Here is a 288,358-nt window from a genome sequence, read left to right on the forward strand (position 1 = left end):
CCTCTTGTTTATCTTGTTAGGCTTCCTTATCCATGAAAGAATTGGTTTAAATTTTTTGTTGTGCCTCCCTGGGCCTTTCTTTTGACCCTAACCTCTGATTCGTTATCAGAAAAGATATGATCCAGAGCTTGGCCAACATTAAATCTTCTTTTCATTGTTGCACTGGAGATGTGCACTCCACAAAAGGCCAACTCAAACTGACCTGGCCTACATGTCTGGACATGTCCATCCTTCCCTTGCCTTTCGAAACAAGCAAAAATAGTAAGCCTAAATGCAAGATTTTTTATACCTGGGTCCACAGGGACCCTAACAATAGAAAGGTAACAATTTCAACAAAATCATTTTGTAATTTAGTAAAAAAAATTTTTTATGATTTTGTTTAAATTTAATTTCTTGACAAAGTCAAAAAATCTTGATGTTATAATCAAGTTTATGTAGTAGTTATAAGCATGTAAACTATACAAACGGGTCCGTCAGGACCCTAACACAAGAGTTAAAGCATTTAAAGCTTCTGTCACAGTACGGCGGGCCCCCTACTGGTCGCCCCCGTTTACAGCGGCAGATGTCCTGTAATTGTTGCGTTGTGTGCGTCCCTCAGGTGGACGGAGCCCGTGATCCGTCTCACCTGAGGGTCGTTTGTTTGTCTATATATGTTTTGTCTTTGTACCAGTTGACCGCTGGTCATTACATCCTTAATACGGATCTAAGTCACAGGTTTTTGGTTTGCGCACTTTCTTCATTAAACCATACTTTTTCCCTGAGACTTGGCTCCTTGTCCGTCAGAGGTGTATGTGTGTGCAGGTTACCTCCCTGGGGCGTGGCTACGTCACCTCCTGGACCTACCTCCTCCCAGAGCTGACCCCTGTCTTCTGCTAGGGGTCACCCCAGCCTCCTGGGGAGTCAGCCCCAGCCGGGGCCTCCCATTACAAGGTGGACTCCTCCACCCAACCCAGGAGCACCAGAGACCAAGGCCCAGAACACCCCTATGGCGTGCTGGGGAACAGCCCCCAAGGGCCTCCTGGTCACCCCGAGCAGGAGGGAGGATCTCCATTTTCAGCAGGAGATCTTCAGACCGGAACCCCATGGTCCCCAAACATCCGGGGGCCCCAGCCCTCTAAGGAGGGGCTCTTTTTGACCGGGCTCCGGTCACCCCACAACATAAGGGGGCTCCTGCCAGGTGGAGACCCCCACAAGGTCCAGGAACACCACGATCCACCACCAGGGACAAACACCTGCACATAAACACACACACCCACACACACCATACACACAAACACAACACAAACACGCACATACCCTGATCCCCCTACTATGGGGGAGGGGTCTCCATTCTAGCTCAGGAGAACCCCCCACATTTCTGGTCAGGGCCTCCCTCGGAGCGACGCCCTCCGTGCCCCACAGCCGGTCCCCCCCCAAACACACATTTAAGGGGAGGAGCATGCGTGGAATTACATTGAACAAAAGCACAAGCACGCTAGGACAAAACGAACATGAAAAAAGACAAACAAAAAAAAACTGTACAAATGGCAAACAGACGGGACCCACACATGCGTGCTCTTAACACATACGCACAAACGGTCGCTCCCCACACAGTACAAAACAATCGGGGAGCGAGGCGACCGTGACGCACGGCACTTGCGTCACACACACAACATTTAACATTGAACACACGAGAGCACGCACACTGATCTACACGCCCATTCACACGTACACAATTTTTACAACAACACACTCAACACGAACTGCTGTATCAGGGTCGACTGCCCTAGTCACCGCCGTGTCACACACAACAACATTCAAGCACGGCGGGACAAAGAAAAAATGACCCAGCTCTTCAGACAACATTTAATAAACAAACACCACGCAGACAAACACTTACCACGAGACATGACCACGAGCGAAGGAGAAAGTAAATGAGACTGGCGGGTTCCGAAAGCGGCTGCTCATTCTGTGACGGGCAGGGTGAGCGAAATAAAATGGAAGCGATCACGCCAAGTCTCAGGGAAAAAGTATGGTTTAATGAAGAAAGTGCGCAAACCAAAAACCCGTGCAATATCTCCAAATTAAGGATATAATGACCAGCGGTCAACTGGTACAAAGACAAGACATATATAGGCAAACAAACGGCCCTCAGGTGAGACGGATCACGGGCTCCGCCCACCTGAGGGACGCACATGACGTCACCAAACAACAACAACAGCCGCTGTGGACAGAGGCGGCCGGTAGGGGGCCGCCTCACCGTGACAATTTTAGGAACGTAAAGTGTTACCGGAGCGGAGCTCGGAGCGGTCGTTTTCTGCATGGTCCTAGCGCTAGATTCGTCGCTATTTAAATATTTCTTTTTAACTGTTAAACCTGCAGAGGACCAAAATTTTGAAAAAGTGGGGGAGGGGATGTTTCAAATATCATGTTTAGCTGAATAAACATGTTATCAACCCCTTTTAATGTACTGTATGTAGGCTTACAAATTCATGTTTAACTGAATAAACCGTTGAACACGAGTAGCCATTTTATTGAGCATATTTTTTTTCTTCAAGTATCAAAGTAGTCATTTCTCAAGCAGTCATTGATGCATTTTGGAAACAGGAGATTAGCCCCTGGTCTAATGCACCCCCTGTATTAAGAAACCCTATCTCAAAAACTGATTTTTAGTCATTACTTGGGTAGCACGCATATGAGCCATTTTAATATAGATTAATCTACATTAATTTCAAGATTTCATTTAGATTAATCTAGATTAAAAAAATTAATCTATGCCCACCCCTAGTTTTTTTTTTTATCTTCGCTTCCTTCTAATGTTTTTCTTATTGATTTTGTAAAGCACTTTGAGTTGCATGTATGTATGAAAGGTGCTATACAAATAAAGATTATTATTATTATTATTATTATGTTAATGTAACAAATCACATCTACATCTCCTGTCTGCCTGATGTATTAGGATTGGGTCAAAGGTGAGTTTTGTTTTAGTACTGTTCAGCTGTGCATTGTCCACATAATGAAAACTAATGAAGAGGAATTCCAAGCAAGGTCTAAGTTTATTTTTAGTTTGTTCTCTTTGACCAAGGAAGCCCAAGTTTGGTGTATTCACAGTCTGTATTGTTTTAAGCATACAACATAAGCAATAAGATCTGGTACAGAGTTGTAAGATATTAATAATTGTAAGATATTAACAATTTTATTTTATTAATCATTTTTGTTGAACAGGATATAAAAATGTATTTGTGATGAATACAAAACATCTAAATCTATTTATTAATGACAGTCCTAATTTAAATATAGGTTCAGATCTAAACTGCACATTTATCAGCAAGCAAAATAAGATAAAAAATGTGCTAAACCTGATGATAATCTTAACCTGTACCTCAATACCTAACCTAAACCCAGCTGCATGTTTTGAATGAGAATTACATTCAATAATTTAGTATGATAACTCACATGTACATGTAGTCCAGCTAGGAGAAACTTAGAGCTTGACTGCCTGTGCTTGTTTTAGGGTTAAATTGTACCCAGTGGAATGGGACTCACTGAATAAAATGAAAGTTAAAGCTTAAGGCTCTGCACATAAAACAGTGATGCACTAGAATGTTGCCTGTGTTTCTCATGCAGCAACAATAAAAATTAACATATGCAACTGTGAAGCTTTTTTCCCTCAGCAAGTCAGACCCCTGAAACTCCAAAGCTGGTTTATGTCAACAAGATTATAAATGTTACACTGACCACAGCCGATGACATTAACAGTACAATGTGTTCTGAGACCAGGCCTGAGGAAAAATGTAAAATTATGTGCACAATTTTATTAGCAATCATAAAACATTGCAATTTGTTACAAAACCTTTCTGTATGTGCACAGTTGTCCTGCTGTTTGTGGCTATAAGAAATGACATGATGGTGTCATGTGAGGTCTCAGGGCACAGTTTCTCAAGTGGATGTGTGTATTTGCTAGATATGAGTTACTAAGATGGGGGAGGGACACTTGGGATTGATTCTGTTTTGGTTGCCTGTATGCTAGTGTGGGAAATGAGACAGGGTCATGGTAGTAAACCGTATACAGAGGGACCAGCAGAGAATGTTCAAAAGTAACAGTATGTTAATAATAACAAAAGAACTAACTCCCCTTTACAAACTCCAAGACAACAAACACTTTTTAGACAAATAAACATACAAGATGAACTAACCACCTCAAACACAATCAATATAATAGCGTATATAAGTCATTTTTCACATAAATAACAGAAAAACCAGTTGAAAATATTATGTCTCATAATAGCAACACAAACTACTACAATACACGTTTGGGGAAAAACTGGACTCTGTAGTTCCTGTACCTCCTTTAGTAAAAATCGTAGCCAGCCCATTTCCTCTCATTCTTTGCCTACTCCGGGAAAGATTTATATCCTTCCTGACTTCAACTTGAAGGGCCACTGACTCATATTTCTTGAGGACACGGCAAGATGTTTTAGTGCATGTCATTGTTCTAACGTTATTTCTGAACCATTCAAGTAAGGCTATTCCTTGTCATTTAAACAATGCTTTCTTTTTTTACTGGTTTATCATTATATTTACTATAGTTCGTTCAATGTTCTTGTCAAAAGCTATTAATCTTTCTAAGTGGTAGATTTACTTGGCTTTCTGTCCAATCATTTTTTTGCTGTTTGCTCAACAATATTCTTTCTGACTCCACTGTGTTCTTTGACCTGATTATTACTATAGCCTACTGTATGTTTTTGTGATCTGTAAGTCTGAGGTTATTCACACGATTATTCAGTTATTTAGAATATTACACTGGATGCTGAACCTCCTGGAGGTTTGTAGAGCAAATCTCAGTGGAGGCTACAATACTTCTAGGTTAATTAGGTCTAATTCTAGGTTATTGAGTTTAAACATGATATTGCACTATAACACATGATTCAATAATAGCAAAATTACCTCATAAAACTATACTAATCTTCAAATTAGTCCAAAAATTTTCAAAATGATGAACAGCCTCACTTCAAACCACTAATACTGTGATTAGATTTCAATATGTCTTGAAGCCCCTGTAGTAGGACAATGAAACCACCCACAAATAAATCTGCACAAAACACTACGTCCAGCAGACATGCGAATTTCAAACGCATTCAGCATTCTTTACAGTTAAGCATAGTCCCCAAAAGTAGAGTTAAAAAAGGATTAACCAGTGTCTGACACAGTAGTCAAAGAAATAATTCTCAAGGAAACCTCACAATGCACATTTATGAAGGAGTATTAAAGAACATATTGATCCTGCTTTCACTCTTATACCTAAAAGTTCTCTACCGTTTTAATTCATGTCCTGAATAAATGTAATGCTAACAGTCTTGGTCCACTAGTCCCACTGGCCTTTTCTCCAACAGCTCCATTGGTGACTTGCTCAAATAGTTATGTTGGCCGTTTATCCAATTGTTTCATTGGTGATTTGTTCCAATAGTTCCACTGGACATTTTGCCTCCAAATGTTTTATGGCAGTTTTGGTCCTGCATGACACTGAGTTTCTTCTATTTCTTAGTTTTCAGTACTAAGCAAGTATATCACTTCTTTTGCTACACCACACTACCAATGCAACCATGGCCACGGTAAGCAAGACTGGAATGAGAATGAGGATTGCGAGAGTGTCTTCCGATGGATCTAAATAGACCACAGATTTCAAGGTGCAGTTGGAAAAGAACTGCTTGTGGATATGGATGATATAGTGTTCCACGACAGGATTAGGCCAAAAGCAGCCGATCCTCACTGCGTTGTTCTCCGTGCAGGCTGAGAAATAGTGGTACTCACTGTAGAGAGGAGAGAGTTATGTCACATGAGCAATTCAGATGACACTGAATCAGTTACTGGATTATTGTATAATTACAAATGAATGCAAGAACTGATAATAATCAGTTTTTGTGCAAATGAAAGCTTTGCCGAGCTGTAGAGTTTTCATCTGTTTGTGGAGGGTGATTGTCAAAGACAGTTTTGTCAAAAGGGAATGTCACTGGAGAACAGCCTCTGCCTTCTGTTCAGTACGAATTTTCTGACTAGATTTTGATATTTTAAGAACACACTGAACCAGACAGTAAAACTCATAGGTGTTATGTTGTAGTAAAAGTTACCAGTTGATGTATTTCATTACATTTTGCAGTGATTAACCCGTAATGTAGATGGAAATTCTTATTAAACATTAACTAATTATTTAGTAATTAATTAGTTAATAAAAATATAATTATTTTTGGTGAAATTATAAGCTGGAGTTATTAACATTAACAGTTAATGTTATTAACAGTAAAACTGCTATAAGATGGTAATGCCCCATCCACAAAGCGATTATGATTAATTACAGTGAATAAAACCCATGACAACATGTTTGATATGTTTAGGTGTATGAATTTAAACATGTCTGATAATGAAGCAAAAATGACAAAATTTAGCATTTCTATAGGTCTTCAAACTGTAGTACTGATACGAGTTGTTGCAGATTGAACCAGAATGCTAAAAGAGGATATGTGAGACATAGAAACACATCATTCCCAAAGCATTAATATGATGCCAGGTCAGTTCTAAGATAAAGTGGAAATAATAACCCCACTGTCATATTGATGTATTAGTGATATGTGAAAATTTAAGATCTTAAAATGTAGCCAATTTAAAAATTATACCTCGTGTAACACTTCAGGAAGTAATTTCTACTCTAACTCAAATTAGAATTTTCCTGAATGCTTTTTTTTAGATTTACTTCTAAAATATTCCTTGAAGAACATAATGTAAGTCAAGATGAATAAATATAAAAGGAAAAAATTTACATTTAAACATTTAAATTCATTTTTAGACTTCTACATTTGTTGTCTTTTTTTTGTCATTTTATCGTTTTATTGGTTCTGATTTTCTGTGCAAACCCCAAACTTTATCAGCTTCATAGTGCACTGAATCTCCCATTGAAAGAAACCGAAATCAATCATGCTACCAGAGAACTTCGGCCGAGCAAGCAGATACAGAAATGCTGAATTTGCATCACATCTGAAACGTTTTCTGGCCTGCTTCTCTCTTTTGTCCGTTTACGACTTATTCAGTTTTTTCAGTGTTTACAACATGCAAATGTACAGCTTTGATGTTTTAACAAAGTGTGACTTTCCAACAATTTGGACCTTGCTGAGCCTTTCACTAAAACATGTTAAATAATGAACTGGGAGAGAGCTGTAAAACATGGGGGGTTGGAATGGACAGGAGCGTAACAGTAATAGACTTGATCAGGAGTAACAGGACTGAGGGAACCAGAAACATGGAGTCGTGGGGAGGCACCAGAGGTGGGACCAAGTCAGTGTTTTGCAAGTCTCAAGTAAGTCCAAGTCTTTATACCTCAAGTCCCGAGTCAAGTCTCAAGCAAAGACACTCAAGTCAAGTCAAGTCTCGAGTCAAGACAGGCAATAGTCAAGTCAAGTCCCAAGTCTGAAACTTGGAATTTCAAGTCCTTTCGAGTCTTTTTTTTTTTTACCAATGTTGCAGGTATATTTTAAATGTAAATAATAGACATGCGTTCTTTTTTAAATCTGTATTCTCCTCAAATCTTGATAAAACATGTGCAACTGAAAACACGAAGTATAAAAAAAAATTAAAATTACACCTCTTTATTGCACAGTTCAATTTGTTAAACTTAGCTGCAAAAATATTCATACTTTAAACTACAATTTTCCAGAAATAAATATTCTGTGAAAAAGTCATAAGTAGAACTCATGTTCAAATAAAAAGTGCTGATATTTTCACAGTACAATACAAAGAACCATAACAGCATTTTCTTGGAGAACATGTGTGAGTGACACAAGACCAACAAATATAAGAACTGAACAATTAACAGGAATCTGCAACTTTAGACATTTCAGTAAACTTTTCTGCATTGCATTTGCTGGCCAAAAGTCTGTATGTCATTTGTGCACGATGAATGATGTCCCCATAGCTGAAAACTCGCTCCACATTTGTCAATATATTTTTTCTCGACGTAGATGTCTTCAAATACACAATCCATGCTGAGATAGAACTGGATATTATGATGGTGACAGAGAGAGGCTCTCTTCCCCGAGTTCAGATACAGAACCCAGGGTTGCCAACTCTCACGCATTGAGCGTGAGACACACGCATTTGACCGTCTTCACACGCTCTCACGCCACACATCCGATTTCTCACGCCGGAAAAAAATCTAGTTTATTTACCTCTGATCCACAGCTATGATTCAATGAGTTACTAGTTCGCTCTGGCACCAACCACTGGCGATCGATCGATCGCGATATAATACTTAATTTGTGTCCATTTTACACCCCGCCCGGTAAAAATTTACGTTCGCCAACCCCCCATTTGATTGGTTGTGCTGCAGCTCATGCACACACACACACACAGCGTACAGAGTGTGGAAAAGCAGAGGACTGGTCTGCGTCAGAAGGACGGAAATGAAATTAATGGGGCGCACTTTATAAATATTAATATGCGTTTTAAAATTTAGATTTGGGGTAAAAAAAAATCAAGTCTTTGCAAGTAAACAGGTTCAAGTCCAATTCAAGTCCCAAGTTATTGGTGTAAAAGTCCAAGTCAAGTCTAAGTCTCTGAATATTTTTTCAAGTCAAGTCAAAAGTCTTAATATTAATGACTCGAGTCTGACTCGAGTCCAAGTCATGTGACTCGAGTCCCCACCTCTGGGAGGCACTGTGACACTGCGAGGTGGAACAGGGTGGCGTGTTATCCTGGAGTAGATCAAACACAGGGTATTTAAGATCTGGTGAGACAGGAGTAACCTTATGCACTAGTTGGGCCACAGGAATGGACCTGGGGGAGACAGAACCAATAACAGGGAGACACAGATGTAAGACAAGAAGAGAGAGGTCTGAGAGTAGTGGAAGAGGTTAAGGTGATGAGAAGCAGCCTTAAGACTAGAGAAACATGCACAGGGACCAGATGGACAGCTACACAAGGCACAGACAAAACCAAGAGTAATACTAAAGGAATAGGAACAAAGATAAAATGCAAAAAATGCAAAGTCCTCAGCAGAACCTTTGCCAGAATAAACACCCAGGAGATCAAAGGCAGACAGAAAAGCCAAAGATTTACAGAAATGAGTTGCTCTCTCGCTATGTTTCTGTTGGGGTTGATCTTTCTGTAACATACTAGATTGTACGAAGTCAGATGGCAAACACAATCGCTGAGAGAGTGGAGCTTTAATTAACATATTTAATATGATCTCTGCAGGAGAGAGGGACAACACACCAACATGTAAACCAGAGACACACTTTCTTGACCAACGGGGCATGATGACACGTACACACAAGAATCTAACAGCGGATACAAGAGTAGGAATTAATGGGAGGCATCTCATACACTAATACAACCGATGACATTGAGGCAGGTTAAGGTAAGTACAAACAACTCTGAAACCCAGTGGAAGGATGACAAACATACAACGCGGCTCAACGAAACTAATCACAGTAACTATTAAGACTAACCAGGGTGGTACAAACCAGAAGTCACAAGGAATAACTGGAGACGTTACACACGCCTTCATGTCCCTGCACTCCTAGTTTGTTTCAGCTGTTTCTAGTTTAGTTTTGAGACTAGTTTGGTTTATATTCCTTGAGTGTTCCAGTCACTAGTCGTAGGTCAATGTTGGATGTCGTATATTCGCTATTCAGATTCTGGCTAAACTATTGTGCTTATCACTGCTATTCATGGTTAAGTTTAGCCAGTTCCAGGTTTCAGGATATATTTAAGTCTTTGTTGGTTTCCTTACATAGTGCTACTGTCCACTGTATCTGGTTCTTAGTTCTAGTATGTCTATATTGTTATAGTCAGTGTTGGGTAAGTTACTTTAAAAAAGTAATTCGTTACAGTTACAAGTTACCTTAAAATGTAATTGTAGTGTAACTTTTCTGATTACTTTTGAAAAGTAATGTAACTAATTACTTTTGGATTACTTTTTGATTACTTTAAGGTTTAAATGAGTATTGACCCATGATCAACATTTAATTTTTGAGAACTGACAGTGTGAACCTTAAAAGATTACTAAGCTGAGAGGGAATTGCTGACAGGCAATCACATGAGGTCCACAAGAAGAGATGCCTGCACCAGGCATGTATAATTCTCAGACTACTGTCATCGGGCCATACTCTTTTCTGCTCCTCCCCCAGGCTCTACCATTTTCACAGTTTGCAGACTAACACAAGCAGGTTCAGAAACCATTTCTTTCCCACAGCGGTCACCTTATTGAACTCTTCCCAAAGACCATTCTTTCCTTCCCCTCTATCCTACCTTACAATTCACACAAAATCTGTACAGTGTTCCTCTTCATTTCACATCTGTATAGCCCTATCTACAGTGGTATAGGATAATCTGTATATTATCTGTATGATTCCATCTGTATTTATCACATTTATTTATACCATACATTTTTCTTTGCCCTGTGCATTGTACTGCCATAAACACATTACACACACATGCATTTCCCTAGGTAATTTATCTACTCTGCACATATCTATTAACCATCTTTACTTACACTAGCTGTAACTAACTGCATTGTATCTCTAAATACTGCATTCTATACAATCTGCACGTGTTGCACTTGATTAGATACCAAAGTGCATTTCATTACTTCATACAAATTTAATTTAAATGTATTGCTTGTCGAACGGTAGGTCTAAGATAGGTCCAATGATACCAATTGGGTAGTTGTGTCATAGACATCGACAAACGTTTTTCCAACACCAAACAGTCATAAATACTCATTTGATACCGTCTGTCATTGTCTATAATAGTCATGTATGATGAATGAATGAATGAATGTTCGATTTATATAGCGCCTTTCCAGATTCCCAAGGCGCTTTACAATTTAACACAGGTACAAGTCACAGACAATCAATCACACACACACACCGGCGAGAAGCGGCAGCCAATTGTGCACAGCGTACTCTCTACCGGAAGCCACAGCCCCCTGGGGGACTGAATGGGGTGCAGGAAGGGGAGAGAGGACAGACCCTAGTGGCAGAGCACCATCCACCACTGGGCATACAAGCACACACACACACAGACACAGACACTACTTTTTATTGAACATAGAGACACAGACACACACTCAGGGAGAATTTTTATTTGTTGACTGCCAATTTACCTAACCTCCATGTTTTTGGACTGTGGGAGGAAACCAGAGATCCCGGAGGAAACCCACGCAAACACAGGGAGAACATGGAAACTCCACTCAGATAGGGACCTGAACCCAAGACCCCAGTGCTGAGAGGCAAATGTGCTAACCACCAAGCCACCGTGTTGCCATTTCAACGAATGATTTCAACGAATACCTGTTTAAGACTTTAAACCGCAAATTTGGTTAGCCTGTAAATCAAGCTAGCATGCTAAAGGACAAACACATTCAAGTGAATGGTAGTAGCTAAGCAATAAAAATATCATTAAATATTTCGCAAAGGTTTTTGTTTATATTTTTTAAATGTAACTAAAATTGTAATTCTTAATTTTTCCTGAAGTAACTGTAACTGAATTACATATTTTCTCATTGTAACTGTAACGAATTACAGTTACACTTTTTTTGTAATTAAATTACGTAACGTCGTTACATGTAATTCGTTACTCCCCAACACTGGTTATAGTGTCTCTTCTCGTGTGTTGTCTTTTGTATTTCATGTTTATTGAATTTCTGTTAGTGTACCACCGTTTGCTCTGTCTTCATATTTTAGTTTAATATCTGTGTCTGTATTGTTGTTCAGTTTGATATGCCTTAGACATCTCCGTGTCGGCATGGCTAGGCTATTTGAAACCACTAACGCTACGGTTAATAAAACCCGCTTTACTCAGCACTTGTGTCCTAGCTCCCCACCGTTACAACTGGATCATACCCTCATCACAGACACTCCATTATCACTGACACCCTTTACCACACTACTGAACCACACCATTATCACTGACATCCTTTACCACACTACTGAACCACACCATTATCACTGACACCCTTTACCACAGTACTGAACCACACCATTATCATAGATAATCTTTACCACAATACTGAACCACACCATTATCACTGACACCCTTTACCACACTACTGACCCACACCATTATCACTAACACCATTTACCACACTACTGAACCATACCATTATCACGGACACCCTTTACCATACTACTGAACCACACCATTATCACTAACACCATTTACCACACTTCTGAACCACACCATTATCACTGACACAATTTACCACACTACTGAACCACACCATTATCACAGATAATCTTTACCACAATACTGAACCACACCATTATCACTGACACCCTTTACCACACTACTGAACCACACCATTATCACTAACACCATTTACCACACTACTGAACCATACCATTTTCACTAACACCATTTACCACACTACTGAACCATACCATTTTCACTAACACCATTTACCACACTACTGAACCATACCATTATCACGGACACCCTTTACCACACTACTGAACCACACCATTATCACTAACACCATTTACCACACTACTGAACCACAACATTATCACTAACACAATTTACCACAGTACTGAACCACACCATTATTACTAACACCTTTTACCACACTACTGAACCACACCATTATCACTAACACAATTTACCACAGTACTGAACCACACCATTATCACTAACACAATTTACCACAGTACTGAACCACACCATTATCACTAACACCATTTACCACACTACTGAACCACACCATTATCACTAACACTCATTCACATGGTGAAAGGTTAGACCAGCAGGACCTTGTCATGTTCCACAGCCCTAACCCTAACCCCAACTTACCCTGACCCTGACTCTAACCCCTAAACCCTTACCTAACCCTAACCAAAGCCCTTCTTCTTCTTCTAACCCTAACCTTAAACCTAACCCCTAACCCTAGTACTAATTCCTAACCTCTAACCCATGTCCAGGGAGGTCAGCCTTGATCTTTTCACTGCTTACTCAATCAGGATTAATTAGACAGTGATTGTGACTGTCACATCGCCAGGTTCAACGAAGGACTATATTCCCCAGAATTCTCTGTCAGACCATTCACCACTCCCATGCTCATCATCAGCAGTATATTGAGTACACCTTTTACAACCAGTATTTAAGCATTCAGCTCCCAGTACCTGGTGCATTTTGCCATTTACTCAGTGTACATACCGAGTGCTTTCTAAAGTGTGTGGATTACAAGAGTTACTGATTTACCTCTCTACACTGGTTCTTGATGGTCCTTATGAAGTGGTTTATGCCTTCTGCTGGTTATAACCTCCTGTCCCTGACCATCGTCTATTTCCTTGTCCTGTGGCTAATAAAACCTGCTGGTCTGCAAACATCTGTTTGTGTCTGTATCACTACAGTGGCATGGTCTTAAAATGCTAAATGTTCTTGAGATCTTTATTTTAGCCCAACATGGGATACTGAATTTAAAATGTGCTATTATTCAAAAAATGCTATTAATGTAACAAAAAACGTGCTATTAATGAAACTTAATAGTGCATGGCCATGCACTATTGATTCATATCCTTTTAAAATTCTTTCTTTTTAGATAAATGCTGGTAAATCACAAATTCTAAACTCACAGCTCTGCCTGGTAAAACACCCTGCAGTAACTGTGGCCCATTTTCCACTCAAAACAGTTCTTGAAGTGTCTTTCATGATAAACTGTACAAACAATAAATTATCACTGGGGTTTCTAGCAGCTTCTGCGTCATGTGTAGATACATACAAAAGAGTGCAGGATGGAGGTCATAACTAATGGTTATGGTACGTGGGTCATATTTATCCATGAGCCTCATCTGTCAGTTTTGCCTGCTGCTATTTACCGGGAGCTTGCATTTTATTTTTAGATATTGCTATGTACGTCATGAAAATTCAGACACTTAAGACACTATTAATAAATTAATATAACACTTTAAAATATTTCCACAGGAACTGGCGGAATGTTCAGAATAAGCCCAAGAAGATGAACACATCAATATGAATGTATGGTACCTATTATAACATGTGGACACTACATCTGTTCCTTCTAGACTAGAGAGTAAGTAATGGCCTTGTAATCATTATCTGAGACATTAGCAAGTACATGTTAATACATTTATAAATGGACCAGTAAGTAATGGACATATTTTTATAGAACTGTTAGTTCATATTTAGGCCTATCTTGCCTACTTATAACCCTGAAACTGGACTACTGGATAACTGGTAGCCAATCACAGTTTTTTCTCAAATTTTGGCTACAAAATGTTAAATAACAACTAGTTAAATAACAACTAGTGTAAATAGAATAATCTTGTATTTACATCAAGTGTGCATCACAATATGTAACGCTGCTCACGCAGCGGAGCGAGAGGACGGACACAAGTGCTGAGATGAGCGAGATTTATAAATAATAATAATAATACATTTTATTTGATGGCGCCTTTCTGACACTCAAGGTCCCTTTAATGAAGGGAATGCCAAAATCAACACGGGTAAATGCAGAACGGTGGAACAAACAGGCAATACAGGGCAGCAAACGAGAAATACTCACAACGGGATCAACGGGCATAAACACAGAAACACAACGGCATGAACACGGCACAAAGCACAAACTGACGGATTAGACAAAACCACGGATAACTAGACTGGGGAAATACTGGGACTTATATACAAAGAACTAAACTAGAGACAGGTGACGGCAATGACACGGGGGCGTGGTAACAAACAAGGAATCGAATCACGGAGACAAACGAGTGGGGCGGGATAAACAGGCACCGAACACAGACACAAGGGAACCCGGAGTGACAGCTAAGGGAGGGGGCGAGGCCATACGTGACACAATATCACATTATGAACACTAAATGAAACAAAATGTAACTGCGTATATTGTGTGCAAACAATGGCTGATGCTGTTTACACATACATAATTTAACAATGTTAATGGAGATTTGGAATCACATTGTAACACTGTGTATTTTACAGTTCCATACTGATTTGGCCAAAACACTTCAGCAATAAAACTGCTGACAAGGCAAGTGCAAATGCAAAGTGAAATAAGGGTGAAAAGGCAGACTGACTGTAATTGAGAATACAATTGTCACGACTGTTGTCATGTTAACCCAGCGTTTCTCAAAGCCCCCATACCCCCCCCCCCCCCCCCTTAACAAATTACGATCTTGGTTTTTGTCTTGGTTGTGTGCCCTTTGTTTTTGCCCTTAACATGAGACTTGTTTTTCCTCTCATAATTTACCTGGTTCAGTTATTCTTTGTTTTTTTTGTAATTTGCACTTACTTAATTTGATTGTTTATATATGCCCCAGTTGACTCTTGTCTCTATCCACAATAGTTTCATGTGTTGAATGCACTACCTTGTCTTGCTCTGGTTTGTTTTTCCAAACCAGTATTTGAGTTTGGCTGGAGTTTGACTCAGTTAATTTAGAAAATATGTGGGCTGCTTGCAGCTCTTGGTGATCCACCCTTGTGTATGATGGCCCACAGAAATTTAAATATTTCATTTCTGCTAACAGATGAAATATTAATTTCCAGGGAGGAAGTGGTTCCTAGTGTGGAGTTCTAGATGATTCTGTGCCATTAACAGACGCCCATGACCACATTAAACTACCTGCTCACCATTGAAATGAGAACTGGGAAATGCTCACCAAATGAAATCAGAGCAATCATAGTGGGATCATTTCTCTCACCAATGGGACACTGGAGGCACAGTCAATTATGAACACTGGTAGAGCAGTAAAACACACAAGGAAGTCAAGCGCTATGATTTCATCTAGCTGAATATATTGTTTTAATTACTAGGATGTTCATATGTCCATTGAGGGCTGTCATTCAAGGGTAAACTGAAGTCCACAGAGAGTATGCATGTATGTAGGCCTGGGACGTGTCACACACAGACAGGCTATAAACTATAAAACACCTTCCCAAAAAAACTATATCCACGATAAGAATGTCTCATCTGATGCCATTGCATGTGTTTTACCCATTCAGAGTGAACACACTGACCTATAAACAATCTACTGTTAGGACAAAAACAACTGCCGACTTAACATCATACAAATAAAACAGTGACTAATGTACTGAAACACTTCAGGATCCTGCTGGATGATGTACAGACTTCATCCCCTTTTAAGGATCCTCCACTAATCTTCTACAGATGAGACAAAAACATCAAAGACATGCTTGTCAAGAGTGAGATAAGCAGATAGAAACTGTGGCACTATAGCCTGCAACCACTCTAGATGGGCCACACATAAACCACATGTCACAGCCACTAAACTAGCTAGCACAAAACGATCAACTGTCACCATTCATTCCTCCTTATGCAGGAGTTGTCTTCTGCATAACTTGCTGTAATCAGCTTTATATTGGAGAAACCAAAAAAAGGTTTGCTGATTGGTTTGTTGATTTGTATTTGGCATTTCCAGTGGCAAGGCATTGTAATACTAATACAAATACAAACATGCTGCATTACTGACATATCTGTATCTGGCTGCAATGAAATTAGAAAACTGACAGAAAAAAGATCTCCACTCTTGGAACTTCAGAACCTCATGGAATAAATGTGATGATTTATAAACATCTACGTTTTCATATGCAAATTAGTTGCTGCTGCTACTAATTCAGAAACACTTTGGTTGGACAGCTGTTGAAAGACCATGCCCTGTTTCTCTGGAATCCATGTGTGCTTTATTACAATTCTGAATATCTCAACATCTTTTACTGCAGTACAGTTACTCACCTGGATGTACGTCTGAAGAACATTCCAGATGAGTAACTGAAACTTATATTTAAATCCAAAGAAGATTCAAGATGAATATAGAGTGCTGTAGTAAGAGATGAAGAGATATTCAAAATTGTAGTGAAATACACAAATTGTCCTAAGAAACAGGATGAAGCTGATGAAGAACCACTGACCAAAACTGGAGGACTTCTGGTTTCTCTGCAAACTTTTATACTTCACTACAGTTTTGAATATCGCTATATAACATAATTTGCATGTGAAAAAATGCAGTGGTTTTACAATCTTTTGATCTTGGATAACCTGTTGGATAGACATTCAGTTCTCCCTTAAAGTGAAGATTAATCCTACAAGAACTAAAACAAACACAATAAAATTAGTTGTACAAAACTTATAAAAAAACTTGTATAAAGTTTTAGCAATACACTAGATTTTAACTGATTCCACGAACTGCAGATAAAATGGCAGTGTGTTCCCTACTGGGAGAGATGCCCTCTGTCCTCCTGAGATGTTCAGTGTGGGGTCCATCTCTCCTTTAGGAGCAGCACTGAGAAAAACACCCTGTCTAGCAAAGATGCCTTTAAAATAAAGTTAGTATACTTATTAAAGTATTTAGGTTGTTTCCAGTACTGACTGACATGAGTTTCATTACCTAACCTTCACCCATGAGGTCCTCACCTCTAGTGTATTTGTGCCTGGTGACTTTGTGTGGTAGACTCAACCATTCACAGTAAGAATAAAGACCTGAGAGATCTGATAGACCTGATGACCTCATTAGCACATTATTGTTAATCAGGGATGAGGACATTCAGGGATATAAACATCCACTCGAACCTCTTAACAAAATTTGTAACTCACAGATTCTGATAATTTGAGGCAGCCAAGTAGGTTATGAATTAGATAATATCAGATACGCCTCTGTTATTGTGAAACCTGCTTCCTCTGAATCTGCAGTGAGTCTCAGGCACACTGTATAAGTGTAATTATGTTGATGTTATTTACCCAATAAAATGTGTTAAGTTGCACAGGTTCTGAGGATCCACCTCCACCATGTTGATCTTGAAGTGTTCCCCACACTTCTCAATCTCCAGATGGAGAAGTGTCTCATTACACTCCAAAATTGTCTCATTAAACTCCAGAACCGGCGCCCGGGGTGTGAGAGGTAGCTCACCGTTCTCTGTTGCTGTAGAGAAAGAAGTCATCAAAATGCCAAACTACATCATTTTCCAGCAGTGATTCAATTTCAACAGAAAATGATGCTTAGTGGGTTCCAACTAAATAAAGTTAATGTAGGAGGAAATGTGATTTTTTAATGCAATTTATATCCGAATAATATATATAATGGAAATGTAATGGAGCTTACCCAATAGTTTACTCATCATCAAGTTGATCACTGTTAAAGACAGCAGCAGACAGCACAACGATTAGTGAGCTCAATGTTCAGTGCAGCATCTCTGTTACATTAGCATGTTATTTAAGTGAAGACCTATCATAACTTGTGACATGACATATCAGCTGAAAATAGGAATTTAAAAATAGAATCACTAAGAATTAACAGCAAAAGCATCAATCATCACTCTCCAATTGTAACATTTACTGAATATTTTTCAGCTATAAACTACCATATGTTTCTGTCAGATATAAATTACTGGATGCTGCTGTCTCACTACCTGCTGTCTCACTACCTGCTGACAGTCTATTGATCTTTTTCAGTTCTTGCTTCCTATGTACTTACATATGTCTGTCTCACCATCTATCTGTTATTCTTTCTATCTATCCTATCTATCAATCACTCTGTTCCTTCTTTATTCCTCTCTCTCTCTCTCTCTCGCTCTCTCTCTCTCTCTCCATCTTAGTCTCTCCCACATCAGAGGATTCTTTTATTGCATCTCTAACCCTGGGGGCAACTCTTGAATATTTATGCACTCCTCCACAATGGAAGGAATTCTAATGAGCAGTTACAGGAGTCCTTCTCCTTGATCCACAGTGGCACATCAGAGAGGTGCAGGCAGGACGCAGGGAGCAGGCAGGATTTAGGAATCAGGACAGTAGGCAGAACAGAAGGTAGAGCATAAGAGACATTATGTAGGAAACGGGATGTAAGATGCAGGATATTAGAAACAGGACATAAGAGGCAGGACTCAGAAATCAGGATGTAGGAGCAGGACATAAAGGCAGATTGCCAGCAGTTTGGACTGGAGTTTGTCTGGTTTAACAACCTCAAATGCTTAGTCACAGTTTACAAGAGTTAAACACTGACAAACATTTTACGTAAAATCTCTGCATTCAAACTACCTTGAACCTTGCCTTACTGTCTCAGCAAAATCACATCACTCCCCAAATGTTGTAAACTGCTCAACAAACAAGGCAAAATAATTATTACAGAAATCTGGTAGAAATACTGTAATACCTTTATGGCTGTTCAAAGACTATACATTACCATGCATATTCTGTATATAGTGTCAATTTATAGTATAACGGTGTATGTCAATAGCAAGTAACATGTCTAAAATAAATCCATACAAAAATAGGCCTACATATTCTTATTGTCTGAGCACCAGGTCATGTGATTGAACAAAATGTTTTCAAACATACTTCAAACAAGAACACATTTTCTATTATGAATGAGAGACCTTTGATTGTTACACTGTTACATTGTTATAATGTATTATTACATTGTAAGTCCTACTTTGACCAAAATGTCAAACTTTTAAAAATAAAATTCACTGTATCCTTGTCATAAAATTAATGTTATGTATTAACCTAACCTTAACCGTAACCTAATTTTAGGTATCAACTTAAAAAAAATACATGTCACTTTTACATAGATTTTACAAGACTGAAGAAGTATATTACTAGCAAATATCACGTCACAGCCCCAGACCCCTCCCTCTGGGTGAGTGTACACGTAGTCTGTGTCTATATATGTACTTTCTGTGGGTGTGGCTGTGTGTGTATGTGTTCAATATATACATAATATACAGGACCCTCTCAACAAGAATTTTCTGTGTAAAAAATGAGAACACAGATATCCCTTGACAAGATGTTTCAGTGCAAGCAAAGAGAATACAAATAATTTTCTAGAGAAATTGTAATACATTTGTGCTGATTTGGCTATTATTAAGTTTGCAAGAATGTTTTGAATCTTTGGTAATCTTCCATTTAAATGCAAGCCCTTAATGATTGATACCATGCCTAAGATTTCCCATTGAGACACGACACTTAAGAGATGGTGGTAAGTTATTCTGAAGGTTTCCTGCACCAGGATTTACATACTGTGAATGAAGAGGGTCAGTGAATGCCCAGTACAATGAAGTTCAAAATGTTCTTCCTCAAATCTTCCACTAAAAGGCATCAAGTCCACCTTTGCTAACAGATTGTGCAAATAGTTAATGAGTTCCATATTCCTGGACAGTGGTAAACGCACATGCTTTGCACAAGTAAATACATATTCCTTCCTGAGATTTCCTACTGAGCACTTTATATTAGTGGTAAAACAAGCAGTTATGCCCCAAGAATCGTCTCTACTAATCCCCCAGTTTCATCTGGGGAGACTTCACAAAGTCAAAAACCAAGGCTGTGAAGTAGGAGAAGAGGCTATAGACATTCCTCCTGTCCAATAGGAGAAGACTTAGTAGACATTTCTGTCCAATAGGTGAAGATTCGTAGACATTCCTATTATACATGCTTCACTCCTAGCTGGTCTTACTGAGAAATCCTGCACTCTGAAATACCCGCCACTCGCCCAGACACTCCAACTAATTACGCTGTTTGTTTTTGTCCATGATGGCATTTGCATAGACGACAGCTCTCTAAAATGGACCTGAACAGGCAATAATTTTCATACTGTTGATCCGTTCTGCAGTCAAGAAAGCCAAGAGGAGGAGGGGAGAAACACTTCAGCTCTGTCTCACGCTGAGAAAAACAGACGTGTTTTTGTAACATTTCTTCTTGAGCCATTAAAAACTATGAAAGCTGTTAGGCCTATTTATTGTTTATTTTCCTCTGCATTGCTTCAGCAGGCCCAACAACTGGGAGTTTTTACATACTAGGAAAGTATTACGACACCTAATGAAATCTCATGGCACAGCTTACAAAACTCAATGTCAGCCATTGTTGGGAGGCTTACGGTGATCAGCACTGCATGTTTTAATTACAATCTGCAGTTGGAAGTAGACCAGATACTACAGCAACTCTGAGAATTCTTCCCTAGAGGGTTTTTCACGTTTTCTAATGTGAGAATCTAGAGCTTAGTAGTGAAATGTGCTGGGATAATAAACTCGTTATTAGCATGCACTGTCATCAAACATAATAAATGAAAGAAGCACACACAAATAAAATACATACATATTAAAAAAATAGAATGCTTAAAGATGTTTTATCATGCAATACAGCAAGGCCTTTTGGGTAAGGTTAGGGTTGTAAAGTAAGGGCAGCCAATCGTAGGGCAGAGATCACACATCCCTCCAATCACAAGCCAGGATCACCTTGACCCAAATGCTGAGTCTGATTTTACCCCCCTGTTCCATTTGCCTGTGCACCCTGCACCGGCCCCTTCAGAGCTCCCACAATGCCGTGTTTTTCTCTGCTTTACGCCATGTCACCAGCTGTCTGCTCAAGAGCGCATCACCCCTTCCTAAGATTGCTACTTTGTTTTGCAAGTGCTCAGTAAACTTTGTTTGTATTTTTAGCTCACATCTTATTCCTGCTGCTTGTAGAATGTCACAACACCCATGTCCACCAACAAAGAGCAGAGACAGTAATGGTGCCTGGACTACAACCAAAATTTCTCCCTGTACATTAGTCTGTGATGGACTTCTTGTTATTTAGAGTTGCAGTTTCCTTCTTGTCACTTTAGGGAATTATTAAAAGGGACAGAGACCAATGTAATCTGTTAGCACTGTGAGGTATGACAGCACAAATGGAGAGGAAGCACAACCCCACTGATTAAAAGCCAGATCAATCCATCTAAGGAGGTCCGGGTTTGTTGTGCAGACACAGAGAATGGGGAGCAATCAATCTGTCATCATCTCTCTCCTTCACATCCAGCTGATCCACTTTCTGTCCAGCCTCTGAAGAATTAATTTATGCAATATTGAGCACTTCAATCTAACCTACATGAAATATTTAAGAATAAGACAAACATCAAAATGAGGGTACACTATATTGCCAGAAGTATTGGCTCACCTTCTAAGTTAATCCACACCAGACTCTGGCCTAAGAATTGATCCTTGGGAGACGTGTGGAGGAAGAGGTACCTAATACAACAATAGTAATCACGCCCAGGTGGCATCCAAGTGACATCCTATCACAGTTCCACACTGGAATTCACATTTGTCTGCATGCCTAGGTGCTTAATTTTATACATCTGTGGCCATGGAAGGTTCTGGAACACCTGATTCTGATCATTTGGATGGGTGAGCGAATACTTTTGGCAATATAAATGTAAATGTGCCGTATTTTGTCAATTGTGATTTTTACACCGCAATCGAAATTTGTCCTCCGCTTTTAACCCATCTGTGCAGTTAGAACACACACACACACACTAGTGACTACTAGGGGGCTGTGGATCACACGTGCCCAGAGCGGTGGGCAGCCCTAGCCCGGCACCCGGGGAGCAGTTGGGGTTAAGTGCCTTGCTCAAGGGCACCTCAGTCATGGCCTCAGGTCTGGGAATCGAAACCCACGACCCTCTGGTCACAAGACCGGTTCCCTACCACCAGGCCATGACTACCCAATATATATATATATCAGTGGGGAACCGTCAGGGCCCTCTACGCCCTCTCAGAGGGCCTAAAATATTCTTAAAACATAAATATATATATAATTTATCCAATTTTATTTTATCTACTTATAGTTTGACAATCGGCATCTAAACAATTACAAAAAATATAAGCAAATAAATTATTCACCCGTGTCTATTCAATCTGTGTTGGAAGGTGAGGGGTTAAGTGGAAGCCTGTGAGCCTGTGTCTCCCCTTATCAGGACTGTGATGCCTGCTGTTCGTTTACAGAGGGCCTGGCAGTTATAATTCAGCGCAATACCAGTTTCAAATGACAGTTAGCTAGCTAGTTTCGATTCATTCTTTTGATGTCCTTGTGCGCATTGTTTACATATTCCGCTCCCGAGGAACACGGAGCTGTGAACCTTATTTTGTTGAAACCTTATTTTGCTTAAGAAGTTTTCTAGTACAAATGTTATTGGTTATTGCGTTTCTAAAGCTGTACTGTCGTCTCAATTTTTATTTTTCTTTATTGCAGTTAGGAGAGGAAACTTTTTCAGCCCGGGAGTTTCATGCCCAAATACGGCCCCAAACTATTTTTCCCTCCCAATCGGCCCAAACTAGAGACTGACACGAGCCGGCCCATCAGGAATCCTCCCGAATCTCCCGATTAGCCACTCCGGCTCTGGATACGACTAACAAAGTTGAACACACATGAACATAAGAACACGTAGACACAGATATGGTTAGAGTTAACCCTACCCTTCACCCTAAATCTAACCCTAACACTAACCCTACTTTAAACGATAGGCAGGTTGTTCCTTACATGTCTGGTCTCATACATGTGACCATTCAGTGTAATTAGTAATGGATCAATAATGGATTAACGGTGCTAGTAAATGTACACAGCATTAGAGATTATCCAGATCAAACATATACATTACAGTAATGGTTTAAATATACACAATCAGAAAAAGGTAATATAACGAGTTTATAATGATGTTAACTAATCAGTACAGGTCCAATTCACAGTACACTTGTCACAAATACAAGGTGTATTAGTTCCAAAGATCTATCACAACCAATTGTGAATGAATTACAGCCACAAGACAGATTTACAAAAAAAAGTACAATGTGTAATGACAATTTTACTACTTAGTAGTATACATTTCATGTATATGTAAACACAAACTCAAAACACATTTATACACAACACTTTTTACCTGCTCTAACTTGTTGTTTCAGAGAATATATAAAGGTGGTTAATTTTATTCTGTGGTCAGATTTTGTCATATATCTAAAAATATATAAAATCATATAGATTAAATGAAACTGAAAAAGTGGGAGATACAGAGACAGGGTAAGATAGCGTCTGTGTGTGCGTGTGTGTGTGTGGGGGGGGTATTATTTAAACACTTTTAGACTCAGCACACACAATTGTACACTTTAGTACTGAAAATCTCAACCCTGAGTAAGGAACAGCAGATGAAGCACTTTTAATCTGCGGTTCCCATTCAGCCTACTTCTTTTCATTCAACAGTCATTTTTGGATTCAGCACAATTTTACTTTGGAACAGAACCTTCTAGACACTGAGTGTTGCTAACAGAAAAAAGAAAGAAATCCTACAGGAAACTCTAAAGGTCAAAACTGCTGTGCGGTCCTGTTTTCCAAATGCACAATTTATGTGCAAAGATAATACTTGTTTTACTATTATGGTTTTATATATATATATATATATATATATATATATATATATATATATATATATATATTATATATATTATATTATATTATATATATATATATATATATATATATATATATATATATATATATATATATATATAATATATATATTAGTGGTGGGACTTTAACGCGTTGATTTCGATTAATTAATTACAGGAAAATTAACGCACTAAAAATATTAACGCATTTTAACGCATGAGACACTTTGTGGAATGTTTCTCCGTGCACGAGTTCCAGACATACAGATTATATAGACGCACAATAAGATGAGCATGATGCAGATGACTGAAGAGGCTACGCTGGTGGATGGGAAATTTAAATATAAGAAACTTCCAGATAGAAGTACAAACAAAAATAGTGTTATTTGCACTTTATGTAGGAAGGAGTTCGCTTATCACAGGAGCACTTCCACCCTTCGTTACCACACCAATGCAAAACATGTTGGGGCTAACGCGCAGGTCAGTAATGATCACTTAGCTGCTAAATGTATTCCTAGTACGATATGGTGAACAAACGTCCGTATTTCCCGGGACATGTCCATATTTCACATCCTGTCCCGGGCGTCGCGGGTTTTTTTAAGTGAGAAAATGTCTTGGGTTGAGTTTCCCAAAACGTTCTTAGCGCTAAGTACTTTGTAACCTCGTTCTTACGTACGAGGTTAAGAAGTACTTAGTGCTAAGAACGTTTTGGGAAACTCACCCCTGGTTTTTAAATTACCTTCATTGGACCATTAAGACTGGATTAAACTTTCGCGAGTGACCGTCGCGCGCGACTCCGCACGCGTTTATACATGACGCGTCATATTATTTGCAGTGTTGTTCGCTCTCTGTGGTCGAAGACAAAGGCTTACAAGAAGCGCTGCACATTGCGTCAACTGATGCAAGTTACGAACTGCCGTCCAGAAAGACAATGTCGAAGAAAATCCAGCAGCTGTATGATGAGGAAAGGGAAGTAAAACAGGTTATTGTGAAGAAACAAATGTGGCTCTGACTGGGGATCACTGGACCTCTGTTAGCAACAAGAATTATCTTGGTGTGACAGCTCATATTATAGATGATGAATCTATAGATGATGAAGGTCCAGTCATTTGCTTTGAGTATGCAGAAGACCACTTATAGGCACTATGGAGATCCCTGTGGCAGAGGCCTGGGAAATTAAAGAAAAATATACCATCTAAAATGGTATTAAAAACATCTTCTGATTTACTTCAATTCTTCCAATATCCTGAGCAAAACTTCCAAAATTAAACAACATTTTTGGCCAGAATTTCCAGTGTTCTGAACTGTTTTTTGCACTCATCTATTTGTCTATGTCAGACCTGGGCAAACTATGGCCCGCGGGCCACATCCGGCCCATTGTGCGTCCCTGTCCGGCCCGCGAGAGGCCAATCATAAATGAAACAAATATCTATGTCATGCGTGCAATACAACTGTGACGCTTTTATTTTGAAAGCGCTACGTTTGTGTTAATTCCGTGTGGACGTACCTGCGTGTGTGTGTGAGCTGTGCGAGAAACACTGTAGGTGATCAGTGACAAGTTAAGGCTGAATTTATACTTTCGGGAGTGAACGTTGCACCTCGCGCGAACCTCCGCAAACGGCGGAAAATTTATGTGATGAATTTTAATTGTGCATTGTGTTCCAGGTTTGAAAAGTGCTGGAATTTAGGCTAAAGTACTTGAAAATGCTTGAAATTCTAACTGTATTTCGATTCACAACAAATAGCTGACTGAACGGGGGGTATTCCAGAAAGCGGATTCAGTGACGAAACCGGGTAAGTAAACGCGGTTAACGAAAAGTTAACAAAAACTCAGGGTTTTCCGTTCCAGAAACCGAGCTTAGAGAGAACCTGAGTCAGCTGGGAAATATTGAAATGGACCTTGAAAGTGCTGTAGAAGTGCTTTAAAGCTAGGTTTAAGCCAGGTTTATACTTGACGCAGCGCGAGGGTCCGCGTGGCGAAAATTATGTAATTGCGGTGGCGGAGGGCCTCACGCGCTGTTGATTCCCAAGGTCGTGCACCTCTCGAATTTTGTAACTTCGCGCGCGTGCCGCGCTTCAGCGCAATGAACAAAGTCATGTTTGCAGGGTTCGTACACTGTCACGGTCACAGCTCCGGACCCTTCCCTGTGGGCGTGTCATTATGTCGTCTGCGTGCTGTTATGTCCATATTAGTACGTCCGTGGGTGTGGGTTGTTTGTGAGCGTGTTCGTAGTCGCACCTGTGCCTTGTCTCGAGATCACGAGGGTCTGTGTTAATCACCTACAGTTGTGATCAAATTTATTCAACCCCCACTGAAATAAAGTGTTTTGGCCAGTTTGACATTGATTTTGATCATTTCAGTCATCTTATTTACAATTATATCAAAGAGGCACTTATAAATTAGACAAACATAACATAATATTTATGATGGAATAACCACAAATGTCTTTACTGTGCTCACATCATTATCAGTTTTATTCAACCCCCTAGTGACATTATTTTTTAGTACTTAGGACAACATCCTTTTCCAGTTATGACAGCTTTCAAGCGTGAAGCATAGCTTGACACAAGTGTCTTGCAGCGACCTATGGGTATCTTAGCCCATTCTTCATGGGCAAAAGCCTCCAGTTCAGTCACATTCTTAGGCTTGCGCACTGCAACTGCCTTCTTTAGGTCCCACCAGAGGTTCTCAATTGGATTTAAGTCTGGTGATTGCGATGGCCACTCTAGAATGTTCCAGCCTTTCATGTTCAACCATGCTCTAGTGGACTTGGATGTGTGCTTCGGATCATTGTCCTGTTGGAAGGTCCAACGTCTCCCAAGCCGCAGGTTTCTGACTGACTCCATCACATTTTCCTCCAAGATCTCCTGGTACTGAAGGGAATTCATGGTACCCTGCACACGTTGAAGCTTTCCTGTACCATTAGAAGCAAAACAGCCCCAAAGCATAATTGACCCCCCGCCATGCTTCACAGTAGGCAAGGTGTTCTTTTGTTCATAAGCCTGGTTCTTCCTTCTCCAAACATAGCGCTGGTCCATTGTCCCAAACAGATCTAATTTAGTTTCATCTGACCACAGTACACTGTCCCAAAACCTTTGTGGCTTGTCCACATGACTTTTGGCATACTGCAGTCGACTTTTCTTGTTCTTTGGAGTCAGCAAGGGGGTGCGTCTGGGCGTTCTGGCATGGAGGTCTTTGTTATGCAGTGCGCGCCTTATTGTCTGAGCTGAAACTTCAGTGCCCACATCTGACAGGTCTTTTTTCAGTTCCTTAGCAGTCACGCGGGGATTTTTCTCCACATTACGCTTCAGGTAGCGCACAGCAGTCGCGGTCAGGATCTTCTTTCTGCCACGACCAGGTAACGTTTCCACTGTGCCCTTTAACTTGAACTTGCGAATGATACTTCCGATAGTGTCTCTTGGAATATTTAACAACTTCGCAATCTTTTTATATCCATTGCCATTCTTGTGAAGAGCAATAACCTCTTCTCTTGTCTTCTGGGACCATTCTCTTGCCTTCACCATGCTTGGAAACACACCAGTAGATGTCTAGAAGGAGCTGAGTATCACAGTCCTTTTAAATCTGCCTAATTGGTGCTTATCATGCTTGATTGCTGCTCGTTGACATCCACAGATGTTTTCAATACCTGATGGAAAACACTGGAATGAACCTCTGTTCTTAGGAGTGGTAGTCATAAAGGGGTTGAATAATTGTGTCAATGAAGAAATCACAAAAAGGCCATTTAATACTTTATGACAAAAAAAATTGATGCTATCTTAGTTGCATTTAGTTCTTTAACAAGTCCTTGTAAGATTTCATTATGAACACATAATTCCATAAAACCCTTCGCAGCATTGGGGGTTGAATAAATTTGATCACAACTGTATATAATGTGCGTTCGCGCAGTGTCTTGTGCTCGTCTTTGTCTAAAGTTTCGTGCCTGTGTGAGAGGTGTGTTTTCTGTTCGCACTCCACACGGACCTTCACGTGTTTATTTGTTCACATTAAAAGTCAAGTGTTGCACAGTTCGACGTTCGTAGTGCCTCATATTTCGAGCGTCACATACACCTTTACAAGGTGGAATTAAAGCATTTATACGTCACTTTCAAGGTCCATTTCAATATTTCCCAGCACGTTAAACCTAATTAAGTTAAATATTTATACATATATTCGAAATGATCCGAAATAATTCGCTTTTTTATCACATTATTTAATTGTTGTTTATTTTCAAAACGCCCAATCTTAACATCTTCACGTTCTCTCATGTTTCGTCCTGGAATTACAAGAGGCTCGTATTTGTTAACGTAATACAAGAAAACTGTTCATTCAGATGGCTATTTGTTGTGAAACGTAGTAGTTACAATTTCAAACATTTTCAAGTATTTAGCCTAAATTCCAGCACTTTTACAATCTGAAACATAAAGCAACATTAAAATTGGTCAGGTAAATGTTCCTTCCCCTGTTTTTGACGGGTGTTTCTTTATACCAACACACATCGTTTCAGAGAACACTGCACAGAATGTGACGCGGCAAGTATAAATGCCTCCGCCGTTCGCGGAAGTTTGCGTGAGGTGGGCGGAGCCACTGTGATGACGTCATTATTGTTTGTGTGGCCCTCTGACACAATTCAGGTTTCTCATGTGGCCCCTTGTAAAAATTAATTGCCCACCCCTGGTCTATGTAGTAGACTGGTGGAAAAATAAACAAGATGTTGAAGTTTATGATTATGTTCATTGATTCATTCATCATTTAAACTTAAATTAATATTTCTCATGTTAAATACTGAAATGCGATTAAAATGCGATAAATTTCGATTAATTAATTACAACGCTTCCGATTAATTCGATTAATTTTTTTGATCGCGTCCCACCCCTAATATAATAAGGATAGTTAAGAAGACATTTCATATATCACATTTATCAAAAATCACATTATTTATGACCTGACAATTTCATTTCATTGAATTTATGCAGATATAATTATTTGTTTAAATATTTAATATCATCCCTATTATAATTTGGGGAGTTATTTTGTTATTTGTCATTTGGTTTTATCTGTTTTAGGTTATTTAGACTATTTTAAAAGTTACTTTTTAGCAGCATTTCTTTTGTTATTGTCACGGTGAGGGGGCCGGGTCGCCACCAGAGGGCCAGCAGCCGATCCCAGCACACACCCCCGAGTACGCAACCACTCCCACAGTCACAATCACCAGTATACTAGACACCTGTTTCTTGTTACATTGCTCTTTTTTAAGCCCGCAGGTCGTCTGGTCCAGTGCTGCACATTGCTGCTACAAGAGCGTCTCTGGATCCGGCGAGCACGTCACTGCGTTCCCTACCTGTGTGCGCGCTAAGAGCTTTACTGGTGTGCGCTGTGAGCTTTACTCTGCATCACTTTCAGTGTGTGCGCCAAGAGCTTTACTGGTTTGGTTGCCATGGAGAATAAACTTCCTTCTGTTCAACTATTCCACGTCTCCGGCTGCTCCAGGCTGCACATTCTGTGGGATAGAGGCAGCCGGAGACGTGGAATAGGCGAGGGCGCCTCACCTCTGGAGGTACTGGCCCACCAAGGCATCGTCCTGGGTAAGCAACAGCAGGAGCTCCAGGAACTCCGCTCGCTGGTGTCCACTCTGACGACCTGCATACAGGCTTTAACAGTGCAGGTGTCAGCCCGCTCTCCACTACCGCGGACGCTGATTTCCACCCCCCTGGCGATCACCATGGACAGGTTGCTGCAGGAGCGAAAAGGAGGAGCGGCGCTTCCGACTACCCCGCAGGCTCCCGTACACACACCGCCCCGTGAGACCACGACAGCCGAGCCCATGGAGATGGGTGCTACCGCCCCCCTCCCCCCTCACTTGGACCACTGGCCCAAGGAGGGGGCAGGCTAGGGTGAGTATTTCTCTAATGGGAAACCTGCTAACATGGGAGGTGTCTGTGTCTTACGGGGCAATGTCTCTATCTGTGTTCCCTCTAGTGGACTCGGGAGCCTCGGGGAACATAATGCGGAGAAGCGTCGCTGAGGAGCTGAGGGTGCCCCTGATTCATCTGGAGGAGTCGAGACGCGTGCAAGCACGCAAGTGCACGCAGCACCTACAACCTTATTCGCGTACCCAAGGGTGATGAATGGAAGACGGCGTTTAGTACCTCTACGGGTCACTACGAGTATCGCGTCTAGCCTTATGGCTTGGCCTCTGCTCCGTCGTTCTTCCAGGCGTTCATTAACGAGGTCTTAAGGGAGTATCTGAATAGATGCGTAGTCGCTTACATCGACGACATCCTGATCTCTTCACCCTCCTTAGACCAACATGTGCATGATGTACGGGCAGTTCTGGGCACGCTCTTGCGCAATCATTTGTATTGCAAGCTGGAGAAGTGCGAGTTCCATCTCAATGAGGTGAACTTCCTAGGTAACACCATTAGGCCAGGCTCCATGCACATGCAGCACAGGAAGGTGGAGGCGGTCGTGAAATGGACGCAGCCTCACACACGACGCGAGCTTCAGAGGTTTCTGGGCTTCACGAATTTCTATAGGCGGTTCATACACGCATATAGTCAGATCGCAGAGCCCCTTACTGATCTGCTGAGAGGGGGAGGTACCAAGCTTCGCTGGTCGCTGTAACGTTTCAGGGGCGGGGGTGACGCACATGCAGATATTCAAATGTTTTATTAAAGAACAGGAAACACAACACAGAGCAATGAGGGCTAACGAGAGATAAGGAGGTAGAAGGAAAACATACACTAGACCAAACGACTAACAAAACCATAAGGTAACCGAGCCAACATGAGTTGGGTAGAAAACTATAAAACACTAAATTGAAACTGAGAGAGCAAACAATACAAAACTAAGTCAGGACAAACCTTGTGGAGCTGGGAGGTTGGGTAACGAGGAAAACTATGACGGTAGACAAAACTAGGAGGGAGGTAGACAACCAGGACATGAACACAAAAGCATACAAAAACCACGAGAAGGCAAACAGGGAGGACTAACAAACCACACCAACTAACTAGATTGACAATGAGAAGTTAAATTGCAAAAGACTACTACAGACTGGGGACATACACAAAGAAAACACAAGCTGTGAACACGGGGAAAACAAACAAGCGAAGGATAAGAACGAAACAGAGAGGGAGTACAAAGACACTAATAAACAGATCATGAAGCAGGGCAGAGGAGAAGCGAGGGACTTACACACGAGGAATGACCGACACCGGGGTAAAACATGAGGGGGTTTTTATACATGGAAGCACGACGGTGGAACAAGACTCAGGTGTACGAGACTGACGACGGGGGCGTGACAGACAGAGGGAGGAACGAATGGGAGCGGGGAGCTAGGCAGGACCAGGGAGGAGGGAGGGGCTGGACGTGACAGTCGCCCCCATCTACAGCGGCAGCTGTCCTGTTTTGGTCATGTGATGTTCGTCCCTCAGGTGGGCGGGACCTGTGATTCGTCTCACCTGAGGGTCGTTTGTTCGTCTATATATGTCTTGTCTTTGTACCAGTTGACTGCTGGTTATTATTTCCTTAATCTGGAACTATGTCAAGGGTTTTTGGTTTGCGCACTTTCTATTAAACCATCCTCTTTCCCTGAGACTTGGCGTGATCGCTTCCTTTTTAGTTGCTCACCCTGCCCGTCACACTGAGGCTGTAAGAAGCTAAATTAATAAAGCTAATATAAATATAACATTTGGATAAAGATTCTATAATTGCAAAACAAATAAACTAGTACCAAAGTTCCAGCAAGTCTAAATTCTTGGAAGTCAAAGAAAACGGGAAAAGGAAAGAGAAACAAAAACTTTCAAACAATCTGTGTTTGAAATGTCAGTGGATTAACCCACATGCCAAGATGAAGGACTGTGTGGATGTTGCTGAACTTGAAAATTGTCTTTACTGTGTCAATTCTAAAGCCAATAAGAAGGATGAAGAATTTGTGACTACACAAAAAGGTCAATCCTACTGAATGCAGACCCTCAAAAGATATGAGCAACTTGGTACATTGAAGAAGATGAGAAAGGAACCACTCTCGTGTCAGTCCAATGGGTTCAGAAGTAATTGCCACCACAACTTTCTTGTAGACAACTTCATCTAAAAAATGAATGAATCACCCTCAGAACACCAGCCCAACCACAACAGAGATTTCCAATAGCACAAACATCATAGCCAGACATCATGAGGTCTGGCATAGTTACGATCTTTAGGGAGTGGTTTGTTTGGGCGCCAATGTAGTTAAACGAGAATGTAAATTTAGCAAGAATCGATCAGCAGAAACTCAGTGATCAAAGTTCCAAATAGATATACATCCTCAATATCTTCCAGAGAGGGAGGCATGAGACACAAACCACGCCACGTCGCCCATGAGTCAAGCACATTTCCAGCTGAGAATGTTCCGTCCAGACATGTGGGTTCTCCCGCCCCATGACTCCTTGTGGAAAAAATAGTATCAATTGCGTTGAGAGACCACTTAATCAATTCCATACTAGTTTGAAATTCGAAGAGCAGCGTCAGGGTACTGAGACGAGACAGAGAAGCTAAGCTAAGCTTAATGTGCTAACTTCTTTAGCCTTTCTTGAAGCGTCAATTCCACCTTGCACTTAAAGAGCTGTTTGAATCTCTTTTGTTAAACATGGACAATAAAGAGTTAACAGCTCTAACTCCGCCTCCTGCTGCTTCTGCCTCGTACCAGACATGACAGTCACATCTAAACCGTTCCCTCATTTTTTTATATTCACTTCCATTACACAAAAAATATATATTTCATGCAACACAATACATTTCTGTATTACCCAGTATCTGAAGGGACATTTTTGTAAGTTTGTTTTTTTTATTAAAAATAAATAATTCCGTATGACTGTTATTGCCAATGGAGTGCTGTGGCAGAGCAACTGGGTGTGCCGTAGTTCCAGACACACTCAGTTGCTCTGCCACAGCGATCAATTTAGCAATAACATTCACATCAGTGCCAAATAAGGCAAAGAAATCTGCCACTTGCTCGATTAACCGTTCACACTAATCGATACCCTTTGAATTAATCTAATGAGCACTTCTGCGGCCATGTTTCAAAAAACTTGCCTGTATTGCTTAGCGTGACATAGTCCAGTCCTGATTGGCTGCCTGAGGTGGAAAGCTGTGGAACCCGTTTGGCTAAATAAAGTGGAGGCTATGGAATTTGATTGGAAGGCTGATGGAATCTAATGTGACTGTAGTGGAAGACCATGCAAATGAAAATGCATTCTGCTCGGATTACATTTTCAAAATGCATTTTGACACAGTTTGAGTGCTGTTGGTATCGTAATGTTATTGCAAACAGGAGAGGTGCTATTTCTCCACTAACATTTGAATATTGACATCTTTTTAGTGTGGTGGTGAGGTTGAAAATTACATTTCAAACGCGTTATCGCAGAATGCAAGGCATATTGAGCGAATAGCATTTTAATTACAATTTTGATACAGCCTTTGCATGATCACATGAACTTGATCATTCAAATCAGGAAATACATTTTCATTTCAATAAAGGCACAAATAAAGCATCAAAATGTATGTGTAAATGCAACATGAATAGACATCTATCACATTGCAAATGCAAATGGAACTATTGCATTTGAATTTGAATTTTGAGCTCAAAGTTGCTTGTATGAATGCAACATGTAAATGCAAATGCGTATTACATTTGCTTTTAAATATTGACACAGAATAACTTCCATATCTCATCTATCAGTACAGACTAGAGGTGTATTCAACTAATCAAATCAAAATCAAATCAAATATATTTGTATAGCGCTTTTCACAACACATGTTGTCACAAACTAAGGATTTTCCCTTTAGTTGACTAATAGTCAAATCAGGGTTTTTTTTTTTATCTAGAGCACCTTAAATGGGATCCCGTTCTCATTAAGGACTTTTTTCCACTTCAAAGTAAAAACCTAAAACACTCTGATAAATGTATAAGTATTATGGAGATTTGCTGTATATGAATGCCTCTGTAAAATGTCTTCGGATGGTTGATACTGTTTATCATGCCTCTCTTAGGTTTATCTCCAATTGTAAGGTGTCAACTCATCACTGTGATCTATATGTTCGGGTGGGGTGGCCTGCTTTGTCCATCCGTAGATCCTGTCACTGGTACACTTTTATTTACAAGGCATTACTTGGGCTACTGCCAACCTATATTTGCGGTTTAATTACACTGAGAAGTGATATTCCTTACTTACTTCGATCTCAGAATCAGCTGCTACTTCCTATCCCTTATGCCCGCACTGATTTGGGAAAAAAGGCTTTTGTTTACTCTGCGCCCTCCTCATGGAATAGGTTACAGAAAGATTGGAAACTGACAGAATTAATTTCTTTGAATGCTTTCAAACTAAAACTGCAAACTTTTGTGGCTAATTCCATAATTTGTACTTGTTTTACTTAACCTATTTGTAAAATCTTAATTATTCTACGAATATATATTTTAACTTTTGTCTTTTGAACATGTATTTTAACCATGTAATTCTTTGCAACAGTGTTTTATTTGTATTTTGTTGCTGCCTATCTTGGCCAGGACTCCCTTGAAAAAGAGATTTTAATCTCAATGGGACCTTCCTGGTTAAATAAAGTTAAATAAATAAAAATAAATAAACATGGTAGGTTGTCTTTATTCAGCTTTTATTTATTTACTTATTTATTTTTAATGAAACATTAGAGAACATTAACAAAAAAAAAGTAACCGTGGTGTTTGTGGTGTGGATATCAGTCTCCACTCCAACCCGGATAGAAGGGAGCTTTGCAACCGAGTTCAGGGGATGAGTCGTGGAGCACAGGGAGTAGGCCGGAAACAAACGCGGCAGTCGGGTAGACAGTGTGAAGCCTGGTTTATTTGACACAGTCTGAGCTCCAGCTATACGGGACCATCCATACATGAATAAAGACCATTACAAGCTCTCTTGCGTTACTCACAATGAAAAACAATATGAACAAGCAGGGCCAAGTAGTCTCTCGATGAGTCGCACCAAGGGAAAACTAGAACTAACTCTCTCTGCGCGCTGCGTACTGATGCAGGCGCACTTGCTGCTCCTTAAAGAGACTGTGTACAGTTACACACCTGCCTGAAAATATTTTAAAAATTGCCACACAACAGCAAAAAAAATATAAGGAAAGGTTCAAGTAACGGGGTTTAAAAAGCAAACAACAAAAAATGTTTATAGGCCTACTTGTCGAGATGCACCGTGACGAAACAAGACGAGACGACACGACCGAAACGACAAACGGCTGAACTGTTTTTTTTTTCGCCTTTTAAATGGTATGCCATGTTGGTTGTTGTTGTGCGAAATGAAAGACGTTGATGACATAACTTGCACTTTACTTTGTTTGATTAATCTTTATCTTTTTCAAAATACTTTTAAAGATTTTTAGTAGCCATTATAATCTCGGCAGATGCTGACTACTATCCTGTAACGTCTTCAGCTCCGCTCATTTGGATTGTGCAACTGCAGGGTGTGATTTATTAATGTGTAGTAAGGAAGATGCCTATTGTTAATGTGCACATATCATTTTAAAATATTTATTAACAGAAATTAGGATGATTGTATTTGACAAAAGGCTATATATAACGAAAACAAAGACATTTCATGTAACAACTAATTCTTAGCAGCATCCCTGGGCACCCCCATACAGTTAGAATGGTACATTCAACTATTACGTTCATAGTCGACTAGGGGGTATAGTCGACTATAGTCGAATCAGCGACTATTGCAGGTCACCCTAGTATAGACTGACCTCCAATCCTAAAGTAAATCTGTCCTCTCAATCCTAACTCTGTCCTTTCAATCCTATAGTAATTCTGTCCTCTCAATCCTATAGTAACTCCGTCCTCTCAATCCTAAAGTAACTCTGTCCTCTCAATCCTATAGAAACTCTGTCCTTTCAATCCTATAGTAATTTCTCTTCTTCGTTCAGTTGATTCCCCATTTTCTGTGTGTACATGTACATTTCTTTTTCATTAGCATGACGTGATGTGGTTCTGGCAATGATGAGCAATAACATATTTTTTAGGCTTTCCAGAGTTTTCACCAGTGACAGTGGTCCTTCAGGTATTTGCCTTCTGGCACTTGTCTGTCAGTTCATAGTCATTAATTCCTTGCAGAGCTGAAGACATGGGATGGCAAATGTTCCTGACTTTTATTTTGAAATTCTGTTCAAAAAGCCATCTGCCTTTTTCTGTTTTCTTCATTTAGAGATAGTACCACCATTGTTTTCACACTTTTCACACTATCTGCTTCAACCAATTGACAGGAGACCAAAGGGTTCATTGTGCGTTGATGTGATTCCGTTCTTGAACTCTGAACACTGTGAATCAACAGGAAATGTTTGCCAATAGGAAATGTACAGTCTAACTGTACTGTAAACCTTCCATATTATTGATCTGAATAAATGAAAAATTTATATTCTAGATTATGGCTATTTTATAAATTATTACTTTATCAAAAAATGTTCAACTTATTAAAGAAAAAAAAATAGCCATATAATACTAAATTATTAAATTGTTGTGAAAACAAACAAACAAAAAATTATACCAAACAAAAAATTATATAACTTTGAAGTTGTATAAACTAAATTCTTTAAATCCACAATATTTGAAATAAATCATTGAGAAAATTAGTTAAGTTAATAAGTTTAATAAATGTGTTCATCGGTCTTTAGTCAAGTTTAGGAGAAAAAAAAACCTAGACTATGACAAAGCCAACCAGGGCCAGCACCAGAACATATACAGTGAGGGGGCGTCAGAAAATTTCGGGGTGGCAAACGTAAGTTGTTGAGCGGGGGTGGCAAACGCAAGTTGTTGAGCGGGGGGGTGGGGCGAATGTAAGTTGTTTGTTGAGCGGGGGGGGGGGGGGGGGGGGGGGTGGCATGTAACGATTGATGAGCGGCCGAGGGGGTGCCATGTAGAGATTGCTGTAAAATAAATGGGGCGACGCCCCCATTCGCCCCACCCCCGTGGGGCTGGCCCTGGAGTCAACAAATATTTTTTAACAATGTAGGTTATAGCCCTTACATTTTGTAAATCAGAGAAACAGGAGATGAAGATGTTATCCTGTCTGTTACCTTGCAGGTACCGCTTATGGGGAGTTTATACAAAATTTCTCTTAAATATGGTTACATGGCCTAACTGTTTCAAACTACTGCCATCCAGACATGACAACAGATCTCAGTAACTTGAGTATTGTCCCACCACTTTTGGAGATGTGATATCGTTGTGTTCATTATGAGCCTCCATAGCTGTATGTGTTTGGTATGCGCAGGCGTCTGGAGAGTATCTAGTTCAGTTATGTCAGAAGCACCACTGGTTGTCAGCTTTGCTCACCGGGTGTTTTTATATTCCTCATTAAAACCCAAAGTCATTATGGTCTCTTGATTCCCACAATAACAAAGTGAAGTAATTTCAAAAGGTTTTTATATTTTCATTTTGTGGCCTCTTTAATGTACACAGATTGAACTCTATTATTAACAAGGACTTCCAAATTCACATAACGTTTTCAAGGATAAATTCCATCTGGAAAACCAGCTACTGACACCTCACCTGTAAACCACGGCTCTCCTAAAACGCACCATCCAGAATATCCTGCTGGTTTCTGTTTTGACAGGTGCACCAATTCTGCCCTCTTGCTGTTATAACAGGAACGTCTAAGACTTACACACCTGCGCTCAAACGCCAACAATGACCCAAGAAAAGAGCTTGACTGTTCATTATTCCCCTCTCTACAGTACTGGTACGTCTCAGAAAACAAGGACAACACAAGGAACTACTTTAAAGTTTGACTGCTCAAAATACAATTTGAGCAATAATTCTTAACCCTTTCATATCGATGTAGGTTCTGTTCTACACTTGCTTTGATGACTATAGTGACTAGAGATAACTAGTGTGAAACTAAATTCTCACTTGCAGCCGTTTCAATTTTTGTTATGGAGAAAATGTGCAAATCAGATTTTGGAACCAGTGCAGATACGAAGTGGAAATAAATATTCATTAGCAATACAAATTATGTGAAAGTTTTGTTTCTTTGTCTTAAAAGCTGTTTCAACATTCACTAACAGCTGAGTAAATAACCAAGTGACGTCAAATGCAGCTGAGATAACTCGGCGCATCCGTTAATTTATGTAAGACAGTTATGCTGTAAACCGGGTTTACAGTGGCGACAGAGGCTAAAGAATCCTGCAAGAGTTGTTAACCCGCCTACTGGACCGCTCTGCATTCAGTGATCATCACGCTTCCTTTAGAATATCCGACTGAATTCGCCACTTTATGTGGTGTTACACACTGCAGGCGACACCTCCGGATGGGTTGTACGATACACGCACAGCGGAGGGAAACCCGATTTTCTCATATTAACCCAATTATGGGTTACTTCTAAAAACAGACACATCGCTGCACATTTGTAAGCAGAACACACGTTTAGAGTGATCTGTGATGAAAAATCTATGGTGCATGATATGAAATTACAATACAGTAAAAATCCTATAACCAGCTCAAAAATCACATTTTTTTCTAAGTATACAATTGGTCCAAAAGCTAAAATGAAAACATTTGGCGGTGTCAAAATAATGCATATTTGTAGCCTGCTTACCTAAAATTCCAGCTATAAAAACTTTCAGCAGTTTTGAAGTATTTACATCCATTCTGAAGAAATGGTCGTATGGCAGATTATCTCAGTAGGATCTCAACTGGGCAATAAAAGTCTGCAGTGAAACATCGTTGGCTCCGTCGTAAGACCCCGAGCAGGACAGATCCGCTAACACCAGAGACTGGAGCAAACGCAGCGACACAGGAGGAGACGCGATGGGTCCATGCGCTTAACCTGGTGCTGCTTAGACCATTAATACCGCTTCCGTGAGACCGATGATTTCTCTAAGATATGGTAACTCCTTCTTCATCCGCCCCCTCCTCTGTCTGTCTGTCTGTCTGTCTGTCTCTCTCTCTCTCTCTCTCTCTCTCTCGCTCTATCGTTCACTCACTACCAACATCGGAAGGTGAGATAATAATAATAATAATAATAATAATAATAATAATAATAATAATAATAACAACAACAACAATAATAATAATAATAATAATAATAATAATATATATCCTCCTTTCCGTTTAGTTTAGCAATGATATCGATTGTAATTGTATAATTGTATTGTGATAGCCTCTGTAAATATAATAACATAATTCAATAAAATTAAGAGTAAATAAATAAATAATGTCCAGAAACGTTACATCGAAGTCTCATGTTAAGATCACCAAGCAAATAAAGAACTGTCCAGATGTCCTCTTACATTACTACGTTTAGCTAACGTTATGATAAGGTTAAAATCTAAGGACTGTACGTCACATGAATTGAAGATTATTCAGTGTTCCGTTTATGGCTGAAAAATCTGTTACAGGAATTCGGTTGTATTTTTGACATCGGACAAGTGTAACTCACACGTGTATAAAACACACCGACCAACTCTGCCTCACACACGCCTCTGCGCTTAGGTACACACGCCCTCTAGTGGACGAAGTGTGAAACACTCGGAAAAAATGTGAAAGCGGAACTATGATTTTCAAAGTAGTTTCTACAGGGACTGCGCAGTCGTACGGACTCGTGTGGGCGGGAGTTTGTACAATTTGCACATCGTACTGGGCTGGTTGACAAAAACTCAGTCTGTCAACAGTGAGATTCTGCAGCTTCAAGTGACGATGAAGTTCCGAGCGAAGATAAATGACGTGGGATGCCTCAACCATTTCACACGTAGGTAGAGAACTAACGAGCTAACGAAGCTAACCCAGCCGTACAGTTTTACAGACTAAATAACCAGAGTGATATCGGTGTTATTAAACAAAAATAACCTCGGGAATGAATGCAGTGCCCCCTGCTGGCTTCGCATGTTGTTGCAGTGCAGTAACGTCGGAGTGAAGCGTTTCAGTCATCCAGACATTGTGTTTGGTAAATCAGACCACATTTCACTATTGTATGGGTTCAATCTTTGAATGTACCTGATATAACTAAACATGTGGTGTTAAAGATGGAGCTGGCCTGAAAAATCTGAAAACTCAGGATTTTCATTAATTAAAAGTATATTTAAAACTGTTGAATTTCAATTCTCTAGGCTATTCATAAAGTTTTGTCATTTTTTTAAGCAGAGATCCTGCTGCCAGGAAAGTTACCTGAAACATTTGTCATTTGAATATGTAAGCTGTACAGTTCAAAATGTAAATAAACTGTAGCTGTGTGCTACACAGCCTGCACACACTATGCACACACACACACCCCATGCACACACTACATGGTCTGCACACACCCTGGATACACTACACAGCTTGTGCACATTAATCAGTCAGCACATGCTACACCCCCTCACGCTACACACACCCTCACGCTACACACCTTCACACTACACACCCTCACGCTACACACCCTTTTGCAGCTATCACTAAGGCTGAAGATGCTGCCAAAATCATCTGCATATTCATTTATGATTATGATAAGATGAAATTAAAACGTTTGGTGAAATCTGACCTGTAGTAATATTCCAACAGGTGTGGTGAACACTATTACAAAGCTCACAAAAGCTTGCGTTCTACGTCTCACTCCTGACAACGTTTACTTTGTCCTCTCTGGCAAAGTTGCCAATGGAGGCGTCAGCATGTGGTGTGAGTTACTGCAGGTAAATGCTTCTGTTTCTTTATGTCTGAAATAATTGTGATCTAATAAAATGAACAATCATGAATTATTTTGTCTTTAAGGCAAACTTCTTTGATGAATATCAGTTGGAGGGCGTTTCAGCGGATTCAAATGAAATCTGCTTAGAAGTAGCACCAGAGAATCTATCAAGAGCTTTAAAAACAGCACAAAATGCCAAATGTGTCAAAATCAAACTGACTAAGAAGCATTGTCCCTGTCTCACGCTGGCAGCAGAACTGGTAAGAACGTCCTAGTAAAACCTTAATAAAAGTCTTTATTGTCTTTCCTGTCAGTCTTATTATGCACATAACATGTTCTGTGTGTGTATAATTTATTTTAAACCAGTATTGACAGCCTTGACAATCTCATGGACGCTTGGAGTGGCTTTTGCAGATTTTTTCTTTCTGTGAAAGAAGCCGTATCTATAATACACTTAAACAACATTATACATCTTGTTATAATGTATAATAGAAATGAACAGTAAATAAATAAACTATAGCTGGTTAACTAGAGTGTTTTATATACATTAGCTATAGCTGGTTTACTCTAGAATGTTTTATATAAATTAATTAAAGCTGGTTTACCAGTGGTTAATGGATTTTAAATCCATGCTGTACATTCATAATCAACATACAGAGGGTGTAAAAAATGTGAGTAAGTAAAACATTTTGCTGCAGAATTCTTGTTACTGAAATGACACAAATGCACTCTGGAGTAGCTGTGCTCCTCACCCAGACCTTCTTCACTGCTCTTGCTTTCTGCCCGATGTTTTAAGCCATCACTGTCTTCGGTCAGTCGCGTGGTCACCCATGACATCCCCGTGGACGTCATTCCTAGGAGGCTTTGGCATGACTTTAAGGAGCCCAGTATGCCAGATTTTGATGTAAGTGAATGATCATTTTCCCTGGTCAGTTGCTTGAGGGTCCTAAAGGCAACTAACCTTAAACCCATCTAACCCTAAACCCTAGAAGAACTCAGATTCATCTCAGATTCTGAAGCACCCTTCTCTAGTGTAGGTAGTGTAAGTTATGCTATGTCAGATGAACCTGCTTCTACCTCCCTGTGCCTTAAAATGAGATACAAGTCTTGGGGTGACAACAGTGCATGTGGTTTCTGTAAAATTGAGTTGTTACATAATAATGATACAGAAAATGGTGATGTCTTATTTTTCCTTGTCTTCTATGTGCAGGAGTAACGGAATTATTCTGTTTTGTAGGTCAGCGTGTATTTACCTCCTCTGAAGACCATGAAGAATGTGGTGGATAGAATGAAAAACCTCTCTAACTATTTGGTGAGTATGAGAGTAGGTAGAGCACTCCACTCCAAAGGCTTCAAATGAGTGTTTACAAAAACAGAAAATAACATAACATAAAAAAAAAAAGAACTTTTTTTGAAGAGAATTCTTGAATACTATGGAAATCAGGAAGTGTCTCAATTGCAGAAACCCAGATATAAGCGTTACATGTTAAGATGATGAATGCTTATGATTGTAAATGCATGAGGTGTGGTAAGCATAACCATATTAAACTGGCCTTCCTGAGAAACAGCTCCCATGGCTGATAGAGCCAAAGCACTTATAATGTCTGAGGAAAAATGGTGTGTAGGTCAGTCAGGTTAAGACTATTATACTCATGGATTGTTAACTTGTCTGATTTTGTTGCTTTTTAAATGTGCTTCCTCATTCCTTTCTCCTCTCAGGTGATGGAGGCTAATCTGAATGGAGAAATGAATCTAAAAATCGAAACAGATCTGGTGTCTGTGACCACCCACTTCAAAAATCTTGGCAACCCTCCCTGGGGTGAGTTTGGTTAAGAAAGCGAGAGGCTATTTCTGCAGTGGTGCAACAAAGTATTTTCAGTAACGTGTTACAATCAGTTTAATTGTAATGAGAGTTAAAAGATGGTTGTAATCAGCCATGTTGTTAGGACTCTGTACTTGGTTCTGATATTTCTATCACGTGGAGAACATGATTGATGATTTTTATAAATCAGGGCAACAGCTTTTTTGCAGCAGTATAGATGCTGGCAGTCTGTTCACAAACTTTACTTTCTAGTTGTAGTCAGTAATGCATATTGTCTTAAAGGAAAAACTGTTTAAATCCAAATGATACAAAAAAAACAAAGATTAAGAAAAATTTAAATGAAAAATTTAAATGAAAAAAAATTATGGATTTCAGAATCAATCATGGAAGGACTGGTTTCAGTAATGTATCTTTCTCACTGCCTTGTAGTCTTAAGTTAAAAAATTCAAAATCTTAAACAACTGCTGAAATGTAAAAATTATACAGTAGGTGTGTCTGGAATTTCAGGTCCAGCCAAGAATTTTCATTTTGTAGACTGAAATCACAGTTTATTGCATTAAAACCCTTTTCTGAGCATATCACTGCCATTTTTATTCTAAATGTATTCAGCATTAGTTTACATTGTTACCTGAATGTGAACTAAATTGAAACACATTTCCTTCAACAGTGTACAAAGGGGAACCAGGTTAATAACTATGCTTACTTCATATACCCCCCATACTTAAATAGCGGCCCGCGGGCCACATGCCCGTGAGCTGTTTTGATGCCTCCGGGTCTCCTGTCATTTTCTCTGGTGCTGACTGGTCCATGCAGGCGATGATGCGTCACAGGTTGGGGGGCGGGGCCGAGCCATGGAGGCCATGGCACACGCCCGTGTGGACATAAGAAAACTCCAGCAGTTCCTCAACGGACAGCAGGTCAACCCTAGCAAGGCCATGTGCAGTGAGTCCTTACACAAGACTGAATGAGAAACGCAGCTTGTACGTTATTATCTAAACATGGTGGAGTCTGTATACCAGGTGGTCAGCTGGAGAGATGGGCCTGGTGTTTACTGATTTGGCAGGAATATATATAAATCACATTTTTTCTTTGTTTCAGATAATTACATAGAAATTGAAAGTCTTTAGATTATAAAAGTTTCACATGTTACACAGATGATTTGCTTTTATGTTTAGGCATAGTTGTCTAGAAATAGATTCCATTTCTACTTCCTACAGATATTGTTGACAGAAGGATCATTCATTTGATTCTTCTCCATGAAGATGTGTCTCTTCAGTACTTCATCCCAGCTGTGGCGTAGAGTTCCACCCAGGACAAGGAAGGGGTGGTGTTTGGGTGTTTTTCTATTGTATTTGTTAATATTTTTGTTGTTTGTTGATAATTTCAGGTCTTTTTTGTTTGTCAGTAGAAAGATCACTGATAACTGAATCAAATGAATATGATCCTGTATTTTTTACCTTTTTAAATATAAAATATATAGCATTTCTACTTTATTGTAATATTTTAGAAAAAATCTGTCAAAAGTAAATTTTCCATTCTAGTTTGCTGATGGAGTAAAGCTAATTTGATGTTATACTGCTGTAAATTAAAAAGAGGAGGTTACACAGCCCAACTTGAATGCATGGTTAGGGTCATTACATTATCAGGCCATCTCTGGCTTACTGAGATGAAATGGTATGTGTATTATATGTATTATTTATTGTAATCTAGTCTTTATATGGACTGTCATTGATAATTCAAAGTAAAGGTCATGCATGCACAAAATGATGTTTCACTTCTGCCTTTTCACTATATAGAAATGGAGAAGACACAACTCATTTTGCACTAACATCCAGGTGGTGAAATGTATTAATAATGTATGTTACCTTTAAACTTGAAAGACTGAAGACCCAGGTCTATGAGAAACACTTGTACGATCTCTAGGGACTTATATACTAATTTAAAATCAGAATCAGAATATCTTTGTCATTATACCAAGTATAACGAAATTAAATATGAAAAAGATTCCACATTGCCCTTGTGACAATGAATTGTAAAATATTGCACATTTAAAATGAGTTTAAAAAAAAGTTATGATGAGTTATTTTTCTAACCCGTTGGTCTTTGTTTTAATAGTTTTGTACCGTCTACCTGATGGTAGCAGCTCTAAGAGATGGTGACCAGGGTGAGAAACCTCCATGATAATGATTCTTTTAAAATATCTATTTTCCATGTGTGTTTTCTGTGATGGGGTTCAATCTTAATGGTCTTACTCTTGAATAAAAGGCTAGTCAAGTTTGGTGATGGGAGAGGGGAGAGAAGAAACGAGGATTCTGAAACTGACTGTATCAATCAATTGTAAATACCCATTACCTTCGGACCAGCCGAATTCAGGGTTTTTACTAAACTTATTTAAGGAGAGGAAAATTGATACTTAACCGGTTGATGTTAGTTAATAAAATGTTTCGTATTTGGCTTTAGTGACGTAAGTAGATAAACATTCTCACAATAATTTAGCTTTTCTGAGCAATACATACAAAAAAATAGATAATTTACAGAGTACTTTGTGCAGCAATGCACAATGGGAAATTTTATTTTGCATAAATAAACGACAACAAAATACTAACATTTTTATTCACAGCTAATACCTTTTAAAGTCTGCGTCTTAAATACACTCCCTCCATTTTGATACGCATGATAATGACACGCCATTGACCGCTATATAAATAGATAATGTATTTGATCACCTTATTAGTTTTGCGTTGTAAAGCTTGTGCTTATTCTTCTCGGATTTACTGGAGAGTTGATCAACAGTGGGCGTATTACCACCACCTAGCGGTAAGGAGAGGTATTACCATGCTGCTCTAACGACTAGAAAATATCTAAAAACAATTGCTTTGTGAAAGGTTGTCATTTGAAGAGGATCACATAAGTAAACATATCTAAATGAATTACTACTACTAATAACAATAAGGGGAAGAACAAATGTAACGTGCCCTCTGACCATACACCACATACTGAGCTCTGAGGGCTCCACCCACAAGTACAATCAAGGTCCGCAAGTTCATCCGTTGGAAATCTAAAATTAACAACAAGTCTCCTGTACAACTTTCTACACACGCACACAACAGAGATGCATGAAACTATATGATTGCTGTATATTGGTAATTTTTAGATTAAAACAGCCAGGACAAAGTGTAATAAAAACAACAAAAAGTACTGGTGTACATCTCTAAACACAGGTTGTCTGTCTTTTATGGGAATTTAATCCAACATTGATTTTACTGTTCTGGACATCTTAAAATTTATATTTTGAATAGTCTGATCAGGAATTAGTGAGGGCCTACAGTTTTGCTTCTGTGTAACAGTGTACATTGGAGGGTGTATGCAAGAACCTTGCAAGACCTTGTGAGACTGTGATCCATCCCTGATAATCCATATAATAACAACCAGCACAAATAACCACACCTAATCAATTCACAATATTAAGAGTCTAGATGTATTTATTAAAATTGATCTTCAATTGCATTTGAAAAAGTAATAAAAATATGCATTAACCTTTTAATTAACATATGTATTTAAATTAAATGTATGATAATACTATTAGCCTTTACATCCTGATAGCTATAACTAAATTATATGATTACAAAGTCTTTGTGACTATCCTACATGCTAGTTAGTAAATAAAAAAACACTGCAGTTCAGCTACTCAGTAAGGTTCTCTACAAGATGATGATGGTTGATGCACATGTCTTATTTTGCATTTGAACTCAGCAGATAAGTATAAATGTGTATGTAAATAAATAAATAAAATTCTGTTCTGCAAAATTCTGACTGCTGCACTTGTTGGATGTACAATCGTATGGACAATACAAATATCTCTTTGAAAAAGCAGGAAATTTTGCATTTGAAATTCATCTTCTGCTCCTGGGCTTTGACACAAAGTCATTATCAGGTGCTCATGTCTGAACTGGAACATTCCTGTGTGTGTGTGTCAGTGTTCTATCTCTATACTGATTTACAGCTATGGAAATGCCCCGATAGACCCTAAGTGCAGTCTAATTTGGGAAGCTGGGCATTGATAAGGTGCCCCCGATGAGTCCAGAGCACATGAACGTGTTCCTTGGTCAGCCAAGTCACCAGAACTTTCACTCTCTCTCATTTCGTTTTACTTTAGCATTCCACTTGTGTTGAAGAAATGTCCACTGTAGATGTTGATGAGACTACCAAGGAAGTCGAGCTTGATACATCTGAACCCTGCGAGCCTTTACAGGTGAGAGAGGTTGAGATGTTACTTTGATAATGACCTTAAAGCAACATAAGAAGCAACTCTTTTTCTGTTTTGTCCTTCTCTTTTCCATTTAGACTTCAGCAGTAGTCTATGTAGAGGACCTTAACATGACTCATGAGACAATGTGCAACATGCATGATGTAAGTACTAAAATTTTCATTAAAAAAATCCACAAAATTTAAAAATTGATTGTGACAGCATGGATGAATGTGAAGTTGTATAACAGCTTGTTCACCAGGAACATTTCATACTCTACAACATCTAGACCAAAATTTACAAAACAGCTTAGCTGCTACATTCAACATACATACATTCACTAGGAACATATTCCAGTCTAAGCATGTGCATTTAACATTTAACATGTAATGTATATATCACTACATTTTCCCATAATTTTGTAAACATACTGACACTACTGAACAAATATTTTATCCATTGAAAAACTAAAAAAACAACCTGCCAGTGTCTAATGAAATAGACCATATTAGAATCATATAAGACTCAAATATTTTTTTATAGCCTTTGGTAACTATGTGTTTATAGGTTACTAGATTTATAAGGATAATTAAATACAGAAGTCTTTAACCCATTCTCCTTTCAAACTTAATGTACACAGACCTGCAGACATGTACCACACATCCTGTGATAGAAAGCAAGGGTGTGTTCCACTCTTTATAGTCAGTGCCAAGTTCTGGAAACTACATCAGAATAAAACAAATATTACCAATAACCAGTGTTGCGAATAACGCCGTTAAAAATAACGGCGTTAGGTAACGGCGTCATTTTGTTAGTAACGGGATAATATAATTAATTACTTTTCCTGTCGTTACAACGCCGTTGACGTTACTGGTCATTAAAAGCGGTGCGTTACTATATATTGATATACTAACAGTAATGCGAGCGGACCGCTGCCCAGGCTAGTGTTCACACCGAAAGCGACGAGAGCGACACGGCGACCGGAAGTCATTCATTTTCAATGAGAGTGAGCGACACCCAGCGACGCGACGCGGTGCGGCGCGACGCGAAGTGAGCGATTCGAGCGACGCGAACAAGTTGAGCTTGGCTCAACTTTATGCAAATGAGCAGTGACGCGCGGCGGCGACTACCAATCAGAAAGTATGTTTGCACCCTCCTCCGAAACCGCACCTCTGACTTTGGTTCCTACTGATTATTTGTTCCGATTGCAAAATGGAGGAGAGATTAATAGTGGCTGTCTCTGGATGTCCCGCACTTTACGATATGTCCCTGTTTATTTACAGTACAAAATGTTTATTTTTGGAGGGAATACTGTTCATTTGTTAAAAAACATCTGCAATAAATTAGCGTATACCCTATTATTGGTTATGATTTTTTTATTCCTGTTTGATCTTCGGGTCTGGGGTAAAAAGTAAAAAAAAAAATACATAAACATTTTAGGTTTATATACTATATGTGTTTTATACACACACTATGTTTTATACACGCACTCATTTATAATCGTGTGTCCTGTAATCAATAGATTAAAATAAATACTGCGTCCTGCTTTAAAAACGTGATTTGCATATATGTCACGTGCTGCATGCCGGCGTGATGTTGGACACGCCCCCACGCGACGCGATGCTGGCGACTCGGCGACGGAGAGCGATTTTATCGCTTTCGGTGTGAACGCACAGTAACAGATCTCAATAGATCACGGTTCTCGGTGTAACAACGATTGTCTAAGGCAGCGTTATGGTAGCCAATCAGAGCCAGTGTTTTTACATGCGCGCCGAAGCACACGACACAAACGGAGAAGAGACAGAAATGGCGAGTCAGGAGCAAGCCGAAGAAAAATTAGCATTTTCAAGTTGGCGATATAAACATGATTTAAGAAAATACTTGAAGTTCCTGAATGTCTACCAGACTGGGTATTTGAATTATTTAATTAAGAATAGAGGTTGTATTGTTAAGTTTACTCTGTTGTGAACAAACAGTTGTCTCAGATTGAGAGAATTTAATTTTATTTGATAGATGTAAATGCACTTTATATAGTGTAACTGTTTACTATATATTTTTTTTTTTTACAAAGATTTTGTATATTAAAGGATTTTATCCTGCACTGGTCTGTGGATGTGCTATAAATATCAAAAGTGAAACACCTTTCTGATCTACTCATTTCAACTGACTGTAAAAACTGCTTTTTCAAAAAATCCTTATTCATTGGCATATAACTTTTTTTTAACCGTAACGCAAATAGTTACTTTCTCTGGTAACGAGTTACTTTTATTATAGAGTAATTCAGTTACTAACTCAGTTACTTTTTTGAACAAGTAGTGAGTAACTATAACTAATTACTTTTTTAAAGTAACATTCCCAACACTGCCAATAACTGTTATTTTACTCACAAACAGTTGTTCATTTACCTCAGAGTTATTCCCAATATTTGTTATTTTTGTCTTAACATGCCTTTGCTTTTGACTAAGGGCGTAGAGGCTGTGAAGGAGTCAGTGATGAGACCTTCCTGCTCTCTCCAACAAGAGACCCAAACGACTACCATGACTATAAACACCGTGAGCGACGTTCTCCAGCATGAGGTACGGTCACTGTCATTGAGTTTCCACGTTCTGAGAGTGTGTAGATCTACGTAAATTACATATGACACTGGACATCCATTTGTACTAATTGCTATTTTATACACATCTCTGATATGAGCAGTGTGTAATGATATCTGATACAACTTCTACAAATATGTGTTGCTTTTTTTATGTAACGTTGATGTTCCTAGTATAAAGAGGACAGACAAGAGGAGTCTGGATGCTCTGAGTTACCAGAAGAAGACCAGCGAGACCCCCAGTTAGAGAACCAGGTGACCCATGCTGTTGTAAACCACCCTCTTGTATGTAGTAAATTAGGGTAATGACTCCAGTTAAGGCACATCCCCTTTTTTCACTGTTAAAGCATTGCATGTGGAAAAAGTATAAGGAGAAAGTGCCCAGAGTCAGTGTTTACTCTCATCTAGCAGAGACACCTGAAACTAATTTCTCTAAAGTTAAGACTGAACTGCAGAGTGAGGTGAGACTGATAGCAAAATACTGTATTTGTGAGTTTGTAAAAATAATAGTACGCCAAAAGGATCTGTTGTGTGTGTGTGTGTGTGTGTGTGTGTGTGTGTGTGTGTTTGTGTGAGAGAGAGATATGTTGTGTAGTCATGCTACATCACGGTAGGCTCATGGTCTTTATCACATCGTCTGTCAGAACCAGCGCATTAACCATGTGAAACAAATGGCACGTCCTTGCTGAGGTTCAGGCAGGAATCCAGAGTGAGGTACTGATTCATCAATAGAGTCACTATTACAAGTGTTCTAGAAGTCAGCCATGAAATGAAATGTAAAATGTATCTTTATTTTTGTATTAACTGCCCTTTCCAAAGTTATTTTCTACATCCAAGACTGTAGAGAAATATGTCAAGTCGGAGGACCAATAGGGGCAGGGTCAGAGAGAACCAGAACACACCAGTGGGGAACCGTCAGGGCCCTCTACGCCCTCTCAGAGGGCCTAAAATATTCTTAAAACATAAATATATATAATTTATCCAATTTTTTAAATCTACTTACAGTTTGACAATCGACATCTAAACAATTACAAAAATATAAGCAAATAAATTATTCAATCGTGTTTATTCAATCTGTGTTGGAAGGTGAGGGGTTAAGTGGAAGCCTTTGAGCCTGTGTCTACCCCTATCAGGACTGCGATGCCTCCACAGAATGGGGGCCCGCTGTTCATTTACAGAGGGCCTTGCAGTTATGATTCAGAGCAATACCAGTTTCAAATGACAGTAAAATTGACCAATCATATCTTCCCTCTTAATGGGCGGGCTTAACTGTATGATAATTTCCGCCCGCTGTGGCGACGCTAGCTGTCGTTAGCGTACCACTGCTAGCTAGTATCGATTCAGTCCTTTGATGCACTCGTGCGCGTTGTTTACATATTCCGCTTCCGAGGAACACAGAGCTGTGAACCTTATTTTGTTGGATCCTTATTTTGCTTAAGAAGTTATCTAATACAGATATTATTGTTTATTGCGTTACTAAAGCTGTATTGTCGTCTCAGTTTTTAAAATTTATTTATTGCAGTTAAATAGGAAAGGAAACAATTATTTTTTTTTGGGGGGGGGGGGGGGGGATGGGAGCGAATAACGCCGTTAAAAATAACGTTAGGTAACGGCGTCATTTTGTCAGTAACGGGATAATATAATTAATTACTTTTCCTGTCGTTACAACGCCGTTGGCGTTACTGGTCATTAAAAGCGGTGCATTACTATATATTGATATACTAACAGTAATACGAGCGGACCGCTACCCAGGCTAGTGAGGAGTAACAGATCTTGATAGGTCACAGTTCTCGGTGTAACACCTGTTGAACTTTAAAAATCAGTAAGCGATTGGCTAAGGCAGCGTTATGGTAGCCAATCAGAGCCAGTGTTTTTACACGCATGCCAACGCACTCCAGTGACACACGACACAAACACAAACGGAGAAGAGGCAGAAATGGCGAGTCAGGAGCAAGCCGAAGAAAAATGAGCATTTTCAAGGTGGCGATATAAACATTATTTAAGAAAATAATGCTCACCACTTGACAAAAGAACAAAGAACAAAATCTAAGAACAAAAGTTAAACACCTTTCTGATCTACTCATTTCAACTGAGTGTGAAAACTGCTTTTTTAAAAAAATCCTTATTCATTGGCATATAACTTTTTTTTACTGTAACGCAAATAGTTACTTTCCCTGGAAACGAGTTGCTTTTATATTATAGAGTAATTCAGTTACTAACTCAGTTACCTTTTTGAACAAGTAGTGAGTAACTATAACTAATTACTTTTTTAAAGTAACAGTCCCAACACTGGGAATTACTGAGCAGAAGACACAAGAAGATGACACATCTAAATGAGAATAGAACAGGGAAATATACAAAGTCTAGCAATATTCTTTCAATCACAACACTCCAAAAGGGACAAAATGGACACAGTCACACCCCTCACTGCACCAGTCATCTAGTCACAGCCCTCACTGCACCAGTCATCCAGTCACAGCCCTCACTGCACCAGTCATCTAGTCACACTCCTCTCTGCACCAGTCATCCAATCACATCTCTCACTGCACCAGTCATACTCCTCACTGCACCAGTCATCTAGTCACACCCCTCACTGCACCAGCCATCCAGTCACAGCCCTCACTGCACCAGTCATCCAGTCATACTCCTCACTGCACCAGTCATCTAGTCACACCCCTCACTGCACCAGCCATCCAGTTACAGCCTTCACTGCACCAGTCATCCTGTCATATTCCTCACTGCACCAGTCACCCAGTCATACTCCTCACCGCACCAGTCATCTAGTCACACCTCTCACTGCACCAGCCATCCAGTCACAGCCCTCACTACACCAGTCATCCAGTCACAGCCCTCACTGCACCAGTCACCAGTCATCCAGTCACAGCCCTCACTGCACCAGCCATCCAGTCACAGCCCTCACTGCACCAGTCATCCTGTCATATTCCTCACTGCACCAGTCATCCAGTCACACCCATCACTGCACCAGTCACCCAGTCATACTCCTCACCGCACCAGCCATCCAGTCACAGCCCTCACTGCACCAGTCATCCTGTCATATTCCTCACTGCACCAGTCATCCAGTCACACCCCTCACTGCACCAGTCACCCAGTCATACTCCTCACCGCACCAGTCATCTAGTCACACCTCTCACTGCACCAGCCATTCAGTCACAGCCCTCACTGCACCAGTCACCAGTCATCCAGTCACAGCCCTCACTGCATCAGTCATCCAGTCACACTCCTCACTGCACCAGCCATCCAGTAATCACCACTCGCTGCAACATGGGGCTTTAGAAGCCTCCCTGCAGCGGAGGCTTCAGAATCATCCCTGAAGCGGCATCATCATCATCATCATCATCATCATCATCATCATCATCATCATCAGTAGTGTAACAGTTCAACATGTCTGTCTGTACAAGTCTGTGTAGTGTACAGTGTTTTGACAATATATTTTTTAAAGCATGATGAAAATATTCAAAATGGAGAGGTGGGAGAGCAGAAACCTGATCCTCTGTGTGCTGTTTATCAACACCTTTCACGCAGTGGAAACATGGTGGACAATCTCCGATATGTCAGATGGAAATATAATAATTTTCCTCATTTTGCAGATCAACTACAAAGAAAACAGCATAAAAGAAATCTCCTCCAATCTCTGTTCACTGCTTCCAGAAACCAGAGAGACTCAGTTTTCCAGCAAGAGCTCGAATATTCTAAGTGAGGTACAAAAAGGGTCAAAAACTGTTAAAACAATGTATGGTAAAAATGAATTAATGAATTAATATATAGCAGTATCAGGGTTTCCTCTTTTCTGTAGATGAAGAATAAGGAAGAAGGGAAGAAGAAAACCTCCACTAGTTTGTACTCTCTGCTCCCAGAGACCACAGAAACCCAGCTAGCCAAGCACCTGACTGAAATGCAGAGTGACGTAAGAGGGTTTTAACTGTAACATAAACCATAATGTGCGATTATCATCATTAACATTCCATGGTAAATTGTCCTGTGGAGTAAAAGTTTTTGTTCTTTTCTTCGTTCTCTGTGGCATGTTTCAGGTCAGATATAAAGAGGCTGGAAAGAAGGACATTTTAGATTGCTTGTACTCAAAGTTACCAGAAACATTACAGACCCAGCATGCAAAAGAGGCTTCCCAACTTCAGAGTGAGGTACACATCACCACACATACACAAACACCGCTCGAGTTCCAACTTTAAATGTCTGCTTTTTCATTCAGCTCAAGTACAAAGAAGGGAAGACGTGTCTGTCCAACTGTCTGTATTCCACTCTGCCCGAGACAACAGAGACGCAGTTTGCCCGAGAGATGACGGAGATGATCAGTGAGGTGACACAATCACTGCTAAACTGTAGGCTGAAAACTCCCTGTGGCAGTCTATGGCATTGGGTTCTGCACTAGTGTAGCGTTTTTTTTAGGTTAAGCTTCTAACCCTGCATGCCTGTCTCAACGATAGGAAAAAGGGATGTGACGGTTTAATGCATATGATAATTCATTTGAATTTGTAAAGTATAAACTATAAAAAAAGAAGTTGTGGTTTTATGCATGTCAAAAACCAAAGATGAAATCTACTTAATATAGTCCCCATGCTTCAAGAAAGGCCTAATGTAGTGTAAAACAGCCTAATAAAGCCTAACAAAGCAACCTAGCAAAGTTTGGGCCTTTAATGAGTAAATCTGTATAGTGAAGGTCAGAGGTCACACACAGACTTAGTATACACAAAATCTAAACTAAACTTAACTTTAGTTAATAGCTAATTGCTTTTACCAAACCACATGCGAAACTGTAAATATTCAAACTATATGACAATAAAACCAAATGAAAGCTAATGTTTTTTAAAATTTGCAATGAAATGGAAGCTATATCATTTATTAATTTAAGCTTTTTTGTATTAAATCTGGAATTAAATTGGTGTTTTGAGTTTCAAACTTTACTTAAAACTATAAAAATTTATGAAGAAAATGCAATTCAGAAAAGCTATAAATGTATTATGATTATACTAAATGGTTTCCAACTATTCTGTCTGTAGAATAAATACAGAGACCACGGAAGGAGAAGCGTTTCCTCCAGTGTGTACTCACAGCTTCCATACACTCCTGAGACTCAGTTTGTTAAATCTTTGTCTGAACTACAGAGTGAGGTGAGAGAAATACACTGGAAAAATAGAGCAGTCATGCAAAGCAAAAATTGATGCCTGCATTCCATTTAAGCACACTATATGCATTAAATTAGAAGCTTCAACCATCATTTAATTTTATTGCATACATTTGCCCCGAGTTGTTTTGTCAGTGTTAGCAGGTGCTACTTGCTTAAATGTTGTGTCTTTTGCAGATTAAATATAAAGAAACAGGTAAGGATCAGATGTCCAAGTCTCTTTACTCTCAACTCCCAGAAACCCTAGAGAGCCAGCATGCTAAAGGCGCAGGTCAGCTACAGAGTGAGGTGCTGACCGACTGCCCACAAACACATCACAATTCCCAGGTGATGAAGACCTTCATTCTATAATCCCCTTGACTCCATTTCCTTGTCAGCTGAAATACAAAGAGGACGGCAAAAAAGTGTCGCGGTCTAGTCTGTACTCTTCAATGTCACAAACCCTACAGACAGAGTTTGCTAGGCAGCAGTCAGACCTGCAGAGTGAGGTAAGCAGAAAACCCTCAGTCCAATTATTCCAACAGGATATTCAACATTTTGAATATGATATATTGTACAATGGTCATTTCCAGATGATCAATTTAGATTGTCGTTAATGACCACTTTCAGTGTGCAGATATAGTTTATTCTACATAAAAACTTTATGTAGAAATGTTTATTTAAACATGTAGATTCAAGATTCAATACTTTATTGCCATGCAACTTGTGCTAGTTGCTAGGGGTTTGCTTTAGTGTGCTCATTGACAAGAAACACAAAAACAAAGTAAAAGACATAAATAACATATTACACACATGAGATACATAAATAAATATATATAGAAGATATCAAATAAAACATTTTACAACAATGTCTTAGTCACAGTGGTTAACTTTTAAGGTGTTGGTGTAGGGTAGGGAGGCTATTTAAGTGCCTGATGGCTCTGCAGTATGTGCTGTTGAGAAGACGTGATATTTTATATGTTATTTTTATTTCAATAAAATTTGTTATTCAGGTGAAGTACAAAGAGGAAGTCAAGAAAGAAAATGCCAACAACTTGTACTCCCTTCTTCCTGAGACAATAGCAACAAGGTTTGCCCAACAGATGAGTCAAATGCAGAGTGTGGTATGTACATATGTTTGTGACTCAGATTTTAATAGAAGTGTTGTTAGGGCAGACAGTAGTTCATTCAGTCTGAACTGGATGAATAAAGCCATCAACAACAAGTTTGATGTTAATTATTCATCACAGCTGAAAACAGAAGTAGCACATTAAACAAAAGTAATGCAGCTGGGGCATGTAGTTTGTATGTAGTTTGTATGTCATTTGCTCTCACTGGCTACAGGGTCATGAGTGCATGGGTGGTTTTCACACTAGGAAAGAAACAGAAGTGCCTGGTGGCAAAGTCAAAATCCCCAAATACTGTGCAATATGTTTGCTTTCAGGTTTTTTTGCTCCTACTGGCTTTCCAGCCATGCTGAAGATTTCAGTACTGCTGATCAGTTCAGCTTGAGTGAACATTCCACTCCTACTACTACTAAACATTCCAGTCTTACTTACAAAATGGTGTGAATGGACATTTTATCTTCACTATGTCCTCAGAGTAAATATAAGGAGCTGGGTAAGAAGGAGTTGTCCAGTTCTCTGTACTCTCAGCTGCCAGAAACACTGGAGACACAACGTGCCAAGGAGATGTCCCACCTGAGTAGTGAGGTGAGCGTGTGGGTCTCTGTCCTGCCTGCGTAGTGAGGTGAGCGTGTGGGTCTCTGTCCCGCCTGCATAGTGAGGTGAGCGTGTGGGTCCCTGTCCCGCCTGTGTAGTGAGGTGAGCGTGTGGGTCTCTTTCATGTATGTGCTCTTAAAAGAAAGAAGCAGAAACAGGTGGATGATATGGTTGGCGTCATGAGAAATGCAAAGTTATCGCAAAACAAATGTCTAGAAAGATCAGAATCCAAACAAGCATCTAAGACCAGTTAAGTGCAGGACAAACTGTGGAATGTCAAGCCACTATCTGCAGAATCACTCAGGGTATCATCAACAGTGTATTAGAGGACCCTGAAAATAACTGTACATATATTCATCAACTTGGCTGATTAGTATTAACAAGAGTCAGAACACTCTGGGATACATCTATAGGGGTGGGACTATTTAAAAGTGGTCTTTGAAATAAAGTTTGAGAATGCCATGTGTATGAAATTATGTATATACATTTATGTATGATATTATTGATGCACTAATGTGTGTGATGACTGCTATGAATGGTGCTGCATGAAATGACTGACCTTTATGTAGTTTATGTTCTATGAAAAACATTATAGCTTAAATGGTCGTGTTTATTTTCAGGCTGCATACAAAGGTAGGATGAAAGGTGATTTTGCTGGTTCTACATACACCTGTGTCCCAGACCCAGCAGAAATTCGTTTTGCAAAAGAACTCATGGAAATCCAAAGTGAGGTAGACATTACAGTTTGGCCTGGTGCAATGTTGTAAATGAGACTTATATTTCTAGCACATAGAAAACAATTGAAAAAATGTTATGCAGTGTTCTTATATGTAGATTTAAACAAGGTCTTATCTTATGAGTGTATCTTAGAAACTATAAACAACTGCATACACAACTACATACAGGTTTTTATTAATTATGGTGTCTTCTTTATCGTCCACAGAATAAGTATAAGCAGAAAGTGCCCAGAGTCAGTGTTTACTCTCATCTAGCAGAGACGCCTGAAACTCATTTCTCTAAAGTTATGACTGAACTGCAGAGTGAGGTGAGACTGATAGCAAAATACTGTATTTGTGAGTTTGTGAAAATATTAGTACCCCAAAAGGATCTGTTGTGTGTGTGTGTGTGTGTGTGTGTGTGTGTGTGTGAGAATCATTAACTGCTGCTTTTTCAGTTTTCCTTCTTGCAGATCTGATTGGGTGAACTCAGTGTCTCACACCATGTATACATTTGCCCTGAAGTAATTCAATTTAATCTTTGAGAGGTTTACACCCTTCAAACAGAAATCTGAATTTATTCAGTCAACCTGCTCAGAAAGTGGAAGTTGCCTGACTGAACTGGTTTCCTTGTTTTCCTTCCATCAAATAACCGATCGTTTCTACTTTACTGTATATGTAAAATGTTTTTTAAAATAATCAGTCATATCTTGCTTAGTTTGTTTTAATGTTTTATATGTTTCTTGATGTTTTATTTCAGACTAAGTACAGGAAACCAGGGAAACTGGAGCACCGCAGATGTGCATATTCACTCCTGCCTGACACACTTGAGATACAACACGCCAAACAAGCATCACAGCTCATCAGTGATGTACGGTTGAGGACATCACACGTGTTCTGGTTGTGTTTAGTGCTGTGTTGAGGCTTTCACCTGTTTCATCTGTATGACCTACTATGCGAGTGGCTTATAGATTCACTCTAAGGTGATACTGTGTCTGTTCACTTATTTAAAAAACATTTATTTTAGAAATGACAATAACAGTTCCCACCATGGAGGCTGGCACCCTAAAACTCTCTACTGGTCAGCCACCTCTGGTATTAGGGCTAAATTGTGCTTGTGGTATGAAGGTGTAATTGGATTTTTTTGGGTCTATGGTGCTTTTACTTTTACAGCTGAAATATAAAGAGAAGAGTGAAGAGGAGATGCACAACTGTCTGTACACTCACCTGCCAGGCACGCTGCAGACACAGCTCGCTAAAGACATCTCAGACATGCAGAGTGAGGTATAGTCATCTCAGACATGCAGAGTGAGGTATAATCATCCCAGACATGCAGAGTGAGGTATAGTATTCTCAGACATGCAGAGGGAGGTATAATCATCCCAGACATGCAGAGTGAGGTATAGTATTCTCAGACATGCAGAGGGAGGTATAGTCATCTCAAACATGCAGAGTGAGGTGTAGTCATCTCTCTCCTCTATGAGTTCATCTTATTTTCATTGACCAGCGATATAAAAAACATTTAGATAAGTAGTATGTTTGAGCAATAATAGTAACAGCTTTACAAACTGCATGGTTCAGAAAGGCTGAGGATTTGTGTTTTTTTAGAGACTAGAGAGTCATTGTTGAAAGCACTAATCATGTTGAATGTTTCAGGTGAAGTATAAGCAGGGAAGTAAATCCTCTTGCAGCCTGTACTCACTGCTCCCAGAGACCCCAGACACACAGCTGGCCAAGCACATTGCTGAAATACAAAGTGAGGTAGGATGTTTCTAATAACTTTTTGAATGTTTGTTTGTAAACTGCTGCTAGTTTTTAGCTTGTAATGTAATGCATGTAAATTCATGCATAAAATAGAACTATATAAATGTTATAAATTTCATCTGTTTATTAAATCAGAATAGAGTATTGACTACATTTATACATAAAGAAATTTTTTGTAAACATTTTCTGTAAAACCAAAAAATATTTATTTATTTAATACTGCTCCAGAAAAATATTCACAAAGTATATTTCATTAATTTAAATCAAATCTAAAATACCTTTAGTCACTGTATAACGCTACAGGTGTGGTGTGATCAAGTTTACATCAACAACTTCATATAATGGACAGAACGCAAATGACGAGGCCTGAAATAACGTAGCACAGACCATGAAACACAAAGACAAGGCAACGACAAGAGATACCAAAGTGAACACACAAGACTACACTTGCTGGTATACACAAGACATTTCAACACACCAGTGAATACACAGCTAAACATGCACAAACTCAGGGCTCATATACAGAGACCAACAGGATAACACCACAAACACAAACCTTAAATATAAGATAATAATAAAAAAAATAATAATACTGTAAAAGACTTCTTGACCCATGAACCTTACAAACAGACTAAGACCAAACAAACATTAACTCTTAAAAAACAAGAACTCCTTTTTACAATGAACCATAACGCTAACATGTAACATGCACTCAAACACAAACATCATGACTGCCATGGGGCAGTCATGGTCTGGTGGTTAGGGAACTGGTCTTATGACCGGAGGGTTGTGGGTTCGATTCCCAGGCCTGAGGCCATGACTGAGGTGCCCTTGAGCAAGGCACTTAACCCCAACTGCTCCCTGGGCACCAGGCTAGGACTGCCCACCGCTCTGGGCACGTGTGCCCCACAGCACCCTAGTAATCACTAGTGTATGTGTGTGTGTGTGTTCTCATTGCACAGATGGGTAAAAGTGGAGGACAAATTTTGATTGGGGTGGAAATTGTGAAAATCACAATTGACAAATATGACAACTTAACTTACTTGGAACCATAATTTAACCATGGAACATAAAACATACCTGAACACCTAGACAAGAAGACACACACCATGAAGCATATCCTAGAAATCCTTAGATACAGAATCTCATTAAGACTATAGAAACAATGAACCCTGAGTCATTGAACCCTGAGTCAACTCCAGACTCCTGCTATACTCACACAGACACACACAGACACACACACACACACACACACAAGATGAACTAACACGGAACAGCTGGGGTGTCAGGGCTGGCTCCAGGGCGGGTCCTTCTGTCGCCACTAGGAGGAGCCAGACCTCAGGCCAATCAGCGGTGATGGCCTGCACCTGTGTCCTGGGTTTATTAGGGAGACAGATGCAGTGTCTCACCGCTGAGTTGTCTGCCTTCTTTGTTGCCAACCTCCAGCCCCTTCTCTCTCTCTCTCTCTCTCTCTCTCTCTCTCTCTCTCTCTCTCTCTCTCTCTCTCTCTCTCTCTCTCTCTCTCTCTCTCTCTCTCTCTCTCTCTCTCTCTCTCTCTCTCTCTCTCTCTCTCTCGTCACTACAAGGTGTTTTGCCACCCAGCCTCAGTCTTGTTGGAGGTTTTTTGTTTTTGTTATACTGTCTCTTCGACGGGGGTGGAAAGTAACAAATTACATTTACTCACATCACTGTAATTAAGTATTTTTTATGAGTAATTTGTAATTTTCTGAGTAGTTTTTGAAATATTAAATTTTTACTCGAGTAAATTTTGACCTAAGTAGTTTTACTTCGCTACATTTGAACCCCTATCACGTTACTGAGTAAAATAATATTGATGGTGAAAAATTAAATGTGGGAACTGAAAGTCAATTGGGTTGTCAGGGCTGGCTTGGCTGTCGCTCATCCTAACAACACTAGAGGCACCCATGTCAGTCCTAGACTCTCCAGGCGCAATCAGCAGTGATCCGTTTTAGCTGTCTCTATGGCTTCTTAAGGAAGCTTAGTGAAACGGATCACTGCTGAATCGTTTTGACTCGCCTTCACGTCCTCAGCCCTTTCTCTGTGATCTCTGGTTACGTATCTTGTGTTTAGGTGTCTCGCCACCTTATGCTCTCTCTCGCTCTCTCTCATCTCTCTTGCTTTTCTACTACTTATTCAAGTAACTATCTCCTGCGCTGCTTACTAGCCTACCTCAAATTTTACCCCGTGCCTTATCTCTTCCTATCCATTCTTTGTTTATTTTGGGAAGGGTTTTTGTTTCGTCACGGCGTTCTGCCTGCTGCCAGTTACTTCCCCTGGTATCCTAAGTTTCATTTTCTCTGCGTCTTTTCTGTTGCATTTTTCTCCCGTGTGTTTGCGGTCGAGTTTATTTTCTCGCGTTTTCTCCGCGTCTCGTGTGATTGGTTTTGCTGCTTTGTGTGTGTGTGTGTGTGTGTGTGTGTGTGTGTGTGTGTGTGTGTGTGTGGGCGCAGGCACACATTTTGCTCTTTGTCGGCACTTGGGTCTACTACTCTCTTGGTTTTGACGCAGTGTGTACTTGACTTGTTAGTACACCTGACGTTACATGCATGGCCTTGCCTCGTGCATGCCCTTTCCATTGTCTCATAATCTGGTCGTAATCCGGTGCACTTTTTTCCAAAAGTATGAGATTGTTCTAACCTTAAATCTTCTATCTATCAGGATCTGTGGAATCCTGTTGCATTTTAGTTTTTTGAATAATTTGTAATTAAAATTTCTTTATTCTTATCATAGAGTTGTCCGTTGGACAATAGGACTGAAAATTGTTTGCACTTTGTCCACTACCATAAAAAATCTGCAGGGGATTTCGTCTCCTAAATCCCCCATTCTGACATGGGGAGGCAACACATGGGGGAAATACAGACATAGGCATGACAAATGTAATATTTGGTTGACAAATTTACAACCAATTAACTTGACTACTTGACTGAGTCTTTTAAAATGCCAACTGGAGACAGTCTGCATAACCCTGTTTACATCAGAGGCACTGCTGATGACCAAAGGGTGCAGTGCAGTATTGTTGCTGGTCCTGGGACTGTGTTCTTCTGTGTTGCTGGACTGTGTTCTTCTGTGTTGCTGGACTGTGTTCTTCTGTGTTGCTGGACTGTGTTCTTCTGTGTTGCTGGACTGTGTTCTTCTGTGTTGTTGGACTGTGTTCTTCTGTGTTGTTGGATTGTGCTCTTCTGTGTTGATGAGTGATTTGTTGGAGCCCTTCCTCCAGCTTAGAGGTCACGGTCCCAAGTGTTTGTGTCACCACGGAGTCACCTTGGTGATAACCAGAGGTGGGGACTCGAGTCACATGTCTTGGACTCGAGTCAGACTCGAGTCATTAATATTAAGACTTTTGACTTGACTTGAAAAAATATTCAGAGACTTAGACTTGACTTGGACTTTTACACCAATAACTTGGGACTTGAATTGAACTTGAACCTGTTTACTTGCAAAGACTTGATTTTTTTTAACCCAAATCTAAATTTTTAAACGCATATTAATATTTATAAAGTGCACCCCATTAATTTCATTTCCGTCCTTCTGACGCAGATCGGTGTTACACCAGATTCTGTGACCGTCGAGTTTTGTGACCACAGGGGGCGCTATTTCACAGTTTCTGTTCAGAGGCACAAACGCTTTATGAATGCTACGTAAACTACGCTGATGCACTTTCACGAGCCAAAATATGACAGATGTTTATATTTACATTTTATCGTCTCTTAATTACATAAATGTACTTAAACAAGATTTACCATCCCCTCACCATTGCAGCCAACAAAGAAATCATGAATGGGATGTACAGGTGAGCCTTTTTAACTGGGGTCACCAATTCTGATGGCAGCCATCAGAATATGTGACCCCACTGAATCTCCAGGTAACAATAGTACACTGTGACCCCACAATAACAGAAAACAATGAAAAAATAACCCTAACCTTTTATTAGTCTATATTTAAACATTTTATCCAAATGTTTAGAATAACCATTCGTAATGACAGCATCTTGCTTACGATGAAGCTTGCTATTTTCATGTAAAATGATGTAACGAAACATTCTTGTTTAAGTACATTTATGTAATTAAGAGAAGATAAAATGTAAATGATCTGTCATCTTTTGGCTGGCGGACACCAACAAAACGAGTAAAGAAACGCATCAGCGTAGCATTCGTAAAACGTTGGTGCCTGTAAAAAAAAAAAAGACTCGAAAGGACTTGAAATTCCAAGTTTCAGACTTGGGACTTGACTTGACGGTTGCCTGTTTTGACTCGAGACTTGACTTGAGTTGACTGTCTTTGCTTGGGACTTGACTCGGGACTTGAGGATAAAGACTTGGACTTACTTGAGACTTGCAAAACACTGACTTGGTCCCACCTCTGGTGATAACCTTCCACATTCTTTTTTTCCAATTTCTTTTTTCAGTCCCTGGTGTTTTTCTTACTTGTATTCCTTTCATTGTTACCACCAGCCACATCTATTACCACTGCAGTGTTGTGCATCTCATCAACTCAATATGTCTGGTTGGTCTGCCACGACTTGTTTATCTGTCTGGATCTGGAAGCCCCATAATATCTTAGCCCTGTTATTCTCTACCACTGTCCTTGCATATGATCCTATACAGTGGGGAACCGTCAGGGCCCTCTACGCCCTCTCAGAGGGCCTAAAATATTCTTAAAACATTATATATATATATAATTATCCAATTTTATTTTATCTACTTACAGTTTTACAATCGACATCTAAACAATTACAAAAATATAAGCAAATAAATTATTCAACCGTGTCTATTCAATCTGTGTTGGAAGGTGAGGGGTTAAGTGGAAGCCTGTGAGCCTGTGTCTCCCCCTATCAGGACTGTGATGCCCGCTGTTCGTTTACAGAGGGCCTGGCAGTTATAATTCAGCGCAAAACCAGTTTCAAATGACAGTAAAACTGACCAATCATATCTTCCCTCTTAGTGGGCGGACTTAACTGTATGATAATTTCCGCCTGCTGTGGCGACGCTAACTGTCGTTAGCCTACCGCCGCTAGCTAGTTTCGATTCGGCCCTTTGACGTCCTCATTTACATATTCCGCTTACGAGAACCACGGAGCTGTGAAACCTTATTTTGTTTGGAAACTTATTTTGCTTAACAAGTTATCTAGTACAAATGTTATTTGAACGCACTACATGCGTTTCTAAAGCTATACTGTCGTCTCGGTTTTTTCTTTATTCTTTATTGCAGTTTATTAGGAGAGGAAAAAAAGGGGGGGGGGGGGTGTAGCGGGCCCAGGTTTAATGGTCACGGTTCGCTACTGATCCTATATATGATCCTCACTGTTTGGTAGTGTCAATCAGTCAATGCTTTCCAACACCTTTCATTCTCCCTGCCAGAGTCTTGCATCCTGCTACGGGGTGCTGAAATGTTCTGGAGGCTCCATAACACAGTGTGCATTTGGAGTCTTGAGTCTGTGGTCGCCCCGGTGCTTTGTGCTCCTGTACTGTCATGACTAACCTCTCTGTATTCCAATAAGACTCTCCCAGCCACTGGTAGGATTAGCTTGTCAGCCACTTTTGCTATCTGTTGAGCTTACGTCTCACATCCCTTAGAGGGGCTGGTGACCATATTTGTGTGTGTTGGGGAATCTGGTTTTGTGTGTGTGCATTACAGAACAAGTATAAACAGGATGGGAAGAATGATGTTTCTCTGTATTCACTGATGCCAGAAACCTTGGAGACACAGCATGCTAAAGAGGTTTATCAACTCCAGAGCAACGTATGTATGAAAAGCGTTGGACACACATACACACATGAACTGGGCAGGTAGCTTGATTTGGAGGTGAGCTAACTCAGAAGTGGGCTGACTAAATAGTGAGCTAACTCAATGTCAAGCTGGCCTGGTAATACACTGCCAGTCATGCCTTTAAAGGTTTCCTAACACGGAAACAATGGAACCTGAAACAAGCAAATGTGTAATTGGGTCGTTTGGTTTGCCCATGTGTTGTGTGATTAATTGTGCAAGTGGGGTGTGTGTGTGTGGTGTCCATGTTTTTTTTGTGTGTATTACAGAACAAGTATAAACAGGATGGGAAGAATGAAGCTTCTCTCTATTGTCTGATGCCAGAAACCTTAGAGACACAGCATGCTAAAGAAATTTATCAACTCCAGAGCAACGTGAGTTTGAATTACTTCTGTTGGACACACACACACACACACATACACACACACGTATACACACACAGGACCTGTACATCTGTTTACTTCAGGACAGCTGTTGCATTTTTGGACTGTATTTCTGCATTGTTCTGTCTGTGTGCTTACCATGTTTCTGACTATATTCTGTTTTTCTGCTCAGTTCAGTCTGTTCTAGTAATGCTGTTTATTACTCTGTTCTACTGTAATTCTGTCTATTCTAGTTTATCATGTCAGCCTGTGTATTAGCCTGTTCTCCAGTATTAGTGTTGCAAATGCATCCTGTATCCCACAATCTCTCTGTCTGTCTCTCTCACTCTCTCTCACTCTCTCTGAATTTATTCTTCTCTCACATTCTTTCTCACATAAACAGAGACATGATTTGTTGTATCATCTACCCCAAAAGCATAGTAAATGCTTAATGCTTTGCATAATCTTCACATTTTATAAATTAACATTATTATTTGTGTGTCTGTTAGCTTAAATACAAAGAAGCAGTGAAGAGATCCACACCCGCCTGTCTCTATACTCAACTACCCCAAACTCCAGACACCCAACATGCTAAGCGGGTGGCCCAGCTTCAAAGTGATGTAAGAATGTAGTTGTGCACAAAAATAATCTAAATCACTCAAATTAATTCAGAAATCGGGCTGTTCCAACAGATTGTTCCAATTAATCTTCTCTTAGCTTAATTACAAAGAAGGTGCCAGAAAGGAGCAGGTTGCATCGCTGTATTCACAGATGTCTGCCACCATGGAGACTCAACACGCCAGAGAGGTCGCCGCACTACAGAGCCAGGTGCTTCCGACTCTCATTTAAAGTGCCTTTGGACAAGATGAAACCATGCCAGTCCATGTCTGTCTTTAAAGCATAGATTGCATAATTTGTTCACTGAAGATTTGTAAAAAAGATACAGGTGTAGGATTTCTTAAACTAAAAATCAGACCCTACATTTTGGTAAATCAAATTTTATTTGCCAAATGTGCATTAATGAGGTACAAATGTACAATAAAATGCAGCAATTCCACTTAATTTAATCAATGTTACACAACAAGGAGGCAAGGTGACCTATCCCAGCAGCACAACGCAGGAACACACACACACACACACACACACACACACACACACACACACACACACACACACACATACACACACACATACACACACACACAGCTAATCTAGAGATACCAGTCAACCTAACATGCACATCTGTACGATGTGAGAGGATCAATATAGAGAAGGAGAGTGTTGAAACTCCACACTGGCCAAATCTCTCCACTGTATCTCAACAGCAAAATATACAAATAATTACAGATCAACAGCACACTGTCATAATTTGGGTTTAGAGACAGCGTCATTCATCTCTACCTTCAGAGCATTTAAAAGGGTTTTGTTGTCTTTAGGTGAATTACAAACAGAGGGGCAAGGTGAATAGTTCATCCGATATATTCTCTCAGCTTCCAAAGACACAAGATACTGAGCTGGGAGAAACCGTGTCTGAACAGCTGGGTGAGGTGGGTGATTTTTTACACCCATTCATGTCTCATACAGATAAATGTATTTATGGCATTTCATCCTGACATAATATACTATAAGTTATATTAGGTTTTTGTACTTATAATTGTCTTTTGTCTGTACATTCAGCTGAAATGTAAAGAGGCAGGTAAGGATGAAGATTCCAGGTCTCCTCACTCTCAGCTCCCAGACACACTGGAGACACAACATGCTAAAGCTGTCAATCAGATGCAGAGTGACGTGAGTTTTCACTGCTCAGATTAACTTTACCACCTGAACCATTTTATTTAAAACTAAAATCAGAATGTATAATGTCACGTAATGTTCTTTTGTAATATAAGGTGATAGAAACTGGTGTTTTAGAGCTCAGAGTGTCCAATAGACTTACTAATGTTGCTTGTGTTGTTTATCACACTCTAAATAACAGCCACCCTGAAGGAGGTATTTAATCTCCATAGACAACAATATGATATATAGTGTCATAAACCACATACAAAGGTCGCAAGTGTGGGATGATTCAAAAATAATAATTTGGTGCTTGTTGACCAATGTTGGACCAAAGTTTCCCTTCCTCTTCACCTTCCCCTGGTAGTTCCAGTGAAGCAAAATCTGCACTCCAAACGTGTTTTATAAATCCTCCTGACCCGTGTCTGTTTAAACCTCCGTCCTCTGCAGGTGAAGTATAAGGAAAATGGGAAGAAAAGTTTGACAAGCTGTCTGTATTCCCAGCTTCCACACACCATGGAGACCGAGCGTGCAGCAAGGCTTTCCAACATTTACAGTCAAGTATGGATGCACACGGTCTTGTGCCTGACAAGTTTTAAATTCATAAACGAATCCTGCAGTGTCAGATTTTTAAAACTCTCCTGTGGATTTGATGGGTCTGTTGATGTGAATGCAAAACATTTGACTTCATTTGAATGGCCAGTCAAGTCTTTGAGGAAGGTACAAACAAAAAATTCTTAGTATTATTTCAAGTGTGAACTCAGAACTATTTAATGCGCAACCTATTATTATAACAGAAGTTTAGAAGAAAATTCCTTATGTATTGTGTTTCTTTAATAAACATTGATAAATAATTAATAGACATATACAGTACAGTACATTCGTGGTAATTTTAATGTCTTTAGTGGAAGACTAGTGGTAAAACTCAAGAATGTATGAGATTTGAACTATGATATTCTGATATTCTCTGTTATCATACACTTTTCATTAGTGAAAATGTGTTGTGTGTGTGTGTGTATATATATATATATATATATATAGACACAGCCTTCATGTCCCCATATTAAAATCAACAGGTCACACGACCACTGGCCGCTTTTCCCTCTGTGCCACTATGGTATGTGGGGACTGCTCAGTATGTTCAATTAAATTAACAGAAAGATTTTTGGTACCTTTCTTTTAACATTTAAATCTACTTTTTCATAATTGTGTGACAAATAAATGAAAGTTACCAATATGTAGTGCTATTTAGGTCTTTGTTTATATATAGGCAATTTATATATAGGGTTGAACAAAGGAGTGAGACTTCAAACTCATATCAGTGCTGTTATCAGGAAAGTTAATCCTCTTTCAGGTCAAGTATAAAGAGGAGGGGAAGAAGGAGATGAGCATTTACTCCGTGTTGTCAGAGACGCCGGAGACTCGGTTCGTCAGACAGCAGTCGGAGCTGCAGAGTCAGGTAGGTGCACCACAATCTTAATCCTGAATGCTTTTCTGATTTTCAGCAATGGTGTACAGTCTCTACTGTGTGGTGTGCAGGTGTGTGTGTGTCACACACTTGTGAATGTGGTATTAAATTTTGCCATAATTAGCATATCACACGTAGGCTTTTCTGCATTTTCTTTGTAAGTGAAAGGCTTGTATGCCATAGCATAGACATACACTGAAGATCATACAGTTAGGACACACACACTAAGAGTGAACATGAAAACATTGCAAATATCATCACTACAGCACAGACAGAACATCAGCAGGAAAGTGTTTAGAGTGTTTAAAGTACTGAAAGGTACCGGTAATTACATGCTGGTGTTCAGTATTCTGGTGAAGAAGAGGAGGGAACAACCGAATCATTAAACCATTCAATGCTTTTCATGTCCAAGTTTTATTTGTCCTATTGGCGTTTGTAATTTGTTCAACATCATAATTTGTTGAATTGACAGCAACTGAGTGCCTGAGATTTGAGATTTTGTCTCCCATTGTGTTTCTGTAGAATATGTACAAGAGAGAGAGTCAGCAGGATCTGTCTTCCTGTCTGTACGCCCAACTGCCCCAAACCCTCCAGACTCAGTTTTCTAAAGACCTGATGCTGAGTGAGGTGGGTATTACTAAATCCCTCCATGTTTCAGTCCATTAGGACAAGAAATGTAAGCTGTGTCTGTAAAATGACTTCAGGAATGAGGAAGGTGCTATAAAAATTAAATACATTAACAAGAATACTATTAACCTTACTATGCACTGCAGTGCATGGAGCCCACTGACTAGAGCAAATAAAGATAATTATTCTTACAGTAATTTAAAATGTTACCACTCAGCTCAAGAAGAGGGTGAAGTGTGTGTTATGTGCAGGGTGTGTAGTGTGTGCAGGGGGTTATAGTATATAAAAGATGTTGTAGTGTAGTGTAGGGCTCAGAATGTAGACCAGGAATTTATTACTTAACTAAATCAGCTCAAATTTCTTCATATCCCACATTTTTTTTATTTTGTATTCATATATTCATATATTAACTTTTATCCAACAACAAATGTTAAAGATAATGCTAATGAAAGTTTACAGTCACAGTTTATGCCACTTTTGGAAAAGAAAAAAAAGACATGAAAACATCAAGATTAAAGCAATGAAATAAATGAATGAAACAACAAAGGTTCAGTCTAGCCTTTCTTTAACATTAATAGTTGTGTAGAAAGAAAATGAATAAACCGGGATACCAAGATATCAGCCAAGAGCTGCTCTACATAATGACTGAATGAATGAATGTCACCCATTCCATTGGACAGAGCTATTAGTGTTGCAGACACTGTCCAGAATACAGTCTTATCTTTAGAGAACCTGATAGTGTTTCCTAATTTTCTATGTTATTTTAGCATGTCAGCTTGTCAGTTCAATTGGAGAAAGCAGTGGTTATTTTTAAGCATGCCTTATGTTACAAATTCAACATTTAATTTCAGGTGAAATCAATACTAAGTAGTAGAAATAACCCATTTGTGACTGATAAGAGAATAGAATAAGAGATCAGTGACAAATTGGAACAGACAAAGACAGTGAAGTGTTAACATTCCAGATTAGACTCAAACTAATCTCAACATTTTTATCAAAATAAAAATGAATCTCTGTGTAATCCATTATTTTAAAGATAAAGCACTAGCCACCAGGTTTATTGAAATGCTGCTCTAATCACATTCATCACACATTCTTGCATTGTTTGTGACACAGAGCAAATATAAATCCGTTGGGAAGAAGGAGGCCGGCACCTCTCTCTACCACCTGTTACCAGAGACCAAAGAGACCCAGCATGCAAAACAGGCTTCAGCACTGCAGAGTGAGGTACCTCATGCAGCCAATTCCCCTCACCCCCTCATTCCCTCACCCCTTCATCCTCTCATCCCCTCACCCCCTCATCCTCTCATCCCCTCACCCCCTCATTCCCTCACCCCCTCACCCGTTAATCCCCTCATCCTCTCATCCCCTCATTCCCTCACCCCTTAATCCCCTCATCCTCTCACCCCCTCACCCCTCACCCATTCATCCCCTCATCCTCTCATTCTCTCATCCCCTCAACCCTCTTTGTCCTCAATGTCCTCTTTCCTTCATTCCTTCTTCTCTTTTTCCCCAAAATCCCAATATTCAATCACTTCAATAATGTGTGCTAGTTAGCAATAAGTTTCTTAACATACACTATATTGCCAAAAGTATTCGCTCACCCATCCAAATGATCAGAATTAGGTGTTCCATTCACTGGGATGTCACTTCAGGAAGGTGAGCGAATACTTTTGGCAGTATAATGTATTAGTCGACTTTAATGACAAAGAACTTTCTTTTTTCAACAGAACAAGTATAAACAGAGTGGTAAGCAGAACATTTCTGGCAGTCTCTACTCTCAGCTTCCGTACACCACTGACACTCAGTTTGCTGCAAAGATCTCAGCTCTACTGAGTGAGGTACTATAAAATTTCAGGTTAAAAGCTAAAGACCCTAAAGACTAATAAGGAGAGTTATCAACATTGTAGTGGAATCTAAATGTGCGAAACCAATGACTATTTTCAGGTAAAGTATAAAGAAGATGGGAAGAAGAGAGTATCGTCCAGTATCTACTCACTGCTGCCAGAGACCACAGAGACTCAGTTAGCCAAAATGGCGTCCCACATGCAGAGTGAGGTAATACGCACGTATAAGCAGCAGCCAAAGGTTCTGATCCTCTGTTCATTTACCAATGCCCATCTCATTAAAACCAACCAAGATTTTCAGAACCTACTTCTGTAAGTTTTATAATGCCACATCCTTTACCTCATATTCACCTCTAGCTTGCAACCGGTTTTGAATATTAATGAAACAACATAATCGAATAATTATACCATTTCATTTTTTTTATCAACAAAATGTCTAAATTATTGCGTTAAAGAACTGATTTTATTACATAATTACATGAAGAATAAGTGTCCACTGTATAACATGTTTTATTTAAACCTGGATGTCTTTCCTGTTCCTCAAGGTGGAATACAAGAAGGTTGGGAAAGAGGCAGCATCTTCTGCTCTTTACTTTCTTCTCCCAGACACACCAGAAACACAACATGTTAAATCAGTTTCTCAGCTTCTGAGTGAGGTATAGTGGATTTAAACATCCCTGAATGAAGTAGAGTGAGGTATAGTGGACTTAAACGTACCTGAGTGAGGGAGTGAGGTATAGTGGATTTAAACGTCCCTGAGTGAGGGAGACTGAGGTATAGTGGACTTAAACATACCTGACATGTGAACAACAGTGAACATCCTTTCTGTCCTATAAGCTCCGTTAATACACACTTTCCTTTATTCATTAATTGGCTTTATTACTAGATTAAGTACAAGGAGAAAAGCAAGACAGGATTGACAAACTGCCTCTACTCAGTGCTGCCAGAGACCATGGAAACTCGGTTGGCTAAATCAGTGTGTGAACTGCAGAGTGAGGTGGGTTTAGAGTTACACTACTACATTTAGTACAGCAGGATTCAGTCTTCAAAAAAAGATGTATTGTTCAGAGGTGTATAATCCAGGTTCAGAAAGTAAAAGTCCTCACCAGGATTTTGCTCAGGCTTCCTGGATTGTGTTGATTCCACTAATTTTACCTGGATTGCACTAATTAGAAAATCTAGCAAGCTTGAGCAAAATCCTGGTGAGGACTTTTACTTTCTGAACCTGGATTATACACCTCTGGTATTGTTTACATTTTTTATAATGTTTAATCACATGGTATTAGAAGGTTAAACATAGTAATGTGTCACATGAAACATAATCTATCACAAAGAGAAACTTTAGATTTATTTTTCTTTACTAATAACCTGAAAACAGCTATGTGTTTTTGATTAAACTGGAAACGCTACTTTTTTGTGTATATAAAGATAAGAATATAATTTCATCATACATATATACACACATATGTACACACAAACACATGTATTACGCATACACTCATACACACAAACTTTATTGAAAATAAAATTTCATTAAGTATTGCATTCATTTTTTTTATTGACTAAAGTCCAAATAAGAGGAAAGTAAATTTGTTGGGTCAGTGTTTCTGTAACCACACGGTTAACTGCTTTTTGCAGGTTATGTTAGAATATCTTGGCATACATTAGTAATCATGGTGAATTTGTATTGTACTGTTTCAAAATGTCAAAAGCATTATCTATAGGCAGCTTTAATTCTTTCAGTTTATTTTATAGCAGCACTAAAGTCTAAGAGCAGTGTATGTATATTTATAAGTATATTTATATAAGTAAATAAACTAAAAATATATTAATTAACAAGGCAGAAATATTGGGGAATGAAATACCTAAGAAAACACAAATCTAGAAATCAGAAACTCAGGACAGTTGTACATCTATACACAACCCCTGCAGGAGCACCATCCTAAAACAAAATTTGCCATTCGGATTCCCACATTTCAAACTCTGATCTCTTAGATTAAGTACAAAAGGAAAGGAAAGGAAGAGACTTCCAACAGCCTCTTCTGTCAGCTCCCCGACACTCACCAGACCCAGTTTGCCAAACAACTGGCTGAAATACAGAGTGAGGTATGTGAATAGGATGTAATCTAGTGTGAGTGTGTGTGTGTGTGGGGGGGGGTCACTGTTAGAAAACATAGTCCTGTATGAGTTTGTCTGTGTTTAATCAAACATGCACTCCATGAATTGTAATCATACATGTGAGAATCCATTGTTGCATTATACATTTTATACAGATCTTATCATACTATATATCAACTGGTGCTTTTCTTGATTCCCAGAATAAATACAGAGGAGAGACTCGTTCTGATCTGTCTGCCTGCCTGTATGCACAGCTGCCCGAGACCCTTCAGACTCTGACTGCCAAAGAGCTGGCCCCCATGTTAAGTGAGGTAACTGTAAAGCAAAAATGTGGAAATTGAACCATTACATAATAATAATATTTACTCATTAATTTCTAATCTTCTAAAATCAAGGTATATTAATAGAGAGATTTTCACAATTTTCAAATGAATACATAATGTTTTTTAGGTAACCCATTGTCTACATGAGAAAATATTCAATTTGTAGATTGTGTAACTGATTAGTCATTTTCTTTGTACCAGTATAAGTATAAACAAGAAGGGAGGAAGGAGATGACCACCTGTCTGTACGCCTCTCTACCTAAAACCAGAGACATGCTGCACGCCAAGGAGCTTTCCCGGTTATACAGCAAGGTACACCACACACACACACACACACACACACACACACTCTCTCTCTCTCTCTCTCTCTCTCTCTCTCTCTCTCTCTCTCTCTCTCTCTCTCTCTCTCTCTCTCTCTCACACTCTCACACTCTCACACTCTCACACACTCAAACACTCTCACACACACACACACACACTCAAACACATACTCTCAAACACACACTTTCAAACACACACACACACACACACACACACATACACTCTCAAACACACACACAAACACACACACACACACACACACACACACACACACACACACACACACACACACACACACACACACACCAGTTATATTGCAAGCTAAACCTAAATCATCATCTTGATTCTCACCCTCAATAATAAACAGTACATAAGTTGAAAATAAGACCAATAATCCTGACACTGGAGTGATGGGAAATTGTTTAATTATTGCCAACATACCGTACATGTAACAGTCTCATAAATATGAACTGGTCATTCAAATATGTATATCCTCATTAAAAAAATCATTATTGCTCATTATTATATAAACGATCTGTAGGCTTTGCAACATTAGTTTTATTAGTTCTATCATGCATTTGGTTGACTAGTAAGACAAACAAAAATATCCAAAGACAGCTTGCAAGTCTATTGAAGTTTTGGATATTTACCCTCCATTAAACTTTTTTTTATAATATAGAAAAGCTATGAAGAAGAAGGAAAGAAAGTGCCAGTGTGTCTTTATGCCCAGATGCCACAGACTATTGAGACAGTATTTGCTAAAGAAGTCTCCAACCTTCTGAGCAATGTAAGTGTTCTTTGAATTAGGATCTCTAACCCAAACTAACTCATTACTTTTGTTTGTACATAACTTTTTCTGTTGCCTTTGTCTCAGCTTACTATCATGTGTATGATAACCAGTGTTGTGAATAACGCCGTTAAAAATAACGGCGTTAGGTAACGGCGTCATTTTGTCAGTAACGGGATAATATAATTAGTTACTTTTCCTGTCGTTACAACGCCGTTTACGTTACTGGTCATTAAAAGCGGTGCGTTACTATATATTGATTTACTAATGGGAGCGGACCGCTGCCCAGGCTAGTGAGGAGTAACAGATCTCGATAGGTCACAGTTCTCGGTGTAACACCTGTTTACTTTAACAAGTCAGTAAGCGATTGGCTAAGGCAGCGTTATGATAGCCAATCATAGCCAGTGTTTTTACACGCGCGCCGAAGCACGCAAGTGACACGACACAAACGGAGAAGAGGCCAAAATGGCCTCGGGTGCAAGCCGAAGAAAATTTAGCATTTTCAAGGCGATATAAACATTATTTAAGAAAATACTTGAAGTTCCTGAATGTCTACCAGACTGGGTATTTGATTTATTTAATTAAGAATAGAGGTTTTATTGTTAAGTTTACTTCTGTTGTGAACAAACCAGTTGTCTCAGGTTGAGATAATTTAATTTAATTTCATAGATGTAAATGCACTTTATATAGTGTAACTGTTTACTTTTGTTTTTTTGTTTTTTTTTTTTACAAAGATTTGGGATTTTAAAGGATTTTATCCTGCACTGGTCTGTGGATGTGCAATAAATATCAAAATTAAACAACTTTCTGATCTACTCATTTCAACGGACTGTCACGTTGAGGACCCCGGCCCCTCCCTTTTGGGCGTGTGTATACGTAGTCCACGTGCTTTGTCTGCGTCAGTGTATATTCATGGTTGGGGTTATATCGTGTGATTAATAAGTCTCACCTGTGACTTGTCTCGTAATCACGTGGGGCTAATGTGGTTTGTCTATTTAATGTGCGCTCGCGCAGTGTCCTGTGCTCGTCGTTGTCTAAGTCTACACGTTTTTGTGTCAAGTGTATCTGTTCCTCGTGCGCTATTGTGCAACATTCGTATTCACATTAAAGTGACGTCTGCTGAAGCAAGGATTTGTGTCTCGTCCTTGACGCCGCACCCATCGTCACACGGACTGTGAAAACTGCTTAAAAAAAACTTAATTAATTGGCATATAACCTTTTTTTAACTGTAACGCAAATAGTTACTTTCCCTGGTAACTAGTTACTTTTATTGTAGAGTAATTCAGTTACTAACTCAGTTACTTTTTTGAAGAAGTAGTGAGTAACTATAACTAATTACTTTTTTAAAGTAACGTTCCCAACACTGATGATAACAGGCAATATTTTTTATGATACAACATAAAATGCATCTGTGAAATGGATCAGCAACAGAATTCCGTGTTGACATGTGTAGTTATCATGTGTATGAGTATGTATTGGGAGGAGTGTTGAGTTCAAGTTGAGAAACTGCAAATTTAGGTGCTTATAAAATATTTTGTTGTGTACACAAAATATCATTTTTGTAATGTATGCATAACTGCGTACAGTGTGAGTGTGTTGGTGGGGGTTACCAGGGTTTCACATGCAGTATCGGATGCAGGATTAATTCAGCTGCATGTCTGGTTTTGTGAGTTGTTTATGGGTAGTTTATACATGCAACTATTTGTGAATGTGACCAAATTCTTGTATTATTTTTGTTATAGAAATCATACAAGGAAAAGTACAATGCTGAAAAAGGAAAGTCTAGCTATGCCTGCTTGAAAACCCTGCCAGAGGTGGACCACGCAATGGAGGTCAATAGACTACAGAGCAATGTAAGTACAGTTGAGGCTTTTTCCAAATCCAGCTGTGGCAGCCTCTCATCGTAACATAACCTTGTCAGTGGAACTAATCTTAATTAATCTTATTAATTATGTAGGCATACATGACCATGTTATTCATTTAAACACTTAGACAAATCCTTTCTTGTGTTTTGAAACCAGTGATGCATGTGATATGCTGGTGAGTCTTTACAGATTAGTTTTTTAGTCAGCTGACAGAATTGTATTTAATCAAGAGGACAACAACTAATCCCAGAATGCCTGACTGAGATAATATGGGCTCATACAGCACCCTGTGACTGCAGATGATTTAGTAACAGAAGTTGCTTTCTGTTTTCTTATTAGAGTTTGAGAATTACAGGTCCACATAATGAAATGTTTGAATATTATGATGAAGTATCTAAATATTATGGTGAAGTGTTTGAGTGCCTTCTTGTTATTTTTTTTCTTCTCATGGGCAATGTCTGATAACTGATACACTGTGTAAATGGGGAGAAATGTTGATGTGGTAAAACCTTTTAATTTTATTTTACTGTAATAGTTCTGCTTTTGTTGTAAGTTCAGCAAGAATTTTTTTATGTGTATTTTGTCTTTGAAGGTGATGTATAGGCAGGGGAGAAAAGAGCTCCATAAGGTCCATGAGGTGTCTGACAGGCCAGACATTTTGAGTGCCACACAAGCTGCAAAACTAGCCAGCAATGTGAGTTCCTCCAGCCAGTCATTTAAGAGTACTTGATATTTCCTGACAGAGGTGTCAATTCCAGGTTCAGAAAGTAAAAGTCCTCACCAGGATTTTGCTCAAGCTTGCTAGATTTTCTAATTAGTGCAATCCAGGTAAAATTAGTGGAATCAACACAATCCAGGAAGTCTGAGCAAAATCCTGGTGAGGAGTTTTAATTTCTGAACCAGGAATTGCCACCTCTGTTTCCTGATAATAGTGGATGTGGATAAATTTAATATTGTTCATGTTGTTAAATCTTTCCTGCATACAACAAGACTAAAACTTGTTTTAAAATAGTTGGGCTTGAATAGTGCAGCTTGAAAATGAGTGACAAGAATTCTGTGTGAGTTCTGTACTGTGATCATATGCTGGACAACCCAGTGGAAAAAAATTGAAATCTATTCTTTGGGAATATTATGCATGAATGAATGAATATATTCCACAGGTGGAATATAAGCAAAAGAACAAAGTGCATGTGTACAAGAGCCAAGTGCTGCGTGGACGATGTGATATTCAACATGCACAGGAAGCCTCCAAACTCGCCAGCCATGTAAGAAAACTGTATTCATGCTCACAGTTCTAGACTGACATGCATGTTGAACCTGGTGATGAAATTTGAGAGACTGAGCAAAGTGCTGCCAGACAGGATTATAAACTCTCTTTACTGATCCAGAATTGACGATTTAAATTCATTTCCAGGTGCTCAATGAAAGTATTCCACTAGTAGGACATGAACTGAGGACCATAGTTTGAGATGTTGTCCTCCAGTACAACACAGAAAACCTACTAGAGGAAAGAGTCTCAACTTGGAATGCAGTGACAGCAATGAATTGATAATATTTGAAAAAACAACCCACCACTGTGGTACTGTGGTATAACTGAGATGGGCAGTCATGCACCCCACTGCTAGATGATGAACTAGATGACATTGTAGTATTGGCTCCTATAGTACAGGTGTGTTTCCAGCAGGCAATCTGAGTTGCAGGTTTTCTATCATGTATGTTCTATAACACCGAAGCCTCTGGAATATGGGACTAGTCTCTGGTTCCTGAAGGATGCTGACAGATCTCTCTCATTCTCTTCCTCTGTCTTCACACAGGTACATTACAAACAGAAGTTTGAGACAGACCTGAAAGGACAAATGTTGCTCTACAATCCAAGTGACTGTGTGTCATTTAAACACTCCCAAGCTGCGTCAGCCCTTGCCAGTCAGGTGAGTATAAATTTCTATATATGTTGGAAAGTTACGGCTTGTCCTTTGTAGTCATAATAATTTCTTGGGAAAATGATAAACATTTAAATAGCCTAGACCAGGGGTCGGCAACCCACGGCTCTAGAGCCGCATGCGGCTCTTTGGCGCTGCCCTAGCGGCTCTCTGGAGCTTTTTCAAAAATGTGGGGTAGAGAAATATATTTTGTTTTAATATAGGTTTTGTAGGAGACAAACATGACACCAACATTCTTAACGTTTTCCAATGCTGTAAGAATGTGTAGAATAAATTCAATTAAATTTCAACATTTATGTCATCAAAGAATTAGGTAACAGCCTGTGACGCATGTTTCTATTAGCAGGGCGAGATGAGGCAGGTGGCTGTTGTAAGCAAACCGGTGCGTAACTTTGCGCGCGCCGCGCTTCAGCGCAATGAACAAAGTCATGTTTGTAGGGTTCATACACCTTTACAAGGTGGAATTAAAGCAATTGTACGTCACTTTCAAGGTCCATTTCAATAATTCCCAGCACGTTTAACTTAATTAAGTTAAATATTTATCAGTGGTGGGCCGTTATCGGTGTTAAAGGCGTTCGTTAATTTGATACTCTTATTGGGCGATATAAAAATTATTGCCGTTAATCTATTCTTAAAGTTGGGTTGGGAACTGGGTAAGCAAAATGATGACTTTCACCTTGATAGTTTAGCTCGGGTGTATTCTTAAGCAAATTGCACAGTAGGGGGCGAGAATGTGTTTTCAAACCTGTGAATTACAAATCACACGTGTGCTTACATAGATGCAGCCACGAAGTCGCCAGGTTTGCTTAATGGAAAATTCATTTTTAGGAAGCTTCCTAATGGAGACATTGACAAGACTAAAGTTGTTTGCACCTTATGCAACGCGGAATTAGCTTATTGTAGGAGTTCTACCAGTCTGAAGTACCATTTAAACACAAAGCACCCATTTGCTAATGCTGCTGACGCTGGGTCAAGCACTGATGCAGCCCAGAGGAAGAGTCGCCGCTGTTAGCTGAATAAACATGTTATCAACCCCCTTTAATGTACAGTATGTAGGCTTACAAATTCATGTTTAACTAAATAAACCGTTGAACACGAGTAGCCTACATTTTATTGAGCATGTTTTATTTTCAAGTATCAAAGTAGTACAGCTTTCTCAAGCAGTCATTGATGCATTTTGGAAACAGGAGATGAGCCCCTGGTCTAATGCACCCTCTGTAGTAGTATCTCAAAGACTTTTAGTCATTACTTGGGTAGCACGCATATGAGCCATTTTAATCTAGATTAATTTCAAGATTTCAGTGAGATTAATCTAGATTAAAAAAAAAAATCTATGCCCACCCCTAATATTTATACATATACTCGTAATGATTCGAAATAATGCGCTTTTTAATCGCATTATTTAATGGTGGTTTATTTTCAAAATGCCCAATCTTAACATCTTCATGTTCTCTCATGTTTCATCCTGGAATTACAAGATGCTTGTATTTGTTAACGTAATACAAGAGAACTGTTCAGTCAGTTAGCTATTTGTTGTGAAACGAAATAGTTAAAATTTCAAGCATTTTCAAGTACTTTAGCCTAAATTCCAGCACTTTTCAAAGCTGGAACACAATGCAACATTAAAATTCGTCAGGTAAATGTTCCTTATCCTGTGTTTGAGGGGTGTTTCTTTATACTTCCACATATCGGACAACACTGCACAGAATGTGATGCGCCAAGTTTAAACACCTCCGCCATTCGCGGAGGTTCGTGCGAGGTGTGCGGAGTCGCGCGCTACGGTCACTCGCGAAAGTATCTTGCAGAGGTGGGGACTCGAGTCACATGACTTGGACTCGAGTCAGACTCGAGTCATTAATATTAAGACTTTTGACTTGACTTGAAAAAATATTCAGAGACTTAGACTTGACTTGGACTTTTACACCAATAACTTGGGACTTGAATTGGACTTGAACCTGTTTACTTGCAAAGACTTGATTTTTTTTTACCCCAAATCTAAATTTTAAAATGCATATTAATATTTATAAAGTGCGCCCCATTAATTTCATTTCCGTCCTTCTGACGCAGACCGGCGTTACACCAGATTCTGTGACCGTCGAGTTTTGTGACCACAGGGAGCACTATTTCACAGTTTCTGTTCAGAGGCACAAACGCTTTACGAATGCTACGTAAACTACGCTGATGCACTTTCTTTACTCGTTTTGTTGGTGTCCACGAGCCAAAATATGACAGATGTTTATATTTACATTTGATCGTCTCTTAATTACATAAATGTACTTAAACAAGATTTACCATCCCCTCACCATTGCAGCCAACAAAGAAATCATGAATGGGATGTACATGTGAGCCTTTTTAACTGGGGTCACCAATTCTGACGGCAGCCATCAGAATATGTGACCCCACTGAATCTCCAGGTAACAATAGTACACCGTGACCCCACAATAACAGAAAACAATGAAAAAATAACCCTAACCTTTTTTAGTCTATATTTAAACATTTTATCCAAATGTTTAGAATAACCATTCGTAATGACAGCATCTTGCTTACGATGAAGCTTGCTATTTTCGTGTAAAATGATGTAATGAAACATTCTTGTTTAAGTACATTTATGTAATTAAGAGAAGATAAAATGTAAATGATCTGTCATCTTTTTGGCATCAGCGTAGCATTCGTAAAGCGCTGGTGCCTGTAAAAAAAAGACTCGAAAGGACTTGAAATTCCAAGTTTCAGACTTGGGACTTGACTTGACAGTTGCCTGTCTTGACTCGAGACTTGACTTGAGTTGACTGTCTTTGCTTGAGACTTGACTCGGGACTTGAGGATAAAGACTTGGACTTACTTGAGACTTGCAAAACACTGACTTGGCCCCACCTCTGGTATCTTGATCTTAAAATTAAAATGTTGCCCTTCATGTATGAAGACACTAAAGAAATAGTTTTTAAAGAAATTTTGTAGGATAGAGTTTAGTTTGTTAAGACTCTATTTGTTCTATTATTTTGTAAATTTAGAGAATCGTGACAGAATACACTGCAGGGAGAATAAACATTTAATCATGAATGCTCATTATGTATTTGTAGCTAACTTAGTCATTTTGATAGTAGGCAAATATAGATACATACAGCATGTGTTGCCTTCATTACGGGGGCGGCACCAGTGAGGGGGGCAGGGGGTTGCGTGTAACGATTGTTAAGCGGGCAAGGGGGCGCCATGTAGCGATTGTTGTAAAATAAATGGGTCTTATTATTTACATTGAGGGGGCAACGCCGTGGCGCCGGCCCTGTTTCATTAGAAGGCTTATATAAGGCTTTTAATTTTTTGCGGCTCCAGACATATTTGTTTTTTGTTTTTTTGGTCCAATATGGCTCTTTCAACATTTTGGGTTGCCGACCCCTGGCCTAGACTACTCGGATAACCCACACACTTCGTTCTTGTGAACAATAGCTACGTGCACAATTAGGAGATTTTCCACAGGGATACAGACAGATGATAAATTGATATAATGAGACTATTACAATTTATCAAGTGTGGCATCTCTTGCTATCGATTATAATTGATTATAATTCATTCTAGTTTATGAGCTCTCCAGTTTGGCTCCAGCTTGATCATTAATGGTGTAGAACTGCACAACTTTCAAGGTTACCAGCACTATATAAATATTATTGACTTGAGCAATGATAAAAACATGTTTCTACTCATTAATAATTTTTTAAAGTGGCTGTAACCTTTCACATTTACTGTAAATTCTGCTATGTGGAAGGGGTAGGGGGAATTGTAGTGAAGGGGTTAGTGTAAATGTAGGGTTAGGGTTAGTGTGGGTTTAGGGTTAGGGTTAGTGTCAGTGTACTGTATAGGTTGGTGTCAGTGTAGTGTAGGATTTTGTGTAACTGTGAGGGTGATTAGTGATTTCTTGTGTCAGCTCTGTAATGGAATTGAGATCATAGGGACAGTTTCTGATATACAGAAAATGCTTTATGTTCATTCTTGGGTTTAGAAAATGCCATTAACCCTATGAAACACATTTATTTAGAAAATAAGTCACTGTTGGAAAGTAGCTCCATAATTAAAGTGTGGTCATTGATGTAATAGATATTGCTTTAATTTTTATTTAAAAAAACTATATTTTGACTTTTGAGAGGTAAATTTTGCTTAACATTTTAGAAAGTAATTTTGCATTTTTTTGTTTCAGGTTAAGTACAAAAGTAGTCAGAATCAAATCCACAAATCTGCTACTGATTTACCCAACCTTCTCTATCTTGGCCATGTTCTACACGCCAGCAAGATTCAGAGCAATGTACAGTATTCCATCTGTGTTTTTCTATCCTATTACAGTTTAAATGGTAAATGTGTAAAAATGGTAAATGTGTACAAATGGAGAAATCACAATCCCACTTCAAAGTGCATACGCAAATAAGTGACAGCCTTATGGTATTAAGGTGAAAAAAGGCTAAATACACAATAAAGTAAAAGGTTTGAAAAAGAAAAAGTATTAAGACATACAGTATATTATTAAATTATTGTATTATTAATTAGACATTAATATATATTATTAAATAATATATATTATTATTATATTATTAGACATTAAACATTACAATTACAGTGGATCTGTACAGATCTGTTATAGAAATAATAAAGACAAATATTAGAAAATTACTGGTAGCATTTCTAGGGGTAAATTTTGTAGTGTAGAAAGTTGCTTTTTGACTTTTTAGTTATTATTGTTAATTTTTATTTATTGTTATTTTCACTTGGGATGTTTAACATAAACCATTAAGCCAGCCATTAAGCAATCTTCTAATGCTCCATTGGTACAATGACTACGAGATGCAGACAACAAACACACACCCAAAAGGAGGGTGGAAAACAGAGGAAGCAAAGGCAGGAGTGAGACTAGAGTGAGCAACCCTAACCCTAGGATGAGCTGAAGATGAGGATGAGCTGAAGTCCAAATCTGCCAACTCTCGACAGTTTCTATTTTTTTCTGGAACAAGCACTTAATCAGTCTAAATGTTCACACCTTGTGAATCAAAATTTAGAAAACCTTGGAACTATTTTCCATCAGGTGCAGTATAGGATGAAGTATGAAGAGGTTAAGGGACAGTATCATTTAGAGTGTGATACAGCAGAACAGCGCCATCATAAGGAAAATGCAGCCCTAAGCAGTCAGGTGAGTTCAAACATTGCTGATGTGATGTGATGTAATCACCAGGACCATCTTCTCATTAAAAATATCTTGTACATTTGCTCTGGTATAAAAACGTGTCTCGACTGTTATGTAGTTTATTCACCATGTGATGGGTTTGCTTTTCACAGTTTGATTTATGAGGCACCACATGCAGTTATTGTTTTAATGCAGGTCTTTTCATTCCCACTATAAACAATTAGACTGGGGTGATGTGATATATCAATAGTGTTAATTAGTGTCTCAGCCACATTGCTCATCTCATATCTATAAACCAGCTGCACTAATCACAAATGTCTAAACACAGACATGTTAAGGTGGCCCAAGTAAATGAAATCGAGTTGCAGCCACACAACACCTTACAAGCCAACTCTGCACACGCTTATTTTGTTGACACACACAATATCTATGATGCAAACCACTGTGCAGAAAACTAGTCGTCAAAATAGAGCATGTTTAGCAAAAGGAAATGAAAATTGCATATGCATGACTTACATTCTTACTGCAGTGCTTGAAATGCTGTGGATCCCTTGGTGAGATATTTTGAGGTTTACTGTATATATACATGTAGTAAAGAACAAGTAATAATGGAGCTATTTATGACTCCAAACCTCAATTTAAATAAGATGCTGTGATGTTGGGAGGAGGCAGGCACGATGAATGAATGAATGAATGAATGTTCAACTTATATTGCGCCTTTCTAGGATGTGAAGGATGTGGTGCTGACACATACGTTTATTTTAAGTGACAGTGAAGTCCGGCGCGATAGCGCAAGCACACTAAACATGTAGCTCACTCAATCACAAACTTCAGACAAAGACGAGCACGAGACATTGCGCGAACGCACATTAAATAGGTGAATAACACATTCCCCTGTGATCACGAGACAAGGCACAGGTGAGACAAACGAACATGCTCACTAACGACCCACACCCACGGAAATACAAACATGGACATTACACGCAGACAACATAATGACACGTCCACTGTCACGAGCTGTCACCGTGACAGATGTATTAAGTAATGAGGCTTGTTGATTTTATAACTTATTCATATTCATCTATGGTCATACCTATGTATGTTGTGATCTAATGAAATTCCTGCACATTTTCAGGTAACCATGCATGAAAACCAGGCCGTGCATGGCTTTATTATTATTATTATTATTATTATGGTTTTATTTATGACCCTATGGAGTTATTCTGTAGACATTCTTGTTAACCTAGTCTTGGAAAAAAATGTATCAAGAAAACAAGCTGTAGCAGTTCATTATGATTTTTAGAAAAGACCAGCTTGAGAAAAAAAAACGAACAGCTAATGGGAGTATGTGGTAGTATGTGCAAGTCAGAGTATAAGGTGTGTTGGTGAGATTATAACCTGGTGTGATTATAACCTGGTGTGTTGGTGAGATTATAATCTGGTGTGTTGGTGAGAGAATTATAACTGACTATATCATGAGTATATACTGACCTATCATGAGAATATACTGACCTATCATGTTCCTCAGCTTTTTTGAGGGTGTGTCACACACAGATTCACTGCAACACATATCAACATATATTATCAACACATATTATCATGAACTGACGTGTTTTTGTTCTGCTGTCTTGGAGATTTTTAAAGGGTACATTCATAAAGTGAAGTAATCAGACAGATGTTGTCAGAATGTGTTATTGTCAGGTTGCCTGGCAGATTTGATGTGTATTTTAAATGTTTATACTTGCCAACAAACACAATTCCCATTAATCATATTAAAGATGTTATAGGCTACATATGTTAGCCATCCTCCTGTGCCACTTAAACATACAAATCCAACATTCTTGTCAGCGGTTCCATATTTGACAATTTGCACTACGTCACTCAGCACCTCCCAAGTAGTGTAGGTGGTTCTACCTGCATTAATCCCTCACTGAGGACTCTAAGAGCAAAACTAAACTGGGAAGGAATTTGACATTCCAACATTTGCATTGATATTACAGAACAGCATTATGAGTCACTTAAAGAAAGGATTTACACTGATATTGAACAAGAATCTCAGTTTTCAGTGTCTAATCTACGGTTGTCATTTTTTTCTTTTTGTGGTCAAGTCTAAAAGTGTCCATTCCATGTTTAACATGTCTACATGCTGAATGTGAAACTAGGTGAAGTACAAACAGGACTATGAGAAGGGAAAGTCCAAATCTCAGATGGAGTTTGTCGAGACACAGTTCTATAAAATGTCCAAGGAGGCTCAAAAAATGCAAAGTGAGGTAATGCCCAGTATTCCCATCTAATATTTATTATTCATACTGCTTGCTCTCAATAAATGAATGAAGGACAGATAAGTGTGTTGTAATGGCATTATGTTTAGTGCTAAATTTGGGGTTGTTCTAAAAGATGTAATTTTGTGCTCTTGTGTAGAAAGTATATCGTAGGGAGTATGATGAGAGTATTAAAGGGAAATCTCTGGTGGATGTAGAATTAACACCTGGCTACCTCACAGCACGCAATGCCAGCAGCCTCCTAAATGAAGTAAGAACAGCAATTTACATAAAGCTTGATTAATTCTGTATGAAATAATAGAAACCATCAACAATACATTCAACCAACAGTGCTGGGATTGTAGTCAACATTCCTCATAGGAAATGATAATCTCTGTTTGTGATAATCTCTTTGTATCTCTGTTCTCACTTATAGAAGAAGTACAGGAAGGATCTTGAGCGTGACGTGAAAGGTAAAGGTCTGAATGGTCTAGAAGAGACTCTGGATCTGTTGCGGGTCAAGAACGCTGAGCGCATACGTAGTGAGGTACAGCACCACGGGTAGCAAAAATAAAACTTCCATCTGAGGTTTGAGACCAGCAGTTTATTGTGCTATAAGAATGAAGGGGAAAAACCAATTATGCTGACATGAAAGCAATCAAGCACTTGTTTTTTTTTTTGTTGCTTGGTTAGTATTTAGTTTGGATTGTTGTTTGGTGTAAATTTACTGACTCGTTGCATACATTAGCAACAATCTTGAAGCCACCATCAGATAACAAATTCCATAACCTCTTCCCACATGTAATATTTTGTCAATCAACTGTATTCCCAAAGCACAAACATTCACAAAAAGGTATGTACTTTACAAATGGTTAATTAAATGCTTTCAATTCCCACTATTTAATGAATGAAATGTAATGAAATTACTTGTTAAAATGCACCTCACCTTGTGTATCTTCTATAATGCAAAACCCATTCTCAGTGGTATTAATGAGCTATTTATTTCTTTATGGTCTAATAGAAAGTGTACCGTAAGGACTTGGAAAAGGAGATTATAGGGAAGGGGATGGATATCAGTACTCACACACTGGAGATACTGAGGGCTAAAAAGGCAACAGAGGTCACCAGCCAGGTGAAGGGTCACACACACCTGTATATACTACACTACAGTTCATATACACTTTATATATCATACTGATTTGATATATAATGATGATTTACTGTTGGTCAATAGGAATAGCACTTTTTTCTCCTCAAAAATTACTCCTATTGCCATGGTGATTATTCAAAATATGTATTGACTGTATGAGCATGTTTATGACTAATTAAGGATGCAAGGGTCTATAATATAGACTGTATATATGCACCGTATAAAACAATCTGAGAGCAAAGTAACTGCCAACAGTCCCAACATGTTATTGCAAGTGGTGCTTGTAATGATGTCACTCTATATTTTAATATGAAGATGTACAGGAAATATTCTTGCAAAAACAAACAAAAAATGAAAACAAGAAACACAGTTTATGCAATAAGCTGTTGGGCACCAGTTATTTGCAAATATCTCATGGTCTCGTGCAGTTCAAACCCCTGAGTGTTCTTCAGAAACACTTTGTGCTTTGGCTGGGTTTGCAGTATTTCTGAAGTTGCATTGAGGTTTTGTCCTGCGCATTGTCCTTGTTAAGTGTTTGAATGGCCTGCAGGAAGAACAGGAAGAAATTTTAATAAATGTGCTCTATTGTTTGAACTGTAGCTGTATTGCAGATCATTTGTTGTTGATGTTTGTGCATGTTTATGTGTGCGTATTCCTTCAGGTGTCCTACAAACAGATGGATCATCTGAGGAATAGTTCGTTTGGTACCGTGACTGATTCTCCTGAGCTCCTTCATGCAGCATATCTGAAAGATGTCTACAGCCAGGTTAGCCATTAGCCACCAACACCACCTCACCTGCCCATTCCGTGTATGTGATGAACTGAGTGGAGCTGAGCTAGTCATTTAGTGCTAACATGGTTTCACTTTTAACACCTGAATTACCATGAACAGCTATGCAGTCAAACCCAAAGTTTTTTGAAGATATGGCACATTATATATGAAAATATGAGAAGACTTATACAAATCTCTAACTACTACTGTATGTAATCTCTATCATTACATACATCCGTACATCTTTATATCCACAATGATTTTGTTGTTGTTTACTGTGTGTTGTATACATATTCATCTTTGCAGAAGAAGTATAAAGATGTAGAAACAATGAGCAGCTCATACGGTGTGATGCCCAACACTCCAGAGATGGAGAGAGTGAAGACCAACCAGCACAATGTCAGCTCAGTCAGTTCTCATTTCACTTTTATTTTGTGGATGTTTTAAAACTTAACGCCACAAAGCAGTAATGCAGCAGGCACTGAGGACCATGGCAGTAGTGGCAGGTCAATCTCTGGTTTGGCATATGGAAGAACTTCATACAGGAACCAACTTCAAAATAAGAACGTATCCTTCTCCTGAATTTCACCTTCAAATATTATGAATCCGTTGATCATAAAATGACCTGAACTCTTAAACAGGTACTACATGACTCGTTACCTGAGTTCATAGTCACCCATGTCAGAACATTTCTGTATGCAATACAGGAGATGCTAATCATATGGAAAATAAATGTTTGATCATATATTCAAATCTTTTTTGTAAAAAAAGATTCACAAGAAATTCTGATAAGTCTTTACATGGTGATAATGAAAAAATGGAGACACGTGGGAGTTTTGTCCATTGTATCAAGTTCTAAATTTGTTTCTTTGTTTTTGCATTGTCACCAGTAAAAGTCTTTGATGCAGGTCAGGTGTCTCAGAGGTTTATTTTTGGAACTTCAAACATTATACTAAATTAAACTCCTGTTTGTCTGTTTGTTTGTGTAAATGTATGTGTACATGCTCACATGTGTCTTTGTGTATATGTAGTTGAGATATGCCTGGGATTCCAAGTTAATGAAGGGACTGATGTCTTCAGTCACAGAGACCCCAGAGATCATTCTTGCTAAAGAGAACACCAAGAAGATTAGTGAAGTATGTTTTCACTTACATTTTTAACTTAATCACAGGTTTCTAGCCTCTGGTGGTGAATAGAAAGTTTAATTTGTAACATTCTAAGATTTTTAGAACACAATAGACATTCTGTCCAAGGTCAGACAAAAAACGGGCTAGAGTGACTAGGACTAACCCTAATCACGAGACTATTCATTAAAACGTTATGGTGTGCTAATTCTTCCAGCAGGAGTAGTGAGGAGTAGTAGGCCAGTCAGCACTGGGAATTTTAATGCATGCAGCAGTTTGTATATATAAATCCATTCACATGTAAATGTTTGACGTCCTTCTTTATATGTGCAGGTTCAGTACAGAGAGGAGGTGGGTAGTGGGACTTCAGTCATGGACACTCCTGAAATGGAAAGAGTTAAGAGGAACCAGAAGAACATCAGCTCAGTGTGTACCGTGTTTATACATCAATACCAATTCTAATCTGCAAGTTTCCACCTGCCACCTGAGGGGATTAATGAATTTCTTCATATATTGAGTAGACCATGAAAGAAAGATTAGAGAAGATTTAGAAGCATAGTTTTAGATATAATATAGATATTTTTATAATGTTACAGGTCTTTTTATGCATACATATTCTTCACAAGTAAAAGTCATATCTCATTTAGGTGCTCTTGGTCCTTTCTGCAAAGTGCAAAGAATTTTGCAGACTGTTACAGCAGTTTTTTGCAAAGCACACATGGTTCTGCTTTTTGAACCCTTTAAAATATTATCGAATAACTTACATAAAACACATTTACTGTAAAAACCAACAAAAAAAAAACACATATTTGGGTATGGCTACAGTATGGCTACATGTGTCTCAGTATGTGGTTTGCATGTTTCTGTTTGACTGAGTGTATGTGTTTACATCAGGTAAAATATAAACGGGATCTTCAGGAGATGAAGGGTTGTTGCTCTACAGTGCTAGACACTCCCGAGTTGAGACGTGTTCGAAAATCTCAGGACATCATCTCCATGGTAACATACCTGTGGCATCATCACTGTATATATACTCACTGATCTCATTACAGTATTATGGGCTTTTCACTCTTATCCAATCACTTATGGACAGTCAGTTTTGCCCAAACAAGTCTTGCCTATTGTATATCAAATGAATTTAACTTTTTTGTATTACATTGTTGTTACACAGTTATTATACATTGTAGTTACAACTTGTTATTAAAGTCAGCCCCGTCGACAGGGGGGTCAACCGGGTCTGTTGTCCCGGGCCCCAGGCCAGGGGGGCCCATCAAAGAGCCCAGCAATTTATTTTTTATTGAAAGTCTATAATTTTAAATATAATCTTGAAATCTTTCATTAATATAAAATTCTGTACTCAAAATAAGCTCAATGGCTAAAATATATATGTTTTTTACCTACCTACGAGCCTCTTGTAATTCCAGGACAAAACATGAGAGAACGTGAAGACATTAAGATTGGGCATTTTGAAAATAAACAACCATTAAATAATGTGATAAAAGCATATTATTTCGAATCATTTTGAGTATATGTTTAAATATTTAACTTAAATAAGTTTAACGTGCTGGGAAATATTGAAATGGACCTTTAAATTGGAGAGGTGCACGACCTCGCGAATCGACAGCGCGTGAGGCCTTCGCGCACGGGCGGTGCCACTGCGATTACGTCATTTTCCCCACGCGGACCCTCGCGCCTCTCGCGACGCGTCAAGTATAAACCAGTCAGCTGTCAGAAACAGCTTTGATGTGTGGCTATATTATATACTATATGACCTAACACAAGGATTGTCTGCTACAGAGGAAATTCAAATGACGTAAGCCGAGGGAGTGGAGGGGGGGGGGGGGGGGGGTGTCACATGAAACTTTCTTGTCCCGGGCCCCAGCAAGACTGTCAACGGGCCTGATTACAGTTATAACATACTTATTCAACATTGTAATTACACATTGTAATAATTGTAACAAGATGGTATTGTACATTGTAATATTCATTGCAATATGCAATTATAATGTAATACCTATGTAATTACATTTTTGCACCTAGAACAGTATAAATTAATTGTAAATTATACTGTAATTACACTGTGATACAGTGTAAATTAATTGGGCACCTAAAACTACATTCAAGAATATATTGTAGAATGCCTTATAAAAGTATTCAGTCCCTTAAAAGTCATTGGATCACCTAATGACACACATATTGCTATATCCACATTACAATACCTGCATCTGTCACTAAGATCAATATTTTGGCATTCATCTAATTCTAATGCAGGTGTCCATAAGTGACATTGCATGACTGTGCATTGCTGTTTGCTCAAAATTCCAGACCTAATTACATTTGGTTTTGTCCTCAGGCCAAAGTCCATAAGGACAGTGGGAAGACTGGGGGGAGGAGACAAACTCCTGCACTGGACAACCAGCATGTGGGAATGGAGCCACATGCAGATGCTGCTATTGGTTAGTGAAGAATTAAATGCAGTTAATCACAGCTTAAACTTAACTTTGTATTTATCTTGTTGCTTATAATTTCTTAACCAAAATATTTAGTCCTAACTACTCAGAAATGTGAAGTTTAGAAATCAAACGTGACTAAATTTCTTATTTTTGTACTTGGTTATATTTATCCAGAGCTGATACTCAGAGCTGAAACTGAGTGATTAGATTAGCACCTAAAACTACATATATCAAGAATATATTGTAGAATGCCTTATAAAAGTATTCAGTCCCTTAAGTCGTTGGATCACCTAATGACACACACATTGCTATATCCAGTATTTTTACATGTTCTTGAAGTCAAATAAGGGGAATAAACTAGGGACACATGAAACCAATGATTCAGAATAATGTATCAAAGTGTATGTGACTGGTGAGGAGTGCAAATAGAAAGGAAGCGATCACGCAGTCTCAGGTAAGTGGGATTTAATGGAGAGAGTGCACAAACTCAAAACCCGTGAACTAATCCAAATGAAGGATACAATAACCAGCAGTCATATGTAGACAGGCAGATGACCCTCGGGTGTTGGGTGTCCTAATAGGCCTCGAACTCCTAAGAGACGAACACAACACAACAACAGGACAACGTAATACTGCCGCGGCAGCCAGAGGCGGCCAGCAGAAGGCCTTCGTACCGTGACAGTGTAGTTTGTGTGAAGTATAATACAAATGGATCAAATGATTTTGATGGGGCGGATACTATTATATGGCACCATACTTGTGGAGAAAATACATTGCTTTAAAACACAGTGTAAGAAATTAAGAAAATAAGAAAATAATTAGAACCAATTAAGAAAAGAATTGTTCAGTAGACTTTTTAAATATTATACTTATTTCATAGTTAGGCCATGTTTGCCAGTTGTTTTTTGCAATATGATTATAAATAAGATAGGAATAGATATTTATAAGTAAAAAGAAATTATTAGCTCCTCACTGGCAAATAAATATATTCAATTCAATTCAAAGATCTAAAAGTGTGGCGGACTGATCCAGGATCCATATTTGACTTTGACCCCATTGAAGACAACATTCAGTCCAAAAGTCTCCGCAGAATGTCTGGTACTCCAACCACAACCTAACTACATATACACACATCTCCACCCTCCAACTACAGCCTAACTACATAAACACACATCTCCACCCTCCAACTACAGCCTAACTCGGGGGTCGGCAACCCGCGGCTCTAGAGCCGCATGCGGCTCTTTGGCGCTGCTCTAGCAGCTCTCTGGAGCTTTTTTAAAAATGTTTGAAAATGTAAAAAGATGGGGGAGAGAAATATATTTTTTGTTTTAATATAGGTTTTGTAGGAGACAAACATGACACCAACATTCTTAACGTTTTCAAATGCTATAAGAATGTGTAGAATAAATTCAATTAAATTTCAACATTTATGTCAACAAAGATTTGCGTCATAGCCTGCGACACACGTTTCTATTAGCAGGGTGAGATGAGGCAGGTGGCTGTTGTAAACAAACCGGCGTGTAACTTCGCGCGCGCCGCGCTTCGGCGCAATGAACAAAGTCATGTTTGTAGGGTTCATACACCTTTACAAGGTGGAATTAAAGCAATTGTACATCACTTTCAAGGTCCATTTCAATAATTCCCAGCACGTTAAACTTAATTAAGTTAAATATTTATTAGTTGTGGGCCGTTATCGGCATTAACGGCGTTAGTTAATTTGATACTCTTATCGAGCGATATAAAAATTATTGCCGTTAATCTATTCTTAAAGTTGGGTTGGGAACTGGGTCAAAATAGGTAAGCAAACTATGATGACTTTCACCTTGATAGTTTAGCTCGGGTGTATTCTTAAGCAAATTGCACAGTAGGGGGCGAGAATGTGTTTTCAAACCTGTGAATTACAAATCGCACGTGTGCTTACATGGATGCAGCCACGAAGTCGCCAGGTTTGCTTAATGGAAAATGTTGTGTCCGAATGAAATCACGCGTACACATTGATGGAAAACGGAGTAGAAGTTCTGAACAATTATACTGAAGTTTATTAACTACTATCAATATCATACAGGTGGAATGTCCGTGCCTAATTGCCGCTTACAGAAGAGAGTTGACTGGGGGGGGGGGGGTTTCTATTGTGCGTTATTTTGTCCCGCCTAAAAACATGGCATCATGGGAAGTGAAGTTTATAAATTACTCCATACACAACATTCCTCCCCGAAAACCTTTAACCTCATCCATTTCTTTTAAATCAAAACAATAGTGTTTACTTACACTTACAATCATTGACAATCCATTTCAACCACAACAGAAAAAAAACACATCTGTATCTTTTACAAAATAGCTTAATTAACTCATAACATTTCAGCATGTCAAATGTTCAGGAGCTCGCCTGATTCTCTGTGGTCGGTCATTGACTGATTCATTCACAATTTCATTTAACTCATCTCCTTCCAGTTCAAAACCGGGTACCATCTCTGTTTCAGGAGGATCATACAATTGTTCTGCCATTACTTCATCATTCTCAGTGTTAGTGCATTCACCGGAAACCTTAGTAGCAATCAGTTGATCAATGTGCTTTTTGCACATTTGTCCGTCTATGTTTACAAGGTAAGTAAGAGGACCCAGCACTCGTTCAATTACACCATGTTCCCATTTCTTTCCTTCCCCTCCCCGGAAATTCTTAACCAGCACTGCTTGATTTGGCTGTAACATTCTTACACGGGTTTGGTCGTTTTTCACATGTTGTTTTTCTTGCATTTGCACTGCAAACTTTGGAGTCACTTGTGAAAACCTGGTTCTGACATTTCTTTTTAGAAACAACTCAGAAGGAGTTTTCCCTGTAGAGGAACACGGAGTGTTTCGGTAACTGAATAGAAAACTATCTATGCAGTGTTGTAAGGCTCGTCCCGAATCTTTCTGTTTATTCAGTGACTGCTTAAAAGTTTGAACCAACCTCTCAGCTAATCCGTTGGATGATGGACTGTATGGAGCAGACTTGATATGTTTAACTCCATTTGCTTCCAAAAATGTTTCAAACTCTTTTGACACAAGCTGTGGGCCATTATCCGAAACAACCACTTGGGGGAGCCCATAAGCTGCAAACAGACTCCTCATAGCTTCAACAGCAGCTGTAGCAGTGGTACTTGACATCAATTTCACTTCTGGCCAACGTGAATATGCATCACTAACCAAAAAAAAATTATGTTTCCCCTTTTCTGCGAAATCTATGTGAATTCGCTCCCATGGCAGCTCTGGCCATTTCCACGGGTGCACTGGTGCTTTGTTAGGTGCATGTCTGTTGTTTTGACAGGTAGGACAGTTCTCTGCCATGGCTTCAATTTCCTTATCTAAACTAGGCCACCAAAAATGGCTTCTAGCTAAAGCTTTTGTCCTAACAATACCCATGTGCTCTTCATGTAGTTCCTTCAACATCTGAGGTCTTAATGAGGTAGGTATTATTACTCTTAAACCGCCGCCTGAGGTCTTAATGAGGTAGGTATTATTACTCTTAAACCGCCACTTGAGAAAGTTGCCCTTCATGTATGAAGACACTAAAGAAATAGTTTTTAAAGAAATTTTGTAGGATAGAGTTTAGTTTGTTAAGACTCTATTTGTTCTATTATTTTGTAAATTTAGAGAATCGTGACAGAATACACTGCAGGGAGAATAAACATTTAATCATGAATGCTCATTATGTATTTGTAGCTAACTTAGTCATTTTGATAGTAGGCTAATATAGATACATACAGCATGTGTTGCCTTCATTATAAGGCTTATATAAGGCTTTTAATTTTTTGCGGCTCCAGACATATTTGTTTTTTGTTTTTTTGGTCCAATATGGCTCTTTCAACATTTTGGGTTGCCGACCCCTGGCCTAACTACATAAACACACATCTTCACACTTTTCAGTTATTTTTTCGGATTTACATACTCTAATGCAATGACATAAAATTTTACTAATATTCAATAATATTTAGATATATGTTTATATATGTATAAATCACAATTTATTTTCCTGACATCTTTTACAAGATAATAGTTACAGTGTAACTATATATTTTTTACCCTGTTGTGTATCTGTGTTTAAATATGCGTATGGATGTGTATCTGTGTTTAAATATGCGTATGGATGTGTATCTGTGTTTAAATATGTGTATGGATGTGTATCTGTGTTTAAATATGTGTATGGGTGTGTATCTGTGTTTAAATATGTGTATGGGTGTGTATCTGTGTGTGTGGATGTTGTGTGCAGAACTGGCTGGTCATGGAACTCAGCAACACTCTTTGCGTTCCATGACCTCTTGCACACAGTCTGTGTGCAGCTCCTTGGGGTCTGAGCTGTGGGATGATGGGAGATCTTCTGTCTACAGCAGCACCTCTACGCTGCATGACACAGCAAATGCAGGCAAGAGAAGACAAGTGAATGAATGGGGGAATTAACTTCATGGAACAAAATGACCAATTGTTTAAAACCACACAAACTACAGTCAAACTGGCAGCTACATAGGAGAGTCATATTAGCTTCAGCACATTAACATGTACATTTGTAAGCTGCATGATGAACTGATGAACAAAGATGCAAATTGCATCTGGTCACAGTGACAAGTTACAGACATAAAAATGTACATCAGCAAAGAAGAACAAAGTGACTGATGGTTGAAACCTAATTCCTTTCAAATGGAACTGAATCAGTCTCAACAAAAACGGTATGTTTAGGGTTTTAAAAAATGTCAGGGCTGCTGTTCTATACAACTGAATAAAAAAGAAAAAAATGTAATTAAAATGTTTATAATGCTTTTTACAATACATCATGTCAGAAACAATATTTACAAAATTCAAATATAGACCAAATGTAGGAATGCATCCTCTACTGGCTAAGAAATATTTTACTAAGTTTCCCAGCGAGACCCAATTAGTAGATCAGAGTCCACATAGTAAATAAACACAGTCCCGCAAGAGAGCTGCTGGCTCTGCGGTAAAGTCTCCATGGCACCCTGGAACAGTTCTGATGAAGGAGAGGAACCTGCAGATGAGCCACTCAGCTGTGGTCAGGCTGATCTGAAGGCTAGACAGGAACTCTCTCTTTCAGCTTTCTTTAAACATCTCTTTCAATATCTCTTTCAACAAGAAAGGCAGGTGTATAATAACAGCATAAAAGTATGTTGCTTAAGAATCCAGACACTGTAGTCAAAGTCAAATTTATTTATATAGCGCTTTTCAGAACACATGTTGTCACAAAGCAGCTTTACAATCGTATGGGTCCAGATCCCTAATGAGCAAGCCAAAGGCGACAGTGGCAAGGAAAAACTACTTATGATGGTGGGGATTAGGAAGAAACCTTGGGAGGACCAAGACTCAAAAGGGAACACATCCTCTATTGGGCGGCCCATTAGCACAAGTCTGTGGTGCACAGGGTGGTTCTACAGTTCTACAGTAATAGTTAATGTTCTTGTTCCCCGGCCAAGTAGTCACAGTCCCTTCAGTGCAGATGGTGAGCCTCAGGTAAGAGCTAGCATCAGCACGACCTCTTGTGACAATGGCACATCCAACCCCGGCATCAGTACATCCACCGGCAAGCCAGACCATCTCCCAGGTGCTTGTAGGTGCCTGTATCCAATCGTCTTGGGTAGAAACCTGCAAAAAGATAGACAATATGGACTGAGTGTACATCAATTTAAACCACCATTGATTTAAACGTACATAGCTCACGTTCCAGTGACCAGCATGTGGCTCATGTGGCAGGCTAATCTATAGCAGCATAACTAAAGGGAGGGGTTCAGAGGTGACCACAGTCATGAGGGCTCACTGAGACATTGCTTTCCACCCAAGTCATTGTCACAACTAAAGTGATGCCACGACACAGCTGGATGACAACTGTAAACTGATGCTATTCAAAAAGAAAATGTTTGTATGTGGTTAGGGAGTTGAACTGCAACCCAGTGACTAACACAAGGTTCATGTTTAACAAAAAAGGCTAAATTTGACCCAGATAACATAAAAACAGGTGTATGCAATGTAGGCAGCTGTGAATAGCAGATGTCAAAGTTCATATTTCTACCAAATCCATGAATTCCTCCTCCAAAAGATTTTACATTTCGCACAAATTACAAAAAAATTAGAAAAGAAATTCAAAATTCAAACCGCCAAGCATTCAAATGGTGGCATAGTATGGCATAACAAAATTATTGATTATTGTTATGGTCAGAATTATGGTAGTTCTGAGTGAGAGTATTTTCTGAGTTCCATACTCTTTGACATATGTTGGTATCTCTAATATTACAAAGCTCTTCAAGGTTCACTTCTACAGTGTCCAGTCCAGTAAACAAATAAAAAACCCCAGTAGCTCTGGTTAACTCCTTCATTCACCTGTTTATTCATATGTATTTTGGTATATCCTGTTTGCACAGGTGATACCCTGCAGAGCAGACATCACCATCAGAAGAGTGATAGTCAACTTCATCAGTCCAACATGCAGGATATCTGGACTGTTCGTTTAACTCGTTCTTCCACCACAGTGAGGCCTCATCTTACACTACAGATTATTCTCTCATTTTATACTACACATTATTCTCTCATACTACAGATTGTTCTCTCATCTTATACTACAGATTATTCTTTCATCTTATACTACATATTATTCTCTCATACTACAGATTATTCTCTCATTTTACACTACAGATAATTCTCTCATTTTATACTACAGGTTATTCTCTCATACTACAGATTATTCTCTTATACTACAGATTATTCTCTCATCTTATACTACAGATTATTCTCTCATCTTATACTACAGATTTTTCTCTCCTATGGAAGACACATTCTGTAGGAATGTGCTGCACCTTCAATTGTGTTTGATTCAGATCAAGATTTAAAGCCTCAAATATTAACAAATGTTTTGACCGTATTGTTTATATTTCTGGGAGAGACGTTCAATGAGAGCGTTTATTTTAAACAACACGTAACAAGTAGATGTTCATAGATGGACGATGAGCATGAAGCACACACTTAAATCCAAAGATGCTAACAAGACACAAGTGCCACATAACATTAATGAAACAAAAGACAGGAGCGACAAATAATGCTAACAAACGCACACACATGCATAGAAACATATGAACACACACGCACAGGTGCATAACCCCGAGGGAGGAGTCTTGGACACACCGTGACAATGATATATCAGTGATTTGCCATTATCCAGAACATTTGGTCTATTTCAGTGTTTTAAATTCCCAGTTCTACAGAAATATCATGTTTTTTATATATACAACTACATTTCATTAGTTATTTCAATGTTTATATTTGTAAAGTTAAGTTATTGAGTAATATAAACTGTTGATGTCCATTAAACATTTGACACTGCACACGTAACATATTTGGGCCTTTTATTACATTCACTGGTTTATGTTGTCTGGTTGACTACTGAAGTATTTCTCAGTTTCAAGCTTTATCTCATGACCTTAGGATATAGTATTTAATACAGACAATACACAGTACTGTGTCTGTCTCATTTTAATTTTTAATTATATTTTTTCCCCTGTCCATACAGCAGAGAGTTTATCGTGCTCTGTATGATTACACAGCCCAAGATCATGATGAGGTCTCCTTTTGGGACAACGATGTCATCATCAATGTGCAGCCAATAGATGAGGGCTGGATGTATGGTACTGTACAGAGAACGGGGAAGTCTGGCATGCTCCCTGCTAATTACATGGAACGCCTTAAATGACTCACCATTCTTTCAGTTCAGCTTGCTTTAGCAGTAATCCTCGACTGGATTGTGTAATCTGCTCTAGTGGATTGTAAAAAACAATTATAACTGTATAAAATAATGACTACTAAATACCATTTAAATGTTCTATATCTCAGTTCATACTGCATATAACCACGGCTGTGTTGTAACTGAATGCAAGTAAGTGTAGTGAATGCAGTATGCAGTATACATTCAGAATACAAAAATAGTTAATTGTGTGTTTTAAAGAGATATTCTTAGTATTCAGAATGCTGTTAACAAACTTGGAGAATTGTTTCACAATGCCTCACCATTACCCCACCTACAGTGTTTCACCATTATCCCACCTACAGTGTTTCACCATTGCCTGTTTATTTTAAAATAAGCAGAAATGCAATATATACCTTTTATGCACAAGCACACAGTGGTAACTAACAGATGGTCTGCACATGCATTGTAATCAATTAAATATATTATGTTAGCTAATGTAGCTAATAAAATAAAGGAGAAATAAATGTTAATGCTAGCCAGAGACATAGATGTCATTTGTGCTGGGGACACTGGGGACATGAGTCCACCATTCTCTGAAATTACTGACTTTGTCCCAACTGCTTTTTAAAAGTTTACTCAGTAAATATTAGCATTTCCTCTACAAGCTGTCTCTGCTTCATTTATCCATAATAATTGAAGAAATAATATGCATGCTTAGACAATGACCAAATCAGAAAATTTTTGTTCTTATATTGATCACTCAAAGCCAATTGAAACTACTCACATTTAATTAGGCAAAACAATGTTACCACTTGAAGAGAAATTAATTACATTTTATGAACAGATTTTGTCCATTTATAAAAATTATCAAACATTTGGACACTCAGTGTTAGGTGGCTGCATCAGTTTTTTGCTTTCTATTATACATTATACAGTGTATGTATCAAAACCACATTATCAAGTCTATTTGAGATTACTGAACAAATGTAATACAGAGAGTGGGTGATGATGAAGATTTAGATCAGAGGTGTCAAACTCATTTTGGTTTGGGGGCTGTATACAGATTAATCTCAAGAGGGCCAGACCAGTAAACTCATTCCAATATTATATGGAACTAACAATAAATCCACTTTTTTTCTTCATATCAGTGCAAAGAAGTAAATTATAAAAAATCTTTATATGAAATTAATTGTCCTTTTACTAAATACACTGCTCAAAAAAATAAAGGGAACACTCAAATAACACATCCTAGATCTGAATGAATGAAATATTCTCATTGAATACTTTGTTTTGTACAAAGTTGAATGTGCTGACAAAATCACACAAAAATCAATGGAAATCAAATTAATTAACCAATGGAGGCCTGGATTTGGAGCCACACACAAAATTAAAGTGGAAAAACACACTACAGGCTGATCCAACTTTGATGTAATGTCCTTAAAACAAGTCAAAATGAGGCTCAGTATTGTGTGTGGCCTCCACGTGCCTGTATGACCTCCCTACAACACCTGGGCATGCTCCTGATGAGGTGGCCAACTCCTGGACAGTCTGTGATGCAACGTGACGTTAGTGGATGGAGCAAGACATGATGTCCCAGATGTGCTCAATCGGATTCAGGTCTGGGGAACGGGCGGGCCAGTCCATAGCTTCAATGCCTTCATCTTGCAGGAACTGCTGACACACTCCAGCCACATGAGGTCTAGCATTGTCCTGCATTAAGAGGAACTCAGGGCCAACCGCACCAGCATATGGTCTCACAAGGGGTCTGAGGATCTCATCTCGGTACCTAATGGCAGTCAGGCTACCTCTGGTGAGCACATGGAGGGCTGTGCGGCCCTCCAAAGAAATGCCTCCCCACACCATTACTGACCCACTGCCAAACCGGTCATGCTGAAGGATGTTGCAGGCAGCAGATCGCTCTCCATGGCGTCTCCAGACTCTGTAACGTCTGTCACGTGCTCAGTGTGAACCTGCTTTCATCTGTGAAGAGCACAAGGCGCCAGTGGTGAATTTGCCAATCCTGGTGTTCTCCGGCAAATGCCAAGCGTCCTGCACGGTGTTATGCTGTGAGCACCACCCCCATCTGTGGACGTCGGGCCCTCATACCATCCTCATAGAGTTGGTTTCTAACCGTTTGTGCAGACACATGCACATTTGTGGCCTGCTGGAGGTCATTTTGCAGGGCTCTGGCAGTGCTCCTCCTGTTCCTTCTTGCACAAAGGCGGAGGTAGCAGTCCTGCTGCTGGGTTGTTGCCCTCCTACGGCCTCCTCCACGTCTCCTGGTGTACTGGCCTGTCTCCTGGTAGCGCCTCCAGCCTCTGGACACTACGCTGACAGACACAGCAAACCTTCTTGCCACAGCTCGCATTGATGTGCCATCCTGGATGAGCTGCACTACCTGAGCCACTTGTGTGGGTTGTAGAGTCCGTCTCATGCTACCACGAGTGTGAAAGGACCACCAACATTCAAAAGTGACCAAAACAGGGGTCGTGGGTTCGATTCCCAGACCTGAGGCCATGACTGAGGTGCCCTTGAGCAAGGCGCCTAACCCCAACTGCTCCCCGGGCGCCGGGCTGCCCACCGCTCTGGGCACATGTGATCCACAGCCCCCTAGTAATCACTAGTGTGTGTGTTCTGACTGCACAGATGGGTTAAAAGCGGAGGACAAATTTCGATTGGGGTGTAAAAATCACAATTGACAAAATATGGCACACACACATAAAAACTGATCACAGTGACATTTTCCTGTAACACTCGAGGGAGGAGGCACGACGAGTGTTGAACGGTGCAACAAAGAACGTTTTAATGAACACAAAACACGTGAAGCTCCGTGTGTAGGGCAAGCAAACAACTACACTCACACAGGCACGAAACTTTAGACAAAGACGAGCACCAGACATTGCGCGAACGCACATTATATAGGTGATTAACACATACCCTCGTGATCTCGAGACAAGGCACAGGTGCAATTACGAACACGCTTACAGACAACCCACACCCACGGAACTACAAACATGGACATAACTGCACGCAGACGACATAGCGACACGCCCACAGGGAAGGGTCCGGAGCTGTGACCGTGACATTTCCACATCTGGGAAGCAATCCTGAACATATGAACTGACTCTACACACTTGAAATGTGTTTTAAACAGACATTTGGTAAATTTGTCCCCTTCCTTGTTAATGCATAAAATGTATACATGTAAAAAAAGACCCTCACATACATAACATATGGCACGCATAAGAAATAATATTTTATTCAACAAAACTCATCTGTTGTAAATCTGTTACTGAATTTCACAACAATTACAACAGCAAATATTCACAGCTGTTTATTTTTATAATGCAATGTTGAAGCAGCATTCCATAGGATTTAGTTCAGTATTTGCCCCTGAAACTTAGCATCTTTTAGCCTGCACATGTGCATCAATATAAGGCAGCATCATGTCCTGAGAAGCAGCAAGTTTCAGAATCTCATTTAAGTGCTTATGTGTGAGCTTTGAGTGCAGCCTCATTTTATTAATGTTCATTACTGAAGAAACCTGCTCACAAATGTAGGTAGTCCCAAACATGGACAACATTTTTGTAGCCAGTACTGTCAATTTAGGATAGCGGGCGGGTAAATTGATAGATATAGGAACTGCATATTTAAAATAAAATTGAGTTTATTCTTCTTTAATAATGCAGGTTTATTCCGCAGGCTGGACTGAACCCCCTGCAGGGCCAGTTTTGGGCGGGCCGTATCTTTGACACCCCTGATTTATATGTATGGTGCTCATTTTTAAATATGTTTACCTTACCCGTTAGCCACCACACGGTTAATGTTAAGCCTGAAGTTTAGATTTAGTTATGGTTTAAGTGGATACAACATATTGTTTCTTATTTGTAATAACTTAAATAAAGACATTTGTGGTGATCTCATATATTTCATATGATTCATATTTATTCTATTCTAGAATATTTATTCTATCTAGTAATTTATTTTGCAGTGTATAGACTATAACAATGTAATCAGGCACTGCATCGTGAAGTCTAAAGGTCACAGGTGTATTCCTTCTGTTACTGGCATAAAACAAAACTTACTAGGTTAAGGTGTTGAATTATATTGTCTCTATTCAGCCGTTTATAAGTCTGGCACTGAAGCTTGTAAAAAATTCCCTGTGCAATTTCCACTGTGCCCAGGCTGAATACAACCGATCACTTAACACTTTGAATAAGGTGCAATGAACTCACCTGGCGAGCAAGTGAACAAGCTGACCAGCCTCCTGCCCCCAGATTTTGGTTTGTTGCCGCAGGGCAACAAGATGCTATGAGGGTACTAAAACGCCAAGGTTTTCTGTCATTTTCATATAAGTGCAATGAGGTACAAACAAGTATTAATCACAATAGAAGTTTTATTTCACAAATTCCACAAATGGTTTATCAATCAGTGAGTTAGAAATGAGCTGCAATGTGTGTTTGTGTTTCTGAATGTTTGTTCCTGTGGGGTACAGATTGAATCAATGTTTCACTTTTTTTGGAAAGCACAAAGCACTACTGTACCCATGAACTGCTCCAGTTCTTTAGTAGTGAGGTTAAGGGTTAGTTGGTATCACACTGAATGGCATATACAGGGGTTGGACAATTCAACTGAAACACCTTTCATTTTAGTGTGGAAGGTTTCATGGCTACATTGGACCAGCCTGCTGGCAACCTTCATTAAATGCACATTGCACCAGTAAGAGAAGAGTGTGAAGGTTCAATTAGCAGGGTAAGAGCACAGTTTTGCTAAAAATATAGCAATGCATGTGCATCCAGTGGTTCATACATTGTATCCTGAAGACAATGCACCAATACACACAGCAAGACTGGTGAAAGATTGGTTTGATGAACATGAAAGTGAAGTTGAACATCTCCCATGGCCTGCACAGTCACCAAATCTAAATATTGTTGAGCCACTTTGGGGTGTTTTGGAGGAAAGGGTCAGGAAACTTTTTCCTCCACCAGCATCATGTAGTGGCCTGGCCACTAGAAGAATGGCTTAAAGTCCCTTTGACCACTGTATAGGACATGTATAGGTAATTCCCAAGACGAATTGATGCTGTATTGGCTGCAAAAGGAAGCCCTACACCATACTAATAGATTATTATGGTCTAAAACCAGGTGTTTCAGTTTCATTGTCCAACTCCTATAAATTTGACTGCTCTACAATTACTTCCAGATATTTTTTCTGAAGGCATTCTGGAAGTGTTGATATGGGGACACAATATTGTCTGATTTTGGAAGGCTGGCCTTCAATTCTGGTTAATTAGTGATGTTGGGATTGTGGTGTGTTCTCCACCAAGGTATGTGTGGAACACCTTCCTCTGATACATCATTATCATCTTCATTTTCATCTTCATCTATTTTCAAAAGAAACCAGGAAGCATAAAATTACAATAGGTCATATACAACTCTCGTCGCCCGCTGATGCGCACACACACACTCATTACATACAGTATGTTCAGTTTGACTGGACCATCATAATCTAAATCTCCCTCAAACACATTTTCCCCATCACTGTCCTCAATCTCACTGTCCTAAGGTATGACCCTAACTGATGGATCATGTTCCTTACACCCATAACATGTTCTTGCATCCTTTTCCTGTGAGTAATAGTTGATAGGACAGCAAAATAAATGTTATGGAAATAACTGCAAATAACTGAGTCCCTGCACATCTCCATCCATGAACATGTCATTGTACAAACTAAAGTGGTCTAACCGCGCAATGTTGCCCTGAGGCAACAAATTAAAAACTTGAAGAAAAAGTGTCTTTACTCAATCAAATATGCTTTTTCACATATTCATGCACATCACAGATATTTTTAAATACAAATTTAATTTAAAATTATATTTAAACAAGTTAAAAAGTGAAATTTATCTTACCTTTTGCTAGCAGTGTGTCCAAGCATGCTATGCTCCAAAAAAGGAGTGCTCCACCCCCAGGTGAAAGACACACCCACACCCAAATCATTTTTTATTGATGCCAGACTTATCAGCTGATTTAAAATGTGATGTTTTACCAAAAAAATTTAAAAAGGCGGGGGGGATAGTGGTTTGTTGCCTGAAGGCTACACCATGCCATAGAGGGTTAAGGGACGGTCCGTCACCGCAGTAAAGTTGGCTCAGCGTTCTGTATTCGCCAGACATTCACGAAAGAATGGGCTCGTTATTAAAAAAACAACATGGATGCGATAAATACCTATTATGTAATTCCAACATATTGTGAATTTATCCCCACACAATGGCTTTCAATAAAAATACATTTAGAAGATGTGAAAAGATTACATCTAGGAATTAACTAAGAGTTCATGTTAGTCGGTAAGCGCTTCAGTGCCAAGACAACTTTTCAAAATAAAAGTCATGGGTTAATTCAACTTTTTAACATGTGCAACTGAACATGTAAACCTACAAACACAAAGGTATCAAGTACATACAAGGAGCAATGCATTTCACATTTGTGAAAACAAATCAAAGCTCAGATTTCCTATATTTTGCATTGGTGGACCAGAATACATGTGCCTCACTATTAAATAACATGACCTAGACCCCCCATTTCAGGCCTATAATCAAATACACATAAGGAGCAATGCATTTCATGTGCATCTGGACTTGTGAAACATTTCTCACATTTGTGAAAACACATCAAAGCTCAGATTTCCTATATTTTGCATTGGTGGACCAGAATACATGGGCTTCACTGTTAAATAACATGACCTAGACTCCCCATTTCAGGCCTGTGATCAAGTACACATAAGGAACAATGCATTTCATGTGCATCTGGACTTGTGAAACACTTCTCACATTTGTGAAAACACATCAAACCTCAGATTTCCTATATTTTGCATTGGCGAAGTAGAATACATGGGGCTCACGATTAAATAACATAACCTAGACCCCCCATTTCAGGTCTATAGTGAAGTACACATAAGGAGCAATGCATTTCATGTGCATCTGAACTTGTGAAACATTTCTCACATTTGTGAAAACAAATCAAAGCTCATATTTCCTGTTTTTCCACTAGTAGATTAAATAAGCTTTTTTACCAGTTTAACAAATATTAATTAATTCCTTAGTAATAAAAACTTTGTTGTTTTCCTGCACAATATTTACCACAATAATAACCAGACTTCTGTGTTGACAAAGTTTTACCTGCTTTTGTGGAATAGTGGACTATCAGGGGACTGATACAGTTAGGTTTTTGCATCTGATATACAGAATCCCTCCATCACCTTATTGTGTACTGTAAGGAACCATGTAAAGCATTAAATGGGCCTGAGGCCTCAGCATCAACCCACAGTCTTTGAGAGGTCATAGGTCATAGTTGGGTCAAAGCCTGCTTCAACTGCTTTCTACTAGCATCATACTTGGGTCAAAGCTGATGAATGAAGGACAATTACATCATGACAATTCAGCTACCAGGTGTAAGAGAGGGAGGAGCTTGAAGGTAAGAGAAAGGGATATGAATGGAGGATTCACATCCAACACTCCAAAATTAAGGTTTTATGTTGTTCTCAAGACGACTTTGTTATTGCATATACTGTTGGTGTAAAAAAATTAACTGTTTTTTTTCCCCATCACCTGACTCCCTGTCCACTGAGTAATTTGGTTTTGTGCATGACACCTAGCTTTAGATTATCAGTCAAGCAACCAATGAGTATAATGAAGATTAGTTGTGAGTGGTGTCATATCATACATGTATTCTCTGAAAGAAGGGATTTGAGTGCCATCCTGCAACTTCTTTCCACCAACAACCCACTTAAAAGCCAAAATAAACACATCCATTGACATGGTAAATGCCAACAGTACAATTCTACAACCTGCCATTATGCCCATTTAGACAGGTAAGATATGGTATTTTTTTACCTGTTTTAAAGCAAAATGGGATATCTTCAAAATGGGCTCTCATCCACCTAGTGTCTGGTACCTGAAAGAGGTCATATGCCTTCCACAAAAATTCATTAGTGCTGTGGTACATCCTGAGAAGCCAGAAATGTGCTGATTAACTTCACACAACTATAGCTGCTGGGAATTGTGGTTTGAAACAAGGAGAGTAAAAAAAATTGATATTAGCAAAAAGCTTGTGATGTTTGGTTATAATTTGAAAGAACAAAATCATCTAAACAGATTTGTAAAGTGTGGTGATTATTCCCGTAAGCATACCTTTAGCTGAAATGGGAGTTCAACTGCTGGTTCCACCAGAAATGTCTCGCAATGAATCATGATGAATGGGAGACATTTGCTCAAACTGGACATGACTGGCACTGTCCACACTGTGTGTGAATAAATATGGCAGACCAAAACTGTAAATCTGTCTGTCTGTCTGTCTGTCTGTCATCACAGTGAAACAAATAAAAATGTTCAAGTTCACGGGACGTGTACTGCTATATGTGTTCACAGGACATGTACTGCTATATGTATGCACTAAAAGACAGGACTGAAACGAGTCTTGATCACATGGGTGGACAAGGCAAGTCTCATCTGGCAATGTGAAATAAGGAGAAATCTGAGTTTTAATGTGTTTTCACAAATGTGAGAAGTGTTTCACAAGTCCATATGCACATAAAATGCATTGCTCCTTATGTGTACTTCACTATAGACCTGAAAGGGGGAGTCTAGGTCATGTTATTTAACTGTGAGCCCCATGTATTCTGGTCCACCAATGCAAAATATAGGAAATCTGAGCTTTGATGTGTTTTCACAAATGTGAGAAATGTTTCACAAGTCCAGATGCACATGAAATGCATTGCTCCTTATGTGTATTTGATCATAGGCCTAAAATGGGGGGTCTAGGTCATGTTATTTAGTAGTGAGGCACATGTATTCTGGTCCACCAATGCAAAATAAAGGAAATCTGAGCTTTGATTTGTTTTCACAAATGTGAGAAGTGTATCACAAGTCCAAATGCACATAAAATGCATTGCTCGTTATGTGTACTTCACTATAGACCTGAAATGGGGGGTCTAGGTCATGTTATTTAACAGTGAACCCCATGTATTCTGGTCCACCAATGCAAAATATAGGAAATCTGAGCTTTGATGTGTTTTCACTAGGGTTGCAGCGGTAACCGGTTTCACGGTATACCACGGTATTAAAATGCACGGTTATCATACCGTGTGCGTTTGCTTATTACCGGTAAAAAGCAAGCCAGCGGAGAAACTGACCCGCGCATGCGCAACTCAGCTCCGGTTCAGCTACTCAGCACACAGCAGTGAGAATGGCAGAAAGTGCATCAGACTTAACACATTTTTTAACAAAAAAAAAAAAGCTAAACTAAAATCAGTGGCGAAAATGACGTAATCGCGGTGGCTCCGCCCGTGCGCGAGGGTCTCGCGCGCTGTCGATTCGCGAGGTCGTGCACCTCTCGAATTTTGTAACTTTGCGCGCGCTGCACCTCAGCGCAATGAACAAAGTCATGTTTGCAGGATTCATACACGTTTAAAAGGTGGAATTAAAACACTTGTACGTCACTTTAAAGGTCCGTTTCAATATTTCCCAGCACCTTAAACTTAATTAAGTTAAATATTTATACATATACTCGAAATAATTCGCTTTTTCATCACATTATTTAATGGTTGTTTATTTCCAAAACGCCCAATCTTAACGTCTTCACGTTCTCTCATGTTTCGTCCTGGAATTAAAAGAGGCTCGTATTTGTTAACGTAAGACAAAAGAACTGTGCCGAGTCGCGCGCTACGGTCACTAGTGAAAGTATAAACCTAGCTTTTTATGGTCCTTGCTTTCGCTGGATGTGAAAGACGCCATTAATTTACATGCGTTCAAATTCTAGCGTACCTGTTTTTGAAATGTTAAAACCAGACTCTGTGTGAAAGCCTTAAAATAGAAATCTCTATTGTGATGATGTCAGAAATAAATCCTCTCTTTCTGCAGTATCTGGTTATATTCTAACTTGGCAGTACAACGGACGTTTACGACAGTTGTTGATCAGACACTGACCCAGGCTGAGTTTATCAGATATTAAATAATTTAAACTTAAATAATTGTACTGAAATCCATGATTTAGGTTTCTCTAATTTTGCAGTATTTATATAAACATGTGTACAGCTTATTTTTTTAAAGGACACATTTTGTATACAATAGTTCCAGGTTTCTACAATAAATAGTTAATTGAACAAAATTAACTTGTTGTAATTTCTTTAAGGGTCAGTGTATCTTTTAATAATATACAAACTAACTGTGATACCGTGATAACCGTGATACCACGGTATTTTCTGAGACGGTTATCATACCGTGAAAATCTCATACCGTTGCAACCCTAGTTTTCACAAATGTGAGAAGTGTTTCACAAGTCCAGATGCACATGAAATGCATTGCTCCTTATGTGTATTTGATCATAGGCCTGAAATGGGGGGTCTAGGTCATGTTATTTAATAGTGAGGCACATGTATTCTGGTCCACCAATGCAAAATACAGGAAATCTGAGGTTTGATGTGTTTTCACAAATGTGAGAAGTGTTTCACAAGTCCAGATGCACATAAAATGCATTGCTCCTTGTATGTACTTGATACCTTTGTGTTTGCAGGTTCACATGTTCAGTTGCACATGTTAAAAAGTTGAATTAATCCATGACTTTTATTTTGAAAAGTTGTCTTGGCACTGAAGCGCTTACCGACTAACATGAACTCTTCGTTAATTCATAGATGTGATCTTTTCACATCTTCTAAATTTATCTTTACTGAAAGCCACTGTGTGGAGATAAATTCACAATATGTCAGAATTGCATAATATGTATCTATCGCATACACTATCTGATTTCTTTAAATAACGAGCCCATTCTTTCGTGAATGTCTGGCGATTATAAAACGCTGAATCAACTTTACCGCGGTCCCACCGCCGGTGAAGATGGTGCAGGTCCTCATGAGGGCGGCGGTTCCGCCGGTGAAGATGGTGCAGGTCTTCATGAGGGATGGTGCAGGTCTTCATGAGGGCGGCGGTTCCGCCGGTGAAGATGGTGCAGGTCCTCATGATTCCGCTGCGCGGCTCTCTGGCTGCGTGGAGGTGGGGGGGACGAACTTCAGCTTCAGCCAGCAATATACAAGAAGAAGAAGTTTAACGCGTCGCCTTTCTTTGGAAATTGTAGCTGTAACTTTACCGAAAGGTTTGTGAAAGTATTTTGAGGTTGTTAAAGACCATATAAGTAAGAATAATATTATCATTCATGTTTTAACGTGCCAAACTTTGCACACAATTGGGTGCGGACGTCGATTTCGGGACAGCATAGCCGCCGAGGTAAGCACGGACTTCTCAGCTAGTTCCATAGTTAGCTGTTTGGCTAACTAGTTAACTACCCACCTACCCCACAACCTCCTCGCTGTAATAGTTAGCCAACTAGTTAGCTACCCACCTACCCCACACCCTCCACGCTGTTACTACAGAACGGCAGCTGGATGTCTGACGTTAGCGCTGTTAGCTCAACTATTCAGCTGGGAACCTGGACTTGGCTATGAGTTCTGAAAAGTTAGCTAACCAGGGATATGTAGTTAACCAGGGATATGTAGCTAACCCGGGATATGTAGCTAGCAAGCATAGTAGACGTGATTCAAGGTAGTAAAATGTGTAGTACAATAATAGCTACATAGATAAGCTAGCTAGTTAGATGTTGTGCCTGTAACATATGTTAGCTAAAACCTAAAACAGCACTTTGCTTTATTACTAGGTTAGGTAGGTTAGATTGGATATGTTAGGTCAGGTAAGGTTAGATCATGTAGGTTAGATTAGGTAGGTTAGGTATGTTGGGTTAGGTTAGGTAGGTTAGATATTTTGCGCTGCAACACAGTAGGTTGTAAGCTATTTCCCCTTAAACAGGTTGGGTTAGGGTTAGGGTTAGGGTTGTGAAATTGGCTTTTCGGTTTACTTCTGAACTTTTATCAAATATCCAAGAAGAAGAAAAACTATCTCCCAATTAATCAAAAAAGCTTTAGAACATTTAACATTTAACCCTTTCTCGTGGTTAACAGGTTGAACCCCAATGAACTAATAGCTAGTTAAAGATTCAGACAAAAGCTTCTTCACAAAAATAACCTCGATTCAACCTTGATTAAATTAAAAAGAACCATGTTTAATGTGTGCAACAAATATGATGTTTATAACGTGTTTATATCTGGGTAAATTTATAAATTGGCCATATTAAGATTATGAAACCCTTTGTGGCTGTATGCCTAATCAGTGTACACTTTTAATTCTTGTAATATCACAGATCTGTTTTTCTTGTAGACAGCCTAATTTCTCCTTTTTTTGTAAATATAGTGAACCACAGACTGAATGTAACAGTGTTGCTACTATGTACAATAATAGAGAACTACATCTACACATTTTCACCAGTCAGCCATAACACCTGGGTTAACCGAAACCCTAAAACTGTGTCCCCTCACATGCCACCAAAACGGCTCTGACCCACCCAAGACATGAACTCTAAAAGACCTTTAAAGACATCAGCAGCAGATACTTAAATGAGAACTTTTTAACTTTATTTTCTATATTTTATATATTCTATTTTGTTTATTTTCTTCTCCCCAAGTAAAATACTGTGTAATTGTTAAATGTCATACTTGTGTTGGTCTCACCAAGCCAAATTCCTTGTATGTGCAACATACTTGGCAAAATAAAGAGATTCTGATTCTTAAAGTTATGAGGGTGGAAGCTACACTCAATTTCTTGATGGCTCCATGTCCTTGGCTAGTGAATCTAGCAGCTTTAACCAAGGGAAATGTTCAAGGACATGTCTATTAGAACAGGAAGGTGGACCTTCACTATCCAAGTGGTGTAACTCATGGTCAATAGGATGCCTACTGCCTCCTGTCTCTCTGTGCCTAGGTGGCAGTGATGAGCCTTTATGCATCTCAAGTTGGGAAATTTCTGCATTTCCTCTTGAGGAAAGAGCTGGAGCATGTACGTCACTGTGCCAGCCTGTGCGTGGGCCAGTGGAATGATGCTCAGCATTCATACAAGGCTTCCTAACTGTGGTACCTAATGAGATGTCCCTAAGGGCTCTGTAAGAGGGCTCTGCTGACTCGTAGCAAGAGGATGCAGATGGGGCATCTGCTTTAGGAGGGTGATTCTCCACAGAGGCTTCACTTTGAGCTTCAGAAGCTGAACAGTCAGTAGTATCATATGGACACTCTGAGGAAGAGCTAGTAACATCTAACGTAAGACTCTTCATGGGGACTGGAGCCGGGGCCTTCGGATGTATAACAGGTGCATCATCACCTGTGGAGTGCTGTCTACGTTGGCTTTCTACAGTAACTAATAAAGAAGGTCTAGAGCAGGCATGTCAAACTCAGTTTGGCTGTAGGGCCGATCCAGACCTTCTGTTCTCAGGTGGGCCGGATCAGTAAAACAATGTTAACTCCAAATATTTAGCTTTCAGCCTACATTTTTAGCCTACCCTACATATTATAATCATGGATGAAAATGGATCTTTTCTAAGCACAACACATTTATTCACAAACAATGAAAAAAAAGATTTTCGTGTTTGACGGTGAATGTGTTAACAACTGGTTTATTTTAACAGTTGAGTGAATGCAGTTTTAAACCTGAAGCAACTCACCACATTAACAAACTCAAGTGGGAGCTATGAAAGAAAAAAAAAATTTCGCCTTGTCATACTGCTTTGAAATAAATTAAAAAAGAAATACAAAATAAAAGTTATAGCAGTGCATGGGTAATGAGATTAGACTACATCAGATCAAACTATTAGGCTGGGCCTACTGAAGCTGAGAACATACTGCACAATATTAATTATCTTTAATATGAAACCAGATAAATCTTATTTTTAATGATCTGTATTCATGAGTGCAAACAAATTTCGTGTCATCACAATTTTTTTCTCTCTCTCACTGCATTCCTGCAGTCTACTTGCTGCTGCTGGCTCCTGAAACTTGGCATCTTTTTGCCTTCACAAGTGCATCAACATTAGGTGTCAAATCCTGAGTAGCAGCACATTTAACAATGTCATTCAAGTGTTTATTTGTTAACCTTGAGCGCTGCTTTGTTTTATTATTGTTCATTATGGAGAACACCTGTTCACAAAGATAAGTAGTCCCAAACATGGATAGAACTTTTGCAGCCATGGCTGTTAATTTGGGGTAACCTGGCACGAGATATTGATAAAACGTATTCAATTCCACGGACCCAAATTTATCCTTCATAGCGGAATCACATCCTGTGACTGAAGCCTTAACTCGTGTCAGTGCCGCATGCTGTCATTTACTGCCCTCTAGCGACCGGAGAGAGCATTTGATTTGTATTCATTTTTTAAAAATCACAACTTTTGATAGAAATGAGCTAGAGACTCGCTTCTAGGAGTGCGGGAAATTTTCGATTGTTAAATGCATCTCGATGCGCAACGTGGACGATTCAGAATCGATTCACAAATGACAACAATCGATTGTCTAGACGTTAGCTGCGCACATAACAAAGACGCAAGAAGATCGGCAAATCCAGCCGACACTAACTTACTAAAGCCTGGTTTTATACTTGTGAGGGTCCGCATGGCGAAAATGACGTAATCGCGGTGACTTCACCCGTGCGCGAAGGTCTCGCGTGCTGTCGATTCGCGAGGTTGTGCAGCACCTCTCGAGTTTTGTAACTGCGCGCGCCGCGCCTCAGCGCAATGAACAAAGTCATGTTTGCTGGGTTCATACACCTTTATAAGGTGGAATTCAAGCACTTGTACATCACTTTCAAGGTCCATTTCTATATTTCCCAGCACGTTAAACTTAATTAAGTTAAATATTTATACATGTACTCGAAATGATTCGAAATAATTCACTTTTTTATCACATTATTGTTTTAAGTCAGCTGCTAGCACATCATTCTACTCTTGTGTGGAAGCTGTGGTTTTGGTACCACATTTGTTTGTTGTTTGCACATAATGTTGGTTAAGAGTTGGCATTTGCTGAAATCTGTTAATTTACTGCAAACATGCTGCTACAGGTGCACTTTTTCAGTTTGTATTTCTTTGTTCAGTTCTCTGGAGTGTGGCCTTGTACCTGCCATATTGCTTTCGTTTGATTAAATAAAATTAAATGGGAGTTTTAAAATGGAAATAAAATTGAAGTTAATTCATCATGGATTGCTACTACCAAGATGCATCAATAATCGTTTTATAATCGAATCGCAGACCTCTGAATCGTAATTGAATCGTAGAGTGCTTGGAGATTCCCACCCCTACTCACTTCTTTTTTGGACATACTCAAATTTATGCCGGGCCGTATAAAATCATCCAACGGGCCGGGTCCGGACCGCGGGCCGTGTGTTTGACATGCCTGGTCTAGAGGTACCAGAAATAGTTGCTAGGAGATCTTGTGCTCTTGCACGGGCAAGCTCACTCTCCCTTTGGAGGCGGGCAGTTTCTGTTAAGCTCGTGTGACGTTCACTTACGGTGGTGCACATCATTCAGCGCATGAGTGGTCAGTTGAAGGTCATGGTGAAGGCAGTCACCTGCCTCTACTTCTAGGCTAGCCTGCTGCTGACATAGAAGGAACATTTTAAAAACTAGATCTGGAACGGTAGGGGTCTCCTCAAAGGAGTCCTTTAGAGGTTTGTCAACATCCTTTCTACCTGGTTCAAGCATCTGAAGGAGCTGAACAACCAAAGATGGACAAAAATTCTGCTTTAGGAAAGCCATGGTTAGTCTTTCTAAATCGTCTTTAGATATTTTAAATCGTGTATTCAGCTCCAGCTCAAACTGTAAGACTAAATCGCAGGGAGAGTCGGCTCATGGAGCTGCTTCAACAGTGCGATACTCTCACGAGGAGCGATTTGAATTTCAAACATTTGATATTCTTGCAACGCTGCGATTTCTGATCGGGAGTTGGTCGTGAGGTGTGAATCGCTCCTCGTTTACCTGTGTAAACTATACAATGCACGACACGCGATTGAGCTGAAACTCGGCCTGATCGCAAAAATAGTCGCACGAGTGAAAAATCGGCTGAAAATGGGCCAAAAATCGCACAGTGTACGCCCAGCTTAAGCGTACCTATAGACTAGTTCAAAAAGAGACAAAATCAAGTCAGCTTCAGTACAATCTGGCTTAGCTATTGTGCCAGGACCTTGTGTCTGGCAAGCAGGCCTGATAGTTTTCAGGCGCCACGCCGGAATTCCGGCGTACCGACACGTCCGCGAGAAAAAAAAATTTGAGGGGGGGAAAAATCCGTCAAATCATAATGATAAACCACACGCGCGCGCATGCTATCTGTTTTGATGCCGAAATATGATCCTTACGATCCTTACGAGGTTCCCAAGTTACGATTTTTCGTGGTTACTACACATCTCCCATTTACTGTATAAAGCCTCGTTTGGACCTAAGTGGTTCTGCGTCGTAAAAGGAACTTGGTGTTTGGTGTGCGCGGCGTCAGGATTAGTTAAACGCAGCTATGGATAAAGGTATTTGCCAAAAGGCTAGCTTTAGGATAGGATAACTGCGTATAGTACGTTATTTACGTACAGTATATACGTATGTTCCGATTTACACCGAAAATCGATTTACGACGGATCAACGTCGTAACCCGGGGACCGCCTGTATTTCAGACATCAGAAGAGCTTCAGAGGTAGATACAAGATAAATTCAGTATTTTATCTTTATTCTGATTTTAAGTTAAATTTTTATCAGAAATATAAGAGTGTTTTTTTGAGCCGGTACAGGTAGTCAGACGATCTGGTTCATCCTGGCCGCCTTACGGCATAAGGTGTAATACATGAACAAAAGCACAAAATGTATGTCCTAATAAACCAACACAAAATGTTTATTAAATTTATTAAATTTTATATATAAAAACTAACTATAATCATAATACTTGTAATTCTTTTAAACTTTATTTGCATAATTTCTTTGAGTTGTCTGGTATCCTATAATTTACTAACAGTAATGAAGAAATAATTAATCATGCATACAGCATTTTCTCAGAATATTAATAGAAATTTGTTTTTTATTTCACTATAATGATTACCTGACTTATTTATTATTAATTGATTTAAATATTAATTATTAAATATTCTAAATATGGTACACTAACACTCCATACACACACACACACACCCCGCGCTCAGAAAAAGTTCAGGCTCAGGAATTTTTCCCTCTATCACCCCTGGGCAAGTGTGGGCAGGTAATTACCTAGGTAGCCAAATTGAAACTGGGGTAAAAAGAGTTGTGCAAAAGGTGATTATGGTACTTGGAACTAAACACTAGCGCACTGGATAAAAAGACTGCCACAGTGAAGTCTGATAACTGTGCTAAATAATTATCCTAATACCTCTGCAGTACAGGGGAAATCAGTGGGATGCCACACAAGTTAAAGCAACTGAATTACTATTGAAGTAATCAGAAATGAAATGAGTAAAATAAATATACTGATCTTCAGTTGATTGCTCAATGAATGTGAATAGTAACCAAATGGTAATCAAATTAGAACAAGGTATATGGAGCTATTTTTGTCACCAGAACCTGAACCTGAAATCATTATTACTTGAAAAAACAGTCTGTAAAATCCTCGCAGGTATGCAAAAATTCGAGTTAAAATTCAGGTTCAGGTCGAAATTCAGGTTCAGGTCGAAATTCAGGTTCAGGTCGCAATTCAGGTTCGGGTCGCAATTCAGGTTCGGGTCGCAATTCAGGTTCAGGTTGAAATGCGGTTCATCCGGGATATTTGTATGTCTCTTTAGACTCTTTAGATGTCAGATGCCACAAGGTGCCATTTCTGGGTGGCACAGTGGTCACTTTCATGCCGCTTACATGCTACTTACACGCCAAACAGGGACCGCACTCTTACAGGAAATTTAGCAGAAAGACGCGCCTCCCAATGACCTCTGATATGTTTTGTTCAACAACTTACGTTCTCCACCCCCGCAGCACCGGACCTCAGGTCACAGGTATCTGCCAAAATTGGACCGCGGACAAATTTAGTACTCCTGCTCTATAGGAAGACTTGGGAAGCGCTCTGGCGCCCTCTTCTGGCAAATTTGGAGATGGTCCTATTCTAATGGCTTGAATTTTCAAGCCTGTGACATGAAAATATGGTTGATATCGTACAAATATGGTTGAGCCAGAAATCTCCCTCACGCAGGGGCACCAATTATGTAGGGGTTTTACTTTAAACTACTCTACTTTAAACTACTCCTTTAAAGTAGATATAATTTGTTTTACCTTAATTATTAATCAGTCTCATTAATTTAGAATCAGTCTCATATTCTAATTATACCAGAACCACAACTTTAAGTTATCAACAAAAGTTAATTAATGGTTTGATATCTGAAGGATTTAACTATGAATTCTTTGGAGGTTTTGGCAACAACCACTTTTGAATGACATCAACACAGACAATTTGGTGAAAATAAATGATACATTTATTTAAAACCAACTATTCTAAAACAAACAGCATCAACAGTGATCAGTATATTTACAGTGAAGACTCAGCATCTAGTGTGTGTGTGTGTGTAGAAAGGGGAGGAGAGTAAATGTGTGCATGCGCTTGTGCGCGCGTGAGGAGGCGGGAGTTGTAATCTCAGTTCTCCTATGGAGAACAAAGCAACTAAAATGGCGCTGACTTAAAACAGTAAGGCAGCGTGGCTGCATGTTAATGAGCTCAGCTGCTTTATTCCAACATGGTCAGAACAAAGGGTAATGGCGCTGGCTAAATAACTAAAAATTTATGTGGTGTGTGAGAATGGGGAAGACTACAAGTTGTCAATTAATCAGATAAATAAAAGATGGTGGCATGATGCACAGCAAAGAGACCTTTGTATATACAAATCTTGATGAAGACTATCTAAACAAAGTTGAACACAAACACTGAGAAGGTTTTAGTTAAACTTGGATAAGTCTACAGTTCAAGTAACTATGCCCTTTTATAAACTAAGCCCAGCAGTTAGACTCTCACGTGTTGAGGATTTTTGGGTGGTTTCCTCGTCCTTTCCTGGAATTAAGAGGGAATTTCCACCACAGGCTCCTCGTTGATAAAGCGACGTCGTCCAGGTGTGCTGGGAATCGTCCTTCTGGATATGAACTCAAGGAATGAGAGTCTCGTTCTCGGTTTAACAGGGAATTGATCGCCTTCGTTTCAGTGCGTGTGGCCGTGTCATCAAGCTTGATTGAAGTAGTTCGGTGAATCTGTTGCCGCGGTAACGTTGATCAGTTGCTGGTTAAATTGCACCTTAACTCGGGCTCGTTAATGAAGTAATACGACCTTTAGCTGTTTGCTGTTAGTGCTCTCAATAAAGAAAACCGGAGAGAGAGAAATGACGGAGCCTCTCTTTAATAGGTCTAACCCAGGGGTCTCCAACACGTCGCTCGCGAGCTACCAGTAGCTCGCCACCCCTTTCCGAGTAGCTCGCCAAAGGGCCAATGAATTACATATAAATTTGTAAACCTAATTGGTCCCATCGAGAAATCTACTTAAATTTATGTGAACATGATGTAAACTAGGCAGATTGGCTGTTCCACACAACTATCACTGAATCTTGGGAGACCGTGACCCTTTCGCCAAATTTCTTTTAATAGGTACTAACTACTGCATACCAGGAACACCATATAACACATTTTGCAAGCCTGTTGTGGTTTCTTGGATGGATGTTTGGATTAGGCTACATCTTACAACTAGGAGTGTAACAGTACACAGAAGTGGCAGTTACATTTACATTTTAGTATGGACATAATGTTTGGGTAAGGGTTTGCTACAACAGGGGAAAAAGCAACAAACCCCCAATAAGGCTAGACTTATTGTTATTTCTTTTGAATAGACAGTGTGTAAGTTTGTTCTATTTAGTGACATATAGTCCCCACATAGGTAATTGCCTGATGTTGGTTTTGTTTGCTGATGGCCACCTCATGCTCACATGTAAAGACTGCTTCTTTATATGGCAGTATGGTGTTACTTCTGAGAAAGTTTGAAGTCTGATGAATTGTTCAGTATTTAGCAGATTTTGTAGCTTTTGTTGCCCCACTCCTGCAACTTTAAGCACTTGTAGAGGATAATCCATAATAATACACAAATAAGAATATTTCTTAGACCGGACTATAAAACCTGACTATGTAGACCATACCAAAAAAAGGCTTTTTATATATTGGAGTCAATGGTTTGCAATTCTTTTGCTCCATGAAAAATGCTAGAATATGTTAGAATCCCAACATCGAGTCTACCTCCAGGATTAAGGAGGTACTTTTCTTTGCTGAGGCTGTCTGTAGTTCTGCAGTAGCTTTTCAGTGTATCTTCCCCGTTGTGTTAGATGTCACTTGTGGATCTGGGCAAGCGATTGCTGGAGGCAGCGCGTAAAGGCCAGGATGATGAGGTTCGGTCTCTTATGGCAAATGGAGCCCCTTTTACTACAGATTGGGTAAGTCTTTAGTAATCCCTCTTACCACACGTCTGTTTACTCACAGAAAATCACAATTTTCTTAACTTTATTTAAAGTAGGACCATTTGTAACATTTATAGCTGGGGACATCACCACTGCATTTAGCAGCCCAGTGTGGACATGAGTCCACTGCCGAGGTTCTCCTCCGAGCGGGCGTCAGCAGAGACGCCCGCACTAAAGTGGACCGCACACCCCTGCACATGGCAGCCGCAGAGGGGCACTCCAGCATTGTGGAACTTCTCCTGAAGGTAATGGTGCTTGTGGACAAAACCGCAGATTCCTGTTTTAAAGTAAAACAGTAGGATGACCACTTCAAAGCTGCATGTTGTGTGCACTAGTTAAACATTCTTGAGTGAATTTAGAATTAATTGTAATACATTTAATAACTGTACAGTGCTGGCCAAAAGTATTGGCACCCCTGCAATTCTGTCAGATAATACTCAATTTCTTACAGAAAATGATTGCAATCACAAATGCTTTGGTATTAATATCTTCATTTATTTTGCTTGCAGTGAAAAAGCACTAAAGAGAATGGGGGAAAAAAGTCAAATCAATTATCATATTGCACAAAACTCCAAAAATGGGCCGGACAAACGTATTGGCACCCTCAGCCAAATACTTGGTAGCAAAACCTTTAAACAAAATAACTGCAAACAGCTTCCGGTAACCATCAATGAGTTTCTCACAATGCTCTGCTGGAATTTTAGACCATTCTTCTTTGACAAATTGCTCCAGGTCCCTGAGATTTGAAGGGTGCCTTCTCCAAACTGCCACTTTGAGATCTCTCCACAGGTGTTCTATGGGATTTAGGTCTGTACTCATTGCTGGTCACTTTAGAAGTCTCCAGTGCTTTCTCTCAAACCATTTTCTAGTGCTTTTTGAAGTGTGTTTTGGGTCATTGTCCTTCTGGAAGACCCATGACCTCTGAGGGAGACCCAGCTTTCTCACCCTGGGCCCTACATTATGCTGCAAAATTTGTTGGTAGTCTTCAGACTTCATAATGCCATGTACACAGTCAAGCAGTCCAGTGCCAGAGGCAGCAAAGCAACCCCAAAACATCAGGGAACCTCCACCATGTTTGACTGTAGGGACCGTGTTTTTTTCTTTGAAGGACTCGTTGTTTTTCCTGTAAACTCTATGTTGATGCCTTTTCCCAAAAAGCTCTACTTTTTTCTCTTCTGACCAGATAACATTCTTCCAAAACGTTTTTGGCTTTCTCAGGTAAGTTTTGGCAAACTTCAGCCTGGCTTTTTTATGTCTCTGGGTCAGAAGTGGGGTCTTCCTGGGTATCCTACCACGGAGTCCCTTTTCATTCAGACGCCAAGGGATAGTACGGGTTGACACTATTGTACCCACGGACTGCAGGGCAGCTTGAACTTGTTTGGATGTTAGTCGAGGTGCTTTATCAACCATCCGCTTTATCAACCAATCTTTCGTTGAAATCACTTATCAATTTTTCTTTTCCGTCCACATCAAGGGAGGTTAGCCACAGTGTCATGGGCTTTAAACGTCTTGATGACACTGCGCACGGTAGACACAGGAACATTCAGGTCTTTGGAGATGGACTTGTAGCCTTGAGATTGCCCATGCTTCCTCACAATTTTGCTTCTCAAGTCCTCAGACAGTTCTTTGGTCTTCTTTCTTTTCTCCATGCTCAATGTGGTGCACACAAGGACACAGGACAGAGGTTGAGGCAACTTTAATTCATTTTAACTGGCTGCAAGTGTGATTTAGTTATTGCGACCACCTGTTATGTGCCACAGGGAAGTAACAGGTGCTGTTAATTACACAAATTAGAGAAGCATCACACGTTTTTTCAAAGGGTGCCAATACTTTTGTCCACCCCCTTTTTTATGTTTGGTGTGGAATTATATCCAATTTGGCTTTTTGACTATTCTTTTTGTGCTTTTCCATTGAAGAGAAATTAAATGAACATTTTAATATCAAGCATTTGTAATTGCAAAAATTTTCTGGGAGAAATGAAGCATTATCTGACAATTTCTGGGGTGCCAATACTTTTGGCCAGCACTGTATGTGAATAGTGCTTGAGTATACACAGGAGTATCCTTTCGCTTCTAACATGTCACTGTTGGTATTAGAGTGGAGCAGACATTAATGCTAAGGACATGCTGAACATGACGGCCCTGCACTGGGCCACGGAGCACGGCCACAGGGCTGTGGCTGAGCTGCTCCTCAAACACGGGGCTGACGAAAACGCCCTCAGCAAGTTTGACAAAACAGCCTTCAGCATCGCAGTTGACAGAGGCAACACAGAACTAATGCTGCTCCTCCAGGTGAAACAACTCAAATCATGTCACCATGTCATTGGTTAGAATAGCTCTGATTACAGATATGTCTGATTACAGACATGTCTCTCATATTCCTTTCTTATGCTCACCATAATCACTTTCTCTCACCTAATATTTGCATTTTGTTTCCTGAAGTCATTTCTTGTTTGTTCTCATTGTTCGACAGCTCTGTGTGTTTCACTGTATGTTGTTGGACCTTTTGAAGTCTAGAGATAAAAACACTGGATGGGCCATCATTAACACCATCACTATTAAAGTCTTCTATTATGACACTTTAAAAAATACATTTTGAAATCTATTGACATTGAAATGTATATGAAAAGAACCAGGTTGTGATTTTCATTGTTCTTGACTCAATGTGTTGAGTACAGTTAGCAACACAAGTGCTCATGAGTGTATGTTCATCAACTCTAGAAAGTAGTTAACCATCTACAGACATGTTCACTGCAGTAATGTGTAGATGTGTTAATGCATAATCTACATGGAAATGCTGGTGGTAATCTTAACATAATGAGGTTTGTGTGCATTGTGTATTGTGCAAAAGATGGACCCTTACATGGGTACCATGTACTTACTTCAATAAGTTGTATGATGTTGAAAGTGATTGGTGAGTAACAGGTAAGCACATTGAAAGCGTTTCACCTTAAGGTATTCTTTATTGGGAGGTTTTGCTGTTGAGTCTTTTAATAGTTTAAACATTTGTTCACATAAATGTCCCATATTTAACCTTTCTAGCATACTTCACATCAATATTGTTGCTGTTTCACATCAATGTTGGTAATTAACAAGTATTTGCAAATCATCTAAACAAGTGTTTGACTGGCCAAGAGTATTACAATGTCCTTGAATATTGAAATTAGAATATTTTTGATATTCATTTTAATGCTCCAGTTTGTCTGGTTTTCATTTCAATAGGAAGGAATGCAGAGTCAGATGAATGTGAATTATGATGGGACTGTGTTTAGTGACACACCACCACCGGCAGCCAGTCCCCAGTTCATCATCTCATCTTCAGGAGTCGTCAGTCTCTCCGATATTGTCCTCACCAACTCTAAAACCAACTTGGGTAAGCTGGGTGCACTATGTTTAATGATTATGTAACTTACTGACACTGACTTAAAAGCATATTTAAAAAGTGTTGGTGTGTATGAAACCCTCCACTAAAATCATTACCTGTTTACAAAGAATTCATGGTAAAAAAAGAAAAGAAAACTGTCAAAGATTTGATGAAACTCATATGAACAATTACGCACTGTGAATGACCCGAATATCAGGTGGTCCTGGTAAAAAATCAGTTTACTTGTCAGTACTGCTTGAATGTCAGTACTGCTATTTGACCTCATTCTGAATTCATCAGAAGCTTCTGTGTACACTGGTTAAGTGAACTCATATTTCTGTTCTTTGCTTTATATTTTATTTAGTTTAAACTCAGTTTGATTTCATTTGTTTCCTAATTTGTCTACATTTCCTTGGTTTTGTTTTATTTCTGTATTACCCCTTTCTTAATTGAACATTAAAGTGTTATAACCTTTTTAAATGAGGCAGTTTTCTGCTGTTGTCTTGTACTTGTGGCTGATGCATGTAACTAAATGAAAGTCTGTGGCAGGTGAATCAGAAGGTTTAATCTCAGCCGACACGGTGGACTCAGCCATTCACCATCTGGTAAAGGGAGATGGCCAGAGGGTCATCACCATAGTAACTGACCAGCAGCAACCTGGAAATCTGGGGCAGAAGTTCTTTGTCACTGTGCAAGGACAGCAGAGTAAGACCATTTAACTGTAGTATTTCAGGAATTTCCCTCTGAGATCAATAAAGTATCTGTCTATCTATTGGTTTACTTGGTATATGTATATGCTGTAACATTTCAACTCTTTTGTTTCTTGTATCTTTAGTGGTTGCTGTACCAGCTGATCAGATTGCAGAGGAAATTGTAACTGAGGATCGTAAAGTGAATCCAGCTCGAAAAAGGAAACTTGAGCCAAGTGTGAACCACACAGATCCCAAACATAAGGTCTGCTGGAAAATCGTTATGCTACGTTATGCTGAAACATTACATTAATCTGTCCATGTTGAGCAGTCCTGTGTAGTAAGGAAGAAAAGCCAAAAAATAGAAAGTAATTGTGTGCGCGCTACTCATGGGTCTTAAGTTAGCAAAGACAGTGTCCGCAAAGTTTGCATTGCTCTTAGCTGTTCTCAGCATGGCCCTTGAGCTTAACTTCCTGTGCATCTCTCTGCAGTCCACGGATGAAACAGACACGTGGGCAGAGCTGGAGCAGCAGCTGAAGGAGGCGAGACAGGAGGCACAGGACTACCGGCAGCAGCTCCTGAGGAAGGAGCAGGAGGCTGAACACTACCGCCTCAGACTGCAGGCCATGGCCAACAGACCGGCCAGCAGGGCAAATATAGACACTCAAGAAGAGGTTGTGGTTCAAGAAGAGGAAGATGTTGTCGGTGGAGAGGAGGTTGTAGTGCTGCCTGAGGGGGCCATCATCATTAATGCAGATGGACTTGACTGTACCGATGGAGAGGCAGTGACACTCGTGGATGCAGCAGACATCACGCACTCTTCTGAAGACACAACATAATCTCAATTACACAATAACTCCAGGAGGACACCTTCATGTGTTCGAGGTACCTGACGTGTCATACATTTATTTATTCAAGGTCACAACTTCTATGCCCTGTACTTGGGGGTTTTGCAGCCCTCTTTCTGGACAGCATACATTGTGGAATGTTGTAAGGGAGAGTTGTCATCATCCTCTCTGAACAATACATTCCTAAAAAACGTCCGTCCTGTGTTCAAGTGCAGACAGCTAGTCTGTGTCTTCAGAAAACTAGATAACTGTTAAATGGTGTTGAAAATGACATTAGAACTATCCTAAAAGGTTAGGGTTAGAGGAGCAGGTTGTTGACCATTTCTGTAGGGTCATGGACTGAATAAACATGCAAATAATTTTGATCTTGAGGAAATGAGGAGTTTACAGTTCTGTCCAGTTTTAAAACTCAGAGTCATGAAACTACATACCGTGTATGTACGGCTGCATGATGACCGGAGACAAGCTGAGAGTATTTAAGGGTAAATTCCATCAGTTTTCACAAAGTTTATTTTTGTAGCCTGTCATTATATCCAGTTGATTGTATTGTTTTTTTAATTGCATTATACAAGTATCTGAACAGTAGAATACACTTACTCAAACACAAACACACTCATGAGTAACTGTATAATTATACCTGTGTGATGCACTTAATTACATTAATTTATTATCTGGTATAAAACTGGTAAAATGGACAAAATGATGAACAGTAATTATTTAAACTCTACTGATCTACTTTACTAATATACTTTTAGAATGTTTCTTGTTCAGTTACTCAATACTGGACCTGAAGAAACCAGAAGCCCATAGGAGGTGCACACTTGAGTCTTCAGTTGTGTGTTGTTCTTTATGACACTTATATATGTATTGTACAAAACTGTGAAGAGATTTACATGCCTGTAAATAGTATTAGAATTTTTGTTATTCTTTTTGTTAAATATTATTAATTTTTGTAATTGCATCATTATATATTGTTAAAATGGATTAATGCAATTATCATGATGTTTATTAACCTGGGATTACATAGTTCATGTTTCAAAAAGCTTTCAAAAACCATACGAAATGGGTCATATGACTGAATGCAAATATGGCTACTGCAACAGTGCCGAGCTAGATGATGTTAACCACACCCATAGTTCTGAGTCTTATCATATTACTTGTATGCTAATTAACACTAATCATTTTTAACAAAGGAAATAATAAAAATAAAAAGACAAATCACAAGTTATTTTGATTGTCTCTATGGTTTTTACTACAGTACATTTCAGTTACTCCCTGGAATCTTGTATAGTAATGATTATCATTATTATATATAATAATTAAATCAATAAATGTAATATTGTATATAATGTTGTTGTATTACGGTTGTTGTATTAAGGTTGTTATTGTAGTCCTGTACTATGCCCTGTTTATGATGAACCTTTTGAATACGAAGTGAAAGCTATTCACTCAGGCCTTAACCAGTGTTGCAGGGGTAGACGTGAACCTTTCTCACTCGGGCCTTAACCAGTGTTGCAGAGGTAGACGTGAACCTTTCTCATCCCACTGCTCTGTTGGTACATTAATGCCTCACTGTCTAGAGGCTCATGTCTCATTTCCTTTAGTAGTTTATTCATTTGCAGTTTTGCCAAGAATTCTTTGAAGAACTCTGTTTTCTAAGCACGTAGCTCCCATAGATCATACACTAGATGGCCACTCAGTGACCTTGTAATGATCCTCTTCAGAACTAAAAACAAGAAGACAACATAATTGTGCTATTGTGAAGTGCTGCTGCATTTCCATTGCTAGTGCATTTTTATATTTGCAAGTTTTAATACAAATATGTGAACAAATCTGCAAAACCAGGAAAAAATCCAAAGAGGAACATGATCAGTTATGTGTTCAAGTAGTGGTTGAGCTTGTTGAGCTAAACAATGATGTACTCTAAACTTTCATAGTAAGTACATCTGCATAAAATAGTAAATAATAAAATTTGCATTTTTACACCAAGCTGTGTAAAATCAGCTGCTTAGTTTTCTTTCAGCCTAATATGCATTTCTACCATCTTTTATAATTCAGTCTAGACAAGAACAATAAATAAGCTTAAAATGCCATAACAGATTAACCCAAGTGAGAGGGCTACACTGTATCTGTCAAACTGGAGGCTTTTTGTTCGATTGTTTTTTGTTTCCAACTTCAAAACATATTCAGCTTCACTGAACAAAAATGACAGGCAAATATTGCTTTATTAAAATAAAAATTAAAAAGTGTTTTCCTTTTCAAAGGTAGTCAATTCAATTTTAAATTAAGAATACGCAGCAATTTTATTGGCATTTTAATCCATTGTTGTAGTACTAATTTAAATGGAGTACAAAACACATCAGGTACTGTGTCCAGTAGAGAGGTTAACTGGTACCAAAACAAAAACATCTGAACTGCACCAGTCACTCCCATGAAGATCACTAGAACAAAGCTCTCAGTTCAGTGGATCACACGCTATGTGACCCGCCGTAGTGTTCTGACAGAAATCTTGGAAAGAATCCTTGAACCACTCTTTTGGTTTGATCCTGCTGAGAAGTGCTGGCAGTATCGCAAATATACCTGATTGAATTATGCAGCTCCTCTGGTATAGGAGTCATGGGTTTGATTCCAGGAAACATGTTTTGTCATACACAGACATACAGAAATCAGTCTGGGGAAGAATGACTATCGGAAATTTATTATTGAATTGTATTTAATTACATTTATGAATTGTTGTGTTTTTTACTAAATTTTACATGTTAAACAAAATCCTGTCTCAGCCATCCTTTTTGTCTCATGATTGGGCTGGGGACATTGAGGGTGTGGAACATTTTCCCACTGCACACTGCAGGACTGAGATTGATGCTGGACCTCGGGAAGGTTTTGGGAAACTTTGCCAATATGGTTTATGGCATATTGCTATATGGACGTTTTTCACTTGGAGTCAGAAACCAATTCACAAAGAACAAACCGCTGCAGGAAAATGAAACATGAGAAACCAGAAAGTGACCAATTATTTACTTTATTCTTTTTCCTTCTCCTGTAAGTAACATTATCTGTGCCCCTCCACCTCCCTGAGCACTCTCTCATATTCACTCTCCTATATTAACTCTCCCATATACACTCTCACATATTCACTCTTCCATATACACTCTCCCATATTCACTCTCCCATATACACTCTTCCATATTCACTCTCCCATATACACTCCCATATACACTCTCCATATTCACTCTCCCATATACACTTTCCCATATTCACTCTCATATATTCACTCTCCCATATACATTCACATATTCAATCTCCTATATTCACTCTCCCATATTCACTCACATATTCACTCTTCCATATACACTCACATATACACTCTCCCATATTCACTCTCCCATATACTTTCCTATATTCACTCTCCCATATACACTCTTTCATATACTCTTCCATATTAACTCTCCCATATACACTCTCCAATATACACTCTCCCATATCCACTCTCCTATATTCACTCTCCCATATACACTCTTCCATATTCACTCTCCCATATTAACTCTCCCATATACACTCTCCCATATGCAGTCTCCCATATGCAATCTCCCATATTAACTCTCCCATATTCACTCTCACATATACACCTTCTAATGCCTTCTCACAACCTTGGTAATTCTTCCATTTAAGAACAATGGAAGCAAAAGCTGTATAATTTGCTATTAAAATTACTAACATGCTAAACTATTGGTAGTTACGTTAAAGCATGTTGTTTTTTTACAGTAACATGGTCATGGTAAGTAACAGACAATACCAGAGAACTGGAAACTTAGGGATTTAAAACTGGAAGTCAAAAACAAAAATTCAAGTTTATTTGTGTAGCATATTTTACAGCTGTACAGAAAATCCAGGTCCAAGTCAAATGAGCAAGAAAGTATCAAGAAAAAAGTCTCCAAGAGCTGAAAAAGCCTTCAGAGGAATCAAGAAGTTAAAGCAGTCCTTGTCTGGTCTGCATTGGATAGCAAACTACCACACAAACACTCTTGTTAGATCCATGTGGGTCTTTTGTTTTGCTTCCATATTCCTGTGGTGGATTTTCTCTTCTCTTCTGCTCCAAGATTCTTATTTGGCCAACACATTTATAGAAATAATAAACACAAGATGAATGAGAGTGTCTTTCATGAGAAAAACACATCACCTCTGTTCACCACTACAAACCTGCACAGTCCACAACAGGCTTCAGATAGAAAATCAATATGATACACTAAATATTTAGTTAATTCCATTGCTGATCTATGAACTTAGTATTTGTGTGTGTGTGTGTGTGTGTGTGTGTGTGTGTGTGCGCAGTGGCGCAAAAAGGGGGTATGCAGCGTATGCGACGCATAGGGGTGCTGCACTAGAGGGGGCGCCAAATCGATGCCAGAAAATTATTTGCCGAGTTGGTGGGGGGGGGGGGGGGGGGGGCACCGAGAATAAACAGGAGAATAAACTAATTACCAAAGCTACACACATTCTCTACACACCTTCTCTAGTGAACAGCTCTACAAGTTAGGGTTATCCCCAGGCTAACCCTAGTACTAAAAATCATTTTGCTTTGAAAATATATAATTATTTTATGAATGAAGCAGCATGTCTTTGTAGATGGTTAAGCTGGTGAATGATTGTAGAGTGACATCATGGCGAGTTCTGGGTGACTTCTGTTAGTGTCTTGTGGAATTGGAGTTCTAGGTTGCTTCTTGGAGGAATGATGAACTCCCTACTGGTGGACAGAGACAGCGATGTCAGAGACACGGGGAGGTGTTGTGTGACGTTCTTCTTACAAAGAAGCAAAGAAACATTCTGGGTTTGTATATTAAGTAGAGAGGACGAATTTTACGCATGTTACGCATGTTCTTTTAAACTTCAGTCATTATCATATCTCCATTTATAAGATATGTGTAGTACATCTGTCTCAACTTGTAGATAAAGTTTGTCGGAATAATGAATCTGTCAATAAAATAGGGTTAAGTTTAAGTTAGGGTTTAGGGTTTAGGGTTAGGGTTAACGATGTTCAACCCATCTCTGAGCCACCGTTCTCACCCTATATAGCAGATGTGTTGGTGCTGGGGTCCTGGACTTCAGTTCTGTGGTGGTGTCTCATGCAGAAGGCATAGATGGCCGTGATGGGAACACAACTCACGGACGACACCAGTAGAAGTGCGATGAAGGCCTGGCCATACACAGGATAGTCCATCTCTACAGACCTGCCCTAGAAAGAAGATCACTGAACAGTCAGAGAGATTCAATGGCCTAAAACCAACCACACATCTGCAACAAAAACAAAACAATACATTTTAAACCAATTGGCTGTCAGATTCTCTGGTGTATGTAACTTTCTTAATGGGCTAAGATGGAGGTGCCAGTGGGTCTTGCTCACTGTTTCTTTATTCCAGGCTTGATAGGTGGGTGCCCCCCCCTGAATGTAGTTTATGATGTAGAAGATGAAGATGCTGATGAGGAGGAGAGGGCTGACCGCCCCCCACATGATCCTCCAGTACCAGTTGGGCTGGTGACCCAACATGTCCTCTATGTCTTTCTCAAACCTGAGAATGAATACAGCATATTTACATTAAAAACTGCATTTGTCACTACACATGCCAACATAATTGCAAATATATGTTTATCAGGGTTCAAAAATTTACACTGCAATAAGTAATCATAATTTACATGTAGAATGTATATAAATAATTCCAAATACATTAAAAAATATTAAGCAATAGTTTATTAAACCTTTTTTGTAAAGTATCCATCAGTAATGCATAGAATGCAAGTACATTCCATTGATTATTAGTGCGAAAGTATATAGGTATTCATTAGAAATGATATAAAACACTGACATGTGGACAGGTACAATGCCACAGATAACACTGATGACTACAGTTTGTTTTAAAAACTTTCATCCTCATCATCATCATCATCATCAAAGTACAGTGCTTACAGGAAGATGGATAGTCCTTGTGTGGGTGACTTTTTAATCCTATGACAATCCTTAATCCTATTCAGGAACATTTCTGACATTTTGTGAAACAACTGTACTGTCTGTGTACTATCTCCTCTGTTTATGTGAGAAGACAGTGATACATTACTGTGTATTAAAACAACCAAACATAACTGCATAACTTCAGTGGCTATATGAATTACATGAGTAATATTTAGTATGGTTAAAGTATGCCAGATAACATGCATGCAAAACTAAAAAGGTTATCAGTAATGTCACTTTTACCTCTTCAGTCCATAGATGTAGGACACAGTAATGACCTCAATAAGCACGATGAACAGCAATGAAAACGTAGCACCATAATCATTAAACATTGTGAACCAGTAGTTGCCAGGACGAGTTGTGAAGCCAAGACCCAGCAGCAGACAGACTACACACACCAGACCTGCCAATCAACACACACAAACGGAATGGTGGGGGTGACTGCAGGGAACATGACATTGGGCAGGGAAAGAGAAAGACTGCTTAACCTGCTTAACCAGACTCGGACCAGACTCGATGCTCACTCAGACCTGACTCGGACCTGAATCGGACCTGAATCGGACTTGAATAAGTAAACTTGTAAACTTGTAAACTGCCTTAGGAATGCTGTGGCACCTGGAACACACTGAACTGCCGTGAGACCTCCCTCACCATTGAGAGTCTCACTGCTGAGCTTCTGGGTGAGCAGCGGCACGTCTCTGAGTGGAGTGATGATGGCAGTGACGTTCCCTAGCATGCTCCCCATCCCCAGCAAGAGCAGCATGATGAAGTAGAGGACAGACCACAGCTGGGCCACGGGCATGTTGGTGATCGCCTCTGTGTACACGATGAAGGCCAGTCCAGTGCCTTCCACAGCCTAGATCAACACAGAGAGAGTGTAACATTAGTGTAACATTAGTGGATGTCGTCTCTACGTTGAGATTTTACTAGGTTCAATGCTTTTACCACATCAAAGGTCTCACAGAATAAATGTTTTTTTTTCAGTGACTGAAAAAGTTATACTGCTGGTAATTCTTTATTGCAGTTTTGGGTTTTTGTAAGTAAATCTACTGAACACCAAGTAGCAATGTTTTTGTGGCTTTTATAAAGCTGCAGAAGACAGTGTCTCCTGACATTACAGAAACTGAGGAAAAACTGGTAATTAGACTTTGCCCTGTTGCTGAAATGTTTATGTAACACAAAAACAGTTTAATAATTTACAGTTAACTAGCCAGAAAAGGACCACACTATAAATATGAAGGAATGGATCGTCCCATTCTGTTTTTTTTATATTACCAAAACTATAATTGTTTTGTTTTTGTTTGTTTTTGCTTCATGGTTCCTTCACTAGAATGTATTTTATTTCAGTTTGAAGCTTGACATGACAAACGGCTGCAAGATGAAACAAAACAAAAATGTGTAGTCTAACGAATCTAGTCAAATATTTGCATACAGCATAATTGTGATGGGCAGGGTGAGCGAAATAAAAAGGAAGCGATCACGCCAAGTCTCAGGGAAAAATGATGGTTTAATGAAGAAAGTGCGCAAACCAAAAACCCACGAGTCAATCCGAATTAAGGATATAATAACCAGCGGTCAACTGGTACAAAGACAAGACATATATAGACAACAAACGACCCTCAGGTGAGACGGATCGCAGGCCCCGCCCACCTGAGGGACGAACACCACATGACCAAAACAGGACAACTGCCGCTGTGGACAGGGGCAACCGGCAGGGGGCCCTCCGCAACGTGACAATAATAAAACTAATTTGCCTTTAATCAGTTGAACAATAACTAAAATAGCTAAAAAGCTCATTTTAATTTTATATAAATTAAATTAAATAACTCTGGGGGAAACAAAAGCCTTTTTAGGTCATTCATGAGGCAGACCCTAGGAATAAAATAAATAAAATGCAACTTGGCATCCTGTTAGCTCACGGTTAGGGAATATAATTTAGACATGACTGTTTTTATATATTGTTCTATAGTTTCCTTCATAGTCAACACAGATTTTTCCTGTGTAGATTGTTGACCAGGGGGGTGTAATGGACAAAAAATAAGTATTATATCAGTAGTTGGCAAATTAGTAACTCGTGTGAGCGTGTGAAGACAGTCAAATGTGTGTTTTCCACTACGCCGGTTTTAAAAGTATTAGCGGCTCGCTAGGCTTGTAAACAAACCGCGCACCACGAATATGAAGCAGTCTGTCGCCCTCAGAGCTGATGAGGTAACCGGGCCTTGACACAGACAGTTAGTGCAGGTGAGAGTGCGGACCGGCTGGGGAGCCACATGAAACCAGACAAAGTAAGTAAGTAAGTAAGTAAAATTTTATTTATAGAGCACCTCTCAAGATAAAAATCACAAGATTCTTTACAGGATAAAAGAGAAAAAACAATAGTAAAACAATATCTATATGTATATAAAAAATATAAGAAAAAACTAAACAAATGCAAGCCTAAAAAAAGAGCCGCATGCGGCTCGCGACCCGCAGGTTGGCCACTCCTGCCATAGGAGAATAGAAGATGTGAAGGATGTGAAGCTGACAGAGTCATATCACTGACCTAATCTTGTGAAAATGGATTAAAAATGTCAATGGGATGTTACTAATATCTTGTTGAATCCATGGCATTAAATACTGAGGCTGTTCAGAGACTAAATGTGGGTCACACCTTTTAATAATTAATATGATGTTGTTATAAAGTGAGTGTAATTAGCATCGAGTTATCCTTGCTACCACCTCTTATGCTAGATAACAGCTTATTAGCTGCAAACATTTTGTGGAATTTAAACCATCTTAAAAAACCATCTTAATTAAAACATAATGCGGGGTCCTGTGGTACCCCAATGCGACTACATATGCCCCTTAAAGAGAGCTTTGGACAGGGCAACAGATGTGTGGCAGCAGGTGCGTCTGAGGGCTGTCTGCAGTGTGGAGGGATATCCCTGCTCAACCAGCAGGTCATTAAAATTAACTGCACTTGTGACTCATTGCAGGTAGCTTATTTCAACTTTTTTTCTTCAGTCTTCTCCTTCAGTAGGCTACTTTACTTGAGTAAAGTTTAAATATTTTTTACTTCTGCTACTTTTGTAATCATACACCCTGAATCTGCAGACCACTACTGTGGTACCAAAAAACTTTGTTAAACTTTGTGTACTTTTAGACATGTTCTTTGTGATGGACTCATCTCCACTGAGGTAATCAGGTGCATCACTAGCTTGCAACATGCACAATATCATTCCTCAACTTCATGCAGAAGCAGCGTCTTCACTTTCAGGACCATCATGAAGGAGCAAACAAGGATGCCATAGCTCTACAGGACAATCCAGAACTGTTTGTTGAGCACTTCAGGCTCAGGGCCACTGTGTGTGGATGTCTGCAGCCTGGGGGACGATAGGGTCTGCAGCATCACAGATCACAGCTGGAATACAATGTGCTGAACAGAGCTGTTTTGCAGCAGGTGGGCCATGTCCCAGCATGATGCCACCAGTGTTTCCGGATGCTAATGCTTCAAAAGTCAATCTGCAGCTCTTCAAATGTGGTGATGACTTCTCTCCCAAGAACATGACTCTATGGCTCTTGTCAATCTGGTGGTCATGGAACAGCTTATCACCAGCTTACCTGACAAAAACCTGTCAAATGTGTCCAAAATCACCAACTGGAGTCACTACAAACACCTGGCCAGCAGGCAGAGGACCATCTTGCAGGGTCAAAAGTCCCTTTTTTCTGTCCTTAACACATCCAAGATGTTTAGCGCTCTTTCCCATAAACCTCTTCCCTGAAGACACATTTCCTTCTCCGTTCCTCCGTCATTCTTCAACAACCGTTCTTTCCTCTCCTCTTTCTCTCTCTGCAGGCGCATCTTGTTGATCCTAGGAGGACTAGGTTCAGGCCTAGGCCGAGATGTTCCTTCATAGAGCCTGGGCACTTCCAGGACCAATGTCATAAGGATACAAGGATGCAGGTCCAGATGTCTATCGACATAACTGTTCTGGCTTACAATGCCTCATTCTTTGATCCGATTAGCCAGAATTCCTGAGGGTAATAGGGCAGGTTGGGATCCTATACTAGTGTGACTTGTGCCACTCCAGATGCAGAAGCTCTAATGCCCCATGCTCCTGCTTCTCTTTAATGACACATTTATATAGAGTAACACGAGCCATTCAAACCAAACTCGACTATGGACTGATTCTGTTGGCTGGGAATGTGAAGCAATGTGGTGTGTCATACCAGAACTGTCATGGCAGAACAGGTGAGAAGTATAGAGATACCACATTGTATTAGTCCTGCTGGATTATGCTACACACACTCTGTTGTCTGCTGAGCTGGAATACTAATGTTTCAGTTACTGGGGAATAAATTGATTTGCAGCAGTATCATAACACAAAGAATTATGGGGAAATTTGGTTGGAATATGACTGGACCCCACAAGTCTCCACTGTCAACTTCTTCATCAGATAATCACTGAACATCACACATAGAGCACATAGAGCACTGTGTCTTTACCGTGTCTAGTTCTGCTTCCAAGCTGCAGGTTTCTAATTTGGAAGAAATAGTGTCAAACTGCTCTGGGTATGAGTGGTTTAGCTCAGATATCCAGAAGGTGATGTTGTCCTTATTCACAGCATCTTCAGCCAGTTCAAAAGTGTTCAGTAATAATAGCCTAGTCCTGCAAAAAAAGTAAAATAAACCATAAATTCACATATCTAACGTATACAAATTTGCAGAAAAATTTGGCGTTTAATAAAATATGTATATTTCACTGCTATACTTCATCATACACACACACACAGCTGCTTGAAAGTTTGTAAACCGCTCACACATTGTTTTCTACAAAAAAAAATGTATAACTTATGAAATGAACATGCATGAGATTTGTAAAACAGACCTTCCAAATAAGGGACACAGAAAAAGATACATTTTCATTATTTATTCAAAAGCAATTTCTGTCAATATACTGAAAATCTGCCAAGTGGGAAAGTTTGTGAACTCTTCGTTAGTAGCTTCTGGCACCTCCATTTGCACCCATTACTTCAACCAAACGTCTTCTGTAACCATAAACGAGTGTCTCACATCTGCTTTTAGGGATTTTTGCCCACTCCTCCTTGCAGAACTCTGCCAGTTGAGGGAGGTTGGAGGAACATCTGACCTGTACCACCCACTTCAGATCAGCATTTCTATGGAATTGAGGTCCAGACTCTGACTGGGCCAATCCAGAGAGGAGATCTACTTTCTCCTAACCCATTCTTGGTAGATTTGCTGGAATGATTTGGGTTGTCTTGTGGCATAATTAATTTCCATCCAAGCTTCAACTCCCTGACTGAAGGCAGGAGATTCAGGTCAAATATCAATTTGTTGATATATCTGGGATTTGATGGTTCCTGGGTAATATGGAGTCGTCCAGGTCCGGAGGCAGAAAAACAAGCCCAGACCTTCACATTTCCACCACCATGCTTCACTGTTGGGAGGAGGTTATTGTCTTTATATGCAGCATTGACTTTTCTCCAAACATGATGCCTGTTTATGTTGCACCCTCAAATGAAACACGTATGTCTTCTCGTTTTGTGCAACTTTATTCTGTTAAACCCACGACTCGGTAATACAGCGTATTCAGTTTTCAACCAACTTATCGCTGGCTTTCTTTCTATGCATCCCCCCCACGAGCATCGCTTCCCATCAACCTGTTCGTCATTCATGAACTGTTGAATTGTATGCATGCACAACTTTGTTCAGATAGTCTTTCCAGTTAGGTTTCTGAGTCTCCTCCAGTGTTCGAAGCATACTGAGTAAAGTGCTGTTAAAACGTTCAGCAGGGTTAGATTGAGGATGGTAGGGGGTTGTCCTCGAATGTTTTATCCCACTGTAACTCTGCAATTTCTTGAACAACTCATTCTCAAATTCCTTTCCCTGATCATGGTGGATTCTGGCAGGGTATCCAAACCTCAGAATGAAGTCATCAAATATTTTGCGTGCTGCTGTCTTACCAGACTTGTTAGGTGTAGCATAAGCCTGAGCAAACTTAGTAAAGTGGTCTACTATCACAAGAATATACTCTACTCCACCTTTGCTTCTTTCTAAATGCAAATAGTCAATTGAGATTAACTCAAAAGGTGTGGAGGTCATAATGGTTTGTAGTGGGGTCTTAGTCTTCCGGTTGGGTTTCTTTTGTTTCAAGCAACGGCAGACTTTTGTAACATAATGATCGATTTCTTCTCGCATTTTTGGCCAAAAAAATCTCTCTCTGGCTAGCGAGATCATCCTGTCCCCACCTAAATGACCCATTTCCTCATGAAGCTGCTGATAGATCAGTGGCTTGAGTTTAGTGGGAACCACGAGCTGGTGTCTGGTATTTGTCTTTCGGCGTAGGACTCCATCTTCGTCCAGGTAAAGATGAGGCCACTCTCTCAGAAGTCGTTTTACTTCAGTTGACTCTTTTACCTTGTCTCTGTACTTAAGTCTTTCATTTTTCTGCTTTAGTGTGATTACTCTTTGTATCACATGATCTCCTTGTTGACTTGCCCGAATGTCTTTGACTGCTACTGACTCAACTGGAGTTGTAGAGGTTAACTGTGACAGCACAGCTACATCGCATGTAATAGCTGATATACAGTCAGTATTACCATTGTAGTCTGCTCCAAGTCCTTGCCTTACTGCAGTTATGTCAACAGGTTTGCATTCCTCTGTGCATTCTGACATTATCCTGTCCATTTGTGTTGATTTACGAGATAGAAAGTCAGCATCCCTGTTAACCTTACCAGGTCTGTATTTTAAAGTGAAACAGTAATCGGCTAATTCTGATACCCAGCGATGTCCTACCGCATTCAGTTTGGCACTTTTCATCACATATGTGAGGGGGTTATTATCACTGTATACTGTAAAGTGCACCACATGAAAGAGGTAATCTCGGAAGCGCTCAGTGACAGCCCACTTCAAAGCTAAAAATTCAAGCTTCCCTGAGTGAAGTCTGTAATTTTTCTCGGTTGGAGTGAGTGTACGTGACCCGTAACCGATCACCCTTAATGTTCCTTCCTGACGTTGATATAAAACAGCCCCAAGACCTTCCTCTGACGCGTCCACATGTAACACGAATGGCTTTTCGAGGTCTGGGTATGCCATTACTGGTGGGTCTGATAACGCGTCTACCAGTCTTTCAAGCACCTGCTGATGTAATATTGTCCACACTATTGGCTGAGATGGTGGCAACTGTGGTGACCTTTTCTTTAATGACTTGTTCTTTGTCTTTGGGTGTGATAACAGGTCATAAAGCGGTTTTGCAATTCTTGAGAAATCAGCAATGAATGATCGGTAGTAGCCTAAAAAGCTTACAAGGGATCTCACTTCTCTGACTGTTTTGGGGTTTGACTTTGACTGTTCAAAGCTTGAACAGTCTCCACTTCTCTTGAGTTCATGCAGTATCCATCTTTTGAAATAACACGGCCAACATAACACACTTCCCTTTTAAAGAAATCACATTTCTTTGCCCTGAGTTTGATCCCACATTCCCTTTGTTTTTGTAAGACTTTTCTCACATTCTCCACATGCTGGTCAAAGTCTTTGCTAAAAACTAAAACATCATCAAGGTAGGGCACACAGATCTCATCCCTGAGGTCCCCAAGGCAACCTTCCATATACCTCTGGAAGGCAGCCGGTGCATTGGTTAGTCCAAAAGGGATCCTCAGCCACTCATAGAGACCCCACGGCGTGATGAAGGCAGTGCATGCTCGGCTCTCTGGACTGACAAAGCCTTGGTGGTAAGCTTTACCTTGATCTAACACAGTAAACCAAGAGTTTCCACCAAGATTTTCCAGAATCTCCTGTATTCTCGGAATGGGATGTCTATCAGGGTGTGTTTTCTCATTTAGCTGCCTGTAGTCTATACAGAGTCGGATGGTAGAATCTTTTTTTCTAACAATTGGTGATGAGTAAGAGGATGTTGAATGCTGTATCCACCCTCTACTGAGTAGATCCTGGATGTGCTTCTTCACTTCCTGATACAAATGACGAGGGATGGAATTGTATGTTTTTGTCACTGGACTATTGTCTTTGAGATGTATCTTCATTTGCAGATCAGGTATACATCCTGTGTCCCATTCATCTTGTGCAAAAACATCACTTTCCTCTCTCAACATTTTTCTCACTTTCTCTTGTTGTTCAGTTGTTAAGTGTGAAATATCAACTGGCGGCTCCCATGTTTGTTTGTCAGTTTTCCCTTCATTTGCCAGCGTCACTTTTGTGTCAGTTGCGCCTAAATGTTCATCTTCCCTTCGTGACTCATCCGTGTCTACTCCTACGTCATGAATTCTGTCCACAATGAATAGTGAGCCTTCTTAATACTTGTTTTCTACTTAAGACAAGTATTGTCTTGTTGTGTAATCTGATGTCTCTGTCTGTTTGGTTTTCAACTACAACCGAAATAGCATTTCTCTCCTCACCTGGTAGATGCACCAGTTGTTGTCTTATGTGTAATCCTTCTGGCCATGGTGTGCTTTCATTTGGTTCTAGCATTGCATACTGTCCATTTAACATGATTTTATTTGGCTTCCCACAGATTACTTTGAACATTTGGCATTTGGGAATGATAACATCATGTCTTCCTAGCTTTGCTATTTGACTTTCGGACATCCCTCTGTCCGTGCTGAGCACTGAGAACACAGCTTTGGCTTTTTTTTGTCCCACATCTAGTGCAGACCCAAGACTGCGCAAAAACCTATTGGGAAGAGTTCTGTCCGTTGATGTATTAGTCTTTGCAAGCTCTTCTATAACATTAAAACCCACTATTGGCTTGGTGATAGACTGCGTGCTTACTAAGAAAGGCACCAACAGTCCACTGTCTCTGTTTCCTGCTAGACTAAACTCAACTCCTACCCAACCCTCATACGGTATCTCGGTCCCATTTGCAGCATAGAGGTCTAGCATTTCTTCCTCAAGAAGTTCACTTACTGGTCGTATCTCAGAGTCAGGTAGATGTTCCTTTTTCCAATTTAGATCCACAATTGACACTTGTGATCCTGTGTCCCAAAGCGCCACAGCGGGAACACCTCCAATGTTACACTGGACAAGATTTTTATGTCCTATAAGTTTTGCTGTCCTCTGTTGCTTCTTTGACAAGGGTACATCCTTCTGTTGAATAATGCTGTCATGGGTATCTGCGGTATGCACCTCTATTTTGTTGACATTAATCGCGGGGTCTTTCTTTTTCCGACAACCCATAGCCCAATGCTCGCTACTCCCACACTTGTAGCAATGTGTACATTTTCCTTCTGGATTTGTCTGCTCACATCGGTGACATTTTCTGGGGCTCCTATTAGCGTTGCTTGCATTGTATGGCTTATTTTTTATGTTTTTGTCCCCAGGATCTACTTTTCTCTGCATAAGGCTAGCGACCTGTGTGGTAAGGTTTTGGATAGCATCACAAATTACTTTGTTACTAGCCTCCAGTCTTTCCACAATGGGGTTTGGCTTAGTTTTTTTTTCCTTGTTTGCACCATCACTCTTTTCAGTTTTGTAGTTCTCTTCCTGAACTGCGGTTATTCGAATACTCTTCTGTCTGGTGGACAGTTTGGCCCTCCTTTCAAGTTCAACACTGTAAGCAGCACTCCTTCTTTCAAGGAGCACTTCATCCTCTATGGATGCATCCTGCAAGTAAGATCTAATATCCACTCTTACAGCGTCGTCTTGTAATCCAGTCAGGATAGTTTGTAAGAACTGTGTTTGCACAAGCTCAGGATTGTATTTCAGTCCTGCTCTGGCTCTGTCAGATGCAGATAGAACTTTTTGTCTCAGATCCATGATGCGTATAAGAAACTGAACAGGGGTTTCTTTAGGCTCTTGTACTGCACGGGTTAAGGCATGATAGAGCTCTGTTGCATCTTTTTCAATAAAGTGTGTCCTAAGCACTTGTCTGAGGGAGTTTAAAGATAACTCTGCTCTACTCTCAAGGTAACTTTTTAATTTTACATCAGGTGCAATGGCTTGGATCACTGCCTCAACAATCTCACCCTCATCATATCCTCTTTTTAGTCCATGTTCAATTTGTCTTTCAAGGCTCATGAAGTTCAGCTTATCCTTTTGTCCAACCTCACCAATAATTCGGAAATCTTTTCTGTATATTGGGTGTAAGCTCGATTGGTCTTTGGCTTGTAATGACTCTCTCTCTGAACCCACTAAGCTGTTTGGTCTTTGTGGTGATGAACCTTGCGGAGTTATACCCCGTTGTACCAGCAGAGGGTGCGCAATCGCTTGTTGCTCAACGGCATTCTGTTTGACATTCTGCGAGGCATTTGCAGAACCACCGACGTTTGTTTGCTCCTTTAAGTTATCGATAAAGTCATTACATGTTAATAAAACAGACAGTCCATCGTCCTCTAAGGATGTGACCTCCTCGCTTTCCAAGTGACCAAGCATTCTCCTTCTTATTAACCGACATGATACTCTTACCTCTTCACTCAGCTCCAAGCCTAGCACTTCGCTTACGACATTTAGCTCTTCCAGTGACAGTGTAACTAGCTTTTTCTCAATATCGGTTAACAAAGATTCCCACTCACTGTCCATGATGCTTGACCTTCGGCAGTTTCACAGTTTGGAGGGATGAGTGTCCGTTTCTTCGTCAGATATTTTATTTTAGCTTTTAATTTTTCTTCGCGGGAATGGTCGCTTACTTTGCTAGCGTTTTTTTCTTCTGTTTTTACCTCAGTGTCGCTGTGCTCTACTTAAAAACTTTTCTTGGCTGAACAATTTTGCTTTTTTTTTTCTACCGGGCAGAAACACCAAAATTTATGTTGCACCCTCAAATGAAACACATATGTCTTCTCGTTTTGTGCAACTTTATTCTGTTAAACCCACGGCTCGGTAATACAGCATATTTAGTTTTCAACCAACTTATCGCTTGCTTTCTTTCTACGCATCCCCCCCACGAGCATCGCTTCCCATCAACCTGTTCGTCATTCTTAAAGAGATATTTCAATATTCTCACGTAACTTATTTTTTCTTAAACAATGCATTACTGATTATGAAATAAATGTATAATCAACATAAATCAATGTGGTTGGCATTTTTTTTCCTTATAATATATCCGAGTGCTACATTTAGCCAAATAATAGAATGTTTGATTCACGTGTCCAGAAAATGGACTTCAAGAAAGCGTCTGGTTTATTCAAGTCCTCTCTAGCAAAGTTTAAATGGGAAACTTTGTTCTTTCTTGAGAGCAGAGGCTTGCTTCTAGCCACTCTCATATGACTTTTTGCCTGATTGTAGATGCATGTACATTCATCCTAGATGCTGCCAGAGAGGTCACCAACTCTGTAGGTGATATGTGGCCTTTACCTGAATTATAATTTTTCTGGTGCTTCTTGGTGTATGTTTTGATGGTCGACCTCTGAGCAGAGTTGTGGTGATGCTGAGTGGCCTCCACTTGTATAGTGATTGGGTGGAGCTGGACTCTTTTGGAGATGTTCTTGTAGCTTTACCCAGACTGATGGGCTTCACCACCTTCTTCCTGATGTCCTCAGATGTCTCCCTTACTCTCAGTATTGTTGATCTGTGTACTTTATGCCTTCACACGACAGCAATTTGGTTGCTTTCCTCTCCCTTTTAATCAGGGTGGCTCAAATATTTTCCAAAGGATGTTAGTTGGGGGGAAGGGCATTCCTTTACATTTATTTGGGGGTTATAAATAAGATGAAGTTTCCCATACCCCAGACTCTGAAATCCTATTCACCCAAGTACTGGGCAGTCATGGCCTGGTGGTAGGGAACTGGTCTTGTGACCAGAGGGTCGTGGGTTCGATTCCCAGACCTGAGGCCATGACTGAGGTGCCCTTGAGCAAGGGACCTAACCCCCACTGCTCCCCGGGCGCTGGGCTAGGACTGCCCACCGCTCTGGGCATGTGTGCAACACAGCCCCCTAGTAATCACTAGTGTGTGTGTTCTAACTGCACAGATGGGTAAAAAGCGGAGGACAAATTTTGATTGCAGTGAAAAAAATCACAATTGACAAAATATGGCACATTTATTGACTGTTAGTCATCCACCCAAAACAAATAAGAAAACAATAGAACTGTAATTACATTCATAACTACAACCCTGACAGCATGGACAGAGATTTAAGCTGAAATTTGTTTTAAAAATGATTGGATTTTTAATAAGAGGCAAATGAAGTATAACCCATGTTACTATACATGTGTTTGTAATTCAAATGTATGTCATATGAGTTATATGGGGGTCATTTGTTAGCCAGTATTATCCATAAAAGTCTCACCTCCAAATCTGTAATTCACTAACCTCTCCAAGCAGCTTTCATAATTGAACGTAGCCTTGAAGCCGTAGATAGAAAACGTGACAATGCTAGCAAAAATAGAAGTGCCACTGTTGATGAGGGAAACCACAACAGCCTGTTTCTCAAAGTTGTTGTTGTGATGGTTGTAGCTAGCAAAAGCAATGAGGGAGCCGAAGCCCAGTCCCAGAGAGAAGAAGATCTGTGTGGCAGCGTTGATCCATGTCTGAGGCTTTGCCAACTGCTCCATCTACAAAGAGGAACATGCAGCAACATTTAATACTCAAGAGAGCCTGGAAGTACAAATCCAAAACAACTGAGTAGCACAATACAGCAAACATCCAAAAACACATCAATGATGCTTTTGTACTCTTGTGTTTAGTATAACGATAGGATGTCGGAATAAGTGGACAGTTGGGGTTATTGAGGTATCTACATTAGAAATAGCTTGCTCCATTTATGTACAAGTTAATTAACTGACACATAGCTGGTTCTCTTTCAAACATTCCTTTTGTATCTCACTATAAGAGTCTCTCAGGGATCAACTGCAGGGATCTATCTGTGTTGTGAGGTGCTTCAGCAGTGGAATACACAGCTGAGAGAGAAAACCTGGTTCTAACAGTGATCACTATGACAAGTAGCGCCCCTGTTGTGATTCTCCTATGAAACATTTCCTGCACTGCCAGCTTGCATGGCAGAGATGTTGTGCTTCTGGACAAACCCGTGAGCTCCAGTTAGTCCCAGTTGAGAAGCTTGGTCCCTTTATGGTGGCTCAGCACCTCAATTCTTCTATGTGGCCTCTGTCTCCATATTCATTCTATTCCTTCCTGGTAAAATGTCAGACCTCCTATTGTTAAGAGTTCATTCATGTTCTACATCATCTCACTCTGTGTGGTCCAGATCTGTGAGTGCACGATGCTGCAGATTAAACTCTGTCTTCTCTGGCCTCACCAACAGATGCCTGTGTGATCATGGCTGCCGCACAAAACTGCAACCTCCACCAACATATGGGTGAGATGTTTAATCCTTGTATAGGATCCACTATGAACTCTAACATGTTTAGGGGAGTTTAAGGGGATATACAGGGATGTATTTAGCAATATTTTCTGGATTGCTCCAAATAGACTTTCTTATTGAAAAAGACTTGCATATGTGTTCAACCACAGATTTTTCATTTCACATTTTTCAGATCTGGTCTTGGGTAATTGGAGGACATTCATCAACTGGTTCCTTAATGTCTCTTGTGTGCTTTGGGATCATTGTCCTACTGAAAGATTCTCTTCCAAGTTTGAGTTTTTTTGCAGACTTTTATTCTGCACCATCTGTCTCCTTGAATCTCAACAAGAAGCCCAGTTTCCACTGAGAACAGCGTCCCACCGAATGATGGTATTACGTCATCGCTGGGATGATGTTTGTTGAATAACGGGCCATGTTAGATTTGTGCCACACATAGCTTTTTGAAATTTAGCCAAAACATCAATCTTTGTCTCATCTGACACAAAACATTACTACACATTTCATTTAGGACATTCCATCCAGGTCAGTCTTGCTTTAATGTGTTTTTACTTTGGTAATTTATTCTAGCTGTCCTAGAGGTCAGTTGTTAGCAGTGCTCATTATCTTTGCCATGTACACTTTCAGCCCAATCTCAGCCACTGAACTCTCCTTCAAAGTGACTGTTGGCCTGCTCTGATATTAGGACTTTCATTAGGAGGTGTCTGGGTAATATAATGTAGCTTCCATTTTCTCACAGTTGCTTCACTCTTAATTCAGTTAATTTAATTAAAACATTTAACAACATGTTAGAAGGCATCAGACATAACGTTATATTTCCTAATGTCAACAGTCTACAAAATTAGAGTTTGTTTATGGAACAGTTCAGTTCCTCCCCCCTTCTGCCTCTTGTGGTTATGTGTTACACATGTGGCTTGTTGTTGTTTGTGTATTTAAATGTGTGTATTATCTATGTTCATTGTCAGTTGTTGATTGCATGGCATTAACTGTTACACATTATTTGGTGCATCTAGCTTTTTACTACACGTTAAATAAACGCTGATCTGTGCTCTGCTTACATCTCGGTGCCTCTCTCTCAACCTTACAGTGTGCAGTAAAGTTTGGAGTTACAATTTGCTCAGATATTTATAGTAATCTCCAGAATTACCTGTACATTTTGACAAACCTGGCTGTCTTTAAACGTGGCAATTTCTCTCATTAATAATTTGATTGCATGTACATATACACAGTTAAATGACGTATTTAATTTAGGGAAATGTACATAGGTGCCACACAAACAGTGCATTCCGTAGGTTGGCAGGAGGATATTTCTCATCATGTCAAGCCTACCTTGGGAGTAAACATGTATTTTACTCCATTCATGGCCCCATGGAGTGTAACACCGCGAATCAAGTAGATGCTGAGGACCACATAGGGGAACGTGGCAGTAAAATACACTACCTGCAAATATTTCAGAGAGGCATCATATAAAGATAGGAACTCAAATAAATGAAATATGAAAATTATTTATAAATATGGAACATTTATATTTTTTACTATTTATCACCCCTCAACACATCTTAAATGTTTTAATTGTTACGGTAAGTTAAAGATGTAAATGTGCTAATATTACTTTGTATATTAAAATGTATAGTATACTGTGTAGTGTAATGTAAGTGTATATGATGTACTTATGTACTTCTAACTGGTTCAGAATAAGAGGGTTAATTACCTTTCCTGTAGACTTGACCCCTCTAACAATGAACAAGTAGACAATCAGCCAGGCCAGCAGGAGGCAGAGTGCTTGGCCCATGTGTACGCTGCCATTTTCATCAATGGAGGATGAGATGTTCAGGGTCTCACGAAAAAAAAAATACTGTGTGGGTGTAGCAACCTCACATTCCTCCAAAAAGCCTGTTTGGTTGCTGTTGAAAGGGCATTGTGACCATGGCAATATGGTCTGGAGACATAACAAGCAACACAAGTGATGACAAATACTGATTTATAGACATGCACACAATCTTTGTATAAAGGCAACACTATAGGTAATAGAGACTAGCATATAGTGCTTCAATATTAATAATAATAATAATAATATTTTTGATTGTTTGTTACCTGAAATGAGTGGAAAAGATACCAGAAACTCCAGGCATTGATCACATTGTAATAGAGACAGAGGTATATTGAAGTCACGACACTAGCAATGCCTGTGAATAACAGAGAGTTAGGAAAGGCAATAAAGAGAATTTACATAAAGAAACCAGAATTCCCATAATATTCCTCAACCATTACACACTAGCACTTTTACATCTTTATCAGATAATTTCAGAATAATCCCTCATAATTGCAATACTACTCAGCCCGTAACTCTCCTGTGTGGCCTTCTCATCCTTTTGTTTGTATTGTCTTTTTGTTTTGAGTCTTATGAGTCTTTTACATGCTTCAGTGAGACTTTCATGAAATAATCTCTTAAATTCTTGATATTGCATGTCAACAACAGAGCAGGACATCAATCAGGATAAATCAGGATCAATCAATATCAATCAGGATCAATACCTCCGTGAGATGCTTCAACAAATGACCTTGTATAACCTTGTTTAAGGCTCAGTAACCTTGCATAAGAAATATTTTGTAGGAGTGACTGAAAATAAGCTGGTATCTTTCATACTCGCACATGCTTTGTGCACATGACATGAGCCCCACCTACTCCACCCAGGTAGGGGCTGATGGTGCTCCAGGCTCCAATGCTTCCCAAGCGCATCTTCTGCCCAATGGCCAGTTCCATACAGAACAGAGGGATCCCCTCCAGAACCAGCATGAGGAGGTACGGGATCATGAAACCACCTGCAAATCAGAGAGAGGCACTGCCATCTTTCATCTGAGTGAGACAGAGTCATCTAGATGTATAATAGAGGTACCCTGGGGTATTGGGGCAATTCTGAGCAGTGTTTGGGGGCAGCTACTCGAAGAAGCTGAACAGTAAAACTCTAGTTTGGTTGATTCAAATTTACAAAAATTTACAAAACTACTTTGTAAGAAATTTATGAAATTGACATTGAAAATGTGCTATGAAATCATAACAAAATATTATATGAAATGTCCCATGCCAGCAAAAAAAGAATGCCACTCAGATTTAGTGCATTGCACAAAAAGTACCTTAACATCTAAATGTCAGAACAGAATCTCTTATTTATTTGACAAAAAAAAGTTCTTATCCAAAAGGCAGTTCTGTTCAGCCCTCAAAATGTCCTTTCCAACACTGAAAAGCTGCTTACAGCAGAGGGTGGGATTCCAGTGTTGAACTTTATGAAGATTTTGTGTATTATTGGCAGAGTTGAGAACACAGTGAAACATTTTCAGGAACTTGAGCCATATCCAAGGACATTCCTTTGCTTTTATGACCCAAAATTAATTGTAGTTTTAATAATGTATTAACTACAAAACAATTATTTAACTACTTGAACCACTATGCACATATCAGTATAGTTGTACTACCAGCTCTACAAAACATGTCCAAGGAAGATATTTTAAGTCCGGGCTCCGGTTCAGGACTGTATGTGTATGTGTTGGGCAGGGGGAGTGACTTATTATATAGTGATATCTAAGCAACAAGGACACAAGAATAGCAAGAGCACTATTGCAGTACAGCCCATGACCCCTCTGGGTGTGTCCACGTGTTCATTTATCTGTATGTTGTCATTGCCGTGTGTGGCTTGGTGTGTGTGTTCATCTGTGTCATTCATGTTATTCATCATACTAGTCTCTTGTCTTGTTAACATTATGTGTAGCACTCATGTCTTGTTTAAGTTCATGCATTCAAGCTTGTGTTTGTCTGTGTTTGTCCTTGTTGTTAGATTGAGTCCTGCTACATTGTACAACGCTGCCTCATCCCCTTCACCTTTCCTGCTACTGCAAGCGCAGAGTTTTGAGAGGGAGAGTAGTGGAGTTCCACTCCCAAATGTTTTTGATATCCCGGGATGACATTTAGGGAGGAGGGGGCTCTGTGAGGGAGGAGAAGAGCTTCTCCTGAGGAGCCAGCACTAGTCCTCTCAGGTGAAGGAGCAGAACCACTTGCAGATGGGATACAACCTCTCCCTCCTCCATCACAGAGCCCCCTCTTCCCCCTCCTCTCCCTCCTCCCTCACAGACCGAGGGACCAGGTCATGGACGTCCAGGTCATGGAAGACCAGGTCATGGAGGTCATTTTCCCCTTTCCGGCGAAATCCCAAAAAACCCAAAGTGTTACAAACAAATAAGAAAAAGGTACCATATCAAGAGTTGATAAAAACACATAGTTTTAAATCACTCGTTAAGTAGCTTTTAATAACAAAGTAGAAGCAGTTTTAATAGAGTCAGGTAAGACATTCCATAAACCAGCTGTTCTACAAGAAAAAGCTTTAGATGAAAGGAGCTGCTTGTGTAAGAGAACTATCACAGCGCCAAGGGGCAGAATAATATGAGACCTAAACTGCTGCTAAACCATGACCAACGTTAGATGGTAAAAATCCCCGAGCATTCAGATGGCAGAAAGGTTGTGGTAGCAGACAAATGTTAACTGGCTATCAGATATGACATGAAATAGGATATATTATTTTGTAGTCAATCAATCAATCAATCAAATTTTATTTATATAGCGCTTTTTACAACAGTTGTTGTCACAAAGTAGCTTTACAAGTGCCGAGTCCTAGCCCCCAGTGAGCAAGCCAAAGTAAGTAGTATGTGATATCTAAGCATTGCCTATATGTCATTAATAAAACAGCCAGATTTAAGGAGATGACTGCTTGCCAATAGAAAGAACCTCAGACTTAGAAGAATTTAGCTCAATGATATTCTGTTGCATGCAGGTTTCTGACATACATGCCTGGTGCATTAGTGTTTTCACAGGCCTTTCTGATTACAACATCAGGCCAGAATAATACATTTAGTGCATTCTTGACAAAGCTTATTATAGAAAGAGGCTTAGAAGAATGTTATTTCAGCAAAAAGAAACAAAGGAGAATTATCATGGAAAAAACACTTTTTTATTTTTAACCCCAATAACTCTTTTTATCAGTTATAATGTTATAATTTATTATGGTTATAATTTATAATGCACATTAACAGCTCCAGAGTCCATCCTGGTCCTACACTAGTGTTACAGATTTTTGCCAATTACTGGTTTACTGACTGTCAGTGGTGCACAGCTACCGTCGGTAATATGCAGACCAGCAAGTATAGACTTTATTTTGCACATAGAAGCTGTCAGTGTTGTTCTCCATCTCAAGAACATTTTTAAATCACACAGCATAATATGCAAATTAAATGCTTGTCAGTACATCGTGAGATACAACTTAGAAATGTAGTAAATTATACTTTACTGCCCAGCAAAGGAACTTTTATCACTAGTGCCTGGTCACCACACACTTGAGTTCCAGTCTCCCCCATGAAGAGGACAGTGTTACAGAGACTCAGTGAACTACAGCTGAAGAAGCAACAGTGACTGAAGTCTTACGGTGTTGATGTTATTGTACATGTTATTTTTTTTACATGTACAATAAATTCTGCCCTAAATTTGTTTCATAAGACTTCATAAGAAAGTCTTTATGCTGATGTTCTTTTAAGGGAGCCATTACTTTGTAAAAAGGTTTGTGATAACTGTATAGCAAAAGGTAATCTGACAAGAGCCTGTAGAGAAGCTCCGACCTGTGGAGTTTTGTGGAGTTCGCTCAGAAAGGAAGATAAGGAGGTTCACATTTTACCCACTATCATTTCCTTATAGAAAGACAAGAGATCCATAAAGAAAGACTGACACTTCCCTATGTTGCACAAAATAAATATTAATCAGTACATAAAATTCCTAGGCAAAGAAGAGATCAGACCATGGATACTGGTTTTGGAGTCCTGCTGTAAACAGGCGTGGGTGGAGGGGGGATTCATTCATCTTACCTCCTCCGTGCATTTGACAGAGATATGGGAAGCGCCACACGTTTCCAAGACCCACAGCGTAAGACACACATGCAAGCACAAACTGCATCGGGTTGTCCCATGATGGTCTTGCTTCTTTTTCCATATTAATCAGCAGCTAACCTGGTTTGTAGAAATAAATCCGAAAGGGAGCAGCTTGTAGTGGTTAGTTGGGGAGTGACGAACCCTTATGCCAGCTTGTCAAATGTTTGAGTCAGAAGAGCCAAGCCAGGCTGCAAAACTTTAGTGAAGTTTTTCCTTTCCCAGCACAGTATTATACTGAAGCTGCCACTACAGGGGGAGGGGCACTGTGTTAATTGGCTGAATTTGTGCAATTCAGGTGAATGTTTATGAGACACAGATCTGCTCCTCACATGGTCTTTCCAGACTTTGTAAAAGCAGTTTAGGTATTCAGCATAAATGGTGCTGCTCTGTTCCTGAAAGGGACGGTATTTATGACTATATCACTGATAATATGAAGCTTTTAAACCATGCGGGTGGGGACATGCCTTTGATATCTTGGGCAAGTCTCAAGAGTTTATTACTTCTGCATTTTAACCCTTTGTTTCCCAGGTGTATAACTTGTGACGGTAAGCCCTGTAATCATCTATGATTTGGATTGTTGATGACTACAAAATAAAACTGAAGACAAATGCATACATTTCTGTTGCAGTAATGCCTGGACTAATCCCTAACTGTTACACTAATACTGACCTTAACCCTAACTGTTACACTGATAACCCTAACTGTTACACTAACTGTTACACTGATATTGACCTTAACCCTAACCTCAGCCCCAGCTGTATTATAACACACATAACACATATAACCCACATAACACAGATAAAATGAGTGTTCTGTCCTTTTCTCCCACTCATGATGAACCTTCACCAAAACATCTGGCTGATTTCTAAGAAAAGCAACATTCTGTATCTTCACAAAAGTATATTCTTTTAAATGGGTGTTTCTTTACTTTTGAGACAAGCAGTATATATTTTAAGAAATTCTGATTGCACATGAGGTTTCATAATAGTGTTTCATAATACCATAATCAGTTTCATAATAGTGTACATAATGTTTTCTGCATCTACCTTTGTCAAGTTTTGTTTAAACAATTTCTTTAGCCACTGTAAGGCTGCATTTACTTTCCAAGTCACATAGTTCAATTCAGATTGATTCTTCAGATTAAATATGCCTGTTTTGACAGTTTATATAACTGCAATTGACCTTTATCTAAAATGTGCATACAACTTTTCTCCAAATATGCACGCATGTGCACACTGATACATTTTTGCACAAGTCGCATGCGTCAGCAACAACAAAAAACGTCATATTTGTGAAATGACACATGGTTTTTAAACCACAGAATGGATGTGCTCATATATACGTTGCCTTCTGCTCTGGAGGACATTTGTTTGTCTGCTGTAGCCTACATGAACAGGTCAACATGGATGAAACAAATAAAAAGGAGAGCCTTTGTTGTCACAGCTGCTGTTGTAACCGCTGCATCCTCTCCATTGTTTTGGTGTTGATAGTTTCAGGCCCAAACATCCCAAAAGCTCCTCCAAACGCTGACAACCATTTTCGGATGCTGGACAGATGCAGAATGAGACGCACGTCTGTGAGGCTCGGTAGAAAATCTATAAGCCATTGGTTCGTGTCCAGCAGAGCACTCACGTACACTTGCACACCAGCTTGTGCCTCTGCACTGATGCATTTAAACACTTTAACCAGCACCGTGACTCAGATACAATCTCAGTTCTATTTACTGAAATACTCTTTATCTGTAAGGTATAGAGCAAAACCTTAAAACTAGGAACACCCTGATAATGATTCTTAAAATTAACCTGTTTATTAGTAAGGCAAATCAAGACTAACAGCAATGAATTAACAGTAGCTCACTACTACTGTGTGTTTTTCCTGCTTTGAGAGATACATGCCACCTTGTTGCGTTAGCTCATATCACTTATACAAGTCCTTATGAAATGGAACTGCAGTTTAATTTATGAAAATTATGAATTAAATACATTTTAACATTTTAACATAACACTCTTTGTCTTAAATAAATCTTTTGTGGTGCCTGTACAACAGAACTGCACATGAGACTTAGGGGTGTCCATAGTGAGGGAAACAGCTGAATAATTGAATAAAGTCTTGTTTTTGGAAGCATCCCACTGGTTAAACACCCAAAAGCAACTATTTATTGCATAAGTGTTCCTCTGATCCTCAAGAGCTGTTTTTCTAAAAGCTCAGCCCCCCATAATACTTTTGGCCTGGACATTCTGTTTCCTGCTGAGTGGCTGAGCAGGTGGGAGATACCAAATATTGCCTAAAGGGGGTGTTATTTTTTGACAGATGTGAAAATCAGTGCACAGCAACTCAGCTGGGGTTTCCTAAAAAGACAATACTATGTTGACCATTTAAAGCTGAAAGGCACAGACCTTTAAAGAGAGATAGAGTTTCTGCGTGTTTCTTTTTATTAAATGGTTTTACAGATTTTGATAACCTTCTGCAGTGAGTCCTTATACCTCCTGTACCTCTTATACCTCTTATACCTCCTGTACCTGCAGTACCTCCCACACTTCTGTTTCAATCAGTCACAGTCTCTTTACTCAGGAGACAACAAGGATGAGTGTGCGTGTAAGTGACGCCACATCACACTGCACAGTTTATTAAAACTAAAAGAAAGCAAAACCTCAGTGCATTTCACTCCAAAAGGTCTGAAGAGCTCCATGCCAGTTCTGTGGAAGGACCCCTTTATTAGGATAAGAGGTCACTATGGTGCTCTTGGGAAGACAGGGACATTAATCAGCTGACATTTGAGGCATGACATACACCACCTGCAATCATCCCCTGAAATGTCTGGCCAATGGAATTGTGCCATTAGGCGGTTCAGTGTCTAATCCTTACTTAAATGCCCTGCCTGGGAATAATTATGAACCACATAGAGATATCTTTCCCTTTGGTAATGAGCTCATCAATCTGAGTGTCTTGTATTGCTGTATATAGTGGGTTATTAATAATAATGGAGAACTGAGGGTGTGACAGCATCGTGACAGGATAGCTCTCATTTGGTCAAAGGCTTTAGAGTGTGACCTGGGGCATGGGGCCTGGGGACTGGGACCTGGGGACTGGGACCTGGCCCAGGCTGAGATCCCCTAGGGGAAGACCAACAGGACATGTGTGGAAGACCAACAGAAGAATGTGTGGGGCCATTCAGGGTTGAGCTTAGTAGCCTGATCCTCCCTGAGTGACTCTGCTCTGGATCAGCCATCTCAAAGCCCCATGTCCACCACCACCTCAACACCCCATGTCCACCACCATCTCAACGCCCCATGTGCACCACCATCTCAACGCCCCATGTGCACCACCATCTCAACGCCCCATGTGCACCACCATCTCAACACCCCATGTGCACCACCATCTCAACGCCCCATGTGCACCACCATCTCAACGCCCCATGTGCACCACCATCTCAATGCCCCATGTGCACCACCATCTCAACGCCCCATGTCCACCACCATCTCAACGCCCCATGTCCACCACCATCTCAACGTCCCATGTGCACCACCATCTCAATGCCCCATGTGCACCACCATCTCAACGCCCCTTATCCCCCACCATCTCAATGCCCCATGTGCACCACCATCTCAACGCCCCATGTCCACCACCATCTCAACGCCCCATGTCCACCACCATCTCAACGCCCCATATCCCCCACCATCTCAATGCCCCATGTGCACCACCATCTCAATGCCCCATGTGCACCACCATCTCAACGCCCCATGTCCACCACCATCTCCACACCTCATGTCCCCCACCATCTCAACGCCCCATGTGCACCACCAGTACAGTTCTGGCTCCACCTAATATGTAACGCAGTTGTTCAGTTCCATGTCGCCCCCTACCAACTTTCCAAGATGGTTGTTATGAGAAAATTACTGGTCAAGCCTGATCATGTGTCAAGAAAGAATTTATCTGGAGCTTAAGAGAGAGAATTAATCTGATGCATACCGCTACTGGAAAGCCAGTGAAGAGAGCGTAGCAGAGGAGTCACATGTGAGAACTTGGCAATGGTGGACAGTAACGAAGTAAATGTCATTCGTTACTGTACTTAAGTAACATTTCCATGTATCTGTACTTTACTCAAGTACTTTTATTTGGTAAGACTTTATACTTTTACCTCACTACATTTCAAAGTGAAACTTTTTACTTTTAACTTCGTTACATTTACAGAAAAATCTCGTTCCTTTTTTATTTTTAAATCAACGCTTAATAAAATATCGAAAGGTCAAAGTGTACCGTGTCACAGACTATAACCAATCAGCCCTCAGTAAGAGATTAAGATTTGTACGCTAAATGGCTGAGGATCTGACATGGCTGCAACAGATGGTTTTCCCCAACACCCCTGGCTGTATTTAGCCGAATTGTTTGAATTTCTCAAAAAGAAAAAATGATTCGTATTCCTCCTCTGCATTCCGAAGAACACATCGCTGTCATCATTTGTGAACTCGCCGTCAAACTTAAATAAATACATCGAGCTAAGTTCACCATTAGATGAGTACTACCAACAGGGTGGTTTATATACCCCGGTTAATTATATCACATTGAAATACACTACATTTAACAGATGCTTTTATCCAAAGCAATGTGCTAGTACCCAAATTGCAATCTGTGGAGATGCTAAGCGCCAGTTTAACACAGGAGACTCCCACATCAAACGTTAAAGCCGGGGACACAAACATGCGAATTTGGCCAAGCAAAGCGAACTTCGCAATTCATTCCTATGAGGGAGATGAAGGCAAGCAAATATGAGCGAAGTGAAGCAAAATTATTATTATATTAATTATTATTAATTATTCGGCCAAGTTTAATATTATGAGTTCAGTTGGTTGGGCTGCACACAGTTCTAATTCTAGGTGCTTCTAATTCTAGCTAGCTTCTAGCTTTCCTGTCCCGCCATGTGGTGGACAATATATAACCTCAGAAAACGTCCCCCAAGCTAGGTCTGAAGTGGCCGGTTCGAAATTATTGTTCTGTTTGGTGGTATTATGTTTTCATATTAAACGGTTTGTCTACTTGTCTACCTTTCTAGTGTGAATTATTAATATGGATAAAGTTTGGAAATGAATGTCGTGAGGATAATATAGGCTAGTTTTGAGTGTTTTGTGTTTGCTAGGCAAATGTATGGCACTGTTTCCTGTTCACCTGTTGATCGAGTAGGCCTAGGGGTTTTGATGTGACGCTAAGAAAAAAATGTTTTTAATTTTACTTTTAATACTTAAGTGAAGGCAGATACTTTTATACTTCTACTCAGGTAAAAAATTGAGGTGAATACTTTTACTTGAGTAATATTCAATGCAATGTAACTGTACTTTTACTCAAGTACATAATTGGTGTACTTCGTCCACCACTGGAACTTGGATAGATTGAAGACCAGTCGCACTGCAGCATATATCTTCTAAATCTATCTATCTTTACTCTACAGAGTTTCTCATATTATTATATTGTAGCTTGGGGACCCAGAGATCTATAGCTGATCCTGAACCATGATATGGGTGAAAGCAGACCCTGAGGACTAGTCCAGAGGAGTAGAACAGTGTGAAGTGAAGGTTCGAACTGAGAACCATCTTAGAAAAACAGACAAAATATAACGTGTAGACAAATAACGCTGAAAACATTCAGAACTGTTGATAACAAAGGAGCAAGTCATTATACTGAATTAAAGGAACAGAGGGTCTTAAATACACACGATAAATAATTGGGTAATGAGGAACAGGAGAGAGAACAGATGACAGCACACGAGGAAAGGGACTAATAACTCAGTGAGGCTGACCTCTGGTGGCCAGACATGGTACTGCCTTGAGCCTGTGTGACGTCTCCATCCTTGAACGACAGAGATGAACAGTCAAGAACAGTTGCTTCTGTCTAGCCACTAGTTATTTATAGAACTAAAATATGTTTAATTTGAATAGATTTATGAAAGTGAATCTACATCAGAAGCTTATATAAGTTTGTAAAGAGCAACTCTTTTATCGTTGTTGTTGTTGTTTTATTATTATTATTATTAACTCTGTTCGGTGTCTTTGTGAGCACGAATACACATCCATACTCTTCTCTGTATGAAAACAAATAATAAATATGTAAATTGCTCTGGACAAGAATGCCTACCAGAAGTTCAAAATATGAATGGAAATGGATGAGGAGATAGGACTCATATGCAAACCAATCTGATCCAAATCAACTAAAAAATAAAAATAATTTATCAGTAACTGATTGAAGCAATCGTGGTGTGTGGACCACAGGGGTGGTTTTTCTGGGGAGGCAGTCTTATCTCATCATGTCACCCTAGAAGAATAGACTTCTATTCTTGCAGAATTCTGGCCAAGCTGTTCCATCAAAGAAATAGTTATGCCTGCTGGAGGCATCTCTCCCTCTACCACTGTCTTCCTGAATTCTGCTGCACCCTGCAAATGCTGTACTCTTTATAAATAATGTAGGTGTTTACCAAGGACGTGTCTTCTACATGAAAATGGTGCTATCACATCACATTATGGTTCCTCATATTTACACTATGTGCTTGGTGCTCTTTTATCCTGCTGTGCCACATTCACATCTCAGCCATCAACACATGTTTGGTGATGATGGATTGGCATATTCGGTGGACACAACTGTTACAACTCCTATGATATGGAGAGATGTTACCAGAGGACCTGGTAACATAGAGGATGTATAAAATACCTTCACCTGGAGGATGTATAAAGTATAAGTATACTTATATAATATAAAATATAAATATAAGTATACAATTATATTATTCCCAACTCTATGGTCATAAGCAGGCTAAAGAGCAGACCTAAACAATTTTCATCATTACTGCATATAGATTTAAACAACCATATAAATAACCATGACTATATTAATAACCTATTTCCTTTATGGAAGATAATACAGACATCAACAAAGAGAATGCAAAAATACTATTCTTCTGTATTTTGTACAAATAAATACATTTATACATTTGTAAATGTACAATTATGGTATTATTTGATTTTGATGAGATCTGAGGAACAACAGCAGGGCAGCTGCAAGAAGACATGCTGAACCTACAGAACCACACCAACGTTCCCAAACAGTGATGGGACAGAACGTACACCAACGTTCCCAAACAGTGATGGGACTCGTTGTTTTACCCACATGCCCCTATTGGGCAGCCTGAAAGTCTTTTCCGTAAAACGGATAAGAAACTAAATGGGTAAGCTTTGACTGAAACTAAATCACATGATCTGAAATCGGACACCCTCAAAACTAGCACTGGAGGAAGGTTTTAGATTTTAGATAAACAATTAGATTAAAGCCAGATGGGATGGGATCCACCCACTCTAAACACAGATCCTGAAGAAACGGCAGCCTGAATGAAGAACAATGGCTCTCTGTAAAAGATGCCGTTTTGACAGCATGTTGGGGATTGCACTGATTCTCCTTGTGCTCGGTAAGTGCTCGTTACACCCTGGCAGAAAGATCTGAAACAGTCTGAAATGTTACACTTATGTCACATGCTTCTCATCAGAGGTGACAGCTAAGAATTGGGAGAGAGATTTTTTTGATCACGGGAGCTGTTGTGTTCTGGTTGCTAAAGAGAGAGAGAAAGAGAGAGAGAGAGAGAGAGAGAGAGAGAGAGAGATAGTACATTGTGTGTTCCCAGGCGAAGCTCTATTTTTTAAAGTATCTTTTTACAGAAATGTTGCTTCTTCATGTTTGAAGATGTAGGCTAATTGTTGGGCTAATCTGAGAGGGTAAAGGGCCTTGGGCTCAAGGACCCATGCAGTAGGGTTACACAGCTTAAAAGAAATAATTGACCATATTATTCACAAGCACAGTATGGATAGACATGTACGTTACACAGTGTAAGAATGTAAGAGGTTCAAGTTGTAAGACTGTGTAAAGTGTCACATGTTATTATAAAAAGGAAACACCTGTGTGGAAGCTCATTATGATCACATTCAGCTGATAACACTGCTCAACCTTCCTGGTGCTTTCTTCTGAAACTCAGTTCACAGGGTGTGTAATATCTCATAAATGCTCTGAGGTAACAAGGTCAAGATTACTTAAAGATGGAGTTAATGTAGGGTGAGAACATTGTTCAACTCCCTCAGATAAGCAGGACAGCCGGGTGGTCTGAGTTCCTGAGGCCCAGTCAGGGTGAAACAATTAAATGTAGACAAAATGTCCTCATGAGGGGACGTAGCACCTCCAGTGCTGCAATAAAGACTAAATTAAAGGAGGCAAAACGGACTAAACTCACGACCACAAACCAACCTGCAGCGTTTCAGTCAGCAGTCCTGCCAGTGCGCAGTAGTGCCAAATGGCCACTAGAGGGCTGTTCACTGACATTTACAGCAGACACATGATCATCCTCAAAAATCAGAAAGTCAGAGAGGTTTTCCCTTTCATGCCAAGTGTGTATGTATCTACTGTGGATGTGTAATCTGTAAACTTTACTGCTGGACTTGGTCCCTCCCACAGAGATCTTGGACGCTACGGACCCCCAGGACACATTCTTCTACTTCGCCTATGGAAGTAATCTGCTTAAGGAAAGACTACAACTAGAAAATCCTTCAGCAAGAATTCACTGTGTGGCTAAGCTTCAGGTATATCATATGTTGTTTTTTACTCTTATTGACTGAAATCAGTTCTGGCACACAGTCAGATAGATCACGTCTCAGTATTTCACTATCAATTGTAAAACCTTAGAACTTCATGTATATAACCTTCCCAGCAAAGTATATAAATAAATGAACATCTGCAAAAAAATACTTAGCTCCATTACCAAAAACAGCTCATGTTAATGACTTTCACCTCTGTAGGACTATAAGCTTGCTTTTGGGAACCACAAGGGGCAGGTCAGTCGGCGTTGGCATGGGGGCGTAGCCACCATTGAGCCACGCCCTGGAGCAGAGGTGTGGGGCCTGGTCTGGAGGATGAACACACCTGACCTGGAGAATCTGGACAGGTACATTCTTCATAGGGACAGACGCCAGTATACTGATCAGATGACTGTGACCTTTCATACTGTGTGTGTGTGTGTGTGTGTGTGTGTGTGTGTGTGTGTGTGTGTGTGTGTGTGTGTGTGTGTGTGTGTGTGTGTGTGTGCCTCCGTGTGATACTAGACAAGAGGGAGTAAAACAAGGAATATATAGTCCTATGGAGGTGTCTGTATGGGCCACTGACCATGACCTCAGCTGCCGCACTTACATCATGAACAACTGTACCCATGCCTTGCCATCTCCACAATACCTAAAGGTATAATCCTTTTATTTGTTATTTTCTACAAGGATATTATCCTTGAGCATATGATTGAGACATTCTAGCTTTGCTCATGACTTCACGTTCCCTCGAGATGTAGTCCACACAAAGGTTAGGGTAACCCTAACCCTAACTCTTAATTTAAACAGGTCTGAGTTTTGATCCTCCACTGCTGCTAAACAACAATGCATTACAACATTAAAATTGTTGAAGCTAATTTGGCAAATGCATGTTTCCTCATGAAGATTTATTACTGCCTGATCTTTAAGTGAAAAAGTTTAATCCTTCTCAGCTGGAGCCATTTGGTTAAAACAGGTACTCTAGAAGTAAAAACATTGCGCTGAAGCAGTGATGGACAAAAAAGTGTTTCGCTGCCAGTTTTGAGTGGATAATATAATACTAATATACTATAATATAATACTAATATAATATAATACTAATATAATACTGTGTTCCTGGTGTCCTAGGTGATGGTGATGGGTGCAGAACAGAACAAGGTACCAGAGGTCTACCAGGAGAAGCTCAAGGCTGTTGAAACCAACAAGTATGATGGTTCACTGCCTGTAATGAAAAAGATAGAAAAAGCTCTCAAAAAGTCCAAGAAAAGAAAAAAGCACCCCTCTAAAGTCTGCACCGCCAACTGCTCTCGCAAATAACAAGATTACGCACCAAGATCACAGATTACTCCAGTACAGCATTAAATGACATGACCCTCAAACTAATAGAATGTCAGTTCATGTCATTATGATTTATTCAAAATAATTTTGTAGTTCTAAATATCCTGTAGGAAAATAAAAATCTGATATGAACAAAATGTGGTTTGTATTATGTGATTATGATCAGAATCACTTTACTCATCAGTACTTTTCAGGTGAAGTAATTTGGCATGTTGGAAACTTGGAAACTTTTCAGAGTTTTGCATACATATATCAAATCAAATCAAATATATTTGTATAGCACTTTTCACAACACATGTTGTCACAAAGCGCTTTACAGGATTTACAAGGTTAACAATACTATGGGTCCAAATCCCTAATGAGCAAGCCAAAGGCGACAGTGGCAAGGAAAAACTCCCTATGATGGTGGGGAATAGGAAGAAACCTTGGGAGGACCAAGACTCAAAAGCAAACCCATCCTCCATTGAGTGGCCCGTTAACACACAAATTACACAAAAACACACAAGATGAATACACAAGTTACAAACAAATCACACAATCAGGCTAAGTATAAGGCAACTAGAATGAAAGTTCTGAAAGTGTTGATATTGTCAATGTAAATGTCTTGTGATGAACGCCAGGTTTTCATTCCGTGTCTGATACTGTATTGCAGGCTCCGACTGCAGTGTTACTCCCCAGGTGAACCTCAGAGAAGAAAGATATGTGATGTATGCACTGATATATATATCAATCAATCAATCAAATTTTATTTATATAGCGCTTTTTACAACAGTTGTTGTCACAAAGCAGCTTTACAAGTGCCGAGTCCTAGCCCCCAGTGAGCAAGCCAAAGGCGACAAAGGCGAACCTTCTCATGTTCATTGTACAAACCTTTTTTGCACAATGGACCAGACTCTCTGAGGAATGTTTCTAGTACCTTGTTGAATCTGCCATGAAGGATTAAGGCAGTTCTGAAGGCAAAGGGGGATCCAACCCAGTACAAGCAAGGTGTACCTAATAAAGTGGCTGGTGAGTGTAAACTGGCTTTGAGTCTAGTGGACACTACACAATTTTCAAGATCTCAGAATCACTATATGTCTCCCTCTACATAATATTAATTTCCTATCATTTGTTGATTTATTGACATAGATTTGCACACACTACATGATCTTCAATTGCCCCCCGGGATGAATAAAGTTTTCTGAATCTGAATCTTAATAATTGTTTGTCTTGATCACAGAGAAACAAGGAAATTGTGGGAGGAGAATTAGGAGTCATAGACAGGCAATAGAAGTGCAATAGAACATTTGTGCACAGCGAATCGATTATTCTGATCTGTTTTAAAGTTGTGAAATTCAGCTATACGTAGGCATGACCCATATGTTGGGATTTCACTTTGGTCATCCTAACAGTCACCTGCATATGATAAATAATCTTTGAAATATTTGCTTACCCCACCATCCATACAAATAGATGGATGGACTGATCTGTTGTGCATAATAGCTGATGACGTTGATGTCTTGCTGGGCACCGAGTCCTGTCATGAGAAATCACAAGGATGAATTGCACAGTAACCAATGAAGGTGTTTGTCTATGAGCCTGTGGTGTCTGACAACAGGTGAGTAGACCAGAGGTCTACAGGAAAAACAAGGGCTCACTGTTCTATTCACGGTAAGTTCCAATGTGGGTTTTTCTACATGAAACTGTTAAATCCCTCAGTTCCCAGTACACTTTTCACAAAGTCATCATGACTTTGCATCGTTTCTTAATGTAAGACTTTCTGAATATATTTCAGTACTGCATGTTTGTCCTGGTTCTGTATAAGGTTTTCCTTTAAAACAGAAATTCTTTGAGCAGAACAGAAAGACAGAATGGTGAATAATTTGCAGAGATTTCAAAGCAACATTTCCACATTGTCATGGTACCATACATGGAAATGAGGGGACTAGTTTGTAGCCCAGCCTGTATTTCAATGGGTAGTTTTCTGGAACTTACAGTTGAATTTCCCCATATAAATTGGTACATATTAAATACGTACTGGTTCATACTGGTGGGTGCAGCAGAAAACAGGACAAAGAGGAATGAGACAGTAATATTTCCAAATGTTTAGTTGGTCTGAAATAAAAATCACATGAATGCTGATCTGGTCATTCACACTGCCAACAACTGCACACATATATATTGGATTTCAGTAGCACATAAGCGGTCTAAACTGGAACTGAAATGTCGTGTAATAGTGTTTCTCAAAATGACAATTCAATGACACATATAGTCACGTTTAGCCTCCACTTGTCAATCTTGTTGTTTTGTTTAAACACTCCTCTGTCTGTCTGTCTGTCATTTCCTTGTTTTGGTTTTCCATTTGCTTCTGTTGTTAGTTTACTTTGCCAGGTCTTTATCATTTATAGTTCTGCCCTTTGGTATTAGGTTCAGCTGTTTCTAGTTTGGTTTGTTGTTTAATTTGTGTATATCCCTAGTTTTCAGTTCCTGTTTGCTGATCATTTGTTTCATTACAGCTCATTTGTGTTTGTGGTTTTTCTTCTATTTCCAAGCCTGGTTCCATTCTGTCCTTCAGTAAGTGGTTTTCCTTCTCTGGCCCATGTCTAAGTTATTCTGTTTATCTAGTCTGGTCTTAGTTCTGTATTAACATGTCCCTTCACATTGGTTACGCGTCTGTTTTGCACTGCCCATTTGATGAGACCTTGGACTGTTATGACCCTGAGTATAAATCTCTCTCCTCTCAGTCCAAAACACATCCACATCCTGTTCTCCCAATGACGAAGACATCACACACGTGAAGGAAAAGGTGCCACTTTTGCCTGTTGGTGACCACAGCCTTAATTCATTTGAGTGAGTCATCAGCTAACCTGTACATCACTGGTCAGTTTCATAGGACCAGTGATGCTACTGCAGCACATTCTCATCTGTTAATGGTTTTTTTTGTTGTTGTTGTTGTTGAATGGTAATGCTTGCTGTGATGTTATAAGCAGATGGGGTCTAAATGTAAAGGTTTTCTCAATGTCATATCTCTTACCAATCAGTCAGTCAATCTTAATTATTTAGTTTTCAGTTAGGCATCTTTTATCTTTCATATCTTTTAAGTTAATCTTTATTCTCATTCAACTTTAATTTTCACAAACTTTACCTCTACTTCATTTGCATTTTAATGTACTTTTACATTTTCCTCATTAATATTTCATTGTGGTCTGGGCGACTAAGATTATGACTCCAAACCAATGAGACAGCAACAGTCAGTCCAAGAAAATCTTATGTACTTAAGTCAGATTTCATCTGCGTTCAGCCATTTTTTGGTTTCACTTCCTCAAAACATACAACACATGCAGACACAACGAAGCTTTTCCACAATGTCTTAAAATTTACTTTGTCTTCTTCTGTCAACAACAACTCTTGTTGTAAAGTTGGCCTTATTGTTTACATTTCCGCTTTCGCTTTTCTTCATAGTGAACGGATTTTCACTCTTGATTGGGACCGATTGTTTTTCAACGGCTGCAGCTGAAAACAACTTCGGAACCCGGAATAGTGGGGACACCAGTTCGGGTCGGTTGGTGTCGTCTTTTGGAGGCGGGCTGTTTCACGTAGACAGATTTAGTCATTGTTATTTTGGCTTTACGCGTTTATTCCACCAGAACATCGGACTGAAGACGACACAAGTGTGTTTCGACAGCGAAATTAACTAATGTACTAAGGACATTAATCTGCTGAGAGTCGCTCCCACGCCGAAGGGGAATGTTGTCGGGCCGTGTGGGGAGCGGCAGAGTTCCGCTCGGTTCCGTCCCGTCACTGAGATTACTGACGGTCCATCGCGAGACTCTAGTGGAGCAGGTGAAAAACACACAGTGTGTTTTAGACAACTTGAGAATCAATGGCTTCATCTGCAACGAAGACATTGAGATCATCCAGCGAGCGGGAACCAAAGCTGATCAGGTACTGACAACACTGCAGCACACGCCCACTGAGTGACGCAGCATGTAGTGTTACAGTAACACTAACAGTGTTTCAAAAAGACCACATGATGACAAACATGACGATCAAACTGTGTTTCCATTCCTTTAACAGCCAGTTCAATTAACTAATGATATATCAAATATACCATGTATGTGTGTTAACATGTTTCTGCTTACAGAAAGAATGTGTATATATGCAGGCATTCAGATTTAACACAGGCTTCAAACAGATTGCTAGCACTGGGGGGTGTTCCAAGAAGCGGGTTAAGCGAGAAAACCCGGGTAAGTTAACTCACGGAAACTCGAGGTTTTCCGTTCCAGAAACCGAGCTTAGAGAGAACCGGAGTCAGTTACTATAGCAACTTACGCTCTGAAGCTAACCTGCTCGCTGGCATGTTAACTTGGACCTGACCCAGAGTTACAAACACGTCATCATGACGTGTCCTTTCCTCGAAGATCATGTGGATATTGAAACTCAGTTTATTCGCTGAGTTCTTCGTCGGGAACGCCTTATAAAACCCCGAATAGACATATGCCTAGTATCATTTTCGGATTATTTTTTAATGAACGTTATCGTTTTCAGCACAATCCATTACTTACATCAATAACTTTATTATTATAATAACATTTCAAATATTACACATCGCGGATCAGCTCTAAATTCTCTCCAGATTGTTATATATCGGTCTTCGTTTTTGCTAGTGGAAGTTTTCTTTATAGTGTGGGAGATGCGGAATCTGTCAGTAAAGCTGCTGTATGTCGGTCTGTCCGAAAACTATGTCCGGCATTAAAATGACTAGTGCCCGGTTTTGTGGTGTTTCCTGGGCTTAAGCCAGTTATGGACATCAAAGAGGAATTCCACAGCATCATTGGTTTGTCTTTAATTCACACGGACAATAAAGAAATTAAGCAAAGGAGAGGCAATATATAACGAACTTCATTCCATTTACATTTTAAGAATTTCCTAGAGTGATTGGCTGTATTGATGGAACCTACATATGCTACCTATTCCAGCACCATTAGAACATGAAAATTCATCCATAGCATTAATGTACAGGTACTAACCTTTATAATCCTTAATGAATAATGTACTTATCTTTAATGGTAACAAAAATAACGTAGCTATTGTAACTGACCGTTCTCCCCATCAAGGTCATATGTGATGCTTCCCACCTCATCACAAATGTTGAAGCCAGATGGCCAGGATCCGTGTATGATTCCACACTGTACAACAAATCTGAACAGAGTAGGCCTGCGGTAGTTTTGCTAGTTGTTCACATGCAGTGTAATAGTTAAATCATTGCAAACCCTAGTGTGATTATAGGACATGACGGCCTCCTTCATGGAGACAGAGGGTATCCCTGCCTGTCCTATAGGCCTACCTCATGACTCCCTATTCAGATCCTGCACCTGGACCACAGTCCCGCTACAATCAGGCCCACAGCAAAACCAGGGCAAGAATTTAAATGACCCTAGGAATCCTCGAGGCCAGGTTCCAGTGCCTGAAGGAGGGCAGAGTTACCCCTGATGGGGCGTGCCACATAATAATGGCATATGTGGTATTACACAACATTGCAACCATCCAGGAAGAGCGACAGCCTACCATCTCTGACATGCCCACAGATGAGGAACCTTAAATGCATGTGGGTGACAATAGAGATGGTGGAGTTGTCAGAGACTCCATCTGCAATCACTGCTTTCCACATTAAATCATGCACCACCACCCACCCCACCATCCACCCTGTAACCTTTTAATATACATTACAGTCAAATTCACAGTTATGTTTCATTATTTCATTTTTCCTGTAAATAAATATATATAATATATAATATATATTATATATAATATATTATATAATTTTATAATATATTTTAAGAATAAGATATAGTTATGTACAGCCATACCACTTTGTACAATATTCTTATACTTCATTTTTATCTGATGCCATGTGTGTTTCACACCACTCAGATTAGACCTGGAATTAGTAAGTGTTCAATAAAAAAATATTTAAAAACTCAATACAGTATTATAAAGGTGGAGAAAATAATATAATCGCACCCTTCTGCTAAATATAAAAATATCATTTTCACTCACGCATTAACTCTGTTGGCATTTTTTTGACAAGCTGACTGCCTTTCTCTAGCAGCTACCGCAGTATTACATTTACGTTTAATAATATCTAAATATTCTGCATACGCAGTCATTAATACTTCAAGCTACAGTGGTGTGAAATACGATGTTCGGCTGATTTTCGCGTTTAAGTCCATGATAAATCCTATTTATCTGCGTTCCATTAAGAATGCCTTTCATAGTTACGCGTGAATCCGCTTCTGTCTGGGTCAACCTACTCAGAGTTGAGCGACCCTGATTACTTTAACTCCGATCCGCCGTTTTGGAACCGAAAACTCTGAGTATGTCAGATCGGGGTAAGACAATTCTGAGTTCAGGGTTAAGTTTAGAGCTTGTTAACCCCGCTTCTTGGAATACCCCCCTGGTCTTGTTGGCTACACTGTCTTTAATGCCTCTCAAGTCTCATGATTTTTGGACCAGATCACGTGGCCTTAAGCCCAGCCAGTCAAATCTCATGTACCACAAGACGCACTGCCATCAAAATAGTTGAGGACTCTGTTCCAAAATAGTTTACTAGACCCTGTTGACTGCACTCATATACTGTGTACTGGTGGTAGCAGGAGTATGCAGTTAATTATCCAGTATGTGACAAATGCAAATCAGACTATGAGGTCTCGTCGTGAATGTATGAAGGTTCTGCCCACTTGGGAAAGATTTGCTACGATTGCATGATGGGATGCACACCAAAAGCACACCAAAAAGTCATAAACATCTAAACTAACGGCCTTGTTGTGATAGCTAGGAGCGCTAATTAATAGAGAAGCAAACATCAGCACAGGTTGAATTGAACAAACTAGAACAAATAACGTAAATTCAGTTCATAGAGAGGATTACCAGGTGTGTGTAAATGCATCTGCAATGGATTAAAGCTTCACATTTTTATGTCTGGTCTCCCCATCCCTTTATCTACTTTCCCCTCTTCATTTACTTTTAGGCATGTAACCCTCCACTCAATGTTGAAATTTGTAGCTGTGTTATATATTTTGCATAATTTATTGTATAAAATATAATAATAATAAAAAAAAATCCAATATTAAATAAACATGTTTTTTTTTATACAGGTACGCAAAATCCTGGAGTTGGTTCAGAACAAAGGAGAAGAGGCCTGTGCATATTTTATTCACATTCTCCATGAGGCTTATGATGCATACATTGATCTTCGACCATGGTTTAATACTATTGAGTACAAGCCTGCAGAATTTGTAAGGGAAATCCCTGTGATGAATACAGACCCAAGTGAGTGTGTTTCAACTAATGATTGCAGAATAATAACAAACATTTTTTCACTATAATTTTTAAATGTGCTAACAATTTTATGTCCTCAGTTAGTAAATACAGTGAGAAGTTGAGGCAGGAGCTTCGGGGAGACACCCAGTTCCTGGTGTCCTATTCTCAGCAGGAAGATACACCTCTGGAGGAGCTTTACACAGACTCACAGATGGAGATCATGAATGACAAAGGTGAGAGTCTGGGGTACTTGAAGAATCTGGATGAGATCCTAGGAGAACAAGGCATGTTCAACCAGCAGGCAGAGACCATATTTATCACTGGTGATGCCGGTGTTGGCAAGTCAGTTTTGCTCCAGAAACTTCAGAACTTGTGGTCTAAGAGGGAGCTGAACACTAAAGCAAAGTTCTTCTTCAAGTTCAGATGTAGGATGTTCAGTGCGTTCAAGGATACAGATGAAATCTCTTTGAAGGACCTTATCTTCAAGCACAACTGCTATCCAGATGAGGATCCAGACAACGATGTCTTCAATTACATTCTACGATTTCCACAAACCGTTATTTTCACATTTGATGGTTATGACGAAATCCAAAAGGACTTTGATTTAGACCATGTGCCAGAGGTGGTTTCGCCCGAGGAAAGGACTCACCCACTGTTGGTTCTCATGAACCTGCTTTGTGGAAAACTGCTCAGAGGTTCTTGTAAAATTCTGACAGCACGCACTGGCACAGACATTCAGAGTAGGATCATACAGAAGAAGGTAGTTCTGAGAGGGTTCTCACCAGACCATCTCAAGAAGTACATTGCTCTGCATTTTCCAAACAAGGAGCATAGGACAGTGGTGTCGGTTCAACTGGATGCCAGCCCTCACCTATGTGGTCTCTGTTCTGTCCCTTTATTCAGTTGGATCATCTTCAAGACCTTCAAGCACCTTCAGTCTGTGTATGATAATTTTGAGCTGCCAGATTCATGTATCACCCTGACAAACGTGTTTCTGCTGCTTTGTGAGGTTTTCCTGAGCCGTAAAACTAAAAAACAAGGCCTGCTGAAGAGGAGTGTGCAGAGCACTGCTGACCTGTTCAGAGCAGGACTGAAGATGCTCACAGCCTTTGCTAAACTAGCGCTGCTGGGGTTGGAGAAGAGCAGCTTCATCTACAGCCTGGAGGAGGTACTGTCCTGTGGACTGAGTGAAGAGGATCTTCAGGTTGGGTTTCTGAGACCTGTCCGTCACTACGATGCATGTGGAGATGCTGCTACCTTTGAGTTTCTTCATTTGACCCTCCAGGCATTCCTGACTGCCTTTTCTCTTGTGCTTGATTCAAACATCACCCCTGATGGAATTCTTAGGTTCTTTGCCAAATGTGAGTACAATAAGACATCACGTTTCCCCTGCCTGTCTTGTTTCGGAAGGTCCTCGCGTCCTACAGATACAGACCCTTTCCAAAACAATGAGCATTTTCAGTTTGCCAACCTGTTTTTATGTGGCCTCCTCTCTAAGTCCAACGCAGTGCTTTTGGAACACATGGTAGCACCAGCTCACCTGAGGAGAAAGCATGTGGCTCTGAAGTCCTACCTGTCCACCAGTGTGAAGACCCACCTCAGGGGCCTCCCTCGCTACCCCAGCACAGATATTAAGGGCAGTAAGGTCCACGTAATGCCCAACTTCCTGTGGATGCTGCGGTGCATATTTGAGACCAACAGTGAAGATGTAGCGCGTCTAACAGCCAAAGGCATTTCTGCAGACTACATCAAGCTGGCCTACTGTAACATTTACTCGGCTGACTGCAGCGCCCTCAACTTTGTGCTACATCACCACCGGAAGTGTTTGGGCGTTGACCTGGACAACAACAACATCAACGACTACGGTGTGAAGCAGCTTGTGCCTTCCTTCAGCAAAATGACCGTAGTAAGGTAAGAGATCATCTGAACTTTACTGATTCTAATTGAAAAGAAAACAAATATACAGACTAAATATCCATTTCAATATTACCAGTATGTATAACTTTGTGTAAAACAGAATCGCATTAATATAAAAATTTACTGGCTGCATTTATTCAGTTATTGATTTATCTTTCAGGTTTTGTGTGAATCAGCTCACAGACAGCAGCATAAAAGTTTTGTCTGAGGAACTTATCAAGCATAAAATCGTCAAAGTTTTAGGGTGAGCTAATAAGCTATTTCTTTGGTTAATATAATGTATATGTAATTTAGAAATTCTAAAAAAAATGATATAGAAATTAATCTTTTCTTCTTTACATTGTTAAATACAGACTTTACAAGAATCACATCACAGATGTGGGAGCCAAACATGTGGCACGAATAATTGAAGAATGTCCTCACCTGTCAACTGTGAAGTAGGAATCCAAGATATTCAACTTGCAGTTGAAGTTGTTTTCAAATTCAGTTGTCATGGGAGGAAAGAGGGAGATGAAGATGGCAGTGAAATATCTTTATTGTCCATTGTAGTGCTGTTAGAAAGGCAGTCCAAGAAGCGTAAAGCAGTTCAAACAGTAGCGTTACTCTGGGTCACAGTACGCAGGTGAATCTTGTTGTGCAGTCGTGCTTCTAAGAGTGTAGAGTAGCTGCTCGGGGCGATTGCACAGCACTGGATGTTGGTACCTGTAGGCTTAAATAAAGGAGAGGTAATCAGGAGACAGGTGACAGGTGTATGGGATGATGAGTGGGCGTGGTCAGAATTGGTGATTGTGAGCAGGGAGTGGTGTGTCATAAGTGGGCGGATCCCCTGTCTGCTGGGGCCGGCCTCCTTTGACATCAGTGAATAACTTAATTTCTTTTGCAAATAATACTTACAGACTGAATTGCAAATGTATATGGACAGTACAAGATGATCATGTCAGGGATCAGATAAAAGTATGAGGACATTTGTAAATAAACCAGTGTTCATTTACCATTGTACCATTTCTTTAGGATTGGAAACAACTGCATCACAAGTGTGGGTGCAAGGTTCCTTGCCCAAGCTATTCAGAAAAGCAAATCCATCTTTGATGTGGGGTAAGAAGATCTGTAGACTGCCGAGTCAGACAATAAATCTTTGAACTTTCCTACTTTTTATTGGAAACTGTTCTTTTGTTTTATAGGATGTGGGGAAACAGTATTGGAGATGAAGGTGCTGAGGCCTTTGGTGAAGCGTTAAAGAATCACCCCAGCCTGACTAATCTCAGGTCTCACCTTTGTCAAACATATTTATGCTATGGTGCATTAATGTGCCACATAGTGGAATATAAAGGGACTTGGACTGTTGTGTTCTTGATTCATGTGTTGATTTCGGCCCCATACACTGGGTAGTAGTTGGAGCAGAAGTCAATCAAATCAAATCAAATCAAATCAAAGTTTATTTGTATAGCGCTTTTCACAACACATGTTGTCACAAAGCGCTTTACAGGATTTAAAAGGTTAACAATACTATGGGTCCAGAACCCTAATGAGCAAGCCAAAGGCGATAGTGGCGAGGAAAAACTCCCTATGATGGTGGGGAATAGGAAGAAACCTCGGGAGAACCAAGACTCAAAAGGGAACCCATCCTCCATTGGGCGGCCCGTTAACACACAAATTACACAAAATACAGACAAATACACAAGTCACACACAAATCACACAATCAGACTAAGTAAAGGTAAAAATGAAAGTTCTGGGTTATGATATTGTCACTGTAAATGTCTGTTGATGAACGCCAGGCTTTCATTCCGTGTCGGAGCACCGATGCTGGTATTGTAGGCTCCGACTGCAATGTTACTCTCCAGGTGAACCTCGGAGAAAAGATACGAGATGTAGTAAATATGTAACAGATTAATCAAAGGCCAAACTAAACAGATGAGTCTTTAATCGAGTTTTAAACATTGAGACTGTGTCTGAGTCCCGAATAGAGGCAGGAAGATTATTCCACAATTGTGGAGCTTTAAAAGAAAAGGCTCTTCCACCTGCTGTGATCTTTTTGATCCTAGGAACAGTTAATAACCCTGCGTCCTGCGAGCGAAGTGAACGCGCTGGGTTATATTGTTCAATAAGTTCACTAAGATAGTCTGGAGCTAAGCCATGCAGCGTTTTATATGTTGATAAAAGTATTTTATAGTCAATACGGAATCTAATTGGCAGCCAGTGTAATGACGATAGTATGGGACTAATGTGATCAAACTTTTTTTTTTTTTTTAGTTTTTGTTAAAACTTGTGCTGCTGCGTTCTGAACCAGCTGGAGTTTGTTTATCGATTTACCAGAACATCCAGCTAGGAGACTGTTGCAATAATCTAAACGAGAGGATATGAATGCATGGATTAGTTTTTCTGCATCACTAATATTTAATATGTTTCTAATTTTGGCAATGTTGCGCAAGTGAAAGAACGCTACCCTAGTTATATTATTAATATGTGTATCAATCTGAGCTGAGGAGTCTGAACTATTACAATATTACCAAATGACAGAAGTAGCTAATGAAAAGTCTCACTATCGTGATCAAGCCACACTTAAGTACTGAAGTTTTTTCTTAACTAGGCAGAATTTTGATTGCCCCAAATTCAATATGAAACTCTAGGCAGCCTTTGAACATTCGCATTTTATCCTCAGTCTCTCTGCAAATGGCATCTCGTCTCATGGAGGGAAACACTTGGCAAAAGCTCTAAAGCAGAACTCCAGTCTGCATATCTTCTGGTGAGGTTTTAATTCTTCTGAGACCTTTCTGTGCATTCATATACTTAATTAAGCTAAACATATGTACAGACACATATTACATATTTGCCAGAAACCATATAATTTATGTCTTTACTTATTTTAAATATATTTTCGCCTCGTGTGTTTTTTTAGGTTGATTCAAAACAGAATTTCAGATGATGCAGCGTCAGATCTGTCTGAAGCGTTACGGATTAACTCAACTCTCACGCATGTCATGTAAGTCTTACCAGTTTCTTACACTTTCTTAATGAGGAATATGAAGACAACATTCTAATGTGTTTTTCCCCAAAATATATCTGTACCTTTCACAGCATTTTAAAAAGCTTCAAAACATTCTTCTAAAGTATTTTAAAAATTGCTGTCAACCACAAGCATTGAAAAAAATCATTATCATAATGTTTTTAGGGTATTGTTGAGCTTTGATTAAACATTTTTCATTTTACATCCTCCTTCCCAGCATAGTTGCCAGGTTCGCGGTTTTTACACCAAATTGGGCTTGTTTGAAAGTCCAGCTGCGGGTAAAAATTCTGGGGTCGCGGGGTGCGGTTTTTTAGGCTACTTTTGAGTTGGGCTACTGCGGGAGTTACATGTCAACACTAAGAATCGATCGCGATATAATACTAAATTTGTCTCCATTTTACACTTGGGAGATCTTGTGTCATTGTTGCATGTAAACTCCTACGTAATCGGCATTAGTTAACATCTCACATCATCTCCACCTCTTTCTGACATTTCACTATTTCATGGCCAGAAGCTTGTGGTTTCCCACATCAAGGTTTCAACCAGAGAGAGCCGGTGGGAATTTTAGGTGCAGGGATGGAACTTTTGATCGGATCCTGATCACTGAAAAATAATTGCCCCTAACCAGGGTGTCTGTATCGGCGGCATCTACCTCCTCGAGGAAAGTGAGGTCTGAGTCAGGAAAGTAGAGGGCTAGTGCAGACACACACCTTCCTTTGAGACTATTGGATGTTTTCTGGCTCTGCTACATCTGCTGGAACTGCTTGCCTGTATGTAAGTGAGGGGTGAGGACGGTTATTGCCTGTAAACATTTTTGAAACCGAGGAAATGTTGCACAAGGAGGGAGAGGCACTTCCTGAGATGCAGGGAGCCCATAGCCACCCCTGGAGACCACAAGGCTGCCTGCTAGCTTATGTCATAACATTATTAGCTCTAATGTTAGCAGTCTTGGTGCTCATGCTGTTCTGACATAACATTGTCAGACACTGCAAAAGTATTGATGTGTGACCACAGGACAGTCAAGCTTTGTAAATGAACACCCAATAGGGTCACACAAAAAATTGTACTTATTCACTCAGGCTTTAGGTTACCTTCCTGTAAATAACGTTTCAGAACCTGGGGTCGCAAGGTCATAGAGTTGTCTGGTAATCTGAGGTGTCAACGCTGTCATCCAGGCATTCACTTGGGTTAGTAACAATGAGGCAGGTTGAACATAAAGCAATGGAGGAAGTGTTACCATCTGGCCTCCCTATTATACTGTTACTCAGACGTAGAGGGGCATGCTCACCGCTTGCACTGGTCAACTGTTTATGGGTTGTTCATCTGTATATCTGTATGTTATTGCTGAGAAGATGACAGTACTGAATTAGACTTATTGGTGATGAAGAATTTGAGATGATACAAGAACATCCTGCTTGTTATACAAGAACATAAACTGATGTATCAGTGTTCCTGCAGTCACTCCTTAGACTTTTCTATAAATATATATTCTATAAATATTGCCTTGCATCACTCTTTGAAGAAAGACCACTAGGATGAAGTTAAATCCTAAAAGATAAAATTAATGTAAATAAGATTAAAATCATATTAATCCTATTTATAATTAGACCCATTCAGCATTTAGGGTACAATGGCTAAGAGTTGTATTATATGCATAGAAATATCAATCAGACCATGATTTTACCAACTTACCTTACAATTGTACATGCAATTATAAATAACAAGCTGAAACCTAAAAAACAGTGTGAATCAAATGTCATCATGGCTGTTAACACTGAAGCTTCTTTGTGATTAGGTGACATCAGTTATAAGTGCTGATGTATAATAAAGACCTTCATTGTAGATGACTGATTTGAGTCACACCTGGAAACAGGAGCACTTCAAATGCTCAAGGTGCCTTTGAAACCTCAGTTTAGAGCCTCATTTCACCATCCCTACACCCTACACTCCTGCACCCTACATCCTACACCCCTGCATCCTACACCCTTGCACCCTACACCCTTGCACCCTACACCCTTGCACCCTACATCCTCCTGCACCCCACACTTCTGCACCCCACACTCCGGCACCCTACACATCTGCACCCTACAGTCCTACACCTTACACTGCTACACTCCTACACCCCTGCACCCCACACCCTACACTTCTACACCCCGCCCCCATAAAAAGGTGAATCGGAAGAGAACTACCAGAGTGCTTCACTTCAGGAGAAGCCAGAGAATATTTACTGCAAACACACCACTCTTTCACATTAATCCTGGGTAATCCTGATTTTAGTGGTATGTTAGTGTTGATAAACATATTCATTGTTTAATGCTCCATGGAATCAATATTTTGCCTTAGAAGCACCCAATTACCCAAAAAAAATGTCCTTTTGCAATTTTGATACTGAAAAAAGTACCTATGGAACAATAGCCATAAATCTTCTCTGCCCATTAAAACTTCCACAGGTTAATTGATAATCAGCTGACTGTTCTTGGGGTCAGACTGTTGGTTGAAGGCCTGGCTCACAACACATCACTGAAGGAAATAAAGTAAGTTTCAAATTTCTCACAGGTCCATGTACTTTTATATGGTTACATGAAAAATAGTATTGTTTGCAATTAAAAATATGTTAAAAGACCAGTTGATCATTTACAATAAAGAAAAATCTTAGATACTGAACACAGTTCAACACTGCAAAAGGTTCTGACTAAGATTTTGAAAATAAAAAAACTACATCTTTTGCTAGTGGTGGTTATTGCTTACAGGCACATTAACATGACTTTGCAAAGTTGTGTGTATGCTTATGCAATTTGGTGCATAAGCATGAACACCAGCACTTATTTTGCTAGCATGCATATAGAATGATTAGAATTAATCTTTTTTAACTAACATTACATTTTAAAATTGTAACATCTATGCTCAAACCTTAACACATCTGCAGTGCTCACTGTCTAAAATAAGCAAAAAATCACCCAGAGGACCCAGAGAACTACTTTTTTAATTGGTAAATGAATCAACTGTCTAGTTAGTTAAACACTAATCTAGTCCAATTAACTAGTCTAATTAACAGATCTAGCTATCTAGCTAGATCACGCTAACAATAATTTATACAGTATTTTGTAGCCAAGTAGTGACACTGCCTTGATCTTATTGGCATCAAAACAATTGAATGTACTGCTCTTCTGTCTAATCCAGTGAGATTCTTCAGTGCGTCACGGAGTCGCTTTTCTAATGTAGTGTTTGTTGTTGTCGTTTTAACTTCTACTCATCTACAGTTTGAAAGGAAACCCAGTCTCTGAAGAAGAAAAGAAGCTCTTTGAACATGAGACAAGACTACGCTTCCTCTAAGAAAACACGACTTTGGAATGGGCTTATTTGCTGTACAGACCTTGTATAATGCAGTGTGGTTGGTACGACTCCAGTCACGATGTGTACATTAGGTACACAGAAACCCCACCAATTAACTTAAAAGTCCTTGTAATAAATGTATAGGTATAGATAAGGTGTTCATCTATACGGCTGGTGTTGGTTGACCTAAGCGTTCAGGCAGGGGAGACAGACCGTATATACATTTGTGAGGTTTCTTGCTAGATTTTTGCATGAAACAAAAAACACATTTTACAATTTTGTGATAAACGTGGTTCAGTAATCAATATGATATCAATATATTTGTGGGAGAATCCCAGTAAATCTGATGTCCACAAAATCAGGCATATTTATAACAACCTGCCACACCTACATTACACTGATGGTATATACGTGCAACAGATTCATCTGTTTATAGTTTACCCTAAAGAAAAAGTACTGATGTTGGATACACTCAAAGATACACAATTTCACAGACTTGCGCTTAAAAAGATTTTACTTTTTTAATGTCATATTTCTGTACATACTTTTTACATAAATGGAATGATTTTTATAACACACTATATGTATGTAAATTACTTTAAAACTGTTGGCTTTTCACATATATCTTGAGGAAGAACACTTGTATCTGTTCTTATACAAATTATTTTCTGCTAGTGCCAAATGGCATTCAGTCCACACAGCTTGGAAACTCCGCTTGAGAGCAAATAAGGCATGATGCCTAATGATTGAGGCTGGTTAAGTACTACTGAATCACATCAGTAAAGGTACTGAAATGTTTCACAAGGTAGATTTCAACATTGATCTGACAGATTAACTCAGGGCTCAGATTAGACTCTCCAGTAAAAGCAGCAAATTATAATAATGTACAGTAACATTAAATATAGTCTGATACATATTTGTATTAATTATTTAATGATGTAGCATCAAACACACTTTGTGTATTAGGTCATCATTCAGAATGCGTGCTGTCATAAGCCCACAATTATGTCCATCTTTGGAAAGAGGATGAACATTCTGCCAGATAATCTACTAGGAGAAGATCCAGCATGAACTTCTTCCCATCAGGTAGCAGCTGTCATGTTCGCTTCCCACATACTACTACGTTACACCAGGGCAAATCACAGTATGATGCTTCAATGAGGTCCAACAGATCTGTGCAAAAGCAGATATATACTTTCTCTAGCAACTGTTCAAAACTACCTGCCATCATGTTCAGCACATTTTGATACACTGACAAAGTACACTGAATAAATCCCATACTGAAGTTATTGAAGTTGTTTTTCAATTGAAAAACTGCCCTTATAGACTAAGCCTCAGCAGATAATGCTTCAACTTTTTTTCAAAAACTGGTGACTGGGAAACAGCCTAACCAGGGCGTGGACTTAAGCTGGGATGAGCTGGGGTGAGCTGGGATCAGTTAGGATGCAGTAATGCAGTGGCTATAGCTTCTGAATGCAAAAGAGTTTAGCTTGGTTAACTTTAAGAATCAGCAAAATATATTCTAGCCATCTGATACTTAGACCCTATCTTCTATGAGCCCATAATTTGACCTGATAAATTATGAAACATAAAACTAGCCTATGCAGCTAATTAAAGGTCCACTCAGTAAATCTTCCATGTACCATCTTGACCATGGTTTATCTAACTACTGAGGCAGAAATACACCTGCCTCACTGTTGAAGGACAGACCAGACTTACCTGTCTACATCTGATTTATTCATCAAAGGGCAACTAGAAGACAAATCCCAGTCTTGAACTACATAACTAAATCTTCCGAAAGTGGCTCATTATTTATGTGAGTATGCGATGTGGCACAGGGGCATGTGATGGGTCATGAGTATCTTAATACTAATAACAGAAAACACGCGTTAATTATTGTGCATTGTGAGTTTTGGTTAGCGTTGACTTAGCGTTCTCCCTGATGAGTGAAGATTAGCTTTAGCATCTTGTATGCTAAATTTGGGTCTAAAATTGTTCCAATTGTTCACATACATTTCACCTTTGCACTAGGCAGCATTCTAAGTATGTGTGTTAATCACCGGTGTGTTATTTCATGGATGTAATGAGTGAAAACTGCATGACGATCACTAGACGCCAGCCGAGCAGTGACGGATATTGCTGTAAGCTTCAGGATATAAGACATCACCACATGCAGCAGTAGGAGTGGTTGCCACCGCTGCCAGAGAAATGGCTGTGAATGGTGTGGCACTTCTAATCTCAGTATGGCTCTGAGGCCAAAGGGTACCTGCTCCCCCACGTACACCTGGTGCAGGATGGGAGGGGCTCACAAAGGCTCCGCCTTCCCCATGCCTTCACCATCTTTCACCACTTCAGTCTCTCTGCCCTAATAGGCGAGATCTGAAGATGAAGGCACTAGTGGACATAGTCAGATGAGGGAGCTCCTCCCCTTCTTAGTGCGAAGATTGTGATTTCCCATCAGGCTTTGTGTGCCCTGATGGCTATTAAGAGCCCAGCAAAAGCAGAATAAAGCAGCCCACTGACTGAATAGCACAGTTCAGGTAATAAGTCCAAAAGAGGGTTAACAAGTGGAGCTGTATAGAATATCTATGTTGAATAGAACAAAATGCTTGTTAATAAATCCAATGATCATGTTTGAGAACAAAAAGACTGTTGGAGAAAGCACTGGCACAGAGGGAGTTTCCCTGAAGACTTCTTCCGTGTGTTTTGGCACACTGGAGCTCATGTGGTGGCTGGTGTGGTAGGCGCTGTAGACCTTCACATAGTGGCTACAAATGTTGTCCAGCAGTCAAAGGGCAGAGAACAGAAGACTTCACACTGTTGTCTGCTGCTACGCTACATCACATCTCCTCTCTCGGATGTGGAATACCCTGGGTCCAAAGAACAAAACATGGTGGTAGGAAAATTACGCATAATGCAAGTTTTAGGTGGTAATACTCTTGGGAAATCCCAAATTTAAAAGTGGAAGTTGTATCATAGTTTGTATAGGAAATTATTTTGAAAACTTCACTGATGGTTTTTCATTCAGTGTTTAGTGAGAGAGAATTTTTATTTGCTTAAAATGCGAATAGCATTCATTCTCATTTTGTTTTTAAAGAGTAATCTCATTACCTGTGCAGGACTGAATGAAACGCTTTAATCGGAAGGATGTTCAGGACACCATCTGTTCACTTCAAACCACTCATCAATGCAGCTGTGTAGGAAAGGTCAAACCAGGCCAAATAATTTCTTAAATATGCATCTTCATATTCTGTATTCCACAGTAATATAAGTTTAACTTCATAATCACTGATGATGAAACTAGCAAATCTATCACTGCTATCTGAGGACGGAGCTAGTAAAGCTTACTTCATCTGATTAATATGTGATATATGCATGTCAATATAGTATATTTCTGATAAATGAATATCAGAAAATAATATATATGGTGTAATATCTGTGTTGAATGCAGTTATTTCAATCTGGCTGTGTTTGGCTGTGATTGGCTGTGCTACCCTTTGTGGTATATGCACAGGCAGGGCAGGCGTGCGATGGTGTCTCCCTGGAGCAGATCATCTAGACATATTGCACATTCTCCAGCCTCCTTCGACAGCACATCCTCTGAAAGAGCCAAATACATATAGTAAAACTCACAGATTCTCTCTCCAAACAAAGCACAGCTTTCAAACCAGCAATGTACGAATCGGGTGGAGTAGCTACTTATATACAGCAGCTATAGTGTGTGTGTGTGTGTGTAGTGATGTATACAGTACAGTTCACTCTTCATCTTCATTACCTGGATGACAGACATCCAGGGACCCATCATCAATGGGTCATGTGAATGTGTAAAATACGATTACTAAGTCCCAATTAGCATTAAAATTGGGTCTTATCAGTGAATGATGTTTAATCACAGCATTCCTGCAATATATCACCAGTAAAATAGTTCTGTTCAATCACTTTCAAGGTTTGCTCAAATAATAAGCACACAAAGCAGAGTGTTAATATATAAACACCAACAAACCAGCAGAAATTGACGGAAGATTTCATTACTTAACAAGTCACAGTTAAATCACACAATGATCATGTTTTTAACTGTATGATTACGCTTCATATCAAATGTGTTCTCATGTTTGCACCTTTATTTCCTTGTTACGCATCTCTGTGGTTAATACCACCGCACTGTCAATTTATGCTTCTATATTGGCGTTTTTGTTACATTTATACTCTTTTACATAATTGATACTCTCGTCCTTAATACAAACATCAATTTCTAAACATGAATCAGTACAATTTCAAACTCTGCGTGCACAACACGTCTCACAGCGGCCAGCAGAGGGCGCTATTGTTCACTGTTGGGCCAGTCATAACAAACAATAGTGCAGCACTCCTGATTCCTCTGGAACCTTCAAAAAAGGATCTTCCTCTGATTTAAGAAAAAAAAATACCGTTTTCATTTTTTCCAACAAATTAAAAATGGCGTATCTACATTGGACTGTGTACTAATAGCAAAAATCACAAAAGGTAATAGCCCCAAAGAGAGAATAATAACAAAGAACCTGGTCCTGAGGGTCCAGGCTTCATGGACCAGAACCAAAACAAAAGCTTTTGTGTACTGCTGGCTGGCAGACTGCAGTCAGTGGAGCTTGCTGATCCCTCCATGATGACACACACGAGGTATACTGGTATACACACATGAAGCATAATGGTATACACACACAAGGCATACTGGTATACACACACAAGGCATATTGGTATACACACACGAGGCATACTGGTATACACACATGAGGCATACAGGTATACACACGAGGCATACTGGTATACACACATGAAGTATACTGGTATACATGTGAGCATGGTCAACATAGTCCTGAAAACCCCTTTAACCACGTGGATCAGTTACAACTCCATAAATGAGCTCTTTCAATGAAAAACTAATGTATATAACAATTTATATATACAGGAGGTACTGGAAACATTCCTCATAGAGTCTGGTCCATATTGACATGATAGCGTCACGCAGTTGCTGCAGATTTGTCGGCTACACAACCATGATGTGAATCTCCCGTTCCACCACATCCCAAAGGTGCTCTATTGGATTTAGATCTGGTGACTGTGGAGGCCATTCGAGTACAGTGAACTCATTGTCGTGTTCAAGAAACCAGTCTGAGGTGATTCGCCCTTCATTACATGGTGCATTATCTTGCTGTAAGTAGCCATCAGAAGATGGGCAGTGGGCACACTGTGGCCATAAAGGGATGGACATGGTCAGTAACAATACTTATGTAGGCAATACTTATGTGGAGTTGACATGATGCTCAATTGGTACTAATGGTACTAGCCACAGAACTGCCACTCACTGAATATTTTCTCTTTTTCAGACCATTCTCTGTAAACCCTAGAGATGGTTGTGCGTGAAAATCCCAGTAGATCCCTGAAATTCTCAGACCAGCATGTCTGGTACCAACAACAATGTCACGTTCAAAGTCACTTAAATCACCTTTCTCCCCCATTCTGATGCTCAGTTTGAAATGCAGCAGATCGTCATGCCCATGACTACATGCCTAAATGCATTGAGTTGCTGCCATGTGATTGGCTGATTCGACATTTGCGTTAATGAGCAGTTGGACAGGTGTACCTAATAAAGTGGCAGGTGTGTGTGTGTATTTTTAAATGCTCACATGAACAACAACTGGTTACACAAAAGAGGAAATGGCAGTGGTTAAAATAATGTAGTTGGATTCTGCAAAACACACTGTGTTCACTAAATTGATTCTATTTCTAATCCGGAAGTCAAGATATAAATATAGTTATTTTTATCTGACGTTTTGAAAATGACACATCTGCACATGTTCCCACTGTCATGGGTAAATGGACTTTTTAAATGAAGTTAAAATGAAAGTTTAAATATAAGACCTTTAAATGAAGTTACTATGCATGTAGCCGGTAACAGGCTGCCTTAAACCATTTCAGTTCAGTAATTTTCAGGGGTGGGTTTCCCGAAACGTTCGTATGAAACGTATGAGGTGAAGAAGTACTTAGCGCTAAGAATGTTTCGGGAAACTCATCCGTTTTGTGGATATAGTCAGCTCCAAAGTCCAGCTTACAGATTTTCACTTCCTTTTCCAATGGCCCCTGATCTGCTAAGAGAGGCTATGTGAGTATACTGGTAGCATGTTCTGTTCCTGACAACAGAACCAAATTTAAGCTCAGCCTTTTTCATCACTACTGATTCTACTAATGCAACACTATCAGCAACAATTACTAACAATTCATTTTCGTCAAATGAAAATCATTATTGCCACATAATTCCAAGTAATGTCGTGCTATTTAGAAAACTTTCATCAGTCACCAACCTCAGGTGCACCCTGTGGCACCATTTAAAAATTGCATCTCAGATACAGATGCAGATACACAGCAACATGAAGCTCTGCTATTTAATGTGGGTGGACAGAGACAGTAATAAAAACTACAGGGTTTCATTATCAAAGGAATTAGAGAAAATAGAATTTATAGACATTTTTCTAATCCAACACCACCGAGCTTTAAGCAAAAAGTTTTTGAATAATTACAAGTGTCGATGGCTGCATGTGAAAACTGTAGCAAATATACATGTTCATGTTGGTCACACATTCATTCTGACTTTTAAAATGACTAACACATTTTCTCTATATATTTATTTTTAACAGCAACATATATTAAACAAGTGTGATAAAATAGTGAGTTTATGAACATTGAGAATATTTTAAGCCTATAATTTGTCATTACAACATCCTTGTAGAGTTGTCAGCTGGCTAACTGCTCAGATACATTCACATGGTCCTGTTTGATGGATGACACTGAACCGTCTCGTTAAACTACATGTATCTTACCCATAAGACAACTGCAGCTAAACAGGTGGACATAACTATTTACTGAGGTGGTGGAAATGTGGAAATGTGGATTCAAGTTTATCAACTCTGATCAAGGCATCCAGTTTCATTCTCTCGCTGCCAGTTTTGTATAAATATTAAATTGAAAGAGTAAAGTGAAGAATAATTCCGACCTGTCCTGGTGCAATGTAAGGAATTTGATGGCAGGGTTGCCAACTCTCACGCATTGAGCGTGAGACACACGCATTTGACTGTCTTCACACGCTCTCACGCCACACATCCGATTTCTCTTGCCGAAAAAAAAATCTAGTTTATTTACCTCTGATCCATATCTATGATTCAATGAGTTACTAGTTCGCTCTGGTGCCAACCACCACTGGCGATCGATCGATCGATTGATCGCGGTATAATACTTCACTCCAAGTGATCCTGAAAAGTTGGCAACACTGTGATGGTGCATGTAAATGACGAAGATGAATGTTTCTAAGAACTGGTTTTATTTCAGAAGCTTCTTATAGAATAATGTAGTTGTGCAGATCCTTGTAGCTGTGTGGACTTGATCAGAAACAGCTTTGTTTTTTTTTATGATCACTGTGCATTCTTGCTTTCTCACCATTCTTGAATCTAGGTGAAAGCTAGCAAGCAAAATCTCCTGAAATTTAGCAGGCTACGAGTCTATGATAGCTACCAGTCAATCACACTGGCAAAACCACACCCCGGTCGGTCACAGGGCCCTCACGCCCTAACCGGCACTCGGCCGCTTAGCCCCACATAGTGTGAGGACAAGGAGCTATGGCTCCTTGTCCATCCGAGGTGTATGTGTGTGCAGGTTACCTTCCTGGGGCGTGGTTACGTCACCTCCTAGACCTACCTCCTCCCAGAGCTGACCCCTGCCTTCTGCTAGGGGTCACCCCAGCCTCCTGGGGAGCCAACCCCTCCCGGGGCACCTCATCGCAAGGTGGACTCCTCCACCCAACCCAGGAGCGCCAGAGACCGAGGCCCAGAGCACCCCCCGTCGCGGGCTGGGGAGCAGCCCCAAGGGCCTCCTGGTCACCCCAGGCAGGAGGGAGGATCTCCATCTTCAGCAGGAGCTTCTCAGACAGTGTACATTTGCAATATCTACAGACCATTTAGCAATTAATTATAACCTTTGTATAAACGTTTATGGTAAAACTCAATTTACATGTTACTGTGAATCAGAACCCCCGCGTTCCGCCATGTTTGAAAACGCTGGAAGCTGGTGGGGTGGGCGTGGCTTGGTCCCAGAGGCGGTCTCAGAGCTCTGTGTCAGTCCGGAATCAGTGACCAATGGAGATTGCAGAGGAACGCCTTCATCTAAGACCCTCCCACACGTGAAATGTGTTCCAAAAGTCAGAAGCAAAAAACGATGCAGAAGCAAAGATAGATTCCAGAAGCAAAAGACCTTACTGGGAAAATCCAAAAAAACAAAAACAATGGAACCAAAAACTTGTCAAAATGCAAACGAAAATAAGTTTCAAATAACCAATTATATTTAAAAAATATACTTTTGATATATTTTTTTCTGTTTTGCATTCATGACATATACTTTCTGCTCTTGGATTTACTTTTGCTTTTGTGGAACTATTGAAATAAAAATCACTCCATAGAAAATGTTCTTTGGCATAACCAGTGACTGTATATATAATGGACGGTACGTCACCGTTGACTCCCATTACGAACTTTTGAAGCCACCAAGATGGCTAATGCAATGGGGTGTTATAGAATTGACAAAATATAATTGCTCAAAAAAACTTATTTTACGTGTAATAAAAATTCAAAGTCTCTCGTCCGGCTCGTTTACTTACATGGGAATGGGCGGGGTTAAAAGTTGTACTGCAGCCAGCCACTAGAGGGCAGCTGACTCACGGAGGCTTCACTTTTCACTCGTGTCGTCCAGTCCACTTATTTATACGGTCTCTGGGCATAACTGAGTTTGGACAATTTATATGGACATACTGTGAACCCTAAACACTGTTGTCTCCTCTTTCGATTGCAAGGCCAACACAGCCTGTTATGTAACAGTCTGGCCCAAGCACAGCCAAAACTGCAAAGCACTGTGAAGAACAAAACAATAGCCACAGAGCAATGGCACAGTCTACATACACATTGAACAGGATCACATGCAAGTTGTTCATTTGCTTTGCACACTCTGAATAGTTTCTACAGTTTCTTTTCTAGAGCCAATCCCAGCATCATCGGGGGAAGACGGAACACCACGTCGCCAGTTCGCCGCATGGCCAACACACACACTCACACCTACAGGCAATTTAACTCAACATAAAATATATTTTTTGTTTCTTCAAAAGTGCCGGTGTCACTGACTGACATAGTCCAAACATCTTCTGTACAAGCCAGTACATCCAGCAGTCTTGATACACATGGGGCCCGTCAGCGTTCAGCAGTCTTGATACGCATGGGGCCCGTTAGCATTCAGCAGTCTTGATACGCATGGGTAGAGTTTAGATTCTCTGCCCGCACCCGAACCCAAACTTAAACCGACCCGGCCCGCGTCCGGTATTTCCCGCCACTATCCTCGGGTCGGACCGGACCGGGCGTGATCAAGCTTTTTTTTTAAAATCACTATTAGCTTAATTGGTAGAGGCAAAATTATGTAATAATTCACTAACCAAGTGAGCAGTTGAAAATGCAGTGTAACATGCTGAAAGCACTTCAGTAATGAGCTGTGGGGCACAACTGTGTTGACCCTGTTCTGAGAGCAGCCACTAAAAAACAACAGGTTAGGTCTACGTCAATACATTTACTAATCATCGTCTATACCAGTGGTTCCCAAAGTGGGGGGCACGCCCCCTAGGTGGGGCGCGGAGCTTGGAAGTAAAACGTGCACATGTGTCAATATGGGGGGGTGTGTGTAGGGGGGGGGGGCCCAAAAATATTCTCATCTACTAAAGGGGGGCACGGCAGAAAAAGTTTGGGAACCACTGGTCTATACTAGTCACTACTAGCAAGTATTCCCAAGTATTGCCAAGTAAATACTTTGAGTTGACAATTTAATAAATGCCAATTTTAATACCTTGAAAAATGAAGATGAAACGTTTGGAACCACACCAGCCAGAGGAGTTCTCCATCTTTCAATCTAGCACAGGGTGACCAAACATCCATATTTCCAGGGACATGTCCGTATTTCACGTCCTGTCCCGGGCGTACCGGGTTTTTTTTTTTTTAGTGAGGAAATGTCTTGGTTTTTAAATTACCTTTATTGAACCATTAAAATGTAAATGTAAATGACATAATCGCTGTGGTTCCACCCCTGCGCAAGGTCGTGACTGTCAGTATGCAACATGTATACTGTTATAAACAACTTGCTACTTCTAGCTAATTTCTCCACCAATGAAGCAGGAACGACTATCATTTGACAAATCCTCTAGTCACACATGGTAGTTTACCTATCCAGAGTCACATACCTGTTATACAGATACTAGAACAATCTAAAATTACTTGTGTTCTACGGCATGTTTAAAATCATGAAAATACATAACATGAAATGTCATCATACATACTTTGAGAATACGTTCACACCTCCACAAAAATGTTCAGCTGGCTTAGTCAGGTGAACATTATATTAATTAAAGAATGGTCTTCATTCTTTCTTTGTATTATTATTTTATTCACGAGCATGGCTGGACTGGGCCATCTGGCACACTGGGCACTTTGCCGGTGGGCTGAGATGCCTTGAGATGATGCAACTGTCTTTTTTTCTAATGTCTGAAAATAGGTAGATCAGACAATTGGCCCAATCACTTCTTAAAACACCTTAATCATCAGACCTAGTGCTGCCTTCATTAAACAGTGCATCTCCAAAAAAGTCAAAATAGATAACAGAGGTGCAGAGTAAAAAAGACAGGTACGTCTGATGCTGCCAAAAGTACAAAAAAACGACATAATAACTGACGTTGTGGTGAAAGCCTTCTAACCCTAACCCTAGCCTTCATCTGAGCCCCTGGTTAATGATGATGGTCGATGAGAGGCAGTGAGAATGAGGAAATGGTGAGAGCAGAGATGGTCTAGTATGCGTGGTAAGCAGAAGCTTGGGCTAGCTGTCTGGTTCAACGTGCCATGGGAGGAGATGATGAACATTAGGCTAGCATTAGTCCAGGAACCTAGTACAATCCCCTTGGTTGAATTAAGCATAAAAGGTGCTAGTGGCCAACAAACTAGCTGGTGTGTGCAAAGTTATGCTGATTACAATGATAACATTACAATCAAGCAAATTGTTCATGCTTTGGATAGTTTGCTACTATTATAAATGCACGTTTAATTTGCTATCTAGTCAGAACATCATGTTACTGTGTAGAGAAGTCAGAGTCTAGAGAGGTCACACTGGCTAGTGCACACTCAATTTTGCTGGTTGGTAGAAAGCTAAATCTTTTATGTTTTCCATAGTGAAATAAAAATATATCTTAATATGTTACTGTCACATAGACTTGTGAATGAACGGCCTTATTTTGTTAACCACCATTGGTCAACTTTGACAGTGAGTCAGCTAGTAGCATTTTTTTCCCACTTATTTAAAAGTGCTCTTTTGGGACCTGAAAAAGAACCAGCTTATTTATTGTGCTGTTGAGAACATTTTTTACATGAAATTGAAATATCCATGCATTTATTTACATATGACTATTTCTCCATTCCTTGTATTGTACTGTCAGTGCAGCCTTTTTGCATTTTTACCGGGGACCCGATTCTGGACCTGATTATATCATTATTTTAAAACTTCATGGTATTATCTCTCTTTATATCGCATTGAGCCAGGTGGAGCTAACATTTCCAGAGAAGCGTGATGGCGGCAGCAGGATTATTGTGTCTGCTTGAGCTTCTATGTGTGGTACAGATATTTTTAGATTGCCACCCGCTAAAGAATATCAAATCCACCAGTGTGGGAGGTAAAAATGGCACTAGCAAAGAAGCAGCTCACACATTGTGAGGGACGTCATACATTGTTTTGTTGTGTCCAGTATTTGGGAAGAGGACTGACATCAACATATTCATCACTGGAAAGTTAGATTGGAGGTGTGTACCCTTCCATACAGAGGAGCAAGAAAGGAGCATTGAACGCTGAAGCTTTTTATAACATGCTCCAAAACAGTTATCAACAGCATGTACGCTGGCAGTGAAATACCTGCTCTATAGCAAACAAAGGAGAAAGAGATTCCATGTATGTATTTGGAGTATGTAGTGGATGTGGATGAAGGGCTTTGAAAGAGGGGGCTGAGCTATAGGCTTGTGAGGAAAAGGGCAATATAAAGACCTGATGACACCACCACAGACCATGAGACGTTTATTAGGAATGTATCGTGCTTAAAAGAGCCTCCTCTATGATTGCATAGAGAAGATCAAGAATTAACTGTTGGGCAAGAAAGTGTCTCCAGTGATGTCCAGAATAGTCTTTTTTCTGGACACAGTACATGAAGCTGTGGGAAGAGTTCGATCAGGCCATGGAAAGTGGCTTTCATTCGGCTCCGAGAAGATTCTGGCAAACCGTCAGGCAACTCAGGAAAGGAAAGAAGTTCCTGACCAACACTGTATACAACGGGGCTGGAGATCTGCTGACCTCGAATGGGGATGTCATTAGGCGTTGGAAGGAATACTTCAAGGATCTTCTCAATCCTACCATCACGTCTTCCATAGAGGAAGCAGAGCTGGAGGACTGGGACGGGGGTTTGGCCTTCACTCATGTGACCAGGTGACCAGGGTAGATGTGAAACTACTTGGCTCCAAGGCTCCAGGGGTGGATGAGATCCGTCATGAGTTCCTTAAGGCTCTGGATGTTGTGGGACTGTTCTGGCTGACACGTCTGTGCAATATCGCATGTACATTTTAAGAAAGGGGAATACGGTCATCCAGAAGAGACTCGGAGTAGAGTCGCTGCTCCTCCATGTAGTGAGGAGCCAGTTGAGGTGGTTCAGGCATCTGGTCCAGATGCCACCTGGGTGTCTCCCTAGGGAGGAGACCCCAGGGAAGACCCAGGACACGTTGGAGAGATTATATCTCTCGGCTGTCCTGGGAATGCCTCGGTATCCTCCCAGAAGAGCTAGAAGAGGTGCTGGGGAGAGGGAGACCTGGGCCTCTTTGCTACTGCCCCCGCGACCCGAACTTGGATAAGCGGATGAGGCTGGATGGACATTCATTAAAAAATATTCAAAAGGTATTTTATTTTTGTGAACAGATTTGTTAAATATTTTGACAATATTAAGTGATCGCTGATATGAATGGTGAACACACAAAATAGTTTAGCTTACATGATTGAAATATAGAAACCAGGTAAACAGTAATTTGCCGTTTGCCATATTCCGTGATGTTTACAGTGTGCTCAGTGGGGCTCAACATTTATGAGAAAGTAGTTTTTGAAAACAGTAGATTTCACAGAACACTGAACAGTTTATTATTTATCCCAGGTATAAAAAAGTGGATTCTTTAACAGTAAATGTGTTATTAGAAATGTTATTATGCAGTAAAAATGACTCCAGTTCATCTATTATAGTTCCTACTGCATAGATCAAAAAATGAAGAATCTGTAAACATGATGAGATAAACATGTCAATAAACATGAGAAATTGCTCTGGTACAACTAAATAAGGTTATGTAGTTAGCAACTAGCTACATTGCCTGTAAATGAGTAAGACTATGCACGAGCGCGCTGCTGTTTGAGCCATTCCTGCCTCCACAGTGACAACTGAGCATGTTGGGACATTCTGTTCAGACTCCATGTTTGCTTCTATGTAAACATATTTGTTTATCATATTCGATAGAATACTATTAAAAAGTAGCTTCTTCATATTATGCTCCTGCCTATCTGCAGTAGAAGTAATAAATCATCTCACTTTAACGTTATTTAGGTATCTCCCACATCTTTGTTATAAGCGAGCTCAGTATTTAGCTACTGAAAGTTTTCAGTTTGGTTGATGATTTTCACATGGACCACAGAAAAATTATAATATTTAAAATATAAATAAATAAGTTCTAGTTTCTAATTAAAATAAGCTTTGCAATGATGATTTTTAGGAATCGTAATATATTTAGGAATTGTACACTGTAAAAAAAAATTCGTTAAATTTACGGTAAAAGACTGGCAGCTGTGGTTGCCAGAACTTTACCGTAAAAAAAACGGTGACAATGTAAAAAACACTACGGTATCTTTTTTGACAACCATAAATTTCATCATTTAGAACTGTTCTTTTTACGGAAAATGACTCTACAGCTTACAATAATACACTGTAAAAAAAAAACGGTGACAATGTAAAAAACACTACGGTATCTTTTTTGACAACCGTAAATTTCATCATTTAGAACTGTTCTTTTTACGGAAAATGACTTTACAGCTTACAATAATACACTGTAAAATTAACAACTTTTTAAAATAAACCTATTTACGGTGAATAATTTTAAAAACAACTGTTTTACTGTTTATCTCTATGATGAACACATTACAACCATTATTATTTTACAGTATTTGATTGTAAAGTCCAACTTCACAGTAAATTACTGGCAGGCCGCCATCACTAGGGCCTCCCAGTTGTTGCCACCAATGATCTATATTATTATCTATAATATAGATCGTTGGTTGCCACATTTTAAGGCAACAAGGCACTTTTAGTTTGCCTTAGCAACGTAATCACGCATAAAACCGTAATCACGCGTATTAAACACAATACGTGAAACATGAGGGCAGGTCATTAGCATTGTAACATTACACAAACACGGTAGGTAGACTCAAACAATGTACAACAACATAAACTAATACAGGGAGACTTAAACTAACAAAACATATAATCAAATACATAATCAACAACAGCATGTCATAACACTTACACATAATGCGTATCAATAACGGAGCCGCGGGGGCTCATGGGAAGTAGCGCCGCCCCCAGTGGACCGACGCTACACAATTTTACAGACTTTAAGCAGAAAAGCCTTAAATTTTCTCAACAATCAGCAGTGCGCCTTGTATGTGCACTGAATTAAAAAATCTGTCCCTGACACAGATACGTAATGTACGGAGCCCGTAAGGTGACATCATGTAAAAAAAAATAATAACGCGTGGCCACGACTTACTAGCGTGCGAACGCCTTACTAACGCGTGGCCACGACTTACTAACGCGTGCGAACGAGATAATTAAGTATTACTTTATATAAAGCCAGGTTTATCTTCCTTGGGCAGTCAGTTAGTGTACATCCCCTCCTTGCCAGTCAGTTCACGAACAACCCTGGGATCTGCTTGTTTTGCTGTGAAAAAATTAACTTTGTTGCCGTGCGTGAAAGGCGACATTAGTATCTCATTCCCACGCCTTAATGATCTTCGCACGCGTTAGTAAGTCGTGGCCACGCGTTATTTTATTTTTTACATGATGTCACCTTACGGGCTCCGTACGATTGTGCTGATTGATGAATGGTTTTCACTGTAAATTGAAATGTAGGCTACTCATCAGCAAAATCTGTAATTTAGACTGAATATTTTTTTTATTTTTAGGGTAATTCCTTGTTTACTACATTACGGAATTTTCCAATATATTTTACCTAAAATATTGAAATTAACATTAAAAATGTGTGCTTTCTACATATTATGACTGTAAAAATTAATTTTATATACTGTTTATTTTTTTAAAGTAAACTATTGCATCTGTTACAGTGATATACTGTTTTCTACTTTATGATCTTTTACTGTTGCTATTTTATAGTTTATTACCGTAAATTTATCAAACATTTTTTACAGTGTAGCGGACACTGAAAAGCGGAACACTTCAGTCAAATGAATGAGATCTACTGTCACGTCCAGCCCCTCCCTCCTCCCTGGTCCCGCCTAGCTTCCCCGTTCTCATGGTTTCTCCCTCTGTCTGCCACGCCCCTATCCTCATTGTTCCCACCTGCGTCTCATTTCACCATCATGTTGTCTGTGTATTTAAACCCTTGCGTGCGGCACTCCTGTGTCTGTCATTGTCTGTACGTAAGTCTTCCTTTGCCTTCCGGCTCTTTCGTGTTCCCTGTTCATAGGTTCTCCTGATTCTTGTTTCTAAGTGTTTGCGCTATGTTATCTGGTTAGTGTAGGTTCTCTTGTTGCCCTTCTGATCCGCTGTGTGTTGTCTGTTTTATTTATCAATATTACTGTTGTTTGTTTCCCTGTCGCTCTTGTATTCTAGTTTGCTTATCCTCTTTATGTTTACCTTGTCGTGTTCTGTTGTAGTCCCCCCTTCGTTGTGTTTTGCTGTAGTCTGGTTTGTTCTCTCGTCAGCTGTCAGGTTTTGTTACTCCCTCTTCCCTTCGTCGTTATGGTTCTCCCCATTCCATTCATGTAGCTTGCGTAATGTTACTATGTGTGTTGACTTTGCTTGGTTATCTCGTTCTATGGTATTAGCCTTTCGTTGCATAGTGTAATTCCTATTTGTATTCTATGTTTCAGTCTTGTGTGTTGTCGCTCCCCTCTTAATAAATACTCTTAATATCTGCATTTGCGTCATTGCGTCACTCCCACTGTTCTGAATCGTTACATCTACACTCATCAGTGAGAATAAACAGGAGGTCAATCTGTGGTTGAAACAATCCCAAGACAAAAGCCAGAGGTTCTTCTTTCCAGTTGGAAATAGAGTGGTTGGATAAACCTGATAAATCGGACATGAACAGCTTCTTCATCAATGCAGTGCTAATACTGACAGCCTTATAGAACACAAGCCACAAAGCCAACAACACTATATACTGCCTAAAGTATTCACTCATCCATCCAAACCATCCAGGTGTTCCCATCGCTTCCATGGCCACAGGTGTTTTAAACTAAACACCTAGCCTGCAGGCTTCTACAGACATTTGTGAAACAATCGGTTGCTCTCATGAGCTCAGTGACTTCCATTGTGGTACAGTGATAGGATGTTACCCGTGCAACAGGTCCAGTCGTGAAGTTTCTTTGCTAATAAATATTCCGAAGTTAACTGTCAGTGATAGTTTAACAACATGGATGTGAATGGGAATGACAGTAACTCAACCACAAAGTGGTAGGCTATGTAAAATGACAGAGCGGGTCAGTGTGGGGTCAGAGCAGGAGTGGCCAACCTGCGGCTCGCGAGCCGCATGCGGTTCTTTGCCTGGTTTCATGCGACTCCCCAGCCGGTCCGCTCTCAGCTGCACTAACGGCCTGTGTCTTGGCCCGGTTACCTCATCAGCTCTGAGGGCGACACACTGCTACATCTTCGTGCTGCGCGGTTTGTGTACAAGCCCAGCAACACTTTTAAAACCGGCGTAGTAGAAAACACGCACTTGACTGTCTTCACACGCTCACACGAGTTACTAATTCGCCAACTACTGGCAATCGATCGATCGCGATATAACACTTATTTTTTGTCCATTACACCCCCCTCCCCCGTCAACAATCTACATTCGCCGCCCCCCACCCCGTCAACAATCTACACTCGCCCCCCCGTCAACAATTTACATGCCCACATATGATGTGGCTCTTTGCTGTAACACAGTAAAAAAAAAAGTGGCTCTTGGTCTCTGACGGGTTGGCCACCCCTGGGTCAGAGGCACTTTCTGGTGAAGTGGAGTAAAACACGCCACCACTGGACTAGAGCAGTGGAGATGTGTTCTCTGGAGTGACCAATCACGTGTCTCCATCTGGCAATCTGATGGATGAGTCTGGGTTTGGTGATTGCCAGGAGAACAGTAATTGTCTGCATTGTGCCAAGTGTAAAGTTTTGAGGAGGGAGGATTATGGTGTGGGGTTGTTTAGTTTGGTGGAGGGAGATTATGGTGTGGGGTTGTTTATTTTGGTGGAGGGGGATTATGGTGTGGGGTTGTTTTTCTGGAATTGAGCTCGGCCTCTTGGTTCCAGCAACTCTTAATGCTTTAGGTTACCAAGAGATTTTGGATAATTTCATGTTCCCAACTTTGAGGGGATAGTTTGGAGCTGGCCCCTCCCTGTTCCTGTTTGCGTGACTGCGCAAAATCAAGTTCCATAAAGACATGGTGTTTGGTGTGGAAGAACTTGAATCCTGAACAAAGTCCTGCCCTCAGCCCAACAGAACAACTTTGAGATTAACTAGTGCAGACACTAGGAGCCATGCCATTGTGTCCAACATCAGTGTCTGGCCTCATAAATGCACTTCTGGAAAAATAGTCAAAAATTCCCATAAACACACAATGAAAAGAAACGGATCTGCCTCAGGCTATCTGACCAGATGGCTCCAGACTGAAGTAATAGATGTGTCCTTTTTGCCTATCAAATGGTGACTGCTCATAAACCTCAGAATCATTGCCAGGTTTCACAACTGTGACAGCAGCTGCAGACACATTTGTCAAAAGGGCAGATGAAAACATTGTAAAGAGGAAGAAGTGGTGGCTGTGCTGCCTCAACAAACAACATGGAAACAGACTAAGCAATGCTAAGAGAGCAGATGGTGCAAATGTACACAAGACCACCCTGTACACAGCTGTCATCCGCAGAAGATGCATGACACTCTCTTTGCTGATATGGCTGGAGCTCAGAAATATACAACAGATCCAGACCAGACCATTTCACTTCCCAGTAATGCACTCCCAAGACCTCTGAACATGTCAGCCAAATTTGATAACAGGGCCATGGTGGATAATCTATAGTCAAAGCTGAAACATTTTGTTGATCAGTGCGACAGGCTAAAAGCATCATATGTGATTGTGTGTATGTGACCAGAACAGTGCAACATGGACAGGCAGGTATTGTACAGGACAGGTAGAGGTATTGTAAATTAACTGCGCCCCACAAAAAATTGACCGCTGTGCTGTTATGAAATAGTCAGGAAGTTCATCATTTACTATGTCTTCTCTCTCCCACACATACAGTGTTGTTTTTAAAGATTCATTCAAGGAGCTTACAAGCATCCTTTTGACTTGGTGAGTATACAATTTATTCAGTGAAACTTTGACTGGAAACTCCTCTCTCTCTATCTATCTATCTCTCACTCTCATGCTCTCTCCCCCTCCCTCCCATCACTTATTTTAGAACAATTTTGTAGTGTCACTTTTTGAAAGTATTGTGAAAGTGAATTATGTGCCCATAGAATAATAAAACTAGGTGTGTGCTAAATGTTCTCAATAGCCACAATGAGTTCAGACTCTATCATAAACATAAACTGAATCTTATAAGAATTTTAGATTTGAATTATAAGGGATAGTTGAACAAACATATAATAAACATTAATACAATATGATAGCATATGTGAAGTATGGTGTATTTAAGCTGCATTTAATTAATAAGCTGCTTGTGTTTCCATTGTTTTAGCTTCTGGACAGTTTAGAATAATCCACCCTGGATTTTGCATTCCTAAGTCAAATGCACCGATGCACCAATTCCGATATTAATATCTGTATCTGTCCCGATATTGGAAAAATACATACATGAACTGGTGAGTTGTCCAAAGCTCATTGAATGCGTTACTTACAGAAATAAAATAAAGATAAAATAAAGAGCAGTGGTCTGAGTCGGTCTACGGCAGGAAGCTAAAAAACAACAATATTCCATACGCGCACTCAACTCGCTCCCTTAAAGAGACCGTACACATATTTCTGGCCGTTACATGCTTTGTGCTCTGCGTGATGTCTGCGCTAGCAAACTAGCCGCATAGGTATTGCTGTTTCTCTTATTTCATCTCCTTATTTATTTTTAATTATATTTCGAATTCTTGAACCATTTAAAAGGTTTCTTGCAGTTTATTTTTTTCATGTTTGACCAAAGTTGTGAACCTATTGTTTTTGTCAGTTTCAGGTTTTTGGTATTATTTATTTTACATTCGATGTTATATTCATAATTGCACTGATTGAACAAATGCAAGTTGTGTTGTTTTTACATGTTTAGATAGATAGATAGATAGATAGATAGATAGATAGATAGATAGATAGATAGATAGATAGATAGATAGATAGATAGATAGATAGATAGATAGATAGATAGATAGATAGATAGATAGATAGATAGATAGATAGATAGATAGATAGAAAGAAAGAAAGAAAGAAAGAAAGAAGTTTATTTAATCCCGGTGGGAAATTCACATATTGCAGCAACTCCAGTACAATCAAAAACAAAATACACTATACAAACTTAAGATTAAAGAGAATGATAATAATAATAAAATACAAAATATTATTATTATGTGTGTTTAAGTGTGCTATACTGGTGCAGAGTTTTCAATAAACTTGTAATTCTGTATGTCTGTGTTTAAAAAAATGTTTTAAGTAGATTCAGCACTGTTTTACTCTTATCAGATCGGTATTGGTCGATACTAAGCCTCAGATATCTGAATCGGTATCGGAAGTGAAAAACGTGAATCGGTGCATCCCTATCAAATGCACCAAATTGCATTTTTATTAAGGCATACCTACAAAAGACACAAAATGTGTTTTTTCATCTGCCAATTTTGTGTGGTCCTGCATGGCTCCTCTCCACTAACTACCCAAATGTTCTTCATATTCCTAAACTACCTACCAACAATGTCTGTACAGCCTACTTTTTCCAATAAATTATTTCATTCCTCTTTCTTTTGTTTTTCCTTATTTACTTACATCACACCTGATTTACAACAGTTCTCAGTCCCAGGACCTTTAAGGTACTGCCGCCATACTTCATAATATGGGGTCACTGAATCAAACTCTCGTAATAATTGTGTATGCCTCTTTCTGTAATTCTGTCATTACTGATTCCTCCCATTCACTTAAGGGAGCAATACGTCATTTTTTTAACCACCAAACAGTTGCAAACAATTATAAAAGTGATTATTATTGATTCTGTAAAGTGCAGTTCGCATGAATCATTTTATGCTCCATATTAGAGCTTCCCCACATTGAGGTGGCAATGTTTACGTTAGATTGTCATGGTAGGCCAGCCCCAGTCTCAGAGGGTGACGCCCACAGACACACCCACATCTCACTCTCTCCTCCCTCCTGCCCAATCACCTTCGCATTAGCACTCATTACATTATCGTCTGCATCTCTTCCCTCTTTCCTCTCTCACTATTTGACCCCACAGGTCCAGCCATCCAGTGCTGTGTTCTCCTGAGAGACTGAGACCACACCCACTGTGTGAGCGACTACAGTGCGCCGTCCTCAATGCTTACAGACTTACTGCACTATCAGCGCTCTGCTGGCTTCTGGTTGTGTACTGCACCACCGCGCTGTCCTTACCTGTGATTCTCACTACGTAGCATTATGGGTATTAAAGATGAGGACACGCCTCCTGCTACTTCATTCACTCCACCATAAGATTTAGGAAAGAATCTATGTATATATGAATGAATGAATATATATCTATGTATATATGAATATATATATATATATATATATATATATATATATATATATATATATATATATATATATATATATATATATATATACACGTCATTTTTCATTCTTCTCCTATATATATATATTTGTCATTTTTTATTCTTCTCCTCCCAATGAATTCCATCTACAAATACTTCACCATGCATAAGATGCATGTTATATTAGCTGTGATGATACCTAACATCGTGGTATTTAGAACATGTGTCTTGTCTTTAAATTTGCTTTTTTTTTTTTGCTAATTTCTAGCTATCATGCCATTTCTGGACAGTGGTAAATAGGCTACAATATTTTATTTTAAACATTTAAAATGCTGTAATCCAAAAACAGAGAAAGCACTAAAAAAAGCTTGATTTAATTTTGCTCCATTCAAACTGAACTGTTCCCCACTTTGTCGCCATGGCCTAATTTCAATGCAACACAATTTTTATTTAAGGAAGAAAGAGTGTCCTTCTTAATGGACCGTAGACTGACGTCAGTAGGCCAGCAGTCAATAGGGTCCAAGTTATTCAGCGCCTGGTCACCCCTGAAGTGTCCATCTACACAATCAGTTCTAAAAAGGTTTTGCTCCTGGTGGGTTGGTGGAGGTTTGCCCACTAAAGCTAACATAGCTGGGTAAGGACAGACTGCCTTTCAGCTGTTGCTTTATTTTCATTCCTTTTAAAAAAGTGCATGATTACAGTTTGATGAAACATGGTTCTGGCTAAAAAGTATATAAAATTCTTAGTGTACATTTACAGAAGCAATTAGTGTACACTGTTATTGTAATTCAGATTCATACTAAATGCCACATATTGAATGCTGACTACAGTGACAAAATAAGCTGTCTTCACATATAAATGAACAGTTCATTTAGAGGGCGAAAGACTACTTCATCCTCTCACACTACCCACAGCAAATCGCTTCAGATTTGGAACATTTGTCGCAAGGGCAAACTGGGATTAAATTTGGGCAAAGAATCTTTTAGTACAGGACAAGCTTTAGTAAAGGGAGGGGTACACTGGGAGAACATTTCATGTTCAACACAAATATCATTTACATGTTCAACACAAATATCTGTCTGTGAAACTCACAGAATAACAAATGTTCTGCTCACTGTGCTCATACATTATACTAATATATTCAGGGGTGATAGTGGGAAAAATTCCAAAGCCTGAACTTTTTCTGAGCGGGGGGGGGGGGGGGGGGGGGGGGGGGGGGGGGGGGGGTTGTGGAGTGTTAGTGTACCATATTTAGAATATTTAATAATTAATCAATAAGTCAGGTAATCATTATAGTGAAATCAAAAACTAATTTCTATTAATATTCTGAGAAAATGATGTAACCTAAAGATTTAGATTAGACACAATATGTTAAAAACAGGCATGATTAATAATTTATTCATTACTGTTAGTAAATTATAGGATACCTGACAACTCAAAGAAATTATGCAAATAAAGTTTAAAAGAATTACAAGTATTATGATTATAGTTAGTTTTAATATATAAAATATTTAATAAATATTTTATGTTGGTTTATTAGGACATACATTTTGTGCTTTTGTTCATGTATTACACCTTACGCCTGTCACGTTGAGGACCCCGGCCCCTCCCTTTTGGGCGTGTGTTCACGTAGTCTACGTGCATCGTCTGCGTCTGTGGATATTTCGTGGTGATGGCTATGTCGTGTGATAATCCGTCTCACCTGTGAATCGTCTCGTAATCACCTGGGGTTAATGTGGTTTGTCTATTTAATGTGCGCTCGCGCAGTGTCCTGTGCTCGTCGTTGTCTAAAGTCTACACGTTGAGTGTTTGTGTATGTTTCTCGTGCGCTATTGCGCAACTTCAGTGGCGATTAAAAGTGACGTCTGTCCTAAAAACCGAGGATTCTGTGTCTCGTCCTTGGCTGCGCCCGAACGTCACAGAACGACGAGCCTACCAGAGACACCCATCATGCCGGGCTACAAAAGCAAGCCCAAGAAGGGCAAGAAGCCTAACAAGCGGCATCCCCGCTCTTCGTCTTCTTCCCCACGCCGCGGGGTTTCGCCGACACTGGCGCAGCTCAGGGAGGACCCGGAGTGCGCGTACCTGCTGTGCGCAGCTCGGGAGACCTCCATACCCGAGCTGGTGGAGGAATATCGCCAGACGGCTGCACGGGTGTGGCGGGAGAGACATCCCTCGCCTGCCCGTGAGCTCTCGCCTATACGGGTCAGCGTCCCCGAGCTCTATGGCGAGACAGGGACGTCACCAGAGGGCGAGCTCGGGGAGGACCCTCCCTGCAGTGAGGAGGAGGGAACACCCCCGCACCGCGACGCCGCGCCAACGCCAGGACAGCTGGTACGAGACCCGCAGTGCGCCGCCCTGCTAAGGATGGCTCGGGAAACCTCCAGCCCCGAGTGGGCGGTGGTGTTCCGCCAGGAGGCAGTGAGGGGCTGGCTGGACAGACACATGTCTTCCCTCCACGCCCTCTCGTCTCAGAGGGTAGACGCCTGCACCGTCAGCGCTACCGCGCCAACCCCGGAGGAGGAGTTCGGTGAGGGGGATTCCCCTGGCGAGGGGGGAGGAGCAGGAAGAGGTGGAAGCCGCCTACCCTCCGTCGTTCGATGACGCGTCCACCGTGGACTACGGTGGAGAGGGAGTGGACTACCCCCCCTTGCTCGACGACGCGTCCACCGTGGACTACGGTGGAGAGGGAGCGGACTACCCCCCGTCGCTCGACGACGCGTCCACCGTAGACTACGGGGAGGAGGAGGAGGAGGAGTCCGAGGAAGAGGACTATCCCCCTCCGCCCGTAGGTCCCTCTTCCGTCATAAAGGGCGGGGAGGAGGACGACCGTCCCCTGTCCGTGTACTCAGGCGTCTCTGAGTACACGGACAGCGAACTGTGCTCGGAGGAGGAGGACGGTCCACCCTCCTCTGAGTGTTCTGCGGGGACTGTGAAGGGGAGATGGACCCCGTCCGCGGATCGCTTAGGAGGAGAGAGCATGGACTGCTCCCGGGGGTGGCAGCCCGGAGCAGCCCATGGAATGGAGCCGTGGCAGCGAGACGGAGGAAATGGAAGTGGACATCCCAGAGGGCCAGCCGAGGGGAGAGTCCGTCCGCCGCGCCGCACCGGGCGCGTCAGCCCGCCGCGCTGCACCCGGTGGAGGGAACGCAGCGAAAGCAGGAGGAGGACTGCCCAATGCAGCACCAGCAGCGCCGGATCTCTCTCCTCTACTCGCGCTCCTCCTGGCGCAAAGCCTGGTGCCTGTTCCATGTTTGTCAGTCCCAATGTTTGTGAGTTTTCCCGTCTGTGTGTCAAATCCCCTTTTCCCGTTTATTCCTCTGTGTGTGAGCGTGCCTGTTTGTGTGTTTGTGAATGTGCCGTTGAATGTGTTTAACGTCTTTTCCCCCGTCTTCCCAGGGAGGGTGTGCTAGGCGATTCGTGATGGACGCTTCGCCAAGGGCAGTCACCTCCCAGACGCAGGACTGAGCGCGTCGGATCCGCCCATCGTCGTGGGTTCGGGGCACTCGGTCCTGTTGGCACCCCGGGACGGGTAGTGCCCTTGGAGGGGGCGTCTGTCACGTTGAGGACCCCGGCCCCTCCCTTTTGGGCGTGTGTTTACGTAGTCTACGTGCATCGTCTGCGTCTGTGGATATTTCGTGGTGATGGCTATGTCGTGTGATAATCCGTCTCACCTGTGAATCGTCTCGTAATCACCTGGGGTTAATGTGGTTTGTCTATTTAATGTGCGCTCGCGCAGTGTCCTGTGCTCGTCGTTGTCTAAAGTCTACACGTTGAGTGTTTGTGTATGTTTCTCGTGCACTATTGCGCAACTTCAGTGGCGATTAAAAGTGATGTCTGTCCTAAAAACCGAGGATTCTGTGTCTCGTCCTTGGCTGCGCCCGAACGTCACAACGCCGTAAGGCGGCCATGATGAACCAGATCATCTGGTCACCTGTACCGGCTCAAAAAAAAAAACACTTTCTTATATTTCTGATAAAAATTTAACTTAATCAGAATAAAGATAAAATAGTGAATTTATCTTGTATCGACCTCTGAAGCTCTTCCGATGTCTGAAATACAGGCGGTCTCTGGGTTACGACGTTGATCCGTCGTAAATCGATTTTCGGTGTAAATCGGAACATACGTACATACTGTACGTAAATAACGTACTATACGCAGTTATCCTAAAGCTAGCCTTTTGGCAAATACCTTTATCCATAGCTGCGTTTAACTAATCCTGACGCCGCGCACACCAAACACCAAGTTCCGTTTACGACGCAGAACCACTTAGGTCCAAAGAGGCTTTATACAGTAAATGGGAGATGTGTAGTAACCACGAAAAATCGTAACTTGGGAACCTCGTAAGGATCATAAGGATCATATTTCGGTCTCAAAACAGATAGCATGCGCGCGTGTGGTTTATCATTATTGACGGATTTTTCCCCCCCTCAAATTTTTTTTTCCTCGCGGACACGTCGGTACGCCGGAATTCCGGCGTGGCGCCTGAAAACTATCAGGCCTGTATATTATCCAGTTAAGTGATTTTGTTTTAAAGAACATTTTATAGATATATGACAATAGAAACTTAAAACATTTAAAAGTATGATATTTCAGCATAGATTTTAATTGTAAAATATATTTTATCAGTGTTTAAAGAACGTAACAGAAAAGGAGGTGAACATGTTCCTTTAAAAGATCTCAGGCAGAGTGAAATGAACTTCGGGAGGACACAAGAGAGTAGTAGTCTCACCATTATATGTTACTCTGGGCTTTGTCAAACACATGACAAGGTGGAGGTCCATCTCGTCAGAGGAGATAAACTTGGAGCAGACGGGGCACTTAAAACCTGGTAAGACATCAAAACAAGACATAGAACATCAGTGCAGATTTATGTCAGGATCAGAGCTGTCCCAAATATTACATTTCTTTTCTTTACAATCCTGTTGGGATTATCCTAACTATTCATTTCATTTAACTGTGGCTAAATAAACAAGAGCATCAATATGAACATGACAGTTACACAGACAGCAATCAGAAGAAGGGCAGCGTGATTCCCGACGATCAGCCAAGTCACCTGGTATAGTCAGTTATTGAGTCATTTGTTGTAACATGGTGTTATTTATGTCAAGTCCACGGGGCCACCATAATACAACTTGCCTTCTCGGTCTGTAAATCAGTTACACAGACATTAATAAGTGTATTTATAGAACAATAATTCTCTGCAAGACTGAGTAGATGGACAAAGGAAAATAACTTACACTCACCGGCCACTTCAATAGGTACACCTTGTTTATACCTTTATTAGCTACACCTTGCTAGTACCGGTTGGACCCCCCTTTTGCCTTCAGAACTGCCTTAATCCTTCATGGCAGATTCAACAAGGTACTGGAAACATTCCTCAGTGAGTTTGGTCCATATTGACATGATAGCATCACACAGTTGCTGCAGATTTGTCAGCTGCACATCAGGGTTGCCAACTCTCACGCATTGAGCGGGAGACACACGCATTTGACTGTCTTCACACGCTCTCACGCCACACATCCTATTTCTCACGCTGAAAAAAAAATGTAGTTTATTTACCTCTGATCCATATCTAAGATTCAATGAGTTACTAGTTCGCTCTGGCGCCAACCACTGGCGATCGATCGATCACGATATAATACTTAATTTGTGTCCATTTTACTCCGCCCCGGTAACAATTTACGTTCGACACCCCCCCCCCCCCCCCCCCATCCCCAACAACTTACACTCGCCACCTCCTCCAGGTTCAAATCTCACTCCAAGCGATCTTGAAACCCTGCACATCCATGATGTGAATCTCTCGTTCCACCACATTCCAAAGGTGCTCTATTGGATTGAGATCTGGTGACTGTGGAGGCCATTTGAGTACAGTGAACTCATTGTCATGTTCAAGAAACCAGTCTGAGATGATTTTCGCTTTATGGCATGGCACGTTTTCCTGCTGGAAGTAGCCATTAGAAGATGGGTACACTGTGGTCATAAAGGGACAGGTGTCAATTCCAGGTTCAGAAAGTAAAAGTCCTCACCTGGATTTTGCTCAGGCTTCCTGAATTGTGTTAATTCCACTAATTTTCCCTAGATTGTACTAATTGGAAGCAAGCTTGAGCAAAATCCAGGTGAGGACTTTAACTTTCTGAACCTGGAATTGACACCTCTGTAAAGGGATGGACATGGTCAGCAACAATTCTCAGGTAGGCTATGGAGTTGATATGATGCTCAATTGGTACTAATAGGCCCAAAGTGCGCCAGCAAAATATCCCCCACACCATTGCACCACCACCACCAGCCTGAACCGTTGATACAAGGCAGGATGGATCCATGCCTTCATGTTGCTGATGCCAAATTCTGACCCCACCATTTGAATGTCGCAGCACAAATCGAGACTCATCAGACGTTTTTCCAATCTTTTATTGTCCAATTTTGGTCAGCCTGTGTGAATTATAGCCTCAGTTTCCTGTTCTTAGCTGACAGGAGTGGCACCCGGTGTGGTCTTCTGCTGCTGTAGCCCATCCGCCTCAAGGTTGATGTGTTGTGCATTCAGAGATGCTCTTCTACATGCCTCATTTGCAACGACTGCATATTTGAGTTACTGTTGCTGTTCTATCAGCTCAAACCAGTCTGGCCATTCTCCTCTGACCTCTGGCATCAACAAGGCATTTGCACCCACAGAACTGCCACTCACTGGATATTTTCTCTTTTTCAGACCATTGTCTGTAAACCTTAGAGATGGTTGTGCGTTAATGTTCCAGGAGATCAGCAATTTCTGAAATACTCACACCAGCCTGTCTGGCACCAACAACCATGCCACGTTCAAAGTCACTTAAATCACCTTAAATAACTCTTCGCCTTTCTGACGCTCAGTTCGAAATGCAACAGACCGTCTTGGCCATGTCTACATGCCTAAATGCATTGAGTTGCTGCCATGTGATTGGCTGATTCGACATTTACATTAATGAACAGCTGGACAGGTATACCTAATAAAGTGGCCGGTGAGTGTAGAACTCAATGTATGTCCAAAAAGGAAAGTTTTTTTTTTTCACAACAACAGCAGCTGATGAAATCACAAGCATATACTCAACAAGAACCTTGGTGTCTACAAATCTACAAATTGATATGATTTGCCCCCAAATTCTGGCAAAACTCTGCCATTGCATATGAGGGTGTGGGTGCTCACAGTGTCGACTAACCACCTGGAGGTCAAGCCATCTGGCTGCATCTCTGGATTTAAAATGTTCTAAAGCCTGAAGGATAGTACTGACGTATTCCATGAAGTCTTCAGGTTCTGTGAGGCTGAATGAGGCCAAATCAGAAGTTTTATCTGTCCAGTTGAGGGTGTCAAAGAGGATGCATGCTGATTTAAGGACTCCTTTGTCAAGATTCGTAAAATGAGATGAGAAAGTCACAGAAGCTTTGCCTCAATGGGAGTGAAGGCCTTGTCGTCAACTTCTCTACGTCCCAGCGCGAGTCCATGGTAAGTGTTTCCAGGGCATGGTCCAGTTTCATCAAGGGCCTGCTACCTTGGGTCTGGATTAGTCTGTGGAATAATAATGGAGCAGTATAGGCCAAATGAGACAAATAATTATAAATGATCACTCATTTCACACCATGTCACAGAAAAAAAGTGTAAGTTAGCACCTAGCCTTTCTGTTAGCTACAAGGCCATAAGATAGGTCTTTCTAGATCATTTGTAAAGTTAGATCACCTATGGGGAACAGATGACTTAGCGCTTTAAGTTCATTTAGAACTTGGTGAATGAAGACAACCATCTTGTATTCTTTCAGGCATGAGTAGATTTGCTTATTCATTGATACACCTGCTTTCCTGCCAGTGGAGTTAATCACATGATTTTCAAGTCCACCAGTAGAACGTAAAGATCTTGTGGTGACGCCCCAGTACTCTTTGAGTCCAGTGAGAACGTCATCCAGGTTCTGGTCATGACTATGTTCTAGTTTCACAAAGATTACAAACTGACTGAAAATACTTTTGCAGAGTCAATAACGTTGATCAGTTTTTGATCCCAGAACGACCATCCATATGAATCAGACATGGCAGGAAAGAATCTGGGGTGTCTGATTTTTTTTCAGCAAACTCTTAAATGATACATTTCCATATTGTTGTCAGGCTACAGCCCGAACCCCTCCCTTCAGGCGTGTGTTAATGTTGTCCATGTCTTTATACAGGGTATCTGCACATTTGTATATCTCAAATTCAATGACTTTTAAGACCTTTTTAATACCTCTCACAAGAAAAAATAATACCAGAGTTGCCAACTTTTCAAGATCGCTTGGAGTGAGATTTGAACCTGCCAAGAAAAATACTTAGGCTAGAATTTTATATAAGGGCAGTCATGGCCTGGTGGTTAGGGAACTGGTCTTGTGACCGGAGGGTCATGGGTTCGATTCCCAGACCTTAGGCCATGACTGAGGTGCCCCTGAGCAAGGCCCTTAACCCGCAATTGCTCACTTTTATAACAATAAGATTAAAATGTAAGTTGCTCTGGATAAGGGCGTCTGCCAAATGCCATAAATATAAACCCAGCCATTGATGGTTAAAGGTCTTGCTCAGGGGCCCAGCAGTGGCAGCTAGGAGGAGGGGGGGGATTCGAACTCAGGACCTTTGGATTGCAACACCAACGTCTTAACCACTGAGCTACCGCTGCCCTTTGAGCTGTTGTTTTTGTATACAGAGTTCTGTTAGCTGTAACAGAAATTAACAGTAAATTGCTGTAGGTTTAAAAAAAACAGTAATATTGTGTAGATTGTGTTTACAGTATTATGCTGTAATTGTAATTATGGTATCCGTACTGTAAAAATAGGCTATAATACTGGTGAAACTGCTGCCAGTAAATTACTGTAATTTTACATGGAAATTTTTTACAGTGTACCACATATCGTTTCGGACAATACTACACAGAATGTGACGCGGAAAGTATAAATGCAGAGGTTCACACAAGGTGGGCGAAGTCGAGTGCTATGGTCACTCGCGAAAGTATAAACAAGGCTTAAGCCAGGTCACATGTACACCCCCCCCCCCCCCCCCCCCCCCAGGCACTGCACACTATTTGAGAAGTACTGGTGTAATGTGTTTCATGCGGTGCTTGTTAGGCTACGTGTATATAGTGTGTGTGTTTGTATCGTTTGGTGCTCGTCTTTAATGTGATCTTTGTGAAGTGTTTAAACGTTGTTGGTTGTTGTTAGTGAAACACGCCGTGAGCGTGTCCTGCGTCCAGCTTAATAAATGTAGCCTTGTGAACGCACCTCGTCTTTGCATCCTCGACTCCCTCACGCCCGTTACAATTGTGTTGGTAAATTCATGACAGACTTTGCACTTCCCAACTGTTTTGTTTTGTAGTGCCATTTAATTTTGTTTAATTAAAAACCTTATAAATATATTTTAAAATGTCATGGTCTCCATGATTAAGCTGTTGATTGCATTGGTATTATGTTGTAATACTGAATATTTTCAATTAATCATTTTTGAATCAATAATTTTATAATTAATTCATTCATACACTAATGGCTGATGGAGAGTGATTTTTTTTCATGTAAGTAGTTTCCTATTAATTTTCCCCCAGCACCTCTGTAATTTGGCAGTCACTATTCTCTGCACTATTCACTTGTGCTTAACAAGCTTGTCAAATGTTGGAGACATTTCTACTCACTAAGTTGTATGTCCTACTAAACTGAAAACAGGAGAGAATTACTTGGACTAATCACATGTGCTTCATTAATCTCAATCTCACATTTAATACCTGAATCCTTTTTAATGTATAATATAATATACAGCCAGCCAAAAATTGCTCATATGCAGTGACTGAGATCAGCCAGAATGCTCACAGTTTTCAAGAAGTGTTGTGATGTGTTTCAGAGCTCATTTGCATACTGCAGCCTTCTGCATTTGCAATGTTTTGGAGTGTGATACTGCAGTATTGATTAATAAACAATATATTGTGCAGTTGTGTTTTAAACCCACCCCCACACCTTCAGAAACTCTAAAGTTAAGACTACTCACTGCACATCTATCCACACATGCAAACACATTCATACATTAGCTGAAGCACAAACAGCTATATGGCATCCTAACATACAAACATTTGTATACATCTGTAGACCTGACCGCCTTAAATTCAGTGTCCTGTCCCAGCTTAGGTAGACTGCATTTCCCAGCTTCAAATACACACCCGTCACATACAGGTGACCTACATTCAGCCTGATTTCTAGAACATGACTACTGTATCCTTCCTGTCTCTCAATTATCTACAAGTAAAAAAGCACAAATGAAAAAAGTCCAAACAAAAAACAAAGCCTACAGATCAGAGTTTGAGTTTAAATTTAAGTTGGCAGACAATTTCTGACACTTTTCCTTCAGAAAAATTTTTAAAAAAAGAATTTTATGTTTTTCATTATTTTTGTTTTAAAGTATAGTTTCTATTCTTTGTGCCAATGTGTGTGTGTGTGGGGGGGGGGGAGTATGTACACACTTAATACTAATATGTCTAATGTTAAATACTAATATGTCTATAATTACATTTGTTTCCTTCATCAGTCTCACTGCAGTAATTACAGTTCTCCAAGAACATGGGATTTCTATTTTAGAAACATCCAATTACAACCATTCAACAAAGTTGAAGAAAAAGTCTTGTTTAAATTATGTGTACAACTCAGCAGGCATCTATACCCAGTCATTTATTTACTTTCAGTCTAGAGCTAATAGCACTTCCTCCTTTAGTTATTTTAGTGACCAAGTTTCTATTTTGCTCATGTGAGACACAGGATCCAGTAAAGACAGCAGTGCCTTAGAGTGTTGTAGATAAAAACCTTTCAAAGCTCTAATGTTTCAAGTGTGTACAATATTTTAGCTCATTCTATATTGCTCATGTTGTATATTAGATGTTTCCATTTCTTGGGATTGCTTGATATTACATTTCTATTAAGTTCTGCATCTCATCCACTATTTCCGTGTCTGGATAACTTTGGTAACTATTACTTGGTGTCTCTCTGGATCTGAGCATCTTAATTTTGGTGTTTCCATTACTCTGTGGTTCCTTCCATTTGGCCATAGGTGTTTGTGGATCACATGCCCTGCACATACATGTTCATTTAAATGATCCCTGGGGCTCTCAGCATGTGCTGTTCCCAGCAGTACCGTGCTGCTAGGTGCTGGACTGTCTCTTGGGCCAGTGTGCATGTGCAGTGGGCAATGTGCATCTCTGATTCTGTCTGGCATGACACGCCATTATTCAAGAGACCTAGATGGTCCTGCCATGATAGGTGCGTCTGTGTTGTCCTTCTGTCCAGCATTTTTCAGTCAATATCAGGACAGCTTTATGTCTTCCACCTGTTATCCACTAGTATCATTTTCCATGGAGCTGCACCTCTTTTGCTGTAGTGATGTCCATGTGGCCCATCTGTCTGAGAGGATTCAGCCCATCTTTGGGGGCCATTGCGTGTTGTGTCTGGTTCGGTGGGTTTTACTCCTTGTAAGCTCCATCCCTCTAGATGGTTTGTTATTGGATCTTGGGTGGAAGGCTCACTGTGACGAGCTTGTTGGCCTGTCAGTATGTGCGGGTTTAATTAACATTAATTAGCTAGAATGATTCCCTGTGCTTTTCTCTTCCTAGCTAGTAAATTGATTAGTGTGCAATATTTATAAAGGTGAATGACCAGCGTTGATGGCAGGTGATGCACAGGACAATTTGTGTCTCATTGAGCCAGAACTGTTACCATGCTATTCAGCCAACTCCAAGCATGTTGCCAAATGTATTTTGCTCAATGGTGGTTTCCGCTCATCCCTAACCCTAACCATAAATCTAACCCTAACACCTGACTTATGGAGGGCTGCAGAGATGGCCATATTTAAAATATTTTCAACCCTCTCCACACAGGATTTTGAGTTTTGTAGAGACTTCCTTGGTCAGCTGTAAAAACACATAGGGATATGCCAAGTTTCTTCCATTTTAATTGACTGAAGCTACCGTGGACATGGGTACACTCAAAATCTTAGATACTATTTTATATAATTGTCATTATCTATGACTTGCCACAATCTGATTGTGGAGATCCAGAGACTTCATGGCTTGGTTTGTGTTCTGACAATGCAGTGTAAAATATGGGTTCTTACTGTCCCAATTGCAATTTCAAACTATCCCCAATCTAACGTCTTCACATATCTCATGGATCTAAGCAAACAGGATGCAAATAACCGCATCAAGGATTGTTACAGCAATGGGTTTGAAAACTTTTGTTTTGATTTCTTTTTCAAATCTTTCTAAAACATCATTTATTAATTATGGTTGATTTGGTGTCTATTAATGTCTATTAAAACAAAAATTTTATCCATTCATAATCAAATCCACAGCACAATAAATTGTGTAAGAATTAGATACATCTGAAAACTTTCTGATTCCACTGTAGTTATGTGGTATGTTATATAGCTCAGCTAGTGACGGTAAACATTCCTCCACCAAAAATATTTTTCAGATTTTGCTCCCTTTGCTAAACAGCGGCACTTATTTAATATCAAGTGAGCAACACTCCATGGTTATTATTAGTGTAAACACTAACAACCATTTCTAGTTTAAAAACTTTTAAAATTATAAGGAAGACATTCAAGTCATTTGTTAATTCACTGCATTAACAAAATATGTGGGCCAGTGTGGGCACTAGAGACCCATCTTGACATTGTCCCCCAAGCCAAGAGGTCAACAGGCAAATGACCTTAACTGGAGAATACCAGCAGAGACAATGAGTTTCCATGTGGGTCTTCATATAGCAAAATATCTCAAACCACATGGCAGCAGCAAACTGACAGTACAAGTGTCTCCTTGAGGAAAATTCCATGTATCTAATCTCCCTGATCAAGCATTTAATCACTCATATCTCACATGACACAGCTATACCCACTGACACCATGTGCAGACCAGGCTAAAGAGGAACTTGTGTGATCTGCTGGTCTCCATTCCCACCTACTCCACCAAATAAATACATTCATTAATCAAGTTTAAAAATCGGTAGCACTTGACAATGAAACTGCCTTATAAAGGGTTAAAAATTATGGTTTAAGCTAATTTATTGATGGTTCTTAATTAGGTCATAATTAGTCACTGCTATGCAGTATTACACTTAGATAAAATGGGGAAGAGTGACTTGTGCAGCATGAGTATGTGAGTCGTGTGAGTTGTGAGAGCTGTATGAGTTGTGAGAGTTGTGAGAGTTGTGAGTTGTGTGAGTTGTGAGTTAACCTATAACTATGTATGTATGAATGTGGCCTAGACAAGAAACAGGTCACTGTTATACTTTCATGTGTCATAACTGCTTATTAATCACTTTGATGGTGTTTATGAACTAAATATTAACACTCCCTCCTCTTCTAAATCATACCAGAGCAATCTCTGTGTTATTGTGCCGAGACCCAGACTGTAATGAAAGACATTTAACTGGGTATTCAAAACAAAGATGTATCATTGCTCCCTTTCCCTGCACCTCTAGTACCCCCCACCCCACAGTCTGCTTGTAACCACCACCCACAACCTTCTTGCAGTTCACGGTTTGAAAACCACTCTTATAACAACACTATGACTTACACATACCACAGAAAAGCAGAAATAACATTCAAAGCTGGTATATATGATAAGTAGTTGACTATCTGATGAGTAGTTGATTTTATGTCAATTTTAAGTCAATTTTATGTTTCAATAACGATCAAATAACAACTACAGTATATTCAAACTGGCAAAATCATAAAATAATATTAGCCAATTATTTAAAAAAAAATCAGGATGAGGATTTTAAGATTTTATTATACCATCAAAATATCAAACCTTAACAATCCTAGTACCACCTCACCTCAATTCAAATGTAGAACTCCCTGTCAGATGTCAGGACCTCAAATCAGCCCCTTTAGGCCTACATATTTTAAATCAGAAACCGATTCACACACCTATGCTTCAGATATGTTTATGCCAAATGTAACGGTAATTCACTAAAATAATATAACCAACATCCCGGAAGAAAGATCAGAGATCCACAACCAGATATTTATACTTTCATTTTAAATTATTGGTTTAGGATTTTTTGTTGCCAAATTATTCATTTGGGAAATGATAACACACCATTAAGCAGCTAATACAAGATAAACTTCACAAGTATAAACAAAGATTCTGATTTTTATGTAAACAATCCCGGTATCTAAAGAGGTGACGCTTACTGGTATCGAATCAATAAACAATCCACCTTCGTCTGAAAGTTTCTTTAATGTCTAATAATCGTCTTGTAATACTACAGGCGATTCCGTTAGCGGCGCCGTTTACCGTACCGAACCGTCATACTGCTCTCCGGTTCTTACCTCCGAAGAGATGGGGAGACAGGTGCGATGGTAATGAACCAATCACGAGTCTCGGAGCCCCCGGACCGCCCGCAGCCCGACCAGTCTCCACCGCCGTGTCGTCCGGCGTGCTGCTCCCGGATTCTTGTGAACTGTGGACTCCGGTGCTGGGGATGCTGATGCCCGAGTGCGGTCTGGGTCCCGAGCCGGAACCACTTCCCCCTACGGCTCGCGACCTGGGCCCAGTGTGATGTGAGGAGGACGGGAGCGCACCTGCGGCCCCGTGAGCCGCCGCGCCGGTACCGGGATTATACCGCAGCGCCACAGACGCGCTCCTGCCGTTCCCGTTACTAGTGGACGTGTTTGACGGCAGAGCAGACCCAGAATACGCTCTGGTTCGTCCGCTTGGAGGACTGCTCTGCTTCGCCCCCATGCCTGTTGCCCCACACCACCGCTGTCAGCGATTTAATTATTAAAAGATCCCACGGAGTAAAGACACGGCTGGTAAACATGAGTCCATATTCACGCTGTCACAGAAGATACTGACGGGATTAAAGTCCCAGTAGGAACATCAACAGTCGTGAGACGCCACAAATACACAGAGAGGAGATAATCTCAGCATGAGGGACTTGGACAAAAATCTTCACCAGCAAACTTTCTGAAGCTTTTCGTGAAGGCTGTCACTGAAGTTTGCGGTATGGGTGAGCTGGTGCCACTCTCCGTGTGCAGGTCTGGTCTTGGTTCTGGTTTGGGTTCCGCTCTGGGTTCTGGTGTTGGCCGTGTCCGCCATGCGCGTGAAGGGCTGCGCGCTCCCGTCTCATATGGAGCAAACACGACCGCCGAAACCTCCTCTAATTCAGGAAGTAAAGCCGAGTAGCGGAGAACTGTTATAAAAACGAAACACTTCTGCAGCTACGTGCCCTGGTGCGTCCCTGCCCACACTGAGGGGCGGGGCCTATGGGGCCCGTGACGTCAGCGTGTGCAGGACGTGAAGACACGTGCCGCTCTTGCTGCGACGCCTGCACCGCCCTCTGCGCACCAACGTGACAGGAGCGTGTAACCACGCACGAGTATGGACGTTACACGGAGAATTGTTGCTTTACACAGGAAATGATCGATGACATTGTCCCCATTAGAAACTCCCCCATGCGTTTGAACTCACTTTTATTTATGTATTTATTATTCCGTTCTGCTCATCGTCCTGAAAGGGGTACGGAATGTTTGTGTGCGCGCGCCTACATGCAGACACGTCAGGCTTCCCTTTTTTTGGCGGGGCATAAATAGACTGTAGCCTAGCTTAAATGAAAACGTAACGCCTAAGAAATGTAAAAACGTGTGTGTATGTGTGTGTCTCATATGCGTATACATACTACAGCTGGAATAGAGGTGCTGCCCCCTAGAGGTATTTTAAGTATTGCAACCTTTTTTACTGCATGTGGTCGCAACCGTTAAAAATAGTGTGTGATGTTATTAATTTGCCGTAACGCTAATGGGGGGAGGCCATGCAGGACATGACAGAACCCAACTAAGAATGGACGCATGTTGTATTAAGCAAATCTAATCATATACTTTGATATTGTCCTCTACTGTTGTCCTTTACCAGTTTTCAAAATGATCTCTGGCCCATGACATAATCACACTACCCCTGTACAATTCTATCTATCTTTTGATTTAAATGCCAGTCAGACAAACATCAGTGTTTTCACAACACGTTTGTATGGTAGACGAATTCTACTATTTTGGAAATGCGTCACTCCCTTATATGCTGAACAGCTTGTATTGTGAACAAATCGTTTAATCGTTCACCTTCTGGCTTTTGACTCACTTACTGAAAAGGGTTGATGATAGTATATTGTCATAGTTGCCATAGCTACTTGTTCTATATGTGTCTATGTATGGTTTTGTTTCAACCAGTGTTTTCACATATCTGCCAGAAAAAAAAATTATAAGATTACTTATACCACTGTGATTTTTGGTTATTAAGCTATGAATTTGCGGTTTTGCTCATTTAGAGGGTGAAATGGAGTTTCAGATTTAAGTTTAAAAAAATTAAAAAAGGAAAAATGAACAGAAGAAAAGTATATGTGCCTTTCAAAAATACACCAATGAATTATGGCAAGAGATGTTTCTGTAGTATGAGTGAATAGTTTCTGTAGTATGAGTGAATCGTTACTGTAGTATGAGTGAATAGTGTCTATAGTATGAGTGAATAGTTTCTGTAGTATGAAAGAATAGTCTCTGTAGGATGCAGGCAAGGTTATTCTAGTAATTTGCATTTTGTTGATGCCAGTGAATTATGTCCAGAGGTAAAAGGAATGTGCACTGGTTTCATGAGGAACCAAAGCACGGTAGCACCACAGAACCCAGTACTACTACTCCAGAACCCAGTACTACCACATCAGAACCCATTTCTACCACCCCAGAACCCAGTACTACCACCCGTAGTAGTACGGGTGGTACTACCCAGTACTACCACCCCAGAACCCACTACTACCACCCCAGAACCCAGTACTACCACCTCAGAACCCAGTAATACCACCCCAGAACCCACTACTACCACATTAGGCAGGTGTACAAGGGTTGGTAGGAAATCAGGATAATGGACTCCAGTCACTTCGGATGAATGGAGATCATGTGCTGACATCATAAGAGAAAAGTTTGCAGTAGCACATCTTTTACTTACACCACCCAAGCAGCAGGGGCAGCAGAGAGACATAACAGAGCGTTACATATGCATAGAGTGCAGCATTTTCAGCATGGTGTATAAAAGGTCATAGGGCAATCAGAGACTCTAGCCAGTCTAGCTATGCCTTGTCTAAAAGCACCAGAGGAAAGTGCAGACCAGCAGAGATTCCTCCCATCAAACTGATGACAAGAAAACGTTTCCGTTTACCATAATTTTCATTCTCAGGAGAGACCATGTCTCCGATTTCTGTAGCATTTGGCAGATCATAATAAGAAATATAATTGCTAAGTTCCTTTAGGCAAGTTAATTTCAAGCTTTAGAAGTTAATAGCGTAGCGTTAGTACAGAGGAGAGTAGGAAGGTCTCACAGCTCCAACTTTATGGGCAGACATGGCCACAAACATGGAAGGAGGAAGTAGTAGTGTAAATGAGGAAATGGGGGAGGGACAAGATATGTGGCAATAAACTGAAAAAAGACACAACAAACTAAACTTCCACTATCACACATGCTTTTCCATATAGCTAACTTGATCTTACTGAGATAGCAGGACAAAGGATATTTTGGCTAAGGTGGAATTTATGGCTAATTTATTTATGTAACAGAGTCTTGTAAATATACAAATGATGTCTTGTGCATTTTCAGACTGAATACTAAAACCGAAACAACTAAGCTCAATAGAAAGTCTACAAATTCCCTGGCTGTGTCTAAATAGTAAGAAGTTTTTTGTGGGAGTTTGGATCAGTCACATTAGGAAAAATAATTTCAAAAAGAGTTGAAAGTGTGTTCCAACTTCTGATGACAGTATTCCAGTTTTCAGTTTTGGTTCCAGTTTTCTGAGGGTCTTGTCTTTTTGTTCCAGGAACAGACAAGGACTCACTGAAGTGAAACTTCTGTGACATGTCAGGGCACCCAGCAGATGGTCTAGCCATTTAGCATTTCATTGGCTCTGATTTGTGCATGTAAAGATCTATGTTAATACCCTGAACTGTGTTTCATAAAGATGACAGCAGCACTTTTCAGAGAAGTGTAGATATCATCGAGGTTCGATGATAAACGTATCTCACTTGTGTTGCAAAGCCTGTGTTGTCCTCTAGGCACCGTTTGCATAACCCATGGTCTAGCCACACAAATCTGTATATATTCCATCACTGTGCTGAACTGAATAAGGGTCAGATCATAATAGTGCCTGCATCTTCTACACACATCTCTATATGTCACGTTGTGGGGGGGGGGCCCTACCGGTCGCCCCCGGTTACAGCGGCAGCGGTCCTGTTTTTGGTCACGTGATGTTCGTCCCTCAGGTGGGCGGGACCCGTGATCCGTATCACCTGAGGGTCGTTTGTTCGTCTATATATGTCTTGTCTTTGTATCAGTTGACTGCTGGTTATTATTTCCTACATTTGGAACAATGCACGGGTTTTTGGTTTGCACACTTTCTATTAAACCATCCTCTTTCCCTGAGACTTGGCGTGATCGCTTCCTTTTTAAGTTGCTCACCCTGCCCGTCACACTATGACAGTACACTCTGTTAATAATCTCTCTCAGATATAACCATATTTGGTGGAGTGAACAAGAATGACAATCCTAGGAAATATTTAATTAATTTTTTATTCTGTTCAGTTGTTCAGGGTCCTGGTGTAGGAGCTGGTACCTCAGCTATTTTCCCACTAATAGCATCAATTATAAGTAGATCACTTATAATTGGTCTCTCACCGTGTGTTTTACTGAGTGGCAAAGTTTTTGGACACACCAAAATGATGAGTGGTGTTTTGATGGAGTAACCTTGACCTCAACCTCATGATTACGCACATCACCCATCATTCATGTGCTGTTTGACTAAAGCAGGGTGTTTACTCTCTCTTGAGAATCTCTAGCTACAAGATCCAGTTCCCACTGGCCTACAGTTATATTTGATTTAGTCTTACATTGCATAAACTGAGATAGCGTTATATTAAATGATCTGACAGTGTCACGGGTGGGGAGCACACAGCAAGGAAGCAAAGGCAAGAATGAAAAGTCTAAACAAAGAGGAACAAAAATGTGCAGAAAAAGAAACTAAAGACATGTCAGTGACAGCTGGTCGTGCTAACACAAAAGGTCAGACAGCGAACAAAGCTGAACTGTCACCTGTGTGTGGCGTTACAACCAAAACATGCAAGATTTACGACTGATGATGAATCATAAACCAAAGCCCACTTAGACAGGCTGCTGGTTACTGTCACAGTCATGTTGTTCACAGTTCCCTGAAGTGAGGATATTAAATGTAAATGTGCCATATTTTGTCAATTGTGATTTTTCACTGCAATCGAAATTTATCCTCCGCTCTTTACCCATCTGTGCAGTTAGAACACACACACACTAGTGATTACTAGGGAGCTGTGGATCACACGTGCCCAGAGCGGTGGGCAGCCCTAGCGCGGCGCCTGGGGAGCAGTTGGGGTTAAGTGCTTTGCTCAAGGGCACCTCAGTCATGGCCTCAGGTCTGGGAATTGAACCCACGACCCTCCGGTCACAAGACCAGTTCCCTACCACCAGGCCATGTCTGCCCCTTGATGAATGAGTAATATTGTATTGAACATTTAAACTGTTCTTTCACTTGAAAAACTTTCCTGATAGAAACATTCTTTAAAAAGATTTCAGTTCACTATAAGGTAAACGTGCTTGTTTGTGGAACAAAACTTTCTGTTGTTCAGTTTATTTAACATTGTGAACGTGCAAATTCTGTGTCAATGTGACCAAAGTTAACCTATTTAGAACGCAATCATACATTTAAACATTAACTTTAGACAGCAAATGACAGTTATTACAGTCTTATGCTATGTAATACTGTTCCAATGTAGAACTAATTTTTTGTTTGCAGTTATTACAGTGCACATAAACTGATTAGGTAAAGCATTGTTAGATATCAGCCAGCAGATGGCAGCACTCACACATTCAAAGCTGAATTACTTGTAAAAACTCTTTAGTCATGATTCAAGAAACAGGCTCTGTTCGAAATAGCCTACTACATACTGGATACTGCATACTGGACTCAGTATATACTGGATACTGCATACTGGTCCTCGTAGTAGTATGCAGTACAGTTTCCAGTATGCGACAAAAGCAAAGGATACTACGGGGTCACGTGAACGTAGCGTTGCATGATGGGATGTAGTACACCACGAAGATAGCTCTGTTCGCGTACTGGAATATTTTGCGGAAGTAATAGGTCATCAGGGTATGTTTCGCGTACTGGAAAAATTCATTTTGGTGACATACTGCATACGGCATACTGATTTGGGGCTCAATCAGTACGCCAGTAGTATGTAGTAGGCTATTTCGAACAGAGCCACAGTCTCTAGTGGTCTAAGTATCTACTCATCTTTCCATATACTCTACAATTTATTCTTTGTATGGTAGTGGAATTTGCCCAGAGCAGATATCAAACTCCCATATCCAGGGTGTTAATATATGAAAGTGTCAATGTTTTACCCTGAATTGTGGCTCCCCACTGCAACAGTTAGCTCCATCAAAGTGAAATTTTAAATCTTTAAACACTAAGAACACACACTCACATACAGACTGCATATGCTGAACACTCTCTTCTACATCTTTAGTCATGAGAGAAATCGGAGGAGACTGCGGATCTAGGGTTAGATCCACACTATTCACTATACACTATAGCCACACTGCAGAGGAAATGTGCAGAAATAGGAGCTGAGAAAGCGTAGTGGTCACATTCTCTGTTCCAAACATCATTAGTAGATACCTGGACATGTATTACAGTGGACACCATAGGTAACAACACTAATAGTACACTAATAGTACACTAATAGTACACTACACTTATATAGCACTTTTCAGTAATCCAAAGACGGAAAGCTGCCAAATTAACAGAGAAAAGATAGGAGGTTGGATTGAAATATAGACAAAGGAATCCAGATTTGGGGTTAGGGGACTTGGGCTTAGGGTGGTTGGGGTTAGGGGAGTTACAGGTTTTTCTGTAGATGGGCCATGCTAGAGAAGGCTCGATGTCCAGAAGAGTGGATGGTTAGAGGTTGACAGCTAACAGGCTGGAGGAGGAAGAACATGTGTGCATGGAAAGGGCTGAATAAGAGAGGAGAGTTAGGAGGGGGCAGGACTGTTCAGAGAATGTGAGGAGGAGAATTTAGAAATTAATGCGACATTTAACCAGAAGCCAGTGGAGATGAAATGCGTGTGATGTTCTGTAACGTGCTAGTAATGAGTTAATAGATGAGCAGCAGAATCCTGAACCGACTGGAGTTTGTGGACTAAAGTATTTTATATTAAGTTGGTAAATAGGTAACTAGACAATATGTATTTTTTTATACTTTTCATACTTATACAGTCCAGTCCTATATCAGATTAACTCAATGGGTCCAAAATAAGAGGCTACACATCAATACAGTGGAACTATGGTCAATTTTCAACTACCTCTACAAGTTACTTTGAGTTATACCACCAGCTAACCAGCTTGTGTCATTATCAAAACTCTTACTGTTCACAAGCAAATAAGATTCTGTATCTTCAGAATCTACTGTTGTTAAATGATTATTTTATCGTTTCAGATTTGTCATCTATTCAGTTCGAAGAGGACAATAAGAATGATGATTATTATTCAGCCAAACATAAATTGCGTTGTATGATTATGCTTTTATTGATGTTGTCTGGTGATGTTCAGCTAAATCCTGGTCCTGCTGAGCTTACTACCACCCTGCAATCTTTAATCACTCCTTCTGATTTTAAAAACAGATGTGGTCTTGGTTTTATACATTCAAATGTTAGAAGTCTTGTTCCTAAAATGGATTTGATCAAGATCTGGGCAAGTACAACAAGCACTGATATCATTATTATCTCTGAGACCTGGCTCAAAAAATCTGTACCTGATGAATTAATCTCAATAGAAGAATATGTTTATAGATGTGACAGGGTTGGCAAAGGAGGTGGGTTTGCCATATATGTGAAAACAAAGTTTTTAAGTTTTGTAACTCTGTCAGTTACTAAAACTGAACAGTTTGAAATTTTGGCAATCAAAGTGAATATATCAAAGGATTCCGATATTACAGTAGTGTGATGCTATAGACCCCCATCTGCTTCAAATGATGCCTTTCAATCTATATCTGATATAATACATAAACTCAATGACTCTAAATTCATTCTCATGGGGGATTTGAATTGAGATTGGTTCTCAGGGAATTCAGATTGTGTTAAAAATTTGTGTAACAACTTAAATTTGGTGCAACTTATTAATGAACCAACAAGAATAAATCCAAAAACACAAATAAAATCAACCCTGCTTGACCTAATCATAACAAATACATCTCATAAATACACCTCGACTGCTGTGTTTTGTAATGATGTTAGTGACCATTGTGTTATTGCATGTGTAAGAAATACAAAAGTCCCTAAGGCAAAACCCCGCATCATTTAAAAAAGACATTTTAAAAGTTTTGACCAACAAGCCCTTTTGCATGATCTGTATCATAGTGAGCTTAGCAGGGTGTCTTTGATTTCAGATGTTGAATTGGCATGGGACTTTTTTTATTCTATTTTTCTTTCAATCATAAATAAACATATACCAATTAAAAAGTTTAGGATCAGTGGTAAAGACAATCCTTGGTTCTCAGATGGTCTATCAGAACTAATTTATCTGAGAAAAAAATTGTGGAGACAAGCTAGATTATCCAATTCTTCTGCTGACTGGACCTTGTTTAAAACAGTAAGAAACAAGTGTACTTTAATGATTTGTAAATCAAAATCTGAGTTTTATCTGAAGTCTGTTACAGAAAATTTTAAAAGCCCTCTAGTTTTGGAAAACAGTTAAATCCTTGTATGGTGAGCATGTGACTCCAAACCTGCCAAATCAGATTATTGATGGTTCTGATGAAATAAAAGACAAAAGGGCTATGGTCAATTATTTTAATAATCATTTTATTCATGCTGGTTTTATATTTGACCAAGCTGTTCATACACATGTCCCACATCCTGCCATTTATGAAACTGAATATGAAAATGGAAACTTGGAACTTTTTAATTTTAGACCTATTTCAGTGTCAGAAGTTCACAAAGCTTTGAAAGACATTGATCACAAAATGATCCTGATAATCTTGATCCATTTCTTCTGAAATTGTCAGCTAATTTTATTGCTGATCCTATTGCGCATATATTAAATTTAAGTCTTCTTTCCAGTTCTATTCCTAAAAGTTGGAAAACAGCCTATGTTCTCCCCCTATATAAAGGTGGAGACCCGTCGGATCTGAATAATTATAGCCCAATTTCTAAGCTCTTAGTTTTGCCTAAGATTTTAGAATCATTTGTAAATTTACAGCTAAAACAGTTTTTATCTGATAAAAATATTTTAAATCATTCTCAGTCAGGGTTTAGAAGTGGCCATAGCACTATTACTGCTGATACATTAGTGGCAAATCATATTATAGAATCTTTGGACAAAAAACAACATTGTGCTGCATTATTTGTCGATCTTTCCAAGGCATTTGATTCAGTTAGTCATGAATTGTTACTAACCAAGTTAAGATTAATTGGGTTAAGTATGAAGGCTGTTATATGGTTTCAAAACTATCTTGAAGATCATACTCAATGTGTTTATGCCGAAGGTTATTGTGACGTCGGTGGCGTCGGGACAGAGGCAGCCGGAGACGTGGGTTGAACAGAAGGAAGTTTATTCTCCATGGCAACCAAACCAGTAAAGCTCTTAGCGCACACACTGAAAGTGATGCAGAGTAAGGCTCGCGGCACACACCAGTAAAGCTCTTAGCGCACACACAGGAAAGTGATGCAAAGGGACGCTCGCCGAATCCAGAGACGCTCATGTAGCGGTAATGTGCAGCACTGGACCAGACGACCTGTGGGCTTAAAAAAGAGCAACGTAACAAGAAACAGGTGTCTAGTATACTGGTGATTGTGACTGTGGGAGTGGTTGCGTGCTTGGGGGTGTGTGCTGGGATCGGCTACTGGCCGGGATGCGTGCCCTCTAGGTGGCGACCCGGCCCCCTCACTATGACAGAGCCCTCCCCCAAGGACCCCTCCCATCGACTCCCATGTGGTCGTCCCCGTCGCCGCGGAGCCGGCCGGTCTGGATGCTCCCTGTGGAAGTTGGCGATAAGGGAGGGACCTACCATTTGAGAGGCTGGAATCCAAGAATGCCCCTTCGGTCCGTATCCGACCCAGTCCACCAGGTACTGCAAACCACCTCTTCTTCGCCGCGAGTCCAGTAACCTCTCCACGAGGTACACGGGTCCGTCTGACAACTGCAGCAGCGAGGGTGGCCGTGACGTCGAGGCCTCCTCCAGTGCTCCCTCTCTGTATGGCTTGAGAGCGGACACATGAAACGCACGCGACACATGTCTGTCTTTGGGCAGACTGATGCAATAGGTGACTGGGTTTAAGCGCCTCAAAATGATGTACGGGCCAGCATATCTCTCCCCCAGTTTACCTCTCCTGCCCAGGCGTCCGTCTTCGGTAGAAACCCACACCTTATCCCCTACCTGATAAGATAGGGTCTCTCCCCTTCGACGGTCGGCTTTCCTTTTGAACCGCTGGATCGCCTCCTTCAACTGCTGATGGGTGTCCTCCCACACCCGCTCGCTCCTCTTACACCACTTCTCGACGATGGGCTGGTCCGAGGAGGCGGTGTTCCACGGATAGAGCGGCGGCTGGCGACCGAGCTCGCACTCGAACGGTGTCATCCCCGTGCTGGAATGAGTGAGGGAGTTCTGTACTCGGCCCAGGGCAGAAGGGCGCACCATGTGTCCGCGTGCTCGCTGCAGTACGCGCGCAGGAACTTTCCCACCTCCTCGTTTGCGCGCTCCACCTGTCCGTTAGCCTGCGGATGGTAACCAGAGGTTAGGCCAGTGGTTCCCAAAGTGGGGGGCGCGCCCCCTAGGTGGGGCGCGGAGCTATTGCAGGGGGGGCGCGGAACTTGAAAGTAAAACGTGCACATGTGTCAATATTAGGGATGCACCGATTCCGATATTAATATCTGAAAAAATTCTAGATCGGGTATCGGGGACAATGTGACCGATCCATAAAAACAGATCTATTCACTCTAATTATATGCTTGTATTGCTTGCTTTTCGGAGTTAGTTCAACCCTAATACTCGCGCTGGTGGTATTCCACTTAGTCCGTTTATTTGCTGGTTGACCAAAATAAACCTGGGCTCCAGCAATACTTCACTGTTCATACATGAACTGGTGAGTTGTCCAAAGCTCATTTAATGCGTTACTTACAGAAATAAATTAAAGAGCAGTGGTCTGACTCGGTCTACGGCGGAAAGCTAAAAAAACAATATTCCATACGCACGCTCAACTCGCTCCCTTAAAGAGACAGTACACATATTTCTGGCCGTTACATGCTTTGTGCTCTGCGTGATGTCTGCGCTTGCAAACTAGCCGCATATGTATTGCTGTTTCTCTTATTTCATCTCCTTATTTATTTTAAATTACATTTAGAATTCTTGAACCATTTAAAATGTTTCTTGCAGTTAATTTTTTTCATGTTTGACCAAAGTTGTGAACCTATTGTTTTTGTAAGTTTTCAACACATCCCTAGTCAATATGGGGGGGGGGGGGGTGTAGGGGGGGGCGCAAAAATATTCTCATCTACTAAAGGGGGGCACGGCAGAAAAAGTTTGGGAACCACTGGGTTAGGCTAACCGTGATGTTGAGCTTGGACAGGAACTCCCGCCACACACACGAGGTGAACTGCGGTCCCCTGTCCGACACGATATCCTCAGGCAGACCGAACTGCCGGAATATGTGCCGAAACAGGAGATCCGCAGTCTCCCATGCGGTGGGCAGGCCCCGCAAAGGAAGAAAGCAAACCATCTTCGAGAACCGGTCGATTACCACCATGATGACCGTGTTCTCCTCGGACGGACGGAGGTCCATGACGAAGTCCAGAGCGATGTGTGTCCACGGTTGCTTGGGAGTAGGGAGAGGGAGGAGCTTACCCGCAGGATGAGTGTGTGGCACCTTGCACCGCGCAGGACGCCACCTGCTGCAGTACGTCCCGGTGCAGCCCCGGCCACCAGTAGCGAGCCCCCAACAACTGAGCCGTTTTAGACATCCCTGGGTGCCCCGTCCCCACTGACGTATGAGCCCAGCTGATGAGGGCGCTACGGTGCGTGGGGGGAACGTACTTACGGTGCGGCGGGCAACCTGGATGCGGGTTCGCTGCCTCGATCTCCCGATCGATCTTCCACTCCAAAGTTCCCACGAAGCACTCGGGTGTAAGCACCGGCTCCTCGCTTGTAGACTCCGTGCTGGCAGGAAAGGACCTAGATAGCACATCCACACGCTGGTTCTTCTCTCCTGGCCGGTACGTCACCTGGAACTTGAAACGAGAGAAATACAGAGACCACCTGGCTTGACGGGCGTTCATCCGTATCGTGGTCCTGATGTATTCCAGGTTCTTGTGGTCCGTAAGCACGGTGAACGGACACTTAGCCCCATCCAGCCAATGCCGCCACTCAACGAATGCCTTGCGCATCGCCAACAACTCACGGTCTCCCACCCCGTAGTTGCGTTCGGCAGCGGTGAGTTTCTTGGAGTTGAAGGCTATGGGACGGAGGGAGCTATGCTTCTTTGGCCACTGGGAAAGCACCGCGCCTACTCCCACGTTCGACGCGTCCACCTCCACTATGAAGGGACGGTTAGGATCCGGTTGGTGAAGAACCGGCGCGTCGACAAACGCTTGCTTCAGCTGGTTGAACGCTCTCGTAGATCTCTCTGTCCAGTGAAGCTTGGTACCTCCCCCTCTCAGCATATCAGTAAGGGGCTCTGCGATCTGGCTGTATGCGCGTATGAACCGCCTATAGAAATTCGCGAAGCCCAGAAACCTCTGAAGCTCGCGCCATGTGTGAGGTTGTGTCCATTGCACGACCGCCTCCACCTTCCTGTGCTGCATGTGCATGGAGCCTGGCCTAATGGTGTAACCTAGGAAGTTCACCTCACTGAGATGGAACTCGCACTTCTCTAGCTTGCAATACAAACGATTGCCCAAGAGCATGCCCAGAACTGCCCATACATCACGCACATGTTGGTCGAAGGAGGGTGAATAGATCAGGATGTCGTCAATGTAAGCGACCATGCATCTATTCAGATACTCCCTTAAGACCTCATTAATGAACGCCTGGAAGAACGACGGAGCAGAGGCCAAGCCATAAGGCAAGACGCGATACTCATAGTGACCCGTAGAGGTACTAAACGCCGTCTTCCATTCATCACCCTCGCGTACGCAAATAAGGTTGTAGGTGCTGCGTTATCTAGTTTAGTGAAAACTTTAGCCGACCTTAACTGCTCCAGTGCCGACGGCACTAGCGGCAGTGGGTAGGCAAAGTTCACTAAGAGGGAATTGAGCCCCCGATAATCTACACATGGCCTCAGACCACCGTCCTTCTTCTTTACGAAGAATACGCTGGCTGAGGCGGGAGAGGTGGAGGGAGTTATATAGCCCTGAGCGAGAGCCTCCTTTACATACTGAGCCATAACCCGCTCCTCTTCCTGAGAAAGTGGATAGACTCGACCGTGCGGTGGCGTAGTACCTGCCTTGAGGGTGATGTGACAGTCCCAGGTTCGGTGGGGTGGTAACTGGGTGGCCTTGGCAGCGCTGAATACCTCCGCTAGATCATGATATGGAGCGGGAATGACCAGAGTGGTTCTGATGTTTGGGCTCTCTACGCTGGTGGATTGCGCGAACACATGGGAGGGAGACCGAGTGCCTTGGAGGGGCGCTACCCACTTCAGCAGTGTACCCGTCAATGTTGGGTAAGTTACTTTGAAAAAGTAATTCGTTACAGTTACAAGTTACCTTGTTTAAAATGTAATTGTAGTGTAACTTTTCTGATTACTTTTGAAAAGTAATGTAACTAATTACTTTTTGATTACTTTCTGATTACTTTAAGGTTTAAATGAGTATTGACCCATGATCAACATTTAATTTTTGAGAACTGACAGTGTGAAACTTAAAAGAGTACTAAGCTGAGAGGGAATTGCTGACAGGCAATCACAGGAGGTCCACAAGAAGAGATGCCTGCACCAGGCATGTAAGATTCTCAGACTACTGTCATCGGGCCATACTCTTTTCTGCTCCTCCCCCAGGCTCTTTCAGTTTGCAGACTAACACAAGCAGGTTCAGAAACCACTTCTTTCCCACAGCGGTCACCTTATTGAACTCTTCCCAAAGACCATACGTTCCTTCCCCTCTATCCATATCTTACCATCTACACAACATCTGTACAGTGTTCCTCTTCAATCCACATCTGTATAGCCATATCTACAATGGTATAGGATAATCTGTATATTGTCTGTATTTATCACATTTATACCATATATTTTTCTTTGCCCTGTGCATTGTACTACCATAACTACATTACACACACATGCATTTCCCTAGGTAATTTATCTACTCTGCACATATTTATTAACCATCTTTACTTACACTAGCTGTAACTAACTGCATTGTATCTCTAAATACTGCATTCTATACAATCTGCACGTGTTGCACTTGATTAGATACCAAACTGCATTTCATTACATACAATTTTCATTTAAATGTATTGCTTGTCAAACGGTAGGTCTAAGATAGGTCCAATGATACCAATTGGGTAGGCTAGGTTGTGTCATAGACATCGAAAAACGTTTTTCCAACACCAAACAGTCATAAATACTCATTTGATTCCGTCTGTCATTGTCTATAATAGTCATGTATGATTCCAGCGAATACCTGTTTAGGACTTTGGTTAGCCTGTAAATCAAGCTAGCATGCTAAAGGACAAACACATTCAAGTGAATGGTAGTAGCTAGCCCAGCAGGTAGCTAACTATGGAAACCACAGTGTTTGACGGTCAGCATACCTTGCTGTTAGCTCGCTTACAACCTCAATACTGGTTGCCTTCTAGGGTTGCCACCTGTCCCAGTTTTCCCGGGACTGTCCCGGTTTTCACGTTGCTGTCCCGGTTTTCCCGGGCTGTCCCGGTTTGTCTCGGTTTTCCTTCTTTTTAATATTCGGTCCCAGCTAAAAAAATAATAATTTAATGTCCCGGTTTTCACTAAGTTAGTTCAAACGACTATTTAGACTGTTTCTGCACACTTTAAATCCGTCTATTTTTCTCTCGCTGTGTCCATTTTACGTTCGCGCCCCCCACCTCCGTTAACAATTTACGTTCGCGTATGACAGAGTGTCCTTGTATTTTGTCAGACCTAGGTGGCAACCCTATTGCCTTCTGATCGGAAATAAACCTCCAAACTCCGAAATTTACACAAAGGCTTGGCATAATCACAAATAGTTGCCGATGGTGGCACATGGTTCACATTTATTGACAACACGAAAACAAAACAAATGCTCCTTAAATGTCCAGTGCTTGAAGGTATCTGTCATTATTGCTGCTTGAGCTGAAACTGAACCGTGCACTTGCTGCTCCAGCACAGAAACAAGGGGGAAACAGCAATATATGGTGCAAAGCAATTAAAATATCATTAAATATTTCGCAAAGGTTTTTGTTTATATTTTAAAAATGTAACTAAAATTGTAATTCTTAATTTTCCCAGAAGTAACTGTAACTGAATTACATATTTTCTCATTGTAACTGTAATGAATTACAGTTACACTTTTTTTGTAATTAAATTACGTAACGTCGTTACATGTAATTCGTTACTCCCCAACACTGCTACCCGTGGACCAGTCGATAACGGGGTTGTGAAGCTTGAACCAAGGGAGACCTAACGTGATAGGGCAGCGCGTGGAAGGGAGGACAAAAAAACTAATACGTTCCCTTCGGCCCTGAACGTGTACGGTGACTGGTGCAGTGCGGTGAGAAATAAAACCCCCGCCCACAGGCCGCCTGTCCAGTGCTTGCACGCGTCTCGACTCCTCCAAACGAATCAGGGGCACCCTCAGCTGCTCAGCGACGCTTCTCCGCATTATGTTCCCAGAGGTTCCCGAGTCCACTAGGGCGAACACAGATAGGGACATCGCCCCGTAAGACACAGACACTTCCCATGTTAGAAGATTTCCCATTAGAGAGATACTTACCCTAGCCCGCCCCCTCCTTGGGCCAGCGGTCCGAGTGAGAGGGGGGGCGGTAGCACCCATCTCCATGGGCTCGGCTGTCGTGGTCTCACGGGGCGGTGTGTGTGCGGGAGCCTGCGGAGTAGTCGGAAGCGCCTTTCCTCCTCTTCGCTCCTGCAGCAACCTGTCCATGGTGATCGCCAGGTGTACCACCTGGTTGAATTCCTGTCCCTCTGGCCGACAGGTCAGTTCCGCCCTCAGGTCGGGCTTGAATCCCGCCAGGAAGATGTCGGTAAGAGCTGCGTCACCCCATCCAGTCCTGGCGGCCAGGGTCCGGAATTCCAGGGCGAAATCGGCAGCGCTACGAGCTCCCTGCTTCAACTGCAGCAGGCTCTGCCCGCAGAATCTCCCGCGGCTGGGGTGGTTAAAGACCGCCCGCAGCTCACGAACGAACAGGTCATATCCTCGGGTGCATGGGGTCTCCTCGCTGACCTGGGCTACTCCCCAGTCCAGTGCCCTGCCCTGCAGACGGTTTATCATGAAAGAGATCTTCTCCCTCTCTTCGATGTGCGGCAGGCTGTCGAAATACAACTGGCACTGGACCAGGAAGCCCTCACAGCGCTCCGGGTCTCCTCCATATGGCTCGGGAGGAGAAATTGGCATCCGCGGTAGCGGAGGGCGTGCTGACGCCTGTACCGTTAAAGCCTGTATGCAGGTCGTCAGAGTGGACACCAGCGAGCGGAGTTCCTGGAGCTCCTGCTGTTGCTTACCCAGGACGATGCCTTGGTGGTCCAATACCTCTAGAGGTGAGGCGCCCTCACCTCCGGCTGCTCCAGGCTGCACATTCTGTGACGCCGGTGGCGTCGGGACAGAGGCAGCCGGAGACGTGGGTTGAACAGAAGGAAGTTTATTCTCCATGGCAACCAAACCAGTAAAGCTCTTAGCGCACACACTGAAAGTGATGCAGAGTAAGGCTCGCAGCACACACCAGTAAAGCGGGACAAGTAAACAAGGCGGGACAAGGGAGGAGGGCGGAGCTGGGCGTGACAGGGATCGGCTGCTGGCCGGGATGCGCACCCTCTGGTGGCGACCCGGCCCCCTCACCGTGACAGTTATAAATCTGAACTTCTTAAGGTAACCAAAGGTGTCCCTCAAGGATCAATCTTGGGGCCCATTCTGTTTTCAATTTTTATAAATTATTTATGTAAAGACATTCAAGCAAAATTACATTTATATGTTGATGATACAGTAGTGTATACTAGCACTCCAAGCATTTCAGCAGTACAAGAATTACAGGCTGCATTTCAGGTTTTGAAAAACACACTTCTGAATCTAAAACTAGCTTTAAATACACAGAAAACAAAGTTCATGGTCTTTACAAAAGCTAGAGCACAGCAGTTGGATAATTACAGAATCTTGTCCTTAGAAGGGAAATTCATTGAGAGAGTGTCTTCTTAGTACTTAGGAATAAGGATAGATGATAAGCTGTCTTTTAATGTACATATTACGAATTTAGTTAAAAAGCTTAAAGCTAAACTTGGGTTTTTATTTTAGAAATAAATCCTGTTTTACATACAGTGCTAAAAAGAAACTTGTAGAAGCTACTTTTCTGTCTGTGATTGATTATGGTGATTATTGTATATGCTTGCAGCATCCCACATACTGCGACAGGTGGATTCAGTGTATCATGCCTCATTACGCTTTATTACAAATTCCAAGTCTTTTACTCATCATTGTATTCTTTATAATTTAGTTGGTTGGACATCCCTCACAATTTGTAGACAACAACATTGGTATATCTTTATCTATAAAGCAATACATGGCAAACTTCCAATGTACCTTTGTAATCTTCTGTCTGTTAGCTCTGGTCCATATCAGCTTCGCTCTAATAAGTGGTTGCTTTTTAATGTACCACGAGTGTCAACTGAATTAGGAAAAACTGCATTCTTCTACTCGGCAGCTTGGGGATGGAATAATCTACAAAAAGTGTTTAAAATAGAAACACTCATGTCCTTAAATAAATTTAAAGCTGCCTTAAAGAATGTAATGATGGAGACTTGTGCTTGTTCTTCTTGAGACCTTTTGTATTTTTATATTGTATTGTATTGTATTTTTATATTGTATCTGTGGTTTGGCTGCTACCTTGGCCAGGTCTCTCTTGTAAAAGAGATTTTGAATCTCAATGGGACTTCCTGGTTAAATAAAGGTTAAATAAAAAAATAAAAAATAAATAAAAAAGTGTTAATTCTGGAATGAGGAGAGACAGAATAAGAGACAGAGGGAGAAATGGCATAATGTTGTTCATAGTGTTACACAAGTGGAAGAAACAAGTTTTCGCAGCAGCATTAAAATGATCTTCAAATGAGAGGATTGAATCCAAGATGATTGAAGTCGGTGCAGCATTCTGCTCTGGCACCTCTCACAACGCCCAACGCCACACCCTCCTGTTGGATTAGGTGGATTATACAAGGACAATTGTTGTTATGAGTGATTTTTCCCAACATTTAGCTTTTGCATAAATTATTTGCAAAAATGTTTGGAATCACTATGCATTGCTATGAGTGTGTTTGTATGTGTGTGAGTGCATGTGGTTTTCAGCAATGCTTGTTTATTATTTATAATTGCTTTGACCTGAGAATGTGCCAGTTGGTGGGAAACCAGTTCCATCTGGTTTAATTACACTGCTGAACTGAAGGAATAGTACACACACACACAGACACCCATGAACGCAAAAACATACACACATAGCAACATACATACCCTCTAGGCATATAGGTTCACAATCGCATTTAAAGATTACTCCCAGAGCTGCAGCATACACACACAGACACACACATGTGCAAAGACACACACACACACAAATGCCCAGTGGATTTTTTTATCCTATCAAATGAAAAATATAAACAGCCATCGGCCAAATAAATGATCACCAATAACATTCCCTCTTTTTGAACTGACCATCTTTTCTATCTTAGCAGGAATGTTGGTTAGTTAGTAAGACACATTTCCAACACTATATGACCAAAAGTATGTTAACACTCCTCTTAATTATTGAATCCAGGCATTTTAACAACATCCACTATATAAAAGTGTATAAAATGTTGACGTAGTGTGCAGTCTCCACAGGCAAACACTGGTAGTAGAATTGGCTCTGGGTTTAGTGACTAGACCACCATTTCAGCAGCCTGAACTGTAGTCTCAGTTAGCTGACAGGATGTCCTGCTGCGGTCATCTGTCCCTGTGGCCCATCTGATTCAAGGATTGATGTGTTAGGTTAGGGTTAGGTAGTTATTGTCACCTTTCATTTAGCTCGAACCAGACTGCCCATTCCCCTGTGACCTCTGACATCAACAAGCATTTTCACACCAAGACCTGATCATCCTCTGTAAACCCTAGAGATGGTTGTGTGTGAAAATCCCAGTAGATGAGCAGTTTCTGAAATATTCAGACCAGCCCATCTAGATCCATTAAATATGTCATGTTTCTGTTCCATTCTGATGTTTGGTTTTAGCTGATCTTCTAGTCTTGGAATGGAATTCCCAGATGGGCAACACACAGAGACAGAAGATCCAAGCGCTCTGTGGATGTTGCAGTCTAAGGTCAGTCAAGACAGGCAGAAGCTGAAGAGCACCAGAGAGACGTAGACTGAGAGTAAAGCATATCAGAAACAGAGAAGGCAGAAATAAGTGCTTGGTACACATCATAGACTTCATGAGGAGGAAGTGGAAGGCACAAATTATTACAGCATGCTTGATAAATACAGCAAATAGGAAACAGGGGATCAGTATTCCAGAGATGAGGACTGCTTTGTCTTTGCCATATATATACTCAGAAAAATAATAATACAATAATAAATGTAGCGCTCAACTACAGAGGTCATGTTACTCTATTATAAACATATAAAATGTACACACATATTTCTATAATGGTTATTTCTAAACAACTAAATACATAGTTTTGTGTAGCGAAATCCTGCTTTGCAGTGGCCAGCCTCACCAGCTCCTGTTTCAACCCTTTGATCTGAACTCACAACAGGCTCCCTTTCGCTCTTGGGTCATTAGTCTGCCGTCTGCAGCTTCCTATAGAGGTGTGGTCCCCAGGTGGAGCCCTGATCCTATAAAAGGTGTAGAGTCCAGGTGGAGCCCTGATCCAGAGGTGTAGTGTCCAGGAGGTGCCCTGATCCTATTAGAGGTGTAGTGTCCAGGTGAAGCCCTGTTCCCCTACAGACGTGAATGGGGAGGATGTTTCTCTGTGGGGTCGTTCAGTCTCGTTCAGCCTTTTCTCCAGTCTTCACTCGCACTCCTGCGCTGTAGTGCAGAATAATGAACGACTAGCGCTGAGACCCAGGAGAGGGACATCCTGCTACACAAGTCTTAAGAAAAAATACTCTCAACTGTAGAAATCAATGTGAAATTGCACATTTTCAGAAATTTATGGTTTAAGGCTGTAAAAACACTCAATTTTCTATCAATATTCAAGCAAAAATGTAACGCAAAATAGATGAAGATATTTTCTACGCTATGAAGAGAAATATGTTTCAATCTGTGTGTTACACTGAATGGTACATTTATGAATTTCAGAGTCTACATTCTAATCTTATAAATAAACAGCATTCTGGGACAGTTCCATTTAAACATTCCCTTTCAAGATTACTGAAACTATGATTTTTTTCAGCATATGTTTACAATTAGTGTAGAAATGAGGGTGAGTGGTTAGATAGGACATCGCCTGTGATTGCTTTTTTCAAACAAGTTCTGAGATTAGGGTGTTTTTGGTAATCTGGCCTTACAGAAGGGGATGGGGGGTTAGAGTTAGGGTTAACCCTAGGCCACATTTAGAGCTAGGGCTAGGGTTATAGAGGGGTTAGGGTTATAGAGAGGTTATGGTTAGGGCTAGAGTTAGTGAGGGGTTAGGCTAGGGTTATAGAGGGGTTAGGGTTAGAATAAAGAGGGGTTAGGGTTATGGCTAGGGTTATAGAGGGGTTGGTTAGGGCTAGAATTATAGAGGGGTTAGGGCTAGGGTTTACTCTAGAGGGGATACTTTCATTTGAGTATGACTACTCTGTCCAACTCAAGACATTACTTCTTAGCTATTATATTTAGACATTCTTATTTTTTAAAATACTATGGAAATGAGTGAAGTTTTATATAATTCATTGTCTTTTAGTGTCTTGTACTTACATTCTTATTAGTGGTGGGACTTCAATTAATTTCGGTTAATTAATTACAGGGAAATTAACGAACAAAAAAAATTAATGCATTTAACTAAAAAAATTTACGCATTTTAATGCATTTAACGCATGAGACACTTTTGCACCGTGGAATGTTTCTCAGTGCACGAGTTCCAGACATTATATGGACGCACAATAAGATCATGATGGAGATGACTGAAGAGGCTACGCTGGTGGATGGGAAATTTAAATATAAGAAACATCCAGATGGAAGTACAAACAAAAATAGTGTTATTTGCACTTTATATGGGAAGGAGTTCGCTTATCACAGGAGCACTTCCACCCTTCGTTACCACCTCAACGCAAAACATGTTGGGGCTAACGCGCAGGTCAGTAATGATAACTTAGCTGCTAAATGTATTCCTAGTAAGCTACGAGCAAACAGTGTTGCCAACACTCGACCAGATGTCGGGGTTCAAATTAAGAAACAAAAAGGCAAAGTCCACGTCGGACAAATTGACCAATTCACTGGCGAGATGGATTGTTGTGGACTATAGACCGCTCTCTTTGGTCGAAGGCTTAAGTAAGACGCGGCAAGTTTAAACGCCTCCGCCGTTTGCGGAGTCGAGCGCTACGGTTTATGTAGGAGTGCTGCAAATTGCGTCAACTGATGCAAGTTACGAACTGCCATCCAGAAAGACAATGTCGAAGAAAATCCAGCAGCTGTATGATGAGGACAGGGAAGTAAAACAGGTTATTGTGAAGAGCGCCACAAATGTGGCTCTGACTGGGGATCAGTGGACTTCTGTTAGCAACAAGAATTATCTTGGTGTGACAGATCATATTATAGATGATGAATGGAAGATCCAGTCATTTGCTTTGAACATGCAGAAGACCACTTCTAGGCACTATGGAGATGCCTGTGTAGAGGACTTTATCGCTGTGGCAGAGGCCTGGGAAATAAAAAAAATCTAAAATGGTATTAAAAACATGTTCTGATTTACTTCTTATTCTTCCAATATCCTGAGCAAAACTCCCAAAATGAAACAACATTTTTGGTCAGAATTTCCAGTGTTCTGAAAACTGTTGGCTCTGTTTTCTGCACTCATCTATTGGTGTAGTAGACTGGTGGAAAAATAAACAAGATGTTGAAGTTTATGCTAATGTTCATTGATTCATTTATCATTCAAACTTAAATGAATATTTCTCATGTTAAATATTGAAATTAATTACAACGCTCCTGTGACGCGCGGCGGAGCAGGGAAGGATGAGACACGAATCCTTGTTGCAGCGAACGTCACTTTATTAAAGTTGCGCAATACAGCGCACATGAAACAACAAACTGACACTAAACGTGTAGACTTAGACAACGACGAGCACAGGACACTGTGCGAGCGCACATTAAATAGACAAACCACATTAACCCCACGTGATTACGAGACAAGTCACAGGTGAGACTTATTAATCACACGACATAACCCCAACCACGAATATACACTGACGCAGACAAAGCACATGGACTACGTATACACACACCCAAAAGGGAGGGGCCGGGGTCCTCAACGTGACAGACGCCCCCTCCAAGGGCACTACCCGTCCCGGGGTGCCAACAGGACCGAGTGCCCCGAACCCACGACGATGGGCGGATCCGACGCGCTCAGTCTTGCGTCTGGGAGGTGACTGCCCTTGGCGAAGCGTCCGTCCCGAATCGCCTAGCACACCCCCCCTGGGAAGCCCGGGGAAAAAACGTTTGACACATTAAACGGAACGGACACGAACACACACACGGGCACATTAACACATAGAGGAATGAGAGGGAAAAAGGGGTTTGGTAAACATACGGGTAGACTTACAAACACTGGAACAAACATACACGTAACGGGCGCCAGACTACGCGCCAGGAGAAGAGCTAGGAGTGGAGGAAGACCGGGGGCCGCCGGGGCTGCGGCGGACGTGCCAGGTGCAGTGCGCCCGGCGTGGGTAGTCGCGGCGCGGGTAGTCGTCCTCCTCCCCCTCCTTCATGATGAAAGCGGGACCTACGGGCGGAGGGAGGTAGTCCTCTTCTTCGGACTCCTCCTCCTCTCCCCCGTAGTCGATGGTGGACGCATCGTCCAGCGACGGGGGTAGGCCTCCTCTCCCTCCTCGCCGTAGTAGACGGTGGAGGCGTCGCATAACGATGGAGGGTAGCCTTCCTCTTCGTCCTCCTGCTCCTCCTCCTCGGCCCCGAACTCGCTCTCTGGAGTGGACTGGGTGGCTCCGATGACACACGAGCCCACCCTCAGAGGCGAGAGAGCGCGGGAAGGAGACGGGTGTAAGTGTCTCCAAATCCTCACCGCGCCCTCGTGGAACAAGTCCGCCCTCTCGGGGTCCAGGCACTCACGAGCCGCGGCCAGCTGAGCAGCGCACACTGGGTCCTGCTCTAGCTGTTCCAGCGTGGGCGTGTTCTCGTGGTGCGGGAAGGAGTCCTTCTCCAGCTCGCCCTTTGCCCCATATAGCTCGGGGACGCTGACCTGTACAGGCGAGAGCTCCCGGGAAGGCGAGGGATGTCTCTCCCGCCACACCCGTACCGCTGTCTTGCGGTACTCCTCCGCCAACTCCGGTATAGCGGTCTCCCGAGCCGCACACAGCAGATAGGAGCACTCGGGATCCCGCTTCAGCTGCTCCGGAGTCGGCGTGGAGTTGTGGCGCGGGGGGGAGGAAGACGCGTGGTGGTGCCGCTTGCTGGGCTTCTTGCCCTTCTTGGGCTTTGGCTTGTAGCCTGGCATGACGTTGGGTGTCTCAGTAGGCTCGTCGTTCTGTGACACGCGGCGGAGCAGGGAAGGATGAGACACGAATCCTTGTTGCAGCGAACGTCACTTTATTAAAGTTGCGCAATACAGCGCACATGAAACAACAAACTGACACTAAACGTGTAGACTTAGACAACGACGAGCACAGGACACTGCGCGAGCGCACATTAAATAGACAAACCACATTAACCCCACGTGATTACGAGACAAGTCACAGGTGAGACTTATTAATCACACGACATAACCCCAACCACGAATATACACTGACGCAGACAAAGCACGTGGACTACGTATACACACGCCCAAAAGGGAGGGGCCGGGGTCCTCAACGTGACAGCTTCGAATTAATTAGATTAATTTTTTTATTGCGTCCCACCCCTAATTCTTATATGACTGACAAACAACTGGTCTCTAATACTCTAATAATGTTTTGCTGGTATAATGCAGTAATTTTTACTGTGTGAAAGGGAGAGAATTCTGGGCTCTGGTTTCCCATGTTTACCTTATACTCTAACTTATACTCATACTCATGTAGTTATCACAAATCACTGAAATTAATCCACATTCCACTGTTAACTGTGAAATAATACTGCTTTTCTGTTAAAGAATATGAGCTTGAAATATAACTCATTCACCTCCATTAATAAAAATGCTGAGTATGCCATTTTCAGGCACATATGATTGGATACTTTTAACCCGAAGACTTATCCCTGGCCTAGTCATAGTTCTAATCCTAACCCTAACTGTAGACAACAATATTATCAACTGGGAGACAAGGTGTGCAATATTATTAGCTCAAACTCTCAAATTGCCAATTTGCAAATTAGCCTTAAATGTGTGGGCATGAACAAAGGTGGACTTCGGTGGTTTATTAGTTGTGCTCTCTGGTTACTGTTTCATCTACGAGACATCTGAGCACTCTAAGAATCTGCTGCTGTTTTCATATAATAGCAGTGTGATCAGTTCTAGGGTTAGGGTTAGCCCACTAGGTATGGAAACAAAACACAGCGACTGAAGACACTTCTGTAACGTGGCCTTTGTGTAGTCTGTGTGCATATTACAGTGTGAGAGAGCTGTCTGAATTCAGAATTACATTTGAATGCAGTAGTTCTACTGTGACAGATAGTGATAGAGTTTAACAAACACTTAATTCTTGAACTGCCACCAAGTATGAGTACACCCACATAGTCTTAAGTATGAGTACACCCACATGGTCTTAAATATGAGTACACCCATTCTCATACTTAGTATGACCATAGTATAGGTCATACTAAGCCCTACTGCCAGAAAAGCAAGAGTAATTCACACTGCCATGTACTTGAGACTCTGGCTCTGTTCTAAATAGCCTACTACATACTGCATACTGATTTGGGGCCCAGCAGTATGCCAGTAGAGCCTAGGTGTTAGATGCAACCTGCGTGCGGTAGACTAGGGTTTGATACCAAATTCTAGCAAGTGCAAAAACACTACTAACACCCATAAACTAGGGTGACCAAACGTCCGTATTTCCCGGGACATGTCCGTATTTCACGTCCAGTATTTTTTAAAACTGTGGAAATGTCCTGGTTTTTAAATTACGTTAATCGGGCCATTAATTCTACAGGCACTAGGACCCTGAGCATGGTGCTGTATGACACGGAATCCCCTCCCCCCGCTCAACAACGTACGTTCGCCACCCTCCTCCCCCCGCTCAACAACTTACGTTCGTCACCGTCACGTCCCCCGTCCCCCCCGCTCAACAACTTACGTTCGCCACCCCCCCCCCCCCCCCCCCCCCTCGACAACTTACATTCGCCACCCCCCCCCCCCCTCCCCCCCCGCTCAACAACCTACACACAGTGTCCTGGTTTTCCCAAACAAAAATATGGTCACCCTACCATAAACCTTACAAAACACCCAAAAAACACCACATAAAACCCTTGGGTAAGACTCCTCTCTGTAACATGAGAGAAAGAGAATCTTGCTGGTTCTGACTTTGTCCAGATTTGCCCAGATTAGCATGGTCCATGTTGAATGTGGAGGAACAGTTTTAAGTGGGTTACTGGAACAAAATAGAAATGAATTAGGTTGGATACCAAGGAGCAGATGGAATGCTACTAGAACAGCTCTGAGAAGGCCTGTAATTATTAACTCATCACAGAGATACTTCAAAATGATGCCTTCTATCACAACTAGAATTGGATTAAATAAAGACACTATAGTAATGTTGGTGTGTATAATAAACACATTGTGTGGACATACAGAACATGATCAGGATTAAGCTACAATCAGACACCCATAAAACAACAGTCCATGTTGTTCAGTGTTTAAGTGAAAATATGTTACCGTCTTGCACCTCCTTTGACTGCTGCTGACAGCCAATCCTCTGAAAACCACATGAACAAGGACTGCATGAGATTCTGCTGCAGATGCTGTGCTAGGAGACCATGGGCAGGATGTGCTAAGCACATCTAAGAAGCTTCAACTGATAGTGGCTTATTTGAGCACTTCAACAGAGGGATTGATCCTCACACTTTGCTGCAGTTGGAGACCTGGGATACCTTAACATTTCCCTGCAGAACACAGAGACTCAGGTAGACTACAGTTGGACCCCCCAACCCTAACAACCGTGCCTGTCATGAGAAAGCTGCTACATTAGTTGACAAGATTGAATCCACTGACTCTTGAAATTACATATTCAAGACTCCTTGCTGACAAAGCAGTGGATCATTACAGTGCAAAAGTGCTTCAAAGTGATGGAACGTGTGGAGGTTCAGTTTGGTGACCAGTGGGGAGATGATTCTCTAGTTCACTAGCCTTACACTAGGTGATTCTCTAGTTCACTAGCCTTACACTAGATGATTCTCTAGATCACTAGCCTTACTCTAGGCCAGGGGTGCCCACAGTTTTCAGCTTGCGAGCTACTTATAAGATGACCAAGTCAGAAAGATCTACCGGGGTGGCGGCGAACGTAATTTGTTGAGTGGATTGCAGATTGGCTACCGTGAATGTCAATCAAAATACAACCGTCAGTGCAGATGTGCGATTCATCTACTACTATTTTATGTGACGCGATCTACGCACATTCCTTCGCGATCGACCGACACTTCCTTCCGATCGACGTAATGAGCACCCCTGCTCTAGGCCATTCTCTAGATCACTAGCCTTACACTAGATCAGGGGTTTGGCGAACGAAAGTTGTGCGAGTGTTAATTGCTAAGCGGGAAGACCGCTAGCAACTGCGGACAATCTGTAATAGTAGCAAAAACATAAACGATGCAGCGCTTTGGTGCATGGCGCTATACTGAGCTATTTTTAAAACAAGCCCGCGGGCGACTCATGACGTCCTCGCGGGCACCACGAGCAAGCAAGCTTATTTCATTTGAATGACATGGACACTTGAACAACCGTAAACTCTGAATGCCAGATAATGCCAGATAATGAGATTCATATGGGATGACAAGCATGTGAAATTTTCTAACAAATCTCACCGTAGTTTAGTTATGCCAGATGCTGGCAGGGAATGAAGACACAATAACACACAAGAAAGTGTCATGGATCATATACAGGAAAAATATGTACTTCAGATTAGCTGTACAACTCTAAATGTAAACATGAAGTTTACAAACAATGTTGGAGATCAATATTGATAAGATCCTTCAGATCCAGACAGATACACATGCACTAGTGAACCCAGTAATTGTGATAGCTGATACCATGCAGAAAACAGAAATATGAAAAGCTAAAAAATACAAAGGAATGGAAGAGGAAACAGAGAATGTGGAAGGTAAACACAAAGGATGTTTCAGTGGTGAGCCGAAGTGGCTAATCGGGAGATTCGGGAGGATTCCCGATGGGCCGGCTCATGTCAATCTCGTTTGGGCCGATTGGGAGGGAAAAATAATTTTGGGCCGGATTTGGGGATGAAACTCCCGGACTGAAAAAGGGGCTCACTCCAGCCCTGGTGACAGGAACACTACTGCAGCACCGTGTGAAGGAAAAAGATATGACCACCCACCAGAGCGAGAGAGAGACGAGAGAATTATATATATATATATATATATATATATATATATATATATATATATATATATATATATCAGTAGCGAACCGTGACCATTAAACCTGGGCCCGCTACACCCCCCCCCCCCCCCCCGAAAATTTTTTTTCCTCTCCTAATAAACTGCAATAAAGAATAAAGAAAAACCCGAGACGACAGTGCTTTAGAAACGCATGTAGGGCGTTCAAATAACATTTGTACTAGATAACTTGTTAAGCAAAATAAGTTTCCAAACAAAATAAGGTTTCACAGCTCCGTGGTTCTCGGAAGCGGGATATGTAAATGAGGACGTCAAAGGGCCGAATCGAAACTAGCTAGCGGCGGTAGGCTAACGACAGCTAGCGTCGCCACAGCGGGCGGAAATTATCATACAGTTAAGCCCGCCCACTAAGAGGGAAGATATGATTGGTCAATTTTACTGTCATTTGAAACTGGTATTGCGCTGAATTATAACTGCCAGGCCCTCTGTAAACGAACAGCGGGCATCACAGTCCTGATAGGGGGAGACACAGGCTCACAGGCTTCCACTAACCCCTCACCTTCCAACACAGAATGAATAGACACGGGTGAATAATTTATTTGCTTATATTTTTGTAATTGTTTAGATGTCGATTGTAAAACTGTAAGTAGATCAAATAAAATTGGATAATTATATATATAATGTTTTAAGAATATTTTAGGCCCTCTGAGAGGGCGTAGAGGGCCCTGACGGTTCCCCACTGATATATATATATATATATACTACCGTTCAAAAGTTTGGGGTCACTTAGAAATGTTCTTATTTTTTAAATAAAAGCAGTTTTTTTTTCAATTTAGCTAACATTAAATGTATCAAAAATACACTCTATACATAATTAATGTGGTAAATGACTATTCTAGCTGTAAACATTTGGTTTTTAATGCAATATCTACATAGATGTATGGAGACCCATTTCCAACAACCATCACTCCAGTGTTCTAATGGTACATTGAGTTTGCTAACTCTGTAAGGAGGCTATTGGATATTTAGAAAACCCTTGTGCAAGTAGGTTAGCACAGCTGAAAACAGTTTTGCTGATTAGAGAAGCTGTAAAACTGACGTTCCTTTGAGCTAGTTGAGAATCTGGAGCATTTCAATTGTTGGTTCGATTAAACTCACAAAATGGCCAGAAAAAAACAACTTTCAATTGAAACTCGACAGTCTATTCTTGTTCTGAGAAATTAAGGCTATTCCATGCGAGACATTGCCAAGAAACTGAAGATTTCCTACAATGGTGTGTACTACTCCCTTCAGAGGAGAGCACAGACAGGCTCTAACCAGAGTAGAAGGAGAAGTGGAAGGCCCCGCTGCACAACTGAGCAAAAAGACAAGTACATTAGAGTCTCCAGTTTGAGAAATCGACGCCTCACAGGTCTTCAACTGGCAGCTTCATTAAATAGTACCCGCAAAACGTCAGTGTCAACGTCTACAGTGAAGAGGCGACTCCGGGATGCTGGCCTTCAGGGCAGAGTGGCAAAGAAAAAGCCATATCTGGCTAATAAAAGAAAAAGATTAATATGGGCAAAAGAACACAGACATTGGACAGAGGAAGATTGGAAAAAAGTGTTATGGACAGATGAATCAAAGCTTGAGGTGTTTGGATCACACAGACGAACATTTGTGAGACGCAGAACAACTGAAAAGATGCTGGAAGAGTGCCTGACACCATCTGTCAAACATGGTGGAGGTAATGTGATGGTCTGGGGTTGCTTTGGTGCTAGTAAAGTGGGAGATTTGAACAAGGTAAAAGGGATTTTGAATAAGGAAGGCTATCACTCCATTTTGCAACACCATGCCATACCCTGTGGACAGCGCTTGATTGGAGCCAATTTCATCCTGCAACGGGACAATGACCCAAAGCACACCTCCAAATTATGCATAAACTATTTAGAGAAGAAGCAGGCAGCTGGTGTTTTATCGGTAATGGAGTGGCCAGCGCAGTCACCAGATCTCAACCCCATTGAACTGTTGTGGGAGCAGCTTGACCGTATGGTACGAAAAAAGTGCCCATCAACTAGGGGTGCACGATATGGACTAGAATTGCGATGTGCGATAACGTTGTTGGATATCCCGATATCGATGTGAACCACGATAAATTAAGATTAAAATACAGAAATGTAGTGTCTCTCTGAACAGCAGCACGTTAATTTGTTTTGTTTTTTACTGTGTAATGAATCCAGAATAATTCCAAATATTTTGCAGGTTTATTCAACAATAGATTCAATCTAGGTTTATACTTTCACGAGTGAGCGACTCCGCACACCTCGTTAACCTCCGCGAACGGTGGAAGTGTTTAATCTTGCCGTGTCACATTCTTTGCAGTGTTGTCCGAAACGATATGTAGGCCTAGTAGTATAAAAAACACCCCTCAAATACAGGGGAATGAACTTTTACCTGACCAATTTTAATGTTGCTTTGTGTTTCAGGTTTGAAAAGTGCTGGAATTTAGGCTAAAGTATTTGAAAAGGCTTGAAATTGTAACTACTTCGTTTCACAACAAATATCTGTCTGACTGAACAATTCTCTTGTATTACGTTAACAAATACGAGCCTCTTGTAATTCCAGGACGAAACATGAGAGAACGTGAAGACGTTAAGATTGGGCGTTTTGAAAATAAATATCCATTAAATAATGTGATAAAAAAGCGAATTATTTCGAATCATTTAGAGTATATGTATAAATATTTAATTCAATAACGGACCTTGGACCTTGAAAGTGACATACAAGTGCTTGAATTCCACCTTGTATAGGTGTATGAACCCTGCAAACATGACTGTTCTCATTGCGCCGAGACGCGGCGCGCGCGAACTTTAAATAAATAATAACATTAAATAATGTGATAAAGCGAATTATTTCGAATCATTTAGAGTATATGTATAAATATTTAATTCAATAACGTGCAGGGAATTATTGAAATGGACCTTGAAAGTGATGTACAAGTGCTTGAATTCCACCTTGTATAGGTGTATGAACCCTGCAAACATGACTGTTCTCATTGCGCCGAGACGCGGCGCGCGCGAACTTACAAAATTCGAGAGGTGCACGACCTCGTGAATCGACAGCGCGCAAGGCAATTGCACACGGGCGAAGCCACCGCGATTACGTTATTTTCGCCTCCCGGACCCTCGCGCCGCATCAAGTGTAAACCAGGCTTAAACCAAATCGCGTGTCTGATGAGCGTGTTCACCCCAATCCAGGGTTGCCAGGTCCTACAAAAGCTTTCCGCACAAAATCTGCGAGTGTAAGTTGTCGGCGGGGGGGTGTTGCGAGTGTGAACTGGAGACAAATTAAGTATTATATCGCGATCGATTCTTAGTGTTGACTTGTAACTTCCGCAGTAGCCCAACTCAAAAGTAGCCCAAAAAACCGCACCCCGCGGCCCCAGAATTTTTACCCGCGGCTGGATTTTCAAACAAGCCCAATTTGGCGTGAAAACCGAGAACCTGGCAACTCTGCCTCACTCTGCCTCTTGCCTACTTACGTCATGTGATCATAGTCTGCAGCGCGAATAGCTCCCTCTATTGCTGGACGAGGATAACGCAATTTGAGTTTGCTGTTATTCAAGGAGTTATCGTGACTCTTTCGATGTGTTTATCGTGAAACTTCACATCGCGATAACGATTAAAATACGATTAATCGTGCAGCCCTACCATCAACCCAATAAAACTTGTGGGAGCGGCTTCTGAAAGCATGGGGTGAAATTTCTCCAGATTACCTCAGCAAATTAAAACAGCTAGAATGCCAAAGGTCTGCAATGCTGTAATTGCTGCTAAGGGAACATTCTTTGACGAAAGCAAAGTTTAAAGTAGAAAATTATAAAAAAAAAAAAAAAAACATTATCTCTACCTTGTCAATGTCTGGACTATATTTCTATTCATTTTGCAACTCATTTGATAAATAAAAGTATGAGATTTCAGGGAAAACACAAACTTGTCTAGGTGACCCCAAACTTTTGAACGGTAGTGTATATATATATCAGTAGCGAACCGTGACCATTAAACCTGGACCCGCTACACCCCCGCCGAAATTTTTTTTTCCTCTCCTAATAAACTGCATTAAAGAATAAAGACAAAACCGAGACGACAGTATAGCTTTAGAAACACAATAAACAATAACATTTGTACTAGATAACTTGTTAAGCAAAATAAGTTTCCAAACAAAATAAGGTTCACAGCTTCGTGGTTCTCGGAAGCGGAATATGTAAACGAGGACGTCAAAGGACTGAATCGAAACTAGCTAGCGGCAGTAGGCTAACGACAGCTAGCGTCGCCACAGCGGGCAGAAATTATCATACAGTTAAGCCCGCCCACTAAGAGGGAAGATATGATTGGTCAATTTTACTGTCATTTGAAACTGGTATTGTGCTGAATTATAACTGCCAGGCCCTCTGTAAACTAACAGCGGGCATCACAGTCCTGATAGGGGGAGACACAGGCTCACATAGACAAATACATAGGAACAGGCAGCCATGACAGTGGTTGGGCTGCCTGCCAGAGCGCTAGCGGTGGCGCTATTCCTCCAGGGAAGGCAGGCGGAACGGGCAGAGCAGGCGGTACAGGCGGCGGAGTCCCTTCAGCCCTCAGTGCCGTGCCTCCGGCTCGCGTTGCACCTCTCGGTGCGCCCTTGGACCTCGCACCCGGGTGTCTCCCCTGAGGAGCCTCGCACTCCCTCTTGGGCGCCGCTGGAGCCGAGACTTGGAGCCGCGCGCCGGCGGGTCTCCATGACGTCTCCAAAGGCGCACAGGACCCCCACCTTGGACCGCTGACTGCGCCGACTCCCTCTCGCGTTCCCGGGATCACCAACGCTTTCTCCCTCGTGGTGTCCATTGGCTCCTCCTCCGCCTCACTCCGACCCAGGGACATGGACTCCTCTGAGGCCGGGTAGTGTGACCAACTCATTCTGCTCCCCACTGATGGGGCACGAGAGCCCTCCTCGCCTCGCAGACACCCCTTCTCCTTCTTCACGGTGTCCTCCGAGACGACCGAGGCGCTTTCCTCTGTGTCGCTCCAGCTGTAAGCCCCGGAGGGGGTCGAACAAACAGACGGAGGCGGACTGACGTCCTCTCCCTCCCCGTAATATTCGGTGGGAGCCGAGAAGATGGAAGGGGGAGGGCTGACGTCCTCCTCCACACTGTGGCACTCGGCGGAGGACGTGTGGCAGGAGGGGACAGAGCTGGTTTCCTCATCACCTTCCCCATAATCTACCTTTGACTCTGAGAACAACGACGACAGGGGGCTGACCCTTTCTTCCTCGGACGTCCGGAGAGCTGCGAGAACAGAGGGGACGCAGCTGGTCTCGCCATCGCTCTCCTCCGATTGAACGGAGGAGGGAGGGCTCTCCTCCTCTCCGGACCCATCGCTCCCTAACTCGTATTCAGGAGGGGCCATAGTGAAGGCACCAACGCTCATCACGAACGGCGCATCTGATTCCTCCTCGGGGTAAGCCAGGGGGATCGACTCCCTCTTCAAGGCGCGGTAACCCACTTTCCACGCAGCCTCGTCGAACACGTCCGCTGTCTTCATCCGGGCACGCGCCGAGGCAGACGCACGGGAAGATGTATGGCGGCGCTTGGCCTTCTTCTTCCCTTTCTTGTGTCCTGGCATCTCGTGGGCTCGTCTTTCTGTAACGGCGGGTGTAGGAGGCAGGCACCATGAGGTTAACGGTGAACATAGAACGTTTATTTAAACAAACACGTGTAAGCTCCGGGTGGAGCGCGAGCAGCCACAAACAACACTCGCGCAGACACGAAACTTTAGACAAAGACGAGCACAAGACATTGCGCGAACGCACATTAAATAGGTGATTAACACAGACCCTCGTGATCTCGAGACAAGGCACAGGTGCGACTACGAACACGCTCACAAACGACCCACACCCACGGAACTACAAATATGGACCTAACGACACGCAGACGACATAGCGGCACGCCCACAAGGAAGGGTCCGGAGCTGTGACCGTGACAGTGCCGCGATTAAAAGTCCTGTGGGTGTGTGTGTGTGTGTGTATGTATATATACAGAATAGTTAGTGGATTAGAAACTCCTTCACCATATATGCACTTTTAAATTTATTTAAACTCTCAAAGGTCCTCATTCCTCTCTCGCTCTCTCTCTCTCTCTCACACACACACACACACACACACACACACACACAAACCCTGCTGTCTTTACATATTCAGCCATGGTTCTTTCTAGTAGCCTGTGGGATTCATTAGGCATTTCCAAACACACCGTCTTTCCCCACAGCCATGTTTGCCCTGAAGCGTAATATCTATAATTCATCTTCTATTGGAGGCTCTAACTCTGTCTTGGAGCTCTGAAGTAATTACGTGTGTCACGACTGGGGCTTCACCTCTGGCTGCTGTCTTCCAGGTTCAGCTGTGTATTAACGATAATCCAAGGGATCCTTCCAATAGCACATATTGCACAAAAGAAACTCACCCCTTGTTCATTTCCTACTCAGTAGATATTCAAAGACCAGCTCTGCCCACCTGGCAGACTACACAGGGTGTTTAACTGACTGAGTACTGTCATATTACTCTAACATATCAAAAACAGAAAGATGTAGGAAGCTGGCAGTGTCAAAAGTGTCCTTGGATGCTCAAATTACCATAAATTTAAATATATCTGAGTAAAGTTAACAAGGGTTAAATTTTTAAAAATCATCATGTTTATTCAGATAGTGACACACACTAACAGTGGTGTTTATGTTAGGACTGATGTGTCTTCTCATCACCAGAAGAACAGAAGCACGAACACACAAAGATCTGCTAAAAAACTACCAGACAGGAAACACGAAAAGAACAAGCCTTACTACTCAAACACACTACACTTACTACCCAAATACACTACACTAACTACCCAAACACACTATACTAACTACCCAAACACACTACACTTACTACCCAAACACACTATACTAACTACCCAAACACACTATACTTACTTCCCAAACATACTACACTTACACTCTAAATCCAACATGGAAAGAGCTAAAAGACTACAAAGCAAAGTAAGGGCACATAACAAAGTAAGTGTACATAAGGATCTATTAGGATACATCGTAAGGGTACAAAACCTCAGTAAGCAAAGCTACTGAACAGCGTAGTGAGCATGAAGCATGAACACAACTGTGTGAAGGAGTCCCAGAGTGACAACATCAGAAAAGAGACAAAAACAGAGATGGAAATAATCAAACTCTAGTTCATCTGAAACCGGAATCTGGAATGGAGAAGGAATCCAGAAAACATGCAACAGATATAAACATACCAAAACACCAGGGGGCACCATTACTATAAGCCTATTTTTGTAATAAAAATCCTGTGCAAATTTTTTTTACCTTTTTATTTCTCAATTACACCTACACACAGATGAGGCTTGAGGTGTCTGCTCAGGACAGAGGGCACTCACATGTCAGCCAGACCCGAACAGACAGGTAATGCAACAGTGCAGTTTTCTTCTCTTTATCTTTTTCTTTTGCTGGTTAAGGTCACAGATTACTACATTCCTGCAACCTACCTAGTACACATATCTGCAACCTACCTGGTATACATACCTGGAGATGATGTCTGTCCTGCATCTGTCATCAGCCACTGTCACCATAACGGACCATCCAATGAGAACAGAACATTTACAACAACGGAATTAAGTCAAAATGGCGATATTGGATTTACAACAAAACCACTCGCACCATCACCAATAATAATAAAGACCTGTTTGTTCAGCAGAATGAAATTCAATATCGGGATTTAATGACACTGGATACAGTAATATAAGCCAACAGGAATAAGAGGGCCACTAATTTCATTGTCTCCTGCAGTCTTTATCCCAGGTGACCCTGTGAATATTCAGCCACATGAGAGACACATGTCTGTTCCACTGATGCGCTATGATTGAGTTATGATTACAAACAAGCTGAGAGATGGAGAGGAAAAGGACGCATTAATGAAGCATTTGTGAATTTCCCCATTGCGGGACTAATAAAGGTTTATCTTATCTTATCTTAAGGGTTAACAATAGAGGTAACAGAGTTTCCAAAATTCTAAAAAGAGACAGGTCTAGTAAGCCAAGAGCCAGGTCTCCTTCAAAAACACTCAAGACATTTGCCTTAATTATAAATAAACATATTTAATAAACATTCTTCTCGTGGTCTTGAAAGGAACCAGGACATTCTGTTCTCTCCTACCACTAACTCCTACTTGATGTATATACTGTATAGGTTAATAATCAAGATATGACACAGCCCAACAGACCAATTCATCATTTCGGTGTAATGCTTTAATATCTTTTGGAATAATCCCTAGACGTTTGGTCCTAAAGCACATGCATGAAATATCTGGGTGACGCCATGAATAATAGATTAGAGCCCCCAGCCTCATTATGACAGGATATCTTAATTACCCCTCGTTAGGAAAGCACAAAGGACCAGACTCCTCTACCAACCACCAAACCACACTGCACTCACATCTCTGTCTCTCTCTCTCTTACACACACACACACACACAGTGGGACAGATTCACTGATGTTATTGAGAAAACAAAATAAACCAAATAAATAAATAGAGAAATAAATAAATAAATAGATAAAATGTGATAAAATTGCCTGTCACTATTAAAAAATCTAAATTGAAATTACCTGTTACTAAAAAAATGGATGAAAACGTGTGGTTAATTTAATTAAATTAAAAAGTTAGTAAGCAAGGAGGTTCTGCTTTCAGATTAGACAGAATACTACTGAAGGTCAAAGGTTTTTTTAAATTAAAGACTGCATTTAATATGGTAGTGGTTGACCAATATGGGTCTTTTCAAGGGTCGTTACCAATATTGATGTTTGAGGTGATGACAGAAGTAAGGCTAATATTACATACTAAGAATAGCCTAACTCAAAAATGACTATTTGTAAAAAAATAAAATTAAAAAGTTGTGTGTTTGTTTATTCTTGGGTTGTACTTCATTCTTGGGTTGAACTGCACTTCGTTTTACATGTTACACTGTGTTATTACATTGGGTTATCAGGTAGGGCCTATATTGTAAACCTAATTAGCTAGTGCCTTTGCTATAGTGGTATGTGTTTTGGTAGGTTAAATGGTTCACTAGCCTTAAAATGTAGCTGTAAGTATCCCCCATGTTGTATGTTTTGTTAAGGCCAAATTAATTGTATTTTATTCTGAATGTTTAAATGTAATTTCCTGTCTTAAGTGAAGCACCTTTATTTTGAAAGTTTACTTCCTGTTTAGCGCAGTTCAGAACGTGAAATTTGTTCACTCGCGTGCGAACGTAAGATAGGTATAGCCAGAGCCGTAGAAAGAGAGTTGCGACACTCTGGCTGCATCTCAATTCAGGGGCTGCAGCCTACGTAGACCGCGTAGACCGCAGTCCACGGTGGCCACACACTTCGAAGGCCGGGTAGGCTGCATCTCACGGCTGTTAAATGAGATAGTCTAGTCTTCGCAAGACGTATGTTTGCGTGACCACGCTCTGCCCCGTTACATACGTTACATACGTGTTAGCGCGCTGTCCGACAAATATCACATCACCCACAAATGCCTAAAAGAAAATGCGTTGAACATGTATTCACATGTTTGGCGGGAAGTATAACTTCATAACAAAATTCAATGTATTTTTATAAACGTTATTCTTTAGTAAATACTCAAAGCACAGGTTTACCTGCAATATCATTAATAACTGGCATGTTATTTAGCATCTCATTGCAGTATAAATGTCCATATTTTAAAAATACCGACATTTAAAAACGAATTCTTCGGCCCGAACACTAGACTCCGCCTGTTTATTGTTCATAGAGCAATGAATCCTGGGATATGGTGGGACGCGAAGGATACTCAGATGCATCCTTCATTTTCGGGGTTTTGAAGGCTACATTCGTCGGCCGCATAAGAAGGAGTCCATGAATTGGGACAGCCTCGTCGCGGCGCAGTGACGTAACCGGCCTACAAATGCGCACTTCCTGGGCTGCAGCCCCTGAATTGAGATACACCTTTTGTGATCTCGCCGCTCAGAGGGCACGTGGTTCATGGAGGCCCGTATAGTTCCAATCAAACACGAGCACTGAATGGTTTTAAGCGTGAAAGACATCAGCGGTTACCGTATTTCTGGTAAATATTACAACATAATATGCATTAATTATCATTTTCCACATACTAACAACTTGATAAAAATATTTTTTTTTAAAAAAATTAATTCATTAGCCACATTACAACACTAAAATAACATCATTATGGCAACATCCACAATATTGTCAATCCAAGAAGACATGCTGGCCCAGGGACACTTTTTTTGTGTTGACAAGCAGGTGTACACAAGACTGTCTTGAAAACCTGTTTAGCTGCATAAGACAGAGGAATCCAGTCCCAACTCCTGTAGAGTTTCACCAGGCACTAAGATCAATATCAGTTGGACAGTTTCTTATTACACTAAAATCAGGAAGCTATCAGGAGGATGACAGTAGCCTATTGGCAGACTTCCTGGATGCTAAAGAGGAATTTCCCAGTCCTGGCATCAGAGTGGATGACCTGTTGGAGCACAACCCTGTGACTACACCCTCACCTGACTACACAAAAATGGAGACCTGTGCTCTATATCATCTGACAGGCTACATTGTGAATCAAGTAATCAAATATTCCAAAATTTGTAATGAATGTCAAATTGCAATTAAGCACAGAAACGAGAGCCCTGAAGAAGAGCACAGTATTTTACTAAAGTTGAAGGAATTCAAGTCAGGTGCACTTTGTCGGCCATCACAGGAGGCTTTTGATCTAGTTCGGAAAATCGAGCAATTGTTTCGAACTAGGACCAGTGCCTCACTAATGGCACTCCCTAATGCAAAACATTTAATGGAGATAGAGGCTAGGCTCTTAGACAGTAGGCTTCCCTCATGCCATGATGTTAAACAAAAAATAACTAACAGATACATCAGGCTGAGGTTGAGAATCGCAGCAAAGCACATCCAGGCTGAGAGGAAAAAACACACACTGTCCAAAACTGGGCATTTTGGAAGTAAAAGCCAGATAAAAATGGCTAAGAAAAGCCAGCAAAGCCATGTAACACCTGGAAATACACCCCCATCAAATACTTTCATTGTTACCATGAATGTGCTTGGTCTGTCTTTAACTCCTACAAATGTCCTGCCCACCCAGTGTTACTTAAACTTCAGTAAGTATGGAGGATCTGTTTTTCTCATCCCCACTCCACCAGTTACTGCAGTAATCACCAATCTGCATTGCCCCACTGGTCTGGTCATCACACCACTGGCCTAAAAAAAATATTTTAAATGTTATGATGGTAATGACAATCCTAAGCATCATACGTAATTAAATAAAAATTTGTTACTAAATTGTGTTGAGATTATATATAGACCTGTTGATTGTTGCATCCTGTATAAATAGTGGTCATCCATGTACAAGCTGCTGGTTTTATCACCTGTCACTGAAACACTAGCTAATTAATTAATCAACTAAAGAGCAACTTCACTACAATCCAACCATCTTTTCTACTTCAGATAGTTACCATTAATTACAATATGATCAAATCTATATAGGTATTACTGAATTTAACAATTATCCTAATGACTGAATACTCTGAGGCTAATGCACCGCTAAGCGATTCCTGCTTTTAATAGCATAGCTAATGCTAGCGAAGTGTAATTTAAGCTAACGGCATTTAAAATGCAGAAATAAACTAACAACAAGTGACCACTTAACTATAACAGTAATACTAATCACATTTATGGAGGATTATATAGAAAACGATATAGAAAACGACAGTAGCCGTTTCCGTTGTCTTGTCTTCCAGATGTACTCATTCATTCTATCGGTCATCCAATCAGTTAATGAACAGAAATTAATATTAGGCTGGCGAATCCACTGTTTAGCAAAAATAAAAAGCAATAACCTACGAGACAAAAAAAACAGATATACCGAGCACACCAAATTCAACTAGACCAATACTTTGGAAGTAATTGTATTTTGAGACGTGCAGGACCACACTTTGTGGCCAAGTTTGGGTTGCTGAGGAGCCGAGGAGCCTTCCGTAGCACCAGAGGCGGTCTTTGCATAGAGGCGTTGCTAGGCAATTGCCTTGGGCCCCTCCCACTGTAGGGCCCCCTTGTCTAGCTAAAGCCAGGTTCACACTACACGACTTTTCAGTCATCAGGTTTTTGTGCCGTTCGCACTACACGACTGGTTGTGCTGTAATCGCGAGTCTCTCAGTTGTTGTGGCTTTCACACTACATGACTGATCGGCGACGCGGGCTCACGAATTACACGACTGGGGAATCGCCGACTCATCTGGCTGCCGTCCAAAAACACGAGAACATGAAAACGAAACACTCGCGAGAACCAGCAACACCACGAAGAAGATAAAAACAATGTACATGTACTCCACATTTTCGTTATTATTATTAATTTTTTACCGTTTAACCACTCCATAGTCCCAAATTGCCATAATTATTTCATCTCTCCGTTGCAGTGAACATAGATATAGTCAATCGCACTATTTCTCCAGTGCTGTCACAATAACTTAAACACAGTGTTGTAGTAAAGTTGTATGAAGCTAGACGCTGCTGTTGACTCACAGTCGCCGACTGGGCTAGATATGAAACATGCTAGATATTAAACATGCTAGATATCTGCCGGTCGTCTGCGATGAGTTGGCGACCACTCGGCGATGGCTCGGCGAACGTCTTTCAGCAGTTCACACTACACGACTGAGCGAGCGCCGAATGATCCCCGATTTGCCTCCGACCACAGTTTCTGTCTGCGATCTACAAAAACAGTCGGCGATTGAAAAACCAGCCTAAAATCGTGTAGCGTGAACCTGAACTTATTTCTCGCATATTAATGTTGATGGGCCCCCTAGCTAAATTCGCCTTGAGCCCCCAAATTGCTAAGTCCGCCACTGCGTAGCACCCTGCTCCTCCAACAGACAACGTGTGATTTTATGAAGGAAAAAGTTACTGAAAACAGATTGTTTTAGAAATGCTTGCTTTGACTCTCATTGACAATCACATATCGGTTTCTTGTAACGATAATCAGGCATGAAAATCTGTCACCTTTTGGCGAAATTTGCCGTTTTGAAGTTGAAAAGGGTGACCTACGTGAATCGTGTAGATCCGATGAGTTTTTTGTTTGGGGGGGAGGGGGGGGGGGTCGGGAGATTATATGTATTAATTATCATATTGACGTAATAAGCAAACAGAGCACTTCCGAAATCTGCAATTTCAATGACAGTGGCCAGCAGTTTCTGCCCAGAACCTTCACAGAGGCCAAATTGCGTTTCAATCATACCAACGTTTTTCATTCATGTTATTCATTTACTGCTAAGCGGGACGAGAAGCAGGACCTAGTGCTACACCGGGGACAAGGCAGAAGAGCGTACATTTACCACTACATTTACCAGATCGTACATTTACCACTACATTTACCAGATCGTACATTTACCACTACATTTACCAGATCGTACATTTACCAGATCGTACATTTACCACTACATATACCAGATCGTACATTTACCACTACATTTACCACATCGTACATTTACCACTACATTTACCACATCGTACATTTACCACTACATTTACCAGATCGTACATTTACCACTATATTTACCAGATCGTACATTTACCACTACATTTACCAGATTGTACATTTACCACTACATTTACCAGATCGTACATTTCCCAGTGGATTTAATTGGGTTATTAATAGTTTCAATCGTTTTCATATTTTGCGGTAAAACAAAGTTACTGCCGTTCGCTACAGCGTTGAACACTGTCAGATCTAGCCACATCTCTTGTGATAAATAGGTAGATAGATAGGCCTATTAAGTTCGCGTCAACCCCGTGTAGTTAACGGTGACATAAAATAAGAATCAAGATTTTTTTTTTCTAATGTGTCTGTAGTTGTAACTGGTGAATCGAGGGACGGGTGAGGACATTCGCGCCAGGGCTGAAAAGGTTGAAAATGAAGTTGTAAACTCTTGTCATTTGAGTCTACCCTGTGCTTTAGCCCATGTTAGAAAATAAAAACACGTGAACCTGGTATTTTTACACTAATTTTTGCCGCTGATGTATTTATTGGTTCATTAAGACGTAATGGTTTTGACTGAGCCATCTGGAATGGCGAAAGCAGCTTATCGCGTTTACGGATCTGGCTCCATACATTGAATCCATTGACATGACAGTCAAACATTTTTTTAATGGATTTTACTATATTTTACTACGGAGCCCCTGAAGGGACATGGTGTAATTTTTTTTTCAGGTAAAAAAGTGGTGAGCACCAGATACTATCAGGTGAGCACCAGATACTATCAGGTGAGCACCAGATACTATGTGGTGAGCACCAGATACTATCACGTGAGCACCAGATACTATGTGGTGAGCACCAGATACTATCAGGTGAGCACCAGATACTATGAGGTGAGCACCAGATACTATCAGGTGAGCACCAGATACTATGTGGTGAGCACCAGATGCTATCAGGTGAGCACCAGATACTATGTGGTGAGCACCAGATGCTATCAGGTGAGCACCAGATACTATGTGGTGAGCACCTTCACATACTTCTACTCTGTGCACAGGCTGTGCTCAGAATCTTCCATTATTCCATCATGGAAGAAGACATTTATGACTTTTTAGAGTCCCGACAAGTGGCACAACAACAAATAGAGCGACTTAAAGATGACAAGGTAAGCTTATTTGTTTAGATAGCTATAAAAACCTTAATATGTTACCAATTTATTACTTTCAAAAATATAAATGTAGGTTGGCCTTGCTAGATAATGTTAGCTAGCTAGCTAACTAGCTACCTTAGCCAGCTAGAAGGGTTGCGATAACGTTACGTTAGGCTTGGTGAAAGTAGCCTAGCCAACGTTAACTCTGGGCTAATAGCTAAAGTTAGATGAACTTTCCGTTTACTTTTGCCACACTGAAAGAAATAAGTTTAGTGAAATCCAGTGTAGTTCTTGTGGATTGTGGTTCGAGAGAATAGTGTTTTGCAGTAAAGAAAACATGCAACATCAGAACTAGTAAAGAAGGACACTTTTCCTTGTGTTATTTATTAAGCAGACATCCCAAGTCTCCCGGAAGCTGCGGGAGTCTCCCGCATTTCGGTAGTGTCTTCCTGATACCCGCGAGTCACATATAATCTCCCGGAATTCAGAACGAGTGACCCACACAAACACGCACACAGGCGACAGACTTTATTTTCTCTAATCACGAGTGGGAAGGAGAGAGAATTAAACTCCGGGGGGGGTAACCTCCCTGAAATCAACTTTTGCAACTTGGGATGCCTGATTAAGTATCATTTCATATTATTTCACTGTTATGATAGCTTTAAGATCTGGCACAGAAATCTCTCCTTAAAACTCGAACCTTTAGAACAATGTTTTTTAAAGTCTTTTTTAAATGAAATATTTGTTTTCATTGCAGATTGACATGAATGTGATCTCTGTCATGATGGATGAAGAGCTTGGAGAATACTTCCCCAGATATGGAGATCGTATTGCAGTGAGAGCTTTTTGTCGTCAAAAAATGGCTGCTTGCAGTTCAACTCAGGGAGAATCAAGTGCAAAGTCTTCAGTTCTGCAAAGATTAAAAGCAAAGCTTAAGAAAGGCAGAAAGGGGTGTGACCAGCATTTATCAGATAGATCATCTGCCCTTGGCAACAAGTATGCATTTAAGGACAGCAGGCGCCTGGAAATGGGGTGGTTGCATTTCCAGGGTGGACAGTATCGGCAGGTACGGACAAAAAACGGTGGAGGAACAAGACACCTAAGCTGTCAGAAAAAAACTTCAGTTGAAGAATTACTTTGTGTTGGCAAAGATTTGTTTTTCCCCAAAGGCATCTCATCCAAAGGCCCTACAGATAAATTTGTTTTTGAAATTCGTGATTTTAGTCAAAGTACCATACCACCAGAAACCACATTGTGTCAGATATACGAAGAAAGCAAACTACGGATGGTGCGCCTATACCTTTGTTCAAAACAAGTAGATACCGAGGAGGGGCCATCCCTTGTCATTTCTTCAGATACAGATTCTGACTTTCAGCCTGATGAGTCTACAAAGAAGAAGAAGAGAAAGGTATGCAGATGGTCCTTTTTCCTTAACTTCAGGTACAAAATTGGGGCACAAATTATCTTAGGATCTTTTGTGGAAAGTAATGAGATGTTGTTGTAGTACATATTTTTAAAAACTGGTTTGATACTGCAAAATGCTTATAACTGATGTATTTTTCAAAAAAGGCCTGTCCATTCAAAAGGAAACCAAAACCAGGGACGGAGACTTGTGTTCATGAAAATGAAAAGCTTGATGGTCATGAAAGCTTTTCTTCAGATCATGAAATACATGAATCACAACATGAAGAGCAAAATGAGGTAAATGCTGCATAATGATACTCAATTACATGCCTGTGTCAGCCATGTATGCACCTTAAAGTAGCAGAATTCACTAATTAGAAGGCCTGTCTGACTATTTTTGGACATATAGTATTCTGTGTTTAAACAGTTCCTCTGTGACAGTAAGTAATGGAATAACATGCTGTTATCAGGATAAAACGTAGATAAAGTCCAAAAATACCACGTGAAAATAGGGCTACAAATCAATAGTTTGCTACCTGAGCTTAGTTTTATTTCATTTTGAGACTTAAGTGGCTTATTCTAGTGTTTTTCTTTTTCCTTTTTCCCTATATATCTTTGCAGTTTTTAACTAGCTCACCAGTAACCCTGGCTATCTACACATCATTTGAAGACCCGGAGATCCAGTTTGGCGAAGTATGTGATGACAACTGTAGAGATCTTCTTTCCACAATCTCATGGCATTCCCAAAATGAGGTATGCATGTTATCAGCTTTCATTTCAGACACATTCTGTACAGTGTTTTCATTTGTAATGTTGGTGTTAAGGCAGTCTGTGTTTGAATTTTGATTTATTCTCCTTCACATACCAACAGTTTAGCCAGGATAATGGTGATTGTGTATTTCAATGATTTCCCATAAACACTAACTCACCACTTTATTAGATACTGTACTTGTATCAGCTTTCATAATTTTTTATACAGTCATTTATAAGTTATACTATAGCTTTACAGTTACAAACTGTGACACATTTGTTATCATGCACAATTTGTCAGCCCCCTCTACGCCATTCATCATCATATTATTTTGGTGGTAGACCATTATCATAATGTTAGTGTCAGAAGTGACACTGCCCATTTCAATACCAGTATTAACATCAAACACACAGGCTCAAAAAGAAGGTCCAGCTCGATGTTTAGGTCAACATTATACTGTAAAAATCAACATTATACTGATGAATATGTGACAACAATAGTAGATCATTCACTTACATCCTCAGAATGGTCTTTTAACAAGTATTGACTGAGTACTGTTTGAATACACTTTCAATCATCTGATTCTTCTGGATGTAATAATATAATATTATATTATGGTTGGAAAATTAACACAGTTGGCAAAGATTTACATGGGCATATTTGTTTCTGGGATTTTACATAATGTTTATTATGTTTGTCTTGCAGGAGGCAATCCTGAATGATCAACCTCTTGCTGTTGCGTCATCAGCACATCCACTGGCAGCCATGGATGAACCTGCAAGTGTGAAAGAGGTCCGGAAAGTTAAGATAAGACGAGTAAATGTAATTCAAGATATGTTAGATATTTTTATGGACCCTAAAGTTCTCGATGTAACCCTACGATTTGAGTTTGTCAGTGAGAAGGCATTTGATGATGATGGCGTTTCAAGGGAGGCCTACACAGCCTTTTGGGAGGAGTTCCTGGAGCAGTGTGAAGGAGAGGAGGAGCGAGTGCCTAGACTCCGACCAGACTATTCAGAGAAAGAATGGCAAGCTGTTGGTAGACTATGGGCTAAAGGTCATGTGGACCATGGCATTATTCCAGTCAGACTGTCACCAGTGTTTGTCCTAGCATGTACTCAGGGAATTGATTCAGTGGATGAAAGCCTGTTGATGTCGTCATTTGTAAATTACTTGTCATCTGCAGAGCGAGCATGTGTTGAGAAGGCATTACAGGGCAATATGGATGAAATTGACAAAGAGGATTTACTAGACCTCTTCACAAGAATGGGATCTCATATCTTGCCTCCAGAAGACAACATGCAAACCGCCATTCTGACAATGGCACACAAGGTTTTATTACAAGAGCCCAAATTTGTAATTGATTGCTTCAGCTATATCATGACAACCTTGCACTGCAATCTGTTAACTAAAGAAAGCGTACTGAAGCTGTATGAGTCAAAGCAGGCAACAAACAGGAAAGTAGCACAGATTCTGAAACCATCCAAGGAGTTCCTGAACCAGCATGAGCAAGTGGTCCTAAATCACTTGATGCGTTATGTGCGAAGTGTAGACCAGAGGAGACTTGAGAGTTTTCTGCGATTCTGCACAGGCTCAAATGTAATGTGCAAAGACAAAATTGAAGTAACTTTCAACAATTTGGCAGGTCTTAGTCGCAGGCCCGTAGCGCACACATGTGGTGCTGTTCTTGATGTGCCATGCACATATAATTCATATCCTGAATTCCGTATGGAATTTGACAACATTCTCTCTGCTAATTGCTTTGCAATGGATATATTGTAGATATACACACTGCACACAGTTCTTACAAATCTTGACTGGAAGAAATTTTCCACTGAAAGGACTAATTTGTCCATTTAGAATATTTTCTTGCACATTTCGAAAATATGTACTGCAAAGCACCAGTTGAAACTGGACTAAACAATTAAATTTAAACTTTTGTGCCATAAACGTGATGTGCCATAAATTAATCCACCCTACCTATAAAGATGTGCAGCTGTTCTGGAAATGATCTTGATCACTTTTGAAAAGTTTGAAGCACAAACAATTGTTTTAATTGGTCATGTCTTCACCATTTCTTAAAATATTTGATAGTGTTGCCCAATGTTTTAAAAATGTTTATACAAAATTCTTTCAGTTTGGTTATACGAGGTTTGTATTTTCAGGGAAAAATGTACTGTTTAGCACTTCGTATTTCTTTTACTTAAAAAGAAAATACATATCTGATGAAGTTCTGAGGTTTACACGAATTCAGTGGCTATTATACACATATCAGAATATTATGACTCGCTGCCTAATAGTGGGAATAACCACCAGTTTTATCAGCTCCATTTACCAAATAGGAGCACTTTGTACTTCTATTAATTACAGACGGTAGTCCATCTGTTTCTGTACTTTGTTAGCCTCTTTTCACAGTTTTCTTCACTGGTCAGGACCCCATGGGACCACCACAGAGCAGATATTATTTGGGCAATGAGTCCTTCTCATCACTGGAATGACACTGACACGGTGATAGTGTGTTATTGTGTGTTGCACTGCTGTGTCTAATCCACTCATACTAGCACAACACACTAACACACCATCACCATGTCAAATGTCATGTCAAATGTCATTGCATTAATAAGAAAGACTCACTGCCCAAATAATACCTGCTATGTGGGGCCCTGACCAGTGAAGAAAACGGTGAAAGGGGGTTAACAAAGTATGCAGAGAAACAGATGGACTACAGTCTGTAATTAATAGAAGTACAAAATGCTCCTATTTGGTAAATGGAGATAATAAAATGGGTGGTTATTCCCACTATTAGGTAGATGGTCGTACTATTCTGTACTATAACTATGTTTTAAAATTTAAAAAGTTTAAAATTAAGTTAATTGTTCAGTTGTAATTTCTCTCTCTCTCTCTCTCTCTCTCTCTCTCTCTCTCTCTCTCTATATATATATATATATATATATATATATATATATATATATATATACACATATATATAGATAGATGGATGCAATTTCTGCTTGAATTTATTTTAAAGCGCACAGGGTGCTGAATGTTAAATCACATTTTTACTAGACCCACTACATTTCATTTTATTGCATACTCAAGAATAAACACATACTGTTTGTAGTGTGCCTTTTTTGTTTCATGTTTTAAAACATTTAATTCAATTCAAAAACAGATTTAATTTATTCCTGGAAATTTGTATGACTATGTAATGTTTACATGTCAGTTTTATTTACATGCTATTAAAGACTCATGTTTTGCAGTCACTGTCCATGTCCAATGTTAATGTTGAAACCAAACTCAAAGTCACAGGGAGGCTCTTATTTCGTTCCTCAAGTGTATGTATAAATCCAGTGCTTGGAAGGAGTCATTTGGGAAAGACATCTGTGATTCTGCCATGGTAATATTGCAGAGCTCGTAAACATCAGGGTCACATGGTACTGTTGATCGAAATGTACAGTCACTCTTGCACAGGTGAAGGTCGGCTTCATCTACTGGAAACAGAAAGTTTTCAGTGCTGTACAGCTCTGGCATCAAGTACATGACATTTGGGCGCCCGCTAGGAACATTGTCGTTTTTGGATGGTCTGATAACATGTGAATTCCATACTGTCATGGTCTCATCAAGTTCATCCTACAATAGATAAAGAAGCAAAATAATTACCAAAAAGGAACACCACTTAGACATGGAGAGACTGAGCTTTACACTAACTAATTACACAGTATAAACTTAATCATATTTTTTTCTTTCTTAAAAGCTGTAACACAAGCCTATGAGAACAGTGTTATCATAAAATCATATGAATCACAAAAACTTCATTCTTTAGATAGAATAGAATCATAAAACTTCATTCTTTAGATTACAGTTACATATTCTATTTTAGCAATAGATAATGTTTATGGGCAGCAGGATGAGAGCAATTTATTTTATCATTAGCAATGAGTTTTCACATTGAACAAATATGTAAATCATAATTATTACCTGGATAATTCCCATGAAACAAAATTGAAGAACACTTTTATCCAGGAAACATCCATCAAACAGGCCATTGTCCTTAAGATCAGTGAACAAAGAGATAAAGAATTCCATTGATTCTCTTCTTAGGATTCCCCACCAACTCTCTATTCGTTGATTGGCTGTGCTCGCCCCATCCAAGTAGCTGTCTATGGCATTTCCATCATTTCTGTTGCGGTGGAGGAACCTCTGAAAATCCCTGATTTGTACATTTTCTGTACCACGATCTCCTCTAGCTATTCTAGGGCAACCTCTGAGTCTCTCTACAGCTTCCATGTAGTACCCTCCCACAATTTTTGGATTGCTGCTTGTAGTGAATGCATTCAACCAAATAATATTTCTAGAAAATCCATCAATGCATCCATTGATACAAATACCATAGGGCTTTAGTTTATCATAGGAATCAAAATGCCAGATGTAGTTTGGTCCTCTTGCAAAGTAGTTACGGCGATGGAGTCTCCGGGCTTTTCTGAGTTGAACTCCTCTTGGATCCAGAGCCTTTAGGATTAGCCGAACGTCTTCCTTCTTTACATGCAAACCATGTTCTTGACATTTGGCATGCATCCACCTGTAACCATGGAGCTGACCTGCACTTCTCAATTGTTGTTGAATAAACACGATAATATTGTCTATGTTGCTGTAGTTCTTTCGACGAAATAGACCCTTAGTCTTTAAAATGCGTTTTAAATGTCTCTCAGTTATGATGTATCCATGACGACTGGCAAGAATAAATGTTATGTCTTTATATTTTAGACCTAGCTGAAAGTACATTTCAATATGCTCACCAATATCCATGCAGCTTGGGCAAAACTGCAAAGTAGTGCTCATCCGAGTGCAAGAAAATGCTCACCACATAGTATCTGGTGCTCACCTGATAGTATCTGGTGCTCACCACATAGTATCTGGTGCTCACCACATAGTATCTGGTGCTCACCTGATAGTACCTGGTGCTCACCACATAGTATCTGGTGCTCACCTGATAGTATCTGGTGCTCACCTGATAGTATCTGGTGCTCACCACATAGTATCTGGTGCTCACCTGATAGTATCTGGTGCTCACCACATAGTATCTGGTGCTCACCTGATAGTATCTGGTGCTCACCTGATAGTATCTGGTGCTCACCTGATAGTATCTGGTGCTCACCTGATAGTATCTAGTGCTCACCACATAGTATCTGGTGCTCACCACATAGTATCTGGTGCTCACCTGATAGTATCTGGTGCTCACCACATAGTATCTGGTGCTCACCTGATAGTATCTGGTGCTCACCTGATAGTATCTGGTGCTCACCACATAGTATATGGTGCTCACCTGATAGTATCTGGTGCTCACCTGATAGTATCTGGTGCTCACCACATAGTATCTGGTGCTCACCTGATAGTATCTGGTGCTCACCACTTTTTTACCTGAAAAAAAAATTACACCATGTCCCTTCAGGGGCTCCGTATTTTACGGAGCCCGTAAGGTGACATCATGTAAAAAAAATTAATAACGCGTGGCCACGACTTATTAACGCGTGGGAACGAGATACTAATGTCGCCTTTCACACGCGGCAACAAAGTTTATTTTTTCACAGCAAAGCAAGCAGATCCCAGGGATGTTCGCGAACTGACTGCCCAAGGAAGGTAAACCTGGCTTTATATAAAGTAATACTTAATTATCTTGTTCGCACGCGTTAATTATCTCGTTCGCATGCCTTAGTAAGTCGTGGCCACGCGTTATTATATTTTTTACATGATGTCACCTTACGGGCTCCGTAATATTTGGCATCACCTGTCGCTGTATCCCCGTACACCAGCAGCCACCCCCCCAAGGTCGCCGTATACCCATGACGTCACATGTCAACGCCCCCCCCACATGTCAACGCCCCGTCGCCGTATCCCCATGACGCCACATGCCCCGCCCCCCGGTCTTCTCACCTTTTTAACCCCTGACCCATTTTCATGCCTGATAATATAGTCGGGAATCTTTTTAAAAAAATGCATATTAAAGGCTGTTTGTTCGCACTAGTTACATCACACCTGATTCATCTCTCACTGGTTCCACCACATTAGTTATATCTCTAGTTACATCATGCTAGAGTTCACAAGAGCAGCTCAGCACTGTCCCACAGAGTAGTGACGAACTCTTCTTATGAGCAGACGATGCCAAGAACAGCATTTTAACCGCTTCCTACCACATGAAAGTGCCGCTGACAGGGCTGAAAGTTTAGCCTGTTTGGCTCATGTCAGAAGGGCGAGGAGAGCTGAGAGGAAGCAGCCTGTCAGAAAACTGGCAGCGCGTCTCAGGATCGCGATAATAATCAGAGCTGGAATTTCAGGAGAGCGAGAAGAGGCGAGTGTTGTAGAGCCGGTTCTTCCAGAGGGCGCTCACAGCTCCCTCATCTAGCAGTGGTAACGAAATCAAAGAGTATTAGCAATCAGTTACCGATACACAATTATAGTACACACTTGAAATATTACCCTCAGGGCGAATTATCGTAGGGACGAGCCTAAGAAACAGAACATGATTGAAGGTGCTATAAGTTTGATCTTAAGCCAAGCTGACAGCAGCAGACGTGAGCTCTAGCTCCCGTCTCTGTGTATGTTTGTTCCTATCAGAACAGCAGAGCTTATTGCTGTAGTCCAGTGGAACACTGTCTGGTTTCTTGCACTCCTCTGCATTAGGTGAATGTTTGCAAGGATTAATATGTGTGTATGCATGGAAATGTTAATCTACAATAAGTAATTATAATTCGATGCACTTGTTTATGCACAGCTTTGGATGTATAGTGTCATAGTATCAGCGTGAATCCATTAGTAAAAATGGATTCACGCTGATACTATGACACTATACATCCAAAGCTGTGCATAACCAAGTGCATCGAATTATTTAGAAAACTGAAAAGGCTCCTTGTGAAAGGATAATAAAGTCTGAAATGTCAAAAAATACACTAAAGGACAGCTGAGTCTACCTACTTTAAATATGTCTGAGACCACACATCAGTGAGAAAGTTTGGCAACTATTTAGTTTGAACATGATTCTTGGCTTCTTCCTGTACATATTTTGTGGCTTTGCAACAGTCAAAAGACAAGATGGAGTCCTGGTTTCAGCATATTTGTCAGTTTTTTTAATTTTCTAAAGACTTCCAAAAGCAGATCCAAAGATCCCTCTAAATTGTGCTGTCAGAAAATGACCTTGACTATGTTGAAACCACTGAAACACCAGGAATGTTTGAATACAGTGGCTTAAGAAGAGCCAGTTAAAGCAGGATAAAGATGGGCTCAAACATAAAGAGCTGAAGAGCTGTCTGGTTTAGCTCCACCCCAAACATACAGAGCTGAAGAGCTGTCTGGTTTAGCTCCTCCCCAAACATACAGAGCTGAAGATCTGCCTGGTTTAGCTCCACCCCCAATCATACATCACTGAAGAGGGTTAGTTATATTACAGTTAGATTACACTCTTATGTAGAATATATATTTTAATTTTTATTTCTTTAATTTTTCACTTGAAAATTGCCCCCAGACCACCCCATATTTTTTTAATGATATTGGGCTAGACATAAATTATATAGTAAATCAGATGGAAATATTTCGGGTGTTTCAGAGAGGAAAGACACAAGTTGCAGAAATAAGAAACATTGAACTCTTTTTAATAAATGAGAAAGTAAGAAACAAATTCAGCTTGTCGGCTTGTATTTTAAAACAAAAGGAAAACTGTATTAGCTTAGTTTGTGTTCTTCTCCAGACAAGACTATAGCCTAGTTATTTTTGTAACTCTAGGGCTAATACTGAAAATCATGCTGTCCAATTACACAAATGGGTTAAATCTTTAAAAAGAGAAAGCTCAAAAACTCAAATCATTTATTGCATTCATTTAAAGAATTTAAAGCTGTATTTCCTTGACCATACAAGGAAAATGTATGTAATGTATGAAATTGACTATTTAATATAATTTGCATTAATATCATTGTTTCTTTACTAAAAGGACATTTAGACAATGCATTAGGTTTCTGGCAAATTTAAGTGGGAACCAAGTTCTAGCAGAGTTAAATATATCTACTACTGAAAATCCATCTGTAAAGTTCTCTTGGTAGATTGAAGAAAAAATACAGTAAAATATGACAGAACTATTTGAAATGGTATTTTAGACACCCTGCATTTCTGGACACGCAACAAAAGTGAACTAACTATGCCTTGATTGCAAAGCTCCAAATACAAGGATCCCACAGAAGCAGTCAAAAATGTGTTATCCCAAAAAGTTCCCCCACGTTAGTCCGGATCCAAGACCGTTGTGGGCCAATGCAAACCACAGTGCCTGGCTCAACTCTTCTGTAGCCAGTTATCCAAGCCACAACTATTACAGGCAGCAAAATACATGCTAGATACACCTATTCCAGCCATATGCAGCCATGCAAATATCAATATATGGCCAGCAAAAATATTCTGTCCATCAACCACTAGTCATACAAGGAAAAATTCAAAGAAACATGTTGTGCAGAAATAACACTGAAGCGTAGAGATTTCACCTTTTATTCTAAGAATCTTTGTTTTTAATTGATTTCAGTCAGCTCTATACATAGACACTGGTGTGTGTACCACAGTAAATTCTAAAGCATCAGTACAAAGGAGAGAATAACTGAAAGATGGGGGTATGTAGCAAAGGAGCAGGAAGTTAAGTCAGGTAGCTACATCACACCTGAAACATCACTGAAATTTTAAAATCTAAACCTGACTGTTCCCTCCCCTTTGTCTTTTATATTACAAATATCATGTTCAATAAGTCACATCCTTATGCAAGGTTATAGTTGAGAGTCAGATTCTATGAGAAATTCATTTAACATTAAGTAATTTTTTCACCTGCTTTCTCTATTACATGCTATGTAACTCAGAGTACTTGGGGAATTTAAAAAATAAGGGAATCAATACACAATTCAGACAACACCTGTGTATTTCTTTTTTTTTTTCGCCCAATGAAAACTTCAAAGATGTCACAGCAATCCCCCACAACTTCAAGATGAAAATGTCTGTGCTTACAGGCTTGAGATGGGACTCCCAGAGAATTAGCTGAGAAAAGTAAATTGGTCTCACTGAGGCTTGAGTCTGTAATGCATTAATAATGAATGTGAGCACCGGGCTGCTAGTCACTCTGCTGCTGCTCTGCCTCACAGCCAAGGGTTCAACTTCCATTCAGCTCACCTTGAAACTGCAGAACCAAACACACAAGGTTCGTCCTTTGGGATAATAAAGCAATTCATGGCAATGAATTCGAAGTTACAAGGAAAAGCTTCTGATAGAAGAGTAATGAAGAATATTTCCAAACTAAGTGTACATGTTTTAGTAATGACGAGCCTGAGAGAGGAGCAATCCCAGTCGATGCCTGATGCCTGACCCATGAAGAGCTGGTGTCTCCAGACCCATGAAGAGCTGGTGTCTCCAGACCCATGAAGAGCTGGTGTCTCCAGACCCATGAAGAGCTGGTGTCTCCAGACCCATAAAGAGCTGGTGTCTCCAGACCCATGAAGAGCTGGTGTCTTCTGACCCATGAAGAGCTGGTGTCTCCTGACCCATGAAGAGCTGATGACAGGGTTTGTTCTGCTCTTCAAAGGAACTTCTCAGCAGAACTGTGCAGACTATAGAACAGAAATTTATGAGTGGAGATACATACGGGTCCCGGACAAGTACGAACGATCTCATTACCACTGAATTTTCAGTCCATTAAAGGTAGTTTTTGTTTAAAGTAACAGAATAGAAATAACACCAGCCAATGGGAGGGCTGCAGCTGTGGGATTATGGAGGTAAGGCTGAGAGCACAAACCAGAGCTGCCATGAAATATAGATGACAGACATGAGCCTGTCTCAGTCATTCTCAGTGTTCTTACTCTCCTCTTCTAACCTATAAAGTAAAAGCAGCATGATATGGAAAACATTCTGTATTGAAATTATATATTCTGATATGGAAGAGTGATGCCTTGCAATGTAATAAAACAAAACAGCAAACCTAACATGGTTAAAGACTCATCCTGGTGAAAGACATGCTTGCATTATTTTATTCAGCATTTTGGCTGTTTGTCGAATTGTTGGAATGTTATGAGGCTGTGGTGTCTGTATGACCCTGAAGTGCTGTGGTGTCTGTATGATCCTGAAGGGTTGTGGTGTCTGTATAATCCTGAAGGGCTGTGAGGTCTGTATGATCCTGAGGGGCTGTGGTGTCTGTATGACCCTGAAGTGCTGTGGTGTCTGTATGACCCTGAAGGGTTGTGGTGTCTGTAGGATCCTGAAGGGCTGTGAGGTCTGTATGATCCTGAGGGGCTGTGGTGTCTGTATGATCCTGAAGGGCTGTGGTGTCTGTATGATCCTGAAGGGCTGCGGTGTCTGCATGATCCTGAAGGGCTGCGGTGTCTGCATGATCTTTAAGGGCTGCGGTGTCTGCATGATCCTGAAGGGTTGTGGTGTCTGCATGATCCTGAAGGGCTATGGTGTCTATATGATCCTGAAGGGCTGTGGTGTCTGTATGATCCCTAGGGGCTGTAGTGTCTGTATGACCCTGAAGGGCTGTGGTGTCTGCATGATCCTGAAGGGCTGTGGTGTTTTTATGATCCCCAGGGGCCTGTGGTGTCTGCATGATCCTGAAAAGCTGTGGTGTCTGTATGACCCTGAAGGGCTGTGGTGTCTGTATGATCCTGAAGGGTTGTGGTGTTTGTATGATCCTGAAGGGCTGAGGTGTCTCTATGATCCTGAAGGGTTTTGGTGTCTGTTTGATCCTGAAGAGCTGTGGTGTCTGTATGATCATGAAAAGCTGTGGCGTATGTATAATCCTGAAGGGCTTTTGTGTCTCTATGATCCTGAAGGGTTTTGGTGTCTGTATGATCCCAAAGAGCTGTGGTGTCTGTATGATCCTTAAGGGTTTTGGTGTCTGTATGATCCTGAAGGACTGTGGTGTCTCTATGATCCTGAAGGGTTTTGGTGTCTGTATGATCCTGAAGGACTGTGGTATCAGCATCATCCCAAAGAGCTGTGGTGTCTGTATGATACTGAGGGGCTGTGGTGTCTCTATGATCCTGAAGGGTTTTGGTGTCTGTATGATCCTGAAGGACTGTGGTGACTCTTTGATCCTGAAGGGGTTTGGTGTCTGTATGATCCTGAAGGGCTGTGGTGTCTGCATGATCCTGAAGGTTTCTTACGTGTATAATTTTAAACACTGTTATATTAGTATGATAAGATTTACATTTAAATCCTTTTCTCAAGGACGTTTTGTTTCTCACTGCACATGCTTAAGCAGTAATAGCTGTGAGACGCATCAAATATGCTATTTTTACAGGCTTTGGAATGTGAGGATTCAGTATGCAAATAAGAAGCTATAGGTTTACAATATGCAATCGAGTTTTTCAAAAGCTGTTTATGGGTACAAGTCCTTCATTCAGTAGATGTTTCTCAGTTAATCCAGCAATAAGGTTTGCAATGGACAGTAGTGTTTAGAGCAGTTGTTTGAAAAATGTTGTCAGGAAACTGGGATGTAATTTTTGTTTGGACAGGAACAAGCAGTTACATCATGTCATCTAGGACTGCTTGCCTAAGGAGACGATAGAAATGACCACAGCGAGGATGCAGTAAGCGTCCATGCAGAAACTCCTACATTTAAATAACTGACTGCTTGACTAGTCCATCTTGGTATAATTAGCTTCTTCTCAATGACATTGGGACATAAACTTTTAGTTTCATACTCTAAACACTAGAAAGTCACAAACACAAACATTTCAACATGAACATTTGTGCATTTATCACAAGTGAGGATGGTTCAGACATGAGAGTACATCTCATGCATAAGCAGAATAAAGTGATTCTCTATGGAGAAGCCATTTTAATTAAACCAAAGCCCTTTTAATGAAACCACAGCCCTTTTACAGTTTTTGACAACTGTTTTTGATGACTGCTAACTCCCAATACTTGAGATATATTGTCAAAACTCTAAATACATTGACCTCACACAAATAGCCAAATAGGTAATATCATGTTCAAAAGTACATTTTCTTAACTGTATACCAACTCTGCATTTCACAACGCAAACAAAGTTTTCTCATTATACACTAACTTTGTTAAAACACAGCAAAACTGGTTCAGTATCCAGTCATTCTTTCAAACACTAGCACATATTCTCTATTCGAGATGAACATAGTCAATCACTGCACAACCACTGTAAAAAAACTAACATTTGATGGCAATACAGAAACAGTATTACATGTAATATTTTACAATATATTACAATGATTTAATTATGTTTACAATTATGGTAATAATTTTTGGGTTAGGCCACAATTTACAGTAATGTCCCTAATACAGTAAAATATAACCTTTACTGCAAAACTGTCACTGACTCCTTTTTTGTCTAATCTACATTCCATATAGTACCTAACAGTAAATATCAGTCATTGTGTAGACAGTATGTTGCCAAAAATGTACATTTGAAAAAAAAAAGTCCAAATGAAGCAGATTACAGTAAAAATGAACTGACTAAGAAAACAACAGATGTTATTGTAAAATGTTTGTTGTTTGCTGGGAGATATTACATGTAATACTGTTTCTGTATTGCCATCAAATGTTAGTTTTTTTACAGTGGTTGTGCAGTGATTGACTATGTTCATCTCGAATAGGGAATCTGTGAATAGAGAATTGGTGTATAAAGAGAAAACTTTGTTTGCGTTGTGAAATACAGAGTTGGTATTTAGTTAAGAAAATGCGCTTTTGAACAGGATATTACAGTTTTTGACGACTGCTAACATGCGTTTCCCAATACTTGTGATACATTGTCAAAACTCTAAACACAGCAACACATTGACCTCACACAAATAGCCAAATAGTTAATATCGTGTTCAAAAGCGCATTTTCTTAACTAAATAACAACTCTGCATTTCACAACGCAAACAAAGTTTTCTCTTTATACACCAACTTTGTTAAAACATAACAAACCTGGTTCAGTATCCAATGATTCTTTCATACACTAGCACAGATTTTCTATTCGAAATGAACATAGTCAATCACTGCACAGCCACTGTAAAAAAAACTAACATTTGATGGCAGTACAGAAACACCATTACATGTAATATTTTACTCTCTCCCAACAAACAACAGATATTTTACAGTAACATCTTTTGTTTTCTTAGTCAGTTCATTTTTACTGTAATCCGCTTCATTTGGACTTTTTTTTTCAAATGTGTGCATTTTTGGCAACATACTGTCTACACAATGAGTGACATTTACTGTTAGGTACTATATGGAATGTAGATTAGACAACAGTTTTGCAGTAAAGGGTATATTTGACTGTATTAGGAACATTACTGTAAATTGTGGCCTAACCCAAAAAATAATTACCGTAATTGTAAACATAATTAGCCATGGTCCCATATGTGTAAAAATACACATATACAAAAAAAGCCACACAAGGGGGAAAAAACAGGATACAAAACTGAACAGTCTTGTTATGTGTAATGTAGGCCTGTGTTGAAAAATTCGATTTTCCGATTCAGAATCGATTCGCATAAGATGATCTGATAATCGATTCGTACGTCCAAAGATCGATTTTTTTGTGAACTTTTACCCCCACCTCGTCACTGAATTCACGCAGGCGTGCTCGGTCTAACTAACTGTAAAACAACATGGCGTCGGACAGTGTCGGTAACGACGATAGTCAAATCGGCAATCTAAAAGCAGGACAGTTTATCCAGTGTCAGTGACTATTTACAGTTAGTCCATGTCACTGACAGTTTACCCAGTGTTTTTACAGTTTAAAAAAGTTTAAAATGTTCTTGTAACGTTGGGCGCAAGGCGATCTTTCCAAATCGTTACGTTTATTACATTTACCAAAGCGCAGACAGCGCACATAAAACACGTTTACATAGAACATGTGTGACTCAAACAACGACGAGCACAGGACGGTGCGCGAACACACATTAAATAGACAAACCACATAAACCCCACGTGATGACGAGACGAGTCACAGGTGAGGATTATCACAAGATGCACCCGCACCCACGGAGATACACAGACGCAGATGAGTAGACGCAGACAACGTTAACATACGCCCAACAGGGAGGGGTCGGGGACCGTAACGTGACAGTTCTGTTATTATATTCGCACTTTAAAGAAAAACACACGTTTACATTTTATACTTTCAGTTTCAGTGGTGGACGAAGTACACCAATTATGTACTTGAGTAAAAGTACAGTTACCTTGCATTGAATATTACTCAAGTAAAAGTAAAAGTATTCACCTCAATTTTTTACTTGAGTAGAAGTACAAAAGTATCTGCCTTCAAAAATACTTAAGTATTAAAAGTAAAAGTAAAAACCTTTTTTTTTCTTAGCGTCACATCAAAACCCCTAGGCCTACTCGATCAAAAGGTGAACAGGAAACAGTGCCTTACATTTGCCTAGCAAACACAAAATACACAAAACTAGCCTATATTATCCTCACAACATTCATCTCCAAACTTTATCCATATTAATAATTCACACTAGAAAGGTAGACAAGTGGACAAACCGTTTAATATGAAAACATAATTCACCACCAACAGAACAATAATTTCGAACCGGCCACTTCAGTCCAGCTTGGGGGACTTTTTCTGAGGTTCTACGTTGTCCACCACATGGCAGGACAGGGAAGCTAGAAGCTCTAGCACCTAGAACCTAGAACATAATATTAAACTTGGCCGAATAAATAATATAATAATAATCAGAGTTGCCAACTCAATGAGACACACGCATTGACTGTCTTTACCAGAGACCATTTTCACTCGCACTACACTTCACATACATCCGATTTCTCACACTGAAAAAAAATCTAGTTTATTTACCTCTGATCTACATTTATGATTCAATGAGTTACTAGTTCGCTGTGGCGCCAACCACTGGCGATCGATCGCGACATGTCCAACAATTTACACTCGCCGCCACCCCCCCCCCCCCCCCCCCCACCCGCCAACATTTTACACACATGCCGCCGCCCCCCAACCCTGATAATAATAATTTTAATAATAATTTTAATAATTTTGCTTCGCTCATATTTACTTGCCTTCGCCTCCCTCATAGGAATAAATTGCGAAGTTCGCTTTGCTTGGCCAAATTTGCATGTATGTGTCCCCGGCTTTAACATTTGATGTGGGAGTCTCCTGTGTTAAACTGGCGCTAAGCATCTCCACAGATTGCAATTCGGGTACTAGCACACTGCTTTGGATAAAAGCATCTGTTAAATGTAGTGTACTTCAATGTGATATAATTAACAGGGGTATATAAACCTACTAATCTAATGGTGAACTTACTTCGATGTGTTTTTTCAAGTTTGACAGCGAGTTCATAAATGATGACAGCGATGTTTTCTTCGGAATGCAGAGGAGGAATAGGAATAATTCTTCTTTTTGAGGAATACAAACACTTCGGCTAAATAAGGCCAGGGGTGTTGGGGGAAGACATCTGTTGCAGCCATGTCAGATACTCCATTTAGCGTACAAATCTTAATCTCTTACTGAGCGCTGATTGGTTATAGTCTGTGACATGGTACACTTTAACCTTTCGGTATTTTATTAAACGTTGATTTAAAAATGAAAAAGGAACGAGATGTTTCTGTAAATGTAACGAAGTGAAAAGTACAAATTTTCGCTTTGAAATGTAGTGAAGTAAAAGTATAAAGTCTTACCAAATAAAAGTACTTGAGTAAAGTACAGATACATGGAAATGTTACTTAAGTACAGTAACGAATTACATTTACTTAGTTACTGTCCACCACTGTTCAGTTTATTAGGTGTGAGCACTTTTAAAATAAAAATGCATTTGGTAGCAACAGCTTTTGGGTGAATTCTTAATTATTTCAATCATAATAATAATGCACTGGTTAGTGTCCCAGTAGGAGTCCACTGTTGCAGATATAGACACCTCAAAGATGTCCTCTGTTTATTGTCCAGCCGTCAGTAACTACCAACTACCAGTAACTATTTGCTGATTAATATCGATATAATACTAGTTTTAACATGTTGCTTCTGTACATAGTCAGGAAACAGCTCAAATACATTTTTAATAACACTAAACCCCGAATTGGATCGAATCGATTAAATCGGATTAAATCGAAATAAATCGATTCTTAATCTTCAGAATCGGAATCGGATCAATTCTTGGAATTTGAATCGATACCCAGCCCTAGTGTAATGTAAGCGGTCTTCTTTAGTTGGCCACATGTTTTCATCCTCATTACATCTGATGTTGGCCCTTGCCATGCACCTGAGATAGAAAAGCTTGGTATGCCTTATTCACCCCTGGCAGTCTTCAGCTGAAATGTCTCTGCAGACGGGATCCATTGCATCCAGGAGGAACATTTGGTCATGGGGCCGATGATCAAACACCTTCCACCTCCAGACTGAAAAAAGTTCCTTAGTAGGGTTGAGGAAATGCGAGATGGGCGGGAGGAAAAGGGACATCACTCTTGGATGGTCTATAAGCTAGGGTGACCAAACGTCCGTATTTCCCGGGACATGTCCGTATTTCACGTCCTGTCTCGGGCGTCCCGGGATATTTTTTAAAACTGTGGAAATGTCCTGGTTTTTAAATTACGTTAATCGGGCCATTAATTCTACAGGCACTAGGACCCTGAGCACGGCGCTGTATGACACGGAATCCCTGAGCCTCATCAGTTGAGCCTCATCATACTCAACTGGCGGAGAACCAACAACCTACGTTCGCCACCCCATCCCGCCCCCCCCCCCCACCCCCCCCCGCTCGACAACTTACGTTCGACACCCCCCCCGCTCAACAACCTACACACAGTGTCCTGGTTTTCCCAAACAAAAATATGGTCACCCTACTATAAACCAGTTTGTGATGACATGAGAATGACAAAATGCTACATTGTCCCATCACAAATGTCCTCGTGTTTCCTCCCACCTGTTCCATTTCTGCTTCTGGAACCAGTTGTTGGTAGAGTTAATTCAAAAACGAAAGAAGGAGGTCTCTGTTATAGGGACCACTCTGGCATTTGTGAAGGACCAAACCATCACTTGAGATTGCAAGACAAATTGTTATATTTGCTCCTCTCTGACCCGGTACATTACTGTACCTCATTTTATTTCATTGATCTATATGTGCAAAAAATGTGAATTACATTAATAGCTTTTCAGCTGCCTTTGGTTTTGCAGAACTTTGCATTTTATACAATATTTAAGGTTTTGAACCTTAGGTTTTCATTTTTGACATGCTGTGTGCAAGCATTTGTAAATAAGACAAAATTGATCCAGAATTTTGTTATTGGATAACTTTGTGTGTATATTGTGTGTCCTTCTAGACTCTATTTATATGCTTATTGTATGGACTCTGACTGGACTCTAATTGGACACATGCCTCTTTCTTTAGCACATCAAAGTAAATAGAATTTCAGTGCTCTGGTTAAATGTAAGCATGCACAACTCCTACTGATCCTCTGACCAGCAGGAAACCTCCTAGGAGAGTTGTGTAACATGAACTCTCTTGAATGACAGTGACACCTGGATGAGATTTGAGAAGGCAGCAGACTGTTCTCTTCTGATATGATGTGGATGACTCCATACCAGCCAATGAGACCCCCACAGGTGAGACCCCCACAGGTACAAGGGTTTCACCACTGACCCAATCAAAGACAGACCTGCAGCTTCTTGGAGCAGGTGGCGTGTTGAGAGTCATAGAGCAGATTTTCTTCGATGGTTTTACCAGGGGCTTTGAGAAGAGCCTGTTGAGTTCTGTCCTCACAGGGGGTGGCCACCCAGAATAAAGGTTTGCAGCCTGGCATCTGTGTCCTGTCCAATTACTGCAGTTAAGTAACGAATGTTTATCCAGTGTCAAGATCAGGGGCCATATAGACACATTCTGCATTCACATCATCAGTTTATAGAGGTAGAATCTGAGGAATCTATTTCACTACTGCAGCTCTAAAAATGTACAAATGAGGGGCCATTTATCACCACTGACAAAATATACCCAGGCGTTCATTTATTAACACCTGATGATAAATCTGGCTAGTGGATTAACCAATAAATAATATGTAAAATGTGTACATTTTGAGTTCAAAATGACCTTCTCTATTAAAGGCGTGTGAACTCTAGACACACCCAGGTTTTCATGTCTGGATGTGGTTATGTCAGAAGAGTAATAGCTCTAACAGTTACACAAAAAAAATGCTATTGCCACAGAAACGTGGCTAACTGTACAAGATTTCTCCATTTGTACAAATGGGCCAAACATTTTTTCTCATATTCATATGACCAAAGAATGAACATTTAAATATTGTATTTGATTAACTAGAATGACACAGAATCACAGGTCCGATGGTTTATAGGAGCCCATTCTACAAGTACCACATCTGTGCTGCATTTAAGTCCCATATTTATGAAGACCCCCCCCCCCCCCCCCCCACACTCCAGATCAGCCAGGGATTATTAACATCAAAGCCAACAGAAATGTCAACAGGGCTATCTTTGAAAATGCCAAGGGCCCTTTGCATATCCCTACCAAGCCATCTACACACACACACACACACACCCACACACACACACACACACACACCTTTACACACACAATATTCCAAAAGCATATGATTTCCATGGCTCCAGTGAGTTGTGCTTTTAATTTTATATACATTGCAAAGCACTTTATGGTAAGTCATTCACCAATGGAGAGATAGACACAGGACTCAGGTGACACAGTGACATTACAGATGGCGTCATACTAAGGTGAGTTCAAGGTGACATCACAGATGGTGTCATACTAAGGTGAGGTCACAGTGACATCACAGATGGCATCATACTAATGTGAGTTCAAGGTGAGATCACAGATGGTGTCATACTAAGGTGAGGTAATGGTGACATCACAGATGGCATCATACTAAGGTGAGGTCAGGGTGACATCACAGATGGTGTCATACTAAGGTGAGGTCACTGTGACATCACAGATGGTATCATACTAAGGTGAGGTCAGGGTGACATCACAGATGGTATCATACTAAGGTGAGGTCAGGGTGACATCACAGATGGCGTCATACTAAGGTCCTTTGCCTTTTCCCAACACCAAGTAGATTGACTGGATTAGGATTATAAACCTTCTTCTGCTTTGCTGATTTTGATTTGCAACATGATTTGATAGAACGATTTCTCAAAACGTGTGTGAGGTGATGCATTCATAAAGGTTTATTTTGTGGTAGATGTTCCATTTTTAAAATTTACTTGCACTAATTATGTTACAAAATGTTTGCTTGCATCTCAGTACTCCGTGTAACAATTGTCACCTTTGACCTCATCACAGCTGCCCTGTTTGATAACATTTGATTCTGCCCCACCTCACTACTAAAGCTACTGTCTAATCTCATGAATCTCTCACATCTGGTCATGTCCTCACGTACGTAAAACTGCTGCTGTCATCCCCATTAACAAGAAACTGGACCTTGACGGTTCAGTTATTTAAAACTTTATATCATTTCTAGTCCATCTTAGTTTTTTTGCTCCTATCACAGTACTAAAATCAAGTAATCAATGCAAGTCTGAGTGCTTATAATTCATAGTCTGGTTCTGATAAATGTGTATCTGAAACAGATGTAGAATATGAATGAGCCAAGGGGTCAGGGATCAAGGATCAGGGGTCAGGAAGATCTGCAGCACCTAAGATGATTTGAGACTCATCTTGACACCATGAATAGTTGTGATACCTGAAAGGGAGGACAGATTATTAGGCATGGTCAAAGCATGAAAGCATTCTAAAATAGGGCTATGTAATGGGGAGTAGATTATTGGACTAAGAGAGTATAGCTTATAAAAGAGAGCCATAATAGACAATTAGGGTTTTCTAGAAAACCAGTACTTTGCCAATCTCAGCCATCAAACCTCAGTGACAAAAAGGTCAAGTGACAGCATTATAATTTCCCAGTTCATCATAACTCTCAATGTCCATGATCCCCTGGGTCTACAGCTTTACCTAAGATGAGACGTTTTTAATCAAATTTCTGATTAAACACTGGTCTTCAGCCTAGTAATAAATATTGAGGTTCACTCTGTTTGACTCCATTGCTTGGGTGCTTTAAAGGAAAAGGCTCTGCACCCTGAGTTTTAATAAAAAGTTTGCGTCTTGATTTAAGCAGATATTGAGTTCACTAAAGCACTGAGGGCGAGACCATTCAGTGCCGTTTGGTCATTAGAAGTATTTTACAGTGAACACAAAAATGTACTGGAAACCAATGCAGTGTGGCTGGGATAATGATTAATATGATAATTTCTAGCTTGAGTAAGAACTCTGGCTTATGAACTAACAGCAGCATGTTTATACACTTAGTGGTACATCCAGATATTAAAGCATCACACTAGTACAATCTGGAAGTGATACATATACTGACCAGCTATTCTGCGTTATGTAACGATAGTATGTTTCTGATCTTTGCAATGTTCCTGAAGTGGAGAAAGGCTGGCCTAGAAATATGATATACATGTGCTTCAAGCAAGAGACTGTAGTGACTTCATATGTTTAAAAGAAAAACAGTGTGGATTTTCTTTACGATGTATCACCTAAATAATCACCTACATGCTGTGTTGACTTGTGTATGTAACTTCAAACAAACACATTTACATAATTTACACTTAGAGCTTGTTTTCTTGGATCATGTCCAACACAAGTGAGAATCTGTGAGTATCTTTAGTGACCATAGTGAACATCTTTATGTTGAACATAAAGCAGAAAGACCATCAACACAGCTGAGATCAACCCTGAAATCTGAATCATGATTCTATTTAACTATCTAGGCCCCATTTCTCAAACTCACTGTAGTGATACATGAAAGAGAGAGTGTTCAGTGTAATGTTCACTCTACCATAAAAAGATTATTTTTGTTTTTCATTTATTTTTATGTTTTTTATTGGGGGGGGCAGGGCCTTAGTTTGTATACCCTCAACTCTGATTAAATTTTTTCATTGTCATGTTCAGGGGTTGTTGCAGGTTTCCCTGGTGAATAGAAATAATCTTTCAGTAAGAAGTTCAGGTGTTCCAGTTCAAAAATAAGTCAATCTGTAACTAGACATACTGAAAAAAGGCAGAATAAACAACGGTGGTTTTGAGGGAGAGTGGATTTGAGGGACGGAGGTCAGATGCAATTTTTATGTAAGTGAATAATTCCAAAAAGGTTCTACAAGGCATAAAAAGCTTCTGGCTTTGAATCAAACATACGTCTCAGAGTTTTTGGGGGAGAATTCAGTGGTATCTTGAACTCTAATCTATTGTTCTGCCTAGGACGTGTTCTCTGAGTAGATGACAAGGCACTTCTGTAAGTCCAGCAGGATGAGAGCATGTGCTAAATGCTGTAAATGTAGAGAGATGTATTAGTGAACATTAGCACACTGAGTATGACTCCTGCTTCCTGGCTGCCTGTCTTTGTGGTACAGGGCACATGGCTCGGACACCACACTAATACTTTCAGTCCTGTCAAAGTTCTGCCGCCCAGTAAATTCAGGGTGTGCACAGAAACATAATGGAACTCAAACCAAATGAAACTGGCCAGCATGCAAGCCTGTGCTTAGCAACATGGGCAGGAGAATAACTACTGCAGAAGTTTCCTCTTACATGTTCGATTCTCTCTCCTTTTTGCTTTTTTTGATTTGGTATGGCATGTTGTCATAGACAAGAAATGATAGCCTCATTTTTGGCCAATACTCTCCAGAAACAGCAACGTCAGCTGTGATTTCTTTCAAAAAGTGGTTTATGACTGAGACACCACTAATAAACTCTGGAGCCATGTAGAAAACCTCCAACACACAGACAGCTGCTGTTTGCCAGACTGGTGTGCTGTTCCCTTTAAGGATGGTGTGCTGTTCACTTTAAGACTGGTGTGCTGTTCCCTTTAAGGAGAGATGCAGAAGAATGAGACCACGAAGAGTAACAAACACTGACTGAAGTCGAGTAGCTGAACAGTAAATGTCTACATACATGTACAGTAGTGGAAAGTGGAAGGGGCCCTTTTTTGGTGATAATCTCTAGATTTATGGCAGATTATGTTTATCTGTGTGCATAAAACTTCCATGAAACAAAAAAGGCCTGTCCATGTCCTACACCAAATCTGTCCAAGTCAAATTACTCTAAATGTCTTATAAGACAAGAAAGTAAGTAGTAAGTATTGATTATTTTAGTGCATGCAGATCTGGATTCAAGGCTTGAATAATGTTTATAGACTGCAGTGTGTGGGGGTGGGGGGGCTAAACACACACACACACACACTTTTTGAGCTCTTAAATCTTTATGTGACAGGTGTAGTCTGCAGCACACACACTGCAACACTGAGTAACCCTCACTAAACACACACCAGCCTGCCAAAGCAAAGCCCAAAAGAGCCTCCAGGCCTTCAGTTACTGACAACTGAACAAGCCTGATTGTGAGGCCCAGCTGAGGCATCCAGACTTCAGGACATCAGAAGAGGACTGACGCTGTAGAGGAGCAGAGCGGCTCAACATCACAGCACCAAACACACTTTGTAGAAGAGGAGAAAACGGCTGACCCTGGATGGAGGAACCGGAGGAACCGCGTATGGGTTTGAGAGTCCCACAGTGCAGCTACTCTGATGATCTCTCTCTTGGCAGCAGTTGTAGATAGTTGCAGATTAGAGAATGTGGTGTTGGAGATTTTTACTCAGCCTGTGCTATTAGGAGGGTTGTGCAGTCGTATGCACATCAGATCCATCCGAGCCATGAACTTCTGCACAGCGATAGACGTCACAGACCACCAGTAACACATCCAATAATAATGTAAAACTTTCCATCACATATAGCGACGCACACAGGGCTGCATCCTCCACTCTCCCCAAAGCTTGTGTTTCAACATTTCACTGCAGAGAGAAACATGCTCTGTGTTCTTCTAGTGCAGCCATAAAAAAGTGGAGCTGCTTGTCTCATAGGCAGTCGTGTACGGCATCAAACTGCTGGAGAGACGTGTCCAAACATATGTTTTCCGTTAAAACCTTCACGCTTCATAATTTCTTTTATCTTCACCTCAAATCCACACTGATGAAATGGCCTCAGCACTAACTCAGTTTTCTTATGGCTAGGAATAAGAGAACAGACCATTTATTTCATATCACTACGCCAGACTGTCACAGGCCTCCCTCCTCGCTGATGTGTATGTGTGTGTGTGTGTGTGTGTGAGAGAGAGAGAGAGAGAGAGAGAGAGAGAGAGAGAGAGAGAGAGAGAGAGAGAGAGAGAGTGTGTGTGTGTGTTTCATAGCAGTAGAGAGTGAGGGGTGCAGGGTGAGCTGTTTTATTACGCCTGTATAGTATGCCTCTATATTATACCTGTATATTACACCTGTATATTATACCTGTATAGTACACCTGTATATTACACCTGTATATTATACCTGGAAATTACACCTGTATATTATACCTGTATATTACACATGTATATTTTACCTGTATATTACACCTGTAAATTACACCTGTTCTCTCACAAGTTCATCAACACAGGACATTTCTGTGCGTGGACAACAGATGGGGAGTGAAATGTCCAATCAGAAACCCAACATGATTCTGCAAAAGTGAAAAATCATAGACGTGTCGTCTATCCCCCACAGCAGAGGAGTAACAGAAATAACGGAAACCTCTTCTTAAAAACTAAACCTACATGCTGTGACCAAACAAATGAAACATTATACAGACACAGCTCTGCAGAGGATCGTGCTGTGTACAGACGTTTATGGCAACTCCATAGAGTTGTAACAAGAGTCTTGTACAAATACATCTTCCATATACACACAGATTCTAAACAGTAAACAGTAAGGATCATTTGGCTATGATCATTTGGCTTGTTTCCATGTGTGTGATGACTGCTCTTTCTATCTTGTTTTTCGCTCTGGACATTCGACAGCAGACGTATGTAGGGGTGGTCGAAATGGCTGTGCAGTACACAGGGTTTCAAGAGAAACAAAAGGTTGCAGGCCTTCATCATCCACAACTTCAGAAGCACCCTCTTTGAAATTACCTGTTTCCCTGGAAACCTTGCACACTACACTGCAATGTTTACTACCTGTGTGTGAAGTGAAACCCACTCGCACGTTTTGATAATGTAAAGCAACTGTTTCTCATACAATCTTCAATGTTGTCCACTGGTCAGCCTTTATGGTCACAGGTAACATCAAAAGTCATAAACATATGCTAGGGTTAGGGTTAGGTTGGTCTTCTTGGTTCCTAGGCATCCTAGTTTCTAATAGGTTTGTGAACCTATTAGACTTGATATTTATGCTAATGTTTCTTTTTCCTGATCCCTGGAATACACTCTCTCTGTTCTTATCTTCCAAATAAACCTCAAAGTAAGATCCATGGTTACATCCAGCCAGCTACATAGATAAATAAAGTAGTGGACATAATGATGCATAAAATAATTCAAAATGTCTGTTGTTTTTCGTGGCACTACAAGAACAAGAAAAGAATATCATGCAAAACCTAAAGGTTCATATAAAAGTGTTGATATTATTCCCTGGCCAAGCAGGACATTGTCCACTTGTGTGTTGCAGATGTTGGTGGACATAAGACTTTTGTCAGTAGAAAAAAAGGGAGTAGACAGCAGAGGAAGAGGAGTACCTGAGAGGCATTAGGAAGCATGCAGGAACGCAGAGAACGCAGACGTCCAGGGGACGAAGGGAGGTGGCCCACTTCAGCCACTCACGCAGTATCCAAAAGAAAAATGTGGACTCAGATCAGATCATTTCAAAGTAATTGGTTTCAGAAGAACAGCTGGCTGGAATATTCGGTTAGGAAAGATTGCTTTCTGTTTCACATGTAGGCAGTTCGACAAGACTTCTGGTGCTGGTAGCTCTCAGATGTAGCTTAGTGGTGTTAGAAACTGGAACAGGACCCTGAACTAGAAGAGAGCCTGAATCAGAAACACATAGTGACTGCATGCGTCTGTTTATATGTAAAAGATACGTAATTGAGTAATGGATACGTAATGGAGAAGTAATTGAGCAGATTTGCAGTGGACAAGAAAAAGCACTGCTGCACAGATGGGAGAATTTAAGGAATGTTGATGCCGTAACTACCTTTCTGGCAAGGCAGGACAGCACTCCGCAGCTGAAGGTGAGGCAATGGAAAACAGAAGAAACCTCCTGCAGTGTTCGGATCTAATTTGACCGTCTTCACTTTTTATCCAAAACCATGAGTGAGTGCTCAATTAACTTGACCACCGATTTTCTGACATCAACTCTCCGTAACTGATTGAAATTCAATCCTGCAAACCTAAATCAAATTTCTTCATGTTTCACCAATGCCTCAATGAACTGGCAATGCACTGTAAAATCTATTTACATCTGGCACAAGTAGCAGCAGATAAAAATTACCTCTTGTATAATATGTCAAGGTGATTCTACACAAGCAAGCAGTCTACTAACTTCTAGATCTTCTAATGTTCCCATCTTTGGGTACAACTGAGCCGGCTGCTCTTCCCTTGTCACTAAGCAGGACCTGAGCACTCTTAGTAATATTAGGAGCATATATATGCTTATACAGAGCACAAGGGGTCAAATATCTTACACAACACCAGATGCTTGTAAAACACAAAAGAGAAACCCATCATCAATCAATTTGCCAGACTGCACCAAAGGTGCTGCTATCCATGTCAGGGTCACCCTGAAAAGTAAGATGAGATATATTTCTCTGATCAGCTTGAGTTACATTATGGTGGAAATTCAAATCTTTCTGTAACATGGCCATAATTTATGTTTGTAATATTAGGAAACTACATTTCCTTTATGCGGCATTTACAAGATGCTGTTATCCAGTTACACTTACAAGTGCTTTGTCACCTACTTCTAGAATGCATCCTAGCCAGAACAGTAGGTTAGAGTTCAAGATGCCATTGAAGTAGAATAATGCTGAAATACAGGAATCAGTGCTGATACCCAGAAGTGTGGCGGAAACAGATTCTCCATCAGATAATGACAATAACAATACCAAACAGTAGTAATCATCTTCCTATCACATCTCTGCTGCCTCATGACATTTTTAGTAGGAAACATCACCTGCAAAAAACAATTGTAACTGCTTAGTATGACTTCATGACTTTCTTTGTAATTTTGAGTTATCCTGCATGCTAAAAAACGGCTGGTTGTGCTCTAATATTGTGCTCTCTGATAGTTTTTTTTCCCCCGCAGCAGAATCTTGGCTGGAGCTGGTCCCCGGGTTTTCTAGACATACCCGTCTACCCCTAAATCATTATTCAGTGTTCACACCAATTTGCTGACGGAATGGCCAATTTTTCTTCTGTCTGAAAAGGAAAAAAACACATCCTGTGTCAAACAACAGTGGGACAAACGTCTGGGCAGTTTGTGTGCCAGTGTGTAGGTGTATGACTGCACTTCCTGTACCTGTCAGAGTTTACACTGCTGTAGTCTCATCCTTCTCCCTACTGTCTGGGTGCAGTACATGTGGGAGTCTCATCACACAGACACAGGCGTTTGGGAGCCCAGATCATTACACTTTCACACTGACACATGTCAGTCAGGGTAAAGGCTAAATCCCACTCAAATGAGCAATTAGGACTTTCCTTCAAAAAATATTGCATGTCTATAATGCTTGACAAGTTTGAGGCAGCTAACCAATCAGTCCAAAAGACATCATGCTATTCAGATGTACCTGGTGGGTTAACAGCTCCCTGTCTGCACAGTTATCGCACTCAGGGCCCTGGAGAAGCTGCTCGCTCAGCATGGATTTGGCTCATAACCTGAACTTAAAAGTCATGATGAAACCCGAACAGTAGTGGACAGTAGACGTGTTCGCTGGGTTGACTAGATGGCTGGAGGATCGTCTTAAGGTTCCTAGAACAGAACAAAACGTTCTTGTCCACATTCCTGGACACGAACTTGGTCTTGTCGTCCAGCTGTTGTTCAGTAAGTGTGCACATGACAAAAACAAAATGTATTTTCATATAGAAATCACTTCATAACTTAGTCCGAATAGTCAGACATCAGCCACAAAGCTTGATGTAAAATACTCACAACTTAATGATGTAAAGACACCTACATGTAAAACATCAACCAACAAAATAAGTCAAATAGGAAAAACCTTTTGGTTCCCTCTTCAAACAAAGCAAACATGCCAAAACGTGCAGATTTTATATAAATGTATGAATTTTATTCATCAAAAGAAAATGTAGAATATAGAGCATAAACCCATGGACTATAAATATAAAGATTCTTCTGGAAGTATTACAAATGCATGAAAAAGGATATTAACAGATGTAAATTATTTAAATGTAAATGAAGCATGTTTGTAAATATCTGTAGTTTATTATAGACGTAAATGTTTCTGAGTAAATACTTGAGTCTGATGCAGAAAGCACTGAATACAAACATACCATCCAAATCACAGACGGTCGGTTTAATCAGCTTCCTCAGCACAAGTGCCTTCCAGACACGTAACCCCCGAAACATGAAGTCGCACAGAATTATGAGATTTGCAATGGATAATTTCCACATGCCTCCCATCTTGAGGACGTAAACGAGGAGTGACATGCCTGGACTAGCAAAGATCATGGGGTGAAGGCGTCTGAGGCACAGCTACCGCCTGCAGGGGAGACCAGAGGCTCCTACTGGGACCTGGATCCACTTCCTCCGACACGAGGAGCAGCAGCTCAGGTGCCATGACCAGTAAATGACAGACAAGTTCATCCTGTCAACTTAGTGCATTAAACATGTTTAGAGAGACAGCAAAAGAATGGGGGGCTTCCCAAAGCTAAGAAAAAAGCAAGAAAATCAACTGCTTGATTTTCTCTAAAGAAAATTCCCTCTTCTACCCCCATACACTGCATATATGTGTGTGTGTGTGTGTGTGTGTGCATGTTTAAGAATGTGTAAGTGTGTGTGCATGCGTGCATGTTTGGGTTGCACCTGTCCTCTCAGCCTCAAGAAACAAGTGCTACTAGACTGAAGCTGTCCGCTTCATGTTTGGTCCACTTAAGTACTTTGACAGTGAAATAAAGGCACTAAACAACCTTTTATCAGGCAAGAACGTTACCTAAATTCCTCCAAAAAACAGACAGGGAGATTTGGTACAGTATGCATCATTTTTTCACATGTCACTGAATCATTTTACACCTCAAAGGAATTCAGGGATTATAACTGTGCTTATTGTAACTTAAGCACAGGTAAATGTTCCCTCAAAAATATTTATCATTTGAAAACACTGCTAAAAGCAGGACGTGACCACACAGACTATGTTCTGCGACTTCAACCGTATATCCACAGATGAGGAAAGACAATTTCACAGGACAACTGTCCTGCTCATCACTGAAATGACCTCCAAAAGGTCTTCAGAAACAAATTTTAAATACAAATATATACAAAAAACAGCAGTTCTTATTTACAAAACGGTCCTTTTTTATGCAACATCCAGCAGTCTTCTGAGAAAGACACACAGTACATCACACCGTCGTCTCTCCCTGTTTACTGTTCCTGAGTCTTGTGTAGAATTTCCTCCAGGAATTAAGAGTCTTGCCAGACCATATCCAGAAGCCGGAGGTAATTCCCACAATAAGCGTCATGAGGTACTTAAGCATGAAGACGGTGAAGTCAGGGCGGAGCTGTGGGTCGTGTGCGGGACACTGCACCGCGTACGTCCTGCACGCGTGGCTGAGCCAGGTCTTCTCCCACTGCCTGCGGAAGGTTTGCTCGTAGAAGTAGCAGGCGATGACGACGCTGGCGGGGACGGTGTAGAGCACGCTGAACACGCCGATACGCACCATCAGCCTCTCCAGCTTCTCAGTCTTGGTGCCGTCATGCTTCATGATGGTGCGGATGCGGAAGAGCGACACAAACCCCGCCAGCAGGAAAGAGGTGCCGATGAACAGGTAGAGGAAGAGAGGGGCCAGCACGTAGCCACGTAGCGCATCCACGCTGCTCACACCCACAAAACACACCCCACTCAGCACGTCACCGTCCACCTGCCCCACTGCTAAAATAGTGATGGTTTTGATGGCAGGCACAGCCCACGCGGCCAGGTGGAAATACTGTGAGTTGGCCTCAATGGCTTCATGACCCCACTTCATACCTGCAGCTAAAAACCAGGTGAGAGCCAGGATGACCCACCAGATAGAGCTCGCCATGCTGAAGAAATACAACATCATGAACAGAATGGTGCAGCCTTCTTTTTTGGTGCCTTGTACCACAGTCCTGTACTCATTATCAAATTTCTCATTGCAAACCACTTTGTCCTCTAACAGAAATCCAGCAATATAGGCAATAGAAACCATGGTGTAACAGCCTGAGAGGAAAATGATCGGGCGTTCTGGATAACTGAAACGCTTCATGTCCACCAGGTAGGTCAGAACTGTGAACAAAGTCGAGGCGCAACACAGCACCGACCAAATTCCTATCCATATCCTGGCGAATCTCTGCTCCTCCTCATTAAAGTACATTATTCCGTGAAGTTTCTTAGGCTCGCAGGGCACGCCACAGTCATCTTCGCCAAGAAAGCGATAATTCAAATAGGGCGGAACTTTTAAGGACGCCGGGCACTTGAAGTGTCCTTGTGTGTGTTCGTCCTGTGCAGGCTGCGTCACGTCGGGACTGGGACTTACTGGTGTGCTTTTTTCCGACGTGTTCTGTCCGACACACAACTCTCCAGCTCCATGTACAGGAAAAGATTCGCAGGCGAGTGTGTCCGGCCACTGAAAACCAAATTTATTCATGAGCGCCTCGCAGCCTTGCCGAGCTCTCTCGCACAGCGACCTGCACGGGGGCAGCGCTTTCTCCAGAACCGTGCAGACAGGCGCGTACATGGAACAAAGGAAAAACTTCAGATCCGGTGAGCATTGGACTTTAACAAGCGGATAAAACTGATGGACCTCGAGCCCCGCGTCCTCCTGATTTGTATGACCGAGTAAATTTGGCATGATCGTCTCATTGTAGGCGATGTCCGTGCAAAGTGGAATAGAAATCGGCTGGCAGAATCCGTGCTCAGGAACCGATATTCCACGATCTCCGTGTTGTGCGTTTGCTCCCCAAAACCCCCAGAACAGTAACGCCACCTTGATGAAGACCGAGTGGCTCCTGAAGCTCGTGCCGAGCGCCGCGCGCGGGGCCATAGTTCTTCTCCAGACGGCTGTCTCGCGACCCCGCGAGCTCTCTCCCAACCGCCTTTGTTGGCTCCTTCTTTCTTCACGAATTTACTGTCGTCCCAACTTCAAAAGTATATACTCGCATCGCTAGTAATGCTCCGGAAATACATATAAAGCTTGAATTACTAAAGTAAAACAAAAAACAAAGATGTACTTATTATTTGACTTAAAACACAGCTTGTGTGACACGGCTAACGACCGCAGTCCAGCACCGGAGCAGTGTGAGCTGATCAGACCCGCCGTCCCTCACAGCGAAGGGGGCGGGGCCACGAGCCAGATGGCGCTTCAGGGACCGTCTGCATTTTCACTTCCACTGATCGTCTGGTCTCGTTAGCGTCATCTGTCCAAGCATACAATCAATGGTCCAAGCTTGCGTGAACGCAGCAAATATCATTTGAACATGATGTCGTGTTCACGTTTAGTTATTTGCCAAAAAAATTTTACATTTTTTTTTTTGGGCCCACCTTTTACATTTGTTTTGATGAAAAGATTAACTTCAGCATTCTGCTCTAATAGTTGAACTAATGATCTAGATTCACTGTGTAATAAGAAGGTAGCTCAATTCACAATGTAATTGTTATTCGACATTCCCGGGGGAGGGTTCAATAAGAATTCCTGTGAATAGAATATTTGTGGTGGAACAATTTTATTATGTAATAATGATTTTGAAACTCTTTTTATAGGACTTTGTGATATCAGTAACAGTGAAACTGCATAAACAAAGCTCATTTGTCACAAACATTTTCATCCCTTTCCTTAGCACTACAAATTAAGGTGTCATTAAGTATTAAGCTGCAATAATACTCAAACTTTTAGATAGACAGACATGACAATGACTTTCCATATGGACTCATGAATACAATGCAAAATAGTTTCTCATTTAACACCGCAACATGGGGAACCCGTTTGAAGTGTGAATTTGACAGACCGTCCCTAACGCGCACGACGACCACAACCTCCCTGTTGGAATCGCAGATCGCTTGTTAGAAGGATATGGAAGCTGGAGTGAGATGATTTGCAGTGACAGGGGAATGTTGAGTTTGCCTTAAGGAGTTGCGAAAAGAGCCTGCAGTTTGGTTTTCTTGCTTTATTTTATCGCTCATGCCTTTGTTTAAATACATTTGGTTATTGTTGTCGTGGCACCTTGTAATCACAACATCTATACTTAAAGGCTTAAAGGCATACAAAGATAACGTAGCTAGGTCCCTCCCCCAGGTTTACACATAATATAAAAATGTCGGAGAGCATGAATTTTCACACTTGTTTTGCTTCCCAAACCAAAGAAAAGTATTCATCCAACACTAAAGTCGCCATGTTTTTACAGACAAATGTAATTGAGACAAAAAAATGTGTTCTAAATGGTCCTGTGGCTAAACCACATGCCCCCCTCACCCCCCTTTTCCTAGAGCTAAAGGCCGTGATGAATGACCTTCCAAACAGGGCAAAATACATTTGTCCGTTCATGACATGGGAACCCATAAATTGCCAGCTGGTTATCTGTAATGAAAGGTTTGGTGTATTTGCATGCTGCAAGGCTGAAATTACATCTTTAGGTTTTTTTTCCCTCCAGATCAGATGCAGTTCTCTTCCATCTGCAGCTGTAGCATCACATGCGTCAACTTTCCCCTGGTAGTTGTTAATGGTGCACACAGATGTTCTGATGCACTAATAAACTTTATTTCAGATAAAAAAAACAATAAACAACATTTACATAAGGACATCACATTTTCTACAATAACATTACATACAAGATAAAACAATGCAATAACTATTCTAGTATTTGATTGAGTTTATAAAGTAACACTTCTACACTTCAAAATTCTGTTTTTCAGTGCATCATACAAACAGAACAACAGATACAGCTGTGAAAAAAAGTTTATGAACTCACAGGACTCATCTGGATTTCTGTTTGAATGACTCCTAAAATAATATATCAGATCTGTAGTGCCATAATAAATATATACAGGGTAACACATTTTGCACTGCAATACAAAGTCTAGGCTATAGGTGATGAATGTATGTAAAACTCTAGAAAAATGGTATTCAGATCAGACCTGCCCAGCTTTGAATACTAAATTATTCATCATTCCTTTATTAAGGCAACAAGTGTGATGACAAAATCAGGTTTATGAAGCAAATTAATAAAAAAAAATTGTTATACCAATTTTCAATGAATTGTACAAAATCCAGGACCAGGCTAACATTTTTTGTACAGATAATTTATCTGTTTGGTAAACATGTAGCAATGCTTTATCTTAGCTGAAGATCAGATCTTGGTGAATGAGCGATCCCTACAGAACCCTTGACCATCCCAGAGTGGCCATAGACCATTTCTCACAACTGTATGTGCAATTGAAGCTATTTCAAAAACATGGATTTAGTGGTCAGCCCAGCAGGACAGATCCTTCAGAAATCAGTACAGTATATGACTCAGAGACATTCATAACCCTGGATGCAGACAGTTGAAGCGTTACTATTTCACTTTACACATGGAGTCTCACCCCTCATTATGTACAGCCTACCACAGATCATAAAGGTTACAAAAAGATTAAATATTCACATATGAAGAGTAAGAGAGAGAGCTGTGTACTGATCACAGATTCAAAAGCATGTTCATCAGAGCACAACCGGATCCCTACCGCCCCCTGCAGGGGATGCATTGCACATATTTCTTTATTCATACATTCCTGACTTCAAACCAGGGTCATGATTGCACAATCATTTAAATTCCATTCATCACTCTGATATCACAGTGGTGAGTTGTTCCTCCATTTTACTTCCGTTCCCCAAAATTCTGTTCTAGGATTCATCCCTCAATTTCGCTGCAAAGACACACTTTTAAGAACACTCATGTTTAGAAAAGGCCAGGAAAGGTTGTTTTTTGTTTTTTTTTTTTTAAGGAATAAGAACAAAATGAACTCTGGTTTCCTCACACAGAGTCCCAGAGAATCCTTCACAACATGGCCACAACCACCTAGATGTCAGTCCCACCAGGATTTCGCGGGCCTTTTTTGTGATTGTTGCGGGCTAAAATGTTTGATGTTGCGGGTGTTTTTCAAAAAAATTGCGATGGAAGTTGCGGTGTGTTTTTGCTTTTTTGTGAGTGCATTACAATAGGGAGTAAATGTTGTATGGTTTCCTATATTTAGTAGTCCATTTTAATTATCTATTTACCTATTTATTCAGGGTTGCCAACTTTTCAAGATCGCTTGAAGTGAGATTTGAACCTGGGGGGGAGGGAGGGGTGGGGTTAGCGAACGTAAGTTGTTACCGGGCGGCCTGTAAAATGGACACAAATTAAGTATTATATCGAGATCGATCGCCAGTGGTTGGCGCCAGAGCGAACTAGTAACTCATAGATATGGATCAGAGATAAATAAACTTTATCTCTGACTTTAAACTTTATCTCAGTTCAAAGTTT

At 40.5% G+C, this 288,358-nt stretch overlaps 10 protein-coding genes and 1 long non-coding RNA gene across 24 annotated transcripts; 7 read left to right on the forward strand and 4 right to left on the reverse strand.

Moving 5' to 3' along the window:
- Positions 1-3,774: 3,774 nt before the first annotated feature.
- Positions 3,775-39,105, reverse strand: LOC143519061 (receptor activity-modifying protein 3). The gene is made up of 4 exons (XM_077012112.1): positions 38,803-39,105; positions 18,117-18,146; positions 17,756-17,936; positions 3,775-5,789 (listed from the first exon to the last, which is right to left on the reverse strand). The coding sequence occupies exons 1-4, from the start codon at positions 38,852-38,854 to the stop codon at positions 5,534-5,536; spliced, it is 519 nt and encodes a 172-aa protein (XP_076868227.1). The 5' UTR covers positions 38,855-39,105; the 3' UTR covers positions 3,775-5,533.
- On the forward strand, positions 4,410-13,336 carry LOC143519062 (uncharacterized). Its single transcript, XR_013132350.1, has 3 exons — positions 4,410-4,499; positions 9,223-9,385; positions 11,172-13,336. It is a non-coding gene; the product is annotated as an uncharacterized LOC143519062 (long non-coding RNA).
- A 684-nt stretch (positions 39,106-39,789) lies between the features above and the next one.
- Positions 39,790-44,612, forward strand: hus1 (HUS1 checkpoint clamp component). Its single transcript, XM_077012113.1, has 8 exons — positions 39,790-39,954; positions 40,743-40,870; positions 40,950-41,126; positions 41,663-41,770; positions 42,104-42,178; positions 42,586-42,685; positions 43,502-43,630; positions 43,906-44,612. The coding sequence occupies exons 1-8, from the start codon at positions 39,903-39,905 to the stop codon at positions 43,986-43,988; spliced, it is 852 nt and encodes a 283-aa protein (XP_076868228.1). The 5' UTR covers positions 39,790-39,902; the 3' UTR covers positions 43,989-44,612.
- A 2,152-nt stretch (positions 44,613-46,764) lies between these two features.
- LOC143519064 (uncharacterized) lies at positions 46,765-99,387 on the forward strand. Of its 4 annotated transcripts, none has more exons than XM_077012114.1 (56): positions 46,765-46,940; positions 47,033-47,098; positions 49,400-49,510; positions 49,702-49,782; positions 53,136-53,246; positions 53,342-53,452; positions 53,577-53,687; positions 53,756-53,863; positions 54,564-54,674; positions 54,866-54,976; positions 55,066-55,176; positions 55,681-55,791; positions 56,269-56,379; positions 57,009-57,119; positions 57,332-57,433; positions 57,865-57,975; positions 58,278-58,388; positions 58,761-58,865; positions 64,523-64,627; positions 64,921-65,025; positions 65,523-65,633; positions 65,731-65,841; positions 66,450-66,560; positions 66,691-66,801; positions 67,237-67,347; positions 68,141-68,245; positions 68,777-68,881; positions 69,998-70,108; positions 70,612-70,722; positions 70,829-70,939; positions 71,274-71,384; positions 71,615-71,725; positions 72,724-72,834; positions 73,047-73,157; positions 73,371-73,481; positions 74,170-74,277; positions 76,020-76,130; positions 76,735-76,836; positions 77,303-77,407; positions 77,957-78,070; positions 82,269-82,373; positions 83,145-83,249; positions 85,406-85,513; positions 85,665-85,775; positions 85,941-86,051; positions 86,526-86,636; positions 87,316-87,420; positions 87,733-87,834; positions 88,458-88,562; positions 88,884-88,976; positions 89,445-89,549; positions 90,904-91,006; positions 92,009-92,101; positions 95,253-95,405; positions 97,408-97,514; positions 98,550-99,387. In XM_077012114.1, exons 1-56 carry the CDS (start codon positions 46,866-46,868, stop codon positions 98,727-98,729), a joined length of 6,069 nt encoding a protein of 2,022 aa, XP_076868229.1. In that variant the 5' UTR covers positions 46,765-46,865; the 3' UTR covers positions 98,730-99,387. The 4 variants fall into 4 exon arrangements, with proteins under 4 accessions (XP_076868229.1, XP_076868230.1, XP_076868232.1 ...); XM_077012115.1 differs by having other exon boundaries at positions 98,553-99,387; XM_077012117.1 differs by lacking the exon at positions 92,009-92,101.
- A 10,193-nt stretch (positions 99,388-109,580) lies between these two features.
- Positions 109,581-125,246, forward strand: gabpb2b (GA binding protein transcription factor subunit beta 2b). 3 transcript variants are annotated; one of them, XM_077012119.1, is made up of 9 exons: positions 109,581-109,864; positions 109,983-109,995; positions 118,987-119,094; positions 119,196-119,363; positions 121,215-121,409; positions 122,340-122,490; positions 123,031-123,186; positions 123,317-123,435; positions 123,662-125,246. In XM_077012119.1, exons 3-9 carry the CDS (start codon positions 118,987-118,989, stop codon positions 124,007-124,009), a joined length of 1,245 nt encoding a protein of 414 aa, XP_076868234.1. In that variant the 5' UTR covers positions 109,581-109,864; positions 109,983-109,995; the 3' UTR covers positions 124,010-125,246. The 3 variants fall into 3 exon arrangements, with proteins under 3 accessions (XP_076868234.1, XP_076868233.1, XP_076868236.1); XM_077012118.1 differs by having other exon boundaries at positions 109,581-109,995; XM_077012121.1 differs by lacking the exon at positions 109,983-109,995.
- Positions 125,247-126,907: 1,661 nt separating this feature from the next.
- Positions 126,908-168,956, reverse strand: slc6a20 (solute carrier family 6 member 20). Of its 6 annotated transcripts, none has more exons than XM_077012125.1 (13): positions 168,833-168,956; positions 160,623-160,706; positions 145,933-146,108; positions 145,380-145,471; positions 144,997-145,224; positions 144,615-144,725; positions 142,280-142,521; positions 134,508-134,670; positions 130,674-130,878; positions 130,266-130,425; positions 129,420-129,585; positions 129,083-129,251; positions 126,908-128,759 (listed from the first exon to the last, which is right to left on the reverse strand). In XM_077012125.1, exons 1-12 carry the CDS (start codon positions 168,901-168,903, stop codon positions 129,084-129,086), a joined length of 1,866 nt encoding a protein of 621 aa, XP_076868240.1. In that variant the 5' UTR covers positions 168,904-168,956; the 3' UTR covers positions 126,908-128,759; position 129,083. The 6 variants fall into 6 exon arrangements, with proteins under 6 accessions (XP_076868240.1, XP_076868239.1, XP_076868243.1 ...); XM_077012124.1 differs by having other exon boundaries at positions 126,908-128,762; XM_077012128.1 differs by having other exon boundaries at positions 126,908-128,762; positions 145,968-146,108; positions 168,833-168,875.
- On the forward strand, positions 156,540-159,327 carry ggctb (gamma-glutamylcyclotransferase b). Its single transcript, XM_077012134.1, has 5 exons — positions 156,540-156,699; positions 157,734-157,858; positions 158,075-158,220; positions 158,378-158,510; positions 158,981-159,327. Exons 1-5 carry the CDS (start codon positions 156,633-156,635, stop codon positions 159,167-159,169), a joined length of 660 nt encoding a protein of 219 aa, XP_076868249.1. The 5' UTR covers positions 156,540-156,632; the 3' UTR covers positions 159,170-159,327.
- Positions 162,917-176,037, forward strand: nod1 (nucleotide-binding oligomerization domain containing 1). 2 transcript variants are annotated; one of them, XM_077012123.1, is made up of 12 exons: positions 162,920-163,114; positions 163,314-163,416; positions 166,327-166,501; positions 166,591-168,403; positions 168,570-168,653; positions 168,763-168,846; positions 169,421-169,504; positions 169,591-169,674; positions 171,071-171,154; positions 171,308-171,391; positions 173,866-173,949; positions 174,676-176,037. In XM_077012123.1, exons 1-12 carry the CDS (start codon positions 163,053-163,055, stop codon positions 174,746-174,748), a joined length of 2,814 nt encoding a protein of 937 aa, XP_076868238.1. In that variant the 5' UTR covers positions 162,920-163,052; the 3' UTR covers positions 174,749-176,037. The 2 variants fall into 2 exon arrangements, with proteins under 2 accessions (XP_076868237.1, XP_076868238.1); XM_077012122.1 differs by lacking the exon at positions 163,314-163,416 and having other exon boundaries at positions 162,917-163,114.
- Positions 167,061-211,208, reverse strand: znrf2b (zinc and ring finger 2b). 3 transcript variants are annotated; one of them, XM_077012131.1, is made up of 5 exons: positions 210,261-211,206; positions 200,647-200,742; positions 178,243-178,348; positions 177,860-177,941; positions 175,245-177,618 (listed from the first exon to the last, which is right to left on the reverse strand). In XM_077012131.1, exons 1-4 carry the CDS (start codon positions 210,670-210,672, stop codon positions 177,884-177,886), a joined length of 672 nt encoding a protein of 223 aa, XP_076868246.1. In that variant the 5' UTR covers positions 210,673-211,206; the 3' UTR covers positions 175,245-177,618; positions 177,860-177,883. The 3 variants fall into 3 exon arrangements, with proteins under 3 accessions (XP_076868247.1, XP_076868248.1, XP_076868246.1); XM_077012132.1 differs by lacking the exons at positions 175,245-177,618; positions 177,860-177,941; positions 178,243-178,348 and adding an exon at positions 167,061-169,111 and having other exon boundaries at positions 210,261-211,208; XM_077012133.1 differs by lacking the exons at positions 175,245-177,618; positions 177,860-177,941; positions 178,243-178,348 and adding an exon at positions 167,061-169,118 and having other exon boundaries at positions 210,261-211,207.
- A 42,332-nt stretch (positions 211,209-253,540) lies between these two features.
- On the forward strand, positions 253,541-257,509 carry LOC143518217 (uncharacterized). The gene is made up of 4 exons (XM_077010688.1): positions 253,541-254,059; positions 254,221-254,352; positions 254,677-254,808; positions 255,512-257,509. The coding sequence occupies exons 1-4, from the start codon at positions 253,679-253,681 to the stop codon at positions 256,586-256,588; spliced, it is 1,722 nt and encodes a 573-aa protein (XP_076866803.1). The 5' UTR covers positions 253,541-253,678; the 3' UTR covers positions 256,589-257,509.
- A 24,421-nt stretch (positions 257,510-281,930) lies between these two features.
- LOC143519071 (frizzled-1-like) lies at positions 281,931-285,186 on the reverse strand. Its single transcript, XM_077012135.1, has one exon. The coding sequence runs from the start codon at positions 284,902-284,904 to the stop codon at positions 283,243-283,245; it is 1,662 nt and encodes a 553-aa protein (XP_076868250.1). The 5' UTR covers positions 284,905-285,186; the 3' UTR covers positions 281,931-283,242.
- Positions 285,187-288,358: the final 3,172 nt, after the last annotated feature.

Source organism: Brachyhypopomus gauderio, chromosome 7 (assembly GCF_052324685.1).
Source record: "Brachyhypopomus gauderio isolate BG-103 chromosome 7, BGAUD_0.2, whole genome shotgun sequence".
NCBI classification, from domain to species: Eukaryota; Metazoa; Chordata; class Actinopteri; order Gymnotiformes; family Hypopomidae; genus Brachyhypopomus; species Brachyhypopomus gauderio.

Bases quoted from the DNA above. Each gene is read 5' to 3' on its own strand.
- LOC143519071 (XM_077012135.1), bottom strand. From the start codon at position 284,904: ATGGCCCCGCGCGCGGCGCTCGGCACGAGCTTCAGGAGCCACTCGGTC.
- LOC143518217 (XM_077010688.1), top strand. From the start codon at position 253,679: ATGGGGTGGTTGCATTTCCAGGGTGGACAGTATCGGCAGGTACGGACA. The intron at 254,060-254,220 runs GTATGCAGATGG...TTTTCAAAAAAG, and splicing joins CAAAGAAGAAGAAGAGAAAG to GCCTGTCCATTCAAAAGGAA. The intron at 254,353-254,676 runs GTAAATGCTGCA...ATATCTTTGCAG, and splicing joins AACATGAAGAGCAAAATGAG to TTTTTAACTAGCTCACCAGT.
- znrf2b (XM_077012131.1), bottom strand. From the start codon at position 210,672: ATGGGGGCGAAGCAGAGCAGTCCTCCAAGCGGACGAACCAGAGCGTAT. The intron at 178,349-200,646 runs GTGAGACTACTA...TGGCTCTTTCAG, and splicing joins GCCCAGAGTAACATATAATG to AGGATGTGCTGTCGAAGGAG. The intron at 177,942-178,242 runs GTAGCACAGCCA...TTTCCTACACAG, and splicing joins CTGTGCATATACCACAAAGG to CTGCATTGATGAGTGGTTTG.
- ggctb (XM_077012134.1), top strand. From the start codon at position 156,633: ATGGCTCTCTGTAAAAGATGCCGTTTTGACAGCATGTTGGGGATTGCA. The intron at 156,700-157,733 runs GTAAGTGCTCGT...TCCCTCCCACAG, and splicing joins ACTGATTCTCCTTGTGCTCG to AGATCTTGGACGCTACGGAC. The intron at 158,221-158,377 runs GTACATTCTTCA...GTGTGATACTAG, and splicing joins GACCTGGAGAATCTGGACAG to ACAAGAGGGAGTAAAACAAG.
- slc6a20 (XM_077012125.1), bottom strand. From the start codon at position 168,903: ATGACAACTGAATTTGAAAACAACTTCAACTGCAAGTTGAATATCTTG. The intron at 146,109-160,622 runs GTAAGCAAATAT...TCTGATTTGCAG, and splicing joins CTATTTGTATGGATGGTGGG to GTGGTTTCATGATCCCGTAC. The intron at 130,426-130,673 runs GTGAGGGAGGTC...GTTGATTGGCAG, and splicing joins CAGCAGTGAGACTCTCAATG to GTCTGGTGTGTGTAGTCTGT.
- LOC143519061 (XM_077012112.1), bottom strand. From the start codon at position 38,854: ATGGATGTAAATACTTCAAAACTGCTGAAAGTTTTTATAGCTGGAATT. The intron at 18,147-38,802 runs GTAAGCAGGCTA...TGTCTTTAACAG, and splicing joins TTTTATAGCTGGAATTTTAG to TGATCAACTTGATGATGAGT. The intron at 5,790-17,755 runs GTAAATAACATC...TCCTCTCTACAG, and splicing joins AACTTAACACATTTTATTGG to TGAGTACCACTATTTCTCAG.
- nod1 (XM_077012122.1), top strand. From the start codon at position 162,917: ATGTTGTCGGGCCGTGTGGGGAGCGGCAGAGTTCCGCTCGGTTCCGTC. The intron at 168,847-169,420 runs GTAGGAATCCAA...CCATTTCTTTAG, and splicing joins CCTCACCTGTCAACTGTGAA to GATTGGAAACAACTGCATCA. The intron at 169,505-169,590 runs GTAAGAAGATCT...TTTGTTTTATAG, and splicing joins AAATCCATCTTTGATGTGGG to GATGTGGGGAAACAGTATTG.
- LOC143519064 (XM_077012114.1), top strand. From the start codon at position 46,866: ATGTCCACTGTAGATGTTGATGAGACTACCAAGGAAGTCGAGCTTGAT. The intron at 53,864-54,563 runs GTGACACAATCA...TTCTGTCTGTAG, and splicing joins TGACGGAGATGATCAGTGAG to AATAAATACAGAGACCACGG. The intron at 54,977-55,065 runs GTGCTGACCGAC...TTTCCTTGTCAG, and splicing joins CAGGTCAGCTACAGAGTGAG to CTGAAATACAAAGAGGACGG.
- hus1 (XM_077012113.1), top strand. From the start codon at position 39,903: ATGAAGTTCCGAGCGAAGATAAATGACGTGGGATGCCTCAACCATTTC. The intron at 41,771-42,103 runs GTAAGTGAATGA...TCTGTTTTGTAG, and splicing joins CCAGTATGCCAGATTTTGAT to GTCAGCGTGTATTTACCTCC. The intron at 42,686-43,501 runs GTGAGTTTGGTT...TGGTCCATGCAG, and splicing joins TCTTGGCAACCCTCCCTGGG to GCGATGATGCGTCACAGGTT.
- gabpb2b (XM_077012118.1), top strand. From the start codon at position 118,987: ATGTCACTTGTGGATCTGGGCAAGCGATTGCTGGAGGCAGCGCGTAAA. The intron at 122,491-123,030 runs GTAAGCTGGGTG...AGTCTGTGGCAG, and splicing joins CAACTCTAAAACCAACTTGG to GTGAATCAGAAGGTTTAATC. The intron at 123,436-123,661 runs GTCTGCTGGAAA...ATCTCTCTGCAG, and splicing joins ACACAGATCCCAAACATAAG to TCCACGGATGAAACAGACAC.